The 246,721-nt window shown below is 46.5% G+C and overlaps 3 protein-coding genes across 11 annotated transcripts in view; 2 read left to right on the top strand and 1 right to left on the bottom strand.

Moving 5' to 3' along the window:
• Positions 1–33,915: 33,915 nt before the first annotated feature.
• Positions 33,916–161,860, top strand: nexn (nexilin (F actin binding protein)). 7 transcript variants are annotated; one of them, XM_043698695.2, is made up of 14 exons: positions 33,916–34,138; positions 64,889–64,941; positions 85,075–85,163; positions 122,969–123,160; positions 123,967–124,048; positions 124,155–124,303; positions 133,083–133,265; positions 134,524–134,721; positions 142,928–142,996; positions 144,628–144,831; positions 145,848–146,069; positions 158,486–158,674; positions 160,176–160,539; positions 160,689–161,860. In XM_043698695.2, exons 3-14 carry the CDS (start codon positions 85,137–85,139, stop codon positions 160,700–160,702), a joined length of 1,893 nt encoding a protein of 630 aa, XP_043554630.1. In that variant the 5' UTR covers positions 33,916–34,138; positions 64,889–64,941; positions 85,075–85,136; the 3' UTR covers positions 160,703–161,860. The 7 variants fall into 7 exon arrangements, with proteins under 7 accessions (XP_043554630.1, XP_087846534.1, XP_043554631.1 ...); XM_087990408.1 differs by lacking the exon at positions 64,889–64,941 and adding an exon at positions 39,489–39,598; XM_043698696.2 differs by lacking the exon at positions 64,889–64,941.
• Positions 161,861–174,516: 12,656 nt separating this feature from the next.
• On the bottom strand, positions 174,517–217,193 carry fubp1 (far upstream element (FUSE) binding protein 1). 3 transcript variants are annotated; one of them, XM_087990406.1, is made up of 21 exons: positions 216,888–217,193; positions 206,343–206,433; positions 198,151–198,186; positions 196,318–196,354; positions 192,660–192,709; positions 186,456–186,527; positions 183,821–183,878; positions 183,393–183,555; positions 183,187–183,285; positions 182,980–183,090; positions 182,615–182,717; positions 182,411–182,511; positions 182,074–182,221; positions 180,888–181,048; positions 177,821–177,981; positions 177,650–177,729; positions 176,912–177,037; positions 176,496–176,576; positions 175,533–175,604; positions 175,287–175,447; positions 174,517–174,877 (listed from the first exon to the last, which is right to left on the bottom strand). In XM_087990406.1, exons 1-21 carry the CDS (start codon positions 217,113–217,115, stop codon positions 174,869–174,871), a joined length of 2,148 nt encoding a protein of 715 aa, XP_087846532.1. In that variant the 5' UTR covers positions 217,116–217,193; the 3' UTR covers positions 174,517–174,868. The 3 variants fall into 3 exon arrangements, with proteins under 3 accessions (XP_087846532.1, XP_087846531.1, XP_087846533.1); XM_087990405.1 differs by having other exon boundaries at positions 176,496–176,579; positions 216,888–217,192; XM_087990407.1 differs by lacking the exon at positions 176,912–177,037 and having other exon boundaries at positions 176,496–176,579.
• A 27,943-nt stretch (positions 217,194–245,136) lies between these two features.
• The window catches only part of dnajb4 (DnaJ heat shock protein family (Hsp40) member B4), an 11,061-nt gene continuing 9,476 nt past the window's right edge, over positions 245,137–246,721 (top strand). Inside the window, exon 1 of the mRNA XM_043698702.2 lies at positions 245,137–245,465. Within this exon, the coding sequence (XP_043554637.1) occupies positions 245,255–245,465 (211 nt within the window). The 5' untranslated portion in view covers positions 245,137–245,254. The remainder of the gene's footprint in view (positions 245,466–246,721) is intronic.

Raw genomic sequence — 246,721 nt, 5'->3', positions numbered from 1 at the left:
GACACCCGGACCAACCAACCCAACCACCCCGTAGCCCAACACTTTAACTCCCCCTCCCACTCCACCAAGGACATGCATGTCCTTGGACTCCTCCATCGCCAGACCATGGCAACACGATGGTTGGAGGAAGAGCGCCTCATCTTCTGCCTGGGAACCCTCCAACCACAAGGGATGAATTCAGACTTCTCCAGTTTCCTCATTTCCCCTCCCCCCACCTTGTCTCAGTCAAATCCCTCAAACTCAGCACCGCCTTCCTAACCTGCAATCATCTTCCTGACCTCTCCGCACCTGCCCCACTCCGGCCTATCACCCTCACCTTGACCTCCCTCCACCGATCGCAATTCCAACGCCCCTCCCCCAAGTCCCTCCTCCCTACCTTTTATCTTAGCCTGCTAGACACACTTTCCTCATTCCTGAAGAAGGGCTTATGCCCGAAACGTCGATTCTCCTGTTCCTTGGATGCTGCCTGACCTGCTGCGCTTTTCCAGCAACACATTTTCAGCTCTGATCTCCAGCATCTGCAGCCCTCACTTTCTCTCAAAGAATACTCAACACTCATGTATGCTATGCCAGTGCAGCTACTCCACAGATACTGATATCTCTGTTACTGCTATCACAGATACAATGGGAGACAGCCATACATTTCCTGTTGAAGGTTTTGTGGTTTCATCGTATCATCATAATAGAAGCAGATGTAGGCCATTTGGTCCATTGAGCCTGCTCCGCCATTCATTAAGATCTTGGCTGATCTATCCATCATCTCAGCTCCACCTGCTTTATCCCCATAGCCCTTAATTCCCCTACCACGCAAATAACCATCCAACTGTGTCTGGAATATATTTAATGAGCTGCCTCTCCTACTTCCTCGGGCCGAGAATTCCATAGATTTACTACTCTCTGGGAAAAACAGTTCCTGCTCATCTCTGTCCTAACTCTACTCCCCCTAAAGGGGTGGCGTGGTTTCTCAATGCTTAGGACTGCTACCTCACAGTACCAGGAACCCGGGTTCAATTCCCGCTTTGGGCGACTGTCTGTGTGGGGTTTGCGCATTCTCCCTGTGTCTGCATGGGTTCCCTCCCACAGTCTAAAGATGTGTGGGTCAGGTGAATTGGCCATGTTAAATTGCCCATGGTGTTATGTGCAATAATCAGGGGTAAGTATATGGTCTGGGTGGGTTACTGTTCGGAGGCCCGGTGTAGACTTGGTGGTTCAAAGGACCTGTTTCCATACTGTAGGTAATCTAATCTTGAGCCCTGTCCTAGTCTCACCCACCAGTGGAAACAGCTTGCCTGCCTCTATCTGATCTTCTATAAGATCCCCTCTCATTCTTCTAAATTCTAGCGAGTACAGTCCCAGGCGGATCAACCTGTCCTCATAGAGTAACTCCCTCATCTTTGAATCAACCTGGTGAACCTCCTCTGCACCACCTCCAAAGCCAGTATATCCTTCCTCAAGTAAGGAGACCAGAACTGCGTACAATGATCCAACGTCACCCCACTGTCAGTCCAACCCTGCCACTGGGCCCTCACCATCACCCCCAGCAGGAAGACAGGCTTTTCTACAGGCTGCAGTGAATGTGCCACCCAACACTGAAACCTAGCCTCGGTCCTGAATTGGAAATGACCTGCAGAGGCATCACCTTTGGTTGTCACTATATGGCAAGGTGCACTGGCGGCACAAGAGGGTTCAGGACTTGGAAATGTTTTTCTCTGCCCAGGAAATCCCAGCCAGGGAGTCACTCCAAGAAGGATGGAAATTTAATGGAAATGCAGAATGAGATAACCGATGGAGTCTTTGGATCACCAGCTCCAGAAATAACTGCCCCGGAACCTCCTCATTGGACTTCGGGATCTTCGATCAAGCTTCATAAAGATCTGGTAGGCCCTGGAACACGGCTTCCATGACCTGATGATAACAAATGCTGATCGAATCAAGCAGCAGGTTCATTTAATTGTTTATAATGGGGAGGGTGCAGACCAGACCCAACTGGCCCACGCTTGTAAAACTCAAAGCACAATGTCTGCAGTTAGATGTGATTCTGCAATTAGACTTGTTTGTTGAGCAATCCTGATTGTGCTAAAACTGTCAAACCAACCAACGTAAGATCATCAGTTGAGCTTGTAATAAGGCTTATTTATGCTTGTAAGATATGACATATATGAGGATTTACTGCAACCAAACGAATATGTTTAAGCCTTGTACCTTCATTGATTAACCTAGGAGCCTATGGTTCCCCATTGTTTTCTGTCTGGCAATCAGTCCTGATGAAGGGGTTTTGCCCGAAATGACGATTTTCCTACTCCTCAGATGCTGCCTGACCTGCTGTGCTTTTCCAGCACCACTCTAATCTAGTCTCTTCTCTCAGGCAATGTCTCAGCCAATGAGAGTTCACTTGCTAACCAATCAGCACCCTTTTCTCCCAGTGCATAAAATGATGTGTTCATTTGAAACTTGGTAATCTTGCCTTTGTCCTGATGAGTGCAAGATGTAAAGTTCCAGCAACGTGTCTCTCTTTTTCAGCAATAAATGATTCTTCAGTGAATCAAAATGTAAGGCAGAAACGATCCACTGCAAGGACACCACAGAGTCAACAATTTAGCAAACTTTTATGCAACCAGTGAGTTGGGAGGAGACCTTGTGGAATTTTATTCTCTTCATAAAGGTAAAGTAAGGCACAAAAGAGAATGGGTGCGCTTTCAGATACTCTCAACATTTTCCACTATTCAATTAGATCACAGCTGACCTGAACTCCATGTACCCACCCTGATTCCATATCCTTAATAACTTTACCAAACAAAACTCCATCAAGCCAAGTTTTGAAATGGTTCACTGAGCTATAGGGAGGGGTTGAATAGGCTGGGGCTACTCTTCCTGGAGTGTCAAAGGCTGAGGGGTGGACCTTACAGAGGCTTATAAAATCATGAGGGGCATGGATAGGGTAAATAGCCATGTTCTTTTCCCCGGAGTAGGAAAGTCCAAAACTAGAGGACGTTGGTTTAAGGTGAGAAGGGAATGATTTAATAGGGACCTAAGAGGCAACTTTTTCATGCAAAGAGTGGTGTGTGTATGGAATGAGCTGCCAGAGGAAGTGGTGGAGGCTGGTACAATTACAGCATTTAAAAAGCATCTGGATGGGTATACGAATAGGAAGGGTTTGGAGACATATAGGTCAAATGCTGGCAAATGGGACGACATTAATTTAGGATATCTGGTCGGCATGCACGGGTTGGACTAAAGTGTCTGTTTCAGTGCTAAACAATTCTATGATTCTATTATCCCTAGCCTGAACAGTGTCTTGGGAGAGACATGTAACTTTCCGTTAGCCTTTTCTGAAGGAGTGCTTCCAGTCTGGCTAAAGTTGTTTCATTGAGCACGCCGAATTTTTAGCAGCTTATCCTGGCCCGCATCTCAGTTTTGTGATCCAAGCACTCCATTGCAAGTTTCTGCCACAAGGTCATCTTAGCCTTTTAATTCAGCTCAGACAACAAGCCACACAATCACTGAACATTCTTCTGCAATGTTTTCTGTGCAGTATTTAATGGGTTTACATGTTTGCAATCTATGCAGTAAACAGTTTGCACTATTAGAATAGCAGATGAAATTCTTGTATGGGATGGGGGTTTTTGTATTTGTTGCCCATCCCAAGTCGCCCTTAGTTCTCTACACCATTCCAAAGGCATTTAAGAGACAACCACATTGCTGTGGATGGAGAGATAGAGAGCCCAAGGCTAAATTTCCTTCTCTAAGAGTGAACCAGAGGAGTTATCTTTTAAAATGATGTCTCTATTAGACTAGCCTGAATTTCAAATTTTATTGCATTAAAATTTTCACCATCTGCCTTGGTGGGATTTGAACCCATGCCCCTAAAAACATTGAACTGCATCTTTGGATTATCAGCCCCATAATGTTACAACAACACCACCACCCCCGGAGTTCTGTACACAAGTTTCCCACTAAGAATTTAAGAGTTTATGTGATTTCTCGAATTAAGTTTCATGGCATCTAGTCCTCCACAGGTCAGAGTGACTTTGCTCATACAATCTTCTGTTCTTCACCGCAGGCTTGGAGGGTTAAAGGTCCTGTTTCTGTGCTGTATTGTTCTTTATTCTTTATTCTTATTGAAGTTTATAAAATCATGAGGGGCATGGATAGGGGGAATTCACCAACGTAGGGGAGTCCAAAACTAGAGGGTGAGAGGGGAAAGATTTAAAAAGGACCTAAGGGGCAACGTTTTCATACAGAGGATGGTGTGTGTATGGAATGAGCTGCCAGAGGAAGTGGTGGAGGCTGGTACAATTACAACATTTAAAAGGCATCTGGATGGGTGTATGAATAGGAAGGGTTTAAAGGTTTATGGGACAAATGCTGGCAAATGGGACTAGATTAATTTAGAATATTTAGTGGACATGGATGAGTTGGACCTGAGTCTGATTTCATGCTGTACATCTCTATGACTTGGCTAATAAAGGTAAGTAGTAACTTTATTGCTGGGACAGCACAGCAGGTCAGGCAGCATCCAGGGAACAGGAGATTCGACGTTTCGGGCACAGGCCCTTCTTCAGGAATAAAGGTAAGTATCCTATTTGCCTTCATAACCATTTTATCCATTTGTCCTGCTGCTTTAAGGTTCCCCTGATCCTTAGCACTTCCCAGTTCTGCCCAGCCTGGCCTGCTGGTCTAAATCATGGCTGCTCATCTCCTCAGTGCCACTTTCCCACACTACCTCCATATGCTTTGAGGTAATTCCTGAATCCAATTGATTTTTGTAGAGAACCTGCTGAATAACTGAGTTTCCACAGCTGTTTGGCGTAGAAACATCCAATGGTTCATCACCCTCTGGGGACAGAAATTCCTCTTCATTTCATTCTAACCTGGCTTGCTCCCTATCCTGTCATTATATCCCTTGTTTGTAGATTCACCAGATAGGGGAATACATGGACCCTCTAATGTCGTGTAAGAAATTTGTAAATTTCAACAAGGTCACCTTCATTCTTCAAACCGCACGAACATCTAGACACAATTGCCTCAGTCTCTCCTCATGAGATAACCCTGCCATCCCAGGGATTAATCTGGTCCATCACCATTCTTCTGTGGCAAGTAGACAGGATAGCTATTGTACACAATACTCCAAGTATGTGGATGATTCATCTTGGGCACTTCCAGAAGTCTCCAGTGTGAGATATCCCAGTGCCTACCTCAGTCCACCAAACCAGGTGCAACGACCCTGCCCCTGACCTGAGTACAGCAGCCACCCCCCTCCGTGCCCTGGACCCTGACGTAAACCCCTCCCGCACCATCATCCTGGTTCCTAAGTCCTAATGTAAGCCCCCTGTCCCTGGAACTATGTCCCTGATATACCTGTACCACTCCTGTCAAGTCTCAGGCACTGGAGCTGGGTCCTGGTACAAACCCATCCTGTACACTCACCCTAATCCCAGACCCTGGTTTCTGGGTCCTAATATAACCCTCGATATAAACCCCCACTCCCATCCCAGGCATTGGCAAGGCCCAACAAATCTCTGTCAGGAAGAGGCCAGCACAGAGACCCTCAGCTCTGTCTTTGAGGAAGAGTCAGAGAGTCCTACAGCACGGAGACAGGCCCTTTGGCCCAAACTGGCCCATGCTGACCAAAATGTCCATCTACACTAACCCTATTTCCCTGCACTTGGCCCATATCTTTCTAAACCTTTCCTATCCATGTATTTGTCCAAATGCCTCTTAAATGTGGTTAATGTACAGGTGGGCCCCACAATCCAAAAGTAGACCGTTCCCAGGAAACCTTTTGTAAGCCCGAAATGATGTAAAGCAGAGGTGCATTATTTAAATGGGAAGAAGAATCGCCATTTTTTTGTAAAAGCGAAAATCCTCTTCAGATTCACGAAAGCAGGTACTAATGTAGGTGTTTCATAAAAGCGAAATTGCATAAAGCGGTTGTTCGATAAATGGGGGATACCTGTACCCACCTCAAACACTTCCACTGACAGCTCATTCCATATGTGTACCACCCTCTGTGTAAAAATGTTGCCCTTCAGGTTCCATTTTATTCTATCCCCTCTATCCTTAAACTGTCCTGGAGTCACTGAAGCCACTGAATCTTGAGAAGGTGCGCCAGTGAGGCAGTCAGCTGCTCTAAGACTGCTACCTCAGTGGATTCTTGATTTAGATTTCCAAGAAATCTTTAAATGACAGCAAGCTCTTCTCCAGAGATAATTGCTGAGGTATTCAGAGCTTTACAGAGCAGAGGGAGAGGCAGAGCCGGACAGTCACAGGTTCATTTAGAGAGTAAACAGCAGTGTACTTTTAGGAGAAAGTGAGGACTGCAGATGCTAGCGATCAGAGTCAAAAAGTGTGGTGCTGGAAAAGCACAGCAGGTCAGGCAGCATCCGAGGAGCAGGAGAGTCAACGTTTCGACCATAAACTCTTCTTTAGGAATGGGCTGGGGGTGAGCGCGAGGGTGATAGATGTCTGCGAGGTCATTTGGGGGGGGTTGGGCTGGGGGTAAAATAGCTGGGAATGTAATAGGTAGATGAAGGTGGTATGTGTTGGTAATAGGTCAGAGCAAGGTGGAGCGGATAGGTGGGAATTAAGATGGAGAGGTAGGACAGATCAAGAGGACAGTGCCAAGTTGGAGGGTTGGATTTGGGATCATGTTGGGGGAGGGGAGATGAGGAAACTAGTGAAGTTAATGCTGATTCTGTGTGATTGGAGAATCCCAAGGCGGAAGATGAGGTATTCTTTCTCCAGGCATTGGGTGGCTAGGATTTGGCGGTGGAGGAGTCTCAGGACTTTTTGTGCTTTTAGTTTAGCGGACCCCAAAACAGTGAGGGCAGAAAGGGAGAAGCCCTAATTTGTTTAGAAGAAAACTCCAAATGCAGAAGTCAGACAGGAAGACATTTGAGAAGGCTGTTGAAGACATGGGTTTAATGAACACATGTCCAGTAGTAATAGTGAGCTAAGCTAGCAGCTTGCTTAAAGGTCTCGAACTGATGCGTTAATTGAGGAGAATAGCATCGAGTGGATGCAAAACACCTCACCAAAAAGAAACTGATTATGGAGATGCCAGTTGAACATGGAGCTTTGGCAAAGAGATAAAGAGAACCTTCACTGAGGTTTGAGTGCCTGTCAGGTTATTGTTGGGGGAGAAAGTTTGAATCTTTCCTTTTGATATTTGTTACGAGCTAGTTCGAATAATCTTTGTATAATGTAATGTAGTTTGCGTTTTTTTCCCCTGTTATGTAATAAATATTTATGTTCTATTGTTCAAAGTACATAAAACTGTGGTCTTTCAAACCAGTTCTTAATTTAGGATCTCACTCGTCCAGCATTACCATCAGCTGGGATCATAACAGACGTATGCTATCAAATAAATGAATGGAGGAGGTCCAGATGATTTATCTCATTTGCAATTATTTTCTGTTCTAGAGAGTTAAACTTTCAAGGCATTCATTAAAATAAATGTGCTTGAAATGTATACTTTAAGAATATTGTGGGAATTGATGATTTGCAAACTGAACTAACTTTAACAGACTAAACAGACGAATACTCTCTGTATAACAATAATTCAAGCCTGTTCTTCTTGCAGACACTGCACAGTCTGCCTTATGACGAACATGGTCAGACACATTAACTTTATTAACATTCTTGGAAATGAAGCTTTTTTTCATTTTCTTGTGGGATGTGGGTGTCCCTGGCTGGGCCAGCAATTATTGCCCATCCCTAGTTGCCCTTGAGAAGGTAGTGCTGAATTGCCTTCTTGAATCACTGCAGATCACACATTGTGGGTTGACCCAAAATGCCGTAGGGAGGGAATTCCAAGATTTTGAGCCAGCAACAGTGAAGCAACAGCAATATATTTCCAAGTCAGGATGGTGAGTGGCTTGGAAGGAACTTGAAGGTGGTGGTGTTCCCATGTATCTGTTGCTATTGTCCTTCCAGAGCATGGTCATGGTTGTGAAAGTTGCCATTGAGGGATCTTTGGCAGATTCTGCAGTGTATCCTGTGGATCATACACCCTGCTGCTACTGAGCACCAGTGGTGGAAGGAGTTGGTGTTTGTGGAAGTAGTGTCAATGAAGCTGGCTGCTTTGTCCTGGATGGTGTCAAGCTTCTTGTATGTTGTTGGAGCTACTCTCATCCAGGCAAGTGGAGAGTATTCCATCACACTCTGGACTTTTGCCTTAAAGACGGTGGACAGGAACAAAACCGCAGCAGGTCTGGCATCATCTGCGAAGAGAAATCAGACTTAACATTTTGGGTCCAGTCATGAGTTGGAGACTTTTCTCCAGAGTATAAATGTCAAACACAAGGGGACATAGCTTTAAGGGAAAGGGTGAAGGGGGGAAATGTTTAAAGGAGATGTGCAATGCAAGTTTATTACACAGAGGTGGTAAGTGCCTGGATTGTTTTGCAAATGGAGGTGGTAGAAGCAGATACAATAGCAACATTTTAGAGGCATGTAGACAGACACATGAACAGGCAGGAAATAAAGGGATACAGACCATGTACAGGTAGATAGGATTAGTTTAGAATGTCATTATGGTCAGTATAGACATGGTGGCTGAAGGGCCTGTTCCTGTGCTGCACTATTCTATTTTCTATGTGAACCTATTCCTCCCAGAGATATAAGTCCATTAACATTGTCACTGTACTAACATTGCCCTGTGGGCTCATTTTTATTATTGCAACAACAACATGATTTGAAACTTTTACCTCCCTGAGTATACAGATCAAGCCCCAGTCTGCTCCTCGGATACTGCCTGACCTGCTGTGCTTTTCCAGCACCACTCTAGCCTTGACTCTAATCTCCAGCATCTGCAGTATCCACTTTCGCCCAGAGTCATGAAGACATACATTAAGATGACATTGCCATTTTCTTGTTGCTTTCTGTAGGATGCTCCTGTGCATTGATTACATAGAACGTAGAACAGTACAGCACAGAACAGGCCCTTCAGCCCACGATGTTGTGCCGACCACTGACCCTCATGTATGCACCCTCAAATTTCTGTGATTGAAGTGTTTCTCTGTATTATAAACAAGTGATTAGATTTCAGAAGAACTTCATTAATTCTCAAGCATTCAGAGGTTGTGAAGGGCATTAACTGAATGTGGATTCTTCTTCTTGATAACATCTGATATAGTACTGTCTAAGTCACCATATTTCGATGCTCCAGTTTCCCTTTCACAAGTCCAAGGAAGATTACATGGCTCAAAACAAAAAGTCTTCCCTGGGTTCAGGTCACTAATTTCTCCCCAAACAATTATCACTGAAATCAGAACCTATAGAAGAGTCACGTTGGACTTGAAATGGTAATTCTGCTTCTCTCTCCAGATACGACTGCCAGACGTTTTGTTGATTATGTGCTAAACACAGAAGATCTGGTAATTTGTTTCCCTGCTGTTTGTAGAAACTTGCTGTCTGCCAATCAGCTGTCATTGCAACATTACAGCAGGGATATACTTCAAAACCACTTGCACTTAGGTTGAGGTTTCACATGTACTAGAAAGACAGTCACTTTTGTAGAAACAAATCCCCTGGTAGCAGCTAGTCCAGCTGCTAGTAAGCAGATCAGGGAACACTGTTCTTTGAAAAGTGCCATGGGCTCTCCTGCATCCTCCTGAGAGGACAAATAGGTCTCTTTCTGTCTCTTCTGAAAGACAGCACCTCCAACAGTGCAATACAGCAATCCCTCAGCACTGCACTGAAGCGAAAACCTACATGATGACAGCAACTAAAAACATATTGCAATGGAGAAACTCAGCAGGTTTGGCAGCTGCTGTGGAGAAGATTTGAGTTAATGTTTGTATTCTAAAGTCCAAAGTCGGAAATTTGGTGATTAACTCTGTTTCTCTCTCCTCTGATCCTATCAGGCCTGTTAAGTTTCTCTAGCACATTCTGATTTTATTTTGGATTTCCAGCATCTAAATATTATGCAGAAAACTCAATGTAATAGCATTTTAATCCATATTAGAGTCATGGAGTCATAGAGGTGTACAGCATGAAAACAGACCCTTTGGTCCAACCCATCCATGCTGACCAGATATCCCAACCCAATCTAGTCCCACCTACCAGCACCCTCCAAACCCTTCTTATTCAAATACCCATCCAAATACTTTTTAAATGTTGTAATTGTACCAGCCTCCACCACTTCCTCTGGCAGCTCATTCCACACACATAACACCCTCTGCGTGAAAATGTTACACCTTAGGTCTCTTTTATATCTTTCCCCTCTCACCCTAAACCTATGGCCTCTAGTTCTGGACTCCCCCCACCCCAGGGAAAATACTTTGTCTGTTTATCATATCCATGCCCCCCATAATTTTGTAAACCTCAATAAGGTCACCCCTCAGTCTCCGATGCTCCAGGGAAAACAGCCTCAACCTATTCAGTCTCTCCCTGTAGCTCAAACCCTCCAACCCTGGCAACATCCTTGTAAATCTTTTCTGAACCCTTTCAAGTTTCACAACATCTTTCCGATAGGAAGGAGAGCAGAACTGCACACAATATTCCATCAGTGGCCTCACCAATGTCCTGTACAGCCGCAACATGACCTCCCAACTCCTGTACTCAATACTCTGACCAATAAAGGGAAGCATACCAAACGCCTTCTTCACTATCGTATCTACCTGCAACTCCACTTTCAAGGAGCTATGAACCCGCACTCCAAGGTCTCTTTGTTCAGCAACACTCCCCAGGACCTTACCATTCAGTGTATAAGTCCTACTAAGATTTGCTTTCCCAAAATGCAGCACCTCGCCTTTATCTGAATTAAACTCCACCTCTGCATTGAGGTTGCTATCCAAGCCACGGTTGACATACAGGAAAATTGTGGACCTCAATAAGGTAGGAATTGATACTTCTGCATCCAACTTCTCCAATAGGAAAATATCTTGCCCGATATTCTTACTAATATGGCACTTATTTCTTTTAACGAACAACACATTTTCACAGAGTTTCAGAATATTTCAATAACACAGTGAACACTTTCAATTCTAAGTTTGCATTGTATTGCTATGAGTGGCTGCTAGAGCCTTATGTTCTGATTAAGTCAGCAATTAGGCACTGGATAAGATCATAAACTGAGAGCCAAGGCTCAAACTCTGAGCATTTCAGAATCTAGTTTTACAAGCTGGTAATATGAAACTGATTGAACTGACTGAGGCTGAATCATTAAAGGATCTTTATTGTAAGGCTTTTCTTTCAGCTGGTTCTAAATTATCTGCCTCGCACTTCACATTTACTTGATACATCCGAGTATAAGAACTGACACCTTATAATTGATGGCTGATCAAAGTTTCTATATTGTATTGGGTGTAATCGATAAATGGATAGAGCATCGATTTGTGAGCATTGACCTTGTAAGGGTGGTTCTGGTCTTAGTTGTAATGAGCGATTGCTGTGGAAAATTGGCTACAGCATCAGTCAGAACCTCAAGATATTCCACAGCATGTTATAACAAATAAAACACTTCTGAAGTGTAGTCACTGCTACTTTGGAAGATAGTGGCGTCATGATAATATCATTCAATAAGTAATCCCGAAGACAGACGAATGCCTTGAGGCTGTGGGCACGAATCCCACCACTGCAACTGGTTGGAATTTGAATACAAATTAATAAATCTGGAATATAAAGTTAACCTGAGTGATGATGACCATGAAACGATCATTGATTGGTCGTCCAGGACAAAGTAGCTCCTTAATTGGCACTTCACCCACAAGCAGCCACTCCCTCCACCATCAACGTTCAGTAGCAGCAGTGTGTACGATCTCAAGATGCACTGCAGAAATTCACCAAAGATTTCAGACAGCACCTTCCAAACCAACAAGCACATCCATCTCGAAGGACAAGTGAAGCAGATACCACTGCTTTCAAGTTCCCCTCCAAGCCACTCACCATCCTGACTTGGAAATATATCGGTGTTCCTTCAGTGTTGCTGGCTCAAAATCCTGGAATTCCCTCCCTAACATCATTGCTGGATGGCAGTGGCTCAAGAAGACCGCTCAGCGCCACTTTCTCAAGGGCAACTAGAAATGGACAATAAATGCTGGCTCAGCCACCTATACCCACATCCCACATCCCAAAAATGAATTAATTAAAAAAACATCAGATTCACTAATGGTCTTTCGGGAAGGAAATCTGCCACCGTTACCTCAGTGATGGCCACTTAAGTGCCTTCTGAGATGGCATGACAAGCCATTCTGTTCAAGGGCAATTAGAGATGGACAGCATCTTACAGAGGAAAATGTGGCATCCAGTTGCACATCGCAAGATTCTTCTGACCAGAAGTGATCATGACCAGTTTAGCTGTCTTAGTGATATTGGTTAATGAATAACCATTGTCCAAAAAAAAACTCTCTAGCTCTTCTTCAAAATAGTGCCACGGGATTGTTTATGGACAAAGAAACCGCAGATGCTGGATTCCAAGGTAGACAAGCGGGAGGCTGGAAGAGCCAGGGAACATCAGGAGGTGGAGAAGCCAATGTTTCATTATGTCCAGCTGAGAAGTGGATGGGTGCTGGTTTAATATCTTATCCAAAAGCTTGCACCATCAACAGAGCAGCACTCCTTCTGTTTGTACTGGAGTATCAACTGAGGTTGTTAAACTCAAATTGAGGATTAACAGATCAGCCATGATCCCATTGAAAGGTAGAGAAGACTCAATGGGATGAATGGGCTACTTCTGCTCCTGTGTCTTATGGTCTAATGGTCTAATCCCTGAGTTGAACCCAAACTCACAATTTTCAGAGGTGAGAGTGCCCACACTGAACAACAATGAAAATTTACTGACTCACATCCATTATGGGCGCTATCCTCCTAGAGCCCATGATAGCTGAAATTGTTCTCAGGTGCTATCCCTTTCCCTTTCAAATCTGCTGTCATCTTTGATACCCTCAAAAACAACTCATAGCTCTATCTTGGAAAAACAGCGCCCAATCTCCATTTCCTCTCCAAAATCCGTAAGTTCAGAGTTGCCCTGTCGAAATCCATGATCATACTTCCCACAACTCCATATTTGAATCCCTCCAATCAGATCCCCATAACAGTCTTTGAATCTCACGGCAAATTCTGTGTCTTAGCCTCCAACTCCATCCTTATCCTTGACAACTCTCTGGGATCCTTGCTCAGCCATTGCTGTCAGAATAAACCCTGAGATGAGCTCTCCACATTTTCATGCCATCTATCTATTTCCACCTTCATCATGTTGGTATATTTGCTGCTGAAACTTCATCCGCACCTTTGTGTGTACTAGCCTTGACCGGCACGGTGGCTCAGTGGTCAGCACTGCTGCCTCATAGTGCCAGGGACCTGGGTTCAATTCCAGCTTCGGCTTACTGTCTGTATAGAGTTTGCCCATTCTCCCTGTGTCTGTGCAGGTTTCGTCTCACGGTCCATAGATGTGCAGGTTAGGTGAATTGGTCATGCTAAATTATTCAGAGATGTGTGGGTTAGGTGCATTAATCAGGGGTAAATGTAGAGTAATAGGGTAGGGGAATGGGTCTGGATGGGTTACTCTCAGAGGGTTGGTATGGACTTGTTGGGCTGAAGGGCCTGTTTCCACACTGTAGGGATTCTATATTCCAATGCCCATCTGGCTGGCTCCCAGTCATCCATCTTTGTAACTTTGAGTCCAGCTAAAGCTGAACTCTCTAGATCCTAATTTGCACTGGGTCCCATTCTTCCACCATCTCTGCACATGCTGACCTGAGTTGCCTCGTGATCTAGTCCATGGCTTAATTTTAAAATTCTCATCCATTCCTGCAAACCCTTTCACCATGGTCTCACTGTAATCTCTTCCGTCCCTTGGGCATTCAAGAGCTCAGTAATTCTCCAATTCACTTCTCATGCATGTACACAAATTTATTCGATCCAGCTAAGAAAAGTTTGGTTAGACCACATTTGGAGAATTGCGAGCAGTTCTGGTTGCCATAATATAGGAAGGATATGGAACTTATGCAGAGGGTGCAAATGAGGTTGATCAGGATGTTGCCTGGATTGGAGTGTATTAGCTACAAGGAGAGGTTGGACAAACTTGGATAGTTTTTACGAGAACATAGGAGGCTGAGGATAGCAGTATATAAAATGATGAGAAGTATGGATAGGTTGGATAGTCAGACTCTTTTTTTTTCCCGGGTGGAAATGTGAAATACTAGGGGGTGTAAGGTGAGAGGGGAAAGTTTAAAGGAGGTGTGCGAGGCAAGTGTTTTAGGCAGAGAATGGTAGGTGCCTGGAACGTGCTTCCAAGTGGTAGAAAAGTGATTGCAAAGTTTAAGAGGCATTAAGAGAGACACATGAACAGATAGGGAATAGAAGGATATGGACCATGTGCAGGCAGATGGAATTAGTTTAGAATGGTATCATGGTTGGCATTGACATGGTGGGCTGAAGGGCCTATTCCTGTGCTGTACTATGTTCTATCATTGTTGACTCTGCCTTCAACTGCCTGGCTCCAAAGTTCTGGAATTCCCTTTCCAACTTCATAAATTTCTCCTCCTTTAAAATGTACCTACATTTTAAGTGAAGCTTTTGATCATCTGTCTGAATTCTTCTTTACGTGGTTTTGAATCTGGTTTTGTTTGTTAACACAGCTGTGACAACACCTTGGTCCATTTTACTATGGTCAAAGTGTTAAATAAATGCAAGTTGTTGTTGTGAAAGCATAAAACTTCTCCAATCCTCAACTAGCAAGTATTTTTATAATTTTAAAAGAACTCTTCTTTTTTGTACTTAGTCAATTTGCTCTTGTTAATAAGATGCCAGATTTGCCTTGGCGTTTTTCACAAGATGTCAAAGTGTAGACTACTATATAGTAGAAAGAATGTTACACCATAAATTCAGCAGAAGGATAGCCTAGTGACATATTAATCCAGAGACCCAGGTAATACTCTGGGCTAGGATTTAAATTGAGCCAGGTTCAAATCCTGCCTTAGCAGATGGTGGAATGCGAATTCAATTTTAAAAATCTAGAATTAGGAGTCTAGTGATGAAGCTGCTGATTATCAGGAAAAGCTGTCCAGTTCACTAATGCTCTTTAGGGAAGGAAACTGCTATCCTACATATGACTCCAGACCACTGCAATGTATTTGACTCTTAACTGCCCTCTGGGCAATTAAGGATTGGCAATAGTTAGGAAGGCAAATGCAGTAGTCAGGAGTTAGAAAGGCAAATGCAATGATGGCGTTTATTTTGAGAGGACTTGAATTTTGAGAAGGTTTGTAGCTCAGGTTGAGTTTCTGGATGTAGGTTTGCTCGCTGAGCTGGAAGATTCATTTTCTGATGTTTCATCACCGTACTAGGTAACATCTTCAGTGAGCCTCCAGCCGAAGCACTGCTGATGTTTCCTGCTTTCTATTTATATGTTTGGGTTTCTTTGGGTTGGTGATGTCATTTTCTGTGGTGATGTCATTTCCTATGGTGATGCCATTTCCTCAGGAGGTGGTAAATGGGATCCAAGTCAATGTGTTTGTTGATAGAGTAACGGGTCTATCTGACTAGGCCTGGAACATTAGAATTGTTTTCTCTGGCTTGTCTCCTTCCTTACATTGCTCATTATAACCTTCCACTTTTGACCAATAGTTACTCACCCTAATAGCCTTCAGGGCTGGTAACAAGTTATCACCAAAAATGCCCCTGTGAAGTGCCTTGGAACATCTTACTACTGTCGCTATGTCAATGTAACTTGTAATTGGAATTAAAAGATGATGTGAAAATGGGACATATTCATATTTGTTTCTAAAGCCATTTTGGTGATTGCTGTGGATGCAAAGATTGGAGGAGCAAATTACTACAGATGCTGCAATCCGTACTGAAACCAAAAAATGCTGGAGATCAAAGCAGGACAGACAACATCCATGGAGAAAAAGCAAGATAACGTTTTGAGTCTAGATGACTCTGTCTCAGGATTGACCATGCTAAATTGAAGCATCCATAGATGTGCAGGTCAGGTGGGTCGACTATGAAAAATCTGTGGTTACGGGGATAGATTGGGATGCTCTTCGGAAGGTCAGTGCATACTCAGTCGGCCAAATGGCCTCTATCTGCATTTTAGTGATTTGATGATTCAAAGATGTGGGAGTTTTCCCGGCCAGCCATAGTACAGAAGGCAACAGCAAACCACATTGCCATGCGTAATTATGGTTGAAAAGTGTGGTTCGACCCTGATCTCCAGCATCTGCAGTCCTGACTTTCTCCAAGTGTAATCATAGACCAACTTAAATCATGGATGTTCACAGTTGCCAATGCCCTCTTAAGGCATAGTACTTGAAGAGACAGAAAAGGAATTATTGTAGCAGAGAGATTCTGGCATTTTGTTTTGTCGGTACATCTCTGGCTCAGTTAGAGAGAAATATGCGCACTTTGGGAAACAGACAATTGGTGAGCAATTTGTTTTGAATTGACCTAGATACAGTGACATTGGGAGATACATCTGCAACTTGCAGCTGCCAAGGAAAAAAAATTCATCTTGAAAAGGTCTCTAATCGCAAAGTTGGCTAAAAAACACAATGATAAACTTGACAATCTAGATGTTGTACTCCACGTTTCTGATCTAGAAGATAGGACAGAGACAACAAAATGCTGACTTCAATTAACCCTGAACTAACCTGGGAATTCTTCAATAATAGTGAAGCTACCAAATCAGAACTGAAAAATATCACACACAACTGCTCTGTTGACCCAGTTACTTTAACAGGAGTAATATCTTCGATAGGGGAGAAGTTACACTTAAATTCTTTCAGTATTCATCCAATACCATTCAAAGGACTTATTTTGCAGACAGATGCAACGGAGGAACTCTATGCAATCCCCTCATGATCGTAAAAGTTATCAGAATTAATTTATGATACAGAAAATAACAGGAACCTCCTAGTGCATACTACTTAAAATATTCAAAATATCACGGAGAGCCAAGATATTAATGTGTTGCTTTGAAAATAGAAAACTCCCGGGGAATGATAGATGAACTAAATGGAACAAACTGGAAAATGTTACTGGAAGATTTCACAGTTGCGCAGAAATGCTTCGGGTTTAAACTGTGATGCTATACGCATGTACAACCTACAGCAACTTTTTCTAAACCAACAATTCCTAAAACAGAAAAACAGGGCAACAGAAGAAGGCATCACAGTCTATACAAAGTTTACGGGAGAAATGGGGAGAAAGACCTTTCGGATGAGAATAAGAATTTGCTGAGCTGGGCTAAAAGGAAAGATAGAAATGCAACAAATGGTCAAGAGATGAGAGCAGTTAAAGGCATTTAAAAAAATCTTCTAACAGTGCAATAAAGCCAGAGTGGGTGTTAGAGAAAGTTAAATCAAAGTCAAGAACTATTCATAAGAAAGAATAACATTAAGGTACCCAATTTCTCCTGTGAAACAAATATCGCTGATAATGTTAAAGTTGATGTTACAGATTGTATGTGCAGATGATTGGATGTTGACTGATATGGTCTCAGTTGAGTAGCAGGTTAATATCCCATTGTGGTTTATGGTGTGGGATATGATTATGATTCTGAGGAGTTAATGTTGAGCTGTATTGAACTCTACCCAACTCCCTATGAAACATAGAACTCTTGCCTCCACCCAGTCTGTGTCTTTGAACGGAGGCAAGAGTTCTATGCTTCATAGGGAACAGATGTATTCTGTACAGATCCTGAAGACTCTTAGCAATATCTTGTACTTTAATTTGTACTTATTGCTGTCATCTAACAATCCAATTTGTTAATGAAAACAAGTGAGTCTTCATCATAGGATCCCTACATTACGGAAGCAGGCCATTCATCCCATCAGGACCACACTGCCCCTCCAAAGAGCATCCTGCCCAGACCCACTCCTCTACCCTATCCCTGTAACCCTGCATTCCCACAGCCAATCCACCTAACCTGCATATCTTTGGACTGATGTGGAGGTGCCAGTATTGGACTGGGGTGGACAAGGTTAGAAGTCACACGACACCAGGTTATAGTCCAACAGGTGTATTTCAAATCACAAGCTTCTGGAGTATCAGGTGAAGATTTCAAATAAGTCTGTTGGACTATAACCTGGTGCCATGTGACTGCTGACCTCACGTTTGCACTGTGGGAGGAAACCAGAACACCTGGAGGAAACCCACACAGAAACAGGGAGAGCACAGAAACTCCACGCAGACAGTCGCCCGAGGCTGGAATCGAACCGAGGTGCTGTGAGACAGCGGTGCTAACCACTAATCACTGTACCGCTCAAAAGATCCACCAATGTTCTAACTTCTGCCACTGTTACTTAGACAGGCCCTACTATAAACAAAGGAGAACTGGTGGAAGTAACAACCACAAACAACCACACCTTGTAACCCATTTGAAAGAGAGGACACATACCACAAGACACCAACAGTGACCATCAGGCCAATATGAATGAGAGCAGCAATATATATTTGAATTTCACACAGAGGCACCTACTTTCAGGACAAATAAGTACAAATTAAAGAATTTTTTGGGGGGTTTATCACTTTGAAAGCACGGCCACTTTAAAAAGGTACCGACAGTCAGTCAGCAACTGAAATGCAGTTACCAATAGAGTGCTGAGTGTCAGTGTAGAAGCAGGAAAAAACCAAACTCTCATCAAGAGGTTGGTAAGAGATGCAGGAGGAAGAATGTGGCCTAGAAAAAGAAAGAATCAAAACAGTTACACTGAGAAAGAAAACAGAGGCCTTAGTGAAGGAGGTTCTTGAGCATCAAGAGAATGGTTTGTAAGTTAAATATTCCATGGGAAAAGGGGAGAACTTTGCAAAAGAAATGGTGCAAAGACCAGAACTAGAAAGCAAGGTAGTGTAAACAATCCTCAAGAATTTAGCACAGAGTTTAAAAGGACTGACCAAGAAATACTGTACAGATTCTACCAAGGTCAATAGTAGTTGAATTTACATCATCACTAATGAATTCAGGAATACAAGTTTTCAGTTTTGAAATGATACACATTTGTAACAACTTTACTGTAATAGGCACATGGAATGAAAGGAGAACTGAGTCACTGGTATGGAATAACAAAGCCTCACAGGAACAAGCAATGCCCAGCATGAAAAAAATAATGCTGCATCTATTGGTCCAGGAACACAGAAGCTTCACTGTTGTTGAAAGCCCCTTGTTGTCAAAGCTATTTTTCTTGCCCTCGTCAGAACAATTCATGAGAATATCAGTTGAAGGGGAAACAATTAAACACTGAAACAATGCAATATGTCCACATGTTCTTTCTGCCTGCAAACAACGAGACTCTCTGCCTTAATATATATAAAAGCCATATTTGTCCAAAGTGGAAATAGTTTCAGGGCCACAGGGAAAAGGGCACACTAGACCCTTCTACAAGAGCCAGCATAAATAAAATGGGCCAAATGGTTTCCCGCTGTTTTGTCATAATTCTATGACATGTGACTTCTGCCCCTCAATCAGGAGGAAGTCCCGCCTCAGAGCTCTGTCCGACCAATCTGTTTGATCCATAGTTCACCAGTCCCAGGCGTGTCAAAAACTTCATTAGACAGATCTAGGGCACAATGTGGTACCCAGAGTTCAGCTCCTGGGAGTTTCAGGAGAGGGTGGAGGCTGAGGACCACACGATAGAGCAGAGGGGGAATGCAATTGGGAATGGGAATGTTCAGGCACAGCCCACTGGTGCAGGGGAAGCTCCTGCAAGTTTCAGACTTTTTGGGTGGTGCCCAATGTTTAAAAAGAGGCATAATTTCCCTCATGAAGAACTGAACTTCTTCAGGCTCCTTTCGTCCTCCCATCAGCCTCTGAATTGAGGCTGAGCCAGAAACTGGCTCTTCGGTGGTCATAGATTGGCTACTTAAGACCTCAGCTGGGAAGGTGAAATAGCCTAGGCCTCACACATCCCACCATAACGTTGGGGAGAGGTCACGAGCAATTGGGAGCCAGATGTGAAGGAAGACCGTTTGAGGAACTTTACAAACCAATCCCTTTCTGCAAGTCTACTGGAACATAACATTCTGCTTTCAAGGGCCTTCAATTGATCTTGAAACTCAAAGGCTTCTAAGAGGATGAAATACTACCAGGTGAGCCATGGCCATGGGACATAGTGCAGGTATGATGGGTTGATTGGCCCCGTTCTGTGCCATAACAATCCTGGGATGTAAAGTCAGAAGACAAGACCAGAACAGGCAGCACAAGATGATGGCCTCCTGGAATCTCAATGGTGTACCCAGCTGTTATACCATCACCCTCAGGATTTCCCCACACCTGGTGTAAGGTAAACAGCTGCCAAAAGTTTCAGGGCGTCAGACTTTGTTAAATCACACTGCAGGGGGCCTACAGAAGGGGAATTGCAACTGTCTCCACCGTAACAAGTACCGTCAGTGAATAATCAAGTTCTGCTTGGCTTAGGTTTGGGCAGTGCAGTCACATCTGGGTTTGATTAATACAAATAAGCAGTGCCTCTCCATAACAGGAATCCCACCTAGAATCAGGAGCATTATGAAAGTTAAATAGATTAGATTCCTCAAAATAACATCTCTCGCAAATATTCTTCTGCCCTCACAGATATCAATGTTGCCAATTGTCTCAAATTGTTCCTTATAAATAGGGTATAGCTATGCTAGTGGATGAATAATTTAGATAGGGTGATTTACAATCGCCCTGTGGGTGTCTGAGGTGTTTGAAAAATTCACATAAAAATACCTGGACATTATAAGGCTGTTGGATTGTTGTAAAATTAGTCCAACACCTCCACAAATGACATGGAGGGCAAGAAATCTGCCATCCTAACCTGATCTGTCCTACATGTGAGTTCTGTTCTGATGAACTACTTGGCAAGGCACTTCACCATCTCCATGAACTGCAACAGTTCAAAAAGGACAATTCGGGATGGTCAATAAATGTCAGTCAAGGCGACATCCTGAAGATGAATTTTAAACATGTCACTTCAATACTTTGCTGTGAAGCATTTTGCGATGTCATATGCACTTATGTAATTACAAATATAGCTAACTAAAAAATGTTAATACAGCAAATATTACGTAGGCGATTAGGGTTAATTAGTTAATTAATTCACTGATCTTTGCTGGTTATTGCACAATGTTCAACATTGTTTGTGATTCCTCAGATACTGAAGCAGTCCACGTCCACATGCAGTAAGACCTGGACAAAATCCAGGCTTGGACTGATAAATGGCAAGTGACATCCTCAGCACACATGTTCCAGGCAGTTCCGACCTTCAACAAGAAAGAATCTAACCATTGCCCCTGATGTATGATGGCATTACCATTGCTGAGACCTTCCACTGTCAACATCCTGGAGGCTACCATTGACCAGCAACTGAATTGGACCTGTTCCGTAAATGCATTGGCTACAAGAGTGGATCAAAGGCTAGGAATCCTGTAGTAAGTAACTTACCTCCTGACTCCCCAGAGTCTGTCCACTATCTACAGAGCACAAGTAAGGAGTGTGATAGAATACCCACCACTTTTCCCTGGATGAATGCAATACCAAAAACACTTGGGAAGCTCAGCACCATCCCAGGTCCACTGCTAATCCCGTTGATAAGCATCACATCCACCACTTTCAACATGCATTCACTCAACTAACACACATTGGAGCAGTGTTTACCATCAACAAGATGTGAGCAAATGTCCTTCAACAGCACTTTCCAAATCCTTAACCTCTACCATCTAGAAGGAGATGGGCAGCAGATACACAGGAACACCACCTCCGAGCCACATACTATTCTGACTTGGAAACATCATTCCTTCAGGATCGCTGGGTCAAAATCTGGAATTCCCTTCCTAAGAGCACACTAAGTGTCCCCTAAACTCCAAGGACTGTTGTGTTTTAAGAAGGTGGCTCTCCCACACCTTTTGCAGTTAGAGATGGGCAATAAATGCTGACATAGCCAGAAGCACACAAGTTACATATATGAATTAATTTTAAACATTGACTGGGTAGGTCTAAAGGGGGAATGGGTGGGACTGGTATGTGGAAGGAGCAGTAAGACTGAGTCGTTAAAAAATTCTATCCATAATGAACGGTGTCTTTGATTTTTATTTCACTGTCTGATTTGGATCCAAATTGGCAAAAGACACTGATGGGGCTGTGTGGACTGAAATTGTGGTTATGTAGAATTCCATACTTCCACACTTGTGAACAGATGTGGGTGAATGTTATTCTTGTGTTAATAATCTAGAATCGAAAAGTATGGTGCTGGAAAAACACAGCCAGTCAGGCAGCACCTGAGGAGCAGGATAGTTGACATTTTGAGGAGCTCTTCATTCCTGATGAAGAGCTTATGCTCAAAATGTCGACCCTCCTGCTCCTCAGATGCTGCCTGATCTGCTGTGCTTTTCCAGCACCACACTCTTCGACTCTGATCTCCAGCATCTACAGTCCTCACTTCCTCCTTAGTAATCTAGAAGTTAGGAAGTGATGTTCATGGGATAGCAGATGAATATTTGTTCCTGGTACCACACTTTCTTGACCACCATATCCTTGCTATCACTAAGATTGCTGAATTGTTGAATATAGCCTGTCCCCACCCCTGTTCTAGCTCTTCTCCCACTGCAACCTTTATTCTTGCCTTTGCTACTTCCAGACTTGCCTTTCCAATGTACTCCTGACCAGCCTTCCAAATTCCAGCCTTCAACTCAAGTTTCAACTCAACCCTCTTATTACCCACAAGCAGACTAACACCAACTCTAGTTCACCCATCACCCTCCCTTCCCCAATCCCATGTCCACTGAACTACTTTGGCTCCCATTCCAGCAACACCTTGGTTTAAAAATCCTTGTGTTTCAGTTCCTCCACTGGGTCACCCCTGTCCTATCTCTACAACGTCCTTCAACTCTACCATTGTGTAGTCCTCCAATTCTGGTCTCTTTCACATCTCCAACCCTCCACTATCAGCGCTAATGCCCTTCAGCTGCCAATTCTAATATCTTGCTGGCGGATTTTGCATTATTACACACGCATGAAGTGGGTTTAAGCATTTTAGCATTTACTGAATATTGCTATTACTGAATAAATTGACATTTTTTTGTTGTTTTGTAATTGCCATTTTAGAAAAAAGTTGAATGAAACTTATAACTCTCTGGTGAATTCTCCACGGCAACACTTCAGTGTCGATTTGTCAAAAAATCAGCACCATTTTTGCTTGTAGCATAAATTGTTGTTCCCTTTGAAACTTGGCATTCTTGCATCTGTCCTGATGAGTGTGAGATGAAAAGTTCAGACAGTATGCCTTCTTCTTCAATCAAAATTCAAGTTCTGCACTTCCAAAAGGCAGGTTGCTATTTTGTTTATGTATATGAACACTATCTAAGTTGGATATTCTGAAATAACACGCATATTGCAAACAAACTTTAAGTACATATTAATCAATCCAAACTTGCATCCCCATTCTAAGTGATAAAGACTGAACAGCAATGCAGGCTTGTTCCATATATCAGATCAGTTTTAGGACACTTTGATCTTTTATGATAAATTCTGTGTCCTATGATGCTGCCCCATTAACTTCTTGATGAAGGAAGCAGTGCTCCAAAAGCTTGTACTTTCAAATAAACCTGTTGGACGATAACCTGGTGTTGTGTGATTTTTATCTACCGTAGTCTAGAAATAGTTAATATTGATACTGATGGGTCAGCACATTAATGTGTTGCTATGACATTTCACCTCATGCTATTTTAACACAGATTTTGAAAACGTCTTTCATGAATGTGGGCATCACTGGCATGGCCAGCATTTATTTCCCATCCCTAAATGGCCTTTGAGGAGTTGAACCATTTTAGATAGCCTGATTTTCTATTGACACGTAGAATTGAACAATCTGTACAATTGTGACTCCATGTTCAGAGTTCTGTTGGGTACTTGTGTGCACCTTAAACATTAAAGTATAGTACCTGCTCGGTCACTTCTGAATTTTATACCCATTGGGCATGCAGTTCATTCACACTTTTGCAGATTACCCCAGCAAATTAAGAGCATAAAGATTCCTAGCCAATAAAGATTTGCCTTCTGCCAATCTCATAGTCATATTATGTAATGATAATGGGGTTGTTGATTAAATTTAGCAATCAATCTCTATCAATTAGTCCACATAGATCCAGACATGGCACAAGGAGCAGCTCAATCATGGAGAAGATGGCACTGTTGTCCTTCGAGAGGAGTTGAATGGAGATTTGATTGAGATATTCCAAATCATGTGGGATCTGGATAAAGGAGTTGAAACATTTCCACCAATTGAAAGATGAAAAACAAATGGAACAGGCCTGAACAATGCCCATCTACTATAGAAACATTTGAACAACAGGTAAAGCTGTCTCATGCTGCTACTTGGCAAAAAACCCACAAGTGTTTTCTTCAAGTCAAAAAAAATGCTTTGTCGACCTAACTAGTGACTGAAATGGTCCTTGAGTTTCAGTACTGGTGTGTTGACAGATATGGAAACCAATGGCCAGCAGACCATATGCAACAACATGCCATTTGACCATTCTCAGCAGGAAGCATGCTAATGGCGTTCAACCAGCCTATGTTTGCAAACCTCAGAACAGGAAGTCTACTATTGAATGTGATTCTGTCACTGGACACCACTTATTAACTAATCTGGGCTCTACTATGAATTAGAAGGAAACCACATTGTGAATCATGTTCGGGTTTGCAATGGAATGCATTTATATGGGCTAGAAGCTTCATATACTAACACACAGAGGCTATGAAAACTGCCAATTTCTGCTGCATTTTCATTGCAACATCCTGGCCAATCACCATCAAGCTGTTTGGTCTGTGAATTAAAATTGAGTTAACTACCAGTCAGAACTCCCTTCCTGTGCTATATAACTGCTGTCTTTTTTTCAAGTCTGTCGATATAGTCCTGTTGAGTACAAGAACAAGCTTTGACTTCTTGTCTCCTTTTGGCAGCACTTAAGTTCTGCACCATCAAAAATATTTTTTAATAAAAAGTCTTAGGAGACATGGGAAGAAACATTTTTCATTCAGCGAGCACTTGGAATGTACAACCTGAGACTGTGGTGCAGATCTGGTGAAATTGAGGCATTCACTGGAGTGTTGGTTAATTGGACAGCCCCGTGGCTCAGTGGTTAGCACTGCTGTCTCACTGCTGGGTTCACTTCCAGCCTCAGGTGACTGTCTGCGTGGAGCTTGCACATTGTCCCCGTGTCTGTGTGGGTTTCCTCTGTGTGCTCAAGTTTCCTCCCACAGTCCAAAGATGTGCAGGTTAGATGGATTCGACACATTAAATTGCCAATAGTGTCCAGGGATGTCTAGGTTAAGTGGATTAGCCATGGGAAGTGTGAGGTTACAAAGACAGGGTGGGTCTGGGGTGTTCTTTGGAGAGCAGGTGTGGAGTTGTTGGGCTAAGTAGTCTGTTTTCACACTAGGGATTTTATTCAATTACCTGAAGATGAACAAGATGCAGGGCTAAGGGCTGGAGGGAGAAGAGTGGATGAAAGTGTAGTTGCAGGTAGATAGGATAGTGAAGAAGGCGTTTGGTATGCTTTCCTTTATCGGTCAGAGTATTGAGTACAGCGTTGGGAGGTCATGTTGCAGCTGTACAGGACATTGGTTAGGCCACTGTTGGAATATTGCCTGCAGTTCTGGTCTCCTTCCTATCGGAATGATGTTATGAAACTTGAAAGGGTTCAGAAAAGATTTACAAGGATGTTGCCAGGGTTTGAAGATTTGAGCTATCGAGAGATGCTGAACAGGCTGGCGCTGTTTTCCCTGGAGTGTCAGAGGCTGAGGGGTGACCTTATAGAGGTTTACAAAATTATGAGGGGCATGGATCGGATAAATAGACAAAGCCTTTTCTGTGGGGTGCGAAGTCCAGATCTAGAGGGCATAGGTTTAGGGTGAGAGGGGAAAGATATAAAAGAGACCTAAGGGGCAACTTTTTCACGCAGAGGGTGGTACGTGTATGGAATGAGCTGCCAGAGGATGTGGTGGAGGCTGGTACAATTGCAACATTTAAGAAGCATTTGGATGGGTATATGAACAGGAAGGGTTTGGAGGGATATGGGCTGGGTGCTGACTGGTGGGACTAGATTAGGTTGGGATATCTGGTCAGCATGGACGGGTTGGACTGAAGGGTCTGTTTCTGTGCTTTACATCTCTATGACTCTACAACTGCTTCTTCAGACAATGGACTGAATGGCCACCTTCTGTGCTTTAACAATTCTCCAAATGATCGCTTTCTCCCAATCACCTGATATTCAACATGTGCCATGTTTCAACTCATTCACTGATGGGGTAACTTTGACATTGAATGATAGCGTAAGCTGAAATTATCGGTCTGGTCACCTTAAACATCTCTCCAGACGTCAATTTTCATTGACTGCTAGAGAATAAAAAATCATGAGAGGCACTTAAAGGGCTACTGAGCTAATATCACCCATTTTATAATCTCTGCCAAAGGAAAAACTTTCCACTGTGCTGCATTAACATCTGCGAGACATTTACCTTAAATTGAGATACAATCAACTGAACCATATCAATTTCTTGCGGCTCTGCTTAACTGTTGGTCATTGACCCATCTAAAGTACATAGCCCCATCACGCAACACTTAGCAATTGTGTGATAAATCCTCTGCTATTATATGGAGCCACTACTAAGCTGTAGACAGATCTTAGTCTACCATTATAGAGTCTTATTGTACAAAAAAAAAGGCCATTCAGTCCATCAATTCTCAGGAAAAGTCATGATTCAGTCCTGCTCCCATTGCTCTTTCCCATAGCCACTTGAACGTTTTCTTTTTTAAGTATTTACCCAATTACATTTTGGAAATTACCACTGAATCAACTTCCACCAATTTCAGGCAGCTTACCGCAAATAATAATACCACAAGTAGTGACGGGTATCTTATAATCCATTCGAGGTTTCAGAACTTCTGTTAAAACATACACTTTTACATGCATGCCTCAGTCCAGAGCTATCAGGGATGCTCCCATATTCCTTCCATCATACTTGTTTTCGAGAGTACGGTGCTGGAAGAGCACAGCAGGTCAGGCAGTATCTGAGGAGCAGGAGAACTGTCATTTTGGGCATAAGCCCTTCATCAGGAGTGAGACTTCTTTCTTGATGAAGGGCTTATGCCCGAAACGTCGATTCTCCTGCTCCTTGGATGCTGCCTGACCTGCTGTGCTTTTCCAACGCCAACTCTTGACTCTGATTTCCAGCATCTGCAGTGCTCACTTTTATCATACTCAGATTAGATTAGATTAGCCCTTCGGCCCAACAAGTCCACACCGACCCGCCGCAGTGCAACCCACCCAGACCCATTCCCCTACATTTACCCCTTCACCTAACACTATGGGCAATTTAGCATGGCCAATTCACCTGACCTGCACATCTTTAGACTGTGGGAGGAAACCGGAGCACCCGGAGGAAACGCACACAGAAACGGGGAGAATGTGCAAACTCCACACAGTCAGTTGTCTGAGGCGGGAATTGAACCCTGGTCTCTGGCACTGTGAGGCAGCAGTGCTAACTGCTGTGCCACCATGCCGCCCACTAGTTTGTCATGTTGAGGTTGTACCGGACATTGGTGAGGCCTCTTTTGAAGTGCTGTGTCCAGTTCTGGTCACCCTGATATGGGAAGGATATCATTAAACCAGAGAGGGTTTGGAAAGGATTTACCAGGATGTTGACAGGAATGGAGGATTTGAGTTATAAGGAGAGGCTGGATAGGCTGGGACCTTTTTCACTGGATCGTAGAAGGTTGAGAGGTTCCCTTATAGAGGTTTATAAAATCATGGGGGGTATAGATAAGGTGACTTTCAGGTGTCCTTTCCCTAGAGTGGGGGATTTCAAGACTATTTCAAGGCATATTTTGAAGGTGAGAGGAGAGAGGTTTAAAAAGGATGCAAGGGGTAACTTTTTTACGCAGAGACTGGTTCAAGTGTGGAATGAACTTCCAGAGGAAGTGATGGATGCGGGTACAGTTAGAACATTTAAAAGACATTTGAACAAGTTCCTGCATAAGAATTGTTTGGAGCGATATGGGCCAAGTGTAGGCAGATTGGACTGGCTTGTTTGGGAATATGGTCAGTGTGGACTGGTTGCACCAAAGGGTCTGTTTCTGTGCTATGTAAGCACAGTGTATGACTCTATGACTCTATACAACTGACCAGGAACTTCTCCTGCCATCACTGATTGCTCTTGGTGCATGTCGGAAGGATTTGCAGGTCGACATTCAAGCTGTTTGTCTAGGTGACTGTCAGGTTTTTGAGTGTAATTCCAACGGGAGCATCTGGCTCAGAAGCAGGCCCTTGAAGAAAGAAACAGGGGAATATATTACGGGGAACAAAGAAATGGCAGAAGAATTGAATTGGTACTTCAGATCTGTGTTCACTGGGGAAGACACAAGCAATCTCCCTGAGGTAACAGTGGCTGAAGGACCTGAACTGAAGGGAAATTACATTTGCCAGGAATTGGTGTTGGAGAGACTGTTAGGTCTGAAGGTTGATAAGTCCCCAGGACCTGATGGTCTATATCCCAGGGTACTGAAGGAGGTGGCTCGAGAAATCGTGGATGCGTTGGTGATTATTTTCCAGAGTTCGATAGATCCAGGATCAGTTCCTGCGGATTGGAGGGTGGCTAATGTTATACCACTTTTTAAGAAAGGTGAGAGAGAGAAAGCAGGAAATTATAGACCAGTTAGTCTGACGTCAGTGGTGGGAAAGATGCTGGAGTCAATTATAAAGGATGAAATTATGACACATCTGGATGGCAGTAACAGGATAGGTCAGAGTCAGCATGGATTTATGAAGGGGAAATCATGCTTGACTAATCTTCTGGAATTTTTTGAGGATGTAACTCTGAAGATGGATGAGGGGGATCCAGTAGATGTAGTGTACCTGGACTTTCAGAAAGCTTTTGATAAAGTCCCACATAGGAAGTTAGTGAGCAAAATTAGGGTGCATGGTATTGAGGGCAAAGTACTAACTTGGATTGAAAGTTGGTTGGCTGATAGGAAACAAAGAGTAGTTATAAACGGCTCCATTTCGGAATGGCAGGCAGTGACCAGTGGGGTACCGCAGGGATCAGTACTGGGACCGCAGCTTTTTACAATATATTTTAATGATATAGAAGATGGTATTAGTAATAACATTAGCAAATTTGCTGATGATACTAAGCTGGGTGACAGAGTGAAATGTGATGAGGATTTTAGGAGATTATAGGATAACAGGTTTAGGTGAGTGGTCAGGTGCATGGCAGATGCAGTTTAATGTGGATAAATGTATGGTTATCCACTTTGGTGGCAAGAACAGGAAGGCAGATTACTACCTAAATGGAATCAATTTAGGTAAAGGGGCAGTACAGAGAGATCTGGGTGTTCTTGTACACCAGTCAATCAAGGTATGCATGCAGGTACAGCAGGTAGTGAAGAAGGCTAATAGCATGCTAGCCTTTATAACAAGAGGGATTGAGTATAGAAGCAAAGAGGTTCTTCTGCAGCTGTACAGGGCCCTGGTGAGACCACACCTGGAGTACTGTGTGCAGTTCTGGTCTCTAAATTTGAGGAAAGACATTCTGGCTATTGAGGGAGTGCATCATAGGTTCACGAGGTCAATTCCTGGAATGGCGGGATTACCTTACACTGAAAGACTGGAGCGACTGGGCTTGTATACCCTTGAGTTTAAAAAGGTAAAAACAATAACTGCAGATGCTGGAAACCAGATTCTGGATCAGTGGTGCTGGAAGAGCACAGCAATTCAGGCAGCATCCTTGAGTTTAGAAGACTGAGAGGGGATATGATTGAGACATATAAGATTATTGAAGGATTGGACACTCTGGAGGCAGGAAACCTGTTTCCGCTGATGGGTGAGTGCCGAACCAGAGGACACAGCTAAAAAATACGGGGTAGACCATTTAGGACAGAGATGAGGAGAAACGTCTTCACCCAGAGAGTGGTGGCTGTGTGGAATGCTCTGCCCCAGAGGGCAGTGGAGGCCCAGTCTCTGGATTAATTTAAGAAAGAGTTGGATAGAACTCTCAAGGATAGTGGAATCAAGGGTTATGGAGATAAAGCAGGAACAGGATACTGATTAAGGATGATCAGCCATGATCATATTGAATGGTAGTGCAGGCTTGAAGGGCAGAATGGCCTACTCCTGCACCTATTGTCTATTGTCAGGGACACTACCCACTGCAAAACAAAATGACGTGCAGCTATTCACGAAAACAAAGACCAAAGTATTGCCACTAAACATCAAGCATCAGTGCCAAGTAGAAAGTGTTGGAGAAACTCAGCAGGTCTGGCGACATCTGAGGCCAGAGAAATAGAGTTAACATTTCAAGTCCAGTATTCTTCTGAACAAATCTGGATTTCAGATTTCCAGCATTCATAGTATTTTGCTTTCATCTAAGCAATGAAGTTTATAAAATCAAGAGGGACGTGGATAGGATAAATAGTCAAGGTCTTTTCCCCAGGAAAGAGGAGTCCAGAACTAAAGGGCATAGATTTAAGGTGAGAGGGGAAAGATTTAAAAGGGACCTAAGGGGCAACTTTATGTTGCATGTATGTATGTAATGAGCTACCAGAGGACGTGATGGAGTCTGATACAATTACAACATTTAAAAGGCATATGGATGGGTATAGGAATAGGAAAGGGTTGGAGGGAAATGGGTCAAATGCTGGCAAATGGGATGAGATTAATTTAGAATATCTAGTCAGCATGGATGAATTGGACCGATCTGGATTACTCTATGACTCTACCACTATCAATTATAGTGACTGACATTAATCAAATGTTTAATCAAGGGTAATACTCTGACTGAAGCAGATGCAAGCCCTATTCCTGAGCCCTGAAAACATGCTACAGACTAACAGGCCAGTACAGTGTTGACGGAATGCTGAACTGTTGAAGTGAGGTCTTTGTAGATAAAACATTCTCAGAGTAAGAGATCCCACAAATCTGCCTTGAACAAGTGTTGAGGGAAATTCTACCTGGTAACCTGTCCTCTCCAATCACCTTGAACAAAAATAGATCATCTCATCACTCCCATTTAACTGTTTATGGGAGCTTTGCTGTCAAACACAAGCTCCCGTCTTTGCTAAAAATAGTCATGTTGTCCCAGAGGGCTGTTCTCTCCCTCCTTGGAGAGAGACTGCTGGGGATAAATTTAACCTGAGAGTCATCACACCTCAGGGGAAAGGAGGGGAGGCAAGGACTGACATAATCTTAGTCAATAGCAGGAATTGAGCCTGTGTGTTGGTGTTGCTCTACATTGAGAACTGAGTCATCCAGGAAACCAGCTCCAAAGGTAAAGTTACACAAGAACATAAGAAATGGGAGCAGCAGGAGGTCATGGTCTAGTGATACTATCACTGGACTGTTAATCCTGTGACCCAGATAATGTTCTGGGGACCCAGGTTCAATGGTGGAATTTGAATTATTTTTTTTTAAATCTGGAATTAAGAGTCTAATGATGACCATGAATCCATTGTCTATTGTTGGGAAAAATCCATCTGGTTCACTCGTGTCCTTTAGGGAAGGAAGCTACCATCCTTGCCTGGTCTGGCTCACATATGACTCCAGGTTCACAGCAAAGTGGTTGACTCTTACCTGCCCTCTGGGCAATAAATGCTGCCTAGTTAGTGATGCCCTCAATGCATAAAGGAGTAAAGGAGTTGATCACCTGGCCCCTCAAGCCTGCTCTGTCATTCAATGAGATCATGGCTGGCCTTTTCGTGGTCTCAGCTCCAGCTACCTGCCCACTCACCATAACCATTAATTCCTTTACTGTTCAAAAATCTATCTATCTTTGCCTTAAATATATTCAACAAGATAACCTCAACTGCTTCACTAGGCAAGAAATTCCACAGATTTACAACCCTTTACATGAAGAAGCTCCTCCTCAAGTGCTGCACTTGGAATATTGTGTGCAGTTCTGGTCCCCATATTTTGGGAAGGATGTGGAAGCATTTGAAAAGGTACAGAGGAGATTTACCAGGGTGTTGCCTGGTCTGGAGGGAAGGTCTTATGAGGAAAGGCTGAGAGACTTGAACCTGTCTCATTGGCAAGAAGAAGGCTAAGAGGGGATTTGATAGAGACATACAAGGTGATCAGAGGATTAGATAGGGTAGACAATGAAAGTCTTTTCCTTGGATGATGACATTAGCTTGTACGAGGGGCCATAACTACAAATTGAAGGGTGACAGATTTAAGACAGATGTCAGAGGCAGGTTTGTTACTCAGAGAATGGGAAGGCCCTGCCTGCCAATGTGATTAACTCAGCCACATTAGGGAGGTTTAAATAATCCTTGGATAAGCACTTGGATGATGATGGGATAGTGTAGGGGAATGGGCTTAGATTAGTTCATCGCAACAGCGAGGGCTGAAGGACCTGTTCTGTGCTGTATGATTCTCTGTTCTATATTCAACTCAATCTTAAGTCTACTCCCCCTTATTTTGAGGCTATGTTTCCACCCTCCCCCCCACCCCGCCCCCCCCCCCCCCCCCCCCCCCCCACCCCCCGCCGTTCTAGATTCACTCACCTTTGGAAACATCCTCCCTGCTTCTACCTTATCTATTCCCTTCATAATTTTATGTGTTTCTACAAGATTCCCCCCTCATTCTTCTAACCTCCAATGAGTACAGCCCCAGTCTATTCAATCTCTTTTCATAAGCCAACCCTCTCAACTCCGAAGTCAGCCTAGTGAACCTCCTCTGCACTCCTTTACCATTCCTAACAAGCCATAAGGCTGCTCTCCCATAGACTCATACAGCTCAGAAGCAGACCCTTCGGTCCAACCAGTCCACACCGAACATAATCTCAAACTAAACTAGTCCCACCTGCCTGCTCCTGGCCCTTATCCCTCCAAACCTTTCCTATTCATGGATTCATCCAAATGCCTTTTAAACAGTGTAATTGTACCCACATCCACCCCTTCCTCAGGAAGTTCATTCCACACATGAACTATCCTCTGCGTAAAAAAATTTGCCCCTCACAACTTTTTAAAATCTCTCTCCTCTCACCTTAAAAATGTGCCCCCTCGTCTGGAAGTCCCTCATTCTCGGGAAAAGACAATTACTATTATCTCTATCTATACCCATTACGTTTGGAGGTGCCAGTGCTGGACTGGGGTGTACAAAGTTAAAAATCATACAACACCAGGTTATAGTCCTACAGGTTTATTTAGAAGCACTAGCTTTCGGAGCGCTGCTCCTTCACCTGGTGGTTGTGGAGAATAAGATCGTAAAACACAGAATTTATAGCAAAAGGTTACAGTGTGATGTAACTGAAATTATATATTGCAAACAACCCTGGATTGTTTGTTAAATCTCTCATCCTTTAGAATGACCATGTTGGTTTCAGTTTGTTCACATGTAAATCCCAGAACCTTTTTAAAAGATACATTCTCAAGTGAACTTTAACAAGAGTGCCATGTCATCTCAGATAATGCCGTTATGATTTTCTAACCCTCTATAAGGTCACCCCTCAATCTCCTATAATCCAGAAAAAAAAATCCCAGCCTACCCATCCTTTCTTCATAACTCGAACCTTCCATACCCTGCAACATCCTGTTAAATCTCTTCTGAATCCTCTCCAGCTCAATCATACCCTTCCTATAATTGTCACTGGAGACAGCTGGAGGTTTAACCTGCTGGAGGTCACCACTTCTCAGGGGAGGGGAGAGGTCCAGGAGTCAGCAATCCCCAGGACAAGAGTGACCACAATCCAGCAATCTTGAATTCGCTGTGAGGTTGCTCTGAAGGACGCTACACAAATGCAGGTTCTTCGCAATCATGAGTGTGAAAGGGGGACGGTGGTGTGATTCCATTGGATTTATGAATTTCTCCTCCCATGAGCAGTAATCCGAGCTGGGTTTGGTGGCATCGTTGGAGGGAGGGGATGGTAGGAAATTGAGCAATTGAGCGACCATGTGCTAGCGAATATATTCCAGGCGACAGCTGGAGGAGCCATGCCCCGGATCGCCTGGAATGCGGTAGACGGTGAGCGAACGGGACTTTTATGGAAACTTGCTACGGGGGAGACGTAATTTTACCCAAACGGCATTGAGCCTGGTCAAGTGGTGGTTCCAATCCGGTCCATGTAGCAGCTTCGCTCCCCTTTTGCTCTGAGAACTTCCGCGGATTAACCAGCTCGTCCAGAAGACCCATCCCTGAGAGGTTCTAAACTCATCCCCGGAGCAAGGTAAAGTCATTTTCAAACCAGAGGGAGAAACTGGGGATCTGTAATGCAGACTGGTTTGTTTGTGTACGAGAGGTGATGGAATAAGCATTAAAAGGCTGTTCACACATCTGTGTGTGTATGCTGGGGGGAGGGTATGGTCCTGGGGGGTGGTTACAGTGTGTAGGTGAGTGAGGATAGAAATCTCCTTGGGTTCTGTCTGGAGGAGTCTGTATCCCCCTGTCCCTCAGTGTGGAAGGGGAGAAAGCAGCAGCCCCAGTATCTAGCCCGCAGTTCCTGGACTGTACACTCTCTCACTCACAGTCTCACACTCAGTCACAGACACGCACTCATTCACACACACAGGCAGACACACTCATTCACACACACACACACACACAGGCAGACACACTCATTCACACACACACACAGGCAGACACAATCAGACACACAGTCACAGAATGACACACACACAGTAAGAGACACACACAGACACATGCAGTCAGAGACACACTCACAGACATACACACATATCAGAAACACACACCCACAGTCAGAGACACACACAGGCAGGAAGACACACTCTGACACAGACACACACCATAAAAATACACCCCTCCAGTCAAAGACACATATACACAGACTGACATACACACACTGAGGTACACACAGACATGCAGTCACACTCAAACACATGGAAATACACTCAGACACGAATACACACAAAAACAGACACAACAAAGACACAATTTTCTACAGACACCCGCACAGTCAGGAACAGACGATACTCGGCACACGGGAATACACACACACTCAGAGAGACGCACTTTATTTGAAAATTCTCATCTCTCGTCAGCAGCCCCACCGATCTGGTGTGTGGCACTTTGGAAACCTGCTGGGAGGGGTTAAAGTCCGGTCTTGAGGTTTCACCTCATTTCCCCCCCCCCCCCCCATCTCTGTTTTGAAGGGAATCCGACGAATTTCAGGGTTGGAGGTTGCTGCCCGCTATGTCCCATGTTCGGTTTGTGAGCTCGACCCAGCTCCTCGGCTTTCCCCGGTCGCTGATTGACAGCTCCACAACTCTCCTTCCCCAAGTCTCATGGAACGGCTTCGTTTATTGTACAAACTATCTTTGACTGAGTCTGCTCACTCCGAACTGAGACGCTCAATTTGAGCTATGCAAAATCAATGAAAAACGTGCATTTATGTAGCACCCTTCATGTCCCAAACAGTGTTAGGGTCAATTAAGGTTTTATTTTGAGTGTTATAATGTGGTACTCCACAAGCTCCCATTAACTAACACCATGTTATCCTGACCTGATCATCTGTTTTTACTTTAATGATTCTGGTTAAGGGATGGAAGTTAGCTAGGATACCCCACAGACCCATCCCCCCCAACCCCATTCCCCCATTCTCCTTTCAAGCAAGGCCACGGAGAAGACAGGACCTTGGTTTAATATCCCATTTCACAGCGAGCACTTCCGACAGTGTGGTACCCCCTCAGTGTGCCAGATTGGTGATGTGCCCAGAGGCAGGGTACTGGCAACCCAGCCAAGTAACAAGTGAAGACAGAAACATACAATCCAAGTGCAGATTGGTTTCGTTTTAACGTCTTTCTCGAATATCAGAGCTATTTTTGGCTGACTGGTTTCTGAAGATGTTTTGAAGTAATCGGAATGAGAATTAGCTTTATTGTCACGTACTCAAATGAGTTTACAAGTGGTGGCTTAAGGTGCCATCTTAGGTACAAAGGTCACTAAGTACAGTTTCGCTAGTTACAGAACTTAGAAAAATGGGGAAGTTAAGAAGTCCAGCATTGCGGGGTTTCAGAACAAATTATAAAACAGAGAAAAGAAAAACATTCAGAACAACACTCTTCCAACCCTGTCTATGCTGGCACCTAGCCTCTTGTCCGCACTGGGCCGTGACTTTAGACTGTACTGGGCTTTACCTCAAGGTTCACAAGGCCAAGGAGTAAAAGGAGGAGAATAAATAAATGCAATAACTATCAGCAAAGGGAAAGTGCTAGGGAGACTCATGGGGCTGAAGCTTGATAAATCCCATGGACCTGATGGGAGGTTTCCCAGAATATTAAAGGAGCACTGACTCCCACAACTACCTTCAGTACACCTCCTCTCACCCACCTTCCTGCAAACATGCTATCCCATATTCTCAATTCCCCCGCTTCCATTGCATCTGCTCCCAGGATGAGGCATTCTATTCCAGGACATCCCAGTATCCTCCTATTTGAGTGACCGTTGTTTCCCCTCCTTGGCAATTAAGAATGCCTTCAAATGCATTTCTTCCATCTCTCGCACTTCTGCCCTCAAACCCCCTCCCCAAAACAACAATAAGGATCGTCCCCTTAGTCCTCACATACCACCTCATCAACCTCCGATTCCAACGCATCATCCGCCAACATTTCCATCGACTACAACCAACAAAAAGATATTTCCTTCTCCACCCCTTTCAGCAGGGACTGTTCACTCCGCGATTCCCTCATCAACTTCATACTCCGCACCAACTTCTCCCCCACACCTTTCCCTGCAACTGCAAGAGGTGCAACACTTGTCCCCCCACCTCCCCTCTCACCTCCGTCTAAGGCCCCAAACAATCCTTCCAGATCCGTCAGAGATTCACCTGCACATCATCCAACCTGATCTATTGTATCCGTTGTTCCCGATGTGTTCTCTATAATCGAGGAGACCAAACGCAGACTCGGGGACAGATTTGTGGAGCATCTGTGCTCTGCACGCACCAACCAACCTGCCCTTCTGGTTGCCATCCATTTTAATTCCCCTCCCACCCAACCACTGGTGACATGTCCATCCTTGGCCTCCTCCACTGTCAGAGTGAGGCCAAATGGAAACTGGAGGAAATATACCTGATATTTCCCCTTGGGAGCTTAGGAACCAATGGCCTCAAAATCAACTTCACCAACTTCAAAATCCCTCCAACCCCAGCCTTATCCCATGTCCAGCCCTCCCCCTGCTCCTCGCCTCCCTGACCTGACCTGTCCCATCTTCCTATTCACCTCTCCGCTCGACCCCCTACCTGCATCCACCTATCACCATCCTACCTACCCTTACCTGAGCCCCACCCCCCTCCCCCCATTTACGTCTGGACTCCCTTCCCCTCCCCAGCGCTGACAAAGGGTTTTAGCCTGAAACGTTGACTTATCTGCTCCTCGGCTGCTGTCTGACCTGCTGTGCTTTTCCAGCTCCACATCTATCAACTCTGGCTACCCATACCTGCAGTCCTTACTGTCTCCTAACTACAGCGATAGTGGATACCTGGGTAATAGTCTCCCAGGAATCCTTAGATTCTGGAAGAGTCCCAGATGACTGGAAAACTCCAGTGTAACACCTCTATTTATAAAGGGAAGGATGCAAAAAGCAGATAACAATGGTCCAGTTAGCTTATTATGCTATTGTATAAATATTAAGAGTTCATTATAAAAGCTGTAAATGACAGAGCATTTAAAAATACAGATTGCTCTGCGAGTGCACATTTCGTTAACAGGAATTCGCTGCAATGTGATTAATGAATTGGGCACACAATTTCTAACATGCAAACTTTTAAAACGTGTGTTGGCTGTAGTGCAATTACATCTCCAACACTTTAAGCGCTGTTGCTAAAGCGCGATTTGTCAAAACACAGGGTTATACAAGAATGCAGCCATCATGTTGTAGAAGAACTATCTCTACATAATATTACCAAGCAGTGTCAGCATGGCTTCACCAAACAGAGGAGGAATCATGTCTGACACATTTACTAGAATTCTTTGAGGAGGTAATAAGTAGGTTACATAATGGAGAAGGAGTTGATGTAATATATTTAGATTTTCAGAAGGTGTTTGATAAGGTACTGCACGTTAGCGACTTAATATGATAAGAGCCATTATGTTGGAGGCGGTGTATTAGCAAGGAGAGAGGATTGGTTATCTAATAGAAGGAAGAGGGTTGAGACAGGAGGCATTTTCAGAATGGCAACCCGGAATAGTGGACTCCCACAGGGGTCAGAGCTAGGTCACAATTGTGTACAATATATATTAATGACTTGGATGAGGTAAGTGATTATTGTTGTCTTATTTGCAATGATAAAAACAAGTGGAATGCAAGTGATTAGGATAACACAGGTTCTGCAGAGGGATGTAGACAGATTATGTGAATGGGTAGAAGTCTTAGCAAGTGGAATATAATGTGGCAAAATATGAAGTTATGCACTTTGACAGGAAGAATAGAGACACTGAATATTATTTAAGTGGAGAAAGACTGCAGACAGCTACAGAATGAAGGGATTTGGAAGTCTTTGTGCATGAATCACAATAAGCTAACACTCAGGTCCAGTATGTAATAGGAAAGGTAAATGGAATGTTGGCCTTCATTTCAATGGCAATAGAGGACAAAAATTTGCCAAAACAAGTCAGACCAGAGGTGGAAAACTGTTAGCAGTTTTGACCCTTATCTAAGGAAGACTATCTTGGCAACGGAGACAGTTCAGAGAAGGTTCACTGGGCTGATATGAGGTATGGAGGAACTGTCTTACGAAGAGAGATAGAGAGAGGTTGGCCCTGTACTCATTGGAATATAGAAAAATGAAAGGCAACCTTATTGAAACATAAAACATTCTTAAGGGACTTGACAGGGTAGATGCAGAATTGTTCTTTCCTCTTGTGGGAAAGTCTAGGACCAGACGGCATAATAAAGCATTGTCCATTTAAGACAGAGATGAGGAGGAATTTCTTCTCTGGGAGAGCAGTGAACCTGCGGAATTGTGTACCACAGAGAGGGCTGTCAAGGCTGGATCATTAAGAATACTCAAGGCTGAGTTAGATAGATTTTTAATCAGTGAGATAATCAAGGATTAAGGGGAAACGGCAGGAAAGTGGAGTTGAGGATTATCAGATCAGCCATGATCCCAGTGAATGGCAGACCAGGCTTGATGGGCTGAACGGCCTACTTTTTCTCCAACCTATAATGGACCTGGGAAACTAGATTTTGGAGAAAAGTCCTGATCATTTTCTTTGAAGTGGTTCTGGGTTAAGACTCCTGAGAAGGCAGTCCATCAGATCTCACCATGTTTTTTAATTGAAGCTGTGCTGCTTACAGCCTTTTGATGTACAAAATTGTTCTAACAACAACTTGGACTTGTTCGGCACCTGTTATTACAAACATACAAAACTGGCATGGAGGGAAAGGCTAGCTTGTCCATCCAACCTGTCCCTGTTCCGGGGCCATTGTGGCTAAATTCTCTCTATTCATTGGCTCCCACACATCCACTCAGGTTCCAGCTCATAACCAAAAACAGTGGGGAAAGCCAGGCTTGATAAAGAGGGTAAATTACTCTGCAAGTTCCTCTTCAACCTCCTCAGGGAATCAGGACTTGACCTATGGATCAGATGTTACCTTTAACGTAGAGGGGATAATCCAAGGTACTACATAACAACATTGTCAAAGATAATTTCACTGGTTCCATACTGAGGTAGGTGACTAAGTGTTTGGTTTAAACTGTATCCAAACGAGGAGAGAGTGGTTGGATGGTGGAGTTGTTAATGATGGGAATTCAAAACCTTTTGACCTGGATGGCATAGCCACCAGTGATGGGCTGAAGGATGCTGAAGATGTACTGAGGTTAGATTTGAAGAAATGTTGCAATCTTTGGGAGGGTTGCAGGTCTAGAGGAGGTTACAGAATCGAGGGGAGGCCACAAAGCGAATTGAACATTAAGGTAAGAATTTTAAACCTGAGGTCTCACCGGACTGAAAGCACAGGGGGATGGGACAATGAAACCTGGCCCAGTGAGAATTGGGACTGACTCAGGTCTACAGACAGTGAAGGTTAGAGTCCGGTCAGGAGCGCATTGGTCTGGTCAAGTCTGGAGAGAACAAAAACATAATTATGGGTTTCAGGTGAAAAGAGGCAAGACAGAGACAAGAGATAGGAGGGAGGAATAAGTGCTTAGCAGTGGAGGGAAATCTTGGGAAGGTGTGCATGAAATCATAGCAATTCTTGGGAGATGCCTCAGGAAAATTTCTGTGATAATCTCTGTGATATAAATAGATGCTCTGAATATTTCATTAGCTGACCAGCAGTGACATCCCTCAGTGCATAGAAAAAGAGAAACAATTGAGTTGCAATTGCTTGTAATACACATTTGTTACCAGTACAGTTACTTGAAGTACATTGAGGAGCGCAGGAGGGAATGCCAGGTGCAGCACTAGGCATACCTGAAAATGAGGTGCCAACCTGGTGAAGCTACCAAACAGGACTATTTCCGTGCCAAACAGCATTAGCAAGTGATTGTTAGAGATCAGATCTAAGCTCTGCAGACCTACCACATCAGTTGTGAATGGTAGCAGACAATTAAACAACTCACTGGAGGAGGAGGAGGCTCCACAAATATCCCCATCCTCAACGATGGAGGAACCTAACACATCAGTGCGAAAGATAAGGCTGAAGCATTCACAACAATCTTCAGCCAGAAGTGCCAAATGATTGATCTACCTCAGTCTCCTCCAGTGGTCCCCAGTATCATACATAACAGGATTCAGCCAATTCGATTCACTCCACGTGATATCAAGAAATGATTGGAGACACTGGATACTGCAAAGGCTTTGGTTCCTGACAATATTCAAGCAATAGTACTGAAGACTTCTGCACCAGAACTTGCTGCTCCCCTAGCTTAGCTATTCCAGTACAGTTACAACACTGGCATCTACCTGACAATGGGGAAATTTGCCCAGTTATGTCCTGTACGTAAAACAGTAGGGTAAATCCAACCCAATGAATTACTGCCTTATCAGTCTCCTATCAATCATCAGTAAACTGATGGAGGGTGTCATCATCAGTGCTATTAACACAGAACATTACAGTGCAGTACAGACCCTTCAGCCCTCGATGTTGCACTGATTAAGCAGCACCTGCTCAGCAGTAACCTGCCCAGTGATGCCCTGTTTGGGTTCTGCCAGGGCCACTCAGCTCCTGCCCTCTTACAGCCTTGGTTCAAACATGGACAAAAGAGCTGAATTCCAGAGGGGAGATTGACAGCCCTGACATCAAGGCTATATTTGACCGAGTGTGGCATCAAGGAGCCCTCGCAAAACTGGCTGTTGCTGGTCAATCATCTCTGCTCCAGGACATTTCCCAGGAGTTTCTCTGGGTAGTGTTTTCTCTTGGCTTAGCCATCTTCAGCTTATTCACCAATGACCTTCCCTCCATGAGGATGTTTGATGATAATTACACAATGTTCAGCACCGTTCATGATTCCTCAGAGACTGAAGTAGTCTGTGTCCAAAAGCAGCAAGTCCTGGACAATATCCAGCTGCCAAAAAGTGGCAAGTAATATTCACACCACACAAATGCTAAGAAATGACCATCTCCGACAAGAGAGAATCAAACAGTCACCCCTTGACAATCAATGGCGTTACCATTACTAAATCCCCACTATCAATTATCTGGTGGTTATCATTGATCAGAAGCTGAACTGGATCTAGAAATGTGACAGTGAGTAACTCATCTCCTGACTTCCCAAAGCCTGTCCATTATCTACAAGTCGTAAGTCATGCATGTGATTGAATACTCCCCACTTGCCTGGATGGGTGCAGCTCCAACAACAGTCAAGGAGTTTGACACCATCCAGGATAAAACAGCCCACTTGATTGTCTCCACATGACAAACATCCACTTCCTCCATCACCAATGCTCAGTAGCAGCAATGTGTACCACCTACAAGATGAACTACAGACGTTCATCAAGGGTCCTTGGACAGCATCTTTCAAACCCCTGACCACTTCCACCTGGAAGGACAAGGGCAGCAGGTACATGAGGGCACCATCACACAAACATTTCTCTCCAAGCCATTCACCTTCCTGAATTGGAAATATATCAGCTTTCCTTCACTGTCACTGTCAAAATCCTGGAATTCCCTCCCTAATGGCTTTGTGGGTCAACCCACAGCAGGTGGACAGCAGCGGTTCAAGAAGGCAGCTCACCCCCACCTTCTCAAGGGGCAACTAGGGATGGGCAATAAATGCTGGCCCAACCAGTGACACCCACATCCCATAAACAAATTTTTTAAAATATTTATAATGACAAAAGAATTGAAGGTATGTCCATAGAAAGGAATGTGGAAAGAAGTAAGTGGTATTTGTAAATAGGTGTGCCAGAGAAAAGATGGTCTCCACTGAGGTATAATAAAGGAATTACTCAGGACATATTGGAGTAAAGAATGACCAGAGTCTTGGTACTAGTTAGTTAGAAAGCTAATTGGAATAGTGTATGCAGGTTGCAAAGAGCAAGATAGGTCCAAAAATGAAATCTGTCCGGTACTGTACATCTAGAGTCATACAGTACGGAAACAGACTATTTCATCCAACTCTTCCATGTCGACCATGTTTCCCAAATTGTACTAGTCCCACTTGCTCGCATTTGGCCCATATCCCTCTAAACCTTTCCTATTCATGTACCTGTCCAAACATTTTTTAAATGTTATAACTGTACCTGCATCCACACTTTGTATACCTGTTCATTTCATGTACGCATCACCCTCTAAGTGAAAAAAATGACCCTCAGGTCCCTTCTAAAACTTTCTCCCCTCACCTTAAAAATATGCTCTCTAGGTTTGAACTCCCTGACCCCAGGGAAAAGACTTTGCTATTCATTTTATCAATGCCCCTCATAATTTTATAAACCTCCATAAGGTCACCCCTAAACATCCTACGCTCCAGTGAAAAAAACAGCCCAGCCTATCCAGCCTCTCATAGAACATAGAACATAGAACAATACAGCACAGAACAGGCCCTTCGGCCCACGATGTTGTGCTGAACATTTGTCCTAGCTTAAGCTCTTCTTATAACTCAAACCCTCCAGCCCTGGCAACATGCTTGTAAATCTCTTCTGAACCCTCTCCAACCATCATTTTCCTGCCATCTTATGTTCACACCCAAATCTACAGTTCCAGTGAGTGAAAGCTTTCCCATTTATTAATGAAAGCATATCTTCTGCCAGGCTCATAACTTCAAAAGCAGATTGGCAGTTTTTGGCACCAAATTCTTAAGAACCTTATTGTTCCTATGCACCCATACCTTATATGAGTAGTCAATGAATGTGAAGTTTACTTGTCCCAGTAAGCTGGTTTGTTTGAACCTTCTGTGATGTACAACACTGTTTTAATCTGGACTGGGCTGTTCATTTATAAGTGCAAATTTTAGTGTGTTACCTAAAGTATGTTTTGCAACAGAGCAGTGCTTTTCACTGTTCCTTTGCAGATCTTTTTGCAAAATTTGTTTAACTTTTATGTTGAACAGGAACACTGTGCATTAAAGACTGTTACCGCTCATCAAACGCAAGCCAGTCACCACAGCTCTTAAAAGATTTGCGTTTTGAGGTCCCTCTTGCAAAGCTCAACTTGAAAAAAATGAGGAACTGGCATTCACATAGCAGCTATCACACTCGGTAAAAACAAACTACTGCAGACGTTAGACATCTGAGCAGTAGCGGGAGAATCTCAGCAGGTCTGGCAGCATCTGTAGAGAGAGAGAGGAACAGAGTTTTTTTTTTGGGTCCAGCGACTATTTTTCAGAACTAGTATTTACATAGCAACTATCACACATCTTGAGATGTGCCAAGGAGGTTGCTTTATAGGCAAATATGGCAGCCATTTTGTGCACAGCATTGTTCCACAAAATGACTGGGTAATCTGTTATTGGTGGATTGATTTGAGGTATAAATGTTGGCCAGATAATTCTCTGTTTGTGATAAAAACCGAAGTAACTGCGGATGCTGGAAATCAGAAACAAAAACAGAAATTGCTGGAAAAGCTCAGCAGGTCTGGCAGCATCTGTGCAGAGAAATCGGATTGAGTGGCCCTTCCTCAGAACTCAAACTCTCCATTTTTGATGTTGGTCAAAGGATAAATATTGGACAGGACACTAGGGAGAGTTTCTCTGCTGTTCTCCCAATTGTATTGGGCAAGAAACTCCAATCATTGATATTACCTCAGGCAGTGCTACACTCCCCTGGTACTATGTAGTCGGTGTTAGTCCTGAATTCTGTGTAGAAGACTCTGACTTGGAGGTCCACAGAATTAAGGCAACCTTTAATTGATCTATATGACCTGCTGATTCAAGGTATAATTGCAGATCTGTGCGTACATTAGCTTATCTCAAAAGCTGGCACACAGACCAGAGCTGGATTTAGTGGAAAAGAGGAAGGGATTCCCACTGACATCTGATGGACAGTAAACCTACTCAGATGTCAATTGAGGACATGGTTGCAGTGGACTGTGATGCCTTTCCAGTCAAGTAAGCTGCTGAAACACAACGCCTAGGCTCATAGATACATAAAAGTCACTAGGAAATGTGTGGGGGATACGGGAGGAGCTCTGAGGACTGATTCTATAACCAAAAAACCCGAGGAGAAGTGGGGGTTGGTATATTATTTTTCATTCTCAGGATGTGGGCATCATTGTCCAGGCCAGTACTCATTGCCCATCCCTAATTGCCCATAGGACTTTTAAGAGTCAACCACATTGCTGTGAGTCTGGAGTCACATGTAGGCCAGACCAGGCAAGGATGGCAGTTTTCTTCCCTAAAGGACATTAGTGAACCCGATGGGACTTTCTTGACAAGTGATAATGATTTCATCATTAGACACCTAATTCCAGATTTTTTATTAAATTTAAATTCCACCATCTGCCGTGGCGGGATTCAAATCCTGGTCCCCAGAGCCTTTCTGGCTTGATAGTTTAGCAATAATACAATAAGGCCATCATCTGCCCATTGCTAATCACAAAGTGATGGACCTCTTGCCAAAATGTTGAACGTTCCAGCTAAACTTTAATCTGATGTGTCTGAGAAGAGAGCTGAAAATGTGCTGCTGGAAGAGCGCAGCAGGTCAGGCAGCTTCCAGGGAACAGGAGAATCGACGTTTTGGGCATAAGCCCTTCTTCAGGAATGAGGAAAGTTTGTCCAGCAGGCTAAGATAAAAGGTAGGGAGGAGGGACTTGGGGGAGGGGGCGTCGGAAATGTGACAGGTGGAAAGAGGTCAAGGTGAGGGTGATAGGTCAGACTGGGGTGGGGTCGGAGAGGTCAGGAAGAAGATTGCAGGTTAGGAAGGCGGTGCAGAATTCGATGGATTTGACTGAAACAAGGTGGGGGGAGGGGAAATGAGGAAACTGGTGAAATCCGAGATCATCCCTTGTGGTTGGAGGGTTCCTAGGCGGAAGATGAGGCGCTCTTCCTCCAACTGTCGTGTTATTGTGGTCTGGCGATGGAGGAGTCCAAAGACCTGCATATCCTTGGTGGAGTGGGAGGGGGAGTTAAGGTGTTGAGCCACAGGGTGGTTGGGTTGGTTGGTCCGGGTGTCCCAGAGGTGTTCTCTGAAATGCTCCGCAAGTAGGCGGCCTGTCTCCCCAATATAGAGGAGGCCACATCGGGTGCAGAGGATGCAATAGATGATGTGTGTGGAGGTGCAGGTGAATCTGTGGCGGATATGGAAGTTTCCTTTGGGGCCTTGGAGGGAGGTGAGGGGGGAGGTGTGGGCGCAAGTCTTGCACCTCCTGCGGTTGCAGGGGAAGGTGCCGGGAGTGGAGGTTGGGTTGGTGGGGGGTGTGGATCTGACGAGGGAGTCATGGAGGGAGTGGTCTTGACCTCTCCGTCCCCACCCCAGTCTGACCTATCACCCTCACCTTGACCTCTTTCCACCTATCACATTTCCGACGCCCCTCCCCCAAGTCCCTCCTCCCTACCTTTTATCTTAGCCTGCTGGACAAACTTTCCTCATTCCTGAAGAAGGGCTTATGCCCGAAATGTCGATTCTCCTGTTCCCTGGATGCTGCCTGACCTGCTGCGCTCTTCCAGCAACACATTTTTAGCTCTGATCTCCAGCATCTGCAGACCTCACTTTCTCCTGTCTGAGAAGAGACTCCAACAACCATTTTAATTCATGGATGGGATATATTGGCTTGGCCAGCATTTATTACCTATCCCTAATTGCCCACATTGCTGTGGGTCTGGAGTCACATGTAGGCCAGACCAGGTAAGGACGGTTCTGGAGAAAGGTCACTGGACTCAAAACGTTAACTCTGTTTCTCTCTCCACAGATGTTGCCCGAGCTGCTGAGTTTCTCCAGCAATTTCTGTTTTTGGTCCTTTCAGATCTCTAGCAACCGCAGTTCTTTGTTTTATTATAAGGATGGTAAATTTCCTTCCCCAAAGGACATTATTGGATCAGATGGTTTTTTAGAAGTAACTAACAATGGTCACATGGTTACCATTAGACCAGATTTTAATTGAGTTCCAGTTTCAGCATCTGGGATCAAATTCATGTCTCCACCACATTAGAATAAAGGCAAAACACCATGGATGCTGGGAAATCTCAAACAAACACAGAAAACGTTGGGGAAGCTCAACAGATCTGGCAGCGTTCGAGGAGAGAAAACAAAGTTAATGTTTCAAATCCAGTTCAGATCCAATTTGACTTAGAGCTGAACTGAAGAAGAGTTGTATCAGACTCAAAGGTGTTTCTCTCTCCAAACTCTCCACCAGACCTACTGAGTTTCTCCAGTATTCTCTGTATTTGTCTCCAAAACATTAGCCTGGAGTTCCGGGTTACCATTACATCACCAGCTCCCATTTAACTTACACTTGTCTAGTGCCCCCCAATGTAAAACATCCCAAAATGCTGCTCGGGCATATAATCAGACAGCATTTGTTACTGGGCCATTTTAGGAGATAGCAGGATGGTTGAACGAATTCCTTTGCTAAAGAGACAGGTTTTGAGGAGCATATGAAAGGAGGAAGGTAGAGAGCTTGTGAGACATTGAGAGAGAATTCCAGATCTGAGGGCTGAAGCAGCTCAAAGCATGGTCACTAATGGAAGGGAGAAAGAAATTGGGTATGTTCAGAATTGGAGGAATGCAGAGTTCTTGATGGCTTGTAGGGCTGGACGAGGTTACAAACATCAGGAGGGCTGAGCCAATAGAGGAACATTCACAAGAGGGCAAGAATTTTAATGTTAAAGTATCAGTGGACAAGGAGCCAAAATGTGAAACAAATGTTACGTTCCTGAAAACAAACATTTGTAAATAATCTGCTGACGTCTTATGACTTTGTTGCTCATTTAAGTTGACTGGTGTCATGAGAGAAATGAATAGCAGCAATGTCAGGTCCCAATCTGTATCAGGGTCAACATTCCTATTAGACACATGTCACTGCCCTTCTCCATCAGCTTTCCAGAATAGTCTGTGTGTCTGAATATAATTCTGTTAGACACGATCAGTTAACTGACATGTCAGGAAATCTTGACTTTCAGCTGTGCACGTTACTCTGATGTTTTATTGACGTGAAGCCCGTAATCATTTTAAATTGAGTTCATGTTCTGATTAAAAGTAAATCTAAAGGGAATATCAATCTGCACTGGTAATAGGGTACTTCAGATAGATTCCAGACCATTGGTCTTTCTAACAAGGCACTCAGATGTTAGGGGAATTAGACCTTGTGTGTAAAGGACAGCATTGTTCAGGGTGTAATTGAACTGGTTGGCTGGTCTGAATTAGAAGTTTTTTTTATTTTCTGTAGTTTTACAGAGTTAGAAACTTTCACAAATGGATAGAAAAGTTAACCTCTTGATCTTGTCTTATGCTTTATTATAGGGCTTTTGCCCGATACATCGATTTTCCTGCTCCTTGGATGCTGCCTGACCTGCTGTGCTTTTCCAGCACCACTCTAATCCAGACTTATGCTTTATTATACCCTATCTCCATTTACATGCCAGGGTTCTGTAACTCTCAAATCATGAAACAAGATTTGTTAATCTTATAGAGTCATACAGCACGGAAACAGACCCTTCAACTCGTCCACACCAACCAGAAATTGCAATTTGACCTCGTCTCATTTGATAACATTTGGCCCATATCCCTCTAAACCCTTCCTATTTATATATCCATCCGGATACCTTGTAAATGTTGTAGATACTTCCTCTGTCAGCTCATTCCATACAAGCACTACGCCTCAGTTCCCTTTCCTTTCTCACCTTAAACCTATGCCATCTTTTGGACTTACCCACCCAAGGAAAAAGACCTTGGTTATTCACTCTATCCATGCCCCTCATGATTTTATAAATCTCTATAAGGTCACTCCTCAGCCTCTCTTATTCCAAGGGAAAAGCCCCAGCTTATTCAGCCTCTCGCTATAGCTCAAACCCTCCAACCCTGGCAATATCCTTGTAAATCTTTTCTGCACCCTCTCAAGTTTAACAACATTCTTCCTATAGAATGACAACTAGACTTTTAGCATTCTTAAAGTTGCCTCACCAATGCCCTGTACAGCCACAACAAGACCTTGCAACTCCTACACTCAGTATTCTGACCAATGAAGAAAAGTGTACCAAACACTTTCTTCACCAATGTGCAGCTTCAGCAAGTAATCAGGAAAGCGAATAAAATGTTATGGTTTATTGCAAGAGTAGGGAGGTTATGCTTTGGAAACATCGATTTTCCTGCTCCTCGGATGCTGCCTGACATGCTGTGCTTTTCCAGCACCACTCTAATCTAGACTCTGGTTTCTAGCATCTGCAGTCCTCACTTTCGCCTATGCTTTGGATATGCAGACCATTGGTGAGACTGTATCTGGAATACTGTGTACAGAACTGGTCAGCGTACTTACAGAAGGATAGTAACGCAATGGAAGCAGTCCAGAGAAAGTTTACTAGATCAATTTATGAAATGAGTGGGTTTCCTTATGAGAAAAGTCTAGGTCTGTATCCTCTGGAGCTTAGAAGATTCAGAGATTACTTAAGTAAAACATATCAGATCCTGAGGGGACTTGACCGGGGGATGTCAAAGGGGTGTTTCATTTTGTGGAAGAATCTAGAATTAGGGTCATAGTTTAAAAATAGAAAGGTGATTATTTAAAATAGCGATGAGTATTTTGGCTGGTCAGGGGCAAGTAACATTTACGCCACATAAGTGCTTGACAATGACTATCTTCAACCATTTCCTCTTGATATTCAATAACCATCATTGACTCCCCACTGTCAACACCCTGGTGGTTACCATGGACCAGAACATTAATTCAACTGGCCATATAAATCCTATGCCTACAAGAACATGTCAGAGGCTGAGAATTCTGGAGAAAGTAATTTCCCAAAGTTCTGCAAAGTGCAAGTCAGGGATGTGATACTTCTTTGAATGAGAGCAATTTCAACAACACTCAAGGAGCTTGACGTCCGACAAGATGTAACAGTCCTCTCCATTCACCTTCTTAAACTCCTCCCCTGGCAAATAGCGTTATTCAAGATACACTGTAGAAACTTGTCAAGAGGCTTCCAGTGGCACCTTCCAGATCCACAAACTTTATTGCCTGGAAGAACAAGGACAGCAGGTACATGGGAACACCATCGCCTGCAAGTTCCCCTCCAAGCCATACACCTTCCTGACTTGAAAATATATCGCTAAATATATTGTTTCCTGGTCTGAATTGTGAAACAATATGGGTGTACCTACACCACATTGGCAGCAATGTTTGAAAAAATGCCTTATGAAGATCTTTGTAAGGGCAATTAAGGATGAACAACAAATCCTGGCCTTGCCTGCGTTGCCTACATTTCATGAACAGCTTAGAAAATGAAAGAACTGTAGAATTAACACTGGCCAAAAATATAAAGGAGGATAGTAAAAGCTTTTTTAGGTATGTGAAAGGGAAAAAAATGGTTAAGACTAAAATTGGGCCTTTAAAGACAGAAACAGGGGAATATATTATGGGGAACAAAGAAATAGCAGAAGAATTGAATTGGTACTTCAGATCTGTGTTCACTGGGGAAGACACAAACAATCTCCCTGAGGTAACAGTGGCTGAAGGACCTGAACTGAAGGGAATTTATATTTGCCAGGAATTGGTGTTGGAGAGTCTGTTAGGTCTGAAGGCTGATAAGTCCCCGGGGCCTGATGGTCTACATCCCAGGGTACTGAAGGAGGTGGCTCGAGAAATCGTGGATGCATTGGTGATTATTTTCCAGAGTTCGATAGATTCGGGATCAGTTCCTGCGGATTGGAGGGTGGCTAATGTTGTCCCACTTTTTAAGAAAGGAGCGAGAGAGAAAGCAGGAAATTATAGGAAATTTTTGGGCGGCACGGTGGCACAGTGGTTAGCACTGCTGCCTCGCAGCGCCAGAGACCCGGGTTCAATTCCCGCCTCAGGCGACTGACTGTGTGGAGTTTGCACATTCTCCCCGTGTCTGCGTGGGTTTCCTCCGGGTGCTCCGGTTTGCTCCCACACTCCAAAGATGTGCAAGTCAGGTGAATTGGCCATGCTAAATTGCCCGTAGTGTTAGGTAAAGGGGTAAATGTAGGGGTATGGGTGGGTTACGCTTCGGTGGGTCGATGTGGACTTGTTGGGCCGAAGGGCCTGTTTCCACACTGTAAGTAATCTAATCTAATCTAATCTAATAGACCAGTTAGTCTGACATCAGTGGTGGGAAAGATGCTGGAGTCAATTATAAAGGATGAAATTACAACACATCTGGATGGCAGTAACAGGATAGGTCAGAGTCAGCATGGATTTATGAAGGGGAAATCATGCTTGACTAATCTTCTGGAATTTTTTGAAGATGTAACTCTGAAGATGGACAAGGGAGATCCAGTGGATGTTGTGCACCTGGACTTTCAGAAAGCCTTTGATAAAGTCCCACATAGGAGGTTAGTGAACAAAATTAGGGCGCATGGTATTGGGGGCAAAGTACTGACTTGGATTGAAAATTGGTTGGTTGACAGGAAACAAAGAGTAGTGATAAACGGCTCCCTTTTGGAATGGCAGGCAGTGACCAGTGGCGTACCGCAGGGTTCAGTGCTGGGACCGTAGCTTTTTACAATATATATTAATGATATAGAAGATGGTATTAGCAATAACATTAGCAAATTTGATGATACAAAGCTGGGTGGCAGGGTGAAATGTGAGGAGGATGTTAGGAGATTACAGGGTGACCTGGACAGGTTAGGTGAGTGGACAGATGCATGGCAGATGCAGTTTAATGTGGATAAATGTATGGTTATCCACTTTGGTGGCAAGAACAGGAAGGCAGATTACTACCTAAATAGAGTCAAGTTAGGTAAAGGGGCAGTACAAAGAGATCTGGGTGTTCTTGTACACCAGTCAATGAAGGCAAGCATGCAGGTACAGCAGGTAGTGAAGAAAGCTAATAGCATGCTGGCCTTCATAACAAGAGGGATTGAGTATAAAAGCAGAGAGGTTCTTCTGCAGCTATACAGGGCCCTGGTGAGACTGCACCTGGAATATTGTGTGCAGTTCTGGTCTCCAAATTTGAGGAAAGACATTTGGCTATTGAGGGAGTGCAGCGTGGGTTCACGAGGTCAATTCCTGGAATGGCGGGACTATGTTATGTTGAAAGATTGGAGCGACTGGGCTTGTATACCCTTGAGTTTAGAAGACTGAGAGGGGATCTGATTGAGACATATAAGATTATTAAAGGATTGGATACTCTGGAGGCAGGAAACATTTTTCCGCTGATGGGTGAGTCCCGAACCAGAGGACACAGCTTAAAAATACGGGGTAGACCATTTAGGACAGAGATGAGGAGAAACTTCTTCACCCAGAAAGTGGTGAGTGTGTAGAATGCTCTGCCCCAGAAGGCAGTGGAGGCCCAATCTCTGGATTTGTTTAAGAAAGAGTTGGATAGAGCTCGCAAGGATAGTGGAATCAAGGGTTATGGAGATAAAGCAGGAACAGGATACTGATTGAGGATGATCAGCCATGATCATAATGAATGGTGGTGCAGGCTCGAAGGTCAGAATGGCCTACTCCTGCACCTATTGTCTATTGTGTGCAGATATGATTGCATTAGGAGCAGTTCAGACAAGATTCACTTGACTCATTCCTGGAATGAAGGATTTATCTTATGAAGAAAGATTGAACAGGTTGGTCCTGTACCATTGGAGTTTAGAAAAATGAGAGATAATTTTATTGAAATATAATCTGAGGGGACTTGACAGGGCGAGTAATATTTTCTCTTTTGGGGGAAGACTAGGACTCGGGGAAACAGCTTGAGAGTAAAGCATCTGTCCTTTAAGATGAAGATGAGGAGAATCATTTCTCTCCGAGACCATAAAGATAGGTGCAGAAACCAACCATTCAGTCCATTCAATGAGATTATGGCTGACCATATCATTTTCAAGTCTACATTCCTATGTTTTCCCCACAAACCTTGATTTCCTTCCTGATTAAAAATCAGGCCACCTCACCCTTAAATATACTTAAAGCCCCATCCTCAATAATCATTTTGTGGCAAAGAATTCCACACATTTGGGTTGTTTATCCGTGGAATTCTGTTCCCCAGCAATCAATGGGGGCTGAGCAACTCATTGATTTTATTTGAGCTTGAGTGAGATTTTTGATAGACAATAGTTTTGGATTATGGGGAGGGGGTAGACAGATGAGAGTGGATGCTGTGGTTCTGATGAGAGTGGAGTTGAGACCAGAACTAAATGTCTGACAGAGAAAGTCAAACTTATTCACCAAGTCTGCACCCCCCCTCCCCCTCCCCCAAACCCCTAATGTCTGTGTCTAATGACTCTACACCAGTCATCTCTCTCTAATGAGAGAACGGCCCTTAGGTCTGGTTGGATATAGCAACTTTCACGTTTAATGTCTAGACACTGTAATTATCCCCTGCAGCAGCCACGTATTTGGTATCTGATGATGGAACAGTGAGGCAACGACCCTCTTGAACAGTATTAACCCTTGAGTGCCTTTAACATCAGGTGAACACTTCAGTGTTCAAGAACTGTGAGGTGATTTTCCCCCCTTCAGGGGCCGGTGATGCTAGGCCTCAGTACTTTCCCTGTCTCTTGCCTCCTCAGTGCTCAGCAACTCTGGGATAGACCTGGGTCAAATTAATTGCAATCCAATGTGCCAGGCTAGAAAAGAATTTGTGTCCAGGTTAGTTGAGGGCTACAATTATTTTGCTTTAGTTTCGATTGGCTGACTGATACTTTGCACTGAGACTTGCAAGATTCATTAAGTTGGTGAAAGTGCCTCCCTGTGTCAATGTCATGGCTGACAGTCCATAACATCATAAGATAAAGGAGCAAAATTAGGCCATTCAATTCATTATTTCTCTATTTTCTAACTTATTCCTGTATTTTGCAAAACTGGACTTTTTATCTCTTTATTTTTCTATATTTTTCCCTAAGATCTTGTACTGAAGGACTGTAGCTAGGTATCTTTATACCTAGGATGACATTATAAGTGAGAATTTGTAAACTTTCATTGTATTCACCTGAGAATGTGTGATAATGAAGCTAATTTAACCATTTAACCCCATTCAGCCCATTGAGTCCGCTCTGCCATATGATCATGGCTGACATATTTCTCAACCCCATTCTCCTGCCTTCTCTCCATAACCTTTTCTCTTACTAATCAAGAACCTATCTATCTCTGTCTTAAATACAGTCAAAGACTTGGCCTCCACGGCCCTCTGCAGCAATGATAGAGGTTACAGAGGTGAGGGTATAAGGTCGTGATCTAGCCATGATGCTCCAGCCATTAGGAGTGTTGGACATAAGCAAATTACTGCGGATGCTGGAATCTGAAACCAAAAGAGAAAATGTTGGAAAATCGCAGCAGGTCTGGCAGCATTTGTAAGGAGAGAAAAGAGCTGACGTTTCGAGTCCAACTGACCCTTTGTCAAAGCTTTGACAAAGGGTCAGTTAGACTCGAAACGTCAGCTCTTTTCTCTCCTTACAGATGCTGCCAGACCTGCTGAGATATTCCAGCATTTTCTCTTTTGGTTTCTGGAGTGTTAGACAGGCTGAAAGGGCTTGCTGCTCGTTTTTATTTCTTTATGCACGCTGTGATATTCAGACATGATGCTGACACCGTAGTTCAAGGTTTTAGTTTGGTAAAAGCAAAATACTGCAGATACTGGAGAAACACAGCAATTCTGGTAGCATGGGCAAGTGATGGCCTAGTGGTATTATCATTAGACTATTAACCCAGGTAACCAGGCAATGTTCTGGGGCTGTAAGTTCAAATCTTACCATGGCAGATGGTGAAACCTACATTCAAGCTGTTGCTGATTTTCAGGGGGAAAACCCAACTGGTTCACTAATGCCCCATAGGGTAAGGAAACTGCCATCCCTACCTGGTCTGGCCTGCATGTGACTCCAAACCCATAACAATGTGGCTGACTCTTAACTGCCCTCGGGGCAATTAAGGATGGACAGTAAATGCTGGTGCAGATAACAACACTTGAATCCTGTGAGCTAAAGATTGAGAAAATAAATCTGTGGAGAGAGGATACAGAGCTAGTTTGTGGGTCGGATTGGACTCTTCTTCGTTTGAAAATGGCGTTTTTAATGCTGTGGGAGGGGGAATGAGAGTCCCCATTGGGAGTAAATGTGTTCACTCCGCTCAGAGCAAAGCCAATGAGACAAGGGGTGAGGGTGGGGGTAGGGGGCGGTTGGAGTTGAGGATTTGTTGTAAATGAAATGGAGGACAGAAGTCATGCTCTGAAGTTATATTTAACTTTGAGTCCTAATTCTGTGAAGTACCTCAATGGAAAATGAGGTGCTCTTCCTCCAGCCTGGGGTGAACCTTGTTCGAACACAGCAGCTCCTGCACTGGACCACACTGCCCATTGCCCATCAGGATGGTCTAAGGCTCTCCACATCTTCTTTGAAAAGAGACCTGAAAGTCCCCATTCACTACAACCCTCCTTCGCCCTCAGCTGAGCTCATCCTCACTTTGAACAACTTCTTCTTTAAATTGAACTCCAGCTTGTTCTCTGTCTGTTTAACTTGTCTCACTTTCTTCAAGTCAAAGATGTGGCCGTAGGTACCTGCATGGATCCCAGCTGTACCCATCTCCCTCCTGGTGCACGTTGTTCCAGTTTGACCCGAGGACCCTCCCACAACTCTTTCTCCAATATGTCAATGACATCATTGGTGCTACGTTTTATCCAGAACTGGAAAATTCCATCCCTCTCTTACCTTCATCTGGCCCATCTCTGATTCTTCTCTTCCTTGATTTCACCATTTCCATTTCCGCTGATAGACTGACCACCAATATCCATTACAAACTCTTTTACTGCCACAGTTAGATTAGATTACCTACAGTGTGGAAACAGGCCCTTCGGCCCAACAAGTCCACACAGACCCGCCGAAGCGCAACCCACCCATACCCCTACATTTACCCCTTACCTAACACTACGGGCAATTTAGCATGGCCAATTCACCTGACCTGCACATCTTTGGACTGTGGGAGGAAACCGGAGCACTCGGAGGAAACCCACGCAGACACGGGGAGAATGTGCAAACTCCATACAGTCAGTCGCCTGAGTCGGGAATTGAACCCGGGTCTCTGGCGCTGTGAGGCAGCAGTGCTAACCACTGTGCCACTGTGCCGCCCTAATTCCTTGGCCATAATTCCTCATACCCTGCTTCCTGCAACAACTTCATTCCATTCTCCAGGATGTTCTATCTCTGTTTCACCTTTTATTTACTTCATACTGTCACATGTACCTAGGGACAATGAAAAGTGTTCAAATGTTCCAATGACATCTGTTCCAATGATTCCATCTCTCACTAAGGTGCTTCTAATGTGTGTTCCTTTTGCCTCAGCCAAGGACTCCCCCTACTGTGAGAGACAGGATCTTCAGCATATAAAGCCCATTTCCTCTCAACATTAAGTACAATGACTTCAGAGCATGAATGCTGTCCTCCATTTTGATTACAACTCCATTGACTGCACCTCACATTGTGTCTTGGTGGTTTCCTGCCGAAAGACTGAACACATTTTCTATTTTCACACTTGCTACTTGCATCTATTTTACATCTCAATCATTCCTTTACCCCCATTATTACTTGTTTTGACTTTCACTCTGGACAGCTTCACCATCTGTTCCACTTGTTCCTCTTCGGGAAAAACAAGACACTACTTTCCAGCCCCTCTCAGTTCTAATAATGAATCATTTCAGAGTCAAAACTTTAACAGTGTTATATTTTAGTAACATTTCTAGTATGTTGCTGTGGAGACAGGATTCAATACATATGTGGATGTGATAACTCCTATAATATCTATGAGGAATCGCTAATTAGCCTCCCCGTGGACCTCATTGAGTACAGGTTCTCTTGATGACAGGCAAAGGTCTACCCAGCTGGAACTCATCACCTGAGCCCTTCACTTTCTCATTTGTACAGTGATCAGTGTCAGTATCTCCATCAGACCAGGGTTCAGTTCCCCAATTGGAGTGCATCATTTAGGGTCATCTTGTGGTGCAGCGGTAGTGTCCCTACTGCTGGGTGAGGAGGATATTTCTGAGCAGGTTAGTTAAAAAATAGTTTAAATTTTAAAAAAAAACACACCCAGGGGCCCTCTGTGGCCCAGTGGTAGTGTCCCTACCACTGGACAAGGTTCAAGTCTCATCTGCACCAGAGATGTATAATAATATCTCTGAATAGGTTGGTTAAAAAAAAGGTTACATTTTTAAAAAACTTAAATATGTCACAAGCAACTCTTGTGGTGCAGTGGTTTTGTCCCTCTCCCTGGACCAAGTGACCTGGATTCAAGCCCTCCCTGCTCAAGAGATATGTGATAACATCTCTGATCAGATGGATTAGAAAAATAGGTTTAAAAAGAAAGTCATGGTTTTTTGGTGGTGGGGAAAATAAAACATTAATTTGTGTGTGATGCCGCTTCCAAATAAAATAAAACCTGATAAAACAGACCCATCTCTGGGGTCAGAACCACTTGTCCCAGGCTAGGACTAGCTCACATATACCATGAGAGGTGACTCTAATTTGGTGTTTGACAAGAAACAATGTAACTTTCCACTGGGATCCCTCAGTGATTACAGTATGTAAACCTCTGAGGTAAGCAATAAGCATTTCCCATCTGTAGAAGGAACTAGAATGAGAGCGCATGGATTTAAAGTGATGCACAAAAGAAACAAGGATGATGGGAGGAAAACCTGTCGTATGGTTATGGAATGTGGTGAAGGCAGGTTCAAGTGAGGCATTCAAGAGGACACTGGATAATTATTTGGGCAGAGATGGCATACAACAGGAAAAGTTGGAGCTTATCCAATAAATGATTGTTTGCAGACTCTAGTGAATTGTAATGAGATCAGCCAGGTGGGTCTCATGAGTTCCCTGATTGTAGCTGTTAATCTGATCCAATCAGGGAGTTCTGGCTGACTGATATGAGCAGGACTGTCAATAAAATAAAAAAAAACAGAAGTTTTTTTTCACTGTGTCTCACACCTGCACACACACACCATGGGTGCTGGGGATAAAATAAGCACTACCGCACTTAGGTGGTAGTGTAGGAAAAAAAAAGAAAAAGAAAAAAAAAAGAGCAGGACTGTCAGAGGTTCTGTTCACTCTGAGATCCGGCTCTGAGGGAGCTGGACCAGTGCCAAGTACTATACCCATGTAAATAAGGGGGGACTTGCTGATGGGATACTGGCCTCTATGGAATTATTTCAAAGACCGTAACAGTTCTGTGGAACTGTGACCTCAGTAGAGAAGGTTACACCTTGTACAGCTCAGAGTATCCTGCTCTGTAACCTCACCATAATGTATAGAATGTTAAGTGTTGGGGTCAGCTGATTTATGGTGCAGAGTGATACCAACAGTTCAGGTTCAATTCCACACCGAATAATGGAAAGATTCTCCTTTTCAACCTCTCCAATCACCTGAGGTGCGGTTACCGTGGTTAAACTATCCGTGGTTATCTCTCGCTAATGAGAGAGTGGGACTATGGCAACTTTACCTTTACCAGGTGGGCTAACCTGCGCTTCTGTTATTCACTCATGCGATGTGGGCATTTCTGGCTGAGCCAGCATTTATTGCCCATCCCTAATTGCCCAGAGGGCAGTTAAGTGTCATCCACATTGTTGTGGGTCTGGAGTCACAGGTAAGCCAGACCAGGTAAGGATAGCAGTTTCCTTCCTTAAAGGACATTAGTGAACCAGACGGATTTTTCCTGATAATTGACGCATTAAACCCTTAAGTCCAGATTCTTTATTGAATTTAAATTCCACCATCTGCCATGTTCCCTGATGTGGTCTCCTTTACATTGGGGAGACAGGCCGCCTACGTGCGGAACGTTTCAGGGAACACCTCTGGGACACCCGCACCAACCAACACAACCGCCCCATGGCTGAACACTTTAACTCCCCCTCCCGCTCCGCCAAGGACATGCAGGTCCTTGGCCTCCTCCATCGCCAGACCCTGACCACACGACGCCTGGAGGAAGAGTGCCTCATCTTCCGCCTAGGAACCCTCCAACCACACGGGATGAATGTAGATTTCTCCAGCTTCCTCATTTCCCCTCCCCCCACCTTATCTCAGTCCCAACCCCCGGATTCAGCACCGCCATCTTGACCTGCAATCTTCTTCCCGACTTCTCTGGCCCCACCCCCTCTGCGGCCTATTACCCTCACCCTCACCTCCTTCCACCTATCGTATTCCCAGTGCCCCTCCCCCAAATTCCCTCCCCCTTACCCTTTATCTCAGCCCACTTGGCACACTAGCCTCATTCCTGAAGAAGGGCTTATGACCGAAATATCGATTCTCCTGCTCCTCGGATGCTGCCTGGCCTGCTGTGTTTTTCCAGCACCACATTTTTCAACTCTGGTCTCCAGCATCTGCAGTCCTCACTTTCTCCTAGTTGATCTTCACCACCTTCTGTTTGGCTAATGCGTACAGTAATATAAATGTCAATTCAGAATTTGGAAATGTTAAGGTAATAGTGATCATAGCATAATGTGTTTAAGATAAATACTAAATAAATTAAGAGATGAGATTGGAATGAGGAAAAATAAACTCGAAATATGTATTGGCATAAAAGCCACTAATTTCACACCACAAATACATAGATAACACAACAATATTGAAATTAAAGATGAATGGGAGTACAAAACAATTAGGTGCTTGAGTCAGGGGTAAATGTAGGGGAGTGGGTCTGGGTGGGATACCCTTCAGAGGGTCAGTGTGGACTCGTTGGGCCAAAGGACCTGTTTCCACATTGTAGAGATTCTAATTCTAAAAATATTCAGAATGATGTTAAAGCAAGGAAAAACTAAATAATTGGATTATCAAGGAATATAACATAATGATGTCTTCTACATAAATAACAGAACAAAAATGAGAACAGGCATAAATTATACACATGCTAAACTCCTAGGAAGTTATTTTACCTCAGCATTGATGAGGGAGATTAACCTGGTTGTTAAGGCATTAGAATTGATCAAAAAAAGTGTTTATGGTAGAAATGGAGGTCATAATAAAACAAGTTTATTCAATGTAATAGAGAGTAAATACCCTTTTCTTGATTGATGTACCCAAGATGTTTGTGAAAAGATAACAGTGACATTGTTTCTATACAAATTAATTAGAAAAAGGAATAATGCCAGAGGAAAGCCAGATAGCAAATGTGAGTCCTGTGTTTATCAAGGGAGATAGGTACCTTAAACTAAATAGTCCAATTACCTTACCTTTGGTACTGGGAAAGATGATGATGTGCTTATTCAAAAATGTGTTATGTCCCATAGTTAGTATGTCAGTGCACCTTTAAGAAACATGCTCCTGATAACATTTCTGTTTCATAGGGTGTAACCTAGGACTATAAAATTCTCAAACTCCATCTTACCTCATGATACTCTACTGCAAGCATAGTCCACTGTTGTAAACTTACAGCTTAATATTAGCCCGGACACTCCTGTGCCTGGGGAATGTAATATTTGTACCAAATAGTTACTGTAGTTGCATTAATTATCTGCCGGATCTTTCAACCCAATGATATTCATGCCAGTTTCTTATATTACAGGGAACAGCATGAGCAGTGCTTATCAGGCAAAACACCTTGTTAGTGGCAAACTCACACCAAAAGATGCAATAGAAAAATATAGAAACAGAAAATACAATATAAGGTAGTCAGCAAGGATTCCAAAAGTATAGTTATGTTGTACCAACCTGATTGACTGAAATCTTTGAAGAAGTAGCAGTAAGGGAGGTGGGGTAATATTGAAGAAATTATGGTTTTTGAATTTCCAAAGACCTTTGAAAAGTACAGTACAGTAAACGCATGACTAAGGGCAGAACATGTGGAGCCAGTGGCCAAATTACAGTGAAAGGAAATCAGAAAACAGGCTTTAAAGTTACTTAGGTGCATTTAAAAGAAAACTCAAAAAATACTTGAGGGAGAAAGGATAATAAGTTTATATTGATAGAGTTAAATGTGAGGAAGTTCATATGGAAGAAAACCACCAGCAATGACCTTTTTTGTTTCATGGAATTTGGGTGAGGCCAGTATTTGTAGCCCAACCCTAATTGTCCTTCAGAAGGTGAGGGTAAACCTATTTGAACTGCTGCAGACCTTCTGGTACAGGTATATCCACAATGTTGAATGGCAGACCCAGCTCCACTCCTGTTGCTTATTTGTATGTATGTTTATATTTCCCAAACCTTTGACGATGCCTTTTATTTGCAAACAAGAAGTTGTTTTTATTTAACACAGCAAATCATCTCCTGGGACTTAACAGGAGCATGAACAAACAGTAAAAGTTGACATGAGATGATAGTGTTGTAAGATGGTGAGACCTAGGGATTCTGGTCTATAATTCGTTGAAATTTGTATCACAAGTTGACAGGATAGTTAAGAAGACATTTAGCACGCTCGCCTTTATTGCTCAGAACTTTGAGTATAGGAGTTGGGATGTCACGTTGAGGTTGTACAGGACATTGGTGAGGCCTCTTTTGTGTTCTGTTCTGGGAATGAGAGGGCTCAGATAGAGAGGGTTCAGAAGAGATTTACCAGGATGCGGCTGGGTATGGAAGATTTGAGTTATAAAGAAAGGCTGGATACATGGGAGTTTTTTTCACTGAAGTATCGTAGGTTGAGAAGTGACCTTAAAGAAGTTTATAAAATCATAAGGGGTACAGATAATGTTAATGGTCTTTTCACTAGGATGGGGGATTTCAAGACTAGGGGACACATTTTTCAGGTGAGAGGAGAGAGATTTAAAAAAGACATGAGGGGCAAATGTTTTACACAGAGGGTGGTTCGCCTGTGGAACGAACTTCCTGAGGAAGTGGTGGATGCGGACACAGTTACAATATTTAAAAGGCATTTAAATAAGTACACGATTTGGAAAGGTTTGGAGGGATATGGGCCAGGAGCAGGCAGGTGAGACTAGTTTAGCTTGGGATTATGTTCAGCATGGACTGGTTAGATCGAAGGGTCTGTTTTCATGCTGTAAGACAGTATGATTTTATGGAATATTAAGATAAGTGACCAGAGGATTAGTCAAGAAGATCAGTTCAAAGGAGTGAGAAGACAGAGTAGTTTTTAAAGAGAATTCTCGAACCTCTGCTCTTGACATTTGAAGGCCAGTGGTGCACAGGGGAATGACATTGCAGGAGCACAGAAACCTCAAGTGGGCTATGGGACCAAAGGAGATTACAGAGGGATGAAGGGCTGAGGGATTGGAGGGGAAGGATGGGAGTTTTAAATTCAAGGTGCTGATGCACCTTACATAAATGAACATCAGAGACAAGAGGATGGGTGAACAGGGCTTAGAATCCCTACAGGGAGAAAGTGAGGACTGCAGATGCTGGAGATCAGAGCTGAAAAATGTGTTGCTGGAAAAGCGCAGCAGGTCAGGCAGCATCCCAGGAGCAGGAGAATCGACGTTTCGGGCATAAGCCCTTCTTCAGGAATGAGGAGGGTGTGCCAAGCAGGCTAAGATAAAAGGTAGGGAGGAGGGACTTGGGGGAGGGGCGTTGAGAATGCAATAGGTGGAAGGAGGTAAAGGTGAGGGTGATAGGCCGGAGAGGGGGTGGGGGCAGAGAGGTCAGGAAGAACACTGCAGGTCAAGAAGGCGGTGCTGAGTCCGGGGGTTGAGACTGAGATAAGGTGGGGGGAGGGGAAATGAGAAAGCTGGAGAAACCTGCATTCACCCCTTGTGGTTGGAGGGTTCCTAGGCGGAAGATGAGGCGCTCTTCCTCCAGGCGTCGTGTGGTCAGGGTCTGGCGATGGAGGAGGCCAAGGACCTGCATGTCCTTGGCGGAGTGGGAGGGGGAGTTAAAGTGTTCAGCCATGGGGCGGTTGGGTTGGTTGGTCCGGGTGTCCCAGAGGTGTTCTCTGAAACGTTCCGCAAGTAGGCGGTCTGTCTCCCCAATGTAGAGGAGGCCACATCGGGTGCAGCGGATGCAGTAAATGATGTGTGTGGAGGTGCAGGTGAATTTGTGACGGATATGGAAGGATCCCATGGGGACTTGGAGGGAAGTGAGGGGGGAGGTGTGGGCACATGTTTTGCATTTCTTGCAGTTACAGGGGAAGATGCCAGGAGGTTGGATTGGTGAGGGGTTTGGACCTGACGAAGGAATCGTGGAGGGGGTGGTCTTTCTGGAACACTGATAGGGGAGGGGAGGGAAATATATCCTTGGTGGTGGGTTTGTTTGGAGGTGGCGGAAATGACGACAGATGATACGATGTATCTGGAGGTTGGTGGGGTGGTAGGTGAGGACCAGTGGGTTCTGTCCTGGAGGCGATTGGAGGGGCGGGGTTCAAGGGCGGAGGAGCGGGAAGTAGAGGAGATATGGTGGAGGGCATCATCAACCACGTCTGAGGGGAAATTGCGGTCTTTGAAGAAGGAGGCCATCTGGGTTGTTCGGTGTTGGAATTGGTCCTCCTGGGAGCAGATGCAGCGGAGGTGAAGGAATTGGGAATATGGGATGGCATTTTTACAGGGGGCAGGGTGGGAGGAGGTGTAATCTAGTAGCTGTGGGAGTCGGTCGGTTTATAGTAAATGTCCGTGTTGAGTTGGTCGCCCGAGATAGAAATGGAGAGGTCTAGGAAGGGGAGGGAGGAGTCTGAGACGGTCCAGGTAAATTTGAGGTCGGGGTAGAAGGTGTTAGTAAAGTGGATGAACTGTTCAACCTCCTCCTGGGAGCACGAGGCAGCACCGATATAGTCATCGATGTAGCAGAGGAAAAGGTGGGGGGTGGTGCCAGTGTAGCTGCGGATCCCCCTGGTCCTCACCTACCACCCCACCAACCTCCAGATACATCGTATCATCCAAACAGAGGAGGCTGAAGAAATAACATTCTAACCAGGTATCTCCAGTAGTTGCAATAGGGATGGGTGGAAAAATATCATCTCACGTCCTACAGTGGACACTGTCAATAATGTGGGCTAAAGAAAGTATCAGTCAAATTGATCTAACTGAAAATTTAGTCCAATACCTTCCAGGAGTAGTATTTTTGGAACCAGGTAGTAACTATGTACATGTGATAATATGTAGGGCAATGTCTAATATTAGCAATCATGCCTCATCAATTCTAATTAGCAATTAGAAAGGGAGGTGTACAAGGATTCAGCTCCATCTGTGTCAGTCTAAAATTAGTACAGGTATATCAAGAATTGATGCAAAACCTTCTGCAAATACTCTTAATCCACTCAATGCAAACTAAGATACTAGACCCCGGAAATGTTAGCAGGTATAGGTTTAACACATTAGCAATAGAGATGACTGTGAATTAGAAGGTTGGGTTTGAGCCCCACTGGAGATTTGAGTCCACTGGGGAGGCAATGGCTTCGTGATAGTATCACTGGACTGGTAATCCAGTGACCCAGTTACATGTAATGGGTTTGAATCCTGCCATGGCAGGAGATGGAATTTTGATTCAATAAATATCTGGAGTTAGGAGTCTAATAATAACCATGGATCTATTCTTGGGAAAATCCCATCTGGTTCACTAATGTACTTCAGGGAAAGAAATTGCCATCCTTACCTGGTCTGGACTACATGTGACTCCAGACCCACAGCAATGTGGGTGACACTTAACTGTCCTCTGGGCAATTAGAGATAGACAGTAAATGCTGGCTTGGCTCGCAGCACCCTCATCCGGTGAATGAATTATAAATGTAGGCTTGGACATGGCTGCAGTTCTCTTGTGGTGCTGCACAGTTGGAGGTGCTGTTTTTCAGGTGAGATGTTAAAGTAGGGCTGTGAGTGACAGTTCAGGCAGGCTGTAATAGAATCCACAGCATTAGCTGAGGAATGGGTGAAACTCCCTGGTGTCCTGGCTAAGAATCCTCTCTGCACTAGGGGCAGGCCCAGTTGCCATTTATCTTGCTTGAGTTTGTGGCACCTTGCTCCATGCAAATTCATTCATTATTGGCTAGACCAGTGTTTATTGCCATCCCTAATTGCCCAGAGTCACCCACATTGCTGGGGTCTGGAGTCACATGTAGGCCAGACCAGGTAAGGATGGCAGTTTCCTTCCTTCCAGGGGAGTAATGAACCAGATGTTTTTTTTTCAATAATCAATCTGTGGTCATCATTAGACTCTTAATTCCAGATTTTTATTCCATTATCCACCATGGCATGATTCAAAGTCTGGTCCCCTGAGTATTATGAGGGTCTCAGGATTAACAGTCCAGCCACAATGCCACTGGGCTATCACCTTCCTGCTTTTGATTGTGTAACAACAGTGACATCATTTGGCTGTGAGCTGCTGTGGGGACAGTGTGAGGCTGTGATAAGGTGGTGTGGAAATCCCATGTTGATTCTATCATTCTTTGTCCAATATTTCAATGGAGACAAACTCATTTATAATTTACCAGTAGGTACCAATGTGGTTAGCTCAGTTGGCTGGATGGATGGCTTGCAACAGTGATGCCAACAGTGTGGGTTCAATTCGTGCACTGTCTGAGGTTAGCATAAAGGACTCTCTTCTCTTCTCCTTACCCTTAGGTTAAACCAGCAGCAGTCATCTCAGTCTAGGGAGAAAGCAGTCCTGTTTTCTGGTAAGACTATGGACTTACATTTAATAACAATGAATATCAAATAATTGTATATTAATTCAAAGTTTGGGAGGAGATTTGTAGCTCGGGTGCTCGTTGTTGTGGTTCTGTTCGCCGAGCTGGAAATTTTTGTTGCAAACGTTTCGTCCCCTGTCTAGGTGACATCCTCAGTGCTTGGGAGCCTCCTGTGAAGCACTTCTGTGGTGTTTCCTCCGGCATTTATAGTGGCCTGTCCCTGCCGCTTCCGGTTGTCAGTTTTTTGAAGGATTCGATTCTTTCGGCATTCATGCAGGAACCGGAGTTGTTCGTATGTGGCGCTTAGGCGGTTAGCACAGGATTCCCATTTCCTGGCTTGTCTTAGCGTCTCTCGCCCGTAGGTGTTCAAAGTTTGGGAGAAGATTTGTAGCTCGGGTGCTCGTTGTTGTGGTTCTGTTCGCCGAGCTGGAAATTTTTGTTGCAAACGTTTCGTACCCTGTCTAGGTGACAACCGGAAGCGGCAGGGACAGGCCACTATAAATGCCGGAGGAAACACCATAGAAGCGCTTCACAGGAGGCTCCCAAGCACTGAGGATGTCACCTAGACAGGGGACGAAACGTTTGCAACAAAAATTTCCAGCTCGGCGACAGAACCACAACATTATATATTAATATCGCAAACAACAGCTTCAGTTTCTGGGATGTTTTTCCAGAGCACTAATTTCTTTGAATGACATGCCACCATGGAATTACAAATATCAGACTCTTGCTGCAGAGCCTACCTTAATGCAGCGTGCTTTATTGTCTATGATACATTCTGCATCATTTTGTACATGGTATTGTGGCCTGTTGAACATGACCTAATATGTGTAATATACAATGGTAGCAGGGTCATTTGAGACATTACAGGAGTGTTGTGGGTGCCCTTTTGCAAGTTGCCCCTGCCCATGTCAGGGTCCCATGTTTAGAGTTACGAGACGAGGCCAGTGATGGAGCTAGCGAATATTTAGTGTTAATGGCTGTTATGACCAGGGTCTGGAGGAATGCATTGACTTCCCTCATTTCAATCCTGTCAGTCAGATTCAACACGCAGCTAATTCACAATTCAGTTTAAACATAGATCAAAGATTCTGTTGAGTGAAAGAATCAGGAATTTTATTACTTGCTGACCAACAGGGTGAAGTGGTGGTGCTGGGGTGCTGCAGTGATAATGTCACTGGGCAGGTTAATGTTCTGGGGATGTGGGGATTGAGAGATTGTCTTATAAGCAAAGGTTAAACAGGTTGGGACTCCACTCACTGGAGTTGAGAAGAATGAGAGGTGATCACATTGAACCATACAGGATTCTTAAGGAGCCTGACAGAGTAAAAGCTGGGAGGATGTTTTCTTCACAGGAGAGTCTCGGACTAGAGGGTACAGTCTCAAAATTAACGAGTGCTAATTTAAGACTCAACTAAGGAGGAATTTCCTCTTTCTGTGTATCTTTGGATCTCCTTACCACAGAGAACTGTGGGGGCAGAGTCCTTGTGTATATTTAAGGCTGAGATAGATAGATCCTTGATCAGGAAATTGGACATGAGGATTGTGCGATCAGCCATGACATTATTGAATGGTGCAGGAGGCTTAAGGAGCTGAATGGCCTCCTCCTGTTCCTGTTTCTTATCATCTTATGGGTTTAAACTCTACCATTGAAGATGATGGAATTTGAATTTTAAAGAATAGCTGGAATAAACACCATATAACTATTGTCAGTGGTTTTTTTTTAAAAGATCTGGTTGATTAATGTCCTCTAGGGAAGGACATCTGCCACCCTTATCTTGTTTGGCCTACATGTGACTCCAGACTCTCACCAATGTGGTTCACTTTTAGCTGTGCTCTAGAAATAAATGTCAGTCCATAGCTCATGAATAAATAACCCCAATAAAAATAATGAATTGTGGCATCAAACACATGCATCTAGTACAGAAAGGCAAATGAAGATTATCTAAGTTAAACGTGGAGTGCTTGAGTATAGAGTTTAACCTAAGACCATAGTGATAGATTCATACAGTCATACAGCACCGAAACAGACCCTTCAGTCCAACCAGTCCATGCTGACCATAACCCCAATTGCCTACACTTGGCCTATATCCCTCCAAACATTTCTTATTCATGTACTTAAATAGCTTTTAAACGTTGTAACTGAATCTACTACTTCCTCTTGAAGTTCATTCCACACACGAACCACTCTTTGTGTAAAAAAAATTGCCCCTCATGTCTTTTTAAAATCTTTCTCCTTTCACCTTAAAAATGTGTCCCCTAGTCTTGAAATTCCCCACCCGAAGGAAAAGACATCTGTCATTCACCTTATCTATACCCCTCATGATTTTATGAACCTCAGTAAGGTCACCTCTCAACCTCCTGCGCCCCAGTGAAAAAACATCCCAGTCTATTCAGCCCCTCCTTATAACCCTTTAATTGATGATTTACATCCTTAGCATAGCATAATTAGTAATTATTTTTGAGTTTTTGGTAATTAGATTTTCCTCCCGTTTACTATATCATCAAGTATCACCCTTCAAGAGAGATTAAGAGAAACAGAGGAAGACAGCAAACCTTCATGTTCTAAATTGCTCTTTGCTTCTATCTACCTCTCTTTCTGCCTAAAAGCTGTGGCCATGAAATATAGTTCCTTTGTGTATTCCCATGGTTGACTTAATTCCACCCTCTCCATCAACTTTGATCATTGATCATTTGCAGGCGACGTTCATCCCAAAATGCATAACTTCCAGAAAGTTTCAAATCAAACATGAGATCTGATTGACTGGTGTGAGCCATTTTGCTGACATCAATTTCAGTTCATATTGGGTCTTGCTTATTGATGGTTCCAGAACTGGCTCAACCCGCGCTCACGCTGACTATCTTAAATCATTGTTGTTCCTTCTCTTCAGAATATGAAAGGGTACGGGTAATATAATTACATGATGGAAGTTGAAAATTGATACAATTATCATAACAAGGTGGAAGAGTTAGAACCTTGAGATAATGGCAGCTTACAGACCGAGGATCCTTCGGGAAGTGACATGAAGAAACCATCTCACGAAGTCTTTTCCTGAATTATTACTGCTCATTGAAGTTGAAAGGGGAGTTGTGTACAAGCAACTGAAGAAGAAAGAACAAGACAGCAGAGTGTGGAAGAACAAGCATGGGGACCTCCCCTTGGGAGATGACATGGTGATATAACATTGGGTCCTAATGGTGCAGTGTGACAGTGACCTTTGTGTCTATTGTGAAGGACTGACTGTGATTTAATTCCAGGATGTAGAAGTGCCGGTGTTGGACTAGGGTGGACAAAAATCACACAACACCAGGTTATAGTCCAACAGGTTTATTTGGAAGCACTAGCTCTCGGAGCGCTGCTCCTTCATCAAGTAGTTGTGGAAGAGGATCATAAGACACCAAATTTATCATAAAAGATCTTATGAAGGAGCAGCGGTCTGAAAGCTAGTGCTTCCAGGTAAACCGGTTGGACTATAACCTGGTGTTGTGTGATTTTTAACTAATTCCAGGATGTAATTGGTGTGGCGTGTCATGCTGTCTGTGACCAGTGGATTGTGTCACTAAGGATTTGATGACTACTCCCTAACAGAAGTGTGAGAAAAGAACATAAAATTATTTCCTTCTGTCATAATCTCAGCAATTCTCAAAGCACATTACAGCCAATAAAGTATTTATAAAGCAGAGTCACTGTTGTCGTATAGGAAACAATTTGCACACAGCAAGCTCTGACAAATAGCAATGTGATAATGACCAAATAATGTATTTTTTATGATGTTCATTGAGGGATTAATATCAGCCTAGACATCAGTGGGAATGTCCTCTTCTTCTGTTCCTACAACTTTATTTACACCCACCTCGAGAGATGTCAGAGTTTTGGTTTACCAGCCAGTGAGCCAATTGGATACAAAATTGGCGTGAAGGCAGGAGACAGAGGGTGGTGTTTGAGGGTTGTTTTTCAGATTGAGGCCTGTGACCAGTGGTGGTCCACAGGGATTGGTGCCAGGCCCACTGTTTTTTGTCATTTACATGAATGATCCGGATGTAAATATAGAAAGCATAGTTAGTAAGTTTGCAGCTGACAGCAAAGTTGTTGATGTAGCGGAGCATGAGGAAGGTTGCCTCAGAGTACGACAAGGCCATGATCAGATGGGCCAATGGGCTGAGGAGAAGCAGATGGAGTTCAATTTAGATAAATGTGAGGTGTTGCATTTTTGGTAATGCAAACCAGGGCAGGACTTATACCATTAATGGTAGGGCCCTAGGGAGTGTTGTCAAACAGTGATCGAGGGGTGCAGGTGCATAGCTCCTTGAAAGTGGAGTAGCAGGTAGACAGGGTGGTGAACAATGCATTTGGTATGCTTGTCTTTATTGGTCAGAGCATTGGGTACAGGAGTTGGGATGCCATCTTGTGGCTGTGCAGGACATTGGTGAGGCCACATTTAGAATACTGTGTACAATTCTGGTCACCCTTCTGTAGGAAATATGTTGTTAAATTTGGAAGGGTGCAGAAAAGATTTACAAGTGTGTTGCCAGGGCTGAAGGGTTTAAGTTATAGGGAGAGGCTGAATAGGCTGGGGCTGTTTTCTCTCAAACGTCAGAGGCTAGGATGTGACTTATAGAGGTTCATAAACTCATGAGGGGCATGGATAGGGTGAATAGCCAGGTCTTTTATGCAAGGTAGGGGAATCCAAAATGAGAAGGTATAGGTTTAAAATGAGAGGGGTAAGATTTAAAATGGACCTGAAGGGCAACTTTTTCATGCAGAGGGTGGTGCGTATATGGAACGAGCTGCCAGGGGATGTATCTACCACATTTAAAAGGTTTCTGGACGGGTATATAAATAGGAAGGGTTTAGAGGGATATGGGCCAAGTGCTGGCAAAAGGGACTGTCAGATTGAGATGTCTGGTTGGCATGATCGAGTTGGACCTAAGGATCTGTTTCTGTGCTACGTGATTCTATGCCTCTATTATCTGAAAGTCGGCACCTCCAACAGTGCAGCACTCCCTCAATTTGACAGTGTGGTGTCAGTATAAAACCAGAACATTAGAGCGCAGTACAGGCTCTTCAGCCCTCGATGTTGCGCTGACCTGTGGAACCAATCTGAAGCCCATCTAACCTGCACTATTCCATTCTCGTCCATGTGCCTATCCAATGACCATTTAAATGCCCTTAACGTTTGCCAGTCTACTACTGTTGCAGGCAGCACATTCCATACCCTTACTACTCTCTGAGTAAAGAAACTACCTCTGACATCCGACTTATATTTATCACCCCTCAATTTAAAGCTATGCCCCCTCGTGATATCCATCGCCATTCTTGGAAAAAGGCTCTCCCTGTCCACCCTCTCTAACCCTCTGATTATCTTATATGTCTCAATTAAGTCACCTCTCAACCTTCTTCTCTTGAACGAAAACAGCCTCAAGTCCCTCAGCCTTTCCTCATAAGACCTTCCCTCCATACCAGGCAACATCCTAGTAAATCTCCTCTGCACTCTTTCCAAAGCTTCCACATCATTCCTATAATGCAGTGACCAGAACTGTACACAGTATTGCAAGTGTGGCTGCACCAGAGTTTTGTATAGCTGAAGCATGATCTTATGGTTCCGAAACTCAATCCCTCTACCAATAAAAGCTAACACAATGTATGCCTTCTTAACAGCCCTGTCAACAAGGTCGCAACTTTCAAGGATCTTTGTACCTGGACACCGAGACCTCTCTGCTCATCTATACTACCAAGAATCTTACCATTAGCCCAATACTCTGCATTCCTGTTACTTCTTCTAAAGTGAATCACCACACACTTACATTGAACTCCATTTGCCACCTCTCACCCCAGCTCTGCAGCTTATCTATGTCCCTCTGTAACCTACAACATCATTTGTCACTATCCACAACTCCACTAACCTTAGTGTCATCTGCAAATATACTAACCCACCCTTCTATTCCCTCATCCAAGTCATTTATAAAAATGACAAACAGGGACCCAAACCAGATCCTTGCAGTACCCCACTAGTAACTGAACTGCAGGATGAATATTTCCCATCAACCACCACCCTCTGTCTTCTTTCAGCTAGCCAATTTCTGATCCAAACCATTAAATCACCCTCAATCCCATGCCTCTGTACATTGTGAAATAGCCTACTGTGGGGAACCTTATCAAACACCTTACTGAAATCCATACATACCACATCAACTGCATTACCCTCATCCACCTGTTTGGTCACCATCTTAAAGTCTAAACTGCAGAGGGAGAATTGGACCCACTTGAACCTGTTTCTCAGAGGTGATACCTACTGGCACCATGACTGGCACTGTTTATTGTCTCATTGGTCGGACAACCACAGTCAAAAAGAAAGGTTAATCAGTAAAAGATATAACGTCCGAAAGAAGCGTGTTAAAGGATTCTCAAACAAACTACCAAATATTTTGCTTCTGATTTGTCATAGACTGTGAAGGGGTGGAAATATTGTGCACTTGCATGAGCCACAGGTCTTCTCAGCACCTTTAACTTTGCAAACTTGCAGAACAGTTCTACTTCAACCATGCCCAACACTGAACTGCAGTAGGTGCTTATCCTACTGTCATCACTTCCTGCTATATTTACTAATCAATATTGGTTCCCTGACCAGCAACACCCAGAATTTAAAATTCTCAAGCGTGTTCCAAATCCTTCCCAATCTGTAACCTCATCTAGTTCTTTGAAATCTCTACATTCCTCGAATCCTGAATTGTTGCACATTCGGGATTTCCTCTACCCCATTGTTAGCAGCTGTGTTTTCAGCTAAAACTCCAGCATTCCATCTCTGAAGCTCCAGAATCCTCCAACGGTCCAGACTCAAGGGCTGGTTACGCTATAGTATGTAGCCATTTGGCCCATCGTGCCTGTTCTGGTTCTCTGCAAGATCAACCTAACTCCTCCTGTGCTCCTGCTCTTTCCTCAAAGCCCTGCACTTTATTGTCTCCAGATCTGGATCCCAATTCCCATCTGAGAATGAGGAAACTGAATCGGTCTCCACCACATGATTAGGCAAAGTCCAAATCCAAATCACGTACTGTGCAAAAAAGATTTGCTTCGTGTTCCGATTTGCTCTTGAGCTTTCACATTATTTCAGTGTTTATCTGGGAAATGGGAGGTTTCTCACTCACAGTGTGGGATAGATACTGCGCATGGACAATAAGTAACATGTCTAAATAGGGACTAGGAATCGGCATAGGCTTGGTGGGTTGAAGAGCCATTTCTAGTGCTGTATTATATTGTATTGTGTCCTGATCTGGGTCTCGCTGTCTCTCTTTCTCTCTCTCTCACACACACACTGTGTGTTTCTATCTCTGTCTTTCTCTGTCTCTCTCGCTGTGTGTGTGTGTCTCTCTCTCTCTCTTTCTGTCTGTCTGTCTGCCTCTCTCTCTCTGACCACAATGTTGTTCACCTTTCCTGTACCTCTCCACGCTTCAGGCTCACTGCCTTTATTCCTGATGAAGGGCTTTTGCCCGAAATGTCGATTTCGCTGCTCGTTGGATGCTGCCTGAACTGCTGTGCTCTTCCAGCACCACTGATCCAGAATCTGGTTTCCAACATCTGCAGTCATTGTTTTTACCTCTGTCCTGTATCACTTGCTGATGCTGAAAGTTTGCAATATAAACGCAAATTTAGGAAAAATTCAGCAGGTCTGGCAGCAATGGTGGAGAGTGAAATACAATTAATAGTTCAGGTCAGTGATCTTCAATCAGAACTCCTTATGTGCTTTGCGTCAAATTTTCTTGAATAATTGCCCCTCTGGAACAATTTGGGGTGTTTTTATTAGGTCCAAAAGTGATATAGAAGTGAAAGTTATTGCCTTTAATTTACAGGAAGACCACAGCAATGTATTGGTTATTGAGAGTCGAGACAAGACCAGGCTTAGTTATGGGGTAAAAACAGTGACTGCAGATGCTGGAAACCAGATTCTGGATCAGTGGTGCAGGAAGAGCACAGCAGTTCAGGCAGCATCCAAAGTGCAGCGAAATCGACGTTTCGGGCAAAAGCCCTTCATCAGGAATAAAGGCAGTGAGCCTGAAGCATGGAGAGATAAGCTAGAGGAGGGTGGGGGTGGGGAGAAAGTAGCATAGAGTACAATGGGTGAGTGGGGGAGGGGATGACGGTGATAGGTCAGGGAGGAGAGGGTGGAGTGGATAGATGGAAAAGGAGATAAGCAGGTAGGACAAGTCCGGACAAGTCATGGGGACAGTGCTGAGCTGGAAGTTTGGAACTAGGGTGAGGTGGGGGAAGGGAAAATGAGGAAACTGTTGAAGTCCACATTGATGCCCTGGGGTTGAAGTGTTCCAAGGCGGAAGATGAGGCGTTCTTCCTCCAGGCGTCTGGTGGTGAGGGAGCAGCGGTGAAGGAGGCCCAGGACCTCCATGCCCTTGGCAGAGTGGGAGGGGGAGTTGAAATGTTAGGCCACGTCGCGGTGTGGTTGATTGGTACGGGTGTCCTGGAGATGTTCCCTAAAGCGCTCTGCTAAGAGGTGTCGAGTCTCCCCAATGTAGAGGATTCCGCATTGGGAGCAATGGATACAATAAATGATATCAGTTGATGTGCAAGTAAAACTTTGATGGATGTGGAAGGCTCCTTTAGGGCCTTGGATAGAGGTGAGGGAGGAGGTATGGGCGCAGGTTTTACAGTTCCTGCGGTGGCAGGGGAAGGTGCCAGAATGGGAGGGTGGGTTGTAGGGGGGGCGTGGACCTGACCAGGTAGTCACAGAGGGAACGGTCTTGGCAGAAGGCGGAAAGGGGTAGGGAGGGAAATATATCCCTGGTGGTGGGGTCTTTTTGGAGGAGGCGGAACTGTCGGCAGATGATTTGGTTTATGCGAAGGTTGGTAGGGTGGAAGGTGAGCACCAGGGGCGTTCTGTCCTTGTTACGGTTGGAGGGGTGGGGTCTGAGGGCGGAGGTGCGGGATGTGGACGAGATGCGTTGGAGGGCATCTTTAACCACGTGAGAAGGAAAATTGTGGTCTCTAAAGGAGGAGGCCATCTGGTGTGTTCTGTGGTGGAACTCGTCCTCCTGGGAGCAGATACGGTGAAGGCGGAGGAATTGGAAATACGGGATGGCATTTTTGCAAGAGGTAGGGTGGGAAGAGGTGTAATCCAGGTAGCTGTGGGAGTCGGTGGGTTTGTAAAAAATGTCAGTGTCAAGTTGGTCGTCATTAATGGAGATGGAGAGGTCCAGGAAGCGGAGGGAGGTGTCAGAGATGGTCCAGGTAAATTTAAGATCAGGGTGGAATGTGTTGGTGAAGTTGATGAATTGCTCAACCTCCTCGCGGGAGCACGAGGTGGCGCCAATGCAGTCATCAATGTAGCGGAGGAAGAGGTGGGGAGTGTAATTACGGAAGATCAACTGCTCTACGTAGCCAACAAAGAGACAGGCATAGGTGAGTTCAGTGGAGCAGGAGCATGCTGAGACAATGGGTCGGCCAGGGTGGTCAGGCTTCTGGATCTTGGGAAGGAGGTAGAACTGGGTAGCGCGGGGTTCCCGGACTATGAGGTTGGAAGCTGTGGGTGGGAGATCTCCTGAGGTGATGAGGTTCTGTATGGTCTGGGAGATGATGATTTGGTGATGGGGGGTGGGGTCATGGTCGAGGGGGCAGTAGGAAGAGGTGTCCTCGAGTTGGCGTTTGGCTTCAGCGGTGTAGAGGTCAGTGCGCCAGACTACCACTGCGCCTCCTTTATCTGCTGGCTTGATGGTGAGGTTGGGATTGGAGCAGAGGGATTGGAGGGCTGCATGTTGTGAGGGTGAGAGGTTGGAGTGGGGGAGGGGGGTAGACAGGTTGAGGTGGTTAATGTCCCGGCGGCAGTTGGAAATGAAGAGGTCGAGGGCAGGGAATAGGTCAGCGTGGGGTGTCCAGGGGGATGCAGTGTGTTGGAGGTGGGCGAAGGGGTCCTTGGAAGGTGGGTGGCTCAGCACTGTCCCCATGACTTGTCTGGACTTGTCCGGACTTGTCCTACCTGCCTATCTCCTTTTCTACCTATCCACTCCACCCTCTCCTCCCTGACCTATCACCATCATCCCCTCCCCCACTCACCCATTGTACTCTATGCTACTTTCTCCCCACCCCCCACCCTCCTCTAGCTTATCTCTCCACGCTTCAGGCTTACTGCCTTTATTCCTGATGAAGGGCTTTTGCCCGAAACGTCGATTTCGCTGCTTCTTGGATGCTGCCTGAACTGCTGTGCTCTTCCAGCACCACTAATCCAGGCTTAGCTATGACAGCCTACCCTGGCTGGGGAAACTGGGCACATCCTCCACATCTCACAACAGCAGGTTTCAGAGTCAAATCTGCTCCACATCACCTCCCCTTTTCGGACAGTGGTTTCATGGTCGCCATTTGAGTCTTAACTGGGATTTTTAAAAGTTGAATCATTGCTGTGATTTGAATCTGGATCCCCAGAACATTATCTGAGTCTTCGGATTAACAGTCCAGCGATAAAACCACCGTTCTGCTGCCTCCCCATCTTCTGGACAAGGACGGAAAAGTTAGGGAAACAGTATTATGATACCAGCTGATAGTAAAACTGGATGAGTCAGATCCCAGAGTGAAACAGACATTTTATGCTTGAACTTTGATTATTGTGCTGGTCAGTGACTGAGTGCACTTACAAGAAGCTGCTAAGGTATTTTAACATCAAAAACTGTTTATTACACAAAAGCAAAGATAAACTAAACACAAATCTGACTAGGACAATTATCTGCGCCGTATCTGCTCCCAGGAGTACCAATTCCACCACAGAACACACCAGATGGCCTCCTTCTTTAGAGACCACAATTTCCCTTCCCACATTAGATTAGATTAGATTACATTACATTACATTACAATACAATGTGGAAACAGGCCCTTCAGCCCAACAAGTCCACACAGACCCGCCGAAGCGTAACCCACCCATACCCTACATTTACCCCTTACCTAACACTACGGGAAATTTAGCATGGCCAATTCACCTGACCTGCACATCTTTGGACTATGGGAGGAAACCGGAGCACCCGGAGGAAACCCACGCAGACACGGGGAGAACGTGCAAACTCCACACAGTCAGTCGCCTGAGGCGGGAATTGAACCCGGGTCTCTGGCGCTATGAGGCAGCAGTGCTAACCACTGTGCCACCGTGCGGCACCTAAACATGGTTAAAGATGCCCTCCAACGCATCTTGTCCACATCCCACACCTCTGCCCTCAGGCCCCACCCCTCCAACCGTAACAAGGACAGAATGTCCCTGGTGCTGACCTTCCACCCTACCAACCTTCGCATAAACCAAATCATCCACCGACATTTCCGCCACCTCCAAACAGATCCCACCACCAGGGATATATTTCCCTCCCCACCCCTTTCCGCCTTCCGCAAAGACCGTTCCCTACGTGACTACCTGGTCAGGTCCACGCCCCCCTAAAACCCACCCTCCCATCCTGGCACCTTCCCCTGCCACCACAGGAACTGCAAAACCTGCGCCCACACCTCCTCCCTCACCACCATCCAAGGCCCTAAAGGAATCTTCCACATCCATCAAAGTTTTACCTGCACATCCACTAATATCATTTATTGTATGCGTTGCTCCCAATGCGGTCTCCTCTACATTGGGGAGACTGGGCACCTCCTAGCAGAGCGCTTTAGGGAACATCTCCGGGACACCCGCACCAATCAACCACACCGCCCCATGGCCCAACATTTCAACTCCCCCTCCCACTCTGCCGAGGACATGGAGGTCCTGGGCCTCCTTCACCGCTGCTCCCTCACCACCAGACGCCTGGAGGAAGAACGCCTCATCTTTCACCTTGGAACACTTCAACCCCAGGGCATCAATGTGGACTTCAACAGTTTCCTCACTTCCCCTTCCCCCACCTCACCCTAGTTCCAAACGTCCAGCTCAGCACTGTCCCCATGACTTGTCCTACCTGCTTATCTTCTTTTCCACCTATCCACTCCACCCTCCTCCCTGACCTATCACCTTCATCACCTCCCCCACTCACCTATTGTACTCTATGCTACTTTCTCCTCACCCACACCCTCCTCTAGCTTATCTCTCCACGCTTCAGGCTCTCTGCCTTTATACCTAATGAAAGGCTTTTGCACGAAACGTCGATTTTACTGCTCCTCGGATGCTGCCTGAACTGCTGTGCCCTTCCAGCACCACTAATCCAGAATCTAGTTTCCAGCATCTGCAGTCATTGTTTTTACCCAATTATCTGCTAAGTCAAATTTGCAGTAACCAGCAACAAAGAATAATTCAGCCCTTTTCCCCAGCAATATCCTTTATGGACACTCATCCCCAAGTAAATTACCATTGCTACTTTTACTTTAAAATTTTTTATGCAACTGGAGAGGTTGCAACCATTTCCTTTTGATGACTTTCTACATATTCACCAGGTTGAGTCTTTCTGTCTTTCCTAGAGACACACACAATCACAGACTGACTCACTGACCTTTCTGACTGAAAGGAATGTGCAGGGCTTTTTCTAGCTGTCCTAAAACAACTTTGGATTTCTTTCCAGGTCTGATGGCCGGCTGATAATAAAACACTGCTTTTCTGCTGGTTTGGGTCTCAACTCCTCTGGACTGAACATGCTGGTTTCCCCTAGCCTTTCATTCTGTAGGTTGGATAAACCTAACTTAGCCAACACTTCAGCAGTTATCTCCTCAGGAAGCTTAGTCATTTAGCTTAAGTCACATTCTTTCTGGGTAAAATAACTCCACAGATGCCAGTATCCCGTCACTGTCACTCTTTATTTACACATGGATAGTCCTTGAAGCCGATAGAGCTCCCTCAGAGCCAGCTCTCAGAGTGAACAGAACCTCTGACACACCTTTTTTTTCTTTTTTTAAAAAAACTCCCACACTACCACCTAACTGTAGTAGTGCTTATTTTTCCCTCGCCCTCACCAGGAGTGCCCTCAGGAAGTTCCTGACTCGCTTTCACTTGTTCACATCGAGTCCAGGCACCTGGCGGGTAGCGTGGGCCGACCAGTACACTCTCTTGAAGGAGCTCCAGCGGTCGAGCGCCAGTTGGGCTCTATCCCGGCGACTCAAAGTTTCCTCAACAAACTTCCTCGAGGGGGAGATGGGTGGGGGGCACCTGGGACTCAAAAATGTTGCTGGAGACAGACTCCGCGTCGTCCCCGGTGTCCGCCACCGATCCGGAACCCTCCTCCGGGAGGTCGCCCTCGGTCACCGACCCCTCCCCCACCGAGAGAGTGGGGGCTGGTCCGGCGCCGCCAACTGGCCTCAAACCCACGGCGACCCCACCCCCAGGGTCACCGGCGGTACCTTCCTCAGCGCACCCCTTCCCGGAATGCCCTGAGTTCAGGTCGTTGGGCGGCAGAGGCACGGGGCCCCGCTTCCTTCCCGACACCGGGACAGGAAGGCGCTCAGCAGACCAGCCCGTCGACAGAAATGGATCAGGTCCCGGACCAGGTGGACGTTATCGTGTATCCTCCGGCCCGGGACCGTGTAGGACTGGTCCGGGTGAATCATGTGGGCCAGCACGGAGGCCAGGCGAGAAGACAACACCCTGGCAAAGATTTTGTAATCCGTGCTGAGGAGGGAGACCGGACGCCAGTTCTTCAAAGAACGAAGGTCCCCCTTCTTTGGCAGCAGGACGATGACTGCCCTGCGCCAAGAAAGGGGCAGCAGTCCGGCATTTAGACACTCCCCCAGGACCTGTGCGTAGTCGCTCCCCAGGACGTCCCAGAACGCCCTGAAGAACTCCACAGTCAGCCCGTCCAGCCCCGGGGTTTTGCCCATCGAGAGCCGGTCGAGGGCGCCGGTCAGCTCCTCTAAGGTGACAGGAGCGTCGAGCCTTCCGGCGTCCTCCGGGCTGAGCTGCGGCAGGTCCTCCCACAGAACTCTGCGAGCATCCTCGCTGGACGGATCCGGAAAGAACAGAGCCGTGTAATAGTTCCGGACGTGGGCCCTGACGCCCTCCGGATCCGAGACGAGGGACCCGTCGTCGGCCAGCAGCACAAGGAGCTGCTGACGGGTGCCACGCCTTTTTTCCAGCGAGTAGAAGAAGGGGGAGCCGCGGTCCAGGTCCTGGAGGAGCTGGATCCGCGACCTCACGTATGCGCCCCGTGCCCCGACGAGCTGCAGGTCCCGGAGCGCGGCCTTCTTCTCTTCGTACGCCCCGCGCAGGGCCGGGTCCGCGTCGGGCTGACCGAGGCGTGACTCCAGGTCGAGCAACTCCCTCTCCAACTCCCCGATCCTGGATTTCCGCCTCTTCGTCGACCCCCTCACGTACTCCTGACAGAAGACGCGGACGTGAGCCTTGCCCACGTCCCACCATAGCCTCAGGGAGGGGAAGCTTCCCCGCTTCCTTCTCCAGCCGGCCCAGAAACGACGAAACGAGTCCCGGAACTGCTCGTCCTCCAGCAGCAGGTTGTTAAAGTGCCAGTACGCGGAGCCGAGCCTGGCGCCGAACGGAAGGAGTTCCGCCCACACCAGGTGGTGGTCCGTGCACGACACCTGCCGCGTGGAGGCCTTCGGAAAACAGGAGGCATACGCCCGCGAAACGTACAGGCGGTCGATTCTGGACGCTCCGACCCCAGGCCTCACGAAGGTGAAGGCGATGGAGTCGGGATGGAGATTCCGCCAGACGTCCACCAGGTCGAAGGACTTGACCAAGTCCCCCAACCTCTTCCCCGACGCGCAGCCAGTGCGGGCACCGCCGTGGTCCCTGCCCTCGAGGACACAGTTAAAATCTCCCCCGAGGACGACGCACTTGTTCTCGTCGATGGAAGCGAGATGAGCGGACACTTCTTCGAAGATGCTCGCTTGCCTCGGCCCGGCCAGGGGAGCGTAGACGTTCACCAAGTGAAGCACCGCGCCCCCCAGCCGAACCGTCAGGTGAAGCAAACGGCCTGGCACTGGCTCCCTGACCCCCAAGATCTCCGGCTGAAAATGCGGGGCCAACAGGATAGCCACCCCGCCAGATCTGCGGGTGAGGTGACTCATGTAGACCCCCCCTCGCCACTCCAGGAGCCAGGTGGCTTCGTCTCCCGGGGTAGTGTGGGTTTCTTGCAGGAAGCACACCGCATACCTCCCGTCCCGAAGGACCGAGAGGGTCTGGAATCTGCGCTGCGACTCCCTGCTGCCGTTGATGTTGAGGCTGGCTATAGTCGTCTCCATGTCGGAAGCTTTGTGCAACCACCACCAGTACAATTAACAAGCCCGTGTATATATTTACAGGGAGGACGAGGGAGGGGCACTGAAGTCCCTCTCCCTCACCAGGAGTGCCCCCAGGAAGTTCCTGACTCGCTTTCGCTCATTAATGTCGAGCCCAGGCGCCTGGCGGGCAGCGAGGGTCGACCAGTAAACGTTTTCAAAAGAGCTCCAGCGGTCGAGCGCCAGTTGGGCTCTATCCCGGCGACTCCGAGTTTCCTCGACAAATTCCCGGAGTTCCTCGAGGGGGATGAGGGGGAGATCGGTGGGGGGCACCCGGGACTCAAAAAAGTCACTGCAGACGGAGTCCGCGTCGTCCCCGGTGTCCGCCACCGATCCCGAACCCTCCTCCGGGAGGTCGCCCTCGGTCACCGACCCCTCCCCCACCGAGAGGATGGGGGCTGGTCCGGCGCCGCCAACCGGCCTCAAACCCCCGGCGACCCCACCCCCAGGGTCACCGGCGGTACCTTCCTCAGCGCACCCCTTCCCGGAATGCCATGAGTTCAGGTCGTTGGGCGGCAGAGGCACGGGGCCCCGCTCCCCTCCCGACACCGGGACGCCCGGCTCCTCGGGGAAAAAGGTCCTCCCCCAGGGCCAAGGCCCCCGGAAAAACACAGTCTGGGAGGGAGGAGCAAGGATAACACCCTCCTCCCCTCCACCACTCGAAGACCCAGCAGGCAGTTCGCCGTTGTCACCTGCACCACGGCCCGTGCGGTTGTTAAAGCCCTCCCCAGGGGCCGGAGGAGTTGAGGCAGCAGAAGGTCCTGCTGTAGCCCCTGGGGGGGGGGGTTTGTGCAGGTCAGGCTGCAGTGCGGGACATGCAGGAGACACCGTAGGCTCATCCCCCTGGAGAGGGACAGCGCCACTGGCGCATCTCTCCCCTCCAAGGGCCGGCACCTCTTCCCCAGCGAGACGGGGGGGGGGTGGGATTTATGGGCCTTCCCCCCCTGCCCACCTTGGTGGGCATGGGGCCTGAATACTATTGGCTGGGGGAAGGCAGGGGGCATGGCCAGCATGGTGAGGGTCAGCCATGTCACTTCCTGCCCCACCCCTGGATTATCAGGTGATGGTGGGTGGGGCAGGGACCCAATTCCCTCTCCGGGGCCCAGAAGCACAGTTGCTGCAGGAGGTGAGGCAGTGGTGGTTCCCCCCAAGTTAATGCCAGGGTGTGGCTGGGCTCGGTCTCGGGCTCGGGGGCCCCCGGGCCAGGAGCAGGCGTTGAAGCCCCAGGGGTTTCTGTAACGGGGCGGGGGTTGGGTGTAGGGTCAGTGGGTACAGCAGGGGCAGGATCAGGTACGGGTTTGGGGGTCAGGGTTCCCGCGCCGGGGTGATGCTGGCACGGCTGCAGGGGCATTGTCGAGCCGGGGGGGGCAGGTCATGGGCTAGTTGTAGGGTAAGGTGATAGAGTGGTCTCCCCATGGGCGGGCCTGGCGCGTTGGGTCTTCTTGGGCACCTTCCATCCGGCTGGACTCTCACCCCTCTCCCCACCAGAGGCTGAAGCATTGGAAGCCTCTGGCTTAGCCCTCGCTGCCGGTGCTTGCGGTATTGACTTCGGGGCAGGGGGAGTGGGTGCGGCAGCGCCACCCTCAGCCATTGGTAGGGGCTGGGCAGCCTTCTGGGTGGGGCAGTTTTTTCTTATGTGCCCCACCTTGCTGCACAGGTGACACTGCACACCGTCCACCGTCCACAAGACGCGGTAGGCCGCGCCCACGTGGAGGAGGGTAAATGAGCCCTCGGTGACCTCCTCCCGGGTCAGGCAAATAAACACCTGGCGTTAAGACCAAGCAGGAGCGGTTGGACACCTGACCGGATCTCCTCCAAGGTGTTCAGGTGGGGAAGAAGGAGCTCACTGGCAATGAAGGGCGGGACATTGGAGATCACAACCCTCTGGGCCGTAACCTCCAAAGGGTCGCCGGGCAGATGTGTCCCTCCCATAGTGTGCCCCCTCTCCACGGCCAGGTGGACCACCTGCCTAGTCTTTGGGAAAAAGACGGCCTTCCCGTACATCCTGGCCGCAGCGACGATGGCCAGTGGGCTGACCACACTAGCCATGGCCTTGCTGCAGGCCTCAATGGTCATGCTGGGGTGGGGATAGGCATTGACCCCCAGGCATTTAGTCAGGTGCCTGAAGGGGGTCGTAGTTGCAGCCGGGTTTGGAGCAGCCAAGCCTAAGGCAGCGGCTACCCCGGCGTAGGTGCGGCTGGGCCCTGTGACCTTCGGGCTCGCTATGCTTTGCTGTCTGCCACAGGCGTGACAGGAGTCCAGTAGGGTCCCCAGGCAGCAGCAGCGGTGGAGGCAGGCCTCAGTCAACAGCAGCGGTGGAGGCAGGCCTCAGGCAAGTCCCAGGCAGCACCAGAGTGAGTCCCACGTAGGCCTTTGGTCACAACAGTGGGGGCAGGCCTGTTGGAGGGTCGTCCCCAAGGCAAGTCTCAGGCAGCCCCAAAATGTAGTCACAGGCAGCAGCGGTGGAGGTGGGCCTTTTACAGCAGCAGCAGTCCTGGGAGGGGCCAAGGCCTCTTATAGCAGCAGTGAGAGAGGCCCCAAGCAGTAACAGCTGAGGCAGGTCATGGTGGGGGTCCCAGAGACCAGCAGTGGGAGTGGGCCCCAGGTCAGCAGCAACACTCCCTTGACCTGGGTGAGGCCCAGGCTGCAGCTCCAAGGGTAGGCCCAAGACTCAAAGTCCTCGTTCCCCTCAGAGCTCTCTCGATGTGGGGCAGCTGGTCCAGGGACAGTCCCCTTCCTCTCAGTCAAGGAGGAGAGTACGTGTATACACACACACACACACACACACACACACACACACACCCACAGACCACAGACACACACACACACACACACACACACACAGATCCAGCTCCCTCAGAGGCAGCTCTCAAAGTGAACAGAACCTCTGACACACCTGTTTTTATCTATCAGCCAGGGCTCTCTGATTGGACAGGTTAACAGCCCCAATCAGGGAACTCATATTCAATGAGCTGCAACTGCCTGACCTTGTTACAATCACCACACTAAGAAATGCTGTTAACAATGTCTTGCATCTGCTGGTTTGGTAAGAAGAGGCAGAAAGAGAAATGGAGAGACAAAGCTACAGACTTAGAGATGGAAAGACTGAGGGGCAGAGAAATAGTGGGACAGAGCAGTGACAGATGCAAATATAGAGGCATGGCAGATAGGTTCTGTCACTGGAAACATTTGGTCCAGTTCATGATTGACGGTCAATGATGAGACATGTCACAAATCACTTCTAGTACAAAAGTGTGATTTTTAAAAATGAGCCCAGTCTTTATAATGTTAAAACGCAAGACATTGAGAAAATCAATTCATGTAATCAACTGTTATTCCAATTAGAACATAGAACATAGAACATAGAAGAATACAGCGCAGTACAGGCCCTTGGGCCCTCGATGTTGCGCCGATCCAAGCCCACCTAAACTACACTAACCCACTATCCTCCATATACCTATCCAATGCCCTCTTAAATGCCCATAAAGAGGGAGAGTCCACCACTGTTACTGGCAGGGCATTCCATGAACTAACGACTCGCTGAGTGAAGAACCTACCCCTAACATCAGTCCTATATCTACCCCCCCTTAATTTAAAGCTATGCCCCCTTGTAATACCCGACTCAATACGCGGGAAAAGGTTCATACTGTCGACCCTATCTAACCCCCTAATCATCTTGTACACCTCAATCAAGTCACCCCTAAACCTTCTTTTCTCTAGTGAAAACAGCCCCAAGTGCCTCAGTCTTTCCTCATATGATTTTCCTTCCATACCAGGCAACATCCTGGTAAACCTCCTCTGCACCTGTTCCAATGCCTCCACATCCTTCCTATAGTATGGCGACCAAAACTGCACACAATATTCCAGATGCGGCCGTACCAGAGTCTTATACAACTGCATCATGACCTCAGGACTCCGGAACTCAATTCCTCTACCAATAAAAGCCAGTACGCCATATGCCTTCCTCACCGCACTATTTACCTGGGGAGAGCACTATTTATTGGCTTTGACCTTTGCCCCGATAGCTTCAGGACAGCCTAAGTTACTTATCGATTCTTGAATATTGTGAGTCACTGACCCACGTTGCTGTTTACTGCCAGTTCCTCATAATGCTGAGAAGGTGGTGTCTTTTTGAGCCATTTGTTTGTCACAAGTGAGAGTGAGTTTGCTTGGCCATGTTAGCTAACAGCCAGTTATGTTGATGTAGGTATGGAGTCAGCTGTAGGCCGGACCATGTAAGGATGGCACGTTCAAGATCAGAGTGGTGCTGGAAAAGCACAGCAGGTCAGGCAGCGCCAGAGGAGCAGGAAAATTGACGTTTTGGGCAAAAGCCCTTCGTCAGGATTGAGGCTGGAGGGTTCGGGTGAAGAGATAAATGGGAGGGGGTGGGGCTGGGGAGAAGGTAGTTGAGAGTGCAATAGATGGATGGGGGTGGGGTTAAAGATGATAGGTCAGAGAGGACGGTGGAGCGGAGTGTTGGGAAGGAAGATTGACAGGTGGTCAATCCATCCCTGAAGCTTCCAACCTCATTCCTGATGAAGGGCTCCTGCCCGAAACGTTGATTTTCCTGCTTCTTGGTTGCTTGCCTGAGCTACTGTGCTTTCCAGCAACACTCTAATCTTGAGTCTAATCTCCAGCATCTGCAGTCCTCATGTTTGCCTAAGGATGGCAGGTTGCCTTGTTCCAAGGATAGTGAGCCAGTCAAATTTTTCACCACAATCCAACAGCTTCATGGTCACTCGGGCAGCTTTTATTTCTAGGTTTTGGAAACTTGAGCTTGAGTTTTCAGGGCCACAGGGAACTTGACCTCATGCCATCTTTGAGATGACTCATCCAGTAGTGTGGCCTCTAACCTCCTGTATTCTAGGGCTTTAGGTGGACGGTTATAATGGGAACAAGTGCTGAAGGGTAATGGAGTAATTTTGATTTCTATTTAGGCGAGGAACGTGGCTGAAAGCAATTAAACTGAAATCAGATCCCGTAAGAGCCAGGAGCGACCATGACTGACGTGGCACAGAAAGCCAAGGTGAGTCCAGAAAGGCTGTGTGTGAGCTAAACTCATCGGTGGTCAGGGTTTGTATCTCCTGCTCAAAAAGAATTAAGTAAATTTCTTCCGAAATCCTAGTGTGATTCAAGTTATACAGTGATATATGTCCTTGAACATGGCTGCATCTGCATGAATGTTTGCCAATCCATCCACTGAGTAAAGGCGTTAACCTGGAATTTAAGGAACATGTTTGTCACTGAGCAACAGATCCATCCTTTAATTCAGCTGTAATTTTAGGGGCATGTGTTGGAAGATATAACAGGAAAAGGTGGGACTTCTGTAACAGAGCTGGTACGGACATGATGGATCGAATAGCCCCCTTTTATACCATAATAGTTCTGTGATTCTGGGACATGGATAGAAGCAATACCGCACTAGTACAGTAGGAGGCACCCTCTCCTCTTCAAAAGGAATATGGACTGTAGAGAAAGAGAAATGATACTGTTGGCATCCAGTAGGGTCCCAATTGGCATTGCCAACCAACATCCCTCAGCCAGACCAATACAAAATGTTCAACCATAAATCACAAGAAGACACTAATAAAAATACGGGCCACTTGAAGTTGTATGGACATAAATAATGCAACACAGTCTGGTATTATTAATTTCCCTCACTAATCCTTAAATTATTTAGTGTTCTAATGATAAGAGCCTGTTCAGGGTTTGAAGCACACCTGCCTTATTCTGCAAATGATTTAGGCTTTCTAATCCGAGCCTAACCATTTGCTCTGCTGAGGACATTTGGTGTGTGAATGAAGTAATATTTCACAAGATAATGATACTCGGTGCGTTACTGTTATGTAGGATGAGAGGGTGAAGAGGGAAATATGCCATTATCATCCAGACTCACTCCCAAGAACAACTTGAGGAGATCTGTGCTGGAGGAGCCTGTGGATTTCGGTTATGTTGTGATGAACAGATTGATCCTCCTCCTGTTTGGACATATGAGGCAGGAGGTCCTATGCGATGGCGCAATCCTGAGTGTGTGAATTTGCTTCCTTTATTTTCCCTTCTCTGCCGCCGCCATGTCTCATCATTAACGCATTGGAACCCAAGTGTGAAGAAGCACAGTGGACAGCTTTCCTTCATTCTGAAAGACCAGTAGCAAGCTTCTCCCAATCATCAATCTCAATTCTGACATGCTTCAAGGAGGGTCTTGAGTGTCTTTGCCCCCACCCCCCACCCTCCCCTCCCTTGGAAAACTGGCCATTTGGGAGTTGGGACAATGAGTCTCAACCATCTGGGTCCAATCTGTTGTCGTTGTGGGTTTTTTTTTTCCCCAGGTGTTTTGCCTGAATGCTTGTGGAGATGTCCTCATGAAAGGCATTAGAGTTTTCCTTCCACTGAATGCGGCTGAGGTACTGCTGCTGGAGTTGCTCCAGCATCTTCATGTGCCACCGATACACAGCCCAGGAGTGTGATGAGAACACAAGAACTTCCATTGTCTTCTGGAGATCTTTGCTGTCATGTTGGTCCTCCCAGTCACTAGCAACCTATTTGAGAGAGGGAAGGACTCAGTATTTTCTAGGGTTTCGCCCTCAATATAAAGGTGGAATATCTGGATGACCAGGTGTGGGCTGATATGAGGTTTCTTTATGGCAACTTCCAAGGGCAGTGCGAGTTTCAATTCTGGAGAATTGAAGAGATCGAGAGGGGTTTACAAATCTGATGCAAAATGAGTGATGACAGTGCAGTCACTTATGATCTGTAGGTGATGCATATTTATGGGTTGTTGGTTTAATTTTGGAATGAAGGTGATTGAGGTTACATTATTTCATCTCAACAATGTCTCATACTGACAGAAGAGGAGTGTGATGTATTTTGAGATAAGTTGCCACTGTCAGGACGAATGAAGCCCATCACCAGGGCCAACTAGAGGGAAGAGGTGTGGGCTGGGATGAAGATGGTGCTAATTGTCAGGCTCCATGAATTTGATAGGGGAGGTGGGGGTTGGGGTGGAATGGAGGGTGTGGGGTGCGGTGGTGACTTACACTCACATAGCGACGCTCCCCCTCCCACATCTGTACACATCTATCCACCATTAAGAAGGCTTCCAAGCCCTCCACTTCTTCCTTTCACATGACCCAACCCAGTACCCTTCCACTGACACTCTCATTCGATTGGAGAATTGGTCCTCACCCTTAACAACTTCTCCTTCGAATCCTCCCACTTCCTCCAAACCAAAGGGGTAGCGATGCGCACCCGCATGGGCCCCAGCTATGCCTGCCTCTTCGTCGGGTACGTGGAACAGTCTATCTTCTGCAGCTATACCGGCACCATTCCCCACCTTCATTCTATCTCATGCTCCCATGAGGAGTTGAACAGTTCGTCAACTTTACCAACACCTTCTACCTCGACCTCAAGTTCACCTGGACCATCTCAGGCATCACCCTCCCGTTCCTAGACCTCTCCATCTCCATTTCCGGCGACCAACCAAACACAGATATCTACCACAAACCCACCGACTCCCACAACTATCGGGACTACTTCTCTTCCCACTCTGCCTCTTGTATTCCCAAATCCTCCGCTTCTGCTACATCTGCTCCGAAGGGGACCAGTTCCACCGTGGAACATCCCAGATGGCCTCCTTCTTCAAAGATCATAATTGCCCCTCCCACGTGGTCAACGATGCCCTCCAGCACATTTCCTTCACTTCCCGCACTTGAACCCCACCCTCCAATCGCAACAACTCCCCTGCTCCTCACCTTCCACCCCACCAACCTCGAGATACATTGCATCATCCTCCGCCATTTCTGCCACCTACAAACATACCCCACCACTAGGGATATCTTTCTCTCCCCACCCCAATCTTCATTTCGGAGAGACCATTCACTCCACGACTCCCTTGTCAGATCCAAGCACCCCCCACCCCAAACCCACCCCAAACCCACCTTCCCCTCCTGGCACCTTCCCCTGCCACTGCAAATCCTGCTCCCACACCTCCCCCACCCTCACCTCCATCCAAGGCCCCAAAGGATCCTTCCACATCCGACAGAGATTTACCTGCACATCCAAACACCTCACCTACTGTATCTATTGCACCTGATGTGGCCTCCTCCACATTGTGGAGACAGGATGTCTACTTGCGGATCATTTCAGAGAACATCGCTGGAACACCCTCAGCCACCAACCCCACCGCCCTGTGGCTGAACACTTCAACTCCCCCTCCCACTCCATCAAGGACATGCAGGTCCAGGGCCTCCTCCATCGCCAAATCCTAACCACCGACGCCTGAAGGAAGAACGGCTCATCTTCTGCCTTGGGACCCTCCAACCAGACAGGATCAATGTGGATTTTACCAGTTTCTTCATTGCACCTCCCCCCACCTTATCCCAGTCCCAAACTTCCAACTCAGCACTGCACTCTTGAGTGGTCCTACCTATCCATCTTCCTTCTCATCTATCTGCTCCACCTTCCTCTCCAACCTTCCCACCTCCCACCTTCATCTACCTATCACATTCTCAGCTACTTTTTCCGCCCAAGCCCCACTCACTCCCTCCCATTTATCTCTCAGCACCCCACCCCCCGGCCCACAAGCCTCATTCCTGAGACGTCGACTCCCCTGCTCCTCGGATGCTGCCTGACCTGCTGTGCTTTTCTCGACTCTAATCTCCAGCATGTGCAGTCCTCACTTTCGCTCCCTTCCATGAGGCCACCTCAGGGGGTAGTGAGTGAAAATACTCTAGGGTGGAGGGTGGATGCAGTCCCCTGAGGTACTGAGAAGTAGGAAGGGGCTGTGCTGAGTTTGTTGTTAGCCTCGACTGGGGAGTGTATGGTGGAGTATGTGGTAATGGCTGGGGAGGGGAAAGTGGAATGCTCGAGGATCATTAGGGTGGAAAAAGGGGATTTTGGGGCAGGGGAAGAATGGGAATGGGAAGCAGGTAAGTGAAGAGGGAAGAAAAGGGTTCCAAGGGGTAAGGAGGAAAAGGAAAGGGACCTTCAAGGTGGAGAAGGAGCAAGTCTGGGCAATGGAAGATGTGGAGGAGGGAGAATGGGGTTGAGTGTCATAGAGATGTACAGCACGGAAACAGACCTTTCGGTCTAACTCATCCACGCCGACCAGATATCCCAACCCAATCTAGTCCCACCTGCCAGCACCCGGCCCATATCCCTCCAAACCCTTCCTATTCATATACCCATCCAAATGCCTCTTAAATGTTGTAATTGTGCCGCCCTCCACCACTTCCTCTGGCAGCTCATTCCATACATGCAACACCCTCTGCGTGAAAAAGTTGCCCCTTAGGTCTCTTATATCTTTCCCCTCTCACCCTAAACTATGCCCTCTAGTTCTGGACTCCCCCAGCCTAAGGAAAAGACTTTGTCTATTTACCCTATCTATGCCCCTGATTATTTTATAATCCTCTATGGGGCTTGGGGGGGGGGGGGGGAGAAGATGGGGCTGGGGGGGTGGGGGGGGGGGAAGATGGGGCTGTGGTGGGCTGGGGGGGGAAGATGGGGCTTTGGGGGGGTGGGGGGAAGATGGGGCTGTGGTCGGGGAAGATGGGGCTGTGAGGGGGGGAAGATGGGGCTGTGAGGGGGGGGAAGATGGGGCTGTGAGGGGGGGGGAAGATGGGGCTGTGAGGGGGGGGAAGATGGGGCTGTGAGGGGGGGAAGATGGGGCTGTGAGGGGGGGAAGATGGGGGGGAAGATGGGGCTGTGAGGGGGGGAAGATGGGGGGGAAGATGGGGCTGTGAGGGGGGGGAAGATGGGGGGGAAGATGGGGCTGTGAGGGCGGGGAAGATGGGGCTGTGAGGGGGGGGAAGATGGGGCTGTGAGGGGGGGGAAGATGGGGCTGTGAGGGGGGGGAAGATGGGGGGAAGATGGGGCTGTGAGGGGGGGAAGATGGGGCTGTGAAGGGGGGGAAGATGGGGCTGTGAAGGGGGGGGAAGATGGGGCTGTGAGGGGGGGGAAGATGGGGCTGTGAGGGTGGGGAAGATGGGGCTGTGAGGGGGGGGGATGGGGCTGTGTGTGGGGGGGATGGGGCTGTGTGGGGGGGGGTGGGTCTGTGTGGGGGGGGTATGGGGCTGTGTGTGGGGGGGGGTGGGGCTATGTGGGGGGGGTGGGGCTGTGTGGGGGGGGATGGGGCTGTGTGGGGGGGATGGGGCTGTGTGGGGGGTGATGGGGCTGTGTGGGGGGGGGATGGGGCTGTGTGGGGGGGGGTGGGGCTGTGTGGGGGGGGTGGGGCTGTGTGGGGGGGGATGGGGCTGTGTGGGGGGGGATGGGGCTGTGTGGGGGGGATGGGGCTGTGTGGGGGGTGATGGGGCTGTGTGGGGGGGGGATGGGGCTGTGTGGGGGGGGGATGGGGCTGTGTGGGGGGGGATGGGGCTGTGTGGGGGGGTGATGGGGCTGTGTGGGGGGGGAATGGGGCTGTGTGGGGGGGGGGAATGGGGCTGTGTGGGGGGGGGAAATGGGGCTGTGTGGGGGGGGAAATGGGGCTGTGTGGGGGGGGAGTGGGGCTGTGTGGGGGGGGGAAGATGGGGCTGTGTGGGGGGGGGAAGATGGGGCTGTGTGGTGGGGGGGAAGATGGGGCTGTGTGGTGGGGGGGGGAAGATGGGGCTGTGTGGTGGGGGGGGAAGATGGGGCTGTGTGGTGGGGGGGAAGATGGGGCTGTGTGGTGGGGGGAAGATGGGGCTGTGTGGTCGGGGGGAAGATGGGGCTGTGAGGTCGGGGGGGAAGATGGGGTTGTGAGGGGGGGGGGGAAGATGGGGCTGTGGGGGGGGGGGGATGATGGGGCTGTGGGGGGGGGGAAGATGGGGCTGTGAGGGGGGGGGAGATGGGGCTGTGAGGGGGGGGGAAGATGGGGCTGTGAGGGAAGGGAAGATGGGGCTGTGAGGGGGGGGATGGGGCTGTGAGGGGGGGGAGATGGGGCTGTGGGGGGGGGAAGATGGGGCTGTGGGGGGGGGGAAGATGGGGCTGTGGGGGGGGAGGAAGATGGGGCTGTGGGGGGGGAGGAAGATGGGGCTGTGGGGGGGGGAAGATGGGGCTGTGGGGGGGGGAAGATGGGGCTGTGGGGGGGGAAGATGGGGCTGTGGGGGGGGAAGATGGGGCTGTGGGGGGGGGGGGGAGATGGGGCTGTGAGGGGGGAAGATGGGGCTGTGAGGGGGGGGGAAGATGGGGCTGTGAGGGGGGGGAAGATGGGGCTGTGTGGGGGGGGAAGATGGGGCTGTGAGGGGGGGGAAGATGGGGCTGTGGGGGGGGAAGATGGGGCTATGGGCGGGGGAAGATGGGGCTGTGGGGGGGGGGGAAGATGGGGCTGTTGGGGGGGGGAAGATGGGGCTGTGGGGGGGGGGGAAGATGGGGCTGTGGGCGGGGGGGGAAGATGGGGCTGTGAGGGGGCGGATGGGGCTGTGAGGGGGGGAAGATGGGGCTGTGAGGGGGGATGGGGCTGTGAGGGGGGATGGGGCTGTGAGGCGGGGGAGATGGGGCTGTGGGGGTGGGGGGTGGGGCTGTGAGGGGGGGGTGTGGTTGTGTGGGGGGGGAATGGGGCTGTGTGGGGGGGGGAATGGGGCTGTGTGGGGGGGGAGATGGGGCTGTGTGGGGGGGGAGATGGGGCTGTGTGGGGGGGGAGATGGGGCTGTGTGAGGGGGGGAGATGGGACAGTGTGGGGGGGGAGATGGGACTGTGTGGGAGGGGGAGATGGGACTGTGTGGGGGGGGAGATGGGCATGTGTGGGGGGGGAGATGGGACTGTGTGGGGGGGGGAGATGGGACTGTGTGGTGGGGGGAAGATGGGACTGTGTGGGGGGGGGGGGAAAGATGGGACTGTGTGGGGGGGGGAAGATGGGGCTGTGTGGGGGGGGGAGATGGGGCTGTGTGGGGGGGGGAAGATGGGGCTGTGTTGGGGGGGGAAGATGGGGCTGTGTGGGGGGGGGAAGATGGGGCTGTGTGGCGGGGGGAAGATGGGGCTGTGAGGGGGGGAGGATGGAGCTGTGTGGGGGGGGGGAGGATGGAGCTGTGTGGGGGGGGGGAAGATGGGACTGTGTGGAGGGGGAGGGAATGGGGAGGGAATGGGGCAGTGTGGGGGGAGGGAATGGGGCTGTGTGGGGGGAGGGAATGGGGCTGTGTGGGAGGGGGGAAAGGGCTGTGTGGGAGGGGGGAATAGGGCTGAGGGGGTAGGGAATGGGGCTGTGTGTGGGCAAGGGAATGGGGCTGTGTGGGGGCAAGGGAATGGGGCTGTGTGGGGGGAGGAAATGGGGCTGTGTGGGAGGAGGGAATGGGGCTGAGGGGGGGAGGGAATGGGGCTGAGGGGGGAGGGAATGGGGCTGTGTGGGGTGAGGGAATGGGGCTGTGAGGGGGGAGGGAATGGGGCTGTGAGGGGGGAGGGAATGGGGCTGTTGTGGGGAGGGAATGGGGCTGTTGTGGGGAGGGAATGGGGCTGTAGGGGGGAAGAATGGGCTGTGGTGAGGGAATTAAGCTGTGGTGGGGGGTGAGACTGGGGCTGTGGGGGGAGGGGGGGGAGACTGGGGCTGTGGGGGGAGGGGAGGGAAGGGGCGTGTGATGGGTGTGGTGAATGGGGCTGTGGGGGGAGGGAAGGGGCGTGTGGGGGGTGGGGTGAATGGGGCTGTGGGGGGAGGGAAGGGGCATGTGGGGGGTGGGGTGAATGGGGCTGTGGGGGGAGGGAAGGGGCATGTGGGGGGAGGGAAGGGGCGTGTGGGGGGTGGGGAGTGGGGAGAATGGGGCTGTGTGGGGGAGGTGGGGCTGTGTGGGGGGGGGTGGGGCTGTGTGCGGGGGTGGGGCTGTGTGGAGGGGGTGGGGCTGTGTGTGGGGGGGATGGGGCTGTGTGGGGGGGGATGGGGCTGTGTGGGGAGGGATGGGGCTGTGTGGGGGGGGTTGGGGCTGTGTGGGGGGGGTTGGGGCTGTGTGGGGGGGGGATGGGGCTGTGTGGGGGGGGATGGGGCTGTGTGGGGGGGGGGATGGGGCTGTGTGGGGGGGGGGATGGGGCTGTGTGGGGGGGGGATGGGGCTGTGTGGGGGGGGGGATGGGGCTGTGTGGGGGGGGGGATGGGGCTGTGTGGAGGGGGTGGGGCTGTGTGGGGGGGGGATGGGGCTGTGTGGGGGGGGATGGGGCTGTGTGGGGGGGGGATGGGGCTGTGTGGGGGGGGGATGGGGCTGTGTGGAGGGGGTGGGGCTGTGTGGGGGGGGATGGGGCTGTGTGGGGGGGGATGGGGCTGTGTGGGGGGGGGTGGGGCTGTGTGGGGGGGGATGGGGCTGTGTGGGGGGGGGGTGGGGCTGTGTGGGGGGGGATAGGGCTGTGTGGGGGGCGTGGGGCTGTGTGTGGGGGGTGATGGGGCTGTGTGGGGGGGGGATGGGGCTGTGTGGGGGGGGATGGGGCTGTGTGGGGGGGGATGGGGCTGTGTGGGGGGGGATGGGGCTGTGTGGGGGGGATGGGGCTGTGTGGGGGGGGAATGGGGCTGTGTGGGGGGGGGATGGGGCTGTGTGTGGGGAGGATGGGGCTGTGTGGGGGGGGTGGGGCTGTGTGGGGGGGGTATGGGGCTGTGTGTGGGGGGGTGGGGCTGTGTGGGGGGGGTGGGGTTGTGTGGGGGGGGATGGGGCTGTGTGGGGGGGATGGGGCTGTGTGGGGGGGATGGGGCTGTGTGGGGGGGGATGGGGCTGTGTGGCGTGGGGTGGGGCTGTGTGGGGGGGGTATGGGGCTGTGTGGGGGGGGTGGGGCTGTGTGGGGGGGGTGGGGCTGTGTGGGGGGGTGGGGCTGTGTGGGGGGGGTGGGGCTGTGTGGGGGGGTGGGGTTGTGTGGGGGGGGATGGGGCTGTTTGGGGGGGATGGGGCTGTGTGGGGGGGGATGGGGCTGTGTGGGGGGGGGATGGGGCTGTGTGGGGGGGGGGATGGGGCTGTGTGGAGGGGGTGGGGCTGTGTGGGGGGGGATGGGGCTGTGTGGGGGGGGATGGGGCTGTGTGGGGGGGGGATGGGGCTGTGTGGAGGGGGTGGGGCTGTGTGGGGGGGGATGGGGCTGTGTGGGGGGGGATGGGGCTGTGTGGGGGGGGGTGGGGCTGTGTGGGGGGGGATGGGGCTGTGTGGGGGGGGGGGTGGGGCTGTGTGGGGGGGGATAGGGCTGTGTGGGGGGCGTGGGGCTGTGTGTGGGGGGTGATGGGGCTGTGTGGGGGGGGGATGGGGCTGTGTGGGGGGGGATGGGGCTGTGTGGGGGGGGATGGGGCTGTGTGGGGGGGATGGGGCTGTGTGGGGGGGGAATGGGGCTGTGTGGGGGGGGGATGGGGCTGTGTGTGGGGAGGATGGGGCTGTGTGGGGGGGGTGGGGCTGTGTGGGGGGGGTATGGGGCTGTGTGTGGGGGGGTGGGGCTGTGTGGGGGGGGTGGGGTTGTGTGGGGGGGGATGGGGCTGTGTGGGGGGGATGGGGCTGTGTGGGGGGGATGGGGCTGTGTGGGGGGGGATGGGGCTGTGTGGCGTGGGGTGGGGCTGTGTGGGGGGGGTATGGGGCTGTGTGGGGGGGGTGGGGCTGTGTGGGGGGGGTGGGGCTGTGTGGGGGGGTGGGGCTGTGTGGGGGGGGTGGGGCTGTGTGGGGGGGTGGGGTTGTGTGGGGGGGGATGGGGCTGTTTGGGGGGGATGGGGCTGTGTGGGGGGGGATGGGGCTGTGTGGGGGGGGATGGGGCTGTGTGGCGTGGGGTGGGGCTGTGTGGGGGGGTATGGGGCTGTGTGGGGGGGGTGGGGCTGTGTGGGGGGGGGTGGGGCTGTGTGGGGGGTGGGGCTGTGTGGGGGGGGTGGGGCTGTGTGGGGGGGGTGGGGCTGTGTGGGGGGGGATGGGGCTGTGTGGGGGGGGATGTGGCTGTGTGGGGGGGGGATGTGGCTGTGTGGGGGGGGGGATGTGGCTGTGTGGGGGGGGATGGGGCTGTGTGGGGGTGGGGATGGGGCTGTGTGGGGGGGGATGGGGCTGTGTGGGGGGGGGGTGGGGCTGTGTGGGGGGGGTGGGGCTGTGTGGGGGGGGATGGGGCTGTGTGGGGGGGATGGGGCTGTGTGGGGGGGGATGGGGCTGTGTGGGGGGTGATGGGGCTGTGTGGGGGGGGGATGGGGCTGTGTGGGGGGGGATGGGGCTGTGTGGGGGGGGATGGGGCTGTGTGGGGGGGGGATGGGGCTGTGTGGGGGGGGGGAAATGGGGCTGTGTGTGGGGGGAGTGGGGCTGTGTGGGGGGGGGGAAGATGGGGCTGTGTGGGGGGGGGGAAGATGGGGCTGTGTGGTGGGGGGGAAGATGGGGCTGTGTGGTGGGGGGGAAGATGGGGCTGTGTGGTGGGGGGGAAGATGGGGCTGTGTGGTGGGGGGGGAACATGGGGCTGTGTGGTGGGGGGGGAAGATGGGGCTGTGTGGTGGGGGGGGAAGATGGGGCTGTGTGGTGGGGGGGAAGATGGGGCTGTGTGGTCGGGGGGAAGATGGGGCTGTGAGGGGGGGGGGAAGATGGGGCTGTGAGGGGGGGGGGATGATGGGGCTGTGGGGGGGGGGGGGAAGATGGGGCTGTGAGGGGGGGGGAAGATGGGGCTGTGAGGGGGGGGGAAGATGGGGCTGTGAGGGAAGGGAAGATGGGGCTGTGAGGGGGGGGATGGGGCTGTGAGGGGGGGGATGGGGCTGTGAGGGGGGCAGATGGGGCTGTGGGGGGGGGGGAAGATGGGGCTGTGGGGGGGAGGAAGATGGGGCTGTGGGGGGGGAGGAAGATGGGGCTGTGGGGGGGGAGGAAGATGGGGCTGTGGGGGGGGAAGATGGGGCTGTGGGGGGGGGGAAGATGGGGCTGTGAGGGGGGGGAAGATGGGGCTGTGTGGGGGGGGGAAGATGGGGCTGTGAGGGGGGGAAGATGGGGCTGTGGGGGGGCGGATGGGGCTGTGAGGGGGGGAAGATGGGGCTGTGAGGGGGGATGGGGCTGTGAGGGGGGATGGGGCTGTGAGGCGGGGGAGATGGGGCTGTGGGGGTGGGGGGTGGGGCTGTGAGGGGGGGGTGTGGTTGTGTGGGGGGGGAATGGGGCTGTGTGGGGGGGGGAATGGGGCTGTGTGGGGGGGGAGATGGGGCTGTGTGGGGGGGGAGATGGGGCTGTGTGGGGGGGGAGATGGGGCTGTGTGGGGGGGGAGATGGGGCTGTGTGAGGGGGGGAGATGGGACAGTGTGGGGGGGGAGATGGGACTGTGTGGGAGGGGGAGATGGGACTGTGTGGGGGGGGAGATGGGCATGTGTGGGGGGGGAGATGGGACTGTGTGGGGGGGGGAGATGGGACTGTGTGGTGGGGGGAAGATGGGACTGTGTGGGGGGGGGGGGGAAAGATGGGACTGTGTGGGGGGGGGAAGATGGGGCTGTGTGGGGGGGGGAGATGGGGCTGTGTGGGGGGGGGAAGATGGGGCTGTGTTGGGGGGGGAAGATGGGGCTGTGTGGGGGGGGGAAGATGGGGCTGTGTGGCGGGGGGAAGATGGGGCTGTGAGGGGGGGAGGATGGAGCTGTGTGGGGGGGGGGAGGATGGAGCTGTGTGGGGGGGGGGGAAGATGGGACTGTGTGGAGGGGGAGGGAATGGGGAGGGAATGGGGCAGTGTGGGGGGAGGGAATGGGGCTGTGTGGGGGGAGGGAATGGGGCTGTGTGGGAGGGGGGAAAGGGCTGTGTGGGAGGGGGGAATAGGGCTGAGGGGGTAGGGAATGGGGCTGTGTGTGGGCAAGGGAATGGGGCTGTGTGGGGGCAAGGGAATGGGGCTGTGTGGGGGGAGGAAATGGGGCTGTGTGGGAGGAGGGAATGGGGCTGAGGGGGGGAGGGAATGGGGCTGAGGGGGGAGGGAATGGGGCTGTGTGGGGTGAGGGAATGGGGCTGTGAGGGGGGAGGGAATGGGGCTGTGAGGGGGGAGGGAATGGGGCTGTTGTGGGGAGGGAATGGGGCTGTTGTGGGGAGGGAATGGGGCTGTAGGGGGGAAGAATGGGCTGTGGTGAGGGAATTAAGCTGTGGTGGGGGGTGAGACTGGGGCTGTGGGGGGAGGGGGGGGAGACTGGGGCTGTGGGGGGAGGGGAGGGAAGGGGCGTGTGATGGGTGTGGTGAATGGGGCTGTGGGGGGAGGGAAGGGGCGTGTGGGGGGTGGGGTGAATGGGGCTGTGGGGGGAGGGAAGGGGCATGTGGGGGGAGGGAAGGGGCGTGTGGGGGGTGGGGAGTGGGGAGAATGGGGCTGTGTGGGGGAGGTGGGGCTGTGTGGGGGGGGGTGGGGCTGTGTGCGGGGGTGGGGCTGTGTGGAGGGGGTGGGGCTGTGTGTGGGGGGGATGGGGCTGTGTGGGGGGGGATGGGGCTGTGTGGGGAGGGATGGGGCTGTGTGGGGGGGGTTGGGGCTGTGTGGGGGGGGTTGGGGCTGTGTGGGGGGGGGATGGGGCTGTGTGGGGGGGGATGGGGCTGTGGGGGGGGGATGGGGCTGTGTGGGGGGGGGATGGGGCTGTGTGGGGGGGGGATGGGGCTGTGTGGGGGGGGGGATGGGGCTGTGTGGGGGGGGGGATGGGGCTGTGTGGAGGGGGTGGGGCTGTGTGGGGGGGGGATGGGGCTGTGTGGGGGGGGATGGGGCTGTGTGGGGGGGGGATGGGGCTGTGTGGGGGGGGGATGGGGCTGTGTGGAGGGGGTGGGGCTGTGTGGGGGGGGATGGGGCTGTGTGGGGGGGGATGGGGCTGTGTGGGGGGGGGTGGGGCTGTGTGGGGGGGGATGGGGCTGTGTGGGGGGGGGGGTGGGGCTGTGTGGGGGGGGATAGGGCTGTGTGGGGGGCGTGGGGCTGTGTGTGGGGGGTGATGGGGCTGTGTGGGGGGGGGATGGGGCTGTGTGGGGGGGGATGGGGCTGTGTGGGGGGGGATGGGGCTGTGTGGGGGGGGATGGGGCTGTGTGGGGGGGATGGGGCTGTGTGGGGGGGGAATGGGGCTGTGTGGGGGGGGGATGGGGCTGTGTGTGGGGAGGATGGGGCTGTGTGGGGGGGGTGGGGCTGTGTGGGGGGGGTATGGGGCTGTGTGTGGGGGGGTGGGGCTGTGTGGGGGGGGTGGGGTTGTGTGGGGGGGGATGGGGCTGTGTGGGGGGGATGGGGCTGTGTGGGGGGGGGATGGGGCTGTGTGGGGGGGGGGATGGGGCTGTGTGGAGGGGGTGGGGCTGTGTGGGGGGGGATGGGGCTGTGTGGGGGGGGATGGGGCTGTGTGGGGGGGGGATGGGGCTGTGTGGGGGGGGGATGGGGCTGTGTGGAGGGGGTGGGGCTGTGTGGGGGGGGATGGGGCTGTGTGGGGGGGGATGGGGCTGTGTGGGGGGGGGTGGGGCTGTGTGGGGGGGGATGGGGCTGTGTGGGGGGGGGGTGGGGCTGTGTGGGGGGGGATAGGGCTGTGTGGGGGGCGTGGGGCTGTGTGTGGGGGGTGATGGGGCTGTGTGGGGGGGGGATGGGGCTGTGTGGGGGGGGATGGGGCTGTGTGGGGGGGGATGGGGCTGTGTGGGGGGGATGGGGCTGTGTGGGGGGGGAATGGGGCTGTGTGGGGGGGGGATGGGGCTGTGTGTGGGGAGGATGGGGCTGTGTGGGGGGGGTGGGGCTGTGTGGGGGGGGTATGGGGCTGTGTGTGGGGGGGTGGGGCTGTGTGGGGGGGGTGGGGTTGTGTGGGGGGGGATGGGGCTGTGTGGGGGGGATGGGGCTGTGTGGGGGGGATGGGGCTGTGTGGGGGGGGATGGGGCTGTGTGGCGTGGGGTGGGGCTGTGTGGGGGGGGTATGGGGCTGTGTGGGGGGGGTGGGGCTGTGTGGGGGGGGTGGGGCTGTGTGGGGGGGTGGGGCTGTGTGGGGGGGGTGGGGCTGTGTGGGGGGGTGGGGTTGTGTGGGGGGGGATGGGGCTGTTTGGGGGGGATGGGGCTGTGTGGGGGGGGATGGGGCTGTGTGGGGGGGGATGGGGCTGTGTGGCGTGGGGTGGGGCTGTGTGGGGGGGTATGGGGCTGTGTGGGGGGGGTGGGGCTGTGTGGGGGGGGGTGGGGCTGTGTGGGGGGTGGGGCTGTGTGGGGGGGGTGGGGCTGTGTGGGGGGGGATGGGGCTGTGTGGGGGGGGATGTGGCTGTGTGGGGGGGGGATGTGGCTGTGTGGGGGGGGGGATGTGGCTGTGTGGGGGGGGATGGGGCTGTGTGGGGGTGGGGATGGGGCTGTGTGGGGGGGGATGGGGCTGTGTGGGGGGGGGTGGGGCTGTGTGGGGGGGGTGGGGCTGTGTGGGGGGGGATGGGGCTGTGTGGGGGGGATGGGGCTGTGTGGGGGGGGATGGGGCTGTGTGGGGGGTGATGGGGCTGTGTGGGGGGGGGATGGGGCTGTGTGGGGGGGGATGGGGCTGTGTGGGGGGGGATGGGGCTGTGTGGGGGGGGGATGGGGCTGTGTGGGGGGGGGGAAATGGGGCTGTGTGTGGGGGGGAGTGGGGCTGTGTGGGGGGGGGGGAAGATGGGGCTGTGTGGGGGGGGGGAAGATGGGGCTGTGTGGTGGGGGGGAAGATGGGGCTGTGTGGTGGGGGGGAAGATGGGGCTGTGTGGTGGGGGGGGAACATGGGGCTGTGTGGTGGGGGGGGAAGATGGGGCTGTGTGGTGGGGGGGGAAGATGGGGCTGTGTGGTGGGGGGGAAGATGGGGCTGTGTGGTCGGGGGGAAGATGGGGCTGTGAGGGGGGGGGGAAGATGGGGCTGTGAGGGGGGGGGGGATGATGGGGCTGTGGGGGGGGGGGGGAAGATGGGGCTGTGAGGGGGGGGGAAGATGGGGCTGTGAGGGGGGGGGAAGATGGGGCTGTGAGGGAAGGGAAGATGGGGCTGTGAGGGGGGGGATGGGGCTGTGAGGGGGGGGATGGGGCTGTGAGGGGGGCAGATGGGGCTGTGGGGGGGGGGGAAGATGGGGCTGTGGGGGGGAGGAAGATGGGGCTGTGGGGGGGGAGGAAGATGGGGCTGTGGGGGGGGAGGAAGATGGGGCTGTGGGGGGGGAAGATGGGGCTGTGGGGGGGGGGAAGATGGGGCTGTGAGGGGGGGGAAGATGGGGCTGTGTGGGGGGGGGAAGATGGGGCTGTGAGGGGGGGAAGATGGGGCTGTGGGGGGGGGGGGAAGATGGGGCAGTGAGGGGGGGGAAAATGGGGCTGTGGGGGGGGGGGAAGATGGGGCTGTGGGGGGGGGGAAGATGGGGCTGTGGGGGGGGGGGGAAGATGGGGCTGTGAGGGGGGGGAAGATGGGGCTGTGAGGGGGCGGATGGGGCTGTGAGGGGGGGGGAAGATGGGGCTGTGAGGGGGGATGGGGCTGTGAGGGGGGATGGGGCTGTGAGGCGGGGGAGATGGGGCTGTGGGGGTGGGGGGTGGGGCTGTGAGGGGGGGGTGTGGTTGTGTGGGGGGGGAATGGGGCTGTGTGTGGGGGGGAATGGGGCTGTGTGGGGGGGGAATGGGGCTGTGGGGGGGGGGGGAATGGGGCTGTGTGGGGGGGGAGATGGGGCTGTGTGGGGGGGGAGATGGGGCTGTGTGGGGGGGGGAGATGGGGCTGTGTGAGGGGGGGAGATGGGACAGTGTGGGGGGGGAGATGGGACTGTGTGGGGGGGGGAGATGGGACTGTGTGGGGGGGGAGATGGGCATGTGTGGGGGGGGAGATGGGACTGTGTGGGGGGGGGGAGATGGGACTGTGTGGTGGGGGGAAGATGGGACTGTGTGGGGGGGGGGAAGATGGGACTGTGTGGGGGGGGAAGATGGGGCTGTGTGGGGGGGGGAGATGGGGCTGTGTGGGGGGGGGAAGATGGGGCTGTGTGGGGGGGGGAAGATGGGGCTGTGTGGGGGGGGGGGAAGATGGGGCTGTGTGGCGGGGGGAAGATGGGGCTGTGAGAGGGGGAGGATGGAGCTGTGTGGGGGGGGGGGGAGGATGGAGCTGTGTGGGGGGGGGGAAGATGGGACAGTGTGGAGGGGGAGGGAATGGGGAGGGAATGGGGCAGTGTGGGGGGAGGGAATGGGGCTGTGTGGGGGGAGGGAATGGGGCTGTGTGGGAGGGGGGAAAGGGCTGTGTGGGAGGGGGGAATAGGGCTGAGGGGGTAGGGAATGGGGCTGTGTGTGGGCAAGGGAATGGGGCTGTGTGGGGGCAAGGGAATGGGGCTGTGTGGGGGGAGGAAATGGGGCTGTGTGGGAAGAGGGAATGGGGCTGAGGGGGGGAGGGAATGGGGCTGTGTGGGGTGAGGGAATGGGGCTGTGAGGGGGGAGGGAATGGGGCTGTGAGGGGGGAGGGAATGGGGCTGTTGTGGGGAGGGAATGGGGCTGTTGTGGGGAGGGAATGGGGCTGTAGGGGGGAAGAATGGGCTGTGGTGAGGGAATTAAGCTGTGGTGGGGGGTGAGACTGGGGCTGTGGGGGGAGGGGGGGGAGACTGGGGCTGTGGGGGGAGGGGAGGGAAGGGGCGTGTGATGGGTGTGGTGAATGGGGCTGTGGGGGGAGGGAAGGGGCGTGTGGGGGGTGGGGTGAATGGGGCTGTGGGGGGAGGGAAGGGGCATGTGGGGGGTGGGGTGAATGGGGCTGTGGGGGGAGGGAAGGGGCGTGTGGGGGGTGGGGAGTGGGGAGAATGGGGCTGTGTGGGGGAGGTGGGGCTGTGTGGGGGGGGGTGGGGCTGTGTGGGGGGGGTGGGGCTGTGTGCGGGGGTGGGGCTGTGTGGAGGGGGTGGGGCTGTGTGTGGGGGGGATGGGGCTGTGTGGGGGGGATGGGGCTGTGTGGGGGGGGTGGGGCTGTGTGGGGGGGGGATGGGGCTGTGTGGGGGGGGGATGGGGCTGTGTGGGGGGGATGGGGCTGTGTGGGGGGGGGGATGGGGCTGCGTGGGGGGGGGATGGGGCTGTGTGGGGGGGGGATGGGGCTGTGTGGGGGGGGATGGGGCTGTGTGGGGGGGGATGGGGCTGTGTGGGGGGGGAATGGGGCTGTGTGGGGGGGGGATGGGGCTGTGTGTGGGGGGGATGGGGCTGTGTGGGGGGGGTGCGGCTGTGTGGGGGGGTATGGGGCTGTGTGTGGGGGGGGTGGGGCTGTGTGGGGGGGGTGGGGCTGTGTAGGGGGGGATGGGGCTGTGTGGGGGGGGGATGGGGCTGTGTGGGGGGGGGATGGGGCTGTGTGGGGGGGGGATGGGGCTGTGTGGGGGGGGATGGGGCTGTGTGGGGGGGGAATGGGGCTGTGTGTGGGGGGGATGGGACTGTGTGGGGGGGGTGGGGCTGTGTGGGGGGGTATGGGGCTATGTGGGGGGGTATGGGGCTGTGTGGGGGGGTGGGGCTGTGTGGGGGAGTATGGGGCTGTGTGTGGGGGGGGTGGGGCTGTGTGGGGGGGGTGGGGCTGTGTGGGGGGGGATGGGGCTGTGTGGGGGGGGGGTGGGGCTGTGTGGCGGGGGGTGGGGCTGTGTGGGGGGGTATGGGGCTGTGTGGGGGGGGGGTGGGGCTGTGTGGGGGGGGATGGGGCTGTGTGGGGGGGGATGGGGCTGTGTGGGGGGGGATGGGGCTGTGTGGGGGGGGGATGTGGCTGTGTGGGGGGGGATGGGGCTGTGTGGGGGGGGGGATGTGGCTGTGTGGGGGGGGATGGGGCTGTGTGGGGGGGGATGGCGCTGTGTGGGGGGGAATGGGGCTGTGTGTGGGGGGGAATGGGGCTGTGTGGGGGGGAATGGGGCTGTGTGGGGGGGGGAATGGGGCTGTGTGGGGGGGGGAATGGGGCTGTGTGGGGGGGGGAATGGGGCTGTGTGGGGGGGAATGGGGCTGTGTGGGGGGGGGAATGGGGCTGTGTGGGGGGGGAATGGGGCTGTGTGGGGGGGGAATGGGGCTGTGTGGGGGGGAATGGGGCTGTGTTGGGGGGGGAAGATGGGGCTGTGTGGTGGGGGGGGAAGATGGGGCTGTGTGGTGGGGGGGAAGATGGGGCTGTGTGGTCGGGGGGAAGATGGGGCTGTGAGGGGGGGGGGAAGATGGGGCTGTGGGGGCGGGGGAAGATGGGGCTGTGGGGGGGGGAAGATGGGGCTGTGAGGGGGGGGGAAATGGGGCTGTGATGTGGGGGAAGATGGGGCTGTGAGGGGGGGGGAAGATGGGGCTGTGAGGTGGGGGGGGGAAGATGGGGCTGTGAGGTGGGGGAAGATGGGGCTGTGAGGGGGGGGAAGATGGGGCTGTGAGGGGAGGGGATAGGGCTGTGAGGGGGGGGATGGGGCTGTGTGGGGGGGGGATGGGGCTGTGAGGGGGGGGGAAGATGGGGCTGTGTGGGGGGGGGTAAAGGGCTGTGTGGGAGGGGGGAATAGGGCTGAGGGGGTAGGGAATGGGGCTGTGTGTGGGCAAGGGAATGGGGCTGTGTGGGGGCTAGGGAATGGGGCTGTGTGGGGGGAGGAAATGGGGCTGTGTGGGAGGAGGGAATGGGGCTGAGGGGGGGAGGGAATGGGGCTGAGAGGGGAGGGAATGGGGCTGAGGGGGGAGGGAATGGGGCTGTGTGGGGTGAGGGAATGGGGCTGTGTGGGGTGAGGGAATGGGGCTGTGAGGGGGGAGGGAATGGGGCTGTGAGGGGGGAGGGAATGGGGCTGTGAGGGGGGGGAGATGGGGCTGTGAGGGGAGGGGGAAGATGGGGCTGTGAGGGGTGGGAAGATGGGGCTGTGAGGGGGGGGATAATGGGGCTGTGGGGGGGGGGAAGATGGGGCTGTGGGGGGGGGGAGGAAGATGGGGCTGTGAGGGGGGGAGGAAGATGGGGCTGTGAGGGGGAGGAAGATGGGGCTGTGAGGGGGGGGAAGATGGGGCTCTGTGGGGGGGAGGAATGGGGCAGTGTGGGGGGAGAGAATGGGGCTGTGTGGGGGGAGGGAATGGGGCTGTGTGGGGGGAGGGAATGGGGCTGTGTGGGAGGGGGGAATGGGGCTGTGTGGGGGGAGGGAATGGGGCTGTGTGGGGGGAGGGAATGGGGCTGTGTGGGGGGAGGGAATGGGGCTGTGTGGGAGGGAATGGGGCTGTGTGGGAGGGGAGGGAATGGGGCTGTGTGGGGGGGAAGGGAATGGGGCTGTGAGCGGCGAGGGAATGGGGCTGTGAGCGGGGAGGGAATGGGGCTGTTGGGGGGAGGGAATGGGGCTTTGGGAGGGAATGGGGCTGTTGGGGGGAGGGAATGGGGCTGTGGGGGGGGGAATGGGGCTGTGTGGGGGGGGGAATGGGGCTGTGTGGGGGGGGAATGGGGCTGTGTGGGGGGGGAATGGGGCTGTGTGGGGGGGAATGGGGCTGTGTTGGGGGGGAATGGGGCTGTGTGGGGGGGGGAATGGGGCTGTGTGGGGGGGGGAATGGGGCTGTGTGGGGGGGAATGGGGCTGTGTGGGGGGGGGGAATGGGGCTGTGTGGGGGGGGAATGGGGCTGTGTGGGGGGGGAATGGGGCTGTGTGGGGGGGAATGGGGCTGTGTTGGGGGGGGAAGATGGGGCTGTGTGGTGGGGGGGGAAGATGGGGCTGTGTGGTGGGGGGGAAGATGGGGCTGTGTGGTCGGGGGGAAGATGGGGCTGTGAGGGGGGGGGGAAGATGGGGCTGTGGGGGGGGGGGGAAGATGGGGCTGTGGGGGGGGGAAGATGGGGCTGTGAGGGGGGGGGGAAATGGGGCTGTGATGTGGGGGAAGATGGGGCTGTGAGGGGGGGGGAAGATGGGGCTGTGAGGTGGGGGGGGGAAGATGGGGCTGTGAGGTGGGGGAAGATGGGGCTGTGAGGGGGGGGAAGATGGGGCTGTGAGGGGAGGGGATAGGGCTGTGAGGGGGGGGATGGGGCTGTGTGGGGGGGGGATGGGGCTGTGTGGGGGGGGGGATGGGGCTGTGTGGGGGGGGGTAAAGGGCTGTGTGGGAGGGGGGAATAGGGCTGAGGGGGTAGGGAATGGGGCTGTGTGTGGGCAAGGGAATGGGGCTGTGTGGGGGCTAGGGAATGGGGCTGTGTGGGGGGAGGAAATGGGGCTGTGTGGGAGGAGGGAATGGGGCTGAGGGGGGGAGGGAATGGGGCTGAGAGGGGAGGGAATGGGGCTGAGGGGGGAGGGAATGGGGCTGTGTGGGGTGAGGGAATGGGGCTGTGTGGGGTGAGGGAATGGGGCTGTGAGGGGGGAGGGAATGGGGCTGTGAGGGGGGAGGGAATGGGGCTGTGAGGGGGGGGAGATGGGGCTGTGAGGGGAGGGGGAAGATGGGGCTGTGAGGGGTGGGAAGATGGGGCTGTGAGGGGGGGGATAATGGGGCTGTGGGGGGGGGGAAGATGGGGCTGTGGGGGGGGGGAGGAAGATGGGGCTGTGAGGGGGGGAGGAAGATGGGGCTGTGAGGGGGAGGAAGATGGGGCTGTGAGGGGGGGGAAGATGGGGCTCTGTGGGGGGGAGGAATGGGGCAGTGTGGGGGGAGAGAATGGGGCTGTGTGGGGGGAGGGAATGGGGCTGTGTGGGGGGAGGGAATGGGGCTGTGTGGGAGGGGGGAATGGGGCTGTGTGGGGGGAGGGAATGGGGCTGTGTGGGGGGAGGGAATGGGGCTGTGTGGGGGGAGGGAATGGGGCTGTGTGGGAGGGAATGGGGCTGTGTGGGAGGGGAGGGAATGGGGCTGTGTGGGGGGGAAGGGAATGGGGCTGTGAGCGGCGAGGGAATGGGGCTGTGAGCGGGGAGGGAATGGGGCTGTTGGGGGGAGGGAATGGGGCTTTGGGAGGGAATGGGGCTGTTGGGGGGAGGGAATGGGGCTGTGGGGGGGGGAATGGGGCTGTGTGGGGGGGGGAATGGGGCTGTGTGGGGGGGGAATGGGGCTGTGTGGGGGGGGAATGGGGCTGTGTGGGGGGGAATGGGGCTGTGTTGGGGGGGAATGGGGCTGTGTGGGGGGGAAGGGAATGGGGCTGTGAGCGGCGAGGGAATGGGGCTGTGAGGGGGGAGGGAATGGGGCTGTGAGGGGGGAGGGAATGGGGCTGTGAGGGGGGGGAGATGGGGCTGTGAGGGGAGGGGGAAGATGGGGCTGTGAGGGGTGGGAAGATGGGGCTGTGAGGGGGGGGATAATGGGGCTGTGGGGGGGGGGAAGATGGGGCTGTGGGGGGGGGGAGGAAGATGGGGCTGTGAGGGGGGGAGGGAATGGGGCAGTGTGGGAGGGAATGGGGCTGTGTGGGAGGGGAGGGAATGGGGCTGTGTGGGGGGGGAAGGGGCTGTGTGGGGGGGGATGGCGCTGTGTGGGGGGGAATGGGGCTGTGTGTGGGGGGGAATGGGGCTGTGTGGGGGGGAATGGGGCTGTGTGGGGGGGGGAATGGGGCTGTGTGGGGGGGGGAATGGGGCTGTGTGGGGGGGGGAATGGGGCTGTGTGGGGGGGAATGGGGCTGTGTGGGGGGGGGGGAATGGGGCTGTGTGGGGGGGGAATGGGGCTGTGTGGGGGGGGAATGGGGCTGTGTGGGGGGGAATGGGGCTGTGTTGGGGGGGGAAGATGGGGCTGTGTGGTGGGGGGGGAAGATGGGGCTGTGTGGTGGGGGGGAAGATGGGGCTGTGTGGTCGGGGGGAAGATGGGGCTGTGAGGGGGGGGGGAAGATGGGGCTGTGGGGGGGGGGGAAGATGGGGCTGTGGGGGGGGGAAGATGGGGCTGTGAGGGGGGGGGGGAAATGGGGCTGTGACGTGGGGGAAGATGGGGCTGTGAGGGGGGGGGAAGATGGGGCTGTGAGGTGGGGGGGGGAAGATGGGGCTGTGAGGTGGGGGAAGATGGGGCTGTGAGGGGGGGGAAGATGGGGCTGTGAGGGGAGGGGATAGGGCTGTGAGGGGGGGGATGGGGCTGTGTGGGGGGGGGATGGGGCTGTGTGGGGGGGGGGATGGGGCTGTGTGGGGGGGGGTAAAGGGCTGTGTGGGAGGGGGGAATAGGGCTGAGGGGGTAGGGAATGGGGCTGTGTGTGGGCAAGGGAATGGGGCTGTGTGGGGGCTAGGGAATGGGGCTGTGTGGGGGGAGGAAATGGGGCTGTGTGGGAGGAGGGAATGGGGCTGAGGGGGGGAGGGAATGGGGCTGAGAGGGGAGGGAATGGGGCTGAGGGGGGAGGGAATGGGGCTGTGTGGGGTGAGGGAATGGGGCTGTGTGGGGTGAGGGAATGGGGCTGTGAGGGGGGAGGGAATGGGGCTGTGAGGGGGGAGGGAATGGGGCTGTGAGGGGGGGGAGATGGGGCTGTGAGGGGAGGGGGAAGATGGGGCTGTGAGGGGTGGGAAGATGGGGCTGTGAGGGGGGGGATAATGGGGCTGTGGGGGGGGGGGAAGATGGGGCTGTGGGGGGGGGGAGGAAGATGGGGCTGTGAGGGGGGGAGGAAGATGGGGCTGTGAGGGGGAGGAAGATGGGGCTGTGAGGGGGGGGAAGATGGGGCTCTGTGGGGGGGAGGAATGGGGCAGTGTGGGGGGAGAGAATGGGGCTGTGTGGGGGGAGGGAATGGGGCTGTGTGGGGGGAGGGAATGGGGCTGTGTGGGAGGGGGGAATGGGGCTGTGTGGGGGGAGGGAATGGGGCTGTGTGGGGGGAGGGAATGGGGCTGTGTGGGGGGAGGGAATGGGGCTGTGTGGGAGGGAATGGGGCTGTGTGGGAGGGGAGGGAATGGGGCTGTGTGGGGGGGAAGGGAATGGGGCTGTGAGCGGCGAGGGAATGGGGCTGTGAGCGGGGAGGGAATGGGGCTGTTGGGGGGAGGGAATGGGGCTTTGGGAGGGAATGGGGCTGTTGGGGGGAGGGAATGGGGCTGTGGGGGGGGGAATGGGGCTGTGTGGGGGGGGGAATGGGGCAGTGGGCGGGGGGAGAATGGTGCAGTGGGGGGGGAGAATGGGGCAGTGGGGGGGGAGAATGGGGCAGTGGGGGGGGGGAGAATGGGGCAGTGGGGGGGGAGAATGGGGCAGTGGGGGAGGGAGAATGGGGCAATGTGGGGGGGAGAATGGGGCAGTGGGGGGGGAGAATGGGGCAGTGGGGGGGGGGAGAATGGGGCAGTGGGGGGGGAGAATGGGGCAGTGGGGGGGGAGAATGGGGCAGTGGGGGAGGTGGAAGATGGGGCTGTGAGGGGGGGGGGGGATGGTGCTGTGGGGGGGGGGGAAGATGGGGCTGTGGGGGGGGGAAGATGGGGCTGTGAGGGGGGGGGAAATGGGGCTGTGATGTGGGGGAAGATGGGGCTGTGAGGGGGGGGGAAGATGGGGCTGTGTGGGGGGGGGTAAAGGGCTGTGTGGGAGGGGGGAATAGGGCTGAGGGGGTAGGGAATGGGGCTGTGTGTGGGCAAGGGAATGGGGCTGTGTGGGGGCTAGGGAATGGGGCTGTGTGGGGGGAGGAAATGGGGCTGTGTGGGAGGAGGGAATGGGGCTGAGGGGGGGAGGGAATGGGGCTGAGAGGGGAGGGAATGGGGCTGAGGGGGGAGGGAATGGGGCTGTGTGGGGTGAGGGAATGGGGCTGTGTGGGGTGAGGGAATGGGGCTGTGAGGGGGGAGGGAATGGGGCTGTGAGGGGGGAGGGAATGGGGCTGTGAGGGGGGGGAGATGGGGCTGTGAGGGGAGGGGGAAGATGGGGCTGTGAGGGGTGGGAAGATGGGGCTGTGAGGGGGGGGATAATGGGGCTGTGGGGGGGGGGAAGATGGGGCTGTGGGGGGGGGAGGAAGATGGGGCTGTGAGGGGGGGAGGAAGATGGGGCTGTGAGGGGGAGGAAGATGGGGCTGTGAGGGGGGGGAAGATGGGGCTCTGTGGGGGGGAGGAATGGGGCAGTGTGGGGGGAGAGAATGGGGCTGTGTGGGGGGAGGGAATGGGGCTGTGTGGGGGGAGGGAATGGGGCTGTGTGGGAGGGGGGAATGGGGCTGTGTGGGGGGAGGGAATGGGGCTGTGTGGGGGGAGGGAATGGGGCTGTGTGGGGGGAGGGAATGGGGCTGTGTGGGAGGGAATGGGGCTGTGTGGGAGGGGAGGGAATGGGGCTGTGTGGGGGGGAAGGGAATGGGGCTGTGAGCGGCGAGGGAATGGGGCTGTGAGCGGGGAGGGAATGGGGCTGTTGGGGGGAGGGAATGGGGCTTTGGGAGGGAATGGGGCTGTTGGGGGGAGGGAATGGGGCTGTGGGAGGGATGGGCTGTGGTGAGGGAATGGGGCAGTGGGCGGGGGGAGAATGGTGCAGTGGGGGGGGAGAATGGGGCAGTGGGGGGGGAGAATGGGGCAGTGGGGGGGGGAGAATGGGGCAGTGGGGGGGGAGAATGGGGCAGTGGGGGAGGGAGAATGGGGCAATGTGGGGGGGAGAATGGGGCAGTGGGGGGGGAGAATGGGGCAGTGGGGGGGGGAGAATGGGGCAGTGGGGGGGGAGAATGGGGCAGTGGGGGGGGAGAATGGGGCAGTGGGGGAGGGAGAATGGGGCAGTGGGGGGGGGGAGAATGGGGCAGTGGGGGGGGAGAATGGGGCAGTGGGGGGGGGAGAATGGGGCAGTGGGGGGGGGGAGAATGGGGCAGTGTGGGGGGAGAATGGGGCAGTGGGGGGGTGGGAATGGGGCAGTGGGGGGGAGAATGGGGCAGTGGGGGGGGAGAATGGGGGAGAATGGGGCAGTGGTGGGGGAGAATGGGGCAGTGGGGGGGGAGAATGGGGCAGTGGGGGGGGGGAGAATGGGGCAGTGGGGGGGAGAATGGGGCAGTGGGGGGGGGAGAGTGGGGGGGGGAGTGGGGGGGGAGAATGGGGCAGTGGGGGGGGGAGAGTGGGGGGGGAGAGTGGGGGGGGAGAATGGGGCAGTGGGGGGGGAGAGAATGGGGCTGTGGGGGGGAGAGAATGGGGCTGTGGGGGGGGGGGAGAATGGGGCAGTGGGGGGGGGGGGAGAATGGGGCAGTGGGGAGGGGAGAATGGGGCAGTGGGGGGGGGGAGAATGGGGCAGTGGGGGGGGAGAATGGGGCAGTGGGGGGGGGGAAAATGGGGCAGTGGGGGGGGAGAGAATGGGGCAGTGGGGGGGGAGAATGGGGCAGTGGGGGGGGGAGAATGGGGCAGTGGGGGGGGGGGAGAATGGGGCAGTGGGGGGGGGGAGAATGGGGCAGTGGGGGGGGAGAATGGGGCAGTGGGGGGGGGGAGAATGGGGCAGTGGGGGGGGAGAATGGGGCAGTGGGGGGGGAGAATGGGGCAGTGGGGGGGGAAGAATGGGGCAGTGGGGGGGGGGGAGAATGGGGCAGTGGGGGGGGGAGAATGGGGCAGTGGGGGGGGAGAATGGGGCAGTGGCGGGGGGGGAGAATGGGGCAGTGGGGGGGGGAGAATGGGGCAGTGGGGGGGGGAGAATGGGGCAGTGGGGGGAGGGAGAATGGGGCAGTGGGGGGAGGGAGAATGGGGCAGTGGGGGGAGGGAGAATGGGGCAGTGGGGGGAGGGAGGATAAGGCTGTGGGGAGGGGAAAATGGGGCGGTGGGTGGGGAGAATGGGGTTGTGGGAGGGGATGGGGATGAATGAAGCCATGGTGGGAGGGAATGGGGCTGTGGAGGGTGAGAATGGGGCAGTGGGGGGAGGGAATGGGGCAGTGGGGTGGGGGGGAGAATGGGGCAGTGGGGGGGGGGGGAGAATGGGGCAGTGGGTGGGGGAGAATGGGGCAGTGGGGGGGGGGAGAATGGGGCAGTGGGGGGGGGAGAATGGGGCAGTGTGGGGGGAGGGAATGGGGCAGTGTGGGGGGAGGGAATGGGGCTGTGTGGGGGGAGGGAATGGGGCTGTGTGGGAGGGGGGAATGGGGCTGTGTGGGAGGGGGGAATAGGGCTGAGGGGGTAGGGAATGGGGCTGTGTGTGGGCAAGGGAATGGGGCTGTGTGGGGGCAAGGGAATGGGGCTGTGTGGGGGGAGGAGTTGGGGCTGTGTGGGAGGAGGGAATGCGGCTGTGTGGGAGGTGGAAATGGGGCTGAGGGGGGGAGGGAATGGGGCTGAGGGGGGGAGGGAATGTGGCTGAGGGGGGAGGGAATGGGGCTGTGTGGGGTGAGGGAATGGGGCTGTGAGGGGGGAGGGAATGGGGCTGTGAGGGGGGAGGGAATGGGGCTGTTGTGGGGAGGGAATGGGGCTGTTGTGGGGAGGGAATGGGGCTGTAGGGGGGAAGAATGGGCTGTGGTGAGGGAATTAAGCTGTGGTGGGGGGGAGACTGGGGCTGTGGGGGGAGGGGAGGGGAGGGGAGGGAAGGGGCGTGTGATGGGTGGGGTGAATGGGGCTGTGTGGGGAGGGAAGGGGCGTGTGGGGGGTGGGGTGAATGGGGCTGTGTTGGGAGGGAAGGGGCGTGTGGGGGGTGGGGACAATGTGGCTGTATGAGGGGAGAATGGGGCTGTGTGGGGGAGGTGGGGCTGTGTGGGGGAGGTGGGGCTGTGTGGGAGAGGTGGGGCTGTGTGGGGGGGGTGGGGCTGTGTGGGGGGGATGGGGCTGTGAGGGGGGGATGGGGCTGTGTGGGGGGGGGATGGGTCTGTGTGGGGGGGGGTGGGGCTGTGTGTGGGGGGGGTGGGGCTGTGTGTGGGGGGGGGGAATGGGGCTGTGTGGGGGGGAATGGGGCTGTGTGGGGGGGGAATGGGGCTGTGTGGGGGGCGGAATGGGGCTGTGTGTGGGGGGGAATGGGGCTGTGTGGGGGGGGGAATGGGGCTGTGTGGGGGGGGGAAGATGGGGCTGTGTGGGGGGGGGGGGAAGATGGGGCTGTGTGGTGGGGGGGAAGATGGGGCTGTGTGGTGGGGGGGAAGATGGGGCTGTGTGGTGGGGGGGGAAGATGGGGCTGTGTGGTGGGGGGGGAAGATGGGGCTGTGTGGTCGGGGGGAAGATGGGGCTGTGAGGGTGGGGGGGGAAGATGGGGCTGTGAGGGGGGGGGGGAAGATGGGGCTGTGAGGGGGGGGGGGAGATGGGGCTGTGAGGGGGAGGGGAAGATGGGGCTGTGAGGGGGGGGGAAGATGGGGCTGTTAGGGGGGGGAAGATGGGGCTGTTAGGGGGGGGAAGATGGGGCTGTGAGGGGGGGAATGGGGCTGTGTGGGGGGGGGATGGGGCTGTGTGGGGGGGGGATGGGGCTGTGTGGGGGGGGATGGGGCTGTGTGGGGGGGGATGGTTCTGTGTGGGGGGGGATGGGGCTGTGTGGGGGGGGAATGGGGCTGTGTGGGGGGGAATGGGGCTGTGTGGGGGGGGAATGGGGCTGTGTGGGGGGGTAAGTTGGGGCTGTGTGGGGGGGGGGGAAGATGGGGCTGTGTGGGGGGGGGGAAGATGGGGCTCTGTGGGGGGGAGGAATGGGGCAGTGTGGGGGGAGATGATGGGGCAGTGTGGGGGGAGAGAATGGGGCAGTGTGGGGGGAGGGAATGGGGCTGTGTGGGGGGGAAGGGAATGGGGCTGTGAGCGGCGAGGGAATGGGGCTGTGAGCGGGGAGGGAATGGGGCTGTGTGGGAGGGGGGAATGGGGCTGTGTGGGAGGGGGGAATGGGGCTGTGTGGGAGGGGGGAATGGGGCTGTGCGGGGGGGGAATGGGGCTGTGTGGGGGGAGGGAATGGGGCTGTGTGGGGGGGGGAAGATGGGGCTGTGTGGTGGGGGGGGAAGATGGGGCTGTGTGGTGGGGGGGGGAAGATGGGGCTGTGTGCTGGGGGGGGAAGATGGGGCTGTGTGGTGGGGGGGGAAGATGGGGCTGTGTGGTGGGGGGGAAGATGGGGCTGTGTGGTCGGGGGGAAGATGGGGCTGTGAGGGGGGAGGGGAAGATGGGGCAGTGGGGGGAGGGAGAATGGTGCAGTGGGGGGAGGGAGAATGGGGCAGTGGGGGGAGGGAGAATGGGGCAGTGAGGGGAGGGAGGATAAGGCTGTGGGGAGGGGAGAATGGGGCGGTGGGTGGGGAGAATGGGGCTGTGGGAGGGGATGGGGATGAATGAAGCCATGGTGGGAGGGAATGGGGCTGTGGAGGGTGAGAATGGGGCAGTGGGGGGAGGGAATGGGGCAGTGGGGGGGGGGGGAAATGGGGCAGTGGGGGGGGGGAGAATGGGGCAGTGGGGGGGGGAGAATGGGGCAGTGTGGGGGGAGGGAATAGGGCAGTGTGGGGGGAGGGAATGGGGCTGTGTGGGGGGAGGGAATGGGGCTGTGTGGGAGGGGGGAATGGGGCTGTGTGGGAGGGGGGAATGGGGCTGAGGGGGTAGGGAATGGGGCTGTGTGTGGGCAAGGGAATTGGGCTGTGTGGGGGCAAGGGAATGGGGCTGTGTGGGGGGAGGAAATGGGGCTGTGTGGGAGGAGGGAATGCGGCTGTGTGGGAGGTGGAAATGGGGCTGAGGGGGGGAGGGAATGGGGCTGAGGGGGGGAGGGAATGGGGCTGAGGGGGGAGGGAATGGGGCTGTGTGGGGTGAAGGAATGGGGCTGTGAGGGGGGAGGGAATGGTGTTGTGAGGGGGGAGGGAATGGGGCTGTTGTGGGGAGGGAATGGGGCTGTAGGGGGGAAGAATGGGCTGTGGTGAGGGAATTAAGCTGTGGTGGGGGGGAGACTGGGGCTGTGGGGGGAGGGGGGGGGAGGGGAGGGAAGGGGCGTGTGATGGGTGGGGTGAATGGGGCTGTGGGGGGAGGGAAGGGGCGTGTGGGGGGTGGGGTGAATGGGGCTGTGTGGGGAGGGAAGGGGCGTGTTGGGGGTGGGGTGAATGGGGCTGTGTTGGGAGGGAAGGGGCGTGTGGGGGGTGGGGAGAATGTGGCTGTATGAGGGGAGAATGGGGCTGTGTGGGGGAGGTGGGGCTGTGTGGGGGGGGTGGGGCTGTGTGTGGGGGGTGGGGCTGTGGGGGGGGTGGGGCTGTGTGGGGGGGATGGGGCTGTGTGGGGGGGGGATGGGGCTGGGGCTGTGGGGGGAGGGGAGGGAAGGGGCGTGTGATGGGTGGGGTGAATGGGGCTGTGGGGGGAGGGAAGGGGCATGTGGGGGGTGGGGTGAATGGGGCTGTGTGGGGAGGGAAGGGGCGTGTGGGGGGTGGGGTGAATGGGGCTGTGTTGGGAGGGAAGGGGCGTGTGGGGGGTGGGGAGAATGTGGCTGTATGAGGGGAGAATGGGGCTGTGTGGGGGAGGTCGGGCTGTGTGGGGGGGTGGGGCTGTGTGGGGGGGGATGGGGCTGTGTGGGGGGGGATGGGACTGTGTGGGGGGGGGATGGGGCTGTGTGGGGGGGGGATGGGGCTGTGTGGGGGGGGAATGGGGCTGTGTGGGGGGGGAATGGGGCTGTGTGGGGGGGGGAAATGGGGCTGTGTGGGGGGGGAGTGGGGCTGTGTGGGGGGGGGAAGATGGGGCTGTGTGGTGGGGGGGAAGATGGGGCTGTGTGGTGGGGGGGGAAGATGGGGCTGTGTGGTGGGGGGGGAAGATGGGGCTGTGTGGTCGGGGGGAAGATGGGGCTGTGAGGGGGGGGGGAAGATGGGGCTGTGAGGGGGGGGGGGGAAGATGGGGCTGTGAGGGGGGGGGAAGATGGGGCTGTGAGGGGGGGGGAAGATGGGGCTGTGAGGGGGGGTGAAGATGGGGCTGTGAGGGAAGGGAAGATGGGGCTGTGAGGGGGGGGATGGGGCTGTGAGGGGGGGATGGGGCTGTGTGGGGGGGGATGGGGCTGTGTGGGGGGGGATGGGGCTGTGTGGGGGGGGGAATGGTTCTGTGTGGGGGGGGATGGGGCTGTGTGGGGGGGGAATGTGGCTGTGTGGGGGGGGAATGGGGCTGTGTGGGGGAGGAAATGGGGCTGTGTGGGGGGGGGAAGATGGGGCTGTGTGGGAGGGGAGGGAATGGGGCTGTGTGGGGGGGGGGAAGATGGGGCTCTGTGGGGGGGAGGAATGGGGCAGTGTGGGGGGAGAGAATGGGGCAGTGTGGGGGGAGGGAATGGGGCTGTGTGGGGGGGGAGGGAATGGGGCTGTGTGGGAGGGGAGGGAATGGGGCTGTGTGGGGGGGAAGGGAATGGGGCTGTGAGCGGCGAGGGAATGGGGCTGTGAGCGGCGAGGGAATGGGGCTGTTGGGGGGAGGGAGAATGGGGCAGTGGGGGGGGGGGAGAATGGGGCAGTGGGTGGGGGGGAGAATAGGGCAGTGGGGGGGGGGGAGAATGGGGCAGTGGGGGGAGGGAGAATGGGGCAGTGGGGGGGGGAGAATGGGGCTGTGGGTGGGGAGAATGGGGCTGTGGGAGGGGGTGGGGATGAATGAAGCCATGGTGGGAGGGAATGGGGCTGTGGAGGGTGAGAATGGGGCAGTGGGAGGGGGAGAATGGGGCAGTGGGAGGGGGAGAATGGGGCAGTGGGGTGGGGAGAATGGGGCAGTGGGGTGGGGAGAATGGGGCAGTGGGGGGGGGGAGAATGGGGCAGTGGGGTGGGAGAATGGGGCAGTGGGGGGGGGAGAATGGGGCAGTGGGTGGGGGGGAGAATAGGGCAGTGGGGGGGGGGAGAATGGGGCAGTGGGGGGAGGGAGAATGGGGCAGTGGGGGGGGGAGAATGGGGCAGTGGGGGGAGGGAGGATAAGGCTGTGGGGAGGGGAGAATGGGGCTGTGGGTGGGGAGAATGGGGCTGTGGGAGGGGGTGTGGATGAATAAAGCCATGGTGGGAGGGAATGGGGCTGTGGAGGGTGAGAATGGGGCAGTGGGGGGGGGGGAGAATGGGGCAGTGGGGGGGGAGAATGGGGCAGTGGGGGGGGAGAATGGGGCAGTGGGGGGGGAGAATGGGACAGTGGGGGGGGGGAATGGGGCAGTGGGGGGGGGGAGAATGGGGCAGTGTGGGGGGAGAATGGGGCAGTGGGGGGGGAGAATGGGGCAGTGGGGGGGGAGAATGGGGCAGTGGGGGGGGGGAGAATGGGGCAGTGGGGGGGGAGAATGGGGCAGTGGGGGGGGGGAGAATGGGGCAGTGGGCAGTGGGGGGGAGAATGGGGCAGTTGGAGGGGGGAGGATAAGGCTGTGGGAAGGGGAGAATGGGGCTGTGGGAGGGGGTGGGGATGAATGAAGCCATGGTGGGAGGGAATGGGGCTGTGGAGGGTGAGAATGGGGCAGTGGGGGGAGGGAAAGAGGCTGTGGGGGAGGGAAAGAGGCTGTGGGGGAGGGAAAGGGGTTGTGGGGGTGGGGAGAATGGGGCTGTGGGGGTGGAGAATGGGGCAGTGGGGGGAGAGGTGTTGGGAGGGAATGGGGCTGTGGGGATGGGGGAGGGAATGGGGCTGTGGGGACTGGGGAGAATGGGGCTGTCGGGGGGAGGGAATGGGGCTGTGGGGACTGGGGAGAATGGGGCTGTCGGGGGGAGGGAATGGGGCTATGGGGGGTGGAGAATGGAGTTGTGGGGGTGGAATGGAGCTGTGTGGGGGGGGAAGAATGAAGCTGTGGGGGGAGGGAAGAATGAGGCTGTGTGGGGGGGGGGGAAGAATGAGGCTCTGGGGGTGGGGAGAATGGGGCTGTGGGGGGGGAGGATGAGACTGGGGCGGGGGGGGGGGAGAATGAGGCTGTGGGGGGAGGGAATGGGGCTGTGGGGAGGTGGGGGGAGGGGGGGAGAATGGGTCTATTGGGGAGAATGGGGCTGTGGGTGGGGGAGAATGTGGCTGTGGCGGGGGGGAGAATGGGGCCATGAGGGGGGAGGATGAGGCTGTGGGGAGGGGAGAATGGGGCTGTGGGAGGTGGGGAGAATGGGCCTGTGTGAGGGGGTGGGGATGAATGAAGCCATGGTGGGAGGGAATGGGGCTGTGGGAGAGGAGGGGGCGAATGGGGCTGTGGGGGGGGTGGGGAGGGAATTGTGCTGTGGTGGGAGAATGGGGCTGTGTGCGGGGAGAATGAAGCTGTGGGGAGAGGGAATGGGGCTGTGGAGGTGGGGGGGAGAATGACGCTGTGAGGAGAGGGTGAGTGAGTCACTTTTCTTCAAATGGAAAAGGGAATTATTGTAAATACTCAGCCTGATCTGGCAACATTTGTGTAGTGAGAAACTGGGACCCTTCATCAGAACTGGCAACAACTATGGTCAGCGGTCAGACCAAAGCCTGGTGTGCCTGATGGAGGTCAGCAACAGTGACCAGTGGTCAGCAATGAAGGCGGCTGCTGAGCTGGGCGGAGTGGGTGTTAGCCCAGGGCAGGTGCAAGTAATCCCAGTGCAGTAGAGAGCGAGCTCTCTTGGGGAAGCCCAGCTTGGAGTGTCTTTTGACCCATGGCTTAAGAAAGGACTGTAATATTTGACATTTTAACTTGTTTCTTTATTTTTACCCTTTTATACTAAGTAGACTGCGGTGCTGAACTTTTTAACTTATTTCTTTATTTTTCTATTTCTGTAACTACGATTTTGTACCGAGGTACTTTCTAACTAATGTGGAGACATATGTGGCAACATTAGACACTTGTCACTGTACTCCTGAGTACACATGATAGTAAAACCTAAATCTAAAGAGTGCAGATTATAGATCTGTAACATCGGCTCTGTTTCTCTCTCCATAGGCGTTCCCCAGCCTCTGGAGTACTTTTAGAATTTCAGTTTATATTTCAGATTTTCTCAGAACCTTGCACCCCTATGATATGCTCAATTCTGGGTGTTTGTTAATGTGGAGTTATAATTTATAATGAGGACATAATTATCAATCGATGCAAATTGTAGTTTTTTTCTGTTAAAGCCCATATGTGTGGATAGAAAACTTAAAGGCATTTAAGTAGTCATTGGATAAACATATGGATGAGAATGGAATAGTGGAGGCTTCAGATTGGTTCCACAGATCAGTGCAACATCGATGGCTGAAGGGCCTGTACTGCACTGTAATGTTCTATAAGAGTATATTATTGCAGGTGAGTTGGTTGGTGCTAGTTTACTGGAGGGTTTTACCATGTCACTTTAAACTTGGAAGTGAAACCAAAACTCTTAGAACATGTCAGTATTAGTTCAAATTATTCTTATTTATGCGTGCGATCATTTTGTAGAGCTTTTGAGATTCAAATCTGTTGGGTGTTGCTACTCAATAGTACACAGATCCAAGTCATTGTGAGGTTAATAACGTGCAGCATAGTTTGGGAAAAAGCAGTAGAACGAACACCAGTAGAAAACCAGTATTTGAATACACCAGTAGAACTCACAAGTAATATTCAAGGTGGTATCAATAAAACTGGTGATGGTCCCTGTAATAATGGTCATGGCATCAGTATTACTGGTTATCATGCCAGTGTTGCTGGCTATGGTAAATATTTGTGTATATATTGCAGGTACTCTTTTCCAAATGGATTATTCTCCCTAGGAGAAAGGGAGGACTGTAGATGCTGGAGATCAGTGTCGAGAGTCTAGTGCTGGAAAAGCACAGGTCAGGGCAACATCCAAGGAGCAGAAGAATCGACATTTCGGGCATAAGCCCTTCATCAGGAATATTTTTCCTTTTTTTTTAATGCATGGGTTGAATATACAGAACTAAAATTTTAAAAAGTACACGGAAAGTTGGCAGGGAAGTGTCCTGCTGTTTGTGTGGGTGATGGCAAGGACGTTTCTTATGGTCATAGCAAGGCCATCATTACAGATTTTGAATGCTGTTTTGTCTGGTGTTATGTTGCTGTTGTCCCAGTGTTGCTTGCATCCCATGTATGAATGGGGTAACTTGATCAGAAATCTGGATTTTGTACAGGTAGTATTCTTGCCTCAGAGTCAGAATGTTGTGGGTTCAAGTCCCATTCTGGACATTTGGGAGGCACTATCGAGGCTGATACTCCAACCAGGGTATGTTGCACAGATTCTAAGGGGAAACATTAAACTGACACCCTGTATTTTCCCTCCTTTGATTGATGCATTGGAAAAATCAACACTCCTATGCATATCTCAAAAAGAATGAAGAACAGGGGAGTTGGCCGGATGTCCTAGTTAATCTTTACCCCTCATCCAACTTTTAAAGAAAATAGTAACCTCGAAATTGGTTTGTGTGCTGCTGCCTCAGCCTCTGGTAGGCCCTGTGCCAGTGGGGAATGATTGGGAGAGAGGGATCAACCGGGACAGCCAGAGTTGGGGAGTGCCTCTCGACACTTTAGCACCTAATGTCTCCATTTGCAAGTAAGTTGCTTTTTTTAAAGAAGAAATAAACACTTTCCTTAGTTAACGTTTTGGATCTAGTGGCCTTTCCTCAGAACAGGACACTGGACCTGAAAGATTAACTCTGATTTCTCTTGAAAATGCTGCCAGACCTGTTGGGCTTTTCCAGCAATTTCTGTTTTTGTTTCTGATTTCCAAGCATTCGCAGTGCTTGTGGCTTGTATCTTTCCTTAGTCTTGTTCTCCCACAGCAATAACTTTCAATGAAGTGGTTTAGAGAATGATGTTTTCCTGCATAGAAGCCAGTGTATCGCGTGGGGTCTCTCAAACACGTTAGTCTCTCGTTTTCAGTCACATTCCGCGGGCTCTGCACTGTCAGCCTTTTCCAAGATGGTGGGTAGTGTACTTCACCACGTTAGTGCAGTCTGTGTTCACCACAGTGAAAGCTAAGATGCCTATTCCATGCCTGAAAAATGTTTATGCTGCCACTGTCTTCCTAGGACATTCCTGCATCATTTATATCATTGCTGTTTGTGGGTACTTGCTGTGCTCAAATTGGCCAATACATTTCCCACATCATGATGGTAACTACACTTCAAGATCTCTTTGTCACTGGAAAGTGGTCAGGGACGTTGTGAAACCTTTGTCACATGTTCGCATTTGTCCCGCTATAGAATATTGTATCCAGTCCTGGTCATTTCAGAAAGATGTTAAGGCCTTGGTGAGAGTGTGGAGGAAATTTATCAGGTGCTTTGCTGGTGTGTAATGGAACTGTTTAATATGATGAGAGGTTTTGATGTCAGACATGGAGAGAGAGCATTTACTTTGAGAAGATTAGTAACCAGTGAATATGATAATTAATTAAAAATAGGTAACATCTTTACAGAATGAGCTGTTATGATTTGGAATGTGATGGTGGCAGTAAAAGCAGATTCACTTGTAGTTTAAGGGGCCACTGGATAGGTGGTTGAAAAGAAAGGTTTTACATGGCTTGGAGGAACACAGCAGACGAGCAAGTGGCTCTTTTGAAGAGAGGGTACAAATACCGATTGGGCAAAAGTGAGGACTGCAGATGCTGGAGATCAGAGTCTAGATTAGAGTGTGATGGAAAAGCACAGCAGGTTAGGCAGCATCCGAGGAGCAGGAAAGTCGACATTTCAGGCAAAAGCCCTTCATCAGATACCGATTGGCCTGTAGTGGTGCTGGTCTCACACACCAGCTATTGTTCTTTATTCATTTGCAGGACATGGATGTGGCTGGCTGGCCCAGCATTTATTGCTTGTCCCTTGAGAAGGTGGGGGTGAGCTGCTTTCTTGAATCGCTGCAGTCCATGTGCTGTGAGTAAACCCACAATGCCATGAGGGAGGGAGTTCCAGAATGTGCAGGGACCTGCAAAGGAGGGAAATGGAGATGAAGCAAGAGGGGAACCATTCAGAGGTGGAAGGCTTGGATTATTTGATCACGTGTTTGTGTAGCCCCCACTGTCCAGTCTCACAGGTGAGGACATTCAATGCTTTATGTACAATTCTTGCCTGGCCTTGCACATAGTCTTTCCACAGCTTCCTGTTCAGGGACATTGACACTTGTCAAGGCTCCTGCAAATAAAAACAGATTCCTGAAGAACCCCTGCAAATATCATCAATAAAGTGGATAATTTGAAGAATGCTGAACCAACAGGAATGACAATCTCCAGCTCAACACTAAGCCCAGCAACCACTGCCCTTGACATCAAAGGGCACATGTCTAAGTCACTCCTGCCGCTTTCCTCTGGTCAATATCGAACAGAAGTGTAAACACTGAAAATAAATGGGCTGATGTTAAAATGAATACTTGCTGTGGAATGATTGATTTATGTTGTTGGTTTGTGAATGGATTAACAAGACAGCTGAAGACACAAACTTCAAAGTTAGTTTGAATGACTCTGGTCCTGGTGTGTCTGTAGTTGGAGGTGTCATTAATGTCTGATGGGTTTTGATCTGCCCTCATGATCGGCTTTTTTACCTTTGGTAGAGGTCATATTTATGTTAGCTCTGATATCATAAGAATGAGACGTGAGTAACATGGTACAGACAGATTCAGTAAATGTTTATTACAGCTTCTGGTGTCTACACATTACAATCAAAGGCACTGTCATGTCTGAGCTGAGATGAAACAATTCAGTTACAAACTGCAAATATCTACACACACTCAGAAGCCCCCTCCCTGCAAAATATTAGCACACTCCCCAAGAACCCCTTGTGGAGATCTTTGGCAAACTGCAGTTGCAGAAATCACTGAACCAACATCGTAATGATGATGGTTCAACACCAGAAGTAAAGGGAGGGCAAAATTCTGGAGAGGCTGTGCTGCCAGTCCCAGACATGCAGGAAATTAAACACTTGTAAATATTGACAGACACCTTGGCGTTCCCTCATGGATTAGTTTGATAATGTGAGAGTTGGACGACTAATTAAACACTAACTATGCATCCATTTGTACTTGGTGCCATCACTATGGGTGTTCTCTCTCCAATCTCACCTGGTGCTGTGTGACTGATTCTCTTGTAATTTCCTTGGGCTCATTGCTTCCTTTGTGCATGCCGCATGCTTCTTTTATACTCACTTTCTCTAATTTAAGTAAGCAGTATTCAAAATTCAAATTGAGTCCAAGAGTGTGGTGCTGGAAAAGCACAGCTGGTCAGTCAGCATCCGGGGAGCAGGAGAGTCAATGTTTCGGGCCTAAGCCCTTCGGTCATTTCCTGATGAAGAGCTTATGCTCAAAATGTCGACTCCTGTGCTCCTCGGATGCTGACTGACCAGCTGTGCTTTTCCAGCACCACACTCTTCGACTCTGATCTCCAGCATCTGCAGTCCTCACTTTCTACTAGTATTTAAATTGAAGCATCATTCAAGATGAACAGGAATTTTTTTTTTCCCTTAATGGGATGAGGATGTCGCTGGCCAGGCAGTATTTACTGTCCATCCCTAATTGTCCAGAGGGCAGTCAAGAGTCAACCACATTGCTGTAGGTCTGGAGTCACATGTAGGCCAGACCAGGTAAGGAGGCAGCTTCCTTTCCTAAAGGACATTAGTGAACCAGATGGGTTTTCCCGACCATTGACAACGGATTCATGGTCATTGTTGAATTCTTAATTCTAGATATTTATTTAACTCAAATTCCCTCATCTGCCATGGTGGGATTTGAACCCACAGGTCTCTGCCTCTGGATTAACAGTTCAGTGATAATACCACTAGGCCATCACCCTCTTGGTTTTGGAATGGATGGATGGCACCCTGCTTTAATACAATCGGGGGTAAGGGAGATGCAAACAATAGGTGAAGTGTTGTCCTTTGTAATTTTTTTTAAATTCATTCACGGGATGAGGACATCCTGGTCATACCAGCATTTATTGCCTATCCCTAAATGTCCAGAGGGCAGTTAAGAGTCAACCACATTGCTGGGGGTTTGGAGGGCAGATTAGGTAAGGAAGTCAATTTCCTTCCCTAAAGGACATTAGTGAACCACATGGGTTTTTCCGACCATTGACAATGGATTCGTGGTCATCATTAGATTCTGAATTCAAGATTTCTTTTTTACTGAATTCAAATTCCATGGTGAGACTTGAACCTGGGTCCCCTGAACATTATCTGGCTCTTTGGATTAAGAGGCAGGCGATTCTACCACTAGGCCATCACCTCCAATATTAGCATCAACAGTATCTGAACATTACTTTTCTGTCTTATTTCCATCAAGTCATGAATTTTTTTAAAAAAAAGAGCTTAACCTACAAATTACACCAAACAATGCTAGATACACGAACCTTGGCAGAAATGTTCAGGGGATCTCAATGGATTTGTAGCTAATTATTGAAAATGTGAAAGATACTTAAGTCATTCCTTAAATTCTCTACCATCTGGTTAATGATTTTCATCAGCTTACATCTTTTTGTTAAGTTCTTTCATCTATCTCTTTCTTTCCCCCCCTTTCTTTTTCTATCTCTCTTTTGTTTCTAACCCACATAGATTCTTCTATCTACATCTAAACCCGTTCATAAATCATACGTGCCAAAGCTGGCAAGGGGTGATGTTAAGACTAAATTCGAAGCCATGCAAAAAGCGCGTGAGGAAAGGAGCAAGTGGAGATCCGGAGAAGAAAGGAAAAGGAGAAATGAACAGTATAAGAAGGAGAAGGAATGGACAAAGATAAAACAGGAGGTCGCTTAGTTTATAAGTCATATTTGTTTTACCCCTTCAGATCGACAGAAGCTTGTTGCTCATTTATACTGACAAGATTGCCAACAGATTTGGGGGCAAAAATAGAAATTGTTGGAAAATCTCAGCAGGTCTGGCAGCAGCTGTGGAAAGGAAAAAAAGAGTTAATGTTTGAGTGACTCTTCCTCAGAACTGCCAGCAATTTCTGTTTTTGTTTCTGATTTACAGCACCTGCAGTTTTTTTTTTAGTTTTTAATGGATCTGGGGAAACTGGTTAATTGATTCTCAAGACATGTTCATGATTTAGTATCAGAGGATTGCGAAGCTTTGGAACTCTCTATCCAAGGGAGCTCAGTTTAAAGCAAGTTTTAAATGGAAGTCAATATGTTTTTATGTTCTTGGGGAATTAAGGAAATCTGGGACTGTGCAGGAAGATGGAGTGAGATAGAAGATCAGCTGTGATTTTATTGAATAGTAGAGTGGACCCAAAAGGCCAGAGGCCTAATCTATCTCCCAATTCTGACGTTTACTCAGATCGTGTTACTCATAACATTACCAATGTGGTAAAAGTCACAAAGCAAACAATCACGTGTGTCCACCCTCAGGTTTGTTCTGCCTAATTCTTTCTTTCCCAATACTCTCTCCAGTCCAATGTCAGCTTCAGTTCTCAAGGTCACCCCCTCACATTGCGTTATGGTTTTGTAACAGAGTTGATAGTTTCTTGCTGCTGCTGCTGCTAGATGTAAGTAGATTTAATGTTGCAAAAATAAAAGAGATGCTGAATCTGTTTTCCCTTTATTTAATTTCAGCTAAGGGAACTACTTGCTTCAGACGATGAAGAAGAGAACAAATCGAATGAACTGAAGAAGGCATATGTCCCCAAAATGACAGGTAGCAGCAACTGAAATCGATCTCACCCAAACTTTCACTGCTCCCTTCAGGCATCAGAACTTGGGAATGAAAAAAAAAATGAGCCTGTGCCTTCCTATATCCACAGGGACCGTCAAGGGCAAGTTCGAGGAAATGGAAAAGGTAAGGCAAGAGGAAGAGAAGAAAAGAATGGAGGAAGAGCGACAGAGGAGGATTCATCAGGATATCTTGGAGAAGAGGAAGCTACAACGTGAACTTGCAAGAAAGGCTGCAGAGGTACGAAGGCATTTCCCAAATCATTTTTTTAAAAAACTAACATTAAACTTTGAATCTTAGGAATGCTAATCTGGAATCCACTTTGCACAATATTGGAATTCTCTTCCTATTTCCTTCATTAGAACACCACTACAGTGTTCTAATGACTTATTCATATCTTGAAACATATAGTTCTGTTGGAACAAGTGGGGGAACAAATACAATCTTTGACCATAAAAGCCGGAGTAGGCCATTCAGCCCTCGAGCCTGTGCTGCCATTCCATAATGGATCTGTTTGCTGACACCAATGGGAAATGTGGAGTTACAGGGATAGGATGGGTTTGGGTGGAATGTTCTTCGGAGGGTCAGTGTCGGTTCAATGGGCCGAATGGCCAACTTCCACACTGTAGGAATTCTATGATTATTGCCGACTGCACACAAAATTAAGATGACTTTTTTTTGGGAGTTAAAATAAAATTTGTCCTTTGTTTAATACTTTATTTCTGCAACCCGATGTGCGGTTCATTAAAATTGTACCATTAATTTGCTTTTGTAAACACTGCCTACTGTATTTGTGAGAGATATTGCTGCAAATGCATATGTTACTGTGAGCAAATGCAGCCTGATTTTAAATCTACCTTCCCGCCCACTCCTGATAACCTTTCACTTTAATTAACACGAATCTGTCTCTGCCTTAAAAATATTCAAGGACCCTGCTTCCAGCAGAAAGAGAATCTGTCCCATTTTCCCCCCATTTTCTTGGGGTTGACCTGTCTGTATCTTATATTCCATTTATCCTCCTTGACTCCATTTCGTTTTAAAAGCCTTTCCAGGATAAGGTCGATCACACTCAGGTTTTTTAAATCCGCTGTGAAGATCCAGCCTCAGTACAATGGTTTCTGAGGGGCAGAATGACCTTCTCCTGTTCCTCTCTCTTATGTCCTTTATGACTTCAGCTACCCATCTGTATACCCACATATTTTCAGTACCATCCCTGTAAATCTTACTGTGAGCTTTCAATAACATAGTCAGTAGAATAAATTCTCTAGTTGCCGTCCAGCCAAAGATCAATACAGAATTACATAACCTTTCCAAATCTATCCCTTGAGGAATAATGCTTCAATCTCATCCAAAGAAAGGATGGTGTTTCTGGCAGTGCAGCAGCTTCTCAGCCATATACTGATTTGCCAACTTACATTTGCTTAGGTTTCTGGATTGGGACTTGGAGCCCCTGACCTCCTGATCGAGTTAAGTATTACACCCTGAGCCATAGGGAAGGGGGCCAGTGAACTCAACAAGGAGAGGTTAGACAGAAAATGGGCAGCTGCATTTTTGAAAAAGTACACAGAAAGCAGAAAACGGAAATTGGCAAGAAACCTGGGTTCAAATCATACCATGGTGGAATCTAAATTCAATAATAATACAAGTCTACTGATGACCAAGAACCATTGTTGATTAGTGAACCAGATGTGTTTTTCCCCTGATAATGTCCGTTAGAGAAGAAAACTGCAATCCTTACCTAGCTTGGCCTACATGTGACTCCAGACCCACAACAATATGATTGACTCTTAACTACCCTCTGGGCAATTAGGGATGGGCAATAAATGATGGGCCTGGCTAGTGATGCCCATATCCTGTAGAGGACTAAAAAGAAACAAAGCTGGAGCTGATGTTGAGGAGGGACAATTGGCTCCTTCATTTTTAACATCATCTCAGTCAGTTGCAACAATTACCTTTCAATTTAGGTTGAACATACAGCTATCACACTTCAGTTAAAACATTATTCACAAAAATATGAAGCAGTCAATCACCCTGCCAGTCTGATCTACTTGGTCCTCCTCCCTCTCTGTCAACAGTACAAAATATATCATTTTCCACCTCTTAATTCTAAAGCAGTCATATTCCACTCAACATCTGAACTGTTTTTCTCTCTTTCTGTCTCTCTGTTGAGTTTCTCTAGCATTTTTCTTTTTATTTGAGCCAATTACCTAGAATAAAAGAAGGATTTAAGAATTTGACTATTTGTGTGTAAGAAGGAAGAATTTTATTACCCTAGAAAAATAATAAAAACTTGACATTGAAAACTCACACACAAACACAGGTAACAATTTTAAAAAGGGGAACATTGGTACAGACAGAGAGGAATATATCACTTATAACTCCAAAGTATTTCAGATGCTAGATTTTAAACATGAAGTCACGATTGATTAACTATTGACATGAATCAGTATCATGAGCAGATTGTGAAGATATCTTGAGTTTTTAGTCAATGGTTGTTTACCCACATTACTTTTCCATTGCGTGCTGTTTTTCAAGAGGGCAGGCACAGGAGAGGGAAAGTTCCAGTTCTTGCCACAAATTAATTTTCCTTCTCTCTGCTCTGCTGTACAAAAGCAGCTGCTGAAAATTAGTTCAGTGTGTATTCAAGGGTTTAGCTCCATTGTCTTTCTAAGGCGAATTCTTTAGCTCCCAGTATATGAAATAATCATATCTGTGAATTAAACAGAAGATGTGAATTTCTTAATGCTCAGATTCCTGAGTAAACTTACGCTTAAAAAATTAGCAACCCAATCTTCAACATTAGATATGATTTTATAATTGGACATTTGCTGGATGATCCTGAGTGTGTGAAGAATTACTCTGTCAACCAATGCAGGATTATCAAAGAGGCTTCCAGTGTACTAGAAACTAGATGTATTAATAGTGTAGGAATTTTAACTGAGATGATTCTCAAATACATCAACATTATCATGAACAAATAACCTGTTCTAGTTTTGCAAAGAATAAACACTAGTTAGGAAACTGGAGAGATTATTCTTCTGGTCCCCCATAAACTGGGGAGTGACTGCAGACTAGATGAGGTGATTACGTAGTGGTAATATCACTGGACTATTACTGCAGAGACCCACTTGATGTTTTGGAGACCTGGATTCAAATCCTACCAGGGCAGAGGTAGAATTTGAATCCAATAAATAATCTGGCATGACCATGAATCTATTGACAATTATCAGGAATACTACATCTGGTTCACTGATATCCTTTAGGAAAGGAAATCTGCCAACTTGGTCTGGCCAACATGTGAATCCAGACCCACAGCAATGTGGTAGACTGTCGTGGATGGACAATAAATACTGGCCCAGCCAGCAATGCCCTCATCTACAGCTGCCTGTGTTTGAGGGGAAAGTATTGCAGTGGTCAGAATGAGAAAATGACATCTAATTTACAATAGCAAAGTCTCCCACTGTCCTCCTGTTGTGCTACTTGGGATGATATATGACAAGTACGATTATATACATGTGCTAGATAATGACCATCTCCAGCAAAGGAGAAGCTAACCACCTCCCCTTGCTATTCAATATCATTACTGTCACTGAATTCCTCAACATCCTGGGTGTTACCATGGTCCAGAAACTGAACTGGACTAACTGTCTAAATACTGTGGCTACAAGAGCAGGACAGATGCTGAGAATTCTGCAATAAGGAACTTACCTCCTGACTCCCCAGACCCCATCCACCATCTACAAGGCACAAGTCAGGAGTGTGATGAATACTCTCCACTTGTCTGGATGGGGGCTGCTCCAATAACACTCAAGAAGCTTGACACCATCCAGGGCAAAGCAGCCTGCTTGATTGGCACCACATCCATAAATATTCACTCCTTGCATCACTGATGCTCAGCAGCAGGTGTGTATTATCTCCAAGGTGAACTGCAGAAATTCAAAGATCCTCTGACAGCACCTTTCAAATCTACAAACACCGAAAATAATAAGGAACATCAATCCCTGGAAGTTCCCTGCCAAATCACTCACCATCCTGACTTGGAAATATATCGCCGTTCCTTCACTGTTGCTGTCCCAGGGACTCCCTTGCCAAGAGCAGAGTTTGTGGACTATTAGGCTGCAGCGACTCAAGGAGGCAGTCCACCACCATCACCTCCAGCACAGTTAGGAATGGGACATAAATGCTGGCCGAGACAGCTATGTCCAAATCCTGTGAATGAACAATAAAAAAACAAAGTGACCTGAGAAAAAGGTCTTTCATGTGAGATTTACCTCACAATCATATCGCTTATTTTCCACATTGCTGCTCCTTGATTGTGGGCAGATTTTCCCATTAAAATGCTGCCGGCTGGGACATACTTCAACTTTTCAAATTGAAGCAACTAAATGTCTGACTAATGCATCCCATCTGGAATCTTTTATTTTAAACTGGTTAAGCTCGAAGACAGATTAACATGCCACAGAAAAAGGCAAAAAATGTCCTGAATGAAGCAGAGCATCACAAGGTTAAAATTAAAAGGTCGTTACTTCAGAGAAGCATAGATTATTTTCAGCAAAGGCACAAGGTACTTGGCTCATAACGTGTTGCCAACATCACCAGCTTCTCCAATCCCACTCATTTCCCAAATACTTCTAACAACTCATAATTTTTAAGCAATTATCTAACTCCTTTCTAAAGGGTTCTTGTGGCTATGTGGTAGTGTCCCTACCTCTGAGCTAGACAGTCTGTATTCAGGTCCCTGGAGAAGAGTTGTAACACTCTCAACAGGCTGGTTAACATTATCTGAAACCCAAATTATATCCTTTTAGCTCTTGTGGCACAGTGGCAGTGCCCCTATCTCTGAGCCAGGAGGCCTGTGCTCTAGGCAAAAGTGAGGACTGCAAATGCTGGAAATCAGTGTAGAAAAGTGTGGAATAGCACAGCTGGTCAGGCAACATCCAAGGAGCAGGAGAGTCAACGTTTCGAGCATTCCCATTGAAGAGCTTACGCTCGAAACGTCAATTTTCCTGCTCCTTGGATGCTGCCTGACCGGCTGTGCTTTTCCAGCACCACTCTAATTTAGAATGATAGAATCCCTACAGTGCAGGTAGAGGCCATTCAGCCCATCATGTCTGCACCGACCCTCTAAGCAACATTCTACCCTATACCCATAGCCGCACATTTATCACGGCTATCCCACCGAGCCTGCACATCCCTGGACACTATTGGCAATTTAGCACGGCCACTCCACCTAACTTGTGCATCTTGGGACTGAGAGGGGAAACTGGAGCACCCAGGGGAAACCTATGTAAATATGAGGAGAACATAGAACATTACAGCGCAGTACAGGCCCTTTGGCCCTCGATGTTGCGCCGACCTGTCATACCAATCTGAAGCCCATCTAACCTACACTATTCCATGTACGTCCATATGCTTGTCGAATGATGACTTAAATGTACTTAAAGTTGGCGAATCTACTACCATTGCAGGCAAAGCACTCCATACCCTTACTACTCTCTGAGTAAAGAAACTACCTCTGTCATCTGTCCTATATCTATCACCCCTCAATTTAAATCTATGCCCCCTCGTGCTCGCTGTCACCATACTTGGAAAAAGGCTCTCCCTGTCCACCCTATCTACCCCTCTGATTATCTTATATGTCTCTATTAAATCACCTCTCAACCTTCTTCTCTCTAACGAAAACAGCTTCAAGTCCCTCAGTCTTTCCTCGTAAGACCTTCCCTCCATATCAGGCAACATCCTAGTAAATCTCCTCTGCACCATTTCCAAAGCTTCCACATCCTTCTTACAATGCGGTGACCAGAACTGTACACAATACACCCGAGTGCGGCAGCACCAGAGTTTTGTACAGCTGCAACATAACCTCATGGTTCCGGAACACGATCCCTCTATTAATAAAAGATAAACCACTGTATGCCTTCTTAACAACCCTGTCAACCTGGGTGGCAACTTTCAAGGATCTGTGTACCTGGACACTGAGATCTCTCTGCTCATCTACACTACCAAGAATCTTACCATTAGCCCAGTACTTTGCATTCCAGTTACTCCGACCAAAGTGAATCACCTCACCCTTGTCCGCATTAAACTCCATTTGCCACCTCTCAGCCCAGCTCTGCAGCTTATCTATGTCTCTCTGCAACCTACAACATCCTTTGTCACTATCCACAGCTCCACTGACCTTAGTGTCATCTGCAAATTTAGTGACCCACCCTTCTATGACCTCATCCAGGTCATTTATAAAAATGACGAACACCAGTGGACCCAACACGGACCCTTGCAGTACACCACTATTAACTGGACTTCAGGATGAACATGTCCCATCAACCACCACCCTCTGTCTTCTTTCAGCAAGTTAATTACTGATCCAAACTGCTATATCTTCCACAATCCCATTCCTCCGCATTTTGTACAATTTCCTACTGTGGGGAACCTTATTGAACGCCTTGCTGAAATCCATATACTCCACATCAACCGGTTGAGAATTTGCAAACTCCACACAGATGTTCACCTGAGGGTGGAATTGAACCCAGGTCCCTGGTGCTGAGAGATAGCAGTGTTAACCACTCATAGGGAGTAGTTAGCACTGGAGTCTGAGATCCTGCCCATCCCTCATCCCAGCTTCATCACCAGCCACTACCCCATTCCCTATTAAGCTCAGAGGAAGCTTAATAGGAACCAGCACCTCTCACACAAAGCTCTCTGGACTGTGGGATGAAACCAAAGCACCCGGAGGAAGCCCACACAGACACAGGGAGAATATGCAAAGTCCACACAGACTGTTACTCAAGGGCGGAATCAAGCCTGTGTCCCCAGCACTGTGAGGCAGCAGTGCTAACACTGAGCCAGCATACCACCTGAGATTCTACCTTCAGCTATGGGAATTCCCAAACATTGGTCAGTTCAGCAATACTACTCTCACCTCAGGGTCAACAAATTGCAGGTTCAAGCCCCACCTTGGTATTTTTCCGAACAGACATCAGGGAGTTTGACCCAGTACTCCCCCCTCCCCCGCCCTGAGCCAACACTTTTAAAAACAGACAAGCTGGGATGTTTGTGGAATCTTGCTGCACACAAATTGGCTGCTCACACAACATCTTCCAAACCCACGACCACTATCATCGAGAAGGACCAGGAGCAATAGATCCATGGGATCACCACCAGCTGCAGGTTCCCTCCAGTCCACACACCATCCTGACTTTGGAGCTATGTCTCTGTTCCTTTACACTTTTGTAAGGTCAGAAACCTAGAACTCGCTTCCTAGCATCACGGTGGGTTATCCATACCTCAAGGACAGCGGCTGACTACTCATGGGTGGCACGGTGGCTCATTAGCTCAGTGGCTCAGTGATTAACACTGCTGCCAAACAGCGCTAGGGAGCTGGGTTCGATCCCACCCTTGGACTACTGTGTGGAGTTTGCATGTTCTCCATGTATCTTGTGGGTTCCTCTGGGTGCTCTAGTTTCCTCCCACAGTCCAAAGATGTGCAATGAGATGGATTAGCCATGGGAAATGCCAGATTGCAGGAATGGGGTGGGTCAGGGTGCAATGCTCTTCATGAGGTCGGTGTGAACTCAATGGGCAGAATAGCCTACTTCCACACTGTAAGGATGCTTTGATTCTCCAGTGCAATTAAGGCTGGCCCAGCCAGTGACATTCCATTCCATGATTGAAAGGAGAGACTGTACAAGTTGTAGTTCCCACAGAGAGAGTGTGAAGACTGTAGAATGAGCTGATGGAGATCAGCATCAGCTCCATGATGGTAAATCATCAAAACAATCATTTCTGTTGAAGCAATAATGAGAGGACACTAATTTCAGACAGTCGCAATAAGAGTTGGAAAGTTACAAACTCCTTTTAGGATGTGGAATTATCTGCCACAAATCAATGCTGAAGCAGAACCTACAAATTCTCCTATAAGGGAATTTGATATCTTCTCAAATCGACCTGAGCAGTGATGTTATTGTACACTGCAGGGCAAGGGAAGGGCAGTAGAAGTACATTGGGATAGTAGTAAAGTCACTGGGTGAATAATCTGGAGATCCTAATGCCTGGACACACAGGTTCAAATCCCAACAGAGCAGCTGATGAAATGTTTAAATTCAACTAATAATCCTGGAATTATACGGCTAGGATCATTGATGGTGACCAAGACAACTAACCTCAACGATTGCAAAACCCCATCCAGCTCAGAATCTTCAAGGAAGAACATCTGCTATCTTTACCTGGTCTGGCCCACGTGTAACTCCAGTAATATGGTTGACCCTTAAGCTCTCTCTAATAGGCCTGGCAAGCCATCTTTAAAATGAGTTTAGGAATGAGGCATCAAATGTGGGGGAACACTCGCTTAAGATCCTCCCTGTGGGTTGGTGGGGGAGGGGGGGCCAATGTATGGGCGGCACGGTGGCTGAGTGGTTAGCACTGCTGCCTCACAATGCCAGGGACCCAGGTTCGATTCCCACGTCGGGTGACTTTCGGTGTGGAGTTTGCACATTCTCCCTGTAGTGTTGGGTGGATTAGTCAGGGGTAAATATAGGGTAGGGAAATGGATCTGGGTGGGTTACTCTTCGGAGGGTCGGTGTGGACTTGTTGGGCCGAAAGGCCTGTTCCATACTGTAGGGATTCTAATCTAATCATATCTTGGGGTTTATGGATGTTACAAATGTCAGAACAGTAAGGTCATAGACTTGTCGTTAGGCTCTGTGTTGACTGCACGGCTCAAACATTAACAGGGATGGGGAGAAAGATGTTGGTTTGGGTGAATCTTGACTTTCCATCAATCGGGAGATAAATGTTTGCTTTACCTTTGGTGACAGCAGGCAGGGCCACATTGGATCTCAAAGGCAGGAGTGCAGGAGGGAGCAGACCCTGAGATGTTGTCACTGGGCAGATTGGAGATGGGATCACTAACTGCTCAGAATTGGTGACATGAATCTGGTCGCCACCCCCCCAAAACAACCACTGGAGATGTTTGGGAAATGTTGGTTTCAAAACTAATATAAGCACTACTCTTCCACCAAAGGAAAAGGAGGAGGAGGAGACAGAGGGCCCAGCTGTCTGCAAGAGTGAAGCCATCCCTGGGAAATTAAAACTCAGCTTTGAAGAAATAGAGAGGCGAAGACAGGACGAGGAAAAGAGGAAAGTCGAGGAGGAAGCAAGACGGCGCATTGAGGAGGAAAAGGCAGCCTTTGCTGAAGCACGCAAGGTTGGAACTTAACACTCCACCTTTCACCTGTCGCTCACACACTGTACAATACCATCTCAACCTCCTGATTTCAGTTTTAAACACCAAACATCTGCCCAATATCATCAAAATAAAAAGCAAATGCTGGAGAAACTGAGCAGGTCTGGCAGCAGCTGTAGAGAGAGAAACAGTGTCAATGTTTTGCTTCCGGTATGATTCTCCATCAGACCTGCTCAGTTTCTCCAGTATTCGCTGTATTTTGTTTTGCTCTCCATTATGAATCCAGTGACATTGCCGTAACACCTTAACCAATCACATATCCCAACCCTTTTGCTTTATCTATTCATATAGGTTTTCTGTGCATATATCACCACCCTTATAGAATAGAATCCCTACAGATTTTTTATAGAATCTCTCCAATGTGGAAACAGGCCCTTCAGCCCAACAAGTCCACACCAACCCTCTGAAGAGTATCTCATCCAGACCCATTCCCCGACCCTATTACTCTATATTTACCCCAGACTAATGCACCTAACCTACACATCCCTGAACAGTATAAGCAATTTAACATAGCCAATTCACCTAACCTGCACATCTTTGGACTGTGGGTGGAAACCAGAGCACCCAGAGGAAACCCACGCAGACACAGGGAGAATGTGCAAACTCCACACAGTAACCCAAGGGTGGAATTGAACCCAATTCGCTGGCGCTGTGAGGCAGCAGTGCTAACCACTGAGCCACCGTGCCCCTTGGGTGACTGTGTGGAGTTTGCACGTCCTCCCTATGATTGAATGGATGCTCCATTTTCCTCCCACAGTCCAAAGATGTGTAGGTTAGGTGGATTGGCCATGCTAAAATTGTCCATAGTGTTCAGCGATGTGCAGGCTAGGTGGGTTAGTCATGGGAAATGCAGGGTTACAGGGATAGAGCAGGCAGTGGGTCTGGGTGGGATGCTCTTCGGACGGTTGGTGTGGACTTGAAGGGCCGAATGGCCTGCTCCTACACTGTAGGGATTCTATAATTCCACATTTAACAGCTTTATCTGCCTGTCCTACAACTTCCAAAACATTACTGTGAATTACTAATAAGAACTTAGTGATACACTGAAAGTCTGTCAGGCAAAAAACTAAGGGCATTCAAAATGTAGCTGGACACTAAATAGGGGCAGGGGTGTAATTTGGATGCTCCAAGAATGGCCTTCATATAACTGAAAGGCTCAACTTGTTTTCTGTTCTTTGCTTTCTCTAATGGTGTAATTTACTGGCTCCATTGAACCCAGTATTTAGCTGAAGATGAGGAAGATCTACCCAGTCTCAGCATGGCTCAGAAAGACCCAGCACGGCCTGGGAAACTGAAGCTCAGCTTCGAAGAGCTGGAGAGGCAGCGGCAGGAGGAGGAACAGCGCAGAGCCGAGGAAGATGCTCGCAAGCGCCTGGAGGAAGAGAGGAAACAATTTGCTGAAGCTCGCAGAAACATGGTAAGTTCCTCAAGAAAAGTACTCACTGATGTTGGTTTAAAAAAAAACTTTCACCCACCAAAACATCAATGGTGGCTTATCCCCCCACGGCAGCAAAGATTTCTGGAAGTTTGCTCGAACAGAGTTAGGCCAACCAATTTGGGAAAACCACCCCTGCTCATCCTGGTAATGAACCCCAATCTGTAGTGTGTGTCACTGGATGGTTACCAAGCAAGTTCCATCTCTGCCTTGCTTCTCTTCCCAGAGCCCAAATGATCAATGCTTCTGGCAGCAAAACAGGAAAATCTGTCTCTATTCAATGCGACACAAGCCAGGTGCGTGTTGGGATACTCTCCACACTGGAGTGCAGCTCCAACATGCTTAACACCATCCAACACTCCCAACATCCACTCCCTGTTACACAGTGGCAGCAGTGTTACCATCTACAAGGCACACTGCAGCAACTCGCAAACGATCCTTCAATAGCACTTTCCAAGCCCACAACATCTTCCACCTGGAAGGACAAGGACAGCACATGTATGGGAACACCACACCCTGCAAGTTCCCCTCCAAACCACCCACCATCCTGACTTGGAAGTATATATCCATTCCTTCACTGTTGGTGAGTCAAAATCCTGAAACTCCCTCCCCAACAGTACTGCGGGTGTACCTACACCAGCTGGACAGCAGCAGTTCAAGATGGCATCTCACCACCACCATCTCAAGGGCAACTTACAGACAGGCAGTGGCCTAGTGGTATTATTGCTTAACTATTATTCCAGACACCCAGATAATGTTCTGGGTACTTGAGTTCAAATCTCACCAATGGCAAATGGTTGAATTTGAATTCAATAAAGAATCTGGAATTAAGAATCTAATGATGACAATGAAGCCATTGTCGATTATCAGAAAAACCCAACTGGTTCATTGATGTTCTTAAGGGAAGGAAACTGCCATCCGTACCTGGTCTGGCCTACACGTGACTCCAGACCCACAGCAGTGTGGTTGACTCTGAACTGCCCTCTGAGCAATTAGGGACGGGCAATAAATGCTGGCCCAGCAGCAGCTCATTCATCCTGCAAGTGAATATAAAACAAAATCAGCCCTGATCTCATTGAATGCTGGGGAGAACTCAAAGGTCTGAATGGACTAGATTAGATTACTTACAGTGTGGATACAGGCCCTTCGGCCCAACAAGCCCACACCGACCCGCCGAAGCGCAACCCACCCAGACCCATTCCCCTACATTTACCCCTAACACTACGGGCAATTTAAAATGGCCAATTCACCTGACCTGCGCATTTTTGGGCTGTGGGAGGAAACCCACACAGACACTGGGAGAATGTGCAAACTCCACACAGTCAGTCGCCTGAGGCGGGAATTGAACCCAGGTCTCTGGCGCTACTCCTGCTTATTTTCTTCTGTTCATGTGTAAGAAGGGCCACCCGTGAACTTTTGTCTAAAATAAAGGCAGTTAATGAGTTTTATGGAGTGAATTAAAATAGTGAATAGCATGGGTAAAATAAAACCAGATTATATTAATCTGCAACCACAGAAAAGGCATTTAAACGATTAAGTCATTGTAAGACAAACAGTAAGAAATTCTTTGTCACAGAGTTTTGCAGATCCACAAAATCAGTGAAGTAAATCCCAGTTGCAAAACCCAGCAATTGCCCTGTGTGAAATTACCAAATTGATTGATTGTTGTGACATGTACCGAGGCAGAGTGAAAAGTGTTGCTTTGCATGCTGCACAGACAGATCGTACCATACAAAGTGCATCAGGACCGATTGTCTCCATTCTTGCTGGTCAACACATTGACAGCACAAAGGAACTTTCATTTATATAGCGACATTCATGATCTTAGGGCATCTCAAAGCACTATAGGAATAAGTTGCAAAGTAGGGAAAGTAGCAACCAATATACTTGCAGCAGGCTCCCTCAAAGAGCATTGAGATAATGACCAGCTGATTCAACATAATCCCATTTTTAAAGTTGAGGGCTAAGTTAGAATTTAAGTTCTTGCTGTTAAAAAAACAAGAGCTGGATCACATTTATTTTTTGTCAGAAGCCACAGGTTATATTCCAACAGGTTTATTTGAAATCACAAGTTTTCGGAGCGCTGTTCCTTCATCACTTCACCTGAAGGGGCAGTGCTCCAAAAGTTTATAATTTCAAATAATCCTGTTGGACTATAACCTGGAGTCATGTGACTTTTGACCTTGCCCACCCCAGTCCAACACTGGCACCATTAGATCATTTATCTTTTGGAAAACATGGAACAGTACAGCACAGTACAAGCCCTTCGGCCCGAGATGTTGTCCTGGCCTTCTATCCTACTCTAACATCAAACTAACCTACATTGTACTAACGTTTATGCGCCTATCCAAGAATCGCTTACTTGTCCCTAATGTATCGGATTCTACTACCGCTACTGACAGTGCATTCCATGCACCCACCACTCTCTGTGGAAAGAACTTACCTCTGACATCTCCCCTAAACCTTCCTCCAATCATCTTAAAATTACGTCCCCTTGTGATAGACATTTCCACCATGAGAACAAGTTACTGACTATCCACTCTATGTCTCTTAACATCTTGTACACTTCTATCAACTCACCTCTCATCCTTCTTCGCTCCAATGAGAAAAGCCCTCGATCCTTCAACCTTTCTTCATAAGGCAGGCCCTCCAGTCCAGACAGCATCCTGATAAAGCTCCTCTGTACCCTCCCTAAAGCTTCCACATCCTTCCTATAATGAGGTGACCAGAACTGAACACAGTATTCCAAGTGCGATCTAACCCGTAATTATACAGTTGCAGCATAACCTTGCATCTCTTAAACTCAATCCCCCTGCTAATGAAAGCCAACACACCATACGCCTTCTTAATAACTCTATCAACTTGGGTGGCAACTTTGAGGGATCTATGGACATGGACCCCAAGATCCCCCTGTTCCTCCACACTGCCAAGAATTCTGCCTTTAGTCCTGTAATCTGCATTCAAATTCCACCTTCAAAAATGACTGACTTCACACTTTGCCAGGTTGAACTCCATCTGCTACTTATCAACCTCGTTCTGCATCCTGTCAATGTTCCATTGCTACCTACAACAGCCCTCCACACTATCTACAGGTCCACCAACGTTCGTGTCATTGGCAAACTTACTAGCCCACCCTTCCACATCCTCATCCAAGTCATTTATAAAAATCACAAAGAGCAAAGGTCCCAGAACCGATTCCTACAGAACACCAAGCTCCAGGCTGAATACTTTCCATCTACCATCACCCCCCCTGTCTTCTATGGGCCAGCCAACTCTGTATCCAGACAGCCAGATTTCCCTGGATCCCATGCCTCCTTACTTTCTGAATGAGCCTATCATGGGGAACCTTACCAAACACCTTGCTAAAATCCATGTACACCACATCCACTGCTCTACCTTCATCAATATGTTTTGTCACATCCTCAAAGAATGACCTGCCCCTCACAAAGCCATGCTGACTATCTAATCAAACTATAGTTTTCCAAGTAATCATAAATCCTGTCTCTCAGAATGCTCTCCAATACCTTGTGCACCACAGACGTAAAACTGACTGGTCTGTCATTCCCAGGATTATCCCAATTCCCTTTCTTGAACAAGGGAATGGCATTTACCTCCCTCCAATCATCTGGCACTACTCCAGTGGACATTGAGGACGCAAAGATCATCGCCAAAGGTGCAGCAATCTCTTCTCTTGCTTCCTGTAGTAACCTAGGGTATATCCTGTATGGCTCAGAGGATTTATCTATCCTTATGTTGTTCAAAATTTTCAGCACATCCTCCTTTCTAACATCAATCTGTCTGAGTACATCAGTCTGTTTCACGCTGTCCTCAGAAACATCAATGTTTCTCAGTTGTGAATATTGAGGTCCCTCTCAATACTGAAACGAAGTATTCATTAAGGACCACTACTAAGGACCATTATTCTCCGCATACCTGCTAGGGCAAGCTCAAGATTCACAAAGAAGACACAAACTCAGAATCCATTTGAAATGGCCTCAAACCAGGTAACTATGGGACAAACAGTTGGTTGAGATTATGAGCTCTGTTATTTTAGTGAGCAGTTTATCCCATTTAGTTTATGGTCAGTGAGTATTAGCATCACTGTTCTGTCAATGAGTTGGAGACAGCGCTGGGCTTACAGCAAACAAACTATTTGAGAGCAAACAATGCGATTCTCCCCAAACTACAGGAAACAGAACTTATGGCTGTAACTACAGAAACCTTCTGGATTTAAAGTGGAATTGCAGTTTCCACAAAATACGAGTAGAGGATAGATACAAAACCAAAATTAATGTTGCCTCCTCAAAAATTTGCTGACTCACAAAATCAATCAAATGAGCCTCCGCTGCAAACAGAATAACCTCTCTGTGTGATTGACGGAACATTACCCAGTTATCTGCATTCTTACTGGGGTTTGTGGTCAACATATTAGCAGCCTCTATGTTAACATCTCAGTGACATGGGAGCAGTCGAAACGCAGACAGTACTATGCCGTAATTTCAAGGTCACAGGACATTGGGATGCCCAGGAGTTATGCTTTCTCCAATTTGTCATCCCCTGTCTATATGCCACAGACACAATGGGCCTTTGGGACTTCTTCACTCTTGTTTAGCTCCAGAAAGAATTAAGGAAGGCAAACATTCAAATTTGGAAGGAAGAGACAAATTGGAGGGGTCCAAGGTAGTCGGGTCCCCCATGACAGCCTATTTTGGGTAGAACAGAGAACAGGACGAGGCCTTCAGCCCACCATGTCTGTGCCAACCATGATACCAAGCTAAACTCATCCCATCTGCTTGCATATGGTCCGTATCCCTCTATTCCCTGCCTGTTCATGTGCCTGTCTAATTGCCTGTTAAACTTTGTGACCGTATCAGCTTCTACTACCTCTTCTGACAGCACATTCCATGCAGCTACTCCCTTCTGCATATATTTAAAAAAAATTCCTAACACATCTCCTTTAACCCTACTCTGTCTCACCATAAACCAGTATTCCCCAGTAATTGACATTTCCACCCTGGGAGAAAAGACTCAGATCCTCTCTACTTTGTCCATTCCTCTTTTAATATTATACAATTGTGTCAGGTCGCCCATCAGCCTCCGACACACTAGTGAAAACAACCTAAGTTTATCCAACCTCTCCTTGGAACTAATACGCTCCAATCCAGACAACATCCTGATAAACGAAGAACATTACAGCGAAGTACAGGTCCTTGAGCCTTGGATGTTGCACCAACCTATGGAACCAATTTGAAGCCCATCTTCCCTGCACTAGTCCATTTTCATCCATATGTCTATCCAATGACAATTTAAATGACCTTAAAGTTGGCGAGTCTACTACAGTTGCAGGCAGGGCATTCTACGCCCTTCCTACTCTCTGACATCTGTCCTATATCTATCCCCCCTCAATTTAAAGCTATGTCCCCTCATGCTAGCAATCACCATCCAAGGCAAAAGGCTCTCACTGTCCATCCTATCTAACCCTGATTATCTTGTATGTCTCAATTAAGTCACCTCTCAACCATCTTCTCTCTAACGAAAACAGCCTCAAGTCCTTTAGCCTTTCCTCATAAGATCTTCCCTCCATACCAGGCAACATCCCAGTGAATCTCCTCTGAACCCTTTCCATACCTTTTCTTATGACTGAAGACTAAATCCATCCCCTACTAATTACTTATGGAGTATTTTAAGTTATGGTATGCCCTTACCCACAGACAGCAGCAAACACAATGGACTCAACACTGCTGAACAGAATATTGTTATATCATCTGTCACCAATGACAGCAGGCTCTTGTTTAAGCACTACAAAAAATGATTTGCAAAGAATACAAGCAAAATTATCAATTATCATATTAGTCAGCTGTGCTGAGACAGAGGTCTGGGTTAATGAGCTATCGAAATCTATGTGCCGTGGAATGTTTACATGGTATTCAAAAACTGGAATTCCAAATGGATCAATTCTTGGTAAGGGACATAAAACTTCAGGTGATGATGGGAAAGTGCAAGGACCAAGCCCAGAGTAAGAATAAATTGTTGGAGAAACTCCGACTTCAATGGATTAAGAATGGATCCAGGGCAGATGAATTGGAATCAGAAGTCGAAAGGAAAACTGTAATTGAGCAATGGGCATGCTTTGTATGAATAGTAGTCAAGGAATATTCTCACAAAGAGGAAAAATAGGGCAAGCAAATGCACAGCTCCATGGAGATCACACGAGGAAAATGGAAGATGCAGAAGACAAAAGTGCATTATGACAGAGTCTGGGCAGATAATACAAGTGTGAATCAGACTGAGTAGAGAAGGTTCAGAGGATATGTGAAAAGGTAAATAAGGGAAACAAAGAGACAGTATGAGAAGAGAAAGGCAGCTAACATAAAAGTGAATCCAAAAGTCTTCTACATGGATATAAATAGTCAAGGGATGATAAGAGCAGTAGTAGATCTGAATCAAAAATGTGGATTTCTCCATTGAGGCAAGGAGCATAGCTGAGATATTCAATAAATACGTTACAAACAATTTTACTAAGGAAGAAAATACTTCCTACGTCATAGTGAAAGAGTGGCAGTTCAGACATTTGAAAGGTGTAGAAATGATATGGAAGTATTGGATGGACTGTCTGTACTTAAAGTTGATAACACATTGGGTACAGGTAAGATGCTTCCAAAAATACTGAAGGATGTGAGAGTAAGTATTCTGAAGACATTGGCCACATTTTTCTAGCCTTTCTTAAGACTTGGGGGTAGTCCCTAAGGATTGGCAATATGGAAACCTTACAGCCATGTTCAAAATGGATTTAAAGATATTCTCACCAACTACAGTCAAGTGTTGGGGAAGATGTTTGAAATGATTATTGGGATAAAATTAATGGTTGCTTGGGAAAATTTTATTAAATTAAGAAAAGCCAGCATAGCCTTGTTAAGGACAAATCCTGTTTAACCGACTTGCTGGAATTTTGTAAAGAGGTAACAGAGAGGGTTGTTGAGTGTAGTGCTGTTGATGTGATGTACAAAGACGTAAAAAACACTTTTGATACAGTGTCACATAATAGACTTTGCAGCGTAGTTAGAAATCACAGAATAAAAGGGCTGGAAGCAGTGTGGATACAAAATTGGATGAGTGACAGGAAACAGTGATGAACAGTTGTTTCCAGACTGAAAGAGGCTTTATAGCGGGCTTATCAGCAAGTGATCTTAAGACCCTTGTGCTTTCTGATGTTTCTTCATGATGTAGATCTTGGTTTACAGACAGAATTTCAAAATTTATAGATGACATGAAGCTCAGAGGTATTGTGAATGATGAGGATAGTTTTGAACTTCAAAAGGACACAAATTGATGAAATGGTTGCACAAGTGACAGATTAAATTTAATACAGAGAAGCATGAAGTGATTACTTTTGTGACAAAGAACAGAGACAATGTAAAATGAAGGGCACAACATCAGTAGGTTGCAAGAGCAGAGGGACCTAGATGTATATGCACATAAGTCACAGTCACATCATAAAAACAGAACAGGTTGATAAAGCATTCAGAATCTTGGGATTTATCAACAGGGGCTCAGAATACAAATGTAAGGAAGTTTTAAACACTGGATAATGAGCCTCAACCTGGAGTATTGTGTCCAGTTCTGGTCACTACAATTCGGTGAAGATATTAGAGAGGCTGCATCATAGCTTTATGAGAATGTTTCCAGGGATGAAGAACCTCAGTTTTGAAGATAGATTGGAAGAGTTTAAGCATTAGATTGAGACTATTCAGATGGATTTAGGAAGATTATCATACGAAGCATAATAGAAATGGGAAACTCTCTACCGAAAGCTATTGAGGCTGGGACCAATTGACTATTTCACAATCAAGATAGCTGGCATTGATATTGAGGGTTAGGCAGGGCAGGATGGGAGTTGAACCAAGTTAAGATACAGGTCAGTCATAAACTAATTGAACAGTGGAACTGGCTGGAGAGGTTAAGTTGAAACATTGGGGGATAAAATGAAGAGGTAACATTCTCAATCAAACTGTCACCTTGTGTAAAGTTGTGAACCAGGTGTATTCACGTTTATGATTTGTGAAGTCATTGTAATATTTGATCATTTTTTATAATCACACAATATAACACCTTTGACATTAGTGGTTCCATTGATTAAAATGATATTTTTGGCTGTTGAAGTTATCCAATCTCCTAATTATTTTTTAAGAGTCCTGACCAGGATAGCATTCAGAAGGATTATGCAAGTTCACACAACGAGGATTATGGACCTGATGAAGTAAGGCTTAATTCATTAAAAAGTACAAATACTGTGTAAACAAGAATATTAATGTCAACACAGCACCTCACCTTAGCTTACCGCACTTGCACCTAAGGCTATTTCAGTGTGGTTCAAATATCACAGAGCTTTAAGTCTGTATGTATGCTGGTTATGAATTGGGCACAATGAGAGCCAGAGAGAAGATCTCAAAGGCAAACTGTTGAAGGCATTAAGTGGCCAAACACTGGCTTTACAAAACATATAGAAACAATGTCCTGGGAAAGATGACTGCTCCACCAAACCTGCACCACATTTACGATGCCTGGAGTATAGTGACCAGATACATCCAACCTCAAACACCTCCCACCATCTAATCACTGGGGAAAGATTTAAAAAAAAGCTATAACTCTGGCCAGTAAAATATATTGAGAAATTCCTCATCAACACACTTCAAATTGAATTGACCTTTTGTTAAATTTCTAATTTTTAGGAAAAAAGGAATTTTGCAGTTGTACAGTTATAGAAGAGTGGTGTAAGGTGGACACAAACAAGATAGAACTGAGTTACAATGCAGCTAGTACAATTGAGAAGTATACAGGCACAAACAGTAAATGCCTGCATAGGTTGTCCTCATGGCTGTGGGACCACATATCAATGAGAGTGACTCTATCCATGAGTGAGGAGTAGTATTTCTCAGCAAAATTAGACCTTCAAAATTGTATGGTCAACCCTTAATAAAATTTGACTTGAGTTAAAGTTTAATGTTAGCTGTTGCATTTTCGTAAGGCAAATCAGGGAAGGATTTATACAGTTAATGGTAGGGCCTTGTGAAGTACTGATGAACAAAGAGACTTAGTGGTGCAGGTGCACAGATTCTTGACAGTGGAGTCGCAGGGAGACAGGATGAAGAATTGAGAGGTCATGTTGCAACTGTACAGGACTTTGGTGAGGCCACTTATAGAATAATCATTTAATTCTAATCACTCTTCTATCAGAAAAATGAAACTTGAGAGGGTGAAGAAAAAGATTTCCAACGATGTTGCCGGAACTGGAATGTTTGACTTATAGGGAGAGGCTGAATATCCTGTGGCTTTTTTTCCTCTGGAGTGTCAGAGGCTGAGGGAGACTTTATAGTAGTTTGTGAAATCAGGAAAGGGGCATGGATGGAGTAAATAGCGAAAGTTTTTTCATCACGGTAGGGGAATCCAAAACTAGAGGGCATATATTTAAGGTGAGAAGGGAGAGATTTAAAAAGGACTTGAGGGTTAACATTTTCATGAAGAGGGTGGTGTATGTATGGAATGAGCTGCTGGAAAATGGTGGAGGCTGGTGCAATTACAGCATTTAAAAGGCATCTGGATGGGTATATGAATAGGAAGGGTTTAAGAGGGATATGGGCCAAATGCTGGCAAATGGGACAAGGTCAGATTGGGATATCTGGTCGGCACAGATGAGTTGTTTCCCTGCTGTATTGACTCTATTCCATTGATGTGGCCACCTATGCTCACAAGATGCCAAACAAGAGGTTGCCTTTGGGTGAACAGGGAAAAGTTTTCTGTTCTGATGAATGAATATTACAATTTCTGACAGAGATTTTGGATAAAGCTTGTCTTGTCCACCCCTGCACGCCCACCTTCCCCCCAAAACAGGTGTCTGATGAAGAACCAACTGATGCCAAGAGAACATCTTTGGATATCAATGATGTGCTCTGTCCAGGCAAATTGGAAATCAATTTCGAAGAGCTTTTGAAACAAAAGATGGAGGATGAGAAAAGGCGGACGGAAGAGGAGCGAAGGCAGAAACTGGAACAGGAGAAACAGGAATTTGAACAACAACGACAAGAAATGGGAGAGGTAGGTGAGGCATCCCTTACAGCCAGATTATTTTCAATGAACGTTGAAGCACATCTAGCTTCTGTTATTAGCTCATTGGTCAATACTCCCACTTCTGAAGTTGTGTATCCAAGTCCCAACCCATAAACCTGAGCACAAAATCTCATGCTGTGGGGGTGCTGCCTTTTTTAAGTTAAACCAAGGTTGTTGTCTGCCCACTTGTGGACCTGATCAATATTGTGCCCTCAACCGTGAGCATGGTACTCTTACAGCTCCAGTAATGCAGAGTGCTGCATAGATCTCCCAGAGAACGTGAGTTCAAATGCACTCTGGAAGTTCGAGAATTTGAATTCAGTTTTTCTTTCTTGAAACCTGGGCATAAAAAGTTGGTTTCAGATTATACAGACAGTCCCCGGGTAGTAAATGGGTTCTGTTCTTCACATTGATTTGATTTTTTAGATTAGATTTGATTACTTACAGTGTGGAAACAGGCCCTTCGGCCCAACAAGTCCACACCGACCCGCCGAAGCGCAACCCATCCAGACCCATTCCCCGACATTTACCCCTTCACCTATCACTACGGGCAATTTTGCATGGCCAATTCACCTGCACATCTTTGGATTGTGGGAGGAAACTGGAGCACCCGAAGGAAATCCATTGGTTTGTACAAAAGGCAGAATACAATGCAGATCAATATAAAATAATCATTCATATGTACAGGAGATGTTTGTATGTCAGATCTTTAAAATCATATCCCTGTATAAAACCATACCCCATTTGTAAGCCGAACATTCATAAATAAGGGACCTCCTGATTATTAAACTCTCAAGCCACTCAGTTGCATACAACTGAAGATGAGCAATAATTTCCAACCTTTCAATAATCTCCACATGCAGAGAAAAACAATTGGTTAAAACAGAGGTACCCACATTGCAAGGGGGTGGGGGGGGGGGGGGGGGGAATTGAAGCTTCTTGTTGTGTATATGCACCCCCCCCCCCCTCCCAAACTCCAATTCTCTGCTCTTGACTCCTCTCAGGATGAAATCAATGAGAGCACTGAAGTTGTGAGTACAGAGTATGAAGAGCTGATGAGGCTAAAAAGAACAGGTTCCATTCAAGCCAAAAACTTGAAGTCGAAGTTTGAAAAGATTGGCAAGCTTTCCGAGGAGGAAATACAGAAGAAGATCGAAGATGAAAGGGCCAAAAGGAGAGCGGAGGACCTAGAGATAAAGGAAAGAGAGTCTGAACGATTCAAAGAGGTAACTTTTCTTCTCGTAGAAAAGTAGTTGAACATAGAACATTACAGCATAGTACAGGCCCGTCAGCCCTCGATGTTGTGCCGATCTTTTATCCTACTCTAAGATCAGACTAACCTACATTTTACTATCATCCACGTGCCTATCCAAGTGTCACTTCAATGTCCCTAATGTGTCTGACTCTACCACCACTGCTGTCAGTGCATTCCGCACACCCATCACTCTCTGTGTAAAGAACCTACCTCTAACATCTCCCCTGAACCTTCCTTCAATCACCTTAAAATTATGCCCCCTTGTGATAGCCATTCCTGCCCTGGGAAAAAGTCTCTGACTATCTACTCTATATATGCCTGCCATCATCTTGTACACCTCTATCAAGTCACTTCTTGTCCTTCTTCGCTCCAATGAGAAAAGCCCTAGCTCCCTCAATCTTTCTTCATAAGACATGCCCTCCAGTCCACGCAGCATCCTGATAAATCTCCAAAGCTCTCTAAAGCTTCCACATCCTTCCTATAATGAGGCAACCAGAAATGGACACAATATTCCAAATGTGGTCTAACCAGGGCTGTACAGAGCTGCAGCATAACCCCGCGGCTCTTAAATTCAATCCCTCTGCTAATGAAAGCCAACACACCGTACACCTTCTTAACAACCCAATCAACTTGTGTGGCAACTTTGAGGAATTTATGGATGTGGAGTCCAAGATCCCTCTGATCCTCCATACTGCCAAGAATCCTGCCGTTAACCCTGTATTCTGCACACAAATTCCACCTTCCAAAATTAATCACTTCACACTTGATTGGAAGAAGCTTCAGTGGTAGATTTGATGGATAATTCTATTCTGCGCAATGTGCAAGGGGCAACTTTCCTGCATCTGGATCAAGAGACTGTAGGCCCAAGTCTGACTCCAGGAACTAAATTCCCAATTTGGGTTGGAATGCAATTGTGTCAGAAGCCGTGTTGCATCCCAGGGAGTGGTTTGATTCTAAAATAGGATGTCAAGAAAATGAGGTTTAATCTTTCCATTCCCATGAAAGAATACCAGGGCAGTACATGAGGATCAGAGTCCTTTTAGCCTCCCGGGCAACATCCTTTTCTCAGCTAATATCACCAAAATTATGCCAACTGGCCACTACCACTCTCATTTTTTTCTTTATTCTTTTCATTAGATGCAGCCATCACTGGCCAGCATTTGTTGTTCATTCCTCATTGGCTCTTGAACTCAGTGAATCTCTCCATCATCTCAGAGGGCAATTAAGAGCCAAACACATTTGTAGTGATTGGAACCATGGCCAGGTGGATCTCATTGATTATGAGATCCTCAATTGGGGATGTTAACCTGGGCCAATCAGGGAGCTCTGGCTGACAGGAAAAAAAAGAGATTCAGAGATTCTTCAATCTAAGGACTGGCTATGAGCTAGCTGGTCATAGCCCATGTACACCACACACGTAAATAAAGGGTGACTTGGTGACTGGCTTTTGTGCAATTATTTCAACATTGCTGTGGGTCAGGTGTCATACGTAGACCAGGTAAGAATGGAAGATTTTCTTTCATAAAGGATATTCATGAATCAGATCAGTTTCTACAACAATTGATGACAATTGTCTCGGTCACCATCACTGAGACTAGCTTTCTATTCCAAATTTATTGATTGAGTTTATATCCCACCAGTCACTATGGTGCCTATGCCCCTGGTCCAGTGGCATTATCACTATGCCATTACCTCTACCTTCACATCATTTGCCAACAAAATATTTCTTTAAACAAATTAACCTAGGATAAGCAGCTGTTGAAATGCACATCTTTCTCAAAATTGTTGGTGATGTATTCTATCATTTTTAAACTGCCTCTGATGTCTGGGGTTCAGTGGGTCACAATCTGCTTCTGGGTCAGAAGGTTGTAGATTGAAATTCCTCCACAAACAATTAAACAGATAGCCTTTTGTAGCACTCCACACAGAACTGAGGGAATGCTGCACTGTCTGTAGTACATATGAAGTGTTCAGGTGGGTGAAAAAGATCTTACAAAGCTGTTTTGAAGAGGTTAGTTGAACCCCATGACCTGGCCAATATTTTTCTCTTGGCCAATGTTTCACAGTTGTTTTATATCTCACGGCTGTTTATGGGAACTTGCTGGATGTAAACTTAGAATTTTCTAACACAGAGTGAGTGCTCTGTCTTTAAGTATGTTTAAGATTTCTCATCATCAGTGGTGTACATGGTTATGGGTCAGGTGGTTGAAGTGCTTGATCATATCGAATGGCAGAGCAGGCTCAATGGGCTGAATGGCCTACCTCTATTTCCTTGGGCATGACAACACTGCTTCCATTTTGAAAATATTTCACTTGATTGTTAACTTGTTTGGAGGACATCGTGAAGTTGACAGAGATGCAACAAAAATGAAAGTCTTCAATGCATGCCCATTGCATTGTTCAGCAGTACAGAAAGGAGAGTTAAATCATATAATCAAATCCACGTTGAGTTTGAAAAGAACTTATTGGGGCCTTAGTCAATTTTGGAGCAGATTGTCTATTTGGCTCAGGTCATTGAAGAACCTATAACACAGAAGATAGTCCTTCCATCAATCATGATCATATCAATCAAAAACAACCTCCTAATTATTCTAGTGTCATTTTCCAGCACTTGGTTTCAATCCAAACTCAATCATTGTACTAATGGTTGAGATGGGTTGGATGGTTCAACTAATCGTTGAATTATTCACATTATATCAAAGAATGTTTGGCACGCTTGCCTTCATTGACTGGAGCATTGAGTCCAGGACTTGGGACATCATGTTATGTCTATATAAGACATTGGGAAGGTCACGTTTGGAGTACTACATAAAATTCTAGTCACCCTGCCACAGAAAGGATGTTGTTAAACCCAGAAAGGGTGAGACTAAGATTTACAAGCACGTAACTGAGACGAGAGGGCTTGAGTTATAAGGGGAGGCTAGAGCTGCTAGGACTTCTTTCCCTGGAACGAAAGTGGTTGTAGGGTGATGTATAGAGGTTTATAAAATCATAAGGGGCATATATAAGGTAAATAGTCAAGGTCTTTTCTCCACTGTCTGGGAATCCAAAACTATATGGCATAGGTTTAAGGTGAGAGGGAAAGTTTTAAAGGGACGAAAGGTGTTATTTTTCACACAAAGGGTCATGCGTGTGTAGAACAAGATGCCAGACGAAGTGGTGGCAGTTGGCACAATTACAGCATTTTAAAGACATTTGGACAGGTACATGGATAGGAAAGGTTTAGCAGCAAATGGGATTAGTCCAGTTTAGGAAACCTGGTCAGCATGGATGGGTTGGGCTGAAGGGTCTGCTTCCATGCTGTATGACTCTGTAACTCTATGACCCTATAACAGTGAAGACGATAAGTAAATGACTGAATACAATTTTCATGTATTCTGGTGTTGGCTGGACTTGCGCATGAGGACTGTGCAGAATCCCCCCCACTCCTGCTGCTCATTTCAAGGGAATTGCTCAAGAAATTGAATTTTCTGACTGGCCAATCCCCAGCATTGTGAACTCTCCAAGACTTTGGAGGGTTCCAACTGCATTCCACTCAATAGCTACCCAGGAAAGATTAGAGAATTTAAAACCTACAGTGACCCATGGGGGCTGACTCCCTGACTCGCTCTCCATCCCCATTCCAGAGTAGATCTCCTAGACCTGCTACTCTACCACTCTCCTACCTCCCAAACCCCAGTCCAACCCATCAAACACCCCCCACCCTGCTCCAACCTCCCCTCCTACCACAGCAGGCTTCTAATCTGCCTCCACCATAATGACCACTGCCCTGAGCACTCATTCTTTTACTTGGTATCTCTATCCACCCACCCCTTCCCTTATCAACCTGGCATCTGCCCTCCTTACATAACACATTTACCTTTCCTCAGTTGTTGCTAGAGTGTCTTTGGGAACCTTCAGTTAATTTAATCCTGAAATTCAGTGTAAAGTACTGTAACAAGGCCCCATCAGAGAGTTCATGTTCCCCTGGTTTCCTCCAATTCAGAACAGGCCAGACTCGGAATTTCGGCTGCAGAAATTGCCAACAGGTAAGTGTGCCATTTAAAAAGAGGATTACAGATGGTCAAGTCAACTCTGACGGTCTATTTCTGTGTATTCTGCCTGATGTGGGATGGACAGCAGTCTCTGTTCTCTGCCTCTGAGCGACATAATTTCTCAGGAATAGAAATACGAAAAGCTTTTGACAAAAGGAAAACACAGAACAAGTCGGTGTAACTAACACTACTTGTACATGGATCTGAAAGGGTTAATACTGAGGCGTGCCAGATATAACACCAACACTGATGTCACATGGGCCTGTGGGCAGAATATCTTCCAATACTGAAGGAGTGATACTGAATATCTGGTCCTCCTCAAAAGCACAGGAACAATTTATCTGTAAATTATTCATAAAATGTAACAATACATACGAGAGAAAATGGCCTAGTGGTATTATTGCTAGACTGTTAATCTAGAAACCCCAGATAATGTTCTGGGGACCCATGTTTGAATCTCACCAAGGCAGATGGTGGAATTTAAATTCAATTTTAATCTGGAATTAAGGATTTAATGACCATGGGAGTGTTGCCAGTTGTCAGGGAAAAATCCATCTGGTTCACTAATGGCCTTACTTACCTGGTGTGGCCTATGAGTGACTCACAGCAATGTGATTAACTCTGAACTGCCATCTGGCCAGTTAGGGATGGGAAGTAAATGTTGGCCTCGTCAGCGACATACACATCCCATCTGTGAATAAAAAAAATCAACTTTTTGCTCAACACAAGTGCCTCTTCTGGTTAGACCAGTAAGTGATTCTTGGAATCCCCATCGTGCAGAAAGAGGCCTTTCCACCTATCGAATTTGCACCGAACCTCCGAACAGCATCCCATCCAGATCCAGCTGCTATCCATGTATCCCCACATTTATCATGGCTAATCCTCGAACCTGCCCTTCTCTGGGCGTTATAGGGGAATGTAGCATAGCTAATCCACCTAACCTGCCCTTCCCTGGATGTTAGAGGGGAATTTAGCATGGCTAACCCTTGAAACTGCCCTTCCCTGGACTTTACAGGGGAATTTAGCATGGCTAATCCACCTAACCTGCACATAGTGTCTTTGGAGGAAACCCACACAGACATGGGGAGAATGTGCAGACTGCACACAGCTCTCATCCAAGACTTGAATCAAACCTGAATCCCTGGCACTGTGAAGCAGCAGTGCTAACCATAAAATATTTTCCCATCAATCTGCTGAGCGATGTTATACACACCTCTGGAAGCAGGTGGGACTTGAACCCATGCCTCCTTGTTGAGGAGGTAGGGACACCACCCTACACCACATGATCCTTAACAAGATCATTTGGTCATTACTTCCGCACATGGTTTTCTCCACTATCACATTAAACTAAGCAGGCCTTGTAGATCCCTACACTTAGAAGATGGTAACAGCAAACCTTCTCCAGGTTGAGATGCAGACTCAATTTAACTGGACATACACCCACTTCCCTTTATGTAGGACATTCAATTGATACTAACAGAGACCAATGCAGGATAACATCCAGTTCAGGTCACCACACTTCAGTGAAGTTGGCAGGATCCCCAGGAGGGAGCAGAGGAGATTTACCAGAATGGTTCCAGGAGTGAGGGATTACAGCAACATGGTTATGTTGGAGAAGCTGCAGTGAGCAACACTGGAATAGGAGTAAGCTGTTCAGTCTCTCAAGGCCACTGTGCTACACAATGCAATTTTCCGCATCAATGTACATTCACTACACTGTCCCATGTCTCTTTACATTATTGATAATCCTTGCTGAGGATGGTGGAGGCAGGGACATCAATAATTTCAATAGAAAATTGAATAGAGATTAGAGGGATATAAACTTCCATGGGTAAAGGGACAGAACAGGGGAAATGGGACTGGCTGGATACTCTACAGAGAGTCAGCATGGACTCAGTTAGTTGAATAGCCTTCTTCTGTGCTATAATGAGTTTTCAAAAACGATTGACAGACACGGTCAGATTTAACTATGATACACCATCTGCTTTGTGCCACAACTGTGCGCTTGTAATGGTAAGTCAATCTTGTGGTGGAATCTCGGGAAAAGGAATCGACTATTTTAAAACTAATCAATAAATGTATTTCTGTATCAGACCATAGTGCATCACACGGTGTGTGATGGAAATCTGAATTTTAAAAATCCAATACTCTCTAAATACTGAAACTTTCACCAATGCGATTTTATTAGGCTAGATATGAAAGCATATAGATTAAAGGCAGATAAATAGAGTTAACACGTAATCTAACCGAGAGGTCAAAAGTCACATGACACCAAGGTTTGATCCAACAGGTTTATTTGAAATCATAAGTTTTCAGGGCTTGCTCCTTTGTCAGGTGCAGCAAAAGGGAACAGCAAACGAGCTTAAAGGCAGAGAAATCAAAAGATCATACAAGTGGTGTAAGTGGAGTGTCAAATAATAAGTCTCTGTAGGTGATCAAGACAGTTACTCTGCAGAGACTCATTATCTGACATTCTACTCTCACTAATTGTATGATCTTGATCTCTCAGCCTATAAAGTCTGTGTGCTCTTCTCTCTCACCGCACCTGAAGGGGTTGTGCTCTGAAAGCTTGTGATTTAAAATAAACCTAATGGACGATAACCTGGTATTGTGTGACTTCTGACTTTGTCCACCCCAGTCCAACACCAGCACCTCCAAATCATAACCGTAGGTTGGAACTGACGGGGGACAGAAACCCGCTCATATTCATGTATCAGCTTCAGTTACTACTTTGAAGCTATTTTTAACAAGGTTTTTTTAAAATTAGTTCATTCGTGAAATGTGACCATTCAATGTTTATTGTCCATTCCTAACAACTTTGTAGAAGGCGGTAGTGGAGTGCTGTCTTACTGGACAGTGCTGTTAGAGAGTTCCAGGATTTTGCACTAGTGACAATGGAAGGAATGACATTGTAGTTCCAATCAGGATGATGTGTGGCTTGTGAGAAACTGAAAAGGTTTGGAAATTTTTCACACACTCGCTATCTTTGGACATGACTTTGCGAATCCAAAATCACTCTGGTTTCTAAGATTTAAAATATCCGTCAATAGTGTTATACAGTGCTGCAGAAATTCCCACTGCTATTGGTAATCCTTTCCCCTTGTTTAATTTTGTAATCTCATCGAGGAGGAATAGAATATGGAAACTTCAGTGCTTTGAATATCTGGGTTGCTTTGATCAGTGCCAAAACCATTGAATGTAGGGAAACGTTATCTGCATTATCAACAAAATTGTAGGAATGGGTTTTCAATTATGTAATACGTTCTGATCAGAAGGAATTATTTGCTTCCCCCTTGTGTTTTTGCTTGAGGGAAGTGGAATGCTGGCCTTGAAATTCAAGCAGGAATTCTAATGCCACATTCAAGATGCCTACAGCATTAAAAACTTGAAGATGTCTTGAAACGGTTAAAGGTGGATAAATCCCCAGGACCTGATCAGGTGTACCCGACAACTCTGTGGGAAGCTAGAGAAGTGACTGCTGGGCCTCTTGCTGAGATATTTGTATCATCGATAGTCACAGGTGAGGTGCCGGAAGACTGGAGGTTAGCAAACGTGGTGCCACTGTTTAAGAAGGGCGGTAAAGACAAGCCAGGGAACTATAGACCGGTGAGCCTGACCTCGGTGGTGGGCAAGTTATTGGAGGAAATCCTGAGGGACAGGATGCACATGTATTTGGAAAGGCAAGGACTGATTCAGGATAGTCAACATGGCTTTGTGCGTGGGAAATCATGTCTCACAAACTTGATTGAGTTTTTTTGAAGAAGTAACAAAGATGATTGATGAGGGCAGAGCAGTAGATGTGATCTATATAGACTTCAGTAAGGTGTTTGACAAGGTTACCCATTGGAGACTGATGAACAAGGTTAGATCTCACGGAATACAGGGAGAACTCGCCATTTGGATACAGAACTGTCTCAAAGGTAGAAGGCAGAGGATGGTGGTGGAGGGTTGTTTTTCAGACCGGAGGCCTGTGACCAGTGGAGTGCCACAAGGAACTGTACTGGGCCCTCTACTTTTTGTCATTTACATAAATGATTTGAATGCGAGCATAAGAGGTACAGTTCGTAAGTTTGCAGATGACACCAGAATTGGAGGTGTAGTGGACAGCGAAGAGGGTTACCTCAGATTATAACAGGATCTGGACCAGATGGGCCAATGGGCTGAGAAGTGGCAGATGGAGTTTAATTCAGATAAATGAGAGGTGCTGCATTTTGGGAAAGCAAATCATAGCAGGACTTATACACTTAATGGTAAGGTCCTAGGGAGTGTTGCTGAACAAAGAGACCTTGGAGTGCAGGTTCATAGCTCCTTGAAAGTGGAGTCACAGGTAGATAGGATAGTGAAGGTGGTGTTTGGTATGCTTTCCTTTATTGGTCAGTGTACTGAGTACAGGAGTTGGGAGGTCATGTTGCGGCTGTACAGGACATTGGTTAGACTACTGTTGGAATATTGCGTGCAATTCTGGTCTCCTTCCTATCAGAAAGATGTTGTGAAACTTGAAAGGGTTCAGAAAAGATTTACAAGGATGTTGCCAGGGTTGGAGGATTTGAGCTACAGGGAGAGGCTGAACAGGCTGGGGCTGTTTTCCCTGGAGCGTCGGAGGCTGAGGGGTGACCTTATAGAGGTTTACAAAATTATGAGGGGCTTGGATAGGATAAATAGAAAAAGTATTTTCCCTGGGGTCGGGGAGTCCAGAACTAGAGGGCATAGGTTTAGGGTGAGAGGGGAAAGATACAAAAGAGACCTAAGAGGCAACTTTTTCACGCAGAGGGTGGTATGTGTTTGAAATGAGCTGCCAGAGGATGTGGTGGAGGCTGGTACAATTGCAACATTTAAGAGGCATTTGGATGGGTATATGAATAGGAAGGGTTTGGAGAGATATGGGCTGGGTGCTGGCAGGTGGGACTAGTTTGGGTTGGGATGTCTGGTCGACGTGAACAGGTTGGACCGAAGGGTCTGTTTCCATGCTGTACATCTCTATGACTCTAATTAATGAGCAGAGTGCAGCCAAATCGCTACTCTAACATTTTCCAGTGATGGCTTTCCATATATTGTTATAAGTTACATTTGCTCACACTGGATATTTCAAGGAAAGGTTCAGTCCTAAGTGTCAATGCCATAGGAGAAGGTGAATTACTGAGCAATGATTTTATACTCAAGTTTGGAGTTTGTTAATAGTTGCAGTGCCTCGATTCATAAACTTTAGTATGCAAGTCCAAATCATATTATTTCAAGTTGAGGAGCTGAACGCAACTTAATATGTGGAATACAAATACAAAATCTGATGGAGAGTTGCTTTTTTTTTAAACCCCAAAGAATTTGTATTTAAGAATCTTACTATGTGGAGACTTGTAAACTTTTCACTTACTCATGCGAGTACATGACAATGAAGCTAATTTAGCTAAAAAGACAACCAGCCTATAAACTTCACTTATTTAAGTGAACTGAAGGAGAGAGTTAGACAAGTGTTTTAAACACTATGTGGGACTTTAAGAGTAAACCAGGCAGTCCACATCTCAGACACTGATCATATAATGTAGTGGTTCCAAAACAAACAAAGGTTTGTCATGAGACTTTAAGACTTTGACAAATCTAATATTCTGGGAAATTTCTGCTCTTTCTTGACTGAATGTAGGACAGGTGGCATGATAAATCAGGAGTGGGGCTGCAGGGTCATGGTGATATAAAGCTGGGCATCCTACCCTTTTTCATGATGATGTTCCCAAGAGGTAACAGATAGTTGAGAAATAGCCAATACCCAAACATAGATTCCTTGGGAGACAGCAGAGGTAACAGTGCAGGTGAATTAAGACAACCCATTGCCAATGGGCTCTGGAAATAAGTGAATAGTTCAGAATGAGGCCAAGCTACTGGTGTAAGAGAATGGTTAACTGTGCCCAAGAACAATACAGCACAGGAGCAGGCCCTCTGACCATCCAAACCTATGTGAAACATTTTGCCCTTCCATACTACAACTACCTTCACTTACAAGTTCTGTATCCCTCTTTCCTATTCATGTATTCATCCAGGTACTTCCTGAATGCAGTTGTGTCAAAGGCTTGATTTTTAAAAACATAGTTATATTCTTGGGAAACACTGGCAATATCACTATTTGTTGCCAATCTCAAACTGCCTTTGAACTGAGTGGCTCGCTACATTAATACAAAGGACAAGAATCAGTCAGATTACTGTGACTTCTGGGCCACTGGAATCTACTTAGCCCAGGCTCCAGTTTGATGTAATCTGACACGACCTCCTGTACTTATACTCAGTGGCTGCCTTAGAAGTTACAATTCCCTTGATACTAATTTCCCCTCAAATTCTTTTTACAGCATCCATTTTAATCAAGAATGTTTAACTCTTCACTCTGCTAGCCAACTACCAGCCCCACCCTCTCTCCCTTTGACTTGAGACTGTAATTTCTAACAGCATTCGCAATTCTGTTGGAGAATGCGAAGGTCATACATATTCCATTATTGTGTTCTTGAAAACAACCATTTAATGAATTGGAATAGCTGCTACTGATGATGGCTGGTCTGTGGCTGTTACACTAATGATGATTGCAATTGAACAGCATGGAACAACAATGAAATGGACCTTGGTTCTTTTTGTGAACAGAACACCTGGTCAACTTTCCACATTGCCACCTAAATACCAGTGTTGCAAATCTATTGGAACAATTGGACTGTAATTCACTTAGATCTGAAGCACAAGTCTGAAATTCATTGCAAATATTTAAGTCTTGTGTTTTGCACTGTGATAGACTTCATTATTCTGGGTGGGGCTGATTGTGACACCTAATCCTCTGATCAGTTATTTGTTCACCCACCATTTGTAACTGAATGCAGCACTACTGCATAGCTTTGATGGAATGGAGTAATTACTTAGCTTTATCCTGCAACACAACCATTTTGGTCGAGAAAAGGACATGATGCTGCTCTGTGGTCCAGGCAGATAACGTGGTGAGTGACTAAGTCACCTGTCTTCTAAAAATCAATTAGGTTTTATTAAGCCTAACACCTACCTCATGCTCTTTAACTATTTCTAAATGAGGCCTGGCACATTGAATGTCTTCTGCACAAATGTCACCTGTTCTTCATTTGTGTACCCCATTGAGAATTTTGATCTTCAGTTTAGAATGTTTGTTTCTTTGTCGTACTAAAATGTACTTTGCAATTCTCTGCATTAAAGTTTATCTGTGATGTGTCTGCCTCGTCCACCAGCCTATGTCTTGAGTCTGTGAGGATAGTCATAACTTGCAATCAGTGAGAGAGAGGCGGTGACATTGCGTCAATGTCAGTTAACTAGCCCAGGCTTCAAATGGCTTTTGTTCTGAGGACATGGACTCAAATTCCACCAAGACACGGTAATATTGAATTGAATAAAGATCTGGAATTGAAAAGCTTGTCTAAGGTTGAATGTGTAACCACTGTCAACTGTGGTAAATATCCATCTAGTTGACTAATGTCCTTTAGGGAAGCAAATCTCCTGTCCTTACCTTTTCTGGGCAACATGTGACTCCAGGCCGCAGCAATCTGGTTGGCTCTTAATGAGGTGGACAGGAAAATTTATCTGAAGGATATGGAAGAAACCACTGTTGGAAGTATTGTCTTTAAACAAGGCCCCGAAATACCCCAGCTCCACCCTAATTTTTTAAAAGGAGCATTTCCCTGGCACTACTTAGATATTTATCCCTCAACTTCAGATTTGCTAGTCATTAAACCATAAATGATCTTGTGCTAAGGTTGGCTGTTGTATTTGCAGTTGGAAAATTAATTTCAAAATCACTACTTAACAGCTGGAATGGGCAGATGATTTGCTGAGGGAATGTTGGACATGCAAGACTTGTACAGGTTGGAATCTAAAAGACAACTTGATTTCAACATATCCTGATGGCTTCAGATAGTGTGCATGCAGAAAAGATACTTTCCACCTGTGCAAGAATCCAGAACAAAGAATCACAAGTTCCAAAGTAAGGGATTGTTCATTTAAAACAGATGAGGAGAAATTCTGAGGATTGAACATCTTTAGAAATAATTTTGCTACATTTTGAAGAGAGTCTTCAAGGCAGGATGATTCGTGGTAAGCAAGGGGATGAAAGTATTACTGTCTACTTCCCTTAAACTTGAGTAATCAGGTCAACCGTGATCCTATCAAAAGAGAGCGCCTGCTTGAGGGGATAAGTAGCTTATTCCGGTTCTGAATTTCTACATTTGTTTGTTCATGGTCATGGAAGGAGTAGTATACATAAAGTATTTCCTTCCTCCCAACCACTTCTTGGCTATTGTTTTGCTCAGCCTGTAATATGATAAATTAAAATCAAGTCACAGATTCGATTGTTTTATACTTGCAGGAAGAAATAGAAGAGGTCACAAAGGAGCCCAAAAGAGATGATGCTCCATTTACACACAAAGTTGATATGCGAGCTCGCTTTGAGCAAATGGCGAAAGCAAGAGAAGATGAAGAAAGGAGAAGAATTGAAGAGCAAAAGCTTCAAAGGATGCAATTTGAACAGAAAGAAATTGATGCAGCACTGCAAAAGGTTTGTAATGTACAGGTTGGAATCTAATGAAACTCTGGCTGTCTTGTTACTGACTGAACACAATTGTCTAACTTAAATGTTGCAAGATTTTTATGGTTAAGTGGTTTGATAGGGTAGATAAAGAATATTTTTATCCATTTGTGATGACCAAAACTATGAACCAGTTGAGAGTCACAAAAAAAGTTAAATGAAAACTCTAATGTCTTTATCCAAAATATGAAACTGGTTACCACATGGAATGATTGAAACTATATTTATTAAAGGGAAAGGGGAAGCTAGACAAGGACAAAAGCTAAAAGCTGACCTGCTGTGGTCAAAGAGGATTTGAAAATTTATGTTCAAGGTCCTGGCAGCATTTATTCACTACTACATCTAACACCAGCTAGCTAGGATACATAGCTAGTGTTAGATGCAGTAGTGAATAAATGCTGCCAGGGCCTTGAACATAAATTTTCAAATCCTCACTGACTATAGCAGGACAGCTATTGCAGAACAATAATTCGAGAAGGATGGTTGAAATGTTTTTTTGGTGACTGGATGCCTGTATTGAATAACTCAGTTTGCTGCTGGGTCCTTTGCTTGTTACTGTGTATTTTAATGAGCTAGATGTAAACGTAGAAGGTATGACCTGTAAGTTTACAGCTGACAAAAATGGGTGGTGCACTAAATAGTGAGGAAAGCTAATGGGCTGAACAGTGGCAAATGGAACTTAGTCCTGAAAAATGTTAGTCTTGAAAAATGTGAAGTGATGATTTTTGGGAAGAATATACAATGAATGAACAGTAACAATCGAGCAAATACTGAGCATCAAGGGAACTTGGTATGCAGGTCCATAGATCCTTGAAGGCAACATTACAGGTAGAGGTGGTGGTGGTTTAGTAGGCATATGGGATATTTACCTTTATCAGTCAAGGCAATGAATACAAGAGCAAGGTGGTTATGAAGCTGTAATATAACATTAGTTAGACTACAGCTTAAGTAGTGAGTGCAGTTCTGGTTGCCACACGAAAGGAAGCTTGTGAATGCACAAGAGAGGGTGTAGAAGAGATTTTGCCTGGGCGAGAGGGATTCAGCTACACTAGATGGGCTGGGGTTGTTTTCCCGAGAGCAGAGAAGGCTGCAAGGGGTTCTGATTGACTGTACAATATTTGAGGTACACAGACAAATTTGGTAGGGAAAAACCTTTCCCCACAGTACAGGGGTCAACAATCAGGGGGAAGCATTTTAAGGTAAGGATAAGGCCTTCAGAGTACCAGAAACACTCAGCCAAAAAAAAACGTTGGCAGACGTGGGAACCTTCAAGACATTTAACAACTTTTCAGGAGATTTCTTGAAAAACCATAGCAAACAAGGTTATGGGCCAAGGGCTGAAAATGGGATTTTAACAGCTGGATGACTAATGACTTGTGGACAGGATGGGCCAAAGGACCTCTTTTTATGTTGTAAATTAAAAATGCTTTCAACAGAAGGACCATTTAACCTTCTAATTCCTAACTTGCAGAAAGGGGATGAAGAGGAGGAGGAGGAAGGCAGCATTGTTAATGGATCAGCCTGTGAGGATGACAATGATGAACTCATTCGGTCTGGCGCTCCATGGTTCAAGAAACCCCTTAAGAATACATCCGTTGTGGATGGAGAGCCTGTAAGGTTCACTGTGAAAATCATGGGAGAACCCACACCAGGGGTCACGTGGTGGTTTGAGGGTGAAATGTTGCAAGACTGCGAGGACTATCAATACATTGAAAGAGGAGAAACTTACTGCCTTTACCTCCCTGAAACCTTCCCTGAAGACGAAGGAGAATACATGTGCAAAGCTGTCAACACCAAAGGAACAGCTGCTAGCACTTGTATTCTCACCATTGAAAGTAAGAATTAAGTTTTGTACAGACACTTTTTCTAAAGGCAAGAAATTTGTGAACTCATCTATACACATACCCCAAGTTAAAACCAATGCTTAAACTTTCAGCTTTTTCTCAATGGCAACTAATTTCTTGAATTTTCTCTTTTCTTTTAGCTGATGACTACTAAATCTGCTGGAATTTCCTTTCTGTCTTCAACCTTTACTACATCCATCTTTCCCCTATGACGGGGCCAAAAATTTTAAAATGCTCCTACCCTTGGAAAATTTGCTGTAGTGTTGATCGTCATTCCTCTCATGGTTATTTCATAGCCTAGAAATCTGCATGAGGCTTACATACTGGTTTTATTTGGTCAGTTTTAGTCCTTTAAAATGATCTTGTGATGTTATGTAACAGATGCTATTGTATCTGCACATTATTGTTAATAGCAGAGCCCACTTATAAATCATCCTGTGTCTATGAAACTATGAATTTCAAAAATTTTAACCTAAGGTTAACCTATTTATCAATCACTACTTGGGTCAACCACAAGCAAAATGTTGCTTTTAAAATCATTGTTAGAATTGTCCATCATGAAAACTCAAACTTGGCATACAGAAGTTTTTAGGGTTTTTATTAAAAAATTAAATGCAACATGAAAACTACTTGTTGTTTAAATTCAAATCAGTATTTTGGGTTTGTCAGCATATAGAAAATGTGTCTTATTTAATCACTTGTATAGATTACCATGAAGCCTTACATACAAATTGGACTATGGACAAAAATGCTCTTTCACGCAACTTGGCAATGGGCCCAAGAGGACCCATGTTAAGACAATTTGTGGTCCTCAAATGCTCTTCATGCAGAATGTACTTTTTTGTAAGCTGAACTCCTGCGCTACGGTATTTTCCGATACATTTAAAATCGACTTTGAAACAAAATAATATGCCTCTTATTCTTACTGTGTTTCAATGCTATAAATTAGTGCTTGCAAAACAGTTAACTTGCACCTTTGGTGGCATTGATATATTCCAGCAGCACCTACAGGATCAGCGCTAACCCAAGAGCTTTCACAATCTGCTTTGATCAGTGCAACACACTGACACAGACAAAGTAGTGACCACTGCAAACACATGGAAGGGAAAGGCAGACAACAACAAAAAGGGTGATCTTTTGATTCTTGCTGTAACAGCTACAGTTTAATAAAAAGTTGAGAACAAGTTCTTTGTAAATTAATATTGAGGTCATTCATCCTCCCCCAACACTGTAATAAAGGGGCTAATTTCAAATTGTATTCATGACCACAATAAATTTGGTTCTCCAAGTGAAGCCTATGGACAACACAGAATCCCTACTCAGTGTCTTACTTCTGCTTTCTTAATAATTGCATTCTCTTAGATGGTTGCATCAAAATCCACAAGCTGTATCTTTTGGAAGTAAAGGGGATAAAGAGCATGGTAATAATATCACATTCAAGTATGACACCACATCATCCTCTTCTGACTGTTATATCAACATCCTTCATCATTTGGTTAAACTGGAACTCTGAGCGATGTCACTGTGGGTACACCTTCATCAAACATACTGCATAATTTCGAGGTGGTGGCTCACCAGCACCTTTAAGGTTAAACAGATATGCTGGCTCTAAATGTCATGGTCGTACCCACTCCTTTCATCATTTGGGCTCTTTCGCATCTATCTGAAGGAGGGGACAAGACCAGTTTTAACATCTTGTGAAAGATGACATCTGAAAGACAACACTCCCTGAGCACCACACTGAACTCAGCTTTTATCTATATTCAAATATTTATTTTATACATGCAACCAGATCTTTTCTGACAAGGTTGATGATAGATTTTGGCCAGAATAAAATGAATCCTTTGCCTTCACTCTAACACTAAACTAAAAGGTCAGAGAAATTAGTGTCCGCTAAGATCACATTCAGGTCTCGAGGGGGTCCCAGGAAACACAAGCTTTTGACTGGGTGACTGAATGTGCTTGCGTTGTGCAACAAGTTAGCTCATTTCACGGCAGGTAGGTGGCAAAATAGCCTCTGCAGTCCTGAACTAAGGTGGGAAAAAGTGTAATTATATTTTCCATTCCGATCCCTTGACATCAAGTTAATATTGTGGTATCTCCAAACTTAAATGGCGAAAACGGCAGGTACAAGAGGGTCATACACGTTAGCAAAATTGCCTTCGAGAGGGAGTGGAAAATAAAAGACAGTGTATTTTAGTTTGCAATCATTTGCAACAGGGTGCAAAGTAACATGGAACTGACTCCTTCTCATAACCAACAAAACGCATATGGACGTACATGGAATAGTGTAGGTGGGATGGGCTTCAGATTAGTATGACAGGGTGGCACAACATCGAGGGCCGAAGGGCCTGTACTGCACTGTAATGTTCTATGTATATGCCTGAAACCCAATCTTGCCACACGCGTATATGATGGACACAGTAATCAAAAAACAATTTGTGCATCTCAAACTTTATTCATAATTTCAAAATCTTTACATTTTAATTCACACTAATATCATATTACATTATCAGAAAAACAAAAAAACGAGTGCCAACACATCCGGATCATTCTTAAGCAGCATATTTTTTTCCCGTCAGTGAGGTTACCTTATACTTCAGCTCCAAATCTGTATGATATCCCTTTCTCCAATCACTGCAAGCCCATAATCTGCTCAGTAGTCTTCTCCAGCAATGCACATTTTCTGAAGAATTTTTTTCTTCGAGATAATAGCTAATCCATCTCAAAAGCCAAGTGTAAAAGAAACATGCAAAAGAAACATGCAGGAAACCTACCTAGCAGTGCCAATATTAAAAAACTGAACAGGGACAACAGCAAAAACTTGCAGTCAAATCCTGATATGCACTTTCCTCTAACTGCAGCACAGATTGTCTGTTTTAGCATTCTACATTGTGTTAACTGAGACTGCTCCCTGCAGAATCTAACTATACAATTTCAGTACAGTTGGCTTTTAAACATTCGCTTCTGCAGATTTTTCTGAATCAAAAGCTTCTCAGCATTTTAAAAAGCAAGCAAAATAAATGCATCCTCGATTATTTTAGGGAAGCAAATCCTGGAATTTTACAAGTCTGACTCTCACGTACGCACAGATACAAGATTACAAAAGGCTCGCTAGAAATGGAAACAATTATTCCTTACTAACTCTGGGGATTCATATTTATAGAAAACAAGATATAAGATGATTAAACTATGCTTTGCACTTCAATTCTACTCAATTGGTTTGAAACATGATATCAAAATTATAATGAATGTACATTTGAGTCCTTCATTGACAGTAATTTAATTCAAGACGATATGTTAAACTGTGTATTTTCTGGAGGAGAGTCAAAAAAGGCAAAAAGAATCAAATGACTGAACAGGGAAACCTAGCAATGAACACATTAAGTTTAGCAGTACTAAATGGATGTCCTAAAGTAAAGTCCCAGCGTGCAGAATATGCTTGTTTTTGCATTTGTATGCATATAGAAACAAGTGCATGATCCAAAGAACCTGACAGCATGCCTCCCACTTCAAATAACAGTTTGTGCAAAATACTTAATTCCCTATGTATGAATGACATACGTCACTCAAAAAGCATTACCTTATATAGAGAGCCCTTGTATGGTTTATGTTCATCAGTTCAAAGGATGAACGCAAAGAAGTCCTCCACAGTGGTAGAAACTATCTCAGGACCTGTTCCTATGACCTATGAATCGGGTGCTGGCAGCTAGCTCTTCAGCACTGTATAAGAACGAAGGCACCATCTTTAAAGTACTTTGAAAAAAAAGCCAAAAGATAAGCAAGTTGGCTTTTTGCATAATAATCTCCCAAGACTTTGATGAAAACACAAAGGCAATTAATCTCTAGAAATGCAAGATTCACTCTTGAAAAAGGGCACATGAATTGCACTGAATCACAGCTCACAAAACACTTGGAATTCTAATCTGATCCTGAAGCAACATATTTTATGCATTTTAATATGGTAAATAGACCACAAAACTGCCAGAATACAATAATTCAACATTAATAAACCAGACCGAAAACACCACACCTCACGTCCTTTAAGGTACAATTTATCAGCCTGAAGACAGATATTTTAACCCTCTTCCCTGGCTATTTCCCAAAAACAACCTCAAACTCCCATGACCTAAACAGCAAATAAAAACCCAACTAGCTGTTGTACAGTGTATGAGCAAAATATGTAAGCTTCCTTCTTTGTAGTTATACTAAAAATCTGATGTATGTCCAGCAGTATAAATAAGTTGTTACTTTTGGTAATTGTGCACGAGAAAACAGACGCATTAGGAAGAGTGGCCAAAATGACAGAGGGTTAAAATAAGACAAGGTGTATCAATCTATGCCAACACAAAGATAGTTTATCCTACAAGAACAAATTCTACAGCTTTTCCTTTGCCAGATATCTAAAAACATACAGTAAAATATTAGCTACTTATTCAACAAAAATGCCTTCACAACAACTGATGCAGGTCAAATCTGTATACATATACACTTGACTAATTACGGTCTTAATGAAAAAAATCAGATGTCTAACACAAACTAAGATCTAAACAAATGTTTGCTGGAACAGTTAAATTGTGCACAACATTTGAAGTTTATTTCCATCAAAAAAATGACCAGTCATTTCTGCTGCAAATGAATAATTATTTAAAATGAGAATTGTCCAACCCACCCATCTAAAATACGTGGTTGTATGCAATAAAGCCCTACCTTCATTCAAACTCAGAAAAAGTTAAGATCATATCTCAATGCTGAATGCATCTGAAAAGGCAGTTTAATCCTTCAGGTGTATGCCAGAAGTTTTAACCTGGCTTTTTTTTAAGATGCAGGCTGACCCCCTTTTCCAAGAATGTTTGAGCTTGAAATTTACCGCAGTTCAATTTTTTTTTGTTGACTCATCTTGATTTCATTGTCTAGAGAAACAAATTATGGAATATTTGGCTGATCAGACTGACATTTAATTCTTATTTGTACAGTAACGTTGAGTTTCATAAAAATAATGCATTTATAAAGAGGGCCAATGATTGATCAATTTATTTTTACAGCCTGAAATAATACACCTTCATTCTTGCTTACCTTTAGTGTACTGCAGCAGAACTTAAGGTTCAAGGTCTGGGTGGCACTGTGAAGTATAAAAATTGCACTTCATTTGCAATGAGCTGCGACTTCACATGGTACAAGAAAACTATACCAACAGCCTCCATTTTGAAACATTTCTTCATAAACTAAGTAATACTAATATTTTTGGTAGATAGCAATGTAAGCTGAAAAAGTCATTTCTGGATTCTTCATTTCAAAGATGAGGGAGCTTTCTTATCAGACAAAATTAGGTTTTTAATAAATTCAGCAATCTCTAAAACGTTTCTTACAATCTAATAAGCCTAAAAGAACACTACATGCTTCAATTATGGACTGCAATAAGCTTAATGGTCTTCAAAAGATCTGCGCTATTCAAAAGACATCTTCCTATATGCTTCATTACTATATATATATATAAAAATAGAGTAATGTGACGTAGATTATCCTTTGCTAGAAGAATTACAAACTGCACTGAACAAATTTGTTCTGCAAAAGAGGTTTGTTTTAATGCATTTTAGGCTGAAGTGCACTGTAAACAGTACAAATATGGGGAAGAAGGGTATCAATCTCATCATTCAGCAACTTTTACTGACTATTAAAATAACCAACAGTGCACCTACTCAGCCCAATTACATTAAAGCATAGCTTTTCAGACAGCAATAAAAACACCAAGTCCCTACCACATCCTCAAACTTGAAAATGGTAAACAAATAAAATAGTTCATTAAGAAATCTTCATTTGCAATATATCCTATATATATATATAGTATATATGACAGCAAAGCATTCTAATTCACTGATCAAACACATTTTCAAACAAGTGGCATTACTGGCTGGGTTTTCTACAAAGTAATATAGCATCTCAATTACATCAAAGTTTAGTGTGTGCTTGTGTGCACGGGGTGTGGGGGGTGGGGGGGGGGGGGGGGAAGGAGAAGAGGAGGGAGGGGAGAAGGGGAGGAGAAAGCAGATGATGTGGGTCAATTATGTGACATTAAATTGGTTGTATCCTATTAAAGATACCAGCAGCACTAAAGTAGTTGACAGTTGCTAATCAAAGGGGAGGGCAGGAGTGGTACAGTCCACAATTAACTGCCAAGCCAGATAATATAAGGCGACAAGCAGCACAAGGAGGGAGTGAATGTTCCATGGGACATTTGTTCATGTTGGCAATCCCACTAAAAACTGTATGATGCAAATAAGCAATTACCCATAACAGGAAAAATCCGTCCAAAAAGCATCAGTTAAAGAAGTTTAAATGCTCATGTTTTCAGAATAATACTGTAGCAGTCATGTAACAAAAGTACAGATTGGTCTTGCAGGCATTAAATCTTTGAAGTGACTTAAGAGTCACAGTCACCTGTGTAAATGTAGAAATTGACAGCTCAGGCAGAGAAATATAAATTCCACATGCACTACAAATCAATTTTGAACTAGTGGCAGTCTAAGGCAGATATCCAAAGCCGCCAAAACAAATGCAACAACTTTGATATAGAATTAGACTGTGGGAGGTGATGGTCATCCTCACCTTGGGATCCAGGACTGTTGCTGACCAATGTTAAGGAGTCTGGATCATCCAAACTTTTGAACTGGCACGTGTTATCCCGGTGAAGATTTTGTCATGACTAATTCAATTTGGCCTGGATTTTGTCTGCAAGGTCAGTGCTTAGGTCTATAATCTGACAAAGAATAAAAGCCTAAATTTAAAAGTGAACAGAAAAATAATCCTACGAAATGTGTCCACCATCCTACAGAACAGTAATCAAGACAAAAATATCCCTGATCATTCATGACTCTCATTTTATCACATTGACTTCACATGGAGCTTGAATCTTGGTCATTTCATTAGGCAAATGGGGAGAAGGGAGGAATGGCACTTGCACATAAATCAAATTAAGTATTTAGCTGCACATAGGTATTTGTAGCTACATCTTGCTCGAAAGGATCAACTCCACCTAGCTAATACACCAAACAATAGGCAAATACATTAGTTACAATCATTGCACCTTGATCCACCAAAGACATAATTGCAAACACGGGATGCTTTCCTGTGGGGTAAGTAAAACTGTTGCAGTTTAACTTACCCCATCCCCAGCCCAACCCCTTAATTCTGACTGCAACGCAGATCATGTGTTGGAAGTTTCTTAATTAGTTATGATCATTGCTACAGGAACAGAAGTCTTTTCCACAAACATTCATCATTTACTGAACCAAGCATGATTGCAAAGATGCAGAATTAGATCTCATGGACAATGCAATTCACTTAAGAGCAAAGAAAACATTCGATGTATTAAATTAAAAAACTCGAGAAAATCAAACCATCTTCCTGTATGAAACAGCTAAGCATGTCTACAGATTCAAATCTACAGTTTGCAGCAATTCATGAAGTAGATGATTAAGCTTAAACAAGGCACAATTGACTAAATTCCCAACAAATGGCAGAAAATAAGCAGTTTTTCCACAAAAACTAAATGAACAGATGAGCAAGTATTCAAACTTTCCAGATGAGCGATTACAATTTTATGGATTTGAAAGGTCAGCCATGACAGGAAGTTTTTGGGCAGTGTTGGTTAGAGAAGATGCAAACCTATTGTGAAGAAATATCACAACAGACTATAGCCCACGTACTACACAAGAGTCCAATGTCCTTTTGATCATTTTCAAAGAATATGTTATAGTTAAAGCAAAGTGAAACAAGCCCGTAAAGATCAAGTGTTTAGCTATAAATTTTCAGGTCATCATCTCATTCAAATGATTAAATGGCAGTCATTTGGGCCTCACTCAAGGTCTTTAACCCTTCGCCTTGTTATGTTACTCCCTACCTTGAGGAGATTTCTCAAAGCCTTAGCTTCTTGACCAAGATTTGATGAATACCCAAACTTATTCCACCGTTTCCAATGTTTATCTGTGAAGCACACTGGGCAGTTTTCTAATTTATAAAGTGCTATTAAAGTGAAACTGTTCCAGACTCGGTGCTTAACATGACTTATGTCTCTGCCCATTACACATTTAATCCATGGAATCAAACATCATTATGACAGACAGTGTAGAGATGAGGCAAGTGTGTAATCAAAGCAAAGGAAGTACTTGGTAGCACAATGACTATTCACCCCAAAATATAAGAACTGAAATAAAAGTAATCTAATTTCATTAGTAACAACAACCTTAAGATGAGATTTGATTGCAGAATCAAATTACTCACCAGAAGTCAGGATAGCTTGGAGTTGGGATTTTGTTTAATAGAAAGAGCAAAATTCAACATAAAGCTTGAATCTTTGAATTGAAAATATTTACAAAAAAAAGCTCTTTTTGGCAAATCTACATTAGATTCTTAGCCACACAGATCATTGAATTGCAAGTTAGTCCATGCTGATTTGAGTGATCTCAAATCAGCAGCAGCACATTATGGTATCACTAAAATTATATAAGACGGCATTGTTAATGTTTGAATATTGTCCAATTATCTGGAAAATGTGACTTTGTTGCATAAAGCCAGAGCTCAGGTGCAATGTGTTCCATAGTTCAATAACTTGCTGCTGCTTTCTAGCACTGTTGACATGGAGAATGGCAACCTAGAGAAGCTCACTAAGTCAATAGCTTTGTAAAAGAAGAGAATCATTTGGGATCATTAAAAATTGCACAGATTTTGAAATATTATACAAACAAACCCATCATTAATAATAATTTAAGTTTTAACTAACATTATCACATCCTTTTCCTAACATTTTGAAGAATGGATGCACAGGAAATTAGGATTTATGCTTGCTTTCCAAGTCACTTTAGTTGGAATTAAAAGTTTTAAAGGTAAAGTTACGGAATAGTCACAATACAAATTGTATATCTTAGCCTGCAAATTATATTAAACTGTCATATTTTTAGTGAACACTGTCCGGGACTGGAAACCAAATCTGCATTAACTTGGCATAGAAAACGTCTCAAAACTGAAGTTTATGATGAGAAATCTCCTGCACAAAACAAACCCCAACTCTTACCATTTTCACAAGTACTCTGGTCAATATTTAACTCATTACAGACAAATGACTTCGCCTTACTAAACATTAGCCCAGGGAAGCTGAAAAATGTGTTGCTGGAAAAGCGCAGTAGGTCAGGCAGCATCCAAGGAGCAGGAGAATTGACGTTTCGGGCATAAGCCCTTCTTCAGCCCTGAAGAAGGGCTTATGCCCAAAACATCGATTCTCCTGCTCCTTGGATGCTGCCTGACCTGCTGCGCTTTTCCAGCAATACATTTTTCAGCTCTGATCTCCAGCATCTGCAGTCCTCACTTTCTCATGAGCCTAGGGAAGGAAAGGGACTCTTGTATCTCTCCATTTCTAACTGGCCATCCCCAGTACCAATGGATTCGCAGTTGTTTGGCCACACATGGTGGACTGCATCATTATACTATTTACCAACATGAAAACAAGCAGTTTATCTTTAGCCTGCTTGAGAACAGCAAGCCTTAAAAGCTGTGGTGTCAGATGTTTATTTACACCAGTATTGTTGCACTATCCATATAGTGACAGGAACAGAAGAGATTATCAATAATTAGACTGACTGCATTTTAAGCTTCTTGTATTTTTAAATAATTAGAAACTCCAACAACTGAAATGTTATCTCTAGCACAAGCTTGAATTTAACCTTAGCAGAACTACCTGCCACTAAAGGATTCCTCAGTAAATGTCTCAACCATAAGGTTCAAAGGGCATCTTGGCACTTCAGATTTAAAATGTCCAGAATATATTTAGGCAGAAAATGATAAAATTTTCTTAGAATCCATTAAATTCAATTTGAATTTCTTTTAACCAAAGTCATTAGGAACAGCTTGTGTTCCATAATTCTTTGATACTTACTGTTTTTAAGCAAAGGAAATTGCAACCAACAAGGTTATAGTTTTGCGAAAACTCTAAAGGACTGAAATCCTTCAGGATAGAGATCAGGAAGTGCAATGGAATGATCCATCTCACCACAGACCAAGGTACCCACACCAATAATGATGGGTGACTATTTTGTGGCTCAGTTTAAAATTGCAGTGGAGAAAATTGAGCCAATAGATCTAAATATCTAAACTTCCCAAGACATGCATTCAATTTTAATGCTGTGGCATTTCCCCAACATTTTCCCCAGGATTTTAAACATTTAGTCTATGACCAGATCTGTAGCAGAATTGATAGGTACGTCAGCCTGAAGCAAAACAGGAACATAACTTCAAAGCCCAAATGAACCCTTGCAAGAGATCATCTCTAATGTTATCCAAAACATTAAAAAACATTTGAATTTAGTGTTAATGAACAGACATCAAGCAAAGTACTGCTTCAGACATAAAAATGTTGAGACAAACTATGCTGATTAATACAAAAACCATTTCAACAGTTACAGCACATTGAACAGAATTTCAATTAAATTCTCCCTCAACAAATCAACTGTAACATTTCCTTCAAATATACCTTCAAAGCATGAATTGGAAAGTGATTGTCCATTCAACATTAGCAAAATGGAACTTGCTACAACTCAACTTTTCCCCAATTGAAAACAGTATTTTATACTATTAAAATCAAATACTATAATACAGCAAACTTGACACTGGTCGCCTGCAAATTTATCCTCTCAATGCATATCTGTCCTGAGGAAGGGTCACCAGACCTGAAATGATAACTTTGATTTCTCTTCACAGATGCTGCCAGACCTGAGCTTTTCCAGCAACTTCTGTTTTTGTTTCTGATTTACAGTATCACACCTCTTTTGGATTTACATAAATATCTGTTGGCTTCTCAGCTTTAATGGTGTAGTGGTTTCCTGGCCCACAGGACTGTACTAAGCCAAATGGTTATTTGCAACCTATGAATACAGACTATTAGCAGTTTGACAGCTAATTTCTGTGACCCCCTTGGGAAGGGTTAGGGAGAAGACAGACAAGGGGGAATATTTTCTGCTCTTAACTGTAAAGCAGTTACTGCTGTTGGCAGTGAGGAAATGGGAATATAAATGGGCTTGGTTGAAATATCCACTACCATAACTGGGGAACAACCTTCAGACAACAGGTTATTATTGAACTATAATTCCTGGGAACAATATCAGCCAGATGGCTACCATCAGTCCAGGAAATTCACCCTAACTTGAATCTTCTTTAAAACAGACAAATGCAGAAAAGCAAAAAAAATTGACTTCCCTGTTTCCTTTATTCTTACAAGATAAGAATCACCAAACCAGTTGGACACAATGAACTTACTAAGACCAATGATGAATGTAATTATAGGTTAGGTCTGGAGGTCAGTTAGCGACAAAATTATGTCTTTTTATTAGGATTCAGATGCATCCTTAAGATATATTGATTACATCATTCAGTGGACATACGTTTTTGGTCAGGTGTCATTACTCACCATGATTTTTTTTGTCAACGTTAAACTCTTCATGTACAAATGACATCGCCTTACGAATCCTTGTTGTTAAATGTTAAAAGCTTCTTGGGGTGCTCAATGAAATCCACAGCAAGACAACGTTATCTGCCCATTGTGAAAAGTTTATTGTAGGGCACAACTTCTAAAATTAAGTTGAGCTGAGATTGTCAGTTTGACTATGTGACAAAAGGACCTGAAATGGACAAGGACATCAATGAAAACGGGAAAAGGGTTGCTGTACTGTTGTCCATTGTTGCAATTGTGAAGTCTTCAGTAAAGACAGCGAAACAGGGTGAAGTGTAAATTTGAATGCAATACTGGGAAATGTTTTAAATGTGTTTTCAAAGCTACATCTACCTATATAAAAAGACAGTGGCATATATGATTTCAAACCAAGTATGGACAGCATCTTTTTTTGGATACATCCCCAAATTAAGAACACAATCACATAACCTTCATTAGAAAATAACATGTATAAACTATCTATTTCAAAACTTAGATTATTTACACCATAAAATTTCACAATTCTCTTTCTTCATTTTTGTTACAAATACGATTAAAAAACCTTCAGTCTCGATTCTTAACATTCGACTTCAGGACAGAGCTTCATGCACAAACAAGACTAACATTAAGAATTAACCTGCAGATGTCTTGTGGTTCTCGGTCACAGTACTCATTCGGCTCTCCACACCTAAAAACAAGCAGCCTGCAACACCTGGACAACTGACCACCTCTTTTGTGGCTTTCCAGAGACAGAAGGCTTTCCTTAATGTTTACAAAATTCAGTTCTGTGAACTTGTGCCAGCTGTAAAACTAAGTTACAATAATGGACACTAACTAAATTCAATAATGTGGACAGAACAATAATTCACTGTTTCAAATATCAAACAATTTTTTTCTATGTGAATCAATTGAAAAGCATTCAAAACAACATAGAGATGTGACATACAAAGGTTGCTCCTCTTAAGAGTTTAGAATAGCTGCTCAGAACAATGTTATCCATGTCAGAAATTGCAACACTCCATTCTCACACCCAGCAAAATAAATTCAATGCCCAAAAGGTTTGTACAGTTTCCAACTTTTAAGTAATTTCTAGTACAATTCACAGCAAAAAGTCAACTTTGCTATTTAAAACATAATGCGCTCATTTAAAAATGCAAAATAATTTCCACCATTTGACACATCAACATAAACAGCAGATATTCATATCCATTTATTCAGTTGAACGTCAAGGCAATGAAATACAACACACCCCTGACCTACCTACCTTCAATCTAACCAAATTCCAAATGGTTCAAGTAAATCTAAAAAGAAAACTATCACAGTATCATCTAAAAAAGGCTTTCCATTCTGCATTCCTCAAACATTATTTAATACAGTTTAGGAAATACTTACCCATAAAGGCTTTCATCAAAAAAAAAATCAGTAAAACTAATAAGTATAGTATCCTATCAGTTTAATTCCTACAAGCATGACATGCTAAGTACATGATCAGGACATTTCTGCAATGTTATTCATATTTCAATGTATCTCTTGACAAAGAAAAGAGAGGACATGGGCAAAAACAATTTCAAGTGTTATCGCACAGTAGGTCATCTCTATTTCGCAAGGTTTTAGGGTACTTACAGTGCAAAGCTCCTTGAAGGAACAGAATCAAGGATGGTGCACAGCATACGCCAGGTTACCCTTACAGAGCTAGCTCTACATTGGCTGGAACACACCTGTACTTCAATAAATACAGTGGCAAAGAGAGACTGCAAATGCATTCATCTTTTGCATAATTAAACTGAGCAACTACCAAAATATTCAAATGTAAGCAAGGGGGAAAAAATCTATTTTGCATAGAAACAACCATTTTCAAATTGAGGGAAAAATATGCAGAAGCAATTCAGATAATCTTTCAGGATTTTAAAATCGAAAATTCCAACTAAATAACGTGAAAAATAAAACAGCTGAAGCAGATCACAATGCATTAGAAAAACAATTCCATAGTCAATTTGAGGACCTACTTAACCATTAACGAATACTTAGACTGATAACCTTACCATCAGCTTTCCTAAACTCCTTCTGTCAGAAAAAAGTGTTATGGGGCACTATTTTACATGGCAAAAACTGCAGACCATATAAACAAACTGACAAAATGCCTCAAACTTTGTCAGACATATAGCATAAAATTGCAAACAAAAGCTAAGGATGCCAGCCAAAAAATTAAATTACATTTTATCTTCATATGTTGTTATAGAAATATTATGCAAAAGATATACTGCTTGCAACTTTGCATTATGCATCATTACTAATGAGCTAAATTGAAATCTTGATGGCTTCAGGAACGTGGACTATAGCAGCTATTTGGATCTGAATTGAATTATGCAAAAAAGTCTCAGCATGATCCAAGAGAAAATTCCACAACTCAGAACATGTTGTAAAAGGTTACAATTAGGTGCAAACATCATACTATGTATTTACCCATAGATCCAACTTACCCACAAAACAAGGGTTTTCATTTTATTTATTGTCAAGCACAAACAAGCATTTTCTTTTAAAAGTGAACAGGTATACAATGGAATTAATACATTTTACAACAGAAGCACGTCACTATAGTGACTGAATAGAAATTGAAATACATATGCTGGAATGTTCAAACTATTGTGTTTCACTAAAAGCAAACCAAATTTGCATTTCTACACAAAATAATGGTTATCAAGTTCGCTACCTCTTAAGTATGACAATAGCAAGAAACACTTTTTTTTAAACCAAAAAACAAAATTAAGATCTTCATCAAGCCGTCTGCATCCATTAATTTTACAAAGGCTTTTCCCCAAATGACGCAAATATCTCCACTTCACATTACTGGGCCTGCACAAAAGAAATACATAGAAATACACAAGTGGTTACCAACATGAAACAGTTCAAGGTCATCGAGTGTGGACAGGATCCTCTATCTGTGAAAGGAAAAGTTAAACTTAAGAGCCAACAGCCACTCTTCACTTTTTGCATTTCCTGTTGGGGTTGGAACTTTATGTAAGAACAGCCATTCAAATAATAAGCCATTCAATGCTCTTCAAATGTGTTCCTCTGAATGTAGTATGCAGTTAACTTTCAAGTGTACGAGGGTATTGATATGCAGTGTGCATACTATTAAGTTCATCACTTTGCAAGTTACCAATGAGTCTCACTGAAGTTATGTAGGGATACATCAAGCTTTATTTCATGCCGAATCAAAAGCACACTTTCAACCGTGAATCTTTTATTTACTGGAATTTACCTGTGGGGGGGGTTGTTGCGCTGGCGGATGCTGGGGAATTCCTTGGGAGTTCGTCTGACTGTAATAAGCTGCTTGCTGTCTGTAATACTCAGCCCACGCAGCACTGTAGTCTGGTTGCCCACCTGGCTGAGCTGCTGTACTAGAAGCTTGAGCTGCCTGACCTGAAACAACAAGTAGGACTGAATCATTGATCAAGTTCAGAAAACTCAAACACACTTGAATCATGCTTTTCAGATACATACATACTTTGTTTCTTGTAGTATTCTTCCCAAGCTTTTGTATAATCCTGTTGTGCTCCTTGTGGTTGTCCCTGTTGACCTAAACAAAAGATGGTTAACATTTTATTAAATAAATCTTAAAGTATTGAATGTTTAGGAAAACATTTAATTTCAGTCTTCAAAGTAATAGATTCCAACAAAAACATGGTTATAATCTACTCAGTCACCTAATATACAGAAACTGCTGGATAAACTCAGGTGTGCCAGCTACCTCTGGAGAGAAAGCAGAATTAACATTTCAAGTGCAGTAACCCTTCTTCATTACAGAAATGGTAACTCTGCTGCTAACAAGCTGAGCTTCTCCAGGAATTTCTGTTTAAGATCTTCAGCATTCGCAGTTCTATGTTTTGTATCACTCATTCCCCTAGCTGGGTATTAACTTCACAACTTCACGATGAAATACTTTCCTTAAAACAACTAAGGCTGCTTAAAATTGCTCTTTAGAACATCTTAAAACCATGACTGCAACAACTTCCATTAGGACTATTCAAAAATTTACTTTAAATTTGCAATTTCTAATTGTTGAGAACTGTACTGGAATGATTAATCAATATATTTGAATATAAATGCACAGGATTCTTATGTCATCTGCTTTTTGTGCAACAGGATTTTCTTTGGTGTGCTATGAGCAAAGATGCGATTCAACACCAGATGATCAGTGGCACAAAGATTTGCAAAGCTCCACCGTTAAGCAGGACAATGAACAAAGTCAATCTTGCTGTTGGGCAATGCTATTTTAAAAGTGTACCATGTCCACTTGTAAAGGGATGGGGCTTCTCTACCACCTACCTTACAATCCAGCACAAAGCACAAGTAATATTTTAATTTTACAATTGCAAGGATTTTTACAATTGCAGCTTTCCCATCTTGTCTTTTATGAGTCTCCTTACTATCAACCTTAAATTTTGACAATCTAACCTCAAGTACTTACCTAATTTCTTGTAATATTCTTCCCAGGCTTTGGTATAATCAGTCTGAGGAGGTTGGGCTGGGTTGGGTTGGTTTGGATCAGCTGCTGATAAAAGTACAAAGCCATGATTATCATATTAACAACAAGGATATTAATTCCCAGAGGGAAGAAAGGAGGTTGACAGTTTATAACAATAGGAAACCTAAAAGCTGCTAGAAGAGATTTTCTAACCCTCTGTGGAAAATGATTCAGGCACATTATGCCACTGATTTAAGAAACAGGGATAATAACCACTAATACTAGTTTCCAAAAGTCATCAGCTTATGAAGTTTCTTTTGGGGTAAGATGCAAGCTTAGTTCTCGAAGAATTTTTACAACTGCGGTAAATAACTCTGTCAGTGTCGCCAGAAGCTCTGATAAAATACTCAATGATTTACCCGGTGCAGAATTTGGGGTACTGCCCTGACCAGTGCTTGAAGGTGCAGGTGGCTGCTGTGCTTGTTGCTGATAATACTGAGCGTAATATGCTGCCCATGCAGCTGTATTTGCATCTCCAGCTTTATCTACAACAGATTAAAAAAATTACATTACTGCTAGCACTCAAACACTGTAGATAAAATTGTATTCAATAACTTGAACATAACAGTAAACTCTGGGGATCATTTTCTTTTCCTCTTCTTCTGAAATGTCAAATCCTGCTTGTACATGATTCCACAAGTGCAAGCTACTCTCCAGGATACCATCCAACTGGTCAGTCAGCAAGCATGAGTCTCAACAGTGTAAAGATTGTTCAGCTCGTTAGCTAAGGAGGAAATCTCAGTTAAAGCCAACCCTGACCTCAACTGACACTGGGACTTGCATGCTTCTGAAACAGGGATTACTAGATGTCAATTAAGGGTGGGAAACTTAAAGGATACCACCACATGTATCCTGGACAAGATCAGCCAAATATCAAGGGCAACTAATGATGGGAAATAAACACTGGCCAAGCCAGCGCTAACCACATCCCACGAATGAACAAATGTTAAGACACCAGGAATCAAACCTGGGCCCTGTGGGTCTATATAGTCCCAAAAACAGGATGTATTTATTAAAACAAAAATGAGCTACTGAAGAACTCAGTGGATTACTTTTAAAAATTTGCATGCAAAATATATTTTTTAAAATGGTCTTACTTGGATCTGGTTGGCTCTGTTGCTGCCAGGGCTGATAGGTATTCCCCCATCCTTGTGGAGCATATGGTGCTGGTGGACCACTGCAGAGGTAGAGAGATTACGTCATGGCAACATAGTACATATTGTAGTCAACTTTAAAACAATTGTGCTGTGTAAAATCAATTTACTTACTGTTGAGGAGGACCAGGTGGGCCTGGATTATAGGGCCCTGGATTATAGGGCCCCATAGGAGTTCCAGGTCCTGGAGGAGCAGGGGGCCCATGAGGGCCAGGAGGCAAGTGTGGTCCATGAGGACCATGGGGACCAGGTGGCCCAGGAGGACCAGTAGGAGCCTAAATGCACAAACATACATTGTGAAATATAATCAGGTGTACAAAAAGATAAGTTCCTGCTAAGAGATCACCAGACCTCAAAACAAAAGCAAACATATAACAATTCTCCATGGAGTTAAATCGCGTAGAAGATATATTTTTAATGCAAGCATTCAACGGGCATTCTGCCACAAGAATTGGAGGAGTTTCCTGTTTGGTGCCTCAAGCTTGTTCCATCATTCAAAGGAATGTTGGCGTTGATGTGACGTTAAATGAACATTCTGCCCGCACCATAACACAATAACTTGTTCATCAAAAATCTCAGTCTACTATATAACTAATGTCCCAGCATCAACTACTCTGTGAAAGACAATTCCACAGACTCAAAGAATCCTCAGGAAAAACATAACCTCTGCACCTGAGACTGAACTGGGAAACGCCTAATTTTTGATACATGCTCCCATTTCTATGCTGAGCTGCAAGTGAGAACATAATTTCACCTTCCACATTGTCAAGTCCCCTCAGAAATGAACTTGTTTCAAGTTCCAACTTAGCCAACTTGTTTTTCACAAGAAAACACTTTATCCCAGAAATGAGGCTTTCTACAAAATAATTTCCAGACCAATAAAACAAAGATCCAGACAGAAATGGAATCAACTTTATATTCGACAATATCCCTGCTGCGTTCAATGTGATAAAAATATCATTTTAGTTTTCAATATTAAGAAAGCTAGAAATGTAATCCTAATTTTCAGACTCTTGCTTTGGATTGTGACAAAAATTAGGAGATTAAAAACCCATTTTTTGAAAAGTCCACAATTTTACAGCAGCTAACTTGAAAATTAACAATGCATTCAGCAAACAGATTTAATCACCATACTGTCACACTGGATGCTATAGGATAGTGCGCTATCAAGCACGAGGACACTGTGCTGGAACCATTGATCCCACTAAGGCTCAGTGAATTCACTGACTGGTTAACATCTTGTATTTACATAGGTACTACAAATACCACAAAAAAAGTCTGAAACTGAGCCACAGGAGGAAGTCGGAAGGAAGAAAATCAAAATCTTGGTCCAAAAGGCAGGTTTTAACAAAGCCATGAATGAGTTAAGCATCAGATGAACTGAGGCATGGCAGAATTAAGTGAATTCAAAGATAAGGCTTAATGATGATACTCATCTCAGGATCATGTTACTTGGGTTGCGAAATGTTCGAGCCTCAGACCCGAGCAAGGGTGAGGGACAGAGTTATGATTAATGAATCAAATCTATAGTCAAGATTAAAGACAGTGGGTTCTGTCTTCAAAATATTTACTTAATGGAGGAAATTGCTTCACATTGAGTCTGGATCATATGCAAGTAATTTGCTAAGTTTAAGACAGTGGAAGAGTCGATTTTGAGGGATGGTGGTGAATTGGAAGTCAGGATGAACATTCTTTCAAAATCTGGCACTATCATAAAATGGCGCTACCCTCTCCAATCACTTTAAAAGTAACTTTCTGGAAAGGCAGGTCAGGCTGCAAGAAATCACTCCCTGCTAACCAACAAGAATACAACAAATTCCTGGCGAAAGTAATAACCAAGGTGTGCTACATAAATTTCAACAGGTTTATTTGGAAGAACTAGCTTTCGGAGTGCTGCTCCTTCATCAGGTGGCTGTAGATCTTATACTCCACAACAGTCTGATGAAGGAGCAGCACTCCATAAGCTAGTGCTTTCAAATAAACCTGTTGGACTATAACCTGGTGTTTTGTGATTTTTAACTTTGTACACCCCAGTCCAACACCAGCACCACCAAATGATACATAAATTTCATCAACTTGGTTTGCTTTTACACAACAGACATCAAGATTCTTCATTTTAACTTTCCATTCTACATTGGTAATGGTTCAATTCACTCCATCTCTGCCCATGATTGAACATCAGAACATATGACAAGACAGGACTAAATTATATGTCTCTCAAGCTTGTTCTGTCATAGAAAAAAATTCATGATTTTCTGTCCCAACTCCACTTTCCCACACATTCCACACTTGCCTCAATTCCAAAAGACTACAAATCTGTACCCAAGTCTTAAATATTCTTTGCAATTTCAAAGAATCATCCCAGTGAATTAAGAAATTTCTCAACTCAGCTTCAATTAATTCACCATTAATTTGAGATTGCTTGCCTTCTAGTTTCCTCAGTATCAACTCTGTTAAGATGCTTCAGAACCTCTCACATTTCGATGAGATATAAACTTCAAGGAGTGAAGGACCAGTTCACAGCCTTTCATAAAGAACTCTCTGTACCCAGAATAAAGGCAATGAACTGCCATTGCACCACCTCCAATGCAAGCATAATTCCCAGAAATATGAACAAAACAGCAGACTGTACTGCAGTATTGTCTCACCAAAGTCCTACAGTGTTTGTAGCACGACTTGCTTTTTCCAAGTACTCCAATCCCGTTGAAATAAAGATTATTTGCCTTAATGACTAACGTACCTCCATGCTAACTTTTTTCTTTGTAGAAGTAATCCAATTGTTCTGAACATCAACATCTTTCAAAAATGTTCTGCTTTTCTATGCTAAGTGAATAACCTCACATTTGATCACAATTTACTCCATCAGCCATTGTTGCACAGAAAGTCAAGCTGTCTGTGTATATTTCGGTGCAGTTTCAAATGCACAAATGAATGTCACAACATCCCATATTCCTGAAGTGCTGTCCAATAGGTTAGCTACCAACCATATCCAGAATTTGGAAATTTAGATGAGGTTGACTATATTTTCCTGCTACTAAGTTTAAAACAAAGTTAGTAATACACACTTTTGGGCAGGCGATATTCTTAAAAATTAAATTACATGTGCATGTGTACTTGTACCTTTTGTGTGTGTTTTTGGCACCATGCCTCAATATGCCAATTAGATGGTTTTAAGACTTACCCCAATCTTCTCTTCAATAAGTTGTCGAGCATAATCAATCTGCTGAGTTGATCCACGAATAATAAACATTTTAAAGTTGGGATCAGCATTTGGAGGTGGGTTTCTCTGAAGCTCTATCCGTGCCCCTGACTGTTGGCTAATTGCCTTTACAGTCTCACCACCTAAAGCAGAGCAGATTTTCAGAAATTTGTGAACATTGATACCAATTGGGTTTTTAGTTAATTCTTTATGAATAAACAAACATTCGGTCTTAATACTTTTCAGTCACAATCAAAGACTGCTGGGAACTGCCACAGGACAGCAGAGTGACTCAACAGTTAGCACTGGTGCCTCACAGCGCCAAAGACCTGGATCCAATTCCACCTGCGGGCAACTATGTGTGGAGTTTGCACATTCTCTCAGAGTCTGCAAGAGTTTCTGCCAGATGCACCTGTTTCCTCCCACAAGCCAAAGATGTGCAGGCTACTTGGATTAACCATAGAAAATGCAGGGTTACAGGGAGAGGGTAGCAGGCTGGGACTCGGTGGCATGCTCTTTGGAGGGTTGTTGTGGCCTCGATGTCCGGAATGGGCTGCTTCTACCCTGTAGGGATTCTATGAAAGTTGCATTCTTTCCTTGGTTAGATATAACAGAGGTTAGTCTCACAATAAAGCCTTCTGATACTTCGTCCAAATTATCCACCTGTACTTTAACCTCCGAAGTCCAAATTTCCTCTCCACTATTCCCACACAACCGCTACCCCTTCTTAACATACAAAACACCTGGCATTCTGAATGACGTCTGATTACTTTCTCTCACTAATCTATTTCAATATGTCCCACCCCTCACCAATGCTGGAATACAGAACCTTTTTACATCAATAGTTCAGACATGGAATTAGCCATGACATCAGCAATTCAGCATAGATGCTGCTTTGGGAATCTAGCTAATTCCATAAGGATGAAAAAAATTAGAACAAACATAGATAAAATTAGATGCAGTAATATCATAAGCATCATTTGTGGGACACAAACACACTTATTAGGTTGAATGGCCTCAGTGAGATGTAAACACAATGCAATTGGAAAGACTTAACGTTATTTGAGCAATTCTGTAAAACAGGAAAATACCAGGACACACTCTGCACATGGCTATAACTGTATTTTAAATGAAACTACAAACAGAGTAATTTTGCATGACACATTACCTTTGCCAATTATTATCCCAGTCTTGCTGCTCGGTACCGTGAAAGTGAACTCTTGAAGTCCACCAGGAGGGCCCATATTCCAATTTGCTTGGCCTCTCCCTCTTCCTCTGCCAGGCCCAGGACCACCAGGACCTGGAGGCATGCCAGCCTAAAAATGAGGGTGAAAAAAACTTCTGAACTATTCTTTACGGGATGTTCCCAACTGGCGAACAACACAAAAGAGTTTCCTAACTATCAACGTTCAATACAAGGTAGGAAAACAGCAAAATGTCAGTGAAGCACAATTATGACAAACATTTAAACCGACATGCTTAAAAGAAAGCATTTGTAACCTAACCTCCACACTTCGTAGGAGGTCTGTAAGTATTTCTGCAGCGTGCTGACATCTGTCGGGAGGGCCCAAGATCTGAGCTATCCTTTCTGGCGTCGTCCCGTCATCTTGTGATAAAAAAATTATTGGGAGGATTTTTTTTGGAAAGTTAAGAAAAGCATAAAATTTAAATGACTCAAATTGAAATGGGTTAGGCTTTAATAAATTCACCTGGCTTGAACTGAATCCTCACACCAGCATCGTTCTGTATCTTCTTAATCATTTCTCCGCTTCTCCCTATTACAATACCAACAGCAAAGCGAGGTACAGGGACCTAACAGAAAACATAATTAGTATATATTGTACTTTGACAAAGAGACCCTACGGACAAGACCAATGGCAATATGAATAATATTGTTTTTCAGGCACATCTGGCAATGAATTCAACCTGATGATAAATGAAAATTAAATAAAAACCAATCAAAAATAAACAGATCACTGCATTTCAGCAATTCACTGTAGAAGGGGTTGAAATAAAAAGTATTCAACCTTCAACTTATTTACTTTATTTGCTGGTCAGTATGGCTTGCACTTACATCCAATGCTTCGTTTGTTCCTCCTAAACGGGATCCGTACTCATTACGCTGCTCTCTAAAACCACCTTGCTCTCGGTCACGAATTAGGTCCATTACCATATCCTTGGCTTGCTAAATCACACAATGGAAAAATAAATACTTGTACTCAATTTTTCTGATATTAATAACACTTATGATGACATAAGTTAGCAAAAACAATCATCCTACCTGTACTTTAAATGGATCTCCAGTGATGCGGAGGGGTTTATCTGATCCTGTTGGCTGAGGTCCATCTTGAATCATCACCATCTTGACTCCCGCACGCTCCTATTTTGCAACAAAACAACTCCATGTACCCACCTTTGCATGTCGAACCAAGTACCATACCTCAATACTTACAAAACAAGGTAAAAACAATAGAACATAATTCTTACTTGCAGTTGCTTGATTGTTTCTCCACCTTTCCCAATAACAAGTCCAGCTTTGCTCGCAGGAATCATAATCTCCTGCACTGAAGTACCTGGTCCATCTCCATGATGCGTACCGGGACCAATTCGGCCTCTTTCAACAATTTGATCAAGTAACCTCTTTGCAGCTCTATATCAACAAATACATTAAAAAGGTAGTTTTAAGTATACCTGAAATGAGAATGGTGGGTGAATGGGGAGAAGAAAAATACAAATATTAATGACTTCCCTATCCACTACCAGACTTGAATATAAATTCAGAGCGATAACTGTAACTGGACTACTTGTGCTTACACCACACAGGTACACAAATGATCATTCTGCATTGTATTTATCCTAGGGTAAGTGCTATGGTACGCCATACAGAAATCACTCAACATTTTAAATATACTTACACAATGGAATCAGGACTTCCTGTCAGCATGCAAGATCTTTCTGGTAAACCACCACTGTCTGAAAATTAAATTTATGTTATGTGAGAGCATATCGAGCTAGAACACAATCATAACCGGAGCTTGAACACCAGCAGGAAAACAAAGTAGATATTAACGGTAAATTACTTTGACTCATGGAATATAGGAAGCGGAGTTCTACTATAGAGATCACTGCTGCTTACCATTTATAGAATTAATCTGGTCAAATTCAAGTACAAGACCAACATTTTAAATTACACCGACTAGAGGTGCAATAGCTCATAAGCAAGGCAACAAATATCAAGAGGTTATTAAGAACTTTAACAAATGTGTAATTGTATCAAGCATATTAAAAGCTGTAAATCACATGCTGGGGTTTACTTCCAGAGGAAGAGAATTTGAAGCAGGGTCTCTGTTGAGAGTTCTTCTGAAAAGTGCAGATCCATAGCCAACAATGTAAGATTGGCATTAATTAATCCCAATAAGGCATTCAGGAAAACTTTTTCAAGAGTGTTGATAATTTATTTGATGGACTTGAGAGGGTGAATTCAGCCCAGTTGTAATTCCCCACAGGTGACAGGAGTAAGCTACTTTCTAGGATCACTGCAGTCAACGGTGGTGTGAGTTGAGTAGATACATCACACTGTTGATAGGAAAGGAGTTCCAGAATTTTGAATGATGAAACTGGGATTGAGTTCCAAGTCAGGGTAGTGTGGGGCTGCTTGGAGGTAAACCTGCAGCATTTGCTGCTCTTGTGCTTCCAGGTGTAGGGGTCATTGTTTTTCACAGCACTTCCAAAACAGTCTTAATAAGTTGCTGCAGTGAATGGTATAAATCACTGCTTACATGTGTCAATGGTAGAAGATCAAATGATGAAAGCTGTGGATTAGGTGACAATCAAATGGATGGGAGTGTGGTGCTGGAAAAGCACAACAGGATAGGCAGCATCTGAGGAAGAGGAGAACAGACATTTCGGGCAGAAATGACTCATTCCTGATGAAGGGCTTATGTTCGAAGCATCAATTGTCCTGCTCCTCAGATGCTGCCTGACCTGCCATGCTTTTCCAGCACCACACTCTCGACTCTGATTTCCAGCATCTGCAGTCCTCACTTTCTCCCAATATGTTCTAAATGGATGGCATTGGCTTGGATGGTATCAAACTTCCTGAATTGTTAACTACTCAAACAGAGTTTTCAAGGTGTTAGATATTGCTCATAGGGCTGAAGGGTATAAAGTGGTCAACCATGATCATATTGAATTGCAGAGCAGGTTCAGAGGGCTGAATGGCCTACCTCTTTTCCCATTTTCTGTTTCCCAAGTGTTGTTCAAATTGTATTCCACCAGACAAGTGGGAATAATCTCAAATATTCCTGATCTTGTAGATGGCGGACAGGGTTTGAGAGTCATAAGGCAAGTGACTTAGGCAGAGAAACCTGAGCTTCTCACAGGCTTTTCAATAGTATGTGTCTGTCCCGTTCAGTTTCTCGATGTTGATAGGAATGATGATAATGCCATTAAACTTCAAGGGGATATCACGTTTTCTCTTGTGAGAGATGGTCATTGTCTGGCACTTATGTGGTATGAATGTTACTTGCCATGCATCAAGTCAACCCTAAATATTCTATGGATTTTACTATAAATGGACAACTGCTCAATTGGCTTTTATTTAATTTTCATTGTGTGCACTGTTTTTATTCATATCTGCCATTGGTCTTGTCAGTAGGGACTCTGTGATAGTGTCACGAATAGTGGTGGACATTGTGCAATCTGGCAACATTCCCACTTTTAATTTCAATGAAGAATCAGCTGAAGCCAGTTGGTCTTCAGACATTACCCTGAGGAGTTCCTCCAGTCATGTTGCAGAACTGACATGACTAACCTCCAATAACCAAGATAAACTTCCACTCTGCTTGATATGACTCCAACCTGTGGTGACTCCTATTTATGAATCCTACTGAGCCTAGTTTTGTTGGGGCTTCAGCAGCACCTTTCACCACTTTGGGAATGAGAACAGGCTAATGGGGCAGTAGGTGGCTGGCTGGAGTTTGTCCTAGTTTTTGTGGACAGGAAAGTCCAGGATAACTTTTCAGTGCTAGGCAGACACCAGTGTTGTTTTAACAGAACAGCTCTACTCTGCATGCAAACTGGTCCCAGAGCACAAGATTTCAGTATTTCTCTTGCTATCACACACAGGACTAATAGAATTAGATTACATGTATGCAAAGGAAGCTGAAGTACATGTAGTGTGTGTGTCTGTGTAATAAGTAGACAGAACCAAATGCTGATCAGGTGAAATGAGGCAAAATACAATATTGGTCATGCAGAAGGTAATCAATACACACCTATTAAACTGAATGGTCCATTTGTTTGATAACACAATTAGAAATTCATATAAATCCAAGGCATCAAACTATCCTTCAATCAAGGGGGAACAAAATAAGACCTTGATTTAACAAGACCAAAATTAGTACACAGAATAAACTAACTGCACATGGCTCTAATTCTAGACTACGGTCTCCTTTCATGTGTTTCATACCTATTTCAAATCCACTTCCTGTAAAATAAGATGCAAATAATCCAATCAAAGCACAAACTCAAAGATTAAAACTATTTTACCAGGAGCGATCTGTACTTTGCACCCAGACTCTTGTTGAATGCGTGAGATTTGTTCTCCACCTCGACCAATTACTGCAATTAAAAATATCACATATATGCTGATTTTCAAACCAAATAGAATTATTAAATATGTTTGCAAACAGTTTCACATGTACAAAGTTACAACAATACAATTTTTCACAAGCGTCGTCAATTCAACAAAAAACAAGCTCGCAATTGCCATCTCTTTGAATCTATTACTGAGAGCACAGGTTCCCAAACTATGCCGTGAACCAGATGAAAATTTTGGGATCACAAGCTCTGAGGTATAGTGGCTGCGTAGCAACGGGCCACTTTGATAGTTCTGATTGGGGACTAAGGGTCTGTTGGATCTCCATTTGAGTGGACTGAGTTTGACCAAGTGATGATTATCATGAGATTATCAAAATGAATGTTCCCTGTTTACAGATACCTCTACATCAAAGTTAAAATCAAAAACCCATTCCCTGGGATTACATTATTTGCCTATTTTGCACTTCTATACACAATACAGGAATGAATCATAGAATCCCTACAATGTAGAAACAGGCCCTTCAGCCCAGTAAGTCCATACTGACCCTCGGAACAGTAACCCACCCAGTCCCATTTCCCTACCCTATTACTGTACATTTAACCCAGACTAATGACCTCACCTACACATCCCTAAACACTATGGGCAACTTAGCAAAGCCAATTCACCTAACCTGCACATCTTTGAATGAATAATCATGCCACAGGAATGATTGCTAAAGGAAGAACAGTTTCTTCTTCTCTGCATCATCAGAAAAAATGACGCTTCAGTTGAGGATTGGTTAACAAAGGCAGTGTCTGGATTAATGGGTCTTTTTCAGGTTGGAAAGGTACAGTTTCACAATGATCAGTCTTATCTGTATTAGTGACTTGGAGGAGGGGCAAAATATAATGTATCTAAATCTTCTGACAATATAAAAGCAGATTGGAGGGCACATATTGTTGAGGAGACCTGGAATCTCCAAGGAGATATGGATAGGTTAAATGCCCAAAACATTGTTGATGGAGTTTAATGAAGGAAAGCTTGAGGTCATACAGGAAAATGAAAAGTCAGACTATTATTTAAATAGGGAGACTCCGAAGGCTCCATTGTACATGAGACACAAAGAAGTGAGCAGGTGGTTAACAGAACAAATGGAACTTTAGCTGTTACTGCTAGGCACTTAGAAGTTTAAAAGCAGGAAAGACTTCTTACACGTACAGGGTGTTGGTGATAATGCACCTGGGGTTTGGTACTGTACTAAATGAAAAGGATAAACTGACATTGGTGACTGTACTGAAGAGGCTCCCTCGGCTGATTCTCAGGGTTCAGGGGTTAATTTATTGTGAATGACAATGTTGGTTATGCCTTACCACTATTAATTTCACTATTCCTAGAACATGTTAAGATTAACAAGGAGGAGGCATTAGATGTTTTAATAGACACCAAGGTGCATAAATCCTCAGGGCCTGATGAGATTATCCCAGGTTGCTACGGGAGGCAAGGGGCCCTGATAGAGATGTTCATACTTGGCTGGCAATACGTGAAATGTCAGATGAGTGAAGGATAGCTAATGTGGTTCCTTTGTTCAACAAAAACAGCAGGAATAGGCCAGGTAATTGCAAATCAGTTAGTACGACATCAGTGGCAGGAAAGGCACTGATTTCTGGAGGGAGCTCTTATCTGACTAATTTAATAAGAGTTTTTTTGAACCAAATATATTGATGAATGCAGTGCAGTTGATGTAGATTACATGGACTTTAGGAAGGTTTTTAAAACAAAGGTCACACATGGAAAGCTGCTCCAACTGTTAAGAGCCCATAGAATCCAAGGCATGTTAGTGAACTGAATCCAAAACTGGCTTACAAACAGAGGACTGGTTTTCTAATTGGAAGTCTGTGACCAGCTGTAATCCAAAGGGAACAGGAACCCTTTGTTTGTTATGCACATTAATGACTTGATGCAAATGTCAATGGGATACAGAGGAACCTCAATTAACCGAAGGACATGGGCAGAGAGTATTTCCTTCAGTTAATCAAATGCTGGATAACAGTTAAACCAAGCATTGGGACCTTGCAGTCTTGTTCAGATAATCAAAAGCCGGAAAATCAAGGTTCCTCTGTAATTAGTAAATCTGCAGATGACATAAATTGGTCAAGGTGTTGATAGTGAGGAAAATGGTCTCAGATGACAATGAACAGCTACTAATTGGGCAATTGTGGTCACTGCACTATGGGAAAGATGTGATTGCACCTGACGGGGTGAAGACGAGATTCACCTGGAATTAAACATCTCTGTTTTGAGATAGGTGAATATGTAGGTGGGTAGATTTACAATATTGAGAGGCATAGACTGGAGATTGAGGGTCTCTTCGCCAAAGCAGGTGTGCCTAAGAACAGAGGGCCTAAGTTTAAGGTGAGGATTAAGTGCTTTGGAGGAGATCGGGAAAAAAGGTTTTTCACGCACTGTGGGGTAAAATATGGAATGCGCTGCCTGGTAGTCTCAACATTTAAGATGAACCACTTAAAAAGTCAGGGCATAGTATGCTGTATACAAGGGCAGGGACAGGCCTGTTTCTGTGCTGTATGACTCAGTTTAGAAGCATGAGGGATGGTCTTATTGTGACAATACTGCTCCTTTAACAAGGTTATGATGTCTTTGGTTTTTTTCCCCCCCAAAGTGGTCGTTAAAGACACAGTCTCTGAAAGTCTAAGTTGAAGGGCTTTAGGGCTAGTTTGATCACAGCTAACAGATACTGCCAGAGGAAAAAGGCTTTCAAGTTTATAAAAACACTTGTACAATGAAAGGGGAGTGGCCAGTTGTCCCAGCTCAGCTTTTCTCTGATTTAGTTTTAGTACAGTAGTGATTCTGAAGCTGCTGGACCCAAATAAGCAGGTTCCTGCTGGTACTCTCTCTCTCTGACATTTCTCCAAAGACCCTGTGAGTGATTTTACTTTTTGTGCCAAGGGGTTTTTATGGGGATTGTTGCAAGTATTTGGATCAGCATCATTAAGTTTGGATAACCTATCCATAAACCCAACAGATTAAGTTATTCTACATTCTGTTCTCTTGTTTGTATTTCATTCAGTAATTTAGATTAGATTATTTAGATTACTTACAGTGTGGAAACAGGCCCTTCGGCCCAACAAGCCCACACCGACCCGCCGAAGCGCAACCCACCCGGACCCATTCCCCTATATTTACCCCTTCACCTAACACTACAGGCAATTTAGCATGGCCAATCCACCTAACCTGCACATTTTTGGATTGTGGGAGGAAACCGGAGTACCCAGAGGAAACCCACGCAGACACGGGGAGAATGTGCAAACTACACACAGCCGCCGGAGGTGGGAATTGAACCCGGGTCTCTGGCGCTGTGAAGCAGCAGTGCTAACCACTGTGCCACCCACAACCTTGTAAATAAATTCTGTTTTGTTTGAAACTAAGTGGTTTGACCAGCATCTTCTCTCCTGGAATATCTGCTTTACATCTGCTTAAAAACCACTGGTAAAGTTAGGCTCTGAGTTACTTTCTTGAAATGTTTTGAGGGGGTTTGGCTTGGTCCTTAACATTATAGAAACATACAAGATTCTGAGGAGGCTTGACAGGGTGGATGTTGAGGTGTTTTCACCAGTGGGGAAATCTCAGACTAAGGGAAATAAATATAGAATAAGAGGAAATGCATTTAAAACTGATATTTGAAAGAATGTCTCCCAGAGGATAGCAAATATCTGGAATTTTCTACCTTCGAAGGTTGTGGAGTCTAGAAAATATTTAAAGAGGACTTAGGCAAATTTCTGATATATAAAAGAGTTGACAGCTTTGCTGAACTGGTACAAAACAGGAGTTCAGGCCTGGAGCAGATCAACCATGACTGACAAGGCAGGACTGAAGGGTGAAGTGGTCCGCTCTTGCTCAAATTTCTTATGTTCTGGCAAGTATATCCATCTGGTCCTAATGCTACTTTTTACACAATTGCTCAAACCTTCTTTCAATTTATAGAAAACAATCAAGTTTTTCCATAATCATTCTGAAGGGAGTTACATACCTAACACTGAATGTAGTTAGGCAAGGCCCAAAGCAGAGAGGTTTGACTGTCTGCATCGAGTTGGCTGATCCCACTTGTGCCAATTCTACATTAGGAGATGAAACAAGTAGTCCCAGTGACTCTTACTGGGAGTTGGATATGTGTGCAGGTCATGTAAGGATGGTGCAAGGCTTTGCCCGAATTTGGTTCAGCTTGCCCGATACGCCGATTTTCCTGCTCCTCAGATGCTGCCTGACCTGCTGTGCTTTTCCAGCACCACTCTAATCTAGACTCTACCACTATTCCCAGTCTAGCGAGATAGAGTGTTAACTTGGACACAGGTTGACAACACTGACTAAATAACACACTAGAGTCACAGAGATGTACAGCATGGAAACAGACCCTCCAAACCCTTCCTATTCATATACCCATCCAGATGTCTTTTAAATGTTGCAATTGTACCAGCCTCCACCACATCCTCTGGCAGCTCATTCCATATATGTACCACCCCTTAGGTCTCTTTTATATCTTTCCCCTCTCACCCTAAACCTATGCCCTCCAGTACTGGACTCCCCGACCCCAGGGAAAAGACTTTGTCCATTTATCCTATCCATGCCCCTCAATTTTGTAAACGTCTATAAGGTCACCCCTCAGCCTCCGACGCTCCAAGGAAAACAGACCCCGCCTGTTCAACTTCTCCCTGTAGCTCAAATCCTCCAACCCTGGCAACATCCTTGTAAATCTTTTTTGAACCCTTTCAAGTTTCACAACATCTTTCCGATAGGAAGGGGACCAGAATTGCACAGAATATTCCAACAGTGGCCTTACCAATGTTCTGTACAGCCGCAACATGACCTCCCAATTCCTGTACTCAATACTCTGACCAATAAAGGAAAGCATACCAAACGCCTTCTTCACTATCCTATCTACCTGCGACTCCACTTTCAAGGAACTATGAACCTGCACTCCAAGGTTTCTTTGTTCAGCAACACTCCTTAGGACCTTACCATTAAGTTGCTTTCCCAAAATGCAGCACTTCACCTTCATCTGAATTAAACTCCATCTGCCACTTCTCAGCCCATTGGCCCATCTGGTCCAGATCCTGTTGTAATCTGAGGTAACCCTCTTCGCTGTCCACTACGCCTCCAATTTTGGTGTCATCTGCAAACTTACTAACTGTATCTCTTATGCTCATATCCAAATCATTTATGTAAATGACAAAAAGTAGAGGACCCAGCACCGACCCTTGTGGCACTCCACTGGTCACAGGCCTCCAGTCTGAAAAACCCTCCCCCACCACCCTCTGCCTTCTACCTTTGAGTCGGTTATGTATCCAAAAGTGGCAAGAAATATTCTCAACAGAATAAAAAGGCAAATGAAACCAGTGGAGGCAAACAGAATTGTCTTCCAGGCAAAAGGGTTGTGAAGAGGCAAATGATTTTTACTTTCTAACAAACCAACTATTCGAACAGTACAGTGTTTAAGCATGTAGAATTGATAGCAACCTGTTTATTCTTTATGGAAAAACACCCCAATGTGCTTTTCAGAGAGGGTGGTCAAAAACATGAAAGTGAAGCTCAAGGAGGATGTTAGGAAAGGTGACAAAAACTTCAGAGAGGTAGTTTTTAAGAAGGTCTTCAAGCTGACTGATGTGAAGAAAGAGTGATGCACTGAATGAAGTGTAAGAAGGTTCTTATACCTGGGAACAATCCAGCAGAAGGCATGGCCACCAAATATAATTTTTAAACAAGGCACAGGGAGTAAAGGATGGCAACAGAACTCAATATAGGCCCCTTAAAGGCAAAGGGCTGGTCATAAAAGAATCAAAACATGAATCTGGAAATAACAAAAGTGCTGACAGCTTCAGCAGCATCTGAACAGACACAGATGCTTTCACAGGGATCAAAGTTGAGTATGCATGATGGAGGATGTTTAGGGAAAATCAGCCAAAGTATGCGTGTGGGAAGGTTCACCACAACTTTATTGAAAGTATGGAGTGTAGCACAAGCTAAAGCTGGTTTTTCCCAAAGGTATCTGAGGTTGGTCAAACAGATGTTGACAGCAAGAAAAAAAAGCAGTACATGTTCAAGAGTCAAAGTAACATCATTGGTGTGCACAAATATAAATGGAATAAAATGTGTTTACTTACTGAATCCAACCATACCGTCAGGTACTTTGTATTCCTCCGTGGCAATTGCCCTATGTATAAAAAGAGTTCAGAAATTATCTAACTGTGACTGGCACAATTGGAGGTTTCTTCAGTCCCTTTCTTCCATTCCCACTGACCTCGCACTAAAATCCTGGGCCTTTGGCTGCTCACAGCATTGACCAATTGCTACCACTAGATGGACATCAGTTAATACAAACTAAATGCAATTTTTACTGCACATTGTACTTTCTTTATATTTGTACATTTGTTAAATGATATTTCATGTTGGCGTTCAGAAATGTAACGAATTTCAACTGACAATGCTTACATTTGTTTCTGCTCAAGTCCCACAGTACACTGCAGTATAGATGTCCTTATTTAATAGTTATGGTTGCATTGCAGAACATCAGAGTTTTAAATTAATACCCTTTAAATAAAGCAAACACAGAAACAATGCTGGAGAAACTTAGCAAAGCTTGGAGCATCTATGGAAGTAAACACAGAGTTTTCGCTTTGAGTTTAGTATGACTTTTTCCAGAACAAAGTATTGGAAAATAGTCTTTTATACTTTTATGAAGAATAAATATTTTAAAATAAGCATTATTTTCATTAGGAATCAATGTTAAAACCAAAGTTAAGTTCCCGAGCACAGTTTTGCTTTGGAAAAACGATGTAAAATTATTATACTGTAAGATGCATGAGCAATTCTGCAACTTCCTCGCTGAAATCACAAAAAAGATCACTAAACATTCTGAACATTACAACATTGGCAATATCTTAAAAATACAAATCAGCCAACAATCACCAGTCTTTCTCAAACAGTCCCTCTCACTTGAGATTAACATGTTACTGTTCCAGCTGGTGGATTCCACGTGATCGACAGGTCCAGTGCATCATCTGCATTCTTGGCCACAAGACCAGTATCACCGTATTTTGATGCCCTCCCAAATCATTTGCACCATCCACTTTGATGAGCTGGGAGATGGAGGCAGTAGGCAATTACTGGGTGTTTCTGACTGACGTTCAAAAGGGATTGCAGCATTAGACTACAGGCATCGAATAATAGAATTTAAAATGGCTCCTCTAACATTTTATCAATGGCTTTAAAATGGCTCCTGAGCCCAGCCTGCAATCTGAGATTTTAAACTGCCTCCAGTGCTTCGTTTCCAGCAGCGAAGTACAACCAAAGCCAGTCCTCAGGCAAGGAAAGCTTCAGTGAAGAAAGCAAGTTGCTTGCTTTCACAAGCTTAGTACAAGTTCCTCAACTATTGCACAGGTAAAGAACTACACAATACCATCAAGAATTATTTTTAAAAAGCTATACAGCACTTCCTGTGTCACGACAGACAAACAAATTGAGCTACTTCAATACCTGCTCAGAGTAACTCAATTCCAGTTTTAACAAAATCACATGGAAACCTATGATTCATCTCAAGTAGTTTCTCTAAAGAACAAAGCTATGATGTTTAAGTGAGGAAGGACTGCATTGTAATTTAGTTGGAAGGAACATGCATTGGTGTTACCAATTTCAGGACAGTAAAGCTATAGATTCATTCAATCTGGCAAATATACTACTTACTCTGCACATATTTAATGTTTTACATATATTATTTCATGGTACAAGGTACACTCTTAACTATTCTTTGACTTGAGTACATTGGCAGACCATTTCAGAGGACATTTAAAAGTCAACCAGATTGCAGTGGGTCTACAGTCACATTTGTCAGACCTCGCAACGATAGAACGACCTTCCCTGAATTATCGATTAGTTTCACGATCATTAATTTGATCAGCTGGGATTTGAAACATGAATCCCGAACATCAGCCTCAGGATTGAGTGACAAGCCAACCAAACCATCACCTTCCCAAGCTTATTAAAACGGGCTGTGAAACAAGCGCATTGGTCCCCTCATCTCTAACCCCATTTCATAAGAAGAAATACTTGGTCTTCACCCTCCATGGAAAATATATCAAATTTCCCAGTTACATACTTATAATGCTAGTCAAACACCAATCAAACCTGTACGTGCACATTTTAGAAACCGTGTGGCTGGGGCCTATTATATAAAACCATAGAACACTATCAGTGCAGAACTGTTTTTTGTGTCTATCAAGTCCAGACCAACTTTGCAGAAGCAAGTCAGCTGATTCCACACCCCTGCCATTTCCTCATAAGGCTACAAACTTTCTCCCTTTATCACAGAATCCCGACAGTGTGAAAACAGGCCATTTGGCCCAACAAGTCCACACCGACCCTCCAAATAGTAACCCACCCAGACCCATTCCCCTACCTATTACTCTACATTCCCATGACTAATGCACCAACCAACACATCCCTGAACACTATGGGCAATTTAGCATGGCCAATTCACCTAAACTGCACATCTTCAGGTGCTTCGCCAATTTCCCTTGGAATAGCTCCATTCTCTCTCCCTTCACTATACCCTTAGAGGAATATTCTAGGTGCACCAAAGGTTTCCTCATACTGCTTGTGACTCTTAATCACCTACAATCAGCTCTTGTTTTCAGCTCTCGTAAAAATGGCTAATTTCACATAGCTACTTTGTTGAGATCCCTTAGATTTGAGCATCTCCAATAACTTATAATGCGTACAGACAATTACAGTCCCTGGCTTGGAACCATTGTCTTCCATTCTTTACCGTGTCAAGATTTCATACTTTTCTAATGTTAAGTGCCTAGAAATGTCCACAATGCCTCAGTCGAGGTGAAGCTAATGTTTTACAAAGGTTCACCATAACTTACACATGCTACCTTAACCATGGTCTCAATCTGCCCTCCCACCTTCAATAAATGTGCATATGCAACCCCAGAAGACTATGTCGGTACCCATCTTTGGAATAATGCCCAGGTTACCCTGGAAATTAGCAGTAGCATTTCGAGTGGTGCTCACAACAAACAGGATGCTGCCATCAAGCCAAAAAGATATTCTATCTGTCATACAAATCAGTGTTTGTGGTACAGGAATTGCAGATGCGCTTTTATGCTTGGTACATAAGCCTATGTTCCAAAGACTGGCACATCATATCAAACAGCCAATAGCTTGAGCTGCTCCCAATAAGATACTGAACATGCCCAGCCAGCCACGCTTGCAAAACTCTCAAGTTCCCAACATTAGACATGACTTTACAATCGGGACACAATTTGCAAGGTAACCCAGTGTTCAAAGAATTACGGCGACAAGCAAATTAGGATTGCCCACTAGGCTTGCATTGTGTGCACCTGCATACAGTGGAAAATACATATTAACATATGGGCCCTGCGCTTTGTGAAGAAAACGTACATGCACTGCGCTGTTTCAACTCGTCATGCTAAGTGACAGCCATTTGCTGGTTCATTTATCAAGGAAATGTTGAGGGTCAGCTTGTCTAGTTTATAATTTGAATAAGCCTGGCAGTAAACTTAAACAGCATTAACGGCGCATACTCAGTGGTACTGCCTGTACAATCAGAATCCACTTGCTATTAAAACAGCAGTCTCCTCTCATCTATGAATGTTGATTTTCCCCTTAAATTGGTATTCTTGTGTATTGTTCTGATGAGTGCAAAATGAAAGGTTTTGGCAACCTTTTTTAAAATCAGCAATTCCACAATTTCTTGATAACCAAACAACTATTTAAGTTAATAAATGTCTTCCCTACCTCTGTTGATGCATTGCAGCTAGCTGTGCTCCAAATGCTTGGAAGGAAAAAAACAAGTATTAACCAATAATCTGATGACTGCGCATTATAAAAACTTAGAATGAAAGCTTATAATAAAAACTTATAATAAAAGCTTATTAAAAGCGACAAAATGCACAGCATGAAAAAGTTACAAATTACGTTTATAAAGATGTTAACGAATGCTGTACACAGAATTTGCAATAAAATCAAGCCATTTGATGAAACTGCTTATTAAGTGGTTATGCTCCACATGAGCCCCCTCCCGCCATAGCTAATCTAACCCCATTGGTACACTGTTCCAATCTTTCAGCCTCCTTTGGTTAAACTTACCCTCAACTATGTCTATCCTATTGACCTTAATTACTCAATTTAGTACATACTACAGCTGTAACCACTTGCTCGAATCTTGGGGATTTACTCATTCTTAAAATGAAGTATAAACACTATTTCGCTACCAGTTGCGCCACTTCTGTATCTTACATATTCCCAAGAGACAACCTGCATTTACACATGGGCACCTTGCCAAGTAGACATATGAATACCAATATTTCTAGATTTCAATTTTTCAAAAACTCTGTTATTCACCTGCTCGTCGCAAATGGGTATAAAGAAAATTAATAAGCAACTGAGGATGAGTCATCAAGACCAACCTTTAGGTTAATGAGCTAAGGAAACCTAGGTCATACAGTGGAAACAAACTCCGTGAAACTCAATGTCGACAAGATAGTTGCTGTTTGTGGATGCTATTGTGCTGCTATTTCTCTAAAACTGACACTTGCGGTTATAAACGCAGCTGTACAAGGTGGCTTTTTTCTATGAACCAGGATATCAATCAATAAATCATGAAGGCTTAAAAATTTAGACAAATTTTGTTCAAGACAGAAGGCAAAATCAGGCCCACAAAATGATTTTGGAATCAATCTCTTGAGCAAGTTTCTTCCCATTCTGGAAATAGGAATTCAGGCCAAGTGACCTGAATTTTTGAAACGAATTTCTATTTTCGAAGACAAAACAAGTCATTCCCATAAGCAGAAAATTACCTCTCATCTTTTCACAAACTTCATAATCATTTTAGTTTTTTCCATTTTTGTTTAAAATAAAGAGCAATCAAGCTGCAATGGTCAGATTGACACGAGCTTAACACACTAGGTTTAGGAAAGCAAGACTTCATGGAAATAGTGTCTTTCAAATACTTAAATTACCTACTCACTGGAAAAAATCTATGATGAGAATAAATAACCAGCTGAGGATGGCTCAATTTTAAATTAATGAGCAAAGAAAACCCAGGTGATACTGATTGTGGAAAACAAACTTGACCTTGAGATCATGTTATGATGTCTAAAGTTGTTTAATAGTTACTGTTAATATCAAATTATTTTGATTGATTTCCAGGTTTTCCAGTTTTTATTCTATTTATCATCTCTATATGATTGACAGAAGGAATGACCCAACCATGCGGATGATGCTGTTCAAACAATGTTATCCATTTTAGAAGAGCATTGTCTCAATTTATGCCAACCAAACGGTGAACAGTTTCAACTACTAACATGAAAGCACAAGACGACCAATGCACATGGCATCTGTGCTGGCTAATCTCCATCAACTTTGTAGCAAATCTAATCTGGTTCGCAAAATTAAGTAATTTGAATAAAGCTAAGATTGTCTGGGATACATGCATGCAAGTGCATTTCATAACTTGTGCTCATACAACAGAAGAGTGACTAGTCATACAAGTCTTTTTTTAAAATTACAAGTGGGAAAAGATCTACCTCAAAGTCTCTAAAATGGAAGAGCCAGAAAAGCACTACTTACGATCATTCTGAGCAACTTTCTTGGTATCTGGTTGATCTGCAAAACAAAGGATTTTCTCAATTGATAAATCTAGCTATTCCACCGAACCAAAGTAAATAATCATTGCGAAGCGGCCCTGTCAATTTTCATCTTTCAGAAAGCAGGATAAACAGAGGAAGGATGTTCATGATGACAGGGAAGTTCAGAAACAGTGGTCATAGTTTAAGATAAAGAATAGGCCATTAAGGGCTGAGTTGAGGAAAGACTGCTTCACACACAATAGTGAGTCTGTGAAACTGTCTTCCACAGAAAATGGTCGAGGTCAAATATTCAATGTTTTCAAGAAGTTGGACACTGTTCTTCAGGATAAAAGGAGTAAAGGTTACAGGGAGAAAGCAAGAACTAGGTGTGGAGTTGAGTGATCATACTGAACTGTGGAGCAGACTCAATGGGTCACAAGGCATACTCCAGTTTTCTTTGTTGTTACATGAACTAAAAAAACAGGATTTTGTAATCAAAATTATTACTTTTGCAGTACATTTGGAAAACACAACATTCCAAACAACATCAAAAGTTAGGACAGATACAAAATTAGATTCCTGGCCAGAACTTGGAGTTATGTTTGAAATTCAGTGCCGGCGCAGAGCAGTCTGTAAACAAACTGTGGAGTCGTCAGCAGACCCACATTTTTTTTTAAAAGCTAGAAAGGAAGTTCTCATATTCACACTTTATGAGACAGACGCAACAGTCCACCAATACAGTTTAGCTCATTTCTAAAAAGCTTTCTCCTATATCCTCTGTACAATTTCTAATGATCAGCAAAAAGCTGTGCTGACAAATCAGCACAGAAAGCGGCACACTAACCAGGAACCAAAATCACATCCATATTTCTCCATTAAATCTCGTTCCTTCTGGTTAGGAGAGCAGTTTAACTATTGTAGTTTGCAAAGAACTCTGAATTAATGTCTCCTATGGCTGTTAATTGTGACAGAATTCAAGGGTTATGGGGGGCAGAGAGGAAAGTGAAATGAAGACTACAATCAGATCAACCTTGACCTTACTGAATAGTAGAACAGAGTCAAAGAGCTGAGTGGCCAAATGCTGGTCCTAAGTTGAATGTTTTAATTCTGTAGTTCAATCAAAGTTTGTGTAAAGGAGAAACACTGCCCTACTTAGAAAATATGTTTGCAAATGTACTCATGCACAAAAACTGCTCAAACTAGAATAAAAGCCATTCAGTGTCTTATATTTTGTAAAGTCAAGTTAACGTTCTCAGACTAATAGAAGAAAATGAAGTTTAAACCACTTCGCATGCCAGAAGACGACAATATCAAATGACATGACCCCATTAAATCATGTAATACATACATGTCAACATGGCACCAATTCTTAAAAAATTAAGCAAAAATGTGGATGGTGACTTCATTATTTTGCATGTGTATTACCTGTCAATATCGCAACACCAAATAAACCTCTTCTCATTTCCACCTCCTTATAAATCAGGACTGTGCAAGATCTGTTTTTAATTATACACAAGAAGCTGTTTTCTACCTTTGAAAAAAAGTGCTCCCTCCTTGCTCACGTTCAGATTTGCTGAATAATTATTTCAAAACATTTGAAAATTGTTACAACTTTCAGGTCAAGTGTCATGAAGAGTTCCCTCAAGGTCAAAGTTGAAATGCCGCTTAGCAAAATGAAAAACCTGCAACATTTTGCACCATTCCTGAAACTGACCTGAAAAAGCTCTAGAGTGAAGAATGAACAAACAGCCATTATGACATGGAAGAACATGAGAGTTCTACTTTGCTCTATTCTCGAACTGACCTAAAACAATCTTTAAAATGAGAATTAAACAGGGGCTATTGTCGCATTGAACAAAGAAAAAGTCAGCCTTTGTTCAGAGATTTCTGAATAATTTTTCTTTGAAAACATTAAACAGGACATGAAATTGCATTTTCATGTACTTAAGCAAAGTAAAATGCCCGCAGCATGTATCTATCATTTTGAGCTGGTGCTACCAAGATATTCTGTTTCTCTCATTTTTATCAAACTCTTTAGAGCTATTATAGCTCATACCACAAAAGAAGCACTTATTATCATACAATGAGTTTGAACCGTTATATGTTAACTACTATGTATCCAACTTATCTTTTATTTCTTCAGAAGAAATTCCTCCTGGTGTATGAAATAGTCCCTCATACTGGAAGGTCTAGTTCTAGATTCACGCCACAGGGCAAACAAACTCTGCACCTACCCTGTCAAGCCGAATGATCTTAAACATTTCAAGAAAATCACCTCACATATTTCGAAACACCAATAGGTACAAGCCCAACATACTCAACTGCTTCTCATAAGAAAATTCAGCCATGCCCAGGACTAATTCAATTTGATGCTACACAAACTTCCACGGTTAACCCTACCAAGAATCCTTTTTCCTGACCAGGGTATATATTTTTCTTGAGTCGTGTGCCTGCCATTGTCTTTTCTGCTTAGGTTCTTTCACACATCACTCCAGCAAACTCTACTCATCCCGTATTTAGGTTAAGACTGTTATTTCCCTCCCTAGTATCTCATTCTGAAACTCAACACTAAATTCTACCATGTTCTGATCATTGAACCCTAGAAGATCTCTTGCACTCAAACCAACTTATTAAACCTGCCTTATTACATATTAGCAGCTCCAAAATAGTTTAACACTTGGTTGAATCCGAGACAATCTCAGAAACTGTGCCAAAAACATACTATGTTTTTTTTTCCCCAGGGACTACTTCTGCCAATTTGATTTTCCCGATCCATATGAAGATTGAAGTCACCCATGATATCCTTTTAGCATGGCCTCATTATCTCCTGATTCTCTGTCCAAGAGTATAGCTACTGTTACAGGGCTTATGGTCTATCAAAGGTCTCTTCTTCCCCATTGTTATTTTTAACCTCCAGCCGTATGGATTCCAAATCATCTGACCCAAGAATAGTTTGTGGATTCTGGGTAATCCAAGATGGAGGACGGGAACAATTTCTGGCTGTAACACGCTGCTATTTTTGGAGGTATTTTAGGTGTTGGGAGGTGGTTTCTTCAAATTCCAGGAGCAGCAATTACTATTTTACATGCTGTTGCATTGTTTTGGAACTCTGGAGGAAAAACAAAGTCAAAACAACAGTGCTTTTAAAAGGGAGAGAAACAGACAAAGGCAACATATGGTGAGGTCAGTGCAGGAGAGAAAGAAAGAAACCTACACTGCTAGCTGACACAGTGAACCTGCGCAGTACTGCCTTTGCTGTTGAATTCATGTATCGCTGGACATCAGAGTGTGCCTGGGAAAATTAACAAATAGTGAAATTCACAACTGATCTTGGAGGAACCTGTTTGAGAAAGGTCACAGCAGAGAGACAGGTAAGTGAATATTTTCAGGTGTGGCCTGGGGAGTCTGCAATAGTGAATAGAGTGGGTTCTTTCTTGATTATATGTTTTATTGAGATATGTCGCTTGATTAAACTTAATATAAGCCAAATGTATTAAGTTAGTCTGGAGCAGTATTTTATATAGGAATAAGATGGGGCTATTTTCTAGGTCTGCGGATTATTGTCAGATGCGAGAGCTTAGAGAGAATTTACATGTTACTAAGGATTATATCTGCAATAAATGCTGTTGGCTGCGAATCCTATCAGATCCAAAGGAACGGTTGGAACAACAGTTAGAGGGCAACAAGGAACATTCAAGAGCAAGGGGGTGTGATAGATAGCAGTTATAGAAGGCAGAAAAGTCGCAGATACAGTTACACAGATGGGTTAACTCTAGGAAAGGTAAGAGGGGAAGACAGGTAGCGCAGGGGTCATCTGTGGCTATCCCCCTTTCAAACAAGCATGCTGTCTAGGAAAATGTAGAGGGTGATGGATTCTCAGGGGAAAGTACCACGAACAGCCAAGTTTCTGGTATACAGACGGGCTCTAATGCAATGAGGGGTATGTCGGGTTCCAAGAGATCGATTGTGTCAAGGGACTCTCTAGTCCGAAGCACAAACAGGCGCTTCTATGGTCAGCAGCAAAAACTCAATGGTGTGTTGCTTCCCTGGTGCCAGGATCAAGGATGTCTCAGAGAGCCAGCAGGAGGTCATTGGTTCCAATGTGTACAATGACATAGGAAGGGAAAAGGTTGAGATTCTCAAGGGAGAATACAGTGAGTTAGGCAGGAATTTAAAAAGGAGGTCCTCGAGGGTAGTAGTATCTGGATTACTGCCGGTTCTAAGAGCTAGTGAGGGCAGGAATAGGAGGCTAGAGCAGATGAATGCATGGCTGAGGAGCTAGTGTATGGGAGAAGGATTCACATTTTTGGATCATTGGAATCTCTTCTGTACAAGGACACATTGCACCTAAATTGGAAGGGACTAATTTACTGACAGGGAGATTTGCTCAAGCTGCTCGGGAGAATTTAAACTAGCATGATGGGAGTGTGGGTCCCAGGGAATTAGTGAGGAAAGAGATCAATCTGAGTCTGGTACAGTTGAGAAAAGCAGCCACACAGTCAGGGCAGAGAGGGACAAAGCAGAGAACAATGTAGGACTGATAAATTAAACTGCATTTATTTCAAAGCAAGGGGCCTAACAGGGAAGGAAGATAAACTCAGGACAGGGTATTCCCAGAAATACATCCAAGGAATTATTTGAGTGAAACTGAGAAATACGAAAGGGATGATCACCTTACTGGGATTGTATTATAGACCCCCGAAATGTCAATGGGAAATTCAGAAACAAATTTGTAAAAAGATCTCAGTTACCTGCAAGAATAATAGGGTGTCATGGTAGGGGATTTTAACTTTCCAAATATAGGCTGGGACTGCTATAGAGTTAAGGGTTTAGATGGAGAGGAATTTGTTAAGCATGTACAAGAAAATGTTCTGATTCAGTCTGTGGATGCATCGATGACCAAAGATGCAAAACTTGACCTACTCTTGGGAAATAAGGCAGAGCAGGTGACTGAGGAGTCAGTGGAAGAGCACTTTTGGGCCAGGGACCATTCTATTAGTTTTAAAATAGTGATGGAAAAAGATAGAACAGATCTAAAAGTTGAAGTTCTAAATTGGAGAAAGGCCAATTTTGACGGTATCAGGCAAGAACATTCAAAAGCTGACTGGGGACAGATGTTCACAGGTAAAGGGATGGCTGGAAAATGGGAAGCCTTCAGAAATAAGACAACACGAGTGCAGAGACAATATATTCCTGTTAGGGTGAAAGGAAAAGCTGGTAGGTATAGAGAATGCTGGATGACTAAAGAGGGTTGGGTTAAGAAAAAGGGAGAAGCACATGTCAGGTAAAGACAGGATAGATCAAGTGAATCCTTAAATGTGTATAAAGGCATTACAAGTATACTTAAGAGGGAAATCAGGAGGGCTAAAAGGGAACATGAAATAGTTTTGGCAAATAGGGTTAAGAAGAATCCAGAGTCTTTCCAAATACATTAAGAACAAAAGGGTAACTAGGGAGCAAATACAGCCCCTTAAAAATCAGCAAGGCTGCCTTTGTGTGGAACTGCAGGAGACGGGGGAGATACTAAAAGAGTATTTACTGTGGAAAAGGACGTGGAACATATAGAATCTAGGGAAATAGATGGTGACACCTTGCAAAATGTCCATATTACAGAGAAGGAAATGCTGGATGTCTTGAAACGTATAAAAGTGGATAAATTCCCAGGACTTGATCAGTGTACCCGAGAACTCTATTATCGATAGTCACAGTTGACACGCTGGAAGACTGAAGGATGGCTAACACGGTGTCACTATTTAAGAAAGGTGGTAAGGACAAGCCAGGGAACTACAGACCAGTGAGCCTGACGTCGGTGGTGGGCAAGTTGTTGGAGGGAATCCTGAGGGACAGGATGTCCATGTATTTGGAAAGGCAAGGACTGATTCGGGACAGTCAACATGGCTTTGTGCGTGGGAAATCATGTCTCACAAGCGTGATTGAGTTTTTTGAAGAGGTAACTAAGAAGATTGATGAGGGCAGAGAAGTAGATGTGATCTATATGGACTTTAGTAAGGTGTTCGACAAGGTTCCCCATGGGTTAGATCTCATGGAATACTGGAAGAACTAACCATTTCGTTACAGAACTGGCTCAAAGTTAGAAGACAGAGGGTTGTGGTGGAGGGTTGTTATTCAGACTGGAGGCCTGTGACCAGTGGAGTGCCACAAGGATCAGTGCTGGGTCCTCTACTTTTTGCCATTTACATAAATGATTTGGATGCGAGCATAAGAGGTACAATTAGTAAGTATGCAGATGACACCAAAATTGGAGGTGTAGTGGACAGTGAAGAGGGTTACCTCAGATTACAATGGGATCTTGATCAGATGGGCCAATGGACTGAGAAGTGGCAGATGGAATTCAATTTAGCTAAATGCGAGGTGCTGCATTTTGGGAAAGCAAATCTTAGCATGACTTATACACTTAATGGTAAGGTCCTAGGTAGTGTTGCTGAACAAAGAGACCTTGGAGTGCAGGTTCATAGCTCCTTGAAAGTGGAGTCACAGGTAGATAGGATAGTGAATGTGGCGTTTGGTATGCTTTCCTTTATTGGTCAGAGTATTGAGTACAGGAGTTGGGAGGTCATGTTGCGACTGTACAGGTCATTGGTTAGGCCACTACTGGAATATTGCGTGTAATTCTGGTCTCCTTCCTATCAGAAAGATGTTTTGAAACGTGAAAGGGTTCAGAAAAGATTTACAAGGATGTTGCCAGGATTGGAGGATTTGAGCTATAGAGAGAGGTTGAACAGGCTGGGGTTGTTTTCCCTGGAGCGTCGGAGGCTGAGGGGTGACCTTATAGAGGTTTACAAAATTATGAGGGGCGTGGATAGGATGAATAAACAGTCTTTTCCCTGGGATCGGGGAGTCCAGAATTAGAGGGCATAGGTTTAGGGTGAGAGGGGAAAGATATAAAAGAGACCTAAGGGGCAACTTTTTCACACAGAGGGTGGTACGTGTATGGAATGAGCTGCCAGAGGAAGTGGTAGAGGCTGGTACAATTGCAACATTTAAGAGGCATTTGGATGGGTATATGAATAGGAAGGGTTTGGAGGGATATGGACCAGGAGCTGGCAGGTGGGACTAGATTGGGTTGGGATATCTGGTCGGCGTGGACAGGTTGGACCGAAGGCTGTTTCCATACTGTACGTCTCTATGACTATACACTTAATAGTAAGGTCCTAGGGAGTGTTGCTGAACAAAAAGACCTTGGAGTGCAGGTTCAGAGCTCCTTGAAAGTAGAGTCGCAGGTAGATAGGATAGTGAAGAAGGCTTTCCTTTATTGGTCAGAGTATTGAGTACAGGAGTTGGGAGGTCATGTTACGGCTGTACAGGACATTGATTTGGTCACTTTTGGAACATTGCGTGCAATTCTGGTCTCCATCCTTTGGAAGGATGTTGTGAAACTTGAAAGGGTTCAGAAATGATTTACAATGGTGTTGCCGGAGTTGTAGGATTTGAGCTATAGGGAGAGGTTGAATAGACTGGGGCTGTTTTCCCTGGAGTGTCAGAGGCTGAGGGGTGACCTTCTAGTTGTTTATAAAATGAGAGGCATGGATAGGATAAATTGACAAGGTCCTTTCCCTGGAGGAGTCCAGAAGTAAAGGGCATAGGTTTAGGGCAAGAGATGCAAGATTTAAGAGACCTAACAGGCAACTTTTTCACCCAGAGGGAGGTACGTGTATGGAATGAGCTGCCAGAGGAAGTGGTGGAGGCTAGCACAATTGCAACATTTAAAAGGCATCTGGATGGATATATGAATAGGAAGGGTTTTGGAGGGATATGGGCCGCTGCTGGCAGGTGGGACTAAATTGGGTTGGAATATCTGGTCGGCGTCGACGAGTTGGACTGAAGGGTCTGTTTCTGTGCTGTATATCTCTATGACTCTATCATATGTATTTAAATCATTATGAATAAAGTATGCCCAGCTCCCTTTTCTCTCTGGCTGTCTTTCTGAAAATTCACATATCCTGAAAATTATTTCCCAGATCTGATCTCCTTGTAACCATGTCTCCCTGTTGGCTACAAACTTATATCCATTAACCACTACTTGTGCCAGGAAGTTATTTGTTCTGCAAATGAACATTTCAGTAAGGAGCCTTTGACTTTGCCCTTTTTTCATCTTTTTTTTAAAAAGAGGTTTGTAAGCTAACATAAATGTATCCATACTTTATGCATAATAAGTAAATTCTGAGAACGCACCTCCATCTTCCAGCGGCCTTTTCTGTCCGCCATATCCATAGTCTGATGTATTTACTGTGGTAGCTGTGTCCCCACCAATTTTTGCTGCAATCTGTGGAAAAAACATAACTGCAAATTTGTATTTTTAGGTCATAAGTATACAAAATCCTCCAGTCCCTACCTCACACCACAGCTCTGCAGAAATTCCAAAACAAAGCAACTTGTTTGTTCTATTTCAATGAAACTGGCTCAGGATTATGCGATAAAAAAGTGGACACTGCCAATGACACACTCACTCCACAAATAAAAATGTTGAGCTGCAGGGGTAGGAGGAAATGGGGGAAAAGAAAATATTAAATGGATAAGAAGGAATTTATCCCTTTCATTTTTACCTTACTTCTGATGTTACTTGTACTCAAAGCTAAACAATTAATAATGGACATTTCTCACAGCACAGTTTTAATTTCAAAAATTTCAGAAATTGCTAGAACTCAGGAAGTCTGACAGCATCTGTGGAGAGGAAACAGTTAATGCTTCTGGTCCCTTCCTGCTTTGAAGAAGAATCGCTGGTGCCAAAATGGCAATTTCCAACAATTTCTGATCTCGAGCATTCACAGTTCTTGGATTTTGTGCTTCAATTTCTGATGCTCGGTACCTGAGAACCCCTGTAAATGATGAAATTCGCACGTGCAGAGCCTACTTAAAAACAGGTTAAAAATTGCGGATATTCAATTTGGGTCCATGGATATTAATTTTAGTCGTTAGCTTACTTTTTGTCATGGATAACAAATTTGTAATTTGTGATTTTGAGAATAAAGTGGATTTACTGTTATATGCACGATTATTCAAGGTTTGCGTGAAGATTTGTACCTCGGGTGCAAGTCGTCATAGTTGTGGGTATGTTCGCTGAGCTGGGAAGTTGATTTGCATAAGTTTCGTCCCCTTTCTAGGTGAAACCTTCGGTGCTTTGGAGCCTGCTGCATACCCACAACTACAGCAATTCATGATAATTGTTAGGAATATCCAAAGGCACTGGCAATTGCTATGGGACAGAACAATCCACTTTGATTAAGATATGAGGCAGAAATCCATGTTCTAAAATTGATGGTCTTTGCTTTTGATCTGGCTAAAGAAATCTTACTGACCATAGTCTGATACTTCAATGGAGATTTAATGCAGACATTAACTGAGACATTGGATGGTATTCCTTAATTTCTACTAACAATTTTGAAGACATTTACATATCCATTTTTGGACAAATACTTACATTCTACACAATAATTCTAATGCATCATCAAAATGTTCAGAATAGGACATATTCTCAGAATAGTAGGAAAGGTGTATATTGAAAAACTACTTCAGAACAGTCACATCAGACATGAAACGTTAAGTCTATTTCTCTCTATAAATTCTACGGGACTTGCTGAGTACCTCAAACATTTTCTGTTTTTATCACAGAACCATAGCAACTCCCAACAGACTAACGCTATCAGTGTTTCTCCTCAAAATCCGCAACTCTGAAAATCAAACTAATGGCTTTTCTTGACTCTTCAGTACCATATCACTAAACTGTACTACAAAATATATACAGGACATAGAACATTGAATACAGTGGGGAACAGGCCCTTTGGCCCTCGATACTCCGTCAATCTGTGAACAAATCTGAGCCCATCACCCTACACTATCCCATCATCCATACGCTTAACCAAACTGTTTAAATGCCCCTAGTGTGGCTGAGTAGACTACATTGATAGACAGTGCATTCCACACCCTTACCACTCTGAGCAATGAGCCTGCCCCTGACATCTATCAACCCCTCAATTTGCAGCAATGTCCCCTCGTACAAGCAGATGTCATCATTCTTGGAAAAAGACTCACCATCCCACCCTATTTAATGCTTTGATCACCTCTTAAGTCTCTATTAAATCCCCTCTTAGCTGCCTTCTCTCCATGAGAACAGACCCAAGTCCCTTAGCCTTTCCTCATAAGACCTTCGTTCCAGACCAGGCAACATCCTGGTAAATCTCCTCTGCACCTTTTCCAATGCTTCCACATCCTTTTTGTAATGTCATGTCCCCTCTTTGTTCTTCTTAACTCTCTTGAAATCCTTCCTAGCTACACTAACACTCCATCGCCTTATCTGATCCATCTCACTTCAATGTCACATAAGCCTCCCTCTTCTGCTTAACAAGAATTACAATTTCTTAAGTAAACCACGGTTCCCTAATCACTTCCTCCCTGCCTGACAGGGACATACCTATCAAAGACACACAATATCTGTTCCTTAAACCAGGCTCCACATTTCGACTGTCCCATCTCCTGCATTTTGCTGCCCGCTTCTCGGCCTCTTAAGTCTTGCCTAATCGCATTATAATTGCCCTTTCCCCACTGATAGTTCTTGCCACGTGACATGTATCTACACCCCTTTCCATCACTAAACTACATAACCAAGTTATGGTTACTCTCTCCAAAGTGCTCTCCAAAGCACCTGGTCTGGCTCATCAAGTACCAGATCCAGTGTGGCCTCTTGACAGCCCTTTGACACACAGTCAAGAAACCCTCCTGCACACATTGGACTAAATCTGCTCCATCCGACATACTAGAGTTAGAGAATTTCCAGTCAATATTGGGGAAGTCAAAGCCCCCATTATGACCACCCTGTTCCTTTCACTGCTGCCCAGAATCAATTTGCCAATCCTCTCCTCCACATCTCTGGAAATTTGTGGAGGCCGATAAAAAAAACTCCCAGCAGCGTGACTCTTCCTCTCCTGTTTCTAACCTCAGCGCATACCACCTCAGTAGACGAATCCTCATCAAACATTCTTTCAGCGAACCATTATACTGTCCTTGACTAACAAAGCCACACCCCCCTCTTTACCACCTTACCTGATCTTCATGAAAGATCTAAATCCTGGAGCCTGCAATAGCCATTTCCTGACCTTGCACTATCCATGTCTCAGAAATGGCCACAACATCAAAGTCCCAGGTACATATCCATGCTGCAAGCTCACCTACCTTATTCCGGATACTCCTAGCATTGAAGCAGACACCCTTCACACCAGCTTGCTGTCTGCCAGCACAATCTTGTCCTTGTCTTCTCTACTCTCATTCTGTGTACTGGAATTACAACACAGGTTCCCATTCCCCTGCTGAGCTAGTTTAAACCCACCCAAATAGTACTGGCAAATTTCCCATCCAGGATATTAGTACCCCTCTGGTTCAAGTGAAGACCGTCCTGTTTATAGAGATCCCACCTTCCCCAGAATAAGCCCCAATTATCCATAAACCGGAAACCCTCCCTCCTGCACAATCCCTGCAGTCACATGTTCAGCTGATAGCTCTTCCTGTTCTTCACCTCACTATCACATGGCATGGGTAACAATCCAGAGGTAACAACTCTTTGTTTTTGCTCTCAGCTTCCACAGTAGCTCTCTGAAATCCTGCCTTACATCCCTATCCCTCTTTCCACCTATCTCGTTGGTACCTTTGTGGAATAAGACTTGGGGCTGGTCACCCTCTCAATTCAAGACCCCAAAGACACAATCCAAGACATCACGGACCCTGGCACTTGGGAGGCAACACACCAACCGTGAGTCTCTTCCATTCCCAACAAACCTCCTATCTGACCCTCTAACTATGGAGTCCCCAATGACTAACACTCTCCTCCTTTTCCCCCTTCCCTTGTGCAACAGGGACAGACTCTGTGCCAGAGACCTATTCCCCAGTGCATGCCCCGATAAGTCGTTCCTTCCAACAGTATCCAAAACGGGGAATTACCACAGGGGATCCCTGCACTGATTGTGTTTTCCCCCTTCTAACAGTTACCCAGCCTTCTTCATGTCTAGGAGTAACTAGAACCTGTAAATCTTATCTATCACAGACTCTGCCTCCCAAATGATCTGAAGTTCATCTAGCTCCCCAACGCGGTCTTGGAGAAGCGAGAGTTGGGTGCACTTCCCGCAGATGTACTTGGATGGGACAGTAATGGCGTCGCTCACTCCTACCATCATGCAGAAGGAACATTCCTCTCCCTGCACTGCCATTCCTGCTAGCGCCCTAATCAGAAAGTAAAAAACAGAGAAGCTTACATGATGTGTCCCTGGTGTATAAGGTTAGAGGTGGAGGATGGGTGGGAGGCCCTACAAGGGTTGGGTCTCGGGTTTAGAAAACACTCACTTATATAGCTGAGGGGGGAAAAAAAAAGTCCCTCCTTTCCCAGAAACCTCTGCTCTCCAAAGTGCTGTTGCTGCTTAAAGTTTTAAATCAGTGACTCACCTTTCCCAACAGACTCCTGGCTCATTATGGGTTACAATTCTGTTTCTGCATTTCATCACCCAATGCCAGTAAATCACAAAAGCACATATCTAAACTTCAGCCTTCCACAGCATCAATTTGCTCAAATTAAGCATTAAGTTTCAAACCAAGATATTGTCAAAGGATGCCATGGATTATGGAAACTTTAATCCATCCGTGTAGCTCGTGCACTGAAATTTAAGTCTGACCCATGTTTAAAATTTACTCCCCACGGGAAACTTTGTATTCAAGCATGGTTTTCACCTGAGAACATTTTCAAAAAAAAGTCAGACTAGAACAGCTAACATTTGTCCTTATTTTAAAAAACCAAATTCAGAAGCCTACTGTGTACATAGAGAGTTAAAGAGGATGAGAGAAAGCCAATGTGGAGTACCTGTATGGTGTCAGGCAATTTTAATATTCAAAAATGGTAATAGTAACATGTACTCAGTCGGCCTGGCTGTCTCTGTAGATTGAGCAACGGTCAACATTTCAGGCTTATGATTAGAACTGAAAAGTATCTCTCTGCACAGATCTAGTCTGACCCCTTGAATGTTTTCTATATTACTTGTTTTTAACTCAGTTCTCCAGCATCTTTTTTTCACATTTAGAATTCTAACACATTCTCGCCTTCTTTGACAGCTTATAGAAATGGCTTCTTTGGACATATAGTCACGTAACTGTATTAAATCAAGAAAATCAAAAATTCTCAACACAAAACTTACTGAAGGTACTGATATTTGGATTCACAGAATCTGATTAGATTAGATTAGATTCCCTGTAGTGGGGAAACAGGCCCTTTGGCCCAAAACGTCCAAATCTACTCCGAAGAGTAACCCAGCCAGGCCCATTTCCCTCTGACTAACGCACCTAACCTATGGGCAATTTAGCATGGCCAATTCACCTGAACTGCTTTGGAGTGTGGCAGGAAACCGGAGCACCCAGAGGAAACCCACACAGACACAGGGAGAATGTACAAACTCCACACAGACAGTCACATGAGGCTGGAATCAAACCTGGGACCCTGGTGCTGTGAGGCAGCAGTGCTAACCACTGAGCCACTGTGCTGCCCCAGAGTCTCAGAAACAGACCCTTCGGTCCAACTCGTTCATGTCGACTAAAGATACTAAACTAGTTCAGTCCCATTTCCCAGTACTTGGCCCATATCCCTCTAAACTCTTCATATTTATATGCCCATCCAGATGCCTTCTAATGCTGTAATTGGAGCAGCCTCCACCACTTCCTCTGGCAGCGCATTCCATACACGCACCACCCTCTGCGTGAAAGTTAGCCCCTTAGGTCCCTTTTAAATCTTTACCTTCTCACCCTAAACCTATGCCCTCTAGTTCTGGACTCCCCCACTCTAGGGAAAAATACCTTGTCTATTTATCCTATCCATGTCCCTCATTCTGTTATAAACCTCTATAAGGTCACCCTTCAGCCTCCGACGCTCCAGGCAAAACAGCCCCAACCTACTGAGCCTCTTTGTATAGCTCAAAACCTACAACCCATGGCAACGTCTTTGTAAATATTGTCTGAAACCTTTCAAGTTTGCCAACATCCTTCTGATTGGTAGGAGACCAGAATTGCATGCAATATTCCAAAAATGGCCCGACCAATGTCCTGTACAGCCACAATATAACCTCCCAATTCCTATATTCAGTGCTCTGACCAATAAAGAGAAGCATACCAAACACCTTCTTCACTACCCTACCTGCCTGAGACTCCACTTTCAAGGAACTATGAACCTACACTCCAAGGTCTTTGTTCAACAACACTCCCCAGGATCTTACCATTGAGTGTATAAATCCTGCTCTAATTTGCTTTTCCAAAATGCAGCACCTCTCATTTAGCTCAATTAAACGCCATCTGCCACTCAGATTGATGAAGATCAGATTGTACTGAGGTAACCTTCTTTGCTGTCCACTACACATCCAATATCGGTGTAATCTGCAAAATTATTAACTTATACCTCCTATGTTCACATCCAAATCATTTATATAAATAACAAAAAATGACTTACATTTTATTGTGGAGAAACTGTTAAGGCGTCAGTTTTTTGCACTGCAAATATCCACCTGCTCTTTTGTTATGTCAAAACATTTAGTCTCAGGCACGATGGTGACAGACTAGCTAATCATTGAACATTTAAGTGAATTTAAACCCACCTGAAAATACAGCTTTCAGATAAATCAAGTACAACTGGCTTTATCATAAAGTAAGGGGTTTCAATCTTGTCACAAACCTTTCAAGACTATTCTCAGTTGCTGAGTAACATGTCTTGGTTTAGAAGGATACCATGCACTTGACTCAAGAAGAGAGTGCAGTACTGAGGTAGATTAGAGTATACGGCAAATTTTCAGACCTTAGGGCCTTGGCAGCTGTAAACAGAGCCTTCACTCATGCAGTGAACATAACCAAAAATGCTAAGTCTAGAAATGAAAAACATGGGTTGCCGGACTGGAGGAGGTTACAGTGACAAACAGGGAGCAAGGGCACGGAGATATTTGAAGAGAGATTAGAATTTTAAGACAAAGGCGTCACTTTTCCAGCAGGCAATATAGGGTCAGCAAACACATGGCTGATTGGTGAACAGGACTTTGTCAAGAGTTGGAATACAGGCAACTTCAAATTTGTGGAGAGCATAATTCGGGAAATTGGCCAGATATGTATAGAAATGTATAGTTATGTGTAGAGTCAACAAAGACATGGATGATTATTTCAGCAGATGAACAGAGTCAGACAAAATGAAATAGATCAAATCAGAATCATTTTGTAACAACGACTAGATGCGGATAGAAGCTCATCTCAGGGTAAATGCAACAAGGTGAAGGTGGCTATTTAGACAAGAAACATGAGAGTGAGGGTGGGTGTTAGAGTGGGTGATGATTCAGTGAATGAGATTGAACCAGTCACACACCTCCTCGCTTCCCTAAAAAAACCCATCTACAAAGAACCAGTTAGGAAGGAAGTGGAAAAATGTTAAGAGTTTTGTTCATGTCAGCAATCTGAAGCAATGGGAGGCAGTACCAACAAGCAAGCACCGTTCATAATATCAACCACCATGGGAACTGGGTGGTCAAGAATTCAGTGGGGGCAGGATTCAATGGGTAGGTTGAGGGGTTTACGCACAGGCTAAGCACATTTTGGGCACAAAGGGAGATCAAAAACAAAACAGAGAAAGACATAACTTTGCAGTGAAACCATGAGACCCAAAAGGCTAGAGGGAGCAAAGCATTAGGCAATCATTTATCTTAACTAATTTTAACACAAGACATTAAAAGAGTGCATGGCCTCTTTTACTTGAAGAAGACAAGAATGGTTATGAGCAAAATTATGTAAATTGGGGAATTTTATCACTGTGAACAGCTGCAAAAATGCTGGGACTGTTGTATTTCAACTATCAGCCTCTCATGTCTTGGGTAGTTTCATTTGAAAAAATTATATTTTTAAACAATAAAATGAAATCAAAGAACCAAAAGAAACAGGCTTCTAGTTATTGAGGTAGAAAGGGTGGTGAAGGCAGCCTTTGGTATGCTTTCCTTTGTTAGTCAGACTATAGAGTATAGGAGATGAGAGGTCATGTTGCGGCTGCCCAGAACTAGACGGCATAGGTTTAGGGTGAGACGGCAAAGATGTAAAAGAGACCTAAGGCGCAACTTTTTCACGCAGAGGATGGTGTATGTGTTACGAAAGGAGCTGCCAGAGGAAGTGGAGGAGGCTGGTACAATTACAGCATTAAGACGACAACTGAATGGGTATATAAATAGGAAGTGTTTAGAGGGATATGGGCCAAGTGCTGGCAAATGGAACTAGATTAGGTTAGGCTTTTTGGTCGGCATGGATGGGTTGAACCGAGGGTCTGTTTTTGTGCTGTACATCTTTATGACTAAGGAAGGGGCAAAATAACAAGCGACTGCCTGCAATTTAAAACAAACTGCAGGGAAAAAGGAATTGAGAGATTACAAAATTCAAATCTGGGATTAGCTGTTAAAACAAACCTAATCATATTTCCAAGATTGACTCATGTCTCACAAACTTGATTGAGTTTTTTTGAAGTAGTAACAAAGAAGATTGATGAGGGCAGAGTGGTAGATGCGATCTATATGGACTTCAGTAAGGCGTTCGTCAAGGTTCCCCATGGGAGACTGGTTAGCAAGGTTAGATCTCATGGAATACAAAGGGAGAACTCATCATTTGGATACAGAACTGGCTCAAAGGTAGAAGACAGAGGGTGGTGGTGGAGGGTTGTTTTTCAAACTGAAGGCCTGTGACCAGTGGAGTGCCACAAGGATCGGTGCTGGGTCAACAACTTATTTATATAAATGATTTGGACATGAGCACAAGAGGTTTAGTTAGAAAGCTTTCTGGTGACACCAAAATTGGAAGTGTAGCAGACAGCGAAGAAGGTTACTTCAGATTACAACAGGATCTTGATCAGATGGGCCAGTGGGCTGAGAAGTGGCAGATGGAATTCAATTTAGATAAATGCGAGGTGCTGCATTTTGGGAAAGCAAATCTTAGCACGACTTATACACTTAATGGTAAGGTCCTAGGTAGTGTTGCTGAACAAAGAGACCATGGAGTGCAGATTCATAGCTCCTTGAAAGTGGAGTCACAGGTAGATAGGATAGTGAAGGCAGCGTTTGGTATGCTTTCCTTTATTGAGTATAGGAGTTGCGAGGTCATGTTGCGGCTATACAGGTCATTGGTTAGTCCACTGTTGGAACATTGCATGCAATCGGAAAGATGTTGTCAAACTTAAAGGAGTTCAGAAAAGATTTACAAGGACGTTGCGAGGTTTGGAAGATTTGAACTATAGGGAGAGGTTGAATCGTCTAGGGCTGTTTCCCCTGGAGTGTCGGAGACTGAGGGGTCACCTTACAGAAGTTTATAAAATCATGAGGGACATGGATAGGATGAATAGACAAAGTCATTTCCCTGGGATGGGGGAGTCCAGAACTAGAAGGGCATAGTTTTAGGGTTAGAGGGACATAGGTTTAGGGTGAGAGGGGAAAGATATGAGAGACCTAAGGGGCATATATAGGGATAACAGTTGGTATGAACAGTGATTGGCAAGGAGTTTAACCCTTGCTCAAGTATCCTCAATCTGATTTCTTATACACATCTCAGTTGAGTGGTAGTCAAGAGAAAGCTGAGGAATATTTCTGATCAAGTGGTTGAGAGTTGAAAGGCAAATTCGTATGAGATTTAATTTTGTGTTCACTTGACTATGAAATGTTGAGCTTCACTTGGCATGAGGATACAACTTACGCAACAATTCCACATTGCTGCATCAAACAGGAGCACCTTGAATCTGCTCCGCCTTCCTTCATGGCTGATCTGGCCTCTGATCGAATTTCCCACCCTTGATCTCTCTATAACCTTGTGTTTTAAATAAATGCCTTTTTCTTTGTTAAAGTTTAAAGCAGCATCAGCACGGGAAGGTGAGGAGAAAATTATTACTGAATCAGTAAATAGCTCAATTAGAAAACTTTCACCTGCACGCACCCCATTCTTTTCACTATTTGTAACATCAAGACGCTTGCGCGCTGAGTTCTCTTCTTCACAATCCATCACTGGGTCTCAAATCTGATTGCAATTAGCGAAGCATGGATTTTTTTTAAGCTTAATGACGGTGTTGTGGGGAGAAAGAGGAGGGGGGGGGGGGGGAAGATCGCCGTAGCCCACGTTACTTCAGAGGCGAGAGGCTGCTTTCTGCTTTAAGTCAGTACAGTACTGTACGAAGTCATGAAATGGGACATCAGGTTTCCCTGTATTCGAGCAGAGGCAGAGAGCGCGATTTTAACAAAGAGTTGGGGGGGAGGGCAACATGTGCTGGAGAAACCCAGGTCGGAGAACGGGAATATCAGATCTGAAACAGCCTGAAAATGTAACAGGAGAACAGGGGGAGGGGGAGAAGAGAGAGAGAGAGAAAGAGGCGGGACTCGATTTGACAAAGAAGCCCCGCCAGATGAGCGGGCGCGGGGGACAGAAGGTAATAAACTGGCCGGCCGCTTCCCGTCCTCCCACTCACTCCACTTTACAACCGATCGGTGCCGGCTGAGACACCGCGGGCCGAGACTCTCCGCGTCGTTTGGTCGCCCCGTCCAGGCCGTCCCACGCGCCCCACAACCGGAGACACTTCAGCACGAGGCCCAGGCCCCGGCCCCACCCCCACCCCGAGGCAAAGGGGCCTTCTACCCGCCCCGCCGGCCCAGGCCTGCCCGCCCTCCGGGGCTGAGGTAAACGGCGAGCGCGGCGCTCTCCCACCTGCCTCGCCCGCTGAAGGGCGTCGGCGAAAGCGTCGTTCTTGAAGCCGCCGGCACCTCCAGGCCCGCCGCCGCCGCCGCCGCCTCCTGCCGCTCCTCCACCACCACCACCGCCGCCGCCGCCACCGCCGCCAGCTGCAGGGCCAGCACCGCCGCTTGCTCCGCCGCCACCGCCGCTAGCACCACCGCCTAACGTGCTGGGAGGCGCCACTGCTGAATATTCGGCCATCTTTTTCTGGGGTTTTTTTTTTCTCTCGCTCTCTGTGAGAGGAAACGAGGCCTCGGCACGGACCCGGGAGGAACTGGTCCAAAATGGCCGACACACTAAAGAAGGCAGGGCGGAGAAGCCGCGGACTAACTCTCGCGATACTTCGGACCCGGGCTCGGGACCAACGGCAAAGGGGGCGTGGCTAATGCTGAACGTGGCCGCGTCAGCGCGAATGGGGGGGGCGGCCAGAACTGGGCGTGGTTTCTTCGTGATGTGGGCGGGGCTAGTCTGAAATGGGCGTTACTTAAAACACAGACCATCACAGCACATTGCAGACCCTTCGGCCCACAATGTTCGGTCGACCTGTGGAACCAATCTGAAGCCCATCTAACCAACACTATTCCATTCTTGTCCATATGTTTATCTAATAACCATGTAAATGACTGAAAGTTGGCGAGCCAACTACTGTCGCAGTACTTTCCTGAAGAAGGGCTCATGCCCGAAACGTCGATTCTCCTGTTCCTTGGATGCTGCCTGACCTGCTGCACTTTTCCAGCAACACATTTTCAGCTCTGATCTCCAGCATCTGCAGTCCTCACTTACTACCGTCGCAGGCAAGGTGTTCCACACCCCATTGTTCTCTGAGCAAAGAAACTCTGACATCTGTCCTTTCTGTCCCAAGCACTGAGGATGTCACCTAGACAGGGGACGAAACGTCTGCAACACAAATTCCCAGCTGGCGAACAGAACCACAACACAAGCACTCGAGCTACAAATTTTCTCACAAACTTTGTCCTTTCTCTAGTCACCCCTCAATTTAAAGCTATGTCCCTTTGTGCTATCCATCACTGTCCGAGGCAAAAGGCTCTCACTGTCCACCATATCTAACCCTCTGATTACCTTATATGTCTCAATGAAGTCACCTCTCAACATTCTCTCTAATAAAGTCCCTCTGCTATTCCTCATATGACCTTCCCTCCATACCAGGCGACATCCTAGTAAATCTCCTCTGCTCCCTTTCCAAAGCTTCCACATCCTTTCTACATGCAGTAACCAGAAGTGTACACAATACTCCAAGTGCAGTCGCACCAGAGTTGTGTACACGCGCAGCATGATCTCATGGCTCCAAACTTCAATCCCTCTACCAATAAAATCTAACACGCCATATGCCTTCTTAACAACCCTATCGACCTGGGTGGCAACTTTCAGGGATCTATGTACATAGACACCAAGATCTCTCTGCTCAGTTACACTACCAAGAATCTTACCATTACCCTGGTACTCTTTATTCCTGTTGCTCCTTCCAAAGTGAATCACCTCACATTTTTCCACATTAAACTGAATTTGCCACCTCTCAGCTCAGCTCTGTAGCCTATCTATGTCCCTCTGTAACCTACAATATCCTTTAGCACTATCCACAACTCCACTGACCTTAGTGTCATCTGCAAATTTACTAACTGAAGTGGGAGATGGCATGGGGTAGGGTGACACTAGGCACATGGACACACAAGATGGCCACTGAGCCATAAGTTGGCCATTTGACACACAAGATGGCCGCCAGATCACACTATGGAGAGAGACAGCAGAGCAAACATAGATACTGCCTGGGGCCACCAGAATGCCAATACAATGCACTCACAACCTAGTTTAAGGCAGGTAGAGGAAAGAATACACATGAGTAGAATATACTTCCCACCTAAGTGTCTGGGTCCAGCCAACATCTTTGATAGAAATGCTAACTTTTTGAAACGTGCGAATAGCCAGGACTGCAGTAATTGTCCTTCTCAGGAAGAGCAATTAGCATCCATTACTACAGCAATGGACTTCCGTGCAGACATTGAAACTGACAATGTCTGCACTGAAACTGACAATGACCGCACTGAAATTAACAAAGGTTGTGCTGGAACTGACAATGACTGCACCGAAATGATCATCAAATGTTTACAATAAACAAACTATGTTACAGAGACAAGAACCTCATCACTGACCTATTATATTACAAAATGTATAAAAATATCTTGACATGTGCTCCGGGTTGAGAGTAGACTTGCAGCTGACCACTGCACCGTTAGTGTCTTTTTCTCTCCGGAACTCCGGTATTTCCTTGAAAAATAAACTCTGTTGTTGAACCACAATTCTGATTCTGAGGCTGGTGATTTTCCCCACAACATAACCTACCCTTCTATGCCCTCATTTAGGTCATTTATAAAAATGACAAACAGTAGTGGCTCCAAAACGGATCCTTGCAGTACATGACTGGTAACTGAACTCCAGGATGAACATTTCCCATCAACCAGCACCACACTCCTCCTGTTTGGATACCACTGTGTCACCGACTCTAATGGGTCTTCTTTCAGCTAGCCAACTTCTGATCCAAAACGTTAAATCACTCTCAATCCCATGCATCCATTTTTTGTGCAATAGCCTACCGTGGGGAACTTTATCAAACCCCTTACTGAAATCGATATACACCATATCAACCGCTTTACCCTCATCCAACTATTTGGTCACCATCTCAAAGAACTCAATAAGGTTTGTGAGGCACAACCTACCCTTCACAAAACCATGCTGGCTATCCCTAATCAATGTATTTCTTTATGGATGATTATAAATCCTATCTCTTATAAACTTTTTCAACACTTTACCCACAACTGAAGTAAGGCTCACAGGTCTGCAAATACCAGGGTTGTCTCTACTTCCCATCTTGAACAAGTAGACAACATCTGCTATCCTCCAGTCTTCTGGCACTATTCTTGTAGACAATGACGACATAAAGATCAAAGCCAAAGGCTCTGCAATCTCTTCTCTGGCTTCCCAGAGAATCATAGGATAAATCCCATCCCATCCAGGAGATTTATCTATTTTCACACTTTCCAGAATTGCTAACATCTCTTTGTGAACTTCAATCTCATCTAGTCTAGTAGCCTGTATCTCAGTATTCTCCTCGACAACATTGTCTTTTTCTAGTGTGAATACTGACAAAAAATATTCATTTAGTGCTTCCCCTATCTCCTCGGACTCCACGAGCAACTTTCCACTACTATTCTTGATTGGCCGTAATCTTACTCTCGTCATTCTTTTATTCCTGATATACCGATAGAAAGCTTTAGGGTTTTCCTTGGTCCTACCTGCTGGCTCTTCTTAGCTCTCTCTTCATGGGGTGGGTGTGGTTTTCCAGTGGGCGGGGGGACTAGCCTGAAAGAGGCATGATTTTCTCAGTGAGGGTTTCTAATCAGAAATGGGGGTGGTTTCATCACAATGTGGAGGGGACTAGTGTGAAATGGGTGTGGTTTCTTCATGTGGGTGGGACTAGTGATGGGTGGGGCTCAGTGTCCCCAGGAAGTGTAGGAACAGGAGTAGGCCATTCAGCCCATTGAGCCTGCTCCACCATTAAATGCCTATCTCAATATCTTTGGCCCATTTCTCTTGGACATCACAGCAGCTCAGACAGCATCGATGGAGAGAGAGCATGCTAACATTTTGAGTCTACACTCCATGGCTCCACAGCTGACCTGCTGTGATCTCCAGCATTTATTATTTTCAGTACAGATTCCAGCACCTGCAATAATTTGTTCCTCCCTAATACCTTTGCTTAACAAAAATTTACCTGTCTTAGATTTAAAACTAACGATTGATCCAAATCCTCTATCGTTTATGGAAGAGCACTCCAATCCTCTGTTTGTAGAAGCTCTGGTCCTAATTCTCAGACTATGGTTCCGAGTTCTAGAATCTCCAACATGTAGAAGCAGTTTATCTTTGCAGACCCTGTTTTTTTTCCTGTTAATAGCTTGAAGAATTAAACTTCTAAATTTGAGAGAAAACAGGCCAAATTTGTATAATCTCTCCACATAGGTGTAGTCTACCTATCTTGAAAACCTATACAGTACTCCCTCCAATATGTCCCTCCTAAAGTGTGGTGCCCAGATCTGCTCTCAGTACATCGGTGAGGCTACATATGTATTTTGTGGGCTGTGGTAGGCAGGCCAGCTCAGGTATAACAAGAAAGATAGCATCAAAGCTTTGCAGGGCAGTACCACACTGTCAGGAAGTTAACGAACAAATATTTACTGGAAATAATAAGAGTGGGAAAGGGGGAAGGATAGGAAATCTAAGTGAGAAGAAAGACTAAGACAGCATGGCATGGGAATACTGAGGAGATGAGGCAGAATGAGAGAGGAGTGAGGGACTTTGGAGAGAGAGAAAAATGGAGTGAGAGATAGATTGGCGTGTTGGCTCATAGTCAATTAGGTAATATCCCAGAAACCATTATTATTCTTGCTACATCCTGACCCACTGGGGCCACTGGGAATCAGAGTTGGTGGCACAATGTATACAGCTGAAACTTTATTGCTGGAACAGCACAGCAGGTCAGGCAGCATCTAGGGAACAGAAGATTCGACGTTTCGGGCACATGCCCTTCTTCAGGAATGAGCAGAGAGTGTTCAGCAGGAGAAGATAAAAGGTAGGGAGGAGGGACTTGGAGGAGGGGCGTTGGAAATGTGATAGGTGGAAAGAGGTCAAGGTGAGGGTGATAGGTCGGAGTAGGGTGGAGGCGGAGAGGTCAAGAAGAAGACTGCAGGTCAGGAAGGCGGTGCCGGGTTGGAGGGATTCGGCTGAGACAAGGTGGGGGGAGGGGGGATGAAGAAACTGGTGAAGTCCAAGTATGGACTTGGATTCAGCGATTCAGACATCCGCTGCAGCCGGTGTGGCCTCCTCTATATTGGGGAGACAGGCCGCCTACTTGCGGAGCGATTCAGAGCATCCGCTGCAGCCGGTGTGGCCTCCTCTATATTGGGGAGACAGGCCGCCTACTTGCGGAGCGATTCAGAGCATCCGCTGCAGCCGGTGTGGCCTCCTCTATATTGGGGAGACAGGCCGCCTACTTGCGGAGCGATTCAGAGCCACAGATTCACCTGCACCTCCACCCACATTATCTACTGCATCCGCTGCAGCCGGTGTGGCCTCCTCTATATTGGGGAGACAGGCCGCCTACTTGCGGAGCGATTCAGAGAGCACCTCTGGGCCACCCGGACGAACCAACCCAATCACTCTGTAGCACAGCATTTCAACTCCCCCTCCCACTCCACCGAGGATATGCAGGTCATTGGACTCATCCACCGCCAAACCACAACAACGCGACGGTCGGAGGAGGAACGTCTTATCTTCCGACTGGGAACCCTCCAACCACAGGGGATGAACTTGGACTTCACCAGTTTCTTCATCCCCCCTCCCCCCACCTTGTCTCAGCCGAATCCCTCCAACCCGGCACCGCCTTCCTGACCTGCAGTCTTCTTCTTGACCTCTCCGCCTCCACCCTACTCCGACCTATCACCCTCACCTTGACCTCTTTCCACCTATCACATTTCCAACGCCCCTCCTCCAAGTCCCTCCTCCCTACCTTTTATCTTCTCCTGCTGAACACTCTCTGCTCATTCCTGAAGAAGGGCATGTGCCCGAAACGTCGAATCTTCTGTTCCCTAGATGCTGCCTGACCTGCTGTGCTGTTCCAGCAATAAAGTTTCAGCTTTGATCTCCAGCGTCTGCAGACCTCACTTTCTCCCGGCACAATGTATACAAACAGGAGGAGTTTGGTCTGGGAGTCCTTAACGTTGATTATGGACCCTTTCAAGTCCGATGACAACAGGTCAAATGTAAGCAAAGAAACATCCTGTTGATAACCTCCCACTACCTCCCGCCCTTCTGTCAGCTGATGATCCTCCATGTTGAATACCACTTTGAAGAATTCAGTGAGGGTGGGTAAGCTGTTGAAGGTGGGGAAGCCTCTGAGAGCAGGCGATTGAATGTGTGTGTGAGTGAGTGAGACACAGCCATACACACACATACTCCCCACCTCCTCCCCCCACAAAAATAATTCACAAAGTAAGTGATGGAAGGAGCAAACCCCAGGCGGGAAGTCTGCCAACGCCAACTAGTGGTGTGCCCCACCAGAGGCAAACCAAACAAGGACAATTCCTTAGGTTGGCCACAACCCTTTCCTTGGTGAGCACAATTTTCAGACAAGTTTATTTCTCTTTCCCTTGCATTAACATTGAACATAGAACAGTGCAGCATAGGAACAGGTCCTTCAGCCCATCACCACACTTGTGCTGACCATAATGCCATTCCAAACTAATCCCATTTGCCTGCACATTTCCTAAAATGAAGAGGTAAAATATTCTTTATTATTAAGCTGTTTCGAATTGTCAATTTTTAACTTGCCAATTGTCAACTAATTTCTATTAGTTATTACTCCCGATGCTACGAGCTAATAAGAGCAGGAATAGGAGGGTAGACCAGATGAATGCATGGCTGAAGAGCTGGTGTATGGGTGAAGGATTCACATTTTTGTGTCATTGGAATCTCTTTTGGGGTAGAAGTGACCTGTACAAGAAGGATGGATTGCACCTAAATTGGAAGGGGACTAATATACTGGCAGGGAGATTTGCTTGAGGTGCTCGGGAGGATTTAAACTAGTAAGGTGGGGGGGGGGGTGCAACCCAGGGAGATAGTGAGGAAAGAGGTCAATCTGAGACTGGTACAGCTGAGAACAGAAGTGAGTCAGTCAGGGCAGGCAGGGGCAAGGTAGGACTAATAAATTAAACTGCATTTATTTCAATGCAAGGGGCCTAACAGGGAAGGCAGATGAACTCAGGGCATGGTTAGGTACATGGGACTCAGCTATCATAGCAATTACAGAAACATGAATCAGGGATGGGCAGGACTGGAAGCTTAATGTTCCAGGATACACATGCTACAGAATGGATAGAAAGGGAAGGCAAGAGAGGAGGGAGAGTGACATTCTTGATAAGGGATAGCATTACAGCTGTGCTGAGGGAGGATATTCCCGGAAATACATCCAGGGAAGTTATTTGGGTGGAACTGAGAAATAAGAAAGAGATGATCACCTTATTGGGATCGTATTATAGACCCCCTAATAGTTAGAGGGAAATTGAGAAACAAACGTGTAAGGAGATCTCAGCTATCTGTAAGAATAATAGGGTGGTTATGATTAGATTAGATTATGATTAGATTACTTACAGTGATGGTAGGGGATTTTAACTTTCCAAACATAGACTGGGACTGCCATAGTATTAAGGGTTTAGATGGAGAGGAATTTGTTAAGTGTGTACAAGAAACTTTTCTCATTCAGTATGTGGATGTACCTACTAGAGAAGGTGCAAAACTTGACCTACTCTTGGGAAATAAGGCAGGGCAGGTCAGAGGGGGAGCACTTTGGGGCGAGCGACCATAATTCTATTAGATTTTAAATAGTGATGAGAAAAGATAGACCAGATCTAAAAGTTGAAGTTCTAAATTGGAGAAAGGTCAATTTTGACAGTATTTGGCAAGAACTTTCAAAAGCTGATTGGGGGCAGATGTTCACAGGTAAAGGGATGGCTGGAAAATGGGAAGCCTTCAGGAATGAGATAATGAGAATCCAGAGAAAGTATATTCCTGTCAGGGTGAAAGGGAAGGCTGGTAGGTATAGGGAATGCTGGATGACTAAAGAAATTGAGGGTTTGGTTAAGAAAAAGAAGGAAGCATATGTAAGGTATAGACAGGATAGATCAAGTGAATCCTTAGAAGAGTATAAAGGAAGTACGAGTATACATAAGAGGGAAATCCGGAGGGCAAAAAGGGGACATGAGGTAGCTTTGGCAAATAGAATTAAGGAGAATCCAAAGGGTTTTTACAAGTATATTAAGGACAAAAGGGTAAGTAGGAAGAGAATAGGCCCCTCAAAGGTCAGCAAGGCGGCCTTTGTGTGGAGCCACAGAAAATGAGGGAGATACAAAACGAGTATTTTGCATCAGTATTTACTGTGGAAAAGGACATGGAAGATATAGACTGTAGGGAAATAGATGGTGACATGTTGCAAAATGTCCATTTTACAGAGGAAGAAGTGTTGGATGTCTTGAAATGCATAAAGGTGGATAAGTCCCCAGGACCTGATCAGGTGTACCCGAGAACTCTATGGGAAGCTAGAGAAGTGATTGCTGGGCCTCTTGCTGAGATATTTGTATCATCGATAGTCACAGGTGAGGTGCCGGAAGACTGGAGGTTGGCTAATGTGGTGCCACTGTTTAAGAAGGGTGGTAAGGACAAGCCAGGGAACTATAGACCAGTGAGCCTGATGTCGGTGGTGGGCAAGTTGTTGGAGGGAATCCTGAGGGACAGGATGTACATGTATTTAGAAAGGCAAGGACTGATTAGGAATAGTCAACATGGCTTTATGCATGGGAAATCATGTCTCACAAACTTGATTGAATTTTTTGAAGAAGTAACAAAGAGGATTGATGAGGGCAGTGTGGTAGATGTGATCTATATGGACTTCAGTAAGGCGTTCGAAAAGATTCCCATGGGAGACTGGTTAGCAAGGTTAGATCTCATGGAATACAGGGAGAACTCATCATTTGGATACAGAACTGGCTCAAAGGTAGAAGACAGAGGGTGGTGGTTGAGGGTTGTTTATCAGACTGGAGGCCTGTGACCAGTTGAGTGCCTCAAGGATCGGTGCTGGGTCCACTACCTTTCATCATTTATATAAATGATTTGGATGTGAACATAAGAGGTATCGTTAGTAAGTTTGTAGATGACACCAAAATTGGAGGTGTAGTGGACATCGAAGAAGATTACCTCAGATTACAACAGGATCTTGATCAGATGGGCCAATGGGCTGAGAAGTGGCAGATGGAGTTTAATTCAGATAAATGTGAAGTGCTGCATTTTGGGAAAGCAAATCTTAGCAGGACTTATACACTTAATGGTAAGGTCCCAGGGAGTGTTGCTGAACAAAGAGACCATGGAGTGCAGGTTCATAGCTCCTTGAAAGTGGAGTCACAGGTAGATAGGATAGTGAATGTGGCGTTTGGTATGCTTTCCTTTATTTGTCAGAGTATTGAGTACAGGTGTTGGGACGTCATGTAGCAGCTGTATAGGTCATTGGTTAGGCCACTGTTGGAATATTGTGTGCAATTGTGGTCCCCTTCCTATCGGAAAGATGTTGTAAAACTTGAAAGGGTTCAGAAAAGATTTACAAGGATGTTGCCAGGGTTGGAGGATTTGAGCTATCAGGGGAGGCTGAACAGGCTGGGGCTGTTTTCCCTGGAGTGTTGGAGGCTGAGCGGTGACCTTATAGACGTTTACAAAATTATGAGGGGCATGGATAGGATAAATGGACAAAGTTTTTTTCCCTGGGGTCGGGGAGTCCAGTACTGGAGGGCATAGGTTTAGGGTGAGAGAGGAAAGATATAATGGAGATGTAAGGGGCAACTTTTTCACACAGAGGGTGGTGTGTGTGTGGAATGAGCTGCCAGAGGATGTGGTGGAGGCTAGTACAATTGCAACATTTAAGAGGCATTTAGATGGGAAGGGTTTGGAGGGATATGGGTCGGGTGCTGGCAGGTGGGACTAGATTGGGTTGGGATATCTGGTCGGCATGGATGCGTTGGACCAAAGCGTCTGTTTCCATGCTGTACATCTCTGTGACTCTCTGACTCTATTCATTTAAATTATTAGACGCAGACTTTGGAATAGTAGTTTGCTATTCGTCCCATTGAATTTGCTTTGCTATGCAACAAGATCATCGCTGATCTATTGATCTTGAATTTTTTTGAATAAAGTTCACATTGTGACGACCCTGAATATTTCTGAAATTTGCTCACCATCTGTCTTCTTTCCAGCCTTATCTCTGCCTTTGGATTTTGTTCCATGGCACCTGGGATTTCAATATCATTCATCCTCTAATCATCCCATGATCTTTCCTCCTGTTATTTTTGATCCCTCCCACCTTGTGCGACAGTCCAAAACCCATCACTTTGCAACCTCTTCCTTCAGTTTCATAGTCATTTCTCCCACTTTCTCTCTGCCCCTCTTGCACTGCTCACATTCTCATTTTGGCTCTCACTGTCCCCTTCTCTCTCTCTCTCACCTTCCTCTCCCTCTCTTTCTCTTACTCCTCCCACTCTGTCATTTGTATTGTGCAAGCTTCAACTCTGAGATAAAAATTCGCGAGGCGTTGTGCTCCAAACCCTCCACCAATGCCTTCTATCGTCCCACTAGCAAACAGTTCATGTTGAAATCAAATCGACCTATTCTTTTCTGGAGAAACTTAAATGCATTTCGGTAAAAGGCAATCTCTTTTTAAAATTCTTCTCCATTTCACCACATTCCATGAAGGGATCGGGTTCAAACTGGACATGCCACTGGAATCCCGAGTTTTCTGCGGCTGTGATGGAGGAAGGTGACTGTAAGGGCCTGCAGTGGCTGCAGCACTATGGTTGATGTCTGTTCCCCTTGGCTGCAGTGGCCGTGGCTTTATTAAAGGTAGGTCTGGTCAGTTCCTCTAGCGGTGATTTTGGTTTGTTCCTTGTGACTATGGCGACAATGTGGCGGGTTTGGCGGCGACTGAAGTGGCAACAGCTTGAGTGTCAGAGACTTGCTGGGTTGGGTCTGTCCCTCCAGGCTATGGCAGCAATGCAGTGGCTTCAGTGTCGGCTTTGCTGGTGGGTTCAGTCCCGAAATCCTTGCTTTGGTGGCCTCAGGGGCGGCTTCAGCAGCGGAAATCCGTAGCCACTCCATAAACATAGGAGCCGCAGTGGGAACAAAAGATGAACTTTGTCTCAATTACTTCTTTTTATAATTTCTGGAATTAAAGTGGCGACTCATACACATATTTTCATAAATACAAGAGATGATAAATTGCTATACTATTCTAGCTAATCGGAGTACAGGTTAAGGGAAAGCTGATCAAAGGCTTTCAGGAAAGAAATATTTGCTGGAGTCACCTGGTCGTTTATCAGATTTCACTACCACCGCCCCCAACCTACCATTCCCCCCATCCCACTATTTTCCCAACTCACCCCATTCCCCCCAACCCACCATTCCCCCAACCCCCCCATTTCCCCCAACCCACTATTTCCCCAATCCACCATTCCCCCAACACTACCCATTCCTCCCAACCCACCATTCCCCCAACCCACTCCATTCCCCCAACCCACCCCATTCCCCCCAACCCTCCAATCCCCACAACCCCCCATTCCCCACAACCCCCCTTTCCCCACAACCCCCCTTTCCCCCAACCCCCCATTCCCCCCAACCCACCCCATTTCTCCCAACCCACCATTTCCCCCAATCCACCATTCTCCCAACCCACCCCATTTCCCCAAACCCGCCTTTCTCCCAACCACCATTCCCCCAACCCACACCATTCCCCACAACCCACCATTCCCCACAACCCACCATTCCCTCAACCCACCATTACCCCAACCAGTGTCGCCTGATTTACTCCCACACCCCTAACTCTGATTGCCTTCTCTGCCATAATCCAAGTCTCATTTCATTCCCCTCCTCCCTAATTCAGAAAAGACAGGAAATTCCCTGAAAACCTTCCAATACTAGATCCGGCCTACATACTCTTCTCCAGAGTGCCCGGCGTTAGGCTGAGAGAAACCAACCATGTTATGATGCTTATTGTTCCTCCAATCATAGACCAGTCGACTCCTGCATTCACTGATGATGGGCTTACTTTGTGCAGAGTCTGTTGTCTTTTGTGTTCTGTGACTGTGTCTATGTGTCTGGTTAAGGGGCTCTTTGTTCTAATTCTTGATTATAGCTTTGATATTATAGCTTAGATATTAGATCTCATACTCCACAACCACCTGATGAAGGAGCAGCGCTCTGAAAGCTAGTGTTTCCAAATAAACCTGTTGGAATATAACCTGGAGTTATGTGATTTTTAACTTTGTAAAACCATTCTGATAAGGTAGCAGTGCTGTGATCAAGAATTTGAGGTCTTGGCCGGTTTTTGCCCGAAATGTCGATTTTCCTGCTCTTTGGATGCTTCCTGACCTGCTGAGCTTTTCCAGCACCACTCTAATCTAGACATATGCTCAAGTCCATCAAGTGAGGGTACAATCCTCAACTTTCTAACACAGGCAGGAAACGTACGACCTAATGCTTGATAACACCCTCAGAGCTCTCTCTGGTGTCCTATCAGAGCTTACTTCTTTTCACATATTATGTTGATTTAATATCATTCAGCATTTGAATTCCAATGTAAGCAGTCATGAGCATTTATTTGAGTGAGTTAGTCATGTTACTATGAAGATGCTTGGAAATTATGCATATGCACACTCAGCGATAAGAAATCATATACATAATTTCAAGGCAGCTCGGTTAGTTGGCATGCCTGTGAGTCTGGATGTTTTGTGTTCAAGTGCCTCTCTACAGAATTGAGAGAGAATTGAAACATAGAATTGTGGAAAATAAGTGCAGGTGTAGGGCATTCGGCCCTTTGATCTGCACCACCACTCAATGTGATCAAGACTGATCATCCAATCTCAGTAACCCACTCTCACTTTCTCTCCATATCCCTTGGTCCCTTTCGCTGCAAGGGCCTCATCCAGCACCCTCTTGAATATATCTAACGTACTAGCCCCAAGAGTTTTCTGTGGTAGAAAATTCCACAATTCTCAGAGTGAAGGAATTCTTCATCATCTCAGCCCTGAATTCATCTCAGCCCTTATTCTTGGACTGTGACCCCTAATTCTGGACTTCCCCAACATTGGGAACAGTCTTCCTGCATCTAGCTTTGGATGTGGCACTGGTCTGAGTTAAACTGACACCCTATCTTCCTGGTTCATTGTTCACGTGGATGTTAAACGTCTCAGCCACTGGGTGTAAGAGAGCAGTTTTCTCCTGCTCTCCAGGTCAATATTTCTGACTCAATCCAAAAACAGATTCAATGGGCATTCGTCCACTGTGACGAAAGGTGCTGTGTGCAAAATATTTGCTGCTCTTTCCTCCTTAACAACAGTCAAAATAATTAGATTTGAAACAACTTGTATTAAAAAACTGGGGTGCTACATAAATGCAAGTCTTTGATTAAATAGTTTATTGAATGTGTTTTCTTTAATTGCTTTTAAACTGCAGGAGAATGAAGCCTTATGGAGCAAGGCACTGTTTCATAATCATAGAATCCCTACAGTGTGGAAACAGGCCCTTCAGCCCAACAAGTCTACACCAACCCTCTGAAGAGTAACCCTCCCAGACAACCTATTCCCTTATTTACCCCTGACTAATACGTCAAACCTACACATGCCTGAACACTATGGGCAATTTAGCATGGCCAATTCATCTAACACGCACATGTTTGGACTGTGGGAGGAAACTAGAGCACCTAGAGGAAACCCACACAGACACGGAGAGAATGTGCAAACTCCACACAGACAACTGCCCTACGCTAGAATCAAACCTGGGTCCCTGGCGATGTGAGTCAGCAGTGCTAACCACTGAGCCACCGTGCCACCCCATAATAGAGACAGAAAAAGAATGAAGTCAATGACTTTTTGTGAGAACATCATGGGCACTGGTCTGCAACATTAACTCTGTTTCCCTCACCACAGATTTTACCTGACCTGCTGAATATTTCCAGCATTTTAAAATTGAACTGCAGATTTCCATCATTCCCTATTGTTGTGATTGGGTCCAGGAGGACTTCATTGACTATGAGGTTCTTGATTGGGGTGGTTAATCTGGGCAAAGCTATGACTGACTGGTAAAACCAGGATTTTTCGCCCTCCAACTCAATTTTGATTTAATCCCTGCCCTCCCCTTCACTGTCTGATCACGCAGCGTTGCCCTTTGATGTGAAGGGCACTGCTTGTCACTGGCCACTTGAGTGTTCTTTTTCCCCTTGGTGGTGGGAATTGAATAAAGATTTGTACACCTTGTGTCTTTCACTGTGTCTCACACCTGCACACACACACAACGTGGGTGCTGGGGAAAATAAAGCTCTATCGCAGTTAGGCAGCAGTGTGGAGGCAAAAAAGAAAAAATATATAACCAGAGGTTCAGGTATGTTTGGGCTTGGGTGTAAAAAAAAAGAAAAAATATAAACTGGAGAAAAAAAATATTACCAAGAGATTTCCCCCTCCGATCCTAGTTTGATTTAATTCCTGCCCTCCTCTTCACTTTTTTGATCATGCACCATTGCCCTTTGATGAGAAGGGCATTGCTTGTCACTGGCCACTCAGGCATTTCCTTTTGTCCTGGTGGTGGAATAGGCATAAAGATTTTTGCGCGATTCCCAATGAAGGGCTCCGGCCCGAAACATTGATTTTCCTGCTCCTCAGATGCTGCCTGATCTGCTGTGCTTTTCCAGCAACACACTCTCAACTCTGATCTCCAGCATCTGCAGACCTCACTGTCTCCCATAAAGATTTCTGCACTTGTTGTTCTTCACTGTGTCCTACAGCTGCACAGACTCGACATGGGTGCTGGGGAATAAATAAGCACTATGCCTGATTGGTGGCCGTGTGGGGATTTAAAGAAAAACAGGAAAAGAAAAAGAAAAAATATATAACCAAGAGATTACAATCTCCTCAGTTGAGGACTGACTCTGAGCTGGCTGTTCACAAACAGTGTACTGTGCACTTGTAGATAAAGGGTGATTTGGTGACGCTGGCCTCGGTGGAGTTATTTCATGAGGGAAGGTCATTGATGAGGTTGCTGAAATTGATTGCGCTCAGATGATTGCCCTGAAGAACTCTTGCAATAAAAGAGTCCCTACAGTGTGGAAACAGTTCCTTTGGCCCGACAAGTCCACACCAACCCTCCAAACAGCAAACCACCCAGACCCAGTCCCCTACGTTTACCCCTGACTAATGCATCTAACCTACACATCTCTGAACACTATGAGCAATTTAGCATGGCCAATTTACCCAACCTGCACATCTTTGGACTGTGGGAGGAAACCTGAGCACTCAGAGAAAACCCATGCAGACACGGAGAAAATGTGCAAACTCCACACAGACAGTTGCCCGAGGTGGGGAGCGAACTCAGGTTCCTGGTGCTGTGAGGCAGCAGTGCTAACCACTGAGCCACCATACCACAACGCTTCTTACTTGAGATGATTAGCCTCCAAGAACCACAGCCATCTTACTTTGTGCCAGGTACTTAGTGCATAGAATTCCCCTTAATTGCCATTGACCTTAATAAAAGAAAAAGAAAAAAACATATATAACCAGGAGAATCTCCTCAGTTGAGGACTGTGCTCCAAGCTGGCTGGCCACAGCCCAGTGTACAGTGCACAGTAAATAAAGGGTGGCTTGGTGATGGGACACTGGCCTCTGTGCAGTTATTTCAACTGGATTGTGCTTTTGAACCAATTTATAGTCCCTTGCTAAGTGTTACTATTCTCACCGAATATGCTATGAAGATTTAATACATCATTGTCTCAGTTGTTTTGATCCCAGAAATTTGGAAATGCATTGCTGCAAGCCAATTGAAAACCAAAACACAAAGGTTTCTAATCTCATAGCTTCTGGAGCTGATCGACAGTGACTTCAGAATGACCACTCCCTCCACTGTCACTGATCCTCTGCTCTTAAACTGATGACAGTATAACTCACATAGCTTGGGGGAAAGGATCTTGCAAAGGTCATGAACACACACTTGGCTACACTCAGCTGATCCTGAACAGCATTTTCTGTTCGTATTTGTTAATAGGCCACAATATAAAACAGAAAGTGCCACAAATACTCAGCAAGTGGATACAGAAGCAAAATTAATAGGCCTTTCGCCAATTAATAGGCCAGTGTACAATACAGTTTTGGCTTTATGTCAATGTACACTCAGGTTGTGTACCTTGGATGAGGGGTAAGCCTAAATAAATGTTGACATGTGTTGCCGATCTCATGTAGCTCCAGTGTTTACAGTCGTGACAAATTAAGAAATAAAAACACTGATTGTTTTCTTAAAAAATATAGCGAGAGACTCCATCCCTCTCTCTGGCAAATGTTCATGGATCTGGGAGTTCTTGTACACAAATCATAGAACGTCAACATGCAAATACAACTGGCAAATAATATGTTCACACTTATTACAAAAGTATTGCAATTAGAGAGTAAATACGTCTCACTATAATTGGTGAGACCACACCTGGAGTACTGTGTGTGTTTTTGGCCTCCTTAGCTCAGGATTGATATGGATGTAGGTTTGCTCGCTGAGCTTCATCCAGAGGCTCACTGAAGATGTTACCTAGTAGGGTGACAAAACATCTGAAAATGAACCTTACAGCTTAGCGAGCAAACCTACATCCAGAACCTCAACCTGAGCTACAAATCTCAAAACTCGCTCAGGATTGATATACTTGATTCAGAGGGATTAGAATAAAGGTTCAACAAGAAGAGAGTAGGATCAGCAAGTCACAGGGGTCCCCCCCAAGTTTTTTTTAGATTAGATTACCTACAGTGTGGAAACAGGCCCTTTGGCCCAACAAGTCCACACTGACCCTCCGAAGAGCAACCCACCCAGACCCATTCCCCTACATTTACCCCTTCACCTAACACTATGGGCAATTTAGCATGGCCAATTCACCTAACCTGCACAGCTTTAGACTGGGAGGAAACTGGAGCACCCGGAGGAAACCCATGCAGACACGGGGAGAATATGCAAACTCCACACAGACGAGGCAGGATTTGAACCCGGGTCTCTGGCACTGTGAGACAGCAGTGCTACCCACTGTGCCACCGTGCCACCCGGGTAAATTTTGCTTGCTTATTGGTTTTCCAGCTTGGAGACTGGGGAAGACAATGGTTGCTCAAGAGAGTGCAGCTAGAGCTATGTCTGTACATGAGCTGTACAGGAAGGCAGGAAGACGAGTGGAAGAGCATATGTGATAGAATATTGCAGGCAGTTATGCTGCAATAAACATGACTTCAGGATGTTGTGCTGCCTCTCTGCTTAAGCTGACAAGTGGTAAGTAGGTCTTCTGCTATAACACGCATCTTATTAGCACAAATTGGCTTCACACGATTGTTGAATTGTGGAGATTGTTTGGATTATGTGAACTTTCTACCGAATGGGTACAGCAACTATCAGTGATCCTCTCCAGTACAATTTTTGATAGCACGAGTTTGCAGAGGAACACAACTTTTGTGTTATAGCAGAATGATTCGTAACTTTTTCACCATACAAACACCAGGCAATGATCATCTCCAGTAAGAGACAATCTTCTTAAAACCTTTTTTAAAAATTCATTCACAGACTGAGGGCATCGCTGACTAGGCCAGCCCTAATTGCCCAGAGGGCAGTTAAGAGTCAACTAGGGCTGCAAGATGGCTCAGTGGTTAGCACTGCTGCCTCACAGCGCCAGGGACCGGGGTTCAATTCCCGCCTCAGGCAACTGTCTGTGTGGAGTTTGCACATTTTCCGCGTGTCTGTGTGGGTTTCCTCCGGGTGCTCCAGTTTCCTCCCACAATCCAAAGATGCGCAGGTTAGGTGAATTGGCCATGCTAAATTGCCCGTAGTGTTAGGTGTATTAGTCGGGGTAAATGTAGGGGAATGGGTCTGGGTGGGTTGCTCTTCGGAGGGTTGGTGTGGACTTGTTGGGCCGAAGGGCCTGTTTCCACACTGTAGGGAATCTAATCTAATCGAATCAAATTGCTGTGGGTCTGGAGTCATATGTAGGCCAGACCAAGTAAGGATGGCAGTTTGGACTTCACTAAAGGACTTGCATAAATCAGATGGGTTTTTACCCCAACAATCGACAGTGAATTCAAGGTCATCATTATACTCTTAATTTAAAATTTTTATTGAATTCAAATTCCACCATTTGCCAAACTGGGATTCATATCCAGTCCCCATAGAACATTCCTGAGTCTCTGGATAAACAGTCCAGCAGTAATACTGCTAGGCCGTCACTTGATAGTCAATTATATTGCTCTTGCTGAGTCTTCCACTATCAACATCCTGGAGGTTACCATTGAACAGAAACTCATCTGGACACAACATATCAATACAGTGGCTACAAGAGGGGGTCAGAGGCTAAGAATACTATGGCAAGTAATTCACCTCCTGACTCCTCAAAGCCTGTCCATAAGACGATAAGACATAGGAGCAGAAATTAGGTCATTTGGCCCATCGAGTCTGCTCTGCTATCCAATCTTGGCTGTTAAGTTTCCCAACCCTCTGCTCCTGTTTTCTCCTCATAATCCTTGATCCCCCTGACAATCAAGAACCTAACTATCCCAGTATTTAACACACTCAATGACCTGGCCTACACAGCCTTTTGTTGCAATGAATTTCACAGATTCCCCACTCTCTGGCTGAAAACGTTTCTCCTTATCTATGTTCTAAAAGGTCTTCTTTTTCCTCTAAGGCTGTGCCCTTGGGCCCTCAGTCTCTCCTGCCAATGGAAACATCTTCCCAATGTCCACTCAGTCCAGGCCATTCAGTATTCTGTACGTTTCAATTAGATCCCCCCCATTCTTCTAAACTCCATTGAGTTTAGACCAAGAGTCTTCAAACATTCCTCATATGTTAAGCCGCTAATTCCTGGCATCATTCTCGTGAACCTCCTCTGGACCCCTGGAGGGCCAGCAGATCCTTTCTGAGGTATGGTGGCAAACATTGTGCACAATACCCTCAATATGGTCTGACCAGAGCCTTATAAAACCTCAGAAGTACATCCCTGATTTTATCATCTAGTCCTCTTGAAATAAATGCCAACATTGTATTTGTTTTCCTAACTACCAATTCAATCTGCAAGTTTACTGAAGTGAATCCTGGACTAGAACTCCCAAGTCCCTTTGCACTTCAGAGTTTTGGATTTTATTCCATTTAGAAAATAGTCTATGCCTCTATTCTTCCTACCAAAGTGCATGACCTCACACTTACCCACATTGTGTTCCAACTGCCACTTCTTTGCCCACTCTCCTAATCTGTCCAAATCCTTCTACAGCCTCCCTGCCTCCTCAATACTACCTGCCTCTCCATCTATCTTTGTATCATCTGCAAATTTAGCTTGAATGCTGTCAGTTCCTTCATATAGATCATTAATGTACAAAATGAAAAGTTATAATCCCAACACTGACCCTTGCGGAGCACCACTTATCACCGGCTGCCATCCTGAGAAAGACTCTTTATCCACACTCTCTGCTTTCTGCCAGACAACCAATCCCCTATCCATTTCAGCACCTTGCTTCTAACACCAGGGGCCCCTAACTAACTCACCAGCCTCCTGTGCAGCACCTTGTCAAAGGCCTTCTGGAAGTCCAGGTAGATAACATCCATTGGCACTCCTTTGTTTAATTTGCTCATTACCTCTTCAAAGAATTCTAACAGATTTGTCAGACATGACTCCCCCCCCCCCCCCCCCCACCACCTTGAAGAAACCAGACTTTGCCCTATTTTACAATGCACTTCCCCAAGTATTCAGAAATCTCATCCTTCACAATGGACTCCAAAATCTTACAAATAACTGAGGTCAGGCTAATTGGCCTGTAGTTTGCTGAGTTTTTTTTGCCTTACTCCCTTTTTAAACTGGGGGTAACATTAGCAATTTTCCAATCTCTAGGACCTTGCTTGACACCCTGATTCCTGGAAAATCACCACTAACACCTTCACTATCTCTTAAGCTATCTCCTTCAGTCTGGGGTGTAGACCATCTGATCCAGGTGATTTATCCACCTTCAGACCTTGCAGTTTTTCTAGCACCTTCTCCTTGGTGATGGCCACCATATTCACCTCTTCCCCTGATTGTCTTGAATTTTTGGGATGTTACTTGTGTCTTCCTCTGTGTTGATTGACACAAAGTACTTGTTCAGTTACTCAGCCATTTCTTTGTTCCCCATTTCTACTTCGCCAGGGTCATTTTCCAATTGCCCAATGTCCACTTTTGCCTCTTTTGCCCTTTATATATCTTCAAAGCACATGTTAGGAGTGTGATGGAATACTCCCCACTTGCCTTGAAGAGTGCATCTCCAACAACACTAAAGAAGCTTGATACTATCCAGGACAAAGCAGCTGGTAACAGTCCACTCCCACAGGCAGAGTCCACTCCAGTATGTAGCAAATACACAGCTCACAACACACACACACAGGTGTTCAGTCTCTACAGAGGCCTGATCCACCCACAGAGGCCCAGGCCCACTCACAGAGACAGAATTCATTTGTAAAGGTACAGTTGACTCAAAAGGGCTCAGTCCAAACACCAAAAGGTGAAAACACATGCAAAAAAGAAAGTGCAGAAACCAAAAACCATAGTGCAAGGTCTAAGCCCTGCCACAAAATCAGCATATTCTTTGCTCAACAGGCCACACTCGACATCATCTAAACCCACAAGCAGTAGTGTATACCACCTATAAGATGCACTGCAGAAATTTATCAAAAATCCTTAAATAGCACCTTCCAATCCCCTGTGACCATTTCCATCGAAATGGGTATGGGCAGCAGACACATGGGAACACCAAAATCTTCAAGACCCTGTCCAAAGTACTCACCATCCTGACTTGGAAATAGATCACTATTCCTTCACTGTCACTGGGTCAAAATCCTGGTATGTCCTCCCTAAGGGTCTTGTGACTGTATCGCTTCAAGAAGGCAGCTCACCACCAACTTCTCAAGGGCAACTAGGGACAGGCAATAAATGTTTGTCCAGCCTGAGATGGCCATGTCCCATAAGAGAGTAAAAAGAAACCTTTGCGAGGGAAGGTGAACAGCCAGAGATTGTGGCTTATATTGGCACCAGCGACATAGCAACAAAGAAGGAGGAGGTCCTGAAAGCAGATTATAGGCTAATAGGAAGGAAATTAAAATGTAGGACCTTAACAGCAGCAATCTCAGAATTACAAGGCAAAAGTGAGGATTGCAGATGCTGGGAAACCAGAGTTTAGATCAGAGTGGTGCTGGAAAAACACAGTAGGTCAAGCTCCTCGGATGCTGCCTGACCTGCTGTGCTTTTCCAGCACCATCCTGATCTATTCTCAGAATTACTCCCAATGTCATGTGCCAGTGAACACAGGAACTAGAAGACTGACCAATTGAACACATGGCTGGAGAATTGGTGTAGGAGGGAGGCAGTCACATATACCTGAGGCATTGGGATTAGTTCTGGGATAGGTGGGATATATAAAAACTGGATGCGCTATTAACCCAAAAAATGGTGAGAAGTTGGAACTCTGTGGAGAATGTTTGAAACATTTGGTATAAAAACATTTTGATGAAGCTAGACAAGCACATGAGGGAGAGGGGGTGGTATATTTAGGTAAGAAAACATGGTCAGAGGCTTAAGTGGAACGTAAACACAGTTGTGGACTGATGGGGCCTGAACAGTTTCAGTACCATCTGCTTTCAATAAGGTCTATCAAAAGCTTAAATCAAGTCTGTAGCTGCACCCATGACTCAAAGGTCGCTATTTCAAAATCACTGCAACAAGAATTAATGTGGAAAGCTAACCGACTGTTATAGTTTTTTATTATTTACGGACTGAACATGTGTATCACTGGCTGGGCCAGCATTTTTTGTCCATCCTGAACTGCCCTTGAGAAGGTGGTGGTGAGCTGCCTTCTTGAGCCATTGCAGTCCATTTGGTCTCGGAGGGCGTTCTCAGGTTTTGACACAGTGCTGGTGAAGGAACAATGACATATTTCCAAGTCACAATAGCTTGAAAGTGGTGGTGTCCCCATGTGTCTGCTTTCCTGGTCCTTCTAGACAATAGGGGTAGTGGTCATAGGTTTGGAAGGTGCTATCTAGTTGGCTTTTATGCATGCATCTTGGAGGTGATATGCAATGTTGTTACTGAGCATCGGTGGTGCAGAGAACAAATATTTGTGAACTCGAAGCTGATCATTCGGGCTGCTTTGTCTTAAATGATGTTGCACCCATCAGGTAAGTGAGGAGCACTGTCGATGTGTGACAGGTTTTGGGCTTCAGGAGGTGAGTTACTCACTGCAGCATTCCTAGCCTCTGACCTGCTCTTGTAGCTACTTTACTTATTTAGCTAGTCGAGTTCAATTTCAGGTCAATGTTAACCCCAGAATGATGATGGGAGATTCAGCGACAGGAGTGCAATTGAATGTCAAGGGGCAACAGTTCGATTCTCTCTTGTTGAAGACGATCATTGCCTGGCACCGGGTGTGGCATAAATGTTACTTACGACTTGTAAGTCTAAGTCTGGATATTGTTCAGGTCTTGCAGCATTTGAGCACTGATATGGAGGGATTGGCTCATGAGGAAATGTTGGACAGGTTAGGCTTGTATCTGCTGGTGTTTGGAAGAGTTAGAGGTAATTTTATTAACACGTGTAAGGTAGATGTAGTATGAATTCTTCCTCTTCTGGAAGAATCCAGAATTGGCATGGTAGTGTGGTGGGGCTTGGGGAATGTTTAAAGATAAGGAGTTACCTATTTAAAAGAAATGAATTGGAACTGATTGATTGATTTATTTATTGGCACATGCATCTTGTTACAAAATGCAGTGAAAGGTTTTGTAGAGTGTATAGTGTCGCCACTCTCTGGAGCCACCTTAAAACACAGAAAATAATGCAAAACTTAGAATGTAAAGGCAGAAAAAATCCAACTTTACAGTCCTTCTTGTTAAGTGCTCCATCAAGGGGCCATGGGCCTGGTGGCCAGGTATGGGTTCCCTTCACTGCGCCTCTGGCGCCGGAATAAAGGCCACCACTCTTTGATGCCATTTTGCCTCCACCGACTATGAGTCATAAAGTAGTCGAAATGGACAGCACGGAATCAGGCCCTTCAGTCCAACCCGTCCATGCCGACCAGATATCCTAACCTAATCTAGTCTCATTTGCCAGTCCCTATTCCTCTAAACCCTTTCTATTCATATACCCATCCAGATGCCTTTTAAATGTTGTAATCGTACTAGCCTCCACTACTTCCTCTGACAGCTCATTCCATACACGCACCACCCTCAGTGAGAAAATGTTGTCCCTTAGGTCATTTTAAATCTTTCCCCTCTCACCCTGAACCTATCCCCTCTAGTTCTGGACTCCCCCCACCCCAGGGAAAAAACCTTATCTATTTACCCTATCCATGCCCCATAATGATTTTATAAACCTCTATAAGGTCATCCCTCAGCCTTTGACACTCCAGGGAAAAGATCCCGGCTTATTCGTTCCCTCCTTATAGTTCAAATCCTACAACCCTGGCAACATCATTGTAAATCTTTTCTGAATCATTTCAAGTTTCAGAACATCCTTCCTATAGCAGGGAGACCAGAATTGCACACAATATTCCCAAATTGACCTAACCAATGTCCTGTACAGTCGCAACATGACCTCCCAACTCCTATACTCAATGCACTGACCTGTGAAGGCAAACATACCAAATGCCTTCTTCACTATTCTATCTACTTGTGACTCCACTTTCAAGGAGCTATGAACCTGCACTCCAAGGTCTCTTTGTTCAGCAACACTCCCCAGGACCTTACCACTGAGTGTATACATCCTGCCCTGATTTGCCTTTCCAAAATGCAGCACCTCACATTTATTCAAATTAAACTCCATCTGCCACTCCTCAGCCCATTGGCCCATCTGATCAAGTTCTCATTGTACTCTGAGATAACCTTCTTCACTGTCCACTACACCTCCAATTTTTGTGTTATCTGCAAACTTACTAAACATAGCCCCTATGTTGGCATCCAAATCATTTATATAAATGACAAAAAGCCTTTGTTTATTGTGGGTAATCCAAGATGGAGGGTAGGAAAAAGTTGTGGCTCTAAGAGCTGTTCCTTTTTTGAGGTATTTTCAGTGTTGGAGCGGATTTCCTCAAATCGTCGGAACAGTAATTACTGTTTTATAAGCTGTTGCATTGTTTTGAAACTTTGGAGAAAAAGATCAAAACAACGCCACTTTAGAAAGGAGAAAGAGAGACACTGCAACGACATGGGCAGTGATTCCAGTTGAGAAATAACTCTGCGCAGCTGTGTGTCCAAGCAATTGATGTAAGATATAAATTAAATTAGAACTATTCCTGAGAAATATCTCTTTCTAAAGCAAACTTCTGAACTTCAAACAGACACCTTCAGTTTAGCAACAAACGCTGGGAATACTTAACCCAAAAGAGAAAATGCTGGAAAATCTCAGCAGGTCTGGCAGCATCTGTAAGGAGAGAAAAGAGCTGATACTTCCTGTATCAGCCTCCTGTTGGAAGTTATTAGAGCCGGGGCAGTCTCAGCAGTGCTGGAGGTTAATCCCCGCAGCTTCTCCTCACTCTCCACTCCAGATGAAAATTAAACAGCAAACTTGCACAAGTGTGCGTAGTAATTCCTCTGCTTTCTCTTCCCTAGGATTTTAAAGATGCATAGCTGCAATCCATCAGGACCAAAGATTTTGTCATCTTCTTTAGTTTTGATGAGTTCATTTAATAAATGTTCTTACTTTATATACACTTACCTAATTACTTATCATTCAACTTCATGTCTATCTGTTCTACCTTCGTGGTAAATACCAATTCAATTGGGGTGGCACGGTGGTTCAGTGGTTAGCACTGCTGCCTCACAGCACCAGTGTCCCAGGTTTAACTCCAGCCTCGGGCAACAGTCTGTGTGGAGTTTGTACATTCTTCCTGTGTCTGCGTGGGTTTCCTCCGGGTGCTCCGGTTTCCTCCCACAGTCCAAAGATGTGCACTATGGGCCATGCTAAATTTCCCATAGTGTTAGGTGCATTAGTCAGAGGGAAATGGGTCTGGGTGGGTTACTCTCTGGAGTGTCGAAATGGACTGGTTGGGCCAAAGGGCTTGTTCCACACTGTAGGGAATCTAATCTAATGAACATTTCTCCCATCACTTTAATAATATGTATGGCAGTTTCCCATCCCAGGTCTGTAAAAGCCCTCCCTGGACCTCGCCAATGCAGATGGCAACGATGCTGCCAAGCGCAAACCCATCTCCTCCGCCTCCACACCGCCAAGAACCCAAACTTGCCTCCGCAGCAGCGGCCCTAAGTCGACATGAAGACCACCATGAAGAAACTTAAGACAACCCAAACTCACCTGTGACACTGCCAGACTGAATCATCGTAGAATCCCTACAGTGTGGAAACAGGCCATTCGACCCAACATGTCCATACCGACCTTCCAAAGAGTAACCCACCCAGACCCATTCTGCTACCCTATTACTCTACATTTACACCTAACATTCCTGAACACTCTGGGCAATTTAGCATGGCCAATTCACCCAACTTGCACATCTTTGGATTGTGGGAGGAAACCGGAGTTACCAGAGAAAACCCACGCAGACACGGGGAGAATGGACAAACTCCACACAGACAGTCGCCCGAGGCTGGAATTGAACCTGGGTCCCTGGCTCTGTGAGGCAGCAGACCACTGCTAACCACTGTGCCGCCATACCGGTCTGAAAAGGCAGTGGAAACAAAGTCCTTAAATCTTTCTGTAGCAGAAGTGGATCGATTATTGGTAAGTAGCTGGTTGAAAGGCTATTGGGGTAGGTGAGAAAGTGGATCTGTGCTTACCATCATCAGCCATGGTGTTAGACAGTAGCGAAACAGCGCAAAGGGCTGAATTGCCTCTGTCCCCTCCTTGTCCATATGTTTGTACCTGCTATGGTTCCAAGCTGAATCAGCCAGCTGAGCCCCTGTAAATGTCTTCTCCTTCATCCCTGAGAGGAAGGAGGACTTTGCCCATTGAAGCCCAGAGTAAAGAAAGGAAGAGAGAGAGAGATAGAGAGAGGGAGACAGAAAGAGAGGCTGAAAGCTATCGAGCTGAAGTCAGTTAAATGTAGAGAAGGTGCAACGGGAAAATAAAGGAGAATCAGTATATGAAAAACATTCCAAACTCCACATTTGTAAGCATCACCTGTCTAGTCATGGAGAGGTACAGCATGGAAACAAATCTTTTGGTCCAACTTGTCCATGCTGACCAGATATTCTAAATTAATCTAGTCCCATTTGCCATCATTTGGCCCATATCCCTCTAAACACTTCCTATTCATATACCCATCCAGATGCCTTTTAAATATTGTAATTGTACCAACCTCCACCACTTCCTCTGGCAGTTCATTACATACATGCACCACCTTCTATGTGAAAAGGTTGCCCCTTAGGTCCCTTTTAAATTTTTCCCTTCTCATTTCCCCACTACATTAGGCTGCCATGGTGACATGACCATGAAACCAGTGCCTCCCCAAGTGGGTATATTTTTCAGCCACTTGAGAGGCTGTTTATGAGTTACTCATATTGATGTGGACCAGAGCAGATATGGACGCCACCATAAAGGACATCTGAACCTCTCATAAACCTTCTATTATTTTCTAGTCATCATCCAAACCTCTTATCATTTTACTGACCCTTTGAACGTTGTATTAGCTGTTAATTATTCCAAATTTACATCAACCTCAAACAGCTGACTCTGAATCTTAGGCACATCCATAATTTTCCAATCCACCTTCAAAGATCACAAACTGCTCCAACTGCATCAATGAATTTAATTTCTGCGTGGCTGCAATCCATTTTCCCCCGCCAAAGCCTTTCACTTATGGACTCTCACAGTGCTACTCAAAGTCAGTGAGACACTCCAAGCAGATCTCTATTATACCTTATGTAATGTCAACTTTGAACTATTGCCAAAGCACCGTTAGAAACTTTATGAATAAGGTATATTTTAGGGTGGGAAAGGGTGACCTTTGATCTAACTCCATTCATTACTGCAATTACCAGAACAGCAAATGAGATGCTAGGAGACTCAGGGTCAAGTCCCACCTTGCTCCAGGGGTGTGTAATAACATCTCTTAAAGGGATGATTGGAAAATACCAATACAAAGATACAGGGCTCTTCTGATGCAATGGTAGTGTCCCTACCCATGAGTTGGTAGACCAGGTTCAAGTCCCACCTTGTTCTCAGAGATGTGTAACAACATCTTAATGAAGTGATTGGAAAATATCAAACAAATGTACAGGGCTCTTCCAGTGCAATGGTATTGTCCCTACCTGTGAGCCAGTAGACCTGGGATTGAAATCCCACCTTGTTCTCAGAAATGTGTAACAACATCTCTTAATGGAGTGATTGTAAGACACCATTACAAATGTAGAGGGCGATTCTGATGCAGTGGTAGTCTACAGTTCTGGTCGCCACATTACCAAAAGTATGTGGACGCTTTGGAGAGGGTGCAGAGAAGGTTTACGAGGATGTTGCCTGGTATGGAAGGTGCTAGCTATGAAGAGAGGTTGAGTAAGTTAGGTTTATTTTCATTAGAAAAAAAGGAGATTGAGGGGGGACCTGATTGAGGTTTACAAAACCATGAAGGGTATAGACAGGGTGGATAGAGACAAGCTTTTTCCCAGGGTGAAGGATTCAATAATGAGAGGTCATGCTTTCAAGGTGAGAGGTGAAAAGTTTAAAGGGGATATACGCGGCAAATACTTTACACAGAGGGTGGTGGGTGTCTGGAACACATTGCCAGCAGAGGTGGTAGGGGCAGGCATGGGCAGACTCATTTAAGATGCTTCTGGACAGATGCATGAGTAGGTAGGGAGTAGAGGGATACAGATGCTTAGGAATTGGGCGACAGGTTCAGACAGTAGATTTTATCGGCTCAGGCTTGGAGGGCCGAAGGGCCTGTTCCTGGGCTGTAAATTTTCTTTGTTCTTTCTTTGTAGTGTATCTACCTCTGAGCCAGTATACCTGGGATTGAAATCCCACCTTGTTCTCAGAATTGTGTAACAACATCTCTTAATGGAGTGATTGGAAAACACCATTACAAATGTAGAGGGCTCTTCTGATGTAGTGGTAGTGTCCCTACCTCTGAGCCATGAGACACTGGTTGAAGTCCCACTTTCTTCCGGGTGAGTGTAACAACATCTCTGAACAGGTTGATTGGAAAAGGTCTACCTGACGAACATGCCAGACAGCAGGAAAGAGATGAATGTCCCACAGCGGGTCTCTCCCAGGCCAGTTGTGGCTGGGGATCTCCCACAGCTCCAGGGTCACTCTGTGAGGAAACCTGCAGGAGCTCCCAGTCACAACTGGCCTCTGTAGACACCCCATTGTGTTCCCGTCCCGGCCCTTTTCCCAAACAAAAAGGAAACACGGTCCAGAGGAGCATAATTTGACCTTTTAAGCACTTCTTTCGGGGAGAAACGCAATTTGGAAGGAATGCCGAAAAGTTTGCGTCAGTGGGGAGGTGGGGAAATGACGTTGTTGCTGTATGTTCTGGAAGGAGCTGGCGTTTTCCCAGGAGCCAGGCGGGGATGGGTTTTATATAGAGGCTGCTGCAGACAGTGAGCGAGTCAGTGACACACAGAGAGAGAGTGAGCTGCTGCTGCTGCCTGAACATTACAGTGTCTGTGTGGGTGCAACAAACAGCCAGCTCTAACCCCACCATCCTCCCTGTGCAGCCATGGGCAAGGACTATTACAGCATCCTGGGCTTGCAGAAAGGAGCTTCCGAGGAAGACATCAAGAAAGCTTATCGGAAACAAGCCCTGAGGTGGCACCCGGACAAGAATAAAGCCGCGAACGCCGAGGAGAAGTTCAAAGAAGTGGCCGAAGCTTACGAGGTCCTGAGTGACCCCAAGAAGAGAGAGATCTATGACCAGTTTGGGGAGGAAGGTGAGTGTGGAATATTAAAACCAAAGCCACCGCCCTGTGTAGGGAATGAGAGGCCAGTCTGAAGGTGGAAGGGCTTGACATGAATGAGTTATTGCTGCATTCTCACCCCTCCACCACCCCGTTTGCTATTTCCTTCTCGCGGAGTTTACATATACACCCCCACACCCAGCAAGCTGTCAATCCAGGCACTGAAAGAACTTGCCTCCCCATCAAGGACAGCTTTACCGCTGCCGTTTTCCGAAGCGATCAGTCTCTGTCCTGCCTCCCACTTCATTGAAAAGCCCAGTCTGGGTTTTCTGATCTGGTATTCCCTCAACCTCTGGAGAATGTGAATGATAGAACAGGTTGGAAGGGGCTAAGTGGCCTTCTCTTCCTATGTAATGGCAGCAAGTCAGAGTTTCAGAGTGGCAGTGATCATAAATCCAAATACTCATGGGGTGCGGGGTGGGTGGCTGTGTGTCATTGAATGTACTGCACTTTAAATAGAACGTTTCTTTGAACGAAATGGATATTCAATAGCTCCATGGATTTTGCAGCATGGACTGGGTCCCTAGGGCTCTTCATGCGTGCTCTGCTATTCAGTTGACTGTTTCAATCTGTAACTCCACTCTCAGGAATACTGTAGCACTGAAGGGGGCTGTTCTATTGTCAAATATGAGTGAGCTCTTTTGGAGAGGAATCTATTTTCTCCCACTCTTTCCCCACAACCCTGCACTTTTCTTCCACATCCTAATATGGGAGAGATGTTGGTGTTCATGATGGTTTCACTGGACCAGAAATCCAGACGCCCAGACTACTGGTCTGGGGGGAGGGGGGCATGGAGGGAGGAGGGGGGCATGGATACAAATGCCAGCATTGAGGGATATGGGCCAGGTGCTGGCAGGTGGGAATAGATTGGGTTGGGATATCTGATTGGCATGGACGAGTTGGACTGGAGGGTCTGTTTCCGTGCTGTACATCTCTGTGACTCTATGTCCATTGGTGGAGTTTAAATTCAAATTAAAAGATCATTGATTTTTGGCATCATCCACCCGGTTCGTATCAACACCATCCTTACCTGGTATGGTATACATGTGACTCCAGACCCACAGTAATGTGTTGACTCTGAAATGGCCTAGCAAACCATGCAGTGCAAGGATATTTGGGGGATGGGTGACAAATTCTGGCCTTTGATAAACAAAACAAAATATCATTTTATACTATTCCAACCAATCTTGCCCCACAATTCAGTTGGGTCATTGGTCTCTGCCCCATGG

Source organism: Chiloscyllium plagiosum, unplaced genomic scaffold (genome assembly GCF_037043375.1).
Source record: "Chiloscyllium plagiosum isolate Xiang-an unplaced genomic scaffold, Cpla_swu_hap1 HiC_scaffold_9, whole genome shotgun sequence".
In the NCBI taxonomy this organism is placed as follows: Eukaryota; Metazoa; Chordata; class Chondrichthyes; order Orectolobiformes; family Hemiscylliidae; genus Chiloscyllium; species Chiloscyllium plagiosum.
Note: the sequence above shows the minus strand (reverse complement) of the source record. Positions and strands in the feature narration are given on the sequence as shown.

Bases quoted from the DNA above. Each gene is read 5' to 3' on its own strand.
- nexn (XM_043698696.2), top strand. From the start codon at position 85,137: ATGACTGACGTGGCACAGAAAGCCAAG. The intron at 124,304-133,082 runs GTACGAAGGCAT...CTTCCACCAAAG, and splicing joins TTGCAAGAAAGGCTGCAGAG to GAAAAGGAGGAGGAGGAGAC. The intron at 133,266-134,523 runs GTTGGAACTTAA...CATTGAACCCAG, and splicing joins CCTTTGCTGAAGCACGCAAG to TATTTAGCTGAAGATGAGGA.
- fubp1 (XM_087990405.1), bottom strand. From the start codon at position 217,115: ATGGCCGAATATTCAGCAGTGGCGCCTCCCAGCACGTTAGGCGGTGGT. The intron at 183,286-183,392 runs GTAAGAATTATG...GTTGCAAAATAG, and splicing joins AAACAATCAAGCAACTGCAA to GAGCGTGCGGGAGTCAAGAT. The intron at 183,091-183,186 runs GTAGGATGATTG...TGTGTGATTTAG, and splicing joins GAGATCCATTTAAAGTACAG to CAAGCCAAGGATATGGTAAT.